The following is a 288,358-nucleotide window of genomic DNA, read 5'->3' on the forward strand; positions in this document are numbered from 1 at the left end:
GGAGCAATCTATCCCTTATACATGCAAGTAGTCAAATCATGTGTTTTGAGAAATGTTCAGAGGTTTCTCTAGCTAGAAATTTCATCTCCAATGATTCAGTGATGGTCTGGATCTAAAGTGTCATCCAAGTATGTAGTCTTGAAAATTTTTCAGGTCTTGTAATTTTTAAAAAATGGACTATAAGTCTGTGGTCACCTTACTATCTCCTTGAATTTAATCCTTGTGATATGATAGCTTTATTTGTTCTATAATGTAACAGTGCTATTTTGTTCTTTTAGAAATACAGTGAATAGATGTTATTTCATCTTTTTCTTCTCCCTTTTTTAACTTCTCCCTCTTATTCACTCTCGTTCATGAAAACCTGGCCCATAAGAAATGTGAGGAGAAAGCACCAGCCTCAAAGCCTCAGGGAATGGGTGGTAGGTTGGACTTTTATACTATGTACTCTCACTTCACAAAGGTAATGGCAAAATTTTGAATATGGTTCTTTCTCTTTTTATGCTTTATTTAAATATTCCATCATTTTTGTCATTAGTCTTTTCATGATTTTCTTAATTACCATTCTTTCAATTCTTATTTTGCCAGGTGTAGTCAATGACACTAAAATCACTAGAAGTCATCAACCCCCATTATCAGGCATCCTTCTAACAAAAGTAACCTTAAAATAAGGATTTCTGTTCCATTTCATCTGCTTTATTGAGCTCCTGTGTTCTCACCCATGTTAACTGCTTTGAGGAAACAACAAAAGTCCCCAACTTTACTAAGTTCATATACTCTAACTGATCAGAGAAGGTGATGGGAAGAGAATCATTATATACCTATGGGAGGCAATATAGCATATAGTTTGAGAGACTGGGCTATATGGCTTTGGACTGCTTGGGTTCAAATGCTGGCTGCCACTCACTAATAAGGTGATGTGGAGCAAGTTATATAACATTTTCATCTATTAAATGAGGGTAAAAACAGTAATTACCTCATGCAGTTGTCATGAGATAATCCTTAAATAAGATAATCCAACAAACACTTATATCCATATATTTTACCCATTTCTGTGTTGACCATTATTTCTTGTATTTTATACCTTCCTGCAGTGGTTCAGAGGTTTCCCCTGAACTATATATCCATATCCATATATACAATTCCCCCCCCCCCAAAATATATCTTTTTATAATTTATTTATCTTAGTTTTCCAATGTTGGAAATGTCTTTATTTTATCCCCAATCTATGGTTTAGCTGACATAAAATTTTAGATTGACTATGGCAGTAAACATTGGCTGCTCCTGCAAAGTATTATCATAACAGAACACCGACACTGGCAAATGCTCCATTGTGACTATTAATATTGCACAGATTCTACTTTTGTCGGTTTTACAAGTTTTTAACTTTTTAAAAAAGCCATTTTGTGTTTCACTTTAAAGAAGATGTGGTTATGGCTGTAGTTTCACCTTTAGGTGAGCTTTCCAAAGTTGATTGTTTTCCCAAACTGCTTCCTGTGGTCCTGTAGGTATTAAAATGAGGGAAGGAAAGCAAAGTACTTGTGGCTCTTCTAATTGTACAGACTGTCACTGTACAATTTCAAAAGGATTTGGAATTTTCTGTCTTCCTGATCCTTCTCTTTAAAGGGTAAAATATTAATATTTAGAATGGAAACAAGAATTATTCTAATGTAATGTATGCAAGCTTAATGAAATTTTTTAAAACCCTGATGAAACATTGGGGAAAAACTTATATCTGGTTTTGTTCACTTCATCCTTCTTGTCTGTATTATTTTGATGGAGATGGTTATTTCATTCTTTAATTACTCTTGTTAACTTTCTATCTGAAGTATCTTAATATCCATTGTTTCAAGTTCTGCCATTTCTGGAGTACCTGTTATTTATTTATTAGTTTTGATGTGTATCAGGAGTGTGCACTCACTGTTTAGTATACCTTATTTGCAGGAAACTGATCTCCAAATACTTCTTTTTGAAAACACCCCCATCCCTTAAATTTTTTTTTTTTTTTGAGGTATTTGGAGCTGGGGATTGAACCTGGGACTTTGTATGCTGGGAAGCCAGCACTCAACCACTGAACATCAGCTTCCCTGTTTTGTTTTTTTTTTCCATTTGTGGGGCTTTTTTTTTTCCCCAGGAGGCACCAGGAACTGAACTTGGGATCTCCCATGTGGGAAGCAGGCACTCAACTGCTTAAGCTACATCCACTTCCCTTCTCCCTAATTTTTTTTTTTAAGATTTATTTTTTATTTATTTCTCTCCCGTTCCCCCCCTCCAGTCGTCTGCTCTCTGTGTCCATTCGCTGTGTGTTCTTCTGTGACCGCTTCTATCCTTATCAGCAGCACCAGGAATCTATGTTTCTTTTTGTTGCATCATCTTGTTGTGTCAGTTCTCCATGTGTGTGGTGCCATTCTTGGGCAGGCTGCACTTTCTTTCATACTGGGCAGCTCTCCTTACGCCCTTACGGGATGCACTCCTTGCGCGTGGGGCTCCCCTATGCGGGGGACACCCCTGCGTGGAAGGGCCTCCTTGAGCGCATCAGCACTGCGCATGGGCCAGCTCCACATGGGGTTTGAACCGCGGACCTCCCATGTGGTAGGCGGATGCCCTATCCATTGGGCCAAATCCGCTTCCCTCCCCTTAATTTTTATACTTTATTGTTTTCCTAATATTAGTGCTGTGCTTCTTCCTTACAAAGGGGCAGGGGAGGAAATGAAGGCTATTGTGACTAAAAGGAAGCTCCACAAGTTAAATCACATACAAGTATAAGCTTGCCTCCAGGGGAGATGTAAGAGTACCAATACAAGAATCCAAAAGTCTGCAATAGGAGCTGGAGGGAATTGCTAAAAACTCTCATTTTTATATTCTCCTGAGTCACTATCTTCCTTTCCACTCTTGCCTTCCACTCTTGCCTTCCATTCTTACAGTAGGACACTTCCATATTTTGAGCATACAAAGCAAGCATGGTAGAATGGTACATTAAAAACTTTATTTTAGCCTTTCCTCACCAATGTTTACCCTTTTGTTCAGATTATTAAAAGCATGTGTCTATAAATATGGCAAAGCAAAACAAAATGAAACATCTCTCCTTATAGATGATGTAACTAATATTTGACCACTTTATTGATATCCAATCATGTATTTGGCTTGGGTGTAAAAAACACACACACAATCATAACAAATAGCTCCAATTAAGAGTTACACAAACTAAATTGTTTCTTTCAGATTTTCTCTAATGCTCATGGATAGCAAATTTCCATGGTATATGGCATATAGCACAGTCTTATGAGTCGGTCCCACAGAAAATATTTATGTAAGCAAAACAAGAAAGATGCCATTTGTTTCTTATTACAAAAACATCACTTGAATTTATCTAATCAACATACTTATTTAAAATTTTTTTTATCTGTGACCAAAAGCACAACCATGTTTTTGGGTGCCATTCTCATTTTAATCATATGCAAAAAGCCTAGAAATAACTCAAGTCTATAAAGTGGCCATGGTGCTAAAGCTGCCTATGGCTCCTGCTACAAAATAGTTGCCAGTCTGATTTGAGTGTCTAAAAAGAATGACAAGAATTAAAGAGTTCTGCCCGATTTCAAGAGAATTTCCCAGAAGGAGGTGGAGGGCCAAGAAATCCACCTGCCTGCTTGGTGGCAGCTCGTGAAGGGGCAAGGCCAAGAATCTTCTGGATATTCTGTGAAGAAAATATAAGAATTGGGTCTTAGTGTGAGATATACAGAAGTGTTTTACATAGATCTCATATAAATTACAAGTACCATTATGACCTGAAATAGGATGATTACTACTATGTAATATATACAATATTAGTAATATACTACTATTAATAGCTGTAACATATATATAATACATGTAACATATATATAATATGTAACAGTAGTAATACTACTATGTAATATGTAAAATAGTAATACATAAAATAAGATCTAGTGTTATGAAGATTACTGAATAGTAAAAGCCCTCTTACCTGATGGGACCTTGGTCTACTAACCAAAGAATTTAAAGTGGAGAACCATAAAAAGAGGTAATCTTTTATTTTAACATGAAGCATATCAAGTACATATATTATTATTTCTTACAGCACTGCTTTTTTTTCCCCTCTATGGGTGGTGGGTTCCAGACATAGCCATTTATTAATTTGTTTATTAAGTTGTGAGTTTACAGAACAGTCACACATAAAATACAGGATTTCCATATACCACCCTACTATTAACACATTGCATTGGTATGGCACATGTATTACAATTGATGATAGCACATTTTTATAACTGTACTATTAACTACATTCCATGGTTTAACTTAGGGCTCACTGTTTGCATAGAAGCACTGCTTTCTGTTTTTGGTATGCATCTTCTGGCTGTAATTAGTTATTATTGCACTGTCTACAATTTTCAGTTGAGAATCCTCCTAGATTTTTATCATCTTCCCTGCATCTTTTTCAGTTCTCATGCCTATCTAACTCAATTTTTTAGAAACTTACTTACAATGTGTCTTCCCAAACTCAAGTTCTCATAAAACAACTTTACTCAGATTTCATCAGTGATTGTAACAAATGTTTAAATTACACAAATAAATTATAAGTAAAACCACATGAACAGCATTAACAGGTGTGAGATAAACACAACTGACTCTTGAAAGGCAATGACTCAACTGATGGGAGCAAACATGGATGTACAAAAGAACAACCATGAGTGGACAGTGAGATATGGGGATCAATCAGTATGTTTTCAAGAGAGATGGAAGAAGGTTTATGAATGTGGAGAGGTTAAGTAGAGATCAGTGGTTAAGAATTTATATAGCACATCAAGAGAAGACTTTAGAGAGCATCTGATTCTTCTTGTGCAATTCTTTCATTTTACATCTGAAGAAACTAAACCTTGGAGAAGTGAAATGGTTTTTTCAAAATTACAAAGCAAAATTAAGAGCAGAGTTAGGATTAAAATCCAGGTGTTCTGATTCTTAGTGTAGTGGGTTCTCTTACACACTTTCCTTTGTTAAAGTTCTGGCCTTCAGAACAAACTCTACTTTGTTGTAGGCAGGTTAGCAGGCACATTTTCATTAATTTAAGAGTAATTTAGTACCTACTGTACATAAGTGACTGTGTGACTACCCATAGGCAAGCAGCTCTGGGTATATACAATATCCTCCCACTCCAGCAATCCTTCATCTTTAAGAAATGATGACTGCTACAGATATGAGTGTGTATATATTTCTGAGATAATACTGTCAGAGTATAACTGGAATGTTTAATTATGAAGAATACAACCTTAAGAACTATTTAATTTACATTTCCCATAAAATATTTCATATATTTACATATAGATAGTCCACGATACTATAATTCATGCTTTACTTTAAAAGAAATCTGAAAATAGGTTAAGGAGAAGAAACAATCAGATCAGGGTATCTCTCCTTAGAAAAGTTGGAGAATGGCCTGAGTATGCATTAAACAATAAAAATAGCTCCTTCGTGCCCACTTCTACAATACCCATCACACAAAACAATAAGAAGACCAAATATCATGTCACTAGCTGTCAATTTATTTTAGTTAATTAATAAGTTTTATTGAGCACTTATAATGTATCTCACATTAAGACAGGCATTACAGGAAACTAGAAGATAAAAGTTGATGAAACCCAGCAGAGTTGCATTCAACTCCTCATCTCCAATTTTTCAGGCATGCCCTAGACAACGATCAAAACAATGATGACAGACAAGTCCCATCCCCAAAGCAAGGAGTATCTTCAACTGCTAGCAAAACGGTTTCTTTCCTCTGCCCCATAAAAAAATATCTAAATCCCCTTTCAGTCTGAAGCAATCAGAGTGGACATGATCCCAAATTCCTCAAGATTGAGAATGGAACAAAAACAAGGGGGGAATGTAACCACAGACCAAAGCAGATTTATTATTACTGTAGTTACTATTTTGTATTAATGGAGTAACTTGTAACATTGATATAAAATAAATTCCAGACTCTTCCAAAAAGTAAGGTGTATTATTTAACTAGTACTGAAAAACTTCTAATAAATACAATAATTATTCTAAAATAGCTTCTTTACTAAAAACACAACAACAATCTGATTACAGATAAAAAATAAAGTGGGGCAAGCAAAAATTCTTCTCTTTTATATGTACTAGTGATTTTTAAATCTGTTTTATCTTTGTTACTAAATCTATTTCTTCTGTCTCAGCGCTGAAAATTTTAAGCTGTAAATCCTCTGAACACTAACTTTAAAATTTTTAATGTAAAAGAAAACAATTATGTCTTCCGAGTTATCTATGTTAAATACCCAAAAAAAAGCATGCATTTTTGGATATTAATAATTATATACAAATGAATATACATGTTTAAGTTTATAAACTTTTATATAAACCTAAACTTTTAAGTTTATATATAAGTTTATATTTAACCTTAACATATACAGGTTTACTGATCAAATACACTAATGTGGTATATCTACTAGATATTTAAAGGAATATATATATGTAAGTTTACATTTAACCATATAGAGCCATTGTTCTGACAACTCTTATTTTGGTGGTAGATGTGTTTTGTAAATATTAGCTTGCAGACAGTTTCCAAAATCATTTTGGCAACTTAAGTACATATGATATGCAGGTTATTAAGGAAAAAGAGAGTAGTTTTGTTCTAAAATAAAATGACTAGTTGTTACAAAATAAGAAATAGGAAATGTAGGAGAAAGCCTGAATGGAAAAAAAAGTTGTAGGTTTGTAGAAAGGAATTTTATTTTTTGTGAAGTTAAATAAAATTTGATAGATCTATAAAATTTTCAGGAACCTAAGTATCAAACAGTATACTGATGCAAAACTAAAATTTGTTTTATTCTATTAAAATGACAAAGTTTTCTTGGATTGTCTGTCTATTCTTTTTTTTCCCCTTCCCCTCCCACACACCCTGCTGTTTTTTGCTGTCTGTGTCCATTCACTGTGTGATCCTCTGTATCTATTTCTTTTTTTGTCTTCTCTTCTCGTTTTTTTTTTTCCTCTAGGATTCACCAGGATTCACACCTCTGGTGTGGAGAGAAGCTCCCTGTCATTTGCGCCACCTCAGTTCCTGGTTTCCACTGCACCTCACCTTGACTCTCTCCTTTGTCCCATCATTATCTTGCTGCATAACTCACTTGTACCGGCACTGGCTCATTGAGCAGGCAACCGACTTGCCATGTGGGCACTCAGCTTGCTGCACAGGCACTTGACTCACCATGTGGGCACTCACGGGCACTCAGCTTGCTGGGCAGGCACTGGCTCGCTGAGCGGGCACATTTTTTTTCCTTCAACCAGGAGGCCCCAGGGATTGAACCCAGGTCCTCCCATATGGTAGGTGGAAGCCCAATCACTTGAGCCACATCCACTTCCCTGCCTATTCTTAGTAAGAGATTGTAAATTCTTTTTTCACTCCGAATAATCAATTGTAAAAGATAAAGAATCTATGTTTTATCAAAATAATTTCTTGAACTTTATCATGTCCTGAATTGTAGAAAAGAAACAAGTTTTCTCACAACTATGAAAAAGTTTTTTTTTACCATCATGTTATCTCCTATATTTACTTTAAAAATTTTTATTATCATTTTAATTAAAGAAAAGAAGCAAGTATTGTTTGACAGTGATCTGTGATCCTATTTAGCCAAATGTTCAACCATCCTGTCAACTTTTAACATTTTGACTACTCAAATAAAAAGGTAAATAATATCTTGGGGGAAAAAAAAAGATAAATTTGAAATAATAAGACATTATAGAATTGGCTGCTGATACATACATTTGTCCAGTTAGCAAAGAGTAATACAGTCTAGACAAAAAATATACCTTGGTTAGTTATTCTGAAGAGACAGGAGCCAACTAAATGAGACCTTATCATTTTAGAGATAAAAATACCAGAATAACCTCTGATGACCTTGAAATTGCAAGTTTATGGTGATTTAAAAAAGACAACCGAATGGAGAATAAATAGAAAATATTTTGAAGAAGCAAGGGTTTCTGAAAGGGTAGAGTATAGCCTTTTATTCACTAATTCGAAAAGCATAATGATTAGTGAGTGAATGCCACACTCTAGATGAAAACAGCTTGAACAGCAACAACAACAAAAAGTGTTAAAAATGAAACATTTTGGTAGCTGTGGCTGAAGATCATGGAAATTCAGAGAGCTTTATACTTTGTTATTTTACTTTTTTTAAAAAAAGATTTTATTTATTTATTTAATCCCCCCCCCCCCTCCCCCAGTTGTCTGTTCTCTGTGTCTATTTGCTGCGTCTTGTTTCTTTGTCCTGTTGTCGTCAGCGGCACAGGAAGTGTGGGCGGCGCCATTCCTGGGCAGGCTGCACTTTCTTTCACAGTGGGCCGCTCTCCTTACCGGGTGCACTCCTTGCGCGTGGGATTCCCCTACACGGGGGACACCCCTGCGTGACAGGGCACTCCTTGCGCCCATCAGCACTGCGCATGGGCCAGCTCCACACGGGTCAAGGAGGCCCCGGGTTTGAACCGCGGACCTCCCATGTGGTAAACGGACGCCCTAACCACTGGGCCAAGTCCGTTTCCCTATACTTTGTTTTCCTGTGGTTCTTGTCACAGCCTCCCTTTAGGGACACTAAATTAAATATATCAGTGTTATATTACTCTAGGAATTGTATTTTAACACAAAGTTCTGCATTTACTGCATGCAATTTTATTACTGCATGAAATTCTAAACAATCTGTTTAAATTCCTATAGTCTCTAAATGAAATCCAGTTCTTATGATTGCTTTTCTTAGATACAATTTCCCCTGGTTCCCCGTCACTGAAATAATTTCCTCGAAAGCATGTAGTAGGAACTAACTAAATGGTCCCAAGGTATAAGAAAGCTGGGTAAAACACTAGAGTCTACTATTCTGTGTACAGTAGTAATAACATCCCACATTTCTATGCAATTCAGAGTCTGCAAATAGTTTTAAGGACTAGATAATAGTCCTTAGTTACACCCTCTTTAGAGATGAGAAAGTTAAGGCCAAAAGAGGCTGTAAGAACTTGCACTGACATAACTCAAAGTATAGTTTTTCTTTACTAACTTACCTCTCTGTGTCAGATCTTTACCTTAAAAGGAAAAATCCTGTAGCAGGCCTCTAAAAGCAAATCGTAATTATAAAGACTATGCATAAGCACACATAGATGAATACATATATTTATTGTTAAGTGAATAAATGCACACACACTCTCTCCTTTCCCTATATACACTATATACACTATATACACTATAAAATATAAATGCTATTATACAAAAATGCATATAAAGACTAACATTACATAGCAAAATAATACCCTTTTCTCATTCCCTGCCTCCCTATTTGAAATGTTGTTAAAGAGGATAATTTAAAATAAAGACAAATATTTCTGTGAGGGCTATGTCAAAGTGAAGGTCACAGCATGCACTGAAGAAGAACAATAATAATGGTTAACAGTTACTGAGTACTTATTTTGTGCCAGGCATTACACTAAGCACTTTACATGTGTGTTCTTATTTAAATCCTCACAACTCAGTGAACAGAAGGCATTATTATCCTTATGTGCAGATAAGAAAAAAGAAACACTAAACTGTCAGGCAATATTTTCAACATCCTCATCCATTAAATCTGACCTGACTGAATTTCTGTAGTCTCTCAATTCTCCTCCTTGAGGTCAATTTTTCGGGGCTTCTTAATGAGTAAGATTTAGTTCAGAAAGATGCATTTTGCTAAAAGACAGGAGTTTTAATATATTATGAAGATGACATGGAAGAAAATTTAACACAAATGCAAAATATAGTAAGATGTGGTAACATTTTGGAAAAAATAACAATTATTCTTAATTTCTGTCCAACCTTATATAATAAGGTAACAAACTGAAGAATGTACGTCAGAAGGGAAAAACAAGGGAAAATCATTTTCCTGTAATCATGCCTTCTATTGACAGGAAACCCAGAGAAATACCACTACAGGATTTGTGTTCCTTCCTCTTTTGCAAAGAGTAAGAACCGGTGATCAAGAAAAGGAAGTTGTTGGTTGCTAACTAGATATTTTGGGAAGACCCAGGTCACTGGCAATAAACACATTCTGCTAAATGTTATTCCTTAGTCATTTAACTAAAATAACCCAGCCATGGCAACCCTCAGTTTGTTCTGTTAGTTTCTCTAGCATCTGATAAACAGCCCTTGCTTCTAATTAATTACAATTTCTCAGGTTCCCGTAATATAATTTTTATTATGTGAATAAAGCTGCGTGTAAAATCCAATCACCTCAAATGGTTCCTTTCAACATTCCCAGGGCTGTCACATTATATCTGAATAGACTGTTTGGGAGAAATATTTAGAGACTAAATATTTACTGGGGGAAAAAAAAAAAAGACAGTACAACATTAGCATAGCTGAAGTATTATTGGGTTAACAGAAGATTTGGGTTCCAGTACTGGCAAACTAGGTAAGAAATAAACAATATCTTTTCAATTTCCTTATCCTTTAAAAAAGGGGCTGACTAGGATCAATAGTTTCCAGAGCTTTTAAGCCACAGAATCCTTTCTTAGAACAAAATCTTATGTCAAAACCCAATTTAGAAAACCGATCAAACAGGGTTGGGAACCTGAAGTCCCCTGCGAAGCCCTTATTTTTGCCCCTGCACTCCACACCAAGCATCTTCATAGAGCCATAGTTACCTGTGCCTCTAACATTCTAGGATTACATTACAGACCTCAACACATATCTTGCAAAATACAAAGCAAAATTTGAAACGCAAGATGGGCACATCACATCTACACAAGAATAATGCCACCTCCCATGTAAAGTTGAATGAATATTTTCTGTCTTAGCTAGTCCAAAGGCCTCCTTTGTATTTTTCTCCTGGGGTCAGGGGTCAAATGACAATCTCTTTTTTTCTCTTTAAATGAAAATTTCCCTACATCTCTTATTTAGCCCTTTCTTTGAGAATTAGTCAAAGAGAATGTTCTGAATTTTAGTTTAGTGCAGGAAGACAAGATTTTTTTTTTTTTTTTTAAATTTTGTAATAGAGCAGATCCCGTCAACAACATGTGGAATGTCTAAAACTCTAAATGAAATTGCAGTCTTGCTGGCTTAAAGAACCAAATGAAAGGGTTCAAAATAACCATGGCCACTAAAAATTGAGGGAAAGAACAGAGATTTCAAGTTCTGCCTATGACAAAGGAGACAGAATTAGGAGATGGAGCCCCATTTAACTGCTTGTTAAAAAAAATCAGCACTTTTCCAAGAATAACAGAATTCAGACTCTCTATAATCTATCACTGACAATGTCCAAGATACAATCCAAAATTACTAGATATACCAAGACACAAGAAAACATGGCCTATATTTGAAAGAACAGGCAACAGAAAGAGACTGGCCCTGAGGAGGTCCAATGTTGGAATTAGCGAGCAAGGTTTTTAATGCTAATTCCATATGCCTAAGGAAACAAAAGAAAATTGCTCATAATAAATGAACAAATAAGAAATGACAGAAGGGTAAAGGATACCAGAGAGAGAAAGAGAACCAAATGAAAATTCTGGGACTGAAAAATATATCTGAAAAAATTTTAAATCCATTGGATGAACTCAGAGTTAACACAAATTAGAGAAGGCAGAGGAAGCAGTGAGCTTGGAGATGGAACAACAGAAATTTTCCTACATAAATAGAGAGAAAAAGAAAAAAAAGTATAGAATCTTAGTATCCTATAGACAATACCAAAAAGACTAAAATAGATATCCAGTAAAAGAAAGAAAGGGGGGAAAATTTTTTGAAGAAATAATGAAAACTTCCTAAATTTAGTGAAAACATAAACTCTAAGCAGGATAATAAAAAAAAAACCCAACAAAAAACCAAACCAACCAACCAACCAAACAAACCCCTAGGTACATCTTAATCAAATTGCTAAAACCCAAACTTAAAGAGATAATTTGAAAGCAGAGAAGGGTGACACATTACCTATAGGGATACAAAGATGTGAATGACTTCTCATCAGAAATAATGAAGGCCAAAAGATAGGGGAAAAGACATTTTAAAATGCAAAAAGATAAAAGAAAAAAAAAAATCCAGTGAACCCTGAATTCTATATCCCTTGAAAATATCCTTCAAGAATGAATGTAAAATAAAAATATCTTCAAATAAATGAATATTAAGAGAATTCATTACCAGTAAACTTGCACTATATGAAATGCTAAAATAAAAATAATCACTTAATGATGTATTATGATGCAGACATTAAGGCAATCCTCTTCAGTGACGTTTTCCTTCCTGTTACCATCCACCAGAAACTCAGTCACATTCTATTCTTGCTTATAAGTCAGTCTTCCCACTATATACATGAGTTCCACAAGGGTAGACCAAGACTTTTCACATCTGTATCCTCAGCAACAGAGAATAGTTCCTAGCATAATATAAATACTGGCATCAATCTTCAGCAATGAGACGGAACATTTTAAGTAATACCCTGAATTAAGGAACTTAAACAATTTAGAGACCAGATTAAGATGATACCTGAATAATCTGTTCTTCTCAATTAGATGGCTATCATTTTCTGAACCACATGCACACTCTGATTTGAAAATAAAATACTACAAATGAAAATACCCTTCTTGTAGATGAGCTATACTGATTTTTAGTGAATTAAGCTCTAAGCTTTAAATAAAAGTCACAAAAATTAATGATGAGATATATACAGAAGATGGCAGACATCTGGTCCTTATATCATTTTGGTGACTTTAAGATATGATGACACTAACAATTAGAACCAGCTTTAATATATAGAAATGGCAGAGCAAAATTTTTTGTCCTTGGAAAACCAAAAGTCTATTTTTAATCATTGTCCTGAACAGCAATACCTATTAAAGGAGACCAGACAAAACTCTCTTTGACCCTTTGCAGAGTATAATCACACATACATAAAGTTATATAGAAAGATGAGTGACGAAAGAAAATATATAAACTCTTTTTTCCACTTTTCCTCAGAAACTACTAATCCTTTTTGCTTTCAAAGAAAAGTTTCTAGGCAGCAGACTTGGCCCAGTGGTTAGAGTGTCTGTCCATCTACCACATGGGAGGTCCGTGGTTCAAACCCCGGGCCTCCTTGACCCATGTGGAGCTGGCCCATGCGCAGTGCTGATGCGCGCAAGGAGTGCCCTGCCACGCAGGGGTGTCGTCCCCCTGTCCATCCCGTCGTCGTCCCTGTCCCCCGTCCTCCCCCCCCACTGCCCCCACGTAGGGGATCCCATGGGCAAGGAGTGTGCCCAGTAAGGAGGGCCGCCCAGTGCAAAAGAAAGCGCAGCCTGCCCAGGAATGGTGCCGCCCACACAGAGAGGTGACACAACAAGATGACTCAACAAAAAGAGACGGATTCCCGTGCCGCTGACAACAACAGAAGCAGACAAAGAAACAAGACGCAGCAAATAGATACAGAGAACAGACAACGGGGTTGGGGTGGGGGGTGGGGGGGGGGGTAAATAAATAAATCAATCTTAAAAAAAAAGAAGTTTCTATTCATAGCTTTTATGTTCATACAACTCTATAAGACTAGAACAATTTTCCCTTTACAGAATGCCTTTAGCTGTTTACCGTGTAAATTTGCTTAGATTTTTGCTGAGGTTTAAGGTTTCTATAGAGGAGATCATCTTTTACGCAATCCACTATTGATACATAGTAAGAAAAAAACAAAAAACAAGTCCCTTATTTTTAGGAGTTAAGGAATTTTTTTATTTTTTAAATTTATCACGACCATGGACTAATTTAACACCTCTTGTTGGCAAACCTGCTATTTCTGTTGCTAGAAATTCACAACAAAGGAAACAGCTGTGATGTGAAGGTCAAGGTAGCTAATCACTAAACTTTAAGGAAGTAAACAAAAGTTAACGAGAAAGGGAAAACGAGAACGCATAATTAGATTTATTTTCAGTTGATACAATCTCTGATGAGAAACTCTATCCTATCTGGACTGGGGAACAAAAATTAAATTTAAAAACACCCAAAAGTGTGTGTAGGTGTGTGTGGGGGGTAATTGATTTTTTAAAATGCCTGGCCTTAAGAACTACTAACTTTTCTATATCATCAACGCTAAACTCCATTTCACCTTTGTGAAAAAAGACTCAAGAGAGGTTATATATGACTTTCCCAAGGACACTCAGTAACTGGCAACAAGATTCAAACCTAGGTGTTTTATCTCTAAAATATTTTATTTCCTCAACCATACAATGCATTCCTTCTTACTTCCCATCATTTTAATGTTTCTTAATGATGAATGTGTCTTAAAATCTGTTATATAGAGAGAAGTGGACTTGGTCCAATGGATAGGGTGCCTGCATACCATGTGGGAGGTCCGCAGCTCAAACCCCAAGCCTCCTTGACCTGTGTGGAGCTGGCCCATGCGCAGTACTGATGCGTGCAAGGAGTGCCCTGCCACACAGGGGTGTCCCCTCCCCCCCCCCCCCCCCCCGCATAGGGGAGCCCCACATACAAGGAGTGCGCCCCATAAGAAGAGCCGCCCAGTGCAAAAGAAAATGCAGCCTGCCCAAGAATGGCACCGCACACATGGAGAGCTTACACAAGATGACACAACAAAAAGAAACACAGATTCCCGGTGTCGCTGATAAGGATAGAAGCAGTCACAGAAGAACACACAGCGAATGGACAGAGAGAGCAGACAACTGTGGGGGGGCGGGGGAAGGGGAGAGAAAAAAAAAATCTATTATATAGTGAAGATGGTCAACCACCACACCAGGGAATCAAGAGTGCCTACAACTGCAAGCAGAAGAATTGCATCCATCATCCATGTGGGATCTAAGTCCCCTCTTGATCTAGAGGTGGAGTGGACATCACAATCCCAGGGTCCACAAAATGGAGGAATAAAATATGGATTAGAGTAGACTTACTGATATTCTACTATAAAACTATTGTGACTAGTAATAGAAGAAACTATAGCCTTGAGGTGGACAAAGTGGCCACAGTAGTTACTGAGGGTAGGGAGAGGGAAGAAAAGATGTGATGTGGGGGCATTGCTGGGACTTTGAGTTGTCCTAAATGATAATGCAGGGTCAGATGCTGGACTTTACATACCCTGCCATAACCCACTGAATGTACTGGGGGAGAGTGTGAATTACAGGGTAAACTACTATCCATGTGGTGCAGCAGCGCTCCAGAATATGTTCACCGAGTGCAATGAGTGTGCCACAATGATGGGGGAGGTTGTTGGTGTGGGAGGAGTGAGATGGGGAGGTGGGGGGTATACAGGAACCTCTTATGTTTTTTAATGTAACATTTTTTGAGATGTATTTATCTTAAAAAAAAAAAACAACAATTTACAAAAATGATGGTGGTGGGGGGGTGGGAGGTGGGTTATATGGGAACCTTTTTTTTTTAATGTAATGCTCTTTGTGATCTATTAACTTTAATTTAAAAAGTATTAAAAATAATTAAATTAAAAATTAATTTTAAAAAAGCTATTATATGATCAGTACAGTGCAATTTCCACATTTCTTTAAAATCTCTTAAGTCAATGAATGGTGAGTCATATAATCAATAATACATCCTAGAATTACTTATGTGATTAGTAATATGTCAAAATTGCCTTAGTTTGGATTTAAAGTTTAATCTTTGCTTAATTTGCCTCTATTCAAAATGACTAGTGTAATAGAAATAATTTTAAATGTTTTTCTACACCTCCATTTTAAAAAATGATTTTAAGAAAGTGAAGCCATAGGTGGAATAACTAACCTTTTTATTTCAAAAGAATCTTAAGTTACATGACAGCAAGGACCATTATATGTCAGTTTTGATTACAACTATAAAGTACCCAACCCAGTGCTTCACACATGTATATGCTCAATTTTGTTGAATGAATAAATGAACAGGTCTATCAAAGAATTATTTCCACTCCTAAGGATGGGGGTAAAGTCTGATTGAAGCAGATGGATAACTTTTAATTCAATCTAATATTATATCTCTATCACAAAAAGGGGGGACATTATTGTCATAAAGGGACTAGCACTGGTTGGTTTAATTACACAGTCACACGTAGTAAAGAAGGTGGCTTCTGTCTGATACTGTAGAAATTTTAGTAATTCTCATATGTATACATATCCATAATCTTTTACAAATCAAAGACTTTAAAAACAAATCCTCTAGTCAGGAAATCCAGTGATAAAAAAGTCTAATAACTTCAGCAATAAAATTGTCCCTTTATAGGCACTAATTATAGAAATGTTTCTCATATTCCTAGTGCTATATTCTTATTCACTAAAAGAAGACATTAAAAACAAACAAAGCCACCCTCATAGCTGGAGATAACTTGCATAGCAGGTATATTGTTTTTACTCATTGTTTTTACTCATTTAGTAAAAACTGTAACCATGAGTGAATGAAATTATGGTTTTCAGTCATTGATGTGAGGCAGGCTAGTAAAATGGGGAATCAATAGATAGATCTTTAACCAGGCAAGAACCTCACGTGGACATCAGTACTCCCAAGATGGCTGCTGGAAGACCCTTGTGAGAAATCCCATTTGGAAAGAGATTTCCTCCAGAAGCCAGGAGAAGCCCTGGATATTCTTCCAGGGACCTTATCACTGGGCCCTCCCAGGGGATTGATGGGTGGGGTATTCAATCAAAACAGCAAACAGCTGGGACCCCTCCTCTGTCATTAGCAAAGGGGCAGACTACTTAATGGTTTAAAAGGCAACTGGGAAAATCAAACCGCCCCAGGTCTTGCCTCTTCCCTCCTGCTCTTGCCTTCTTCAGCTCTGCCTGGGACAACCCGCAAGTAAAACCTGGGCCTTTGTAATCTGTAATGGGAAATTGTAGTCTGTAAATCAGCCCTGTTTTATGATTTTTCAGCTGGCTCCCCACTACTTGGGACCTTAATCTGTTATTTTCTCCCATTTCTTTTCCCTCCCTTCCTTAATAAATTACTGGCCTAACGAAACTGGCTTGCACGTAAAATTCATTTTTTGTAGTTTAGTCAAGAACCTAGAGAAAATCCGGTAACAGAAGCAATAATATAAAAAATTAAATTTCAAAGAATTAGGCTCAGCACTGCAAGGTAAGTTGTATCCATTAAAGAACAACCTCAAGCTGGTGGTAAATTGAAGCCTTAAGCTTAAAAGCACTAGGATTTCTAAATACAGGAATCCAGAAAGTGGCTTCTGGGCATAAGAGAGGAATGGCTTTGGAAATCATCAGGAACTGCTACCATAGAGAGTCACTATGACAAGTTTAAAGAGTTGAATCTCTGTAGGTAGGACATATTTAACTACTTTTCCATATTCTTTTACACCAGGGACTCGGATCACATTGCTTTAGCCAAGCCTATGACTCCAGCTAATGCCAAAAGACCTGGTTATCTAAACAAGGTGTGAAGAAAGGTGGAGTACGCTCAATGAAGAACATGTCAATGGAATCTGAATAGACTTTACAATTTCGAAGATGAATTTTTATAGACACTCCAGGGAAATACTAGATACTACTGATAGGAACTCATAGTATTCATAAAAATGTATACCAGATTCAAGAACAATCACCACATTAATTTAACACTGGCTTCTTAAGTCTTTAGGGAAAAAGTGGAGTGGGCAACTTGTGTTCTACAATGAATCTGATGTTTCATGTTTTTCCTCCTAAAAGTCACGTAAGATTTGGCAATAAGGACGAAGAAAGAGTAAATGAGGTACATCAGGAGAAACTCCAAATGAAGCCATGATTTAAATGTAAAAAAACAAAACTGCGAAAATACAAGAAAACATGGATGAATTCCTTTATAACTCCGGAGTGAAGACAACCTTTCTAACCATGACTAAAAATCCAAAATCCAAAAGACTGATAAATTTGACCAAAAAAAAAAAAAAAAAAAAAGAGAAAAAAGGGCAAAAAAACAGCAAACAAATAAAATTTTGCATGGCAAAAACCAAAAGCAAAATCTAAACACAAAAGACAAATTAAAAAAATTATTTATAACTTATAGCACACACAGAGAGCTAATCTCCCTAAAAAAACTAAACAGGTAAAAATTAGGAAAAAGACCAACAACCCAACAGAAAAACAGTAAAAATATACAAACTGTTCTTAAAAAATAAAATATACACAGCTCTTAGACAAGTAACAAGATGCTCAATCCAAATGCAATTTAAAACTATAATGAGATATCAATTCTTACCTACCACATTGGCAAAAACCCAAAAGTTTAATACTTTCCACTGGTGAGGCTAGAGGAGAATTAAGTGCTTTCATACATTGCTCTTGGGAGTAACAAATGGGATAGCCACAATTCACCACGTTTATATTTCAGTGTTATGTCTACCATTTGTTTAAAATATGCTTTTCAAGTGCTTACTTTATATTATACATAGGTACATTAAGGTAAACAAAGACAATTAAGAAATCACATGTCATGAGAGAACTCGCACTGGAGAGAAAAAAAAAGAAATCACTACCTTAAAAGAGCTAGGAAGGAAAGTAGATAAATACAGACAAAAATAACTAGCAAGTAGACAAAACCAAACAAATAAGAATAACCCTCTAAGACAGAATATGACCAATCAGTATGAAAGCTTGAGTCATTCTATTCTAGTCTCTCCATCACACATTGAGTTTAAAAACCCAGGTTAAAGAACAATTATTTTTGTTCTCTTAGAATTACTTTATGTTACTATGTGTATCTGAAACCAGGTGGCTGATTTCTCTGCCTCATAATGGTCTCAATGGGCACATCACAGTACAGTCTATAATTTTGAGTTTCTGAAAGCCTCCTATTTTATAACTGCTCATTTCATAGGCAGGTATACAGTCGCCTACCATGTAACCTAGGATCCTAAAAAGCCAAAACAAACATAATAAAATCAACAACATGGAAACAGCAGGGTAACAAAGCATTTTAGTTCAAAGAAAGAAGTATATATTCCATGTAACACTTCAAATGCTCTGAATCTCTGTTTATAATCCTTTAGTACATAAGCTAACAATTAGTAACAGGTACAGCAACCATCTGCAGTTAGTAAAATAAAAATTATAAAAGCAGGTCATTTCAGTGATTTTTCTAAGATTTTTAGTATCTTCAAATATTTTGTTTAGAATTTAGGCAATACAATTATCCATCTAAGAGGACTATCACCTCAGGATGCTCAAATAAATTAGAACTCAATCTTGATCTTGGGAAAGATAACTGTACACCAAAAGAATAAATTCTTCAAATGTAATAGTTTTACATTAACTATATAATACAATAGCTCTTACATATTTTACTGTTATTAGTATCTGTGCATAGCACCAGACAACTAGAAATCAAAACAATTATTATACATCTTCTTGGCTAAAACCACACACACTGAACTATACTGTGTTTTTTCCTGCATCTCCCCCTGCCTTTGTAGTCAATTATTTGTAGGATCAACAGATTTTCCTATTTTAACTTAATAGTACATATTGCATACTTTAGTTATCAGTGGTTAGCAAATGATGCCCACAGGCCAAATGTGGCCCACTGTTTTTTAAGCACAGTTTTCCTGGAACACAGCCATGTACATTTATTTACGTTATATCTATGGCTGCTCTCATACAACAACAGCAGAGTTAGTAGCTGCAACTTAGACTCTACAACCTAAAAAGTCTAAAATATTACTATTTAGGCCTTCAGAGAAATAGTTTGCTGATCCTCAGTGTAAATGAGCGTCATGTTCTTGAGAAAATTAACTGCCATACATTCATCACATTTTCTGAAATAACTGAAAGAGGTTTAAAAACCAGTTTGAGTAGAGCTTCCTAAATGAAAATTCTTAACATTTACTTCATTTACACAACTCTAAAATTTCAAATGGTGATTTCCAGGTAGCAATGAAAATGGTGCATCTAAAATCACTATTGTTGGAACAGCAAGCATAACCCAAGTAACAGAGGCAATGGCTAGTGAAGGAGGATGGTCCATTGACGGGTCCCTGGTATTGATGTCTGTATTTATGAACCTTTACTCTTGGAACTTGAAAGAGCCTAGTATTGTAGGGTGCCTAAGCATTAACCCCTGAGAGCCTCCTTGTTGTTCAAATGTGGCCTATCTCTGGGCTGCAAATAGATGCAATGACTTTCCCAGCATGGGACATGACTCCAAAGAATGAGCCTCCCTGGCACCAAGGTGTTTCTATCAAGCATCAACTAGCAATGCAACTGGAAAAAGTCCTTGACAAAAGGGGGAAAAGGCAAAGACAAATGAGTTTATTTTATGTAACATTTTATGTAATCTAAGTATCTTTTAAAGAAAATAAAAAATATATTGAAAAAAAATAAAAATGGGTTTATATGGATAAGAGACTTCTAAGTGAGTTGGGAGGTTATTCCAGACGTTACACTTATGCATGTCTCAGCAGGATCTCACTGACTGCCAAATTAAACACTACCCCAAATAGTGGGGCTTCTGAGTGCTCTGGAGACACCCAGGTACTATAGTCAGAACAGATAGCTCTTGAGTTTGGTGACTGCCAATGGGCCCTACTTTGGGGTTTGGGCTCCCCAATGTGACAGAAATGGACTCAGTTATGGTTTCCCTATACATGGCTCTTCCATCCCTTCTACTTGAACCTATAGTTGCAGCTGGAGTTGGTAGGTGTATGTTCAAGAGACCTGAATCTCTGGGCTGTCCATATAGCAGCTGGGCCCTGAGCCTCAACCGAGTTGCAACACCTACTCTCCAGTTCACTGGACTCACTAACAAGGAGGTGATGATGTACATCCATTATACCAAGGAACCGAAAGAACCTACAACTGCAAGCAAGAGAGTCCCATCCATCGGCCATATGGGACTGAAGCCCCCTCTTAATTAAAGGTGGAGCGGGCATCACTATCCCAGAATCCTCAGGATTGGGGAATAAAATATGGACTAGAGTGGACTAACTGGTATTCAACTGTAACTTATTGTGATTCTGGCAATGGAAGAACTTTCGTCATTGAGATAGAGGCAGTGGCCACTGGAGGTTCTGAGGTCCGGGAGAGGGAAAACAGGTGTAATACGGGGATATTTTTGGGACCTGGGAATTGTCCTGAATGGAACTGCAATGACAGATACAGGCCATTACATATCTTGCCATAACCTACAGAATTGTGTAGACAGAGTGTAAACTACAATGTAAACTATAATCCATGCTAAGTGGCAAAGTTCCAAAATGTGTTCATCAATTGCAATGAATGTACCACACTAACGAAGGATGTTGTTAATGTGGGTAAATGTGGGTGGTGTGGGGAGCGGGGTATATGGGAATCCCCTATATTTTTTGTGTAACATTTATATAATCTAAATAATTTTTCTAAAAAATAAAAATACCATTGTTAGCAACACAAATATAGTTGGAAATCGGCATATATTTAAAATAGAAACACTCTGTTGCTTAAAGTGATGTATGCAAGTCATTTCATTTTTGTTTCATTGTGTGTTGCAAACAATTTTTATTTTTATTTATTTTTTATGTTGGTGTTGTTTTTTTTAAGATTTATTTTATTTATCTTCCCTGCTCTTGTTGTTTGTGGTCGCTGTCTGTTCTCTGTGTCCATTTGCTGTGTGCTTTCTGTGTCTGCTCATCTTCTCTTTAGGAGGAAGAGGGAACCAAACCCGGAAACTCCCATGTGGAAGAGAGGTACTCAGTCACCTGAGCCACCTCAGCTCCCTGGTTTGTTGTATCTCTCATTGTCTTTCCTCTTTGTGTCTCTTTTGTTACGTCATCTTGTTGCATCAGCTTGCTGCAACTGCCCACCTTGCCAGCTCACCTTCTCCAGGAGGCACCAGGAACCAAACCTGGGATTTCCCACGTGGAAGGCAAAAGCCCAATCATTTAAGCCACATCCACTTCCCTATTTTGTTTTATTAACATTTCAACCCAAGCCACAGTTTTAAAATTTCAGATTTAAAAAATCAAATAAAAATAATCAGACTCAAGAAAAATACCTTATTAGATCTAAGTATTGTATGATTCATTAAAATGATGGAACCCAAGGCCTCACATAAACCAGCTTATAAGTCTTTTGTATATGATGGGGAAATGAGTAAATTTTGTAAAATCTGCAAAAGTAAATAAACAAAATTTCACCAATTGAAAAAAAAAAAGATCTCCTTTCAATTAGAGGTGGAGTGGGCCTCACCATCCCAGAATCCTCAGGATTGGGGAACATAACATTTATGTAATCTAAATATCTTTTTAAAAAATAAAAATTAAAACAACAACAACAACAACAAAAGAATATTCTACAGAGATCAAAGGACCTCTACTAAACCAACAAAGAGATCTGCTTTTCACTTTAGCTAAGCCAAAATGCTATTATGGACACATTTTCAAAAGGTTTATGGGTAATTTACACCTCAGCTACACCAGAGAAAAAACTCCTGCTGGACATACCCACTTAGCTGCTCCACAAAGGCCTCAACCTCAGCATGTCTTTTAACCAACCTATTCTTTCCTTTATTTCCAATCTCTTAAAATTACCCTCCATTCGGTTACCAAAGCCAGAAACCTGGGAGTCACCTTAGTTTCCTTCTCCTCGCTCACATTAAATCAGTCACTAAGTTCTGCTGATTTTACCTTCTTTGTATTCCTCAATTCTGTTCCCTCCTCTTCATTGCTCTCATCATTGTTACTAGTTTAGAACATAGTTTCTGGTAGACTATTGTAATAGTTTTTTTTAAACTTTTCATTTTGAAATACTTTCAAACTTTCACAGGACAATTGAAAAAATAATACAAAACCAAAACAAAGAACTCCAATATAACCCTATCCAGATTTATGTAATAGTCTTCTAACTAGGATTCCTGTATCTTCACATCCACCTTTTATAGATATCCTACGCAATGGAACAAGTGTCAGAAAATGACTCCAGAAGCCTTAAAATGTAGATGTATTTAATACGCAGAAAGAGGAAGTGGAAGAAGGTATTTCAGATAGAAGGATAAGCATAAGCAAAAAATAGATGTAATATGAAAACTGTTTAGAAAGTCAGAATGGTTGGAATGCTGTGTTTGTAGGGATGTGAGGAGAGATGAGCTGGGAAAAGTATTAAGCAGTAAGATCATGAAAATACATGTGAGCCTCAAACTATAATTTCATTTCCTATTGAGTTTCACATGCTGATACAACAAAAAATCTGCTACCATAGACAGTATTCAGAAGAAAAAATAAGATAACGCTGAAAGAATCACTTGTGTAACAAATCCTGAAGGAATCATGTTCACATTCAGTGCATGTGCCAACTTCCCCCACTTCAATGCCTGCTGAATGGCAGTATATTCAGAAACTGAATAATGCCCTGAAATATAAAGAGCTCATGAGCCAGAGATTTTAATTAACCCCTTTTATTTTTAAAGTCTATCTCAAAGCCATTTCATTCTCTAAACCTTTCTGCTTGAACCTTCCTCTATTAACTGAATGTTATCTGTCTCTCTTCTGAGTCCTCACAAACTTTCTATACTTATCTCTTAGCTGTCATTCATTTTCACTGTGAATGACCATAGTGTTGGCCTTTCATAAACTATATAGCCTAGGCTTTATCTCACCTATGAATAATTTTAAATCACCAATTATTATGCTTGCTTGTGCTCCTGAACTAAAAGGCACTGGTCTACAGTAAAGAAGAAATGAAAAGACCAAAGCCATTCTTTATTTTTGTAGCTTTAGATAGCTGTAATGAAGAAGGAACCTGAATGCTGGGAGGTAGAAACTTAAGTTTGATTGTATCACTAGTTCTCATTCTGAAAGATAAATCATCTTGACCTATACATCTTTACAACAGTTCTAGATACACTGGACTTCTAGAATAAAAAAAACTGAAAGATCTTAGTCATGTCAGGTAAACACTTTCAGTATTATGTAACTAGAAGCTAATTTAAGATAAGTGAGCAAGGAAGGATACATATATATTAAATGGTGGATGATGTTACTTACCTGTCTAATCGACATGGTACAAAGAATATACAGGAAGATGAAGGAACAGTCTGTAGTGTCATCCCCCAGCAGGTTTCGATGAGACAGTCCTTGTATATAGGAAAGGGGGGTGAAGGGGAGCTTTGCCACCACTCTACCATCAAATCTAAAGAGAAAAACAAAAGGAACTGTTATTTTGGAAGATTGGCAAGCTTCTTAGTTTCAGAGAAGAATGTGAAAAAGAAACAGACCTTGTCTCTTGATCTCTGAAAGGCAAAGAAAGAGTAATGAGCTAAAGAGACCTGGAGAACAAGGATGTAAGGAAAAGCCTAAATTATTCCCTTACATCTTTTTCTAAACTAATGTTCCTCTATGTTTTTGGTATCAGGACTTGTTTAGTCTCTGAAAATCTATTAAGAACCGACCCTAAAGAACTTTTGTTTATCTATCAATATTTACTGTATTAGAAATTAAAACTGAGAAATGTCAAAATATTTACTAATTCATTTAAAAAGTAGAAACAAACCCATTATATGTTAACATAAATATGTTTATGAAATATAACTATATTTTCTAAAACAAAACAAAAATTTAGTGAGAGGTACTATTCTATATTTTTACAAATCTCTTTAATATTTGGCTTAATAGAAAACTGCTGGATTGTCACAGCTGCTTCAGTATTTCAATCTGTTGCAATATCACATCATGTGTCCTCTGGAAAACTCTACAGTACATTCATGAGAAAATGGGAGTGAAAAAGGTAAATAACAACTTAGAATTATTGTGAAAATAGTTTTGTCCTCAAGGACCTCTTGGAAGGGTCTCAGAACCTCCTTGGAACCCCAAACTAGACTTTGAAAACCACTATTCTAAACCATGATACCATTAAAATTTAAGAACCCTCTTTCCCATGTCCGAAAGATCCCCAATTATACACATTAAACAGAATAAACATTTCTGGATAGGAATCCATGGAATATATTGTGGTGAATGAAAAAAGCAGATTACTAAATTGTACATACAATATGATCTAAATATATCTAAAAGAGAAAAGCTTAGAAAAAAGCTGGAAGAAAATACATCATGTTTATGCTGGGGATATAACATTCTTTTATACTTTTCTATGAAGACGTTGTATAATCAAACAATAGTGAAAATTATAAAAACACATGTGATTAGGAATAAGGATATGTATTTAAACTATAATACTAGAGAGCATCAGCTGACTTATCTAAATAAAGCCTCTGAAAACAACTGAAACAGCTAGAAAACTTCCTCTTAGAAAAATACTTGGTTTTTAGAATGTTTCTATGGAAGGAAGGAGAAAAGGGAGGGAAAAAACTTAAACACCTATACTCCAAAGAACATAAATAGTCTGAATTTGAATCCTTCTATATATATGACTGTCTACTTAATACTTCCAACTTCTTTTCTAGTATTGGCATACTTCATTTTATTGCACTTTGCTTTACTGTGCTTCACAGTTTATGTTTTTGTGGTAACCCTGAGTCAAGCAATTCTATCAGTGTCATTTTTCCAATAACGTGCTCAATTCGTGTCTCTATGTCACATTTTAATGAATGTATAGACACTGTTTTTTAGACATGTTATTTCACACTCAGTAGATTACAGTATAGTGTAAACATAACTTTGATATGCACTGGGACACCAAAAAATTCACGACTCACTTTATTGAAACATTCACTTTATTGTGGTGGTCTGGAATTGAGCCTGTAATATCTCTGTATATATTTATACAGGGAAAGTTCTCAATCATGAGGTGATATTTGACAAAAATATTTAAAGATATGCTTGAGGTAATTATTGTCGTTCTTTCCTATTTAACCTCACAAAAGCAAAACTAAAGTAATTTTTCCAAGAGGAGATAACGTCATTCACTCACAAAAAAATATTAAGTACAACTGTTCTAATAATTTGTGATCATATACTGTATATTTATGCCACTCTGACTATTCCTCTGTAAACTGTAAGATGAAGGGATGGAATAAATATAGCCAAAGACATTTATCCTCACTTATCCCTAACATACACACCGAGGGAAGTAGACATGGCTCAACTGATAGACCGTTCGTCTACCACATGGAAGCTCCAGGGTTCGAACCCAGAGCCTCCTGGCCCATGGGGTGAGCTGGCCCATGCACAGAGCTGCCACACGCAAGGAGTGCTGTGCCACACAGGGGTGTTCACTGCATAGGAGAGCCCCATGCACAAGGAGTACGACCCGCATTGAGCTGCCCTGCACGAAAACAAACAACTGCAGCCCACCTAGGAGTGGTGCCATACACACGGGAAGCTAACACAGGAAAATGATGGAAGAAAAAGAGATATAGATTCCCAGTTCCACCAAGAAAGAAGACACAGAAGAATACACAACAAATGGACACAAGAGAGCAGAAAATGGGGGGGGGGGGGAGGGAGAATAAGGGGAGAGAAAGATATAAAATCTTAAAAAAAAAACAACATACATACCCAATAAATTATCTTATATAGTGATTTTATTCTTTACTTCTAACTTGAAATTTTAACAAAAAAGAAAATCCTTTATGTTCTGTAATTTATTCAGTTATGTGAAACTGGACATCTACTATGTATGAGAATTTAAACTGGCAACAAATATGGAAAACTTCCAAGAATTCTTACTTTTAATGGACTGATTTCTTCCAAGGGGCTAAGAGCTTATTATATAAGGAAAAGATGAGTAAATTGATGTTTAGCCTAATGAAGACAAGAGTTGGGTAGTGAAAGGGAAGGGGCAGAGAGAGAAATGGTTTTAAGAAATAGGTAAATTATTTAAGTGCTGTTGGGTATACTTAACTCTCTGCGACTCCAGAGGACAGAACCATTACTCATGAGCAGAGATACAGTGAGGCATATTTTGGCTCAGTAAAAGGAATTACTTTCCAGCCTAAAAGCTATTCAATATGAGTATGAGTTATCTTGAAACTATCAAGCTTTCTCATCATTGGAAATGATCAGAGGATGGAAAACTGTCTGCTAAAGATAATATTGGAGGAATTTTTATATTGGGAGAGAAGTTATGTGTACTTAAAATACTTCCAATTCTAAGATTTTAGCTTTATGGTATTCATCCAGGAAGAGAATCCAAAGAGAAATAAATACCTATATCTAGTGACTCTTATTGCTTCTCTGACAACATGAGAGCTCAAGTTCTTCCCTTCTTAGTCTAACTTTAGGATTTTGTTTTAAACCGTCTGCCAGCCGTCAATGAATGTTAAGACTAAACGGGATATTAGAGACTATATATCTCAATCCACAGTAAACAGATGATCAAAGTTTCTGAAACTCAAGAGAAATTATGCCCAAGACTGACTAATCTTCTATATAATTATATATAATTAAACATATGTTGACTTTTAAGTTCATATGCCAGCTTTTAAAAATAACCATCCCAGGGTCCACAAGATGGAGGAATAGAGTATGGATTAGAGTGGACTTATTGATATTCTACTATGGAACTATTGTGATTAGTAATGGAAGAAATTGTAGCACTGATGTGGAGAAAGTGGCCACGGCTGCTGCTGAAGGTAGGGAGAGGGAAGAAGAGATATAATGTGGGGGCATTTGTAGGACTTGGAGTTGTCCTGGGTGGTACTGCAGGGACAGATGCTGGACAATGTATGTCATGCCATGGCCCATTGGGTGGACTGGCGGTGAGTATAAAGTACAATGTTAGCCATTATCCATGTGGTGCAGCAGTGCTCCAAAATGTCTTCACCAAATGCAATGAATGTCCCATTACAATGAAAGAGGTTGTTGATTTGGGAGGAGTGGGGTGAGGGGGGTGGAGGGTATGTGGGGACCTCTTATATTTTTTTAATGTAACATTTAAAAAAAAATAGAGAAGGAAAAAACCAAGTATAACCTTTTACTTTTAGGTGCTGACAACTTAAGATACAATAATAATATATTTTTTTAATGTACGGGGCACAGAGATCAGAACAAATACATGAATACAGCACTTGAATTTCCATCAGTTTTGGAAAACAAAACAAGCAAATATAAAGCTACTATTTGCCAGTGCTCCAAATAAGAAAATTGAAAAAGGAAAATAATATACTTAACAACATTTAACCTAGAAGCTCATTTATTTTAAAATACCAAATATAACTGACATAATGTAGAAGATAATACCAAACATAAAACATAATGTGGCATATGGACAACATAGCATATGTATTTAACAGTTTTCTGCTAACTATACCTGTTTTCTATTTATACCCCTTGACTATTCAAGATGTTTAAAGAAATCTCTATTTGCTACTTTTTTTTACAAACAACAGAGCATTCAGAAGCCAGATACCTTGACAGATACCGCATTTCTGAGTTCTTTGATGTGAATGTTATGTTCTCCTTCTACAGCGTGTTTGCAAAAGAATATATCCATTAACAAACTAGTCATCTTTGAACTGTAATACTGAATGTGAAAATTAATATTTTTCTTTTAATCCACTTAAGAAGAAACCCCTGTGCTAGCAATAAAACATTTACATTGTGTAAAAAACAAAAAATAAAAAAACAGCCTTCCTTACGATCAATAGTATTCTTATATAAGAAGCCTGATTATAATGAAGCTTTTCATATTTTCCTTCTGAAGAATGGCATACTATACTGTTTTGACTTCTATAATATGGAAGACATATACCATAAAAAACATTTAATAATATTTTATCTTGTACCTATGAACTGCTTAAGAAATCCGATGTTTCAATATTGGTCCAAAGCCTACCTAATAATTTAATGACCAAATATCTGTCAAATACTTATTATATGGTTAACCCTGCTAAGAATCATTTTAAGAAATGATCCTTAACTAGGAAAGTAATTTTGTTCCCCCAATTTTCTTGCACAAAGCTTTAGAAACCTCAATTCTCTGAAAATGTCTGAAGAATCATAGTACATACAGGTATTCTCTTCTTATTATTCCCATTTTTAGTAGAATTCCTTCAACATTTCATCATTAAGTATTTAATCCTCTTTTGGTTCTTCTAATTCAATGCAAATTAGAATTAAAAGGGGGTGGGAGAGGTAAAAAAAGGAAAGGAGAGAGGGAGGGAGGGGGGATTTAGAAATTTATAAAGGATAAGATGAAATTATTTGTCTAGTGATATGATTATCAATCTAGAAAACCAGAGAATCAAATTAAAACCTATTAAAACTTACTAAATTCAGCAAAATGGCCAGCCAAAAAATAAAATCACAAAAAATTGATAATATACTTATATACCAATAGCAACAAACTACAAAACTTAAGATATGTGCAAATCTTACTTGTAAAGAAACTAAAAGAGGTACATTAAGGTAGTCTTAGCAGAAATACCATGATTCTAGAGGGTATGAATTAAAACGATAAGATGTATATTACCTCAAAATTAATGTATAAATTTAGCAAAATTTCAATCAAAACTCCAAAGGGATTATTTAGAGGAACTTGACACTTGACTGATTCTAAAATTCATGTGAAAGAATAAATGTATCAGGAATACTGAATAGTACAGTTAAAACAAAGTAGTTATGCAGTGATAAGGAAAAAAGCTTGAAAAATGGGCTGGGGCCAAAGCATAGAATACATAAAAGCCAAATTAAGGAGTCTGGACTAAGATCAGTACTCAGAGTTGAACAGTAACATAAATGCCAGTACTATTCTATTTTTGGTTTGTAAACTCAACTTTTTAACTTTCTACAAGATCTAAAAGGCAAATGCGTAGAATAATAATAAATCAGTGGTTTTGGCCTCAATGCATAAACACATAACTTGTTTCAAGAAATACATAATGGTAAGGGAATCGAGGAATATGGGAACTGTTTGTGTATACTACTGGAGTTAAGATGGCATCAAAGCAAACAGGATCGTTACAGATTTAGTATGTTAAATTTAAGCCCCATGGTAACTACAAAGAAAGTACTGGAGAATCTGCAAGCTCATAGAGGCATCTTATAGGTTGCCAGGGGCAGCAGGCAGGGGAATAGAGAGCTAATGCCTAATGGGAGTGGGGTTTCTATTTGACCAGATGGAAGAGGTTTGGTAAAGGAAGGTGGTGAGGATACTGCAACACTGTAATGTAATTAAAACAAATGAATGGTGAGATTGGGTGTGGTTGCGATGGGAGTTTATGTTGAACATATATTCCCACAATAAAAACAAAAAAAGGATGAGCAACTAAACATACAATGACAATTACTTGCAATGCATGATCCCGGATGTGATCTGTGATGGCCTGGTGCTATGTACAACAGAAAAACACCTTCTTAAACATAATCTCTTCCTGGTGGTAGGAACTCTTTTAAATAGGACCTTATGATGAGATTACTTCGATTAGGTTTAGCCCAACTAAATGAGGATGGGGTCTTAATCCTATTATTGGAGTTCTTTATAAGGAGAATGAAATTCAGACACAGGGAGAAAAAGCTACAGAGGGAACAAAGAAAAACTGAAAGTCACAGGAACCCAGAAGAGATAGAAGTCAGGAGGGATCACCATGTACAGTGCCATGTGACAGAAAAGCCAAGGACCAAGAATTGCCAACAGTCAGTCCCAGAATGGTACAGTCTTATGGAGAAAGCACTGCCTTCATGACACCTTGAGTTTGGACTTCTCCTATCCTCAAAACCATGAGCTAATAAATTCCCATTGTTTAAGCTAATCCACTGCATAGTGCTTGCTTTGGCAGCAAGGAAACTGAAACAGGATCTAACAAAGGAAGAGGAAAGGCTCCAAGGGACATTATGGGATATATGAAAATTTTGGAATGTAACCTATGAACTTTATAACAATGTTAAATTTCTTGAACTTGATAACTCCATTTAAGGTGATCAATAAATGAATATCCTTATTCATGTTCAAGGAGCATGATGTATAAATTTATATGGTTAAACAGATATAGATAGAAGGATACAATGATATGGGAAATGTGGCAACATGTTATAATTGGTGGAACTGACACCCAAACATCAGCAATGTTTTTGTACATCAGTACTGAACAATCTGAGGAGGAAATCAGGGGAAAATTTCCATTTCCAATAGCAACAAAATACTCAAATATCTAGGAATCAAATTACCAAAGAAGTTTAGAACCTATATGCAGAAAACTACAAAACAATGCTAAAAGGTTATTGTTATGGGGGGAGGAGTGGGGTGAGGGGGGTGGGTGGTATATGGGGACCTCATATTTTTTTAATGTAACATTTAAAAAATAAAGACAAAAAAAAAGAAATGAAGATCTGAAGAAATAGACATTCCATGTTCATAGATTGGAAGATTAAATATTGTGAAGATGTAAATCCTATCCAAACTGATTCATAGATTCAATGCAATACCCATCAAAATTCCAGCAGCCTACTTTACAGAAATAGTTAAGGCAATTAGCAAATTTGGAAGGGAAAGTGCACCTGAATAGCCAAAAGCGTTCTAAAAAAGAAGTGACAAGATCACTCCCTGATCTTGAAACATGTTTCAAAGCTACAGTGGTCAAAACAGCATGGTACTAGCATAAAGACAGACATATCGATCAGTGGAACAGAATTGAGAGTCCAGAAATAAACCCTCACCTCTACAGTGAACTGGGTTTTTGTTGTTGTTGTTGTTTTACCATAACCTCAAGATTTTATTGTCATAACAAAAGACAAAGCTTAGAACTGATCACTAGGCCCTTTCTCTTCTTGTCTCCTAGTTCAAAGTGTTTGCATCTCTAAACAGGCAACATCCTCTTAGATCTGCAGTTTGGCTCAATACATTCAAGCCTCAGCAAAATCTTTGTAGTTTTAGCGCTCTTCCAGAAAACTGGCTTAGTTTGCCTACCTTGTCACTCTGCTTCCTGCCATAAAAATGCTTTCCCTGGGTATATAGAGAATCCTTGCCCTTCTTGTACTGTATCACTTTGTGAGTTGCCACACTTCTTACAAAAAGTCTGATGGGTTTTAGGAACATTCATCATGTCAGCGTAAGCACTATCAGCATGAAAAGCACCAACTGGTTTTTGACAAACATATTAAGTCCATGTTAATGGGACAAAACAGTCTGTTCAACAAATGGTGCTGGGAGAGAACTGGATATCTATAATCAAAAGAATGAAAGTGAATCCCTATTTCACTCCCTATACAAGAATCAACTCAAAATGGATCAAAGATCTAAATACAAAAGCCAGGACAATAAAAACTACTTAAGAAAATGTAGGGAAACATCCTAAAGACCTTGTGGTAGGTGGCGGTTTCTTGGACCTTACACCCAAAGCATGTGCAACCAAAGAAAAAATAAATAGGACCTCCTCAAAATCACACACTTTTGTACCTCAAAGGACTTTATCAAAAGGGTGAAAAGGCAGCCCAGTCAATGGGAGAAAATATTTGGAAATCCCATTATCTGATAAGGGTTTAATATCCATGATACATAAAGAGATGTTACAATTCAACAACAGGAAGACAATCCAATAAAAAAATGGGCAAGACAAATAAACATTTGTCCAAAGAAGAAATAAAAATTGCAAAAAAACACATGAAGAAATGTAGAACATCACTCATGATTAGGGAAATGCAAATCCAAACTACAATGAGGTATCATTTCATACCTATCTGAATGGTCACTATTAAAAAGACAGAGAACTACAAGTGTTGGAGAGGATGTAGAGAGATAGGAACACTTATTCACTGCTGGTGGGAATGCAGAATGGTCAGGCACTATGGAGGACTGACTGGCAGTTCCGAAAGAAGCTGAATATAGATTTGCCACACGACCCTGTAAGAACCAAGATATACTCAGAAGAACTGAGAGCAGTGACACGAATAGACATCTGCACATCGATGCTCAGAGTGGTGTTATTCACCAGTGCCAAAAGCTGGAAACAACCCAGGTGTCTATCAACTGATGAATGGATAAATAAACTGTGACATATTCACATAATAGAATATTATGCAGCTGTAAGAAGAAACGAAGTCATAAAGCATATGACAACATGGATGAACCTGGAGGACATTATGTTGAGTGAAGCAGGCCAAACACAAAAGGACAAATCCTATATGATTATGCTACTGTGAACTAAACACATTGTGTAACATATTGTATGATTCCATTTACATAAAATGTAACTATAAATCAATTTATAAAGATAAAATCTGATTAGTGGTTATGTAGCGCTAGGGAAGACATGCTAAGGGATATGAAATTTTTCTTCTTAATGAAATTGTTTGAAAATTTTTTGTGATGATGAATACAGAACATTGTGATTATACTAAAAGCTATTGAATATACATGATCATATGTATCTCAATAAAACTGCTTAATAAATAATTGTGCAAGAATAGCCAGAAATATACAACAGGGAAAACACAGATTGAGAGGTGATGAATTTTCTTGTTTCTCAGTTTTTTGTTTATTATTATTTTGTTGAAATAATGAAAATGCTCTAATAATGACTGAAGTGATGAAGTCACAACTATGTGATTATACCAAATACCACTGATTATATATTTTGTATGAACTGTATGCTTTATTAATATGTATCAATAAAAGTGATTTAATAAAAATACTTGCAGGGAAGGGGACTTGGCCCAATGGATAGGGTGTCCGTCCGCCTACCACATGGGAGGACCACGGTTCAAACCCCAGGCCTCCTTGACCCGTGTGGAGTTGGCCCATGTGCAGTGCTAATGTGCGCAATGAGTGCCCTGCCATGCAGGGGTGTCCCCCGTGTAGGGGAGCCCCACGCACAAGGAGTGCACCCCATAAGGAGAGTCACCCAGCGCAAAAGAAAGTGCAGCCTGCTCAAGAATGGCATCGCACACACGGAGAGCTGACACAAGATGACGCAACAAAAAGAAACACAGATTCCCGGTGCCACTGATAAGGATAGAAGCGGTCACAGAAAAACACACAGTGAATGGACACAGAGAGCAGACAACTGGGGGGGGTGAGGGGGAAGGGGAGAGAAATAAATAAAAAATAAATCTTAAAAAAAAATACTTGTAGATCTAGATATCTGAAGGGATAGGGGTATGCTGAAGTTCTCTTTATGTGGTTTGTATTATTTTTATAATAGTCTTGTAAATTTGAAAGTGTTTCAAAACAAAAAGTTATAGAAAAAATTCAGACACACAGACCCGAACTTAGTCTTAAATCACAATCTCTAAGGATGGGTTCTGGGCCTATTTTTCTGAAGTTCCATAACAGTAAAAATTGAAACCAACCTACGTATTCATCAACAGGGTAACGGTTAAATAATATATGGTAAACTGTGCCATGGGATACCACATACCAGAGAAAAAGAATGGAGTAGAGTTGTAAGTACTAATATTAAGACTGCCAAAACATGAAGTCAAATACAAACCAAAGATGCAGGGCACATCTACTCTGAGAATGAAGACCACTCTCCGCAACCAGATTGTTGTCATTCCAGAAAAATGTCAACATCATACTGAAGGGACGCACAGTTACTGTGAAGGGCCCCAGAGGAACCCTGTGGAGAGATGGCAATCACATCAATGTAGAACTCACTCTACTTGGGAAGGAAAAGAGGCTTGCGGTTGATAAGTGGTGAGGAAATAGAAAGGAACTGGCTATAAATTGCCCTATCTGTAGTCATGTACACAACACGATCAAGGGTGTTATAATAGTTTTCCATTACAAGATGAGGTCTGTGTATGCTCACTTTCCCATCAAGTGTCGTTATTAAGGAGAATGAGTCTCTGAAAAGGGGTTGAAATCCAAAATTTCCTGGGTGAGAAATACATTTGCAGGGTTTGGATGCAGGCCTTGTTCATTATCTTAAGCCCTGAAAGATGAGTTAATTCTTGAAGGAAATGATATTGAATTTGTATCAAATTGAGCTGCTTTGATTCAATAAGTCACAACAGTTAAAAACAAGGATATAAGAAAAATTTTGGTTAGTATCTATGTCTCTGAAAAAGGAACAGTTCAAGGGCTGATGAGTAAGATCTAAAAGTTGTTCAGCAGTGGAAACAACAAAATACCAGACCTATTTGCGGTATTTTAAAAATGCAGTAAAATTCATGTTTACCTTGGGAAAAAGAGCAAATATGCAGAATATGATATCATTTATATAAGAAACAAAACCTCTAAGGACACAACATCAGTTAGCATTCATTTATTTTATAAAGGGAGGGGTGTAGTCTGGATAAAAGCAAAAGGTCACTTTGACCTTTAATTTTATATAAATGTATTGTCTAAATTTTTTTAACGCTTTCATGTATTACAAATAGAAGAAAATTATTTTTCTTAGCATTTTATTTTGAAATTAATTCAATCTTACTGGAAAGTTGAAATGATAATACAAAACCCATACAGAGAATTCCAACATACCCCCTACCCAAATACAAAGATCCAACTACTTTTAACATTTGCCCTCCCTCCCTTCCTAGCTAATGTGTCTGTCTATTTTTATGTGTTTTCAGAACATTTGAGGTTAGGATGTACACATTTTGCTACTTGAACAAATAACACTTCCATGCACATTTCCTAAGAATAAAGATATTCCCTTATGTAACCACCTTAAGTACAGTTATCTAGTTCAAGAAATACAACATTGACTATAAAACATAGCCTATCTCAATTATATATATACATATATCCCAATTAACATTTTTTTTAGCCTTTTTCCACTATCATTAGATTCAGTCCAGGATCATGTACAGCATTTAACTGTCATGGTCTCTTTAGTCTTTTTTTTTTAATTGGAAACAGACAATATAAACTTCCCTATCTCAATCCCTCTCAAGAATTCATAATGTTGCACACACTCAGCACAATCCATTACCAGAACTTCTCCATCACCCCAAATAGAAACCCTATACTCATTATGCTATTAACTTACCATTCCTCCTCCCCACCACCCTTGGTAACCTGTACTCTACTTTTTGTCTCACTGATTTTGCATAGTCTAGCTATTTTATATAAGTGGAATCATACAATATCTGACCCTTAGTGTCTAGCTTATTTCATTCAACATGATGTCTTCCAGGGTCATCCATGCTGTAAAATGTGTCAGGGTTACATTCCTTTTTAAGGCTGAGTAATATTCCATTGTATGTTTATACCACGTTTTTCCATGCATCTGCTGCTGGACACTTGGATTGCTACCACCTTTTGGCTATTGTGAGTAATGCTGCTATGAACAATGGTATACAAATATCTGAATCCCTGCTGTCAATTCTTTTGGGTATATATCTACAAGTGGCCTAGGTCTATGCTTAACTGTTTGAGGAACCACTAAATTAAACAAAAGTTTTAAATGTTGATGAAAGCCAATTCATTCATTTTTTTTATGTTGCTCATGCTTTTGGTGTAAAGACTAAGAATCCACTGCCTAATACAAGTTACTGAAAATATTTCCCTATGTTTTCTTCTAATATTTTTTATAGTTTTTGCTTTTATATTTAGATCGTTGATTCATTTTTTTAGAGTTGTACATTTACAGAAAAATCATGCAGAACACACAAATTTCCCATATACACACCTCCTCCCCACCCTCAGCTTTCCTTATTATTAACATTTTGCATTGGTGTGATATCTGTTACAATTGATGAAGCAATAATATTGTAATTATATTATACTGTTAACTATAGTTCATAGTTTACATTAGGCTTCACTGTTTGTGTTGTATATTTTTATGGTTTTTTAACATTTCTTTCTGGCAACATAAATACACAATGATCCATTTTGAGTTAATTTTTGTATATGGTGTGCATATGGATATCTAATTTTCTCAGCACTATTTGCTGAAGGACTACTTTTTCCTCATTGAGTGGACTTGACGCTTTCGCCAAAAATAACCGACTAGAGATGTATGGGTTCATTTCTGAACTCTCAATTCTATTCCATTGGTGTATATGTCTGTCCTTGTGCCAGTACCATGCTGTTTATTTACAATAAGTTTTGAAATTGTTAAGTAAATTCTCCAACTTTGTTCTTCTTCAAATGGTCTGGCTAAATGTCAGAATTTTTATTGTGATTGCAATGAATTTGTCAATTGCTTTGGGTAGAATTGACATCTTTTTTCTACACTTTTTTTTAAAAAGATAAATAGATCACACAAAACGTTACATTAAAAAACATAAGAGGTTCCCATATACCCCACTCCCCATCCCCCTATTGACATCTTAATGATTGTAAGTCTTCTGATCCTTGAGAACAGAATATCTTTCCACTTATTTAGGTCTTTTAAAATTTTTTTCAGTAAGTATAATTTTCCACAAACAAGTTATTTATATCCTTGGTTAGATTTATTCCTTTTTTTTGTTTTTTAATTACTATTATAAATGGAATTGTTTACTTGATTTCCTTTCTGGATTGTTCATTGCTAAGGTACAGAAACACCATTGATTTTGCATGTTCATCATGTACCCCACCATTTTTGCTGAATTCATTTATTAGCTGTCATAGCTTTCTTGCGATCTTCAGGATTTCCTATCTGTAGGATCATATAATCTGTGAATAGGGATAATCCTATAGTAATTTGGATGCCCTTTATTTAAGAAAAGTATTTTTAAAAACTCCATATGTGATTCTGATGCACATTCCTGATTAAGACCCAGTGCATAGATTTTAGGAAGATGTGGCAGTTTAGTATTATTTCTGAATTCCAAAAATAAATATTGGATAGTGTTTGTAAACTGGTCTGTTCCTCTAGGCATATTAGATTTTATTAGATTCAGAGGTTTTACTTTTACTTTATTAAATATTAAATATTAAATCAAGATTAGGGCTTTTATTTCACATCACTAAGACGACTCAGTTTGAGTCCCTACCCCCTCACACCCCTGCATTGTGGGCTACATAAACAAATGCTCAATCAAAGACAGGGAAGTAAATACACATGGAAGGAGAACACAGAGAGTTTAGTTTTGGATGCTGGTGCCCCATGGAGACAGTTTGCAGCTGAAGAAACCAGAGCCCTGAGCAGCTGAAAAAGCCAGCCCTGGGGAGAAGGATGAGCCTTATGCTAGCCTATAGCTGAGACTGGAAGAAGCTGGGACCACAGAACTTTAGAAGGAAGAGGAAGGTTGAACCCTCGTAGAGACCGGCAGTCATCTTGCTCTAACATGTGGCAACAGACTTTAGTAAGGGAAGTAACTTACTCTTTATGGCCTTGTGACTGTAAGCTTCTACCCCAAATAAATACCCTTTATAAAAGCCAACAGATTTCTGGTATTTTGCATCAGCACTCCTTTGGATGACTAATACAGAAGCTATTAACATATGATGAACAAGTCACTTCAAGTCATCAGAGAAAAGATGATTATTTACTACCTGGTATTTACAATGGTTAAGAACTCAGTAAAGTTGGAAACCAAAAACTAAATAAATTACAGATGAAACAGACTTAACTATAAAACATTTTTTCTATAGCTTTAATGAGAGAGTTGTTGCTTATGTTACAGAAAATAACAGATTAACATAAAATTAATATTTTCCATGTATCACCAAAAAAGGGGTTAATATCCTCAATGTATAAAGAGTTCTTATAAATAAGTAAAATAAAAAGCAAACACCAAAAATAGATAAATAAGTGAGAAAAGAACGCAGATTAAAAATTTAGAAATGGAAAACATAGTAAGTATATGAAAAGATTTTAGACCTCATAAGTAATAATAAAAATTCCAATTTAACAATTTTAAATGAAATATTTTTCAAGTATTGGATTGGCAAATATTAAATAGATACATTACTGGGACATAATAATTCCCCAATATGAAGAAAGACTTCCTTCTTAAGCACTTATGATAAAAATCTAAATACATAAATTAATGAAACCTTTCTAGAGAGCAATCTGTATCAATATTTTACCTAAACACTACTTCTAGAGGACATTGTATACTGTCCTTAAAAGTATATACTGGTGTATGTACTACCTGAAAATATTCTATACAAAGATTAACATAGGATTAATTATATAAACTAAAGTACATCCATTTTATGGAATACATTAAAAAAGAATTCTTAGAGTTATATATTTTGTACTAAAACATTATTACAATTAGGTAACTAAAGCTTACAGAACAACCATTCTTGCACATAAAAATGTATAAATACAAATGTTTCACATTTACATAAAGTACAAATCTTGATGGATATGCATTAAGTTTGGGAGCAGGGAGAGTGATTTTGGCTATTTTATATATTATTGGAATTTTCCCAAATAAATGTTTTATTTTAATAATAATTTAATAATAATTACAGGAGAAAAATGTAGTAAAGGTATATATACCTAGGGAACAAAATATGCTCTGGGGTAAAAACATGTATTTTAAAACAGATGCCCTTTCCATAGAGCAGTATTTCAGACTTAATGTGTGTGTGTGTGTATGTGTGTGGGAGTGTATCTGTCAGAGAAGATAAGACCATTTACTATAATATGTTCACAAACAATACTAAGAAATAGAAGCAAATGAATATAAAGCAAAATTACTACTGGTAGAAACTGCCATAGTTATTTCTTACCCAGGTTATTTCATTAGCACTCATCTATTACTAAGACTAAGAATAAAATCTGCTACTATACTACAAGCAAATTGGGACTAAAATCTGTTGCAGTAATCACATAGTAAAGTCAAAACCAATTAAGAATAGCTACATACATATGTACACTCACACACATATGCCCACACTCACACAAATACAAACATAAACACAAACCTATAAAACCATAATTAAACAAGGGTGCTTCCGGCCCTGGGAGAGGTGCCAACTACCTCCTGAGATCCAGTACTGTTAAAACCTGCAAGCCTTTACATTTTATTTAGATAATGAAGATACTAAAGTTTAAAGAACTAGGGAATCACCTGCAACAGTGGGTGGATTTTAAAAAATCCAAATTATTCCTAGAACAGTATCCCACCAGACCACACACTGCAGCACGTATGTTCTATACAATTAAATGACGCATACAATGACACTGAAAATAAAGTGGTTACATATCTAGGATATGGTTGTAGAGTTCTTGCATCGAAACTGTGATGTTAGGAGGAGGAAAGAGTTTTGGATTTCACACAGGTGAAGGTGCATTCGAAATATTTAATACAAATGTGAAAGAGTCTGTGTTACCAAATGTTGACACGGTCCCACATGTTATGTGCTCATTATCTAACAAGATGTCTAAATCATTTGGTACAGTAATTATGAATTGTCCCTTTGGGACCAAAAATAATAAAAGAACAGACATTGTTTTTCTGAAGTCTGCTTTGGAAATAGCAAGAACAGCAGTATATTCTTTACACAAATCCTCAACTAGGGAACGTGTTCAAAAGAAAGCTGGGGGAGCAGTATGAGGTTCTGGGTTCAATTCCCAGGACCTCCAACAAAACCCAAAGAAACAAAAAAGTTAACAAAAGAAAGCTGCAGAATAGAAAATCGAGATACACATTATTGTAGAGCTGTGATATGAATGACCTACCAATATCATACAAATTTCATTTTTAAAAAAGGTCAGTGGATTAGTATAAGGGCTGAGAAGGGGTACTGATGCTTAATGTATGTAGAATTTTTTATTTTAAAGATTTATTTATTTATCTCCCTGCCACCCCTCTATGCCCGTTGCCTGCTCTCTGTGCCCATTTGCTATGTGTTCTTCTATGTCTGCTTGTATTCTCATTAGGAGGCTCTAGGAACTGATCCTGAGACCTTCTTGAGTGGGAGAGAGGCGATTATTCTCTTGTGCCACCTCAACTCCCTGTTCTGCTACGTCTTCTTATTTTTCTCCTCTGAGTCTCCTGTTTTGTCATCTTGTTGCACCAGCTCTCTGTGTCGGCTGGCACTCCTGCATAGGTTGGCTTTCCCGTGCTAGGCAGCATTCCCACACAGGGCGGCACTCCTGTGCAGGGTGGCATTCCTGCATGGGCTGGCATTCTGCGTAAGTCAGCTAGCCATGTGGGCCAGCTTGCCTTCACCAGGAAGCCTTGGGCATCAAACCCTGGACCTGCTATATGGTAAATGGGAGCCCAATTGGATGAGCCACATCCATTTCCATGTATGTAGAATTTTTTAATTAGCTTGACTTAAAAGTGTGCAGGGAAGCAGACTTGGCTCAATGGATAGAGCATCTGCCTACCACGTGTGAGGACCATGGTTCAAACGCAGGGCCTCCCTGACTACTGTGGAACTGGCCCACGCGCAGTGCGGATGCATGCAAGGAGTGCCATGCCACGCAGGGGAGCCCCATGCGCAAGGAGTGCATCCCATAAGAAGAGTCGCCCAGCATGAAAGAAAGTTCTGCCTGCCCATGAGTGGTCACACACACACAGAGCTGACGCAGCAAGATGACGCAACAAAAAGAGACAGAGATTCCCAGTGCCGCTGACAAGAATAGAAGCAGACACAGAAGAACACAGTGAATGGACACAGAGAACAGACAACTGGGGCTGCGGGGGAAGGGGAGAGAAATAAGTAAAAATAAATCTTAAAATAAAAGTGTGGAAATGGATAGAGCTGATGGTAACACATGATCATGAGTATAACTAACATAGCTAGTTCATAAATGGGATTATAATGAAAGGGGTAGTCTAGGGATGTAAATGTCAATTGAAAGAAAGCTAGAGAATAATGTAGGGACTGAATAACACAATGAATCCAGAGGTAGATGAGGACTGTGGTTAAAAAATACAAGAATGTTCTTCTATGAACTAGAGCAAATATACATCACTATTATAAGGTGCTAAGAATATAGAGATGCACAGGAAAAATACAATTAATGGACCTTAATGGACTATAGTTAAAACAGTACTGCAAAATTTTTGCATCAATGTCAAAGAAGGTACTGTGTCAATAATAGCAAGTTCTGGAAAAAATATATATACACTATAGACCATAGTTAGTAATAAAAGTCTGATGATGTTCTTTCATAATATAAATATTTCACAACAATTTAATGTAGTTACGGAGGGGTGTTGTACAGGAATTCTGCAAATTGTGTATGACTGTTTTTTAAGGTCACAGTTTCTCTATAAATATATATATATATATATTAAAATGAAAAACTAAAAAAAATGTCAGTGGACAATGAAGTACAAGAAAACTCAGTTTTCTTTCTTAAAACCTCCAAAAACAGCTTAAAATCTAATTAAAATGAATAAAAATGTGTTTACTGTAAATAATTTTTAAAATATATAAAAAACAGCAATATAAGAAAAATAAGTAATAAATAGAAAAAGAAAAGATGAGTACTCAGTCAGCTCTATACTGTCCAGAATGTGACACGTTTAAGAACAGTATTTGAGTAGTCTGAGGTATACCAATGAAGCTGACCATTTAACTATAAAACCTTTTGGTGTTTGATTTGCCTGGTAACTTATGGTGATATGTATACAAGAAATCACAGGGGAATCGGATTTGGCTCAATGGATAAGAGTCCATCTACTACATGGGAGGTCCAAGGTTCAAACCCAGGGCCTCCTGACCCATGTGATGAGGGGCCCACAAGCAGTGCTGATGCACGTAAGGAGTGCCGTGCCATGTAGGGGTATCCCCCACGTAGGGGAGCCCCACGCACAACGAGTATGCCCCATAAGGAGAGCTGCCCAGTGTGAAAAAAAGAGTACATCCTGCCCAGGGTGGTGCCACACACACAGAGAGCTGACACAGCAAGATGACACAACAAAACGACACAGATTGCTGGTGCCACTGACAAGAATACAAGCAGACACAGAAGAACACACAGTGAATGGACACAGAGAGTAGACAACTGGGGCAGGGGAGGGCAGGGAAAGGGAAAGAAATAAATTAAGAAAAAAATAAATCTTCAAAAAAAAAATCAGAGAAACTATGGCAAAGTGAAAAAGAGTACTAGGTTTAGAATTATAACATAAAAATCATGGGACTTTTATATACACTGAACAAGTTATTTAACCTTCCAAAGGTCCCTTCCAGCTCTAAAGTCCTGTGAAGCTAATAATAAAGTGGAAATTTTACACGGAAACCATTTTGGATACCCAGATTACCTCCTCTAGAAAGCACTTTTTAATATCTTCTCTAGTTCCTCACTTAAGTTAAAATGACCACTCCCTCCTGTTCGGCCCTATTGTATTTCATATATACTTTTAAATTATACCCATCAATGTATTCACTTGTTTATGTCTTTTTCTTCCTACAAAATTTTGATACTATTGAAGGCAGAGGCCATATCTTATTTGTTATATACTGATAACTAGCACAGTGCCTGGCACATAGTGGGCACTTAAGAAGTGGGGAGGGAAGGATAGACACGGGGGACACAGAGAGGGAGAGAAAGATAGAAAGGAAGGGGGAAAGGAAGAAAAGGAAGAAGAGAGGGAAAAGAAGAGAAGAAGGAGGCAGGGCAAGATAGCATCTGAGTAAGCACACTGTCATCATCTCTCTTACAAAGGACCAGCAGTGTGGTGACAGAGTCCTGCCAGAGCAGGCTGTTTTGGGAACCTGCAGGGCGGGAGGTGTCTGGACATCGATCTGGTGAGACTGCGGCAGAATTGATGTTTGCTCAAGATCTAATATTTTCCTTCAAGGGAACTTAGCCAACAACAAGGAAATAGAATAAAAAGAAAAAAGTGACAAACAGAAGACTTAACATGCACACAAAAACAGCAACTAATTAAACCCCAAGATTAGACAGAGAAGATAATCAACAGAATAAACACAACAAGATAAAATGATGACTAGACAGCAACAAAAAACTACAGACCATACCAATAATCAGGAAAACATGGCCCAATACAATGAACAAACTAAAAACCAGGAAGAGAAGTGGAATATCGAACAAGTAATTAAAGCTCTCAAAACATGTATCATGGATCAATTCAATGAAGTGAAGGAAGAGATTAAGCATATTAAGAAAACACTTGGAGAGCATACAGAAGAAAATGTGATCACGCACAAAAAGATCACAGAGATGATAGGGATCAATAGCACAATCCAAGAAATCAAAAATACACTCTCAGCAAATAATAGCAGATTTGAAGCGGCAGAGGAAAGAATAAGTGATGTGGAAGACAGTACATCTGAAATCAAACAGTAGAATTAATCGATAAAAAGACAGAAAAAATCCAGCAGGGACTTAGGGACCTGAATGACAATGCAAAACGCACAACCATATGCATTATAGGCATCCCAGAAGAAGAGAAGAGAAAGGGGACAGCAGGGGTGTTGGAGGAAATAATGGATGAAAACTTCCCAAATCTATTGAGGGAGATGCATGTACATGTCCAGGAAGCACAATGTACCCCAAACAGCATAAATCCCAACAGGTCTACCCCAAGACATATACTTGTCAAATTATCCAATGCACAAGACAAAGAGAAAATACTAAAAGCAGCAAGAGAAAACAGAACCATCACATACAAGGGAGGCTCCATAAGATTAAGTGCTGATCTCTCATTTGAAACCATGAAGGCAAGAAGGCAGTGGTATGATATAGTCAAGGTACTAAAAGAAAAGAAAACCCAACCAAGAATACTCTATCCAGCAAAGCTAGCATTAAAAAATGGAGCGTTCAAAATATTCACAGATAAACAGAAACTAAGAGAGTGTGCCAACAAGAAACCTGCCCCCTTCAAGAAATACTAAAGGGAGTTCTGCAGGAGGAAAGAAATAAACAGGAGAGACAGAGTTGGAGGAGAGAGTAAGAACAACAAAATCAAACACCATAAGACAAACACAAATCCAAAGAAAATATGGCTAATATAAGTAATTCCTTGAAAGTAATAACACTAAATGTCAATGGATTAAACTCACCTATTAAGAGACACAGATTGGAAGATTGGATAAGGAAATAAGACCTATCTACATGTTGCCTACAAGAAACACATCTTAGACACAGGGATTCAAGGAGATTGAAAGTGAATGGCTGGAAAATAATCTTACAGGCAAACAATAACAAAAAAGGGCAGGTATAGCTATATTAATATCAGACAAAATAGACTTAAAATGCAAAACAGTTGTGAGAGACAAAGATGGACACTACATATTAGTGAAAGGGATAATCTTTCAAGAAGAAAGAACAATCATAAACATTTATGCCTCCAACAAGGGCACCTCCAAATATATGAGGCAAACACTGGAGAAACTAAGTGAAGGAATAGATGCCTCTACAATTACAGCGGGGGACTTTAATACACTTCTATCACCATTGAACAGAACATCTCAAAAGAGAATCAATAAAGAAACAAAGACTTTGAACAATATATTAGAGGATCTGGATCTAATAGACATATACAGAACATTACACCCAAATACAGCAGGATATACATTTTTCTCAAGTGCACATGAATCATTCTCCTAGAGAGACCACATGCTAGGCCACAAAGAAAGTCTCAATGAATTCAGAAAGATCGAAATCATATAAAATAATTTCTCTGACCACAGTGGAGTGAAGCTGGAAATCTCCAAGAGCCAGAGACCCGGATTTGGCAACAAGATATGGAAGTTAAACTACACACTCTTAGAAAAACAGTGCGTTAAAGAGGTAATCTAAACAGAAATCAATAACTACCTTGAAACGAATGATAATGATAACACAACATATCAAAACTTACGGGATGCAGCAAAAGCTGTATGAGAGGGAAATTCACAGCCATAAATCCATACATTAAAAAAGAAGAGCTAAAATTGAAGAACTAAATGCACAATTGGAGGAATTAGTAAAAAAAAAACAACTAACCCCAAAGACAGAAATAACAAAGATCAGAGCAGAACTAAATGCAATAGAAAATAAGAAAGCACTTGAAAAAATAAACAAAACAAAGAGCTGGTACTTTGACAAGATCAATAAAATTGACAAACCTGTAGTTAGACTAACAAAGAAAAAAAGAAAGATACAAATACACAAAATAAGAAATGAGAAGGGTGATATCACCACTGACCCCACTGAAATAAGACTATCATAAGAGAATACTTTGAAAAACTGTATTCTAAAAAGAAAGACAATTTAGAGGAAATGGACAAATTCCTAGAAACACATAAGCAGCCTACATTGACAAAAGAAGAAACTGATGATCTCAATAAACCAATGACAAGTAAAGAGACAGAATCAGTCATTAAAAACCTCCCAACTAAGAAAAGCCCTGGGGCAGATGAATTCTACCAAACATTCCGGGAAGAAATAACACCAATTTTGCTTAAACTCTTCCAAAAAACTAAAATAGAAGGAACATTGCCTAAATCATTTTATGATGCCAACATTCCGCTAATACCAAAGTCAAACAAAGACACCACGAGAAAGGAAAATTACAGACCAATCTCTCTAATGAACCTGGATGCGAAAGTTCGCAACAAAATACTAGCTAATCGTATTCAACAACACAGTAAACAAATTATACACCACGACCAAGTGGGCTTCATTCCTGGTATGCAAGTATGGTTCAACATAAGAAAAATCAATTAATGTAATATACCACATAAACATATTGAAGGGAAAAAAATCACATGATCATATCTATAGATGCAGAAAAAGCATGTGACAAAATACAGCACCCTTTCTTGATAAAAACACTGCAAAAGGTAGGAATAGAAGGAAACTTTTCAAACATAATATAGGGTATATATGAAAAACCCACAGCTAACATAATTTACAATGGTGAAATCCTAAAATCTTTCCCTAAGATCAGGAACAAGACAAGGATGCCCACTATCACCCCTTCTATTTAACATTGTGTTAGAAGTACTTTCTGGATCACTGAGGCAAGACCCAGATACAAAAGGAATCCAAATAGGAAAGGAAGAAGTCAAAATTACACTATTTGCAGATGACAAGATCCTATACAGAGAAAGCCCTGAGAAGTCTACAACAGAGCTTCTAAAACTTATAAATAAGTTCAGTAAAGTTGCAGAGTATAAGATCAAAGCACAAAAAGCAGTAGCATTTCTGAACACTGATGATGAGCACACTGAGGAGGAAATCAAGAAACAAACACCATTTATAATAGTAAATAAAAAAATCAAATACATAGGAATAAATATAACCAAAGATGTAAAAGACTTATACACAGAAAACTACACAAAACTGTTAAAGGAAATCAAAGAAGACCTAAGCAAATGGAAGAATATTCCCTGTTCATGGACAGGAATACTAAATATTATTAAGATGTTTATCCTACCAAAACTGATCTACAGATTCAATGCAATCCCAATAAAAATCAACATAGCATTTTATAATGAACTAGAAAAACTAACTATGAAATTTATTTGGAAAGGAAAGAGACCCCAAATAGGCAAAGACATATTGAAAAAGAAAAATGAAACTGGAGGAATCACACTACCGGACTTCAAAATATACTACAAAGCTACAGTAGTGAAAATGGCTTGGTATTGGCACAAGGATAGACACACTGACCAATGGAACTGAATTTGGAGTTCTGATATAGATCCTCATATATACAGTCATCTGATATTCTACAAGGCCGCCAAGCCCACTCAACTGGGAGAGAATGGCCTCTTCAACAAATGGTGTCTAGAGAACTGAATATTCATATGCAAAAGAGGGAAAGAGGATTACCATCTCACACCTTATACAAATACCAACGGAAGATGGATCAAAGACCTAAATGTAAGAGCCAAGACCATAATGACCTTGGAAAACATTGTAGGGAAGCATCTACAGGACCTTGTAATAGGAAATGGCTTCAGGAACTTCACACCCAAAGCATGAGCAGCAAAAGAACAAAGAGATAAATGGGACTTCCTCAAAATTAAAGCCTTTTACACCTCAAAGGAGTTTGTTATGAAAGTGAAAGCAGAGCCTACACAATGGGAGAAAATATTTGGTAACCATTTATCTGATAGGAGATTTATATCCTGCTTTTATAAAGAACTCCTATAACTTAAAAAGACAAACAACCCATTTAAAAAATGGGAAAAAGATTTGAACAGACACTTCTGCAAAGAAGAAATACAAATGGCTAAAAAGCACATGAAAAAATACTCAAAATCACTAGCTTTTAGGGAAATGCAAATCAAAACTACAATGAGATACCATCTTACTCCCGTAAGACTGGCAGTTATCAAAAAATCAGAAGACTACAAGTGCTGGAGAAGATGTGGAGGAATGGGAACACTCATCCACTGCTGGTGGAAATGCAGAAGGATCCAGCCATTCTGGAGGACTGTTTGATGGTTTCTCAAAAAGTTAGCTATAGATTTTCATATGATCTAGCACTTCCACTGCTGGGTATATACCCAGACAATCTAAAAATAAGGACACAAACCGATACATGTATACCAATATTCACAGTAACATTATACAATATTGCCAGAAGTTGTGGTATATACATACAATGGAATACTACATAGCTATAAGAAGGAATACAGTACAAACACATGTGATAACATGGATGAATCTTGAGGACCTTATGTTGAGTGAAGCAAGCTAGGCATTGAAGGACAAATACTACATGACCTCTCTGATATGAAACAAGAAAACCAAGCTGTCTCAGAGAGCTTAGGACTGGAAGAGAGGCGTAAAGGAATTTGAGGGGGAGAGGAAGGTTGCGAGCTGATGCCTACATGGGTGAAGTCTATGATAAGCTGGAGGTAAGTATTTGTACAGGGAAGGGATAAGATGGGGGCATAGGGATACCTTTGGGTGGGCCTTTGGGCTTGAGGGGGGCTAGGGTTTGGAGGATGGGTTAGATGACCCAAGGAAGTGGGGAGAAGGCTGGGGGGAACTGCTGAATATGGGAGAATGTCAGGTATATGGTTTAAATTATACTGTTAAGAAAACTCTTTAGAAATTATAATAAGGAAGGATCACGTGTTTAAGGTGCTTAAGGGGGGGGGGGCATCTGGTACAGGGGCAAGCTTCTAGGGAGTATGTAAGTGCTCATTTTCTCATAGTGTTATATCATTGAGTGGAGACCCATAAAATGAGTGTGGAGGTGTACCCACATCCTGGGGAGACCTGATATTCCCAAAGAGAGGGAGTTGTGCCTCTTGAGAGGATCGCTGGCTCCCAATTAGTTAGGGCAGTATAGTACGTCAAGCCCTCAGCATTGTTGCAGTATCTGTAAATCTGGTTCCTCAAGTAGTGAAGACTGAGTGTCATGGTGTGCCCTGAGGGGAGGGGGAAAGTGTATAGCATGGACGGCAGCAGGGCAACCGGAGGGCAATGGAAGTGCTCCACAAGATCATACAATGATGGACATGTCAACTTACATCTTAAGTGTATGAAAGTCATAAACTAAAATGTAAACTGTAATGTAAAATACAAGAAAACTAAAAATTTAGAAATTTGTACAGTCTAAAATATAAACAATAATATTAACCAAAATGGAACCATGTTTGATAGCTATGTTTCAAAATTTGTACATCAGCTGCAGCAAATATAATATGAACATGTAAAGAGATCATTGCTGGGGAAAGGGGAAAAGGGTTTGATGTTGGGTATCTGGGAGTCCCCTATAATGTGTATGTGAATTACTATGATCTAAAACTTTTTTGAAGACAAAATTAAAAATCAGAAAAAAAAAAAAAGAAACGATGTAGACACTGAGAAAGAAATGAAAGTGCCTCACCACTGTAATACAGGGCAACACCTATTACAGTGATGAAAGGCAAAACGTTAGAAACAAAGCTATATAATATTTTTCATTTTATTAATACACCAATTTATTTTTACTTTATTTTAGTATTTCTAAATTACTATGTATTCTATTTCTAAACTTTAAACCCATCACTGTATTTCAATTTCCTATTAATTGAATTTGGCAATATATTAGGATTCATTGTTGAAGAAGGTTTGGACCACAGAGAGGTTCGACTATGGCAGGGAAGGAACTCTGGTGTGGGGTGTTACTGATGGGGGGCACATGGGTGGGGGGGAGTTCTCCAGGGCATGTATATAGGGAACATAAGTATGTTAGGATATATGTGGGGCATTTTTATAGTAGTTATAGTTACAAATGTCAACTGAGGGAATGCTGAGTTCCCACCCAGGGGAGCTCTGTCCCATTCCCCAATGGAACAACAATAATCCCCCAAATGCAACAGCAAAGATCAACAAGGAAGAATGGTCCAATAATGAGCCCTTGATACTGATGACTATGCTTAGGAACCTGTGTGCCTAAAATATGAACTAGGTCTAGAGCTGTAGGGTGCCTAAGAGTTACCTCCTGAGAGCCTCCATGGTGCTCAAATGTGGCCACTCTCTAAGCCAAACTCAGTATGTAAATGCATTACCTTCCCCCCAACGTGGGACATGACTCCTGGGGATAAGCCCTCCCTGGCACCGAGGGATTACTACCAATCACTAACTGGAGAAGCAACCAGAAAGAGACCTCAAATAAAAGGGTCAACTCAGGGGAAGCGGATTTGGCCCAGTGGAGAGGGCATCTGTCTACCACATGGGACGTCCGTGATTCAAACCCCAGGCCTCCTTGACCTGTGTGGATCTGGCCCATGCACAGTGCTGATGCGCGCAAGGAGTGCCCTGCCATGCAGGGGTGTCCCCCGTGTAGGGGAGCCCCACGCGCAAGGAGTGTGCCCCGTAAGGAGAGTCGCCCAGCGAGAAAGAAAAGTTCAGCCTGCTCAGGAATGGCACTGCACACACGGAGAGCTGATGCAGCAAGATGACTCAACAAAAAGAGACACAGATTCCCATGCCACTGACAACAACAGAAACAGACAAAAGAAGAACACGCAGCAAATGGACACAGAGAACAGACAACTGGGGCGGGGGGGATGGGGAGAGAAATAAATTAAGATAATAAAAAATCTTTAAAAAAAAAAAAAGCATCAACTCAGACCAGCAGAATATCTCAGCCTACATGTTGGATCAAGTGTTAAAAACTGCTCTTTGACCTTGAATAAAAGGGGGAAATGGCAAAGACAAATGAGAGTTGATATGGCTAAGAGTATTCCAAAAAGAGTCGGGAGGTCATCAGAGGGGTTGCGCTTATGCAGAACCCCCCAAAAAAGTCGAAGTAGATACAACCCTAAGTACTGGTTCTCCTGAAGGCTATAGAGATCCTCAGGGTATATAGTCATGGCAGATGGATTTGGAGCTCTGTACCACGTCAGAGGGCCCTACTTTGGAATTTGTGCTCTTGAATGTGATGGAGCTGGACTCAGATGTGACTTTTCTACACATGCCTCTTCTGTCATTTTTACTGAACCTGTGGTTGGTGCTAGGGATGGTCCATACTCAGGAGACTTGAATCTCTGGACTGCCCATGTGCCAGCTGGGCCCTGAGCCTCAACAGAGTGGCGACTCCTACTCTCTGGTTCATTGGTCTTACCCAGGTCACTAACAGGGAGGTGAAGATGGTCAACCACCACACCAGGGAATCAAGAGTGCCTACAACTGCAAGCAGAGAAATTGCATCCATCATCCATGTGGACTCTAAGCCCCCTCTTGATCTAGAGGTAGAGAGGATATCACCATCCCATGGTCCACAGAATGGAGGAATAAAATATGGACTAGAGTGAACTTACTGATATTCTACTATAAAACTATTAGGACGAGTAATAGAAGAAATTTTAGCATTGAGGTGGAGAAAGTGGCCACAGTAGTTGCTGAGGGCAGGGAGAGGGTAGAAGAGATGTGGTGTGGGGGCATTTTTGGGATTTTAAGTTGTCCTTAATGATATTGCAGGGTCAGATGCTGGACTCTATATATCCTGCCATAACCCACTGAATGTACTGGGGGAGAGTGCAAACTACAGGGTAAACTATTATCTGAGTAGTGCAGCAGTGCCCCAAAATGTGTTCACCGAGTGCGATGAGTATACCGCAAGGATGAGGGAGGGTGGTGTTGTGGGAGGCGTGGGGTGTGGGGGGGTAGGGGATATACAGGAACCTCTCATATTTTTTAGTGTAACATTTTCTTTGTGATGTATATATCTTCAAAAAAATACAATTTACAAAAATGATGTGGTGGGGGTGGGGAGTGGGTTATATGGGAAACTCTTATGTTTTTTGTTCTTTTATGTTTTTAATGTAAAATTCCTTGTGATCTATTAACTTTAATTTTAAAAAAATAAAAATAAATAAATACCTCAATGAATAAAAAAAAAAGAAGAAGGAAAGTAGAGAAATTCTAATAAGAACAGGATGTTTCAGGTTAGCTCAAGACAGCTGTTATCTTGGACATTTTACAACCTTCTGTCAAAAGCAGTTCCACAATTATTCAGTCTGCTATGTTAGTTTAGATATCAGTAGCTTACCTTATCATTAAACAAGATTATAGTTGTTAAGATTCTATTTTAAGAGCAAAACATCTTTACGTAACTATCTTTGCTTTGAAGCAGGATGGTAGTAAGCAACTATAAATAGAAAGGGAAAATATTAAACTCTTTTTTGGAGGACCCATAATGCCTAAACCTTTGACTTGTACATAAAACATCTTCAATATTAAGACGATAAAAAGGGAAGCAGTATTAAGACGATAAAAAGGGAAGCAGATGTGGCTCAAGCACTTGGGCTCCCGTCTACCATATAGGAGATCCACGGTCTGATACCCAAGGCCTCCTGGTGAAGGAAAGCTGGCCTGTGTGGTGAGCTGGCCCATGCAGAGTGCCAGGCCATGAGGCGTGCTGCCCCTCGCAGGAGTGCTTGCCCACAAGGAGAGCTGGCACAGCAAGATGACGTAACAAAAAGAGACACAGAGAAGAGATAATAAGAGACACAGCAGACGAGGGAGCTGAGGTGACGCAAGAGAATGATTACCTCTCTCCCACTGTGGAAGGCCCCAGGATTGGTACCCAGAGCTGCCTAATGAAAACAGAAGCAGACATAGAAGTACACACAGTGAATAGACACTGACAGCAGACAATGGAGGGAGAGGGTCAAAATAAATATTTAAAAAAAAAAAGGTAAAAACATTATTATATAATTGTACTCAATCAAAATTAAATTTCCTTGATTTTGATCATTGTATTGAGGTTATGTAAGAGAGCATCCTTGTTCCTAGGAAATATACACTGAAGTATAATCATGAGTAAAGGGGCATGATGTCTACAACACACTCTCAAATGATAAAGAAAAATACATGAATAATGTATTAATATATATATCAAACAGAGAGAAGAGAAAAAGAGAGAGAAAAAAAGGTGCAAATGAAAGATAAAGCAAATGGAGCAAAATGTTAAGAACTGTGGGGAAGCAGATGTGGCTCAAGTGACCGAGCTCCTGCATACCACATGGTAGGTCCATGGTTCAGTTCCCAGTGCCTCCTAAAGAAGACAGCGAGCTGGCGTGATGGGTAGGTGCAGCAAGCTGATGCAAGATTATGCAGTAAGAGACACAAGAAGAAAAACATAATGAGAGACACAACAAAGCAGGGAGCAGAAGTTCCTGGTGCTGCCTAAAGAAGATCAGCAAGACAGCGAGTTGACATTATGGACAGGTACAACAAGATGATGCAAAAAGAGACATAAGAAATAAAATGAGAGACACAACAAAAGCAGGGAACCGAGATGGCTGAAGTGATTAGGCACCTTGTTCCCACATCAGAGCTCCCAGGTTCAGTTCCTGTTGCCTCCTAAAGAAACAAGGAAGACAAAAGGGATAGCAAGTGCAAACAACCAGGGGGTGGGGAGAAATAAATAAAATAAACCTTAAAAAAAAAAAATTGTACATTCAGACAATAGATATACTAGTACTATTCTTGCATCTTTTCTGTAAGTTTGAAATTATATTAAAATAAAATATTACCAAAAAAGTTAACTGCACACTCCATGTCCTCCCTACACCCCAACACACACATACAAAGTAACAGGTAAAACTATATAAAAGGATACTCACATGGAATTGAACATTCCCATTAAGGCAGTAAAACAAAAGCCAATTGCAAACATGGATTTCATTCGAACCTACAAGAAAACCAACAAATCGTCAACTCACACTGAAGAAAATTACCACTAAAGCATACCCCAAAAGTTTTGGTTCATGTCATTTTTTAAAGGCACTCCTTAACAAAAACTGTTGACTAATTCTCCCTCCACCTTCAATCCTCCTTTTTCTTGCCATTTCTTATGAACAATTTTCGGGTGGCCAATTCTGGGCAATTAGCTATAGGTACCAGTCCTGAATGGGGCTTTTAAAAGGGACAAACTTGGCTGGCATCCTCTTAGACCTTTTGCCCATTTTTCTTGCCTGGAATGAAGAATATAATGCCTGGAGATGAAGGAGCCATCACACAACCATGAAAACAAAAGCCTTGAGTGAAGGATGGCAGAGCCTGGATCCTTAATGGCATTTCTGAGCTGTTACAGCAGCCCAGGACTACAAACCTCTGGACGTCTCTTCTTGCAAAAGAAAAAAAACTTTTATCTGTTTAAACCATTGTTAGTTAGATATTCTGCTACTTGCAACTAATTCCTTTCTTAATTACATATAACGTAAGTATAAAAATAAAAGATTATAAGGCTGTAAAATTAACAGTTATCTCTGGATGGTGGGTTTACAGGCAATGTTCACCTCTTCTTCCTCCTGTAGTTTCCAAATTTACAATGGTAAATATGTATTAATTTGTCAACAGTAAAGCTACTTTTTAAAATATGCACTCCTAAATTACATTTCATAATTAATAAGAATTTCAAGACAGAAAAGATAAAGAAATATAGTAAGGGCTCTAGGTAAGTGAAAGAAAACTGATACAAAGTTCAGATGTCCTGTGTTAAATTCACAGAAGTATTGAATTAATCAAGCCAAATAATTAGGCTATCTATGCCTTAGAAAGACAGGCCTGACCAAACCCTACTCTTCATAAGTAAATGGGTAAGGAAATAATCTTTCCTTACATTCTAAAAGGACTCTTAAAGAACAAAGAAGACTAGTAAAAGACATGTATGATGTTCTAATTCCTATATTGGTATCACACAGATCAACATATAGCTAAGTTTATAGCACTAAATAAGGAAGAAAAAGAAGATAAAGTACTTTGTTAGAAAACACAAGAAGGAAATTAAGCAAGAAATATGTGAAGGGGACAAATAATAACTCCTGAGAAAACTTAAAAAGGTTCTTCATATTATTAAAATGAAAGTTAAGAATAATAGCATATTTTCACTTCCATGTGGTCCAGGAACACCCATGATAATATTCACAGCTGGCAAAGGCTATACATTTCTGAAAGGATAAGTGCAATGTACTTGATGGAAATTAGAGTCTTTAACTAAAAAACATGTGGTTTACCATAAAGTTACATTTAGGACTCTTACCATTGACAGATCTCTGTTGTTATTCTTCAGTTTCTCTTCTTGCCTCTCTGAAAAGAATTAATGAAATGGTTAATATACATAGTGCTGAGCACAAAACAGATGTTAAATAAATCACCACTGATCTGGTGATTACAAAAGCATTTCTGGGTTGCAATCTGGATTCGGCCCAGTTCCATTACCTAATGGGGGAGAATCTGGAAGTTCACCCATCAAGCTGTCATGGCTGGGTCCTTGGGGAACAGGGAGATTCTAGTGTGCCTGTGTGGAATGAATATTGCTGGTGTCTCCTTAAAAAATCTGCTCACTGATTTAGGCACTGAGGCAGATAAGGAACAGTGGAAAGAGGTTCACAAACAGGTGGCTGACAGTGTTTATGAGGTGATCAAACTGAAAGGCTATACCTTCTGGGCCATTGGGCTGTCTGTGGCAGATTTGGCAGAAAATATAATGAAGAATCTTAGACATGTACATCTGATTTCCACCATGATTAAGGGAATCTATGGAATAAAAGATGAGGTCTTCCTTGCATCTTGGGACAGAATTGAATCTCAGATGTGGACAAGGTGACTCTGACTCCTGAAGAAGAGGCCCGTATGAAGAAGAATGCAGATATACTTTGGGGGATCCAAAAATAGCTGCAGTTTTACAGCTTCCTAATGTACCACTTCATTGTTTAGGCTACAAAAGAATTTTAGTTGGGGGTTGCTCCTGTTCCTTTTATCTGATCTGGGATTAAAGCACTAATATTAAGATGACCTAGGGAAAAAAGTTAGACATAGGAATGGTTCATAAAACCCTAAAGCTATTTCCTGATACTGAAGATGATACCTATCTTATATAGTCCCAAACTGGTTATATAAAATAGTTCATCTCTGAGGCACCAGTGCCAATGCACATGCTGCAGTTGCCTTTCTAACCAGAAGAATGTGTGGTTACTGTGTGTTTTATACCTTTTGGTTTCTTCACCAAACATGCCTAGTCCAACTTGTTTCCTCCCAATCAATCACATCCTGGACTCGAATGTGTAAATCCAACATTGCATGTATTGTGCATAAAGGATCTTATTTTGTGTACCAAATCTATCAAAGTAGTGTACATTGCCATGTAATGTAAAAAAAAAAAAGATCTACCTATAAACAATGCAACCAACTGTTCAAGTGTCATGCCTCAAAAATGTCAAATAAACCATGAAGAGTGAAAAACAAAAAAACAAAAAAACACTAAAGCACTTCAGATTCATCTCAATATCATTTTTTTTCTTTTGTATTTTTTTGTTCTAATATCATTTAATAAGATGAAGTGAATACCTGGAATATTGTATACTTGCACTAAAAGAAACTTCAAATGCAGCAGAGTGCCAAAATATTTATTTTAAAAAATATTCAAAATTCAACTGTGAAAAAAATTGCCTCTGTATTAAATATCTTAACTCTATTCATTAATATATACTTATAGCACATCGATAGGAATTGCCAAATCAAATCACAAGTGTAAACATAATGATTATACTTAGGTATCTCTTTTCTCCTCTTTTACAGTTTCTCTGAAAGAGAATATAGGTATAAGATGAAGTTAGACTTCAAGTTCTTTCCTATTACAATTTAATCAATCTAAAAATAAACACAAGATTAAGTCATTTATAAATCTAGGAAAATTGGCCTTTATGTCAAGAAATTGTTATATACACAGAAACAAATTACTGAATAACTCAAACTGCTGAAGAAGCCTCAACTATAGATTAATGCTCTATTTAGTGTATTCCATCAACACAAGAAACTTCACTGATGTACCTATGAAAGAAACTGAGGCCCAGCAAAAGGGGAAAGGGATAGAGGAAGTGAGTTGTCAGAGATCACTCAGGTATTTTATGGCAGGACTAGAATCCAAATTTCCTAACTCCCATTGATTTATATATGTATTATGCTACTGCTTTCTTTGATCATGTATTTTATAATGAGAATTAATACATTCAACAAATATTTACTGACTACCTATTATGTGCCAGGTACTGCTCTGGGTACAAGAGCTAAATATAAACATCCCATCTTCAAAGGTAGATTATGGTATAAAAATCTAATAATATTTTACATTTATTCTGTAATAATAAACAATTAAATTTTTAAAAATCTACGGAATTATACTACACAGTGTACCCTAAGTTAAAAAAAATACACATACATATACACACACACACACACACATATACGTATGTCTAAAACATCCCACTGGAATATAATAAAAACTGGTGTGAGGGCTGGCAAAATCAGGCAGGAAAAGGGAAAGAAGGAAAAGAACAGGTCATAGAAAGATAAGCCTGCAACCTGGGCTGCAAGTTCCACATGCTAACTCGTGCGATGAATATAAGATCTCTCACCCTAAGTGTTAATTATAGGGTGGTATATTGAGAACTCTATATTTTATGTATGAGTTCTCTGTAAAACTATAACTTCTGTAATTTTAAGAGAATTTTTTAAAAACTTATTGAAATATATCACTCATACATAAACATATATAAACAGTAAGTGTATAATAGTTGTGAACTTACAAAACAAACGTATATAACATCAAACAAACATAACACCTCACCCTACTTGCATTGTTTTTAAACTTTCTAAACTAATGATTAAAGAGCATTGTCAAATTATTACTACTATAAACAAAGTAGTTTTCCCCTAACCAATACAATTATTATTATCTTTATATGATTTATATATGAACATACATAAACAAGTGTATACTAAAATTTGTGAACTTACAAAGCAGACATGCATAACATCATACAGGGGTCCCATACATCAACCCTCCGCCAACACCTTGCATCGTCATGAGACGTTTGTTACAAACTATGAAAGAACACTGTCAAAATGTCACTACTAATCAGAGTTCTTATCTATTCAAAAAGTCCAAACTTGTTCTCTCAAATCCATCTTCCATATAGCTGCCTGTCAGATCTACCCAAAGGCAAATCTGGCCAAAATTAGGACACTCCCTTGTTTATAACTCTTCCACAGGAGAATCAGCAAGATGGCGGCAGAGTAAGGAGCTCCTAGAGTCAGCTCCTGCTTCAGGGCAGTTAGTAAACACCCAGAGCTACCTGGAGCTAGCTGAAACACCTGTTTGGGGGCTCCAGGAGACCAGAAGAGCATCCTGCAACATCTCTGAAGGAGTGGAAGGAGGAGACCACCCGTCTGCAGAGAAGACTCGTAAGTAGAGCACTCCATGCCCCGGAGGCCAGTGCCCATCCTCCACTGGAGGCACAAGCCGTTCTGTTCTGTGCCTCGAATCGGGAGCTGTTCTGTGGCTGGAATCGAAAGCTCCACTTCCCCAAAACGGGGGAGGAAGAGATGGTTGGACACCAATTTCAGCTACTGATGAGAAAATTCAGTGAGCTACAGTGTAGTCCTGACAACAGCTAAAAGCCTGAGCTTGTCCAAGTCAGAAAGAGGCCAGGAGCTGCCATCTTAACTCCAATGCCTGGAATGTGGGGAAGCGGGGTGGACTGAAAATCCCAGTGCTGGTGGGGACTGGCTTCTTCCCATCCAGATCATATTGCAGGTCTAGCCTAGGCCCCAGTATCACCTCCAGCAGGGAGGAAGCTGCCAGGACCTGTGCCAGCCTCTAAGGGAAATTACCGGCCAAGCCGCGGTGGCCGGTGATTATTCTACTCTGGTGGCACGAGCCGCCCCAGGAGCTGCGCTGTGACGGGAATTGGAAGCTCCATTTCCCAGAAACAGGGGAGAAGAGAGTTGACTGCTGATTATGGCTACTATTTGGTAGACTTGGCTGGCTAAGATATAACCCTGGGAAGAGCCTAGGTGTGAACCAGCCTAAGTCAGAAAGAGGCCAGAAGCCTCCATTTTGACTCCACCCCCAGCCTGAGGGGAGCTGGGCTGACTGAAATTCTCAGTGTCGGCAGGAACCAGTTTCTTTCAAAAAGATGAGCCTGCAGCCTGCCTAGGCTTCAGCCCGGCCTCTGGTAGCCTATATAGGTAACTGCAGGTAACTGTGGCTGCCATAGTCTGAAAATCAGAAGTCTACCAGGACAACTGTGGTCATTTTGGACCCGCACTGCATAGATTGCTGCCCATACCTGCAGCCCCATCCCTGCCCCAGGAAGGGGAAAAAGGTATGTGAAGCTTCATCAATCTCTCTGGGCAACTACAGTCTAGGCCTGCACAGGGATTATTCCACATAGCTGTGACCCTGTCCCTACCCCTGGCAAAGGAGAAAGCTGGAAGAAGCTGATGCAATGAGGGCAGCTTGAGCCTCCACAGCTTACAGCACCAACCACATGCTTGGCTCCTACTGCGAAACAAGCAAGGGAGAAACAATAGGAAGTCCTAAACTAAAGAGAAAAACTACACCCAGAATAAATACTCTGGTAAACCAGATGCGAAGAAGACACCAACAAAAAATTACAATCCACACCAAGAAACAGGAAGCTATGGTCCAGTTAAAGGAACAAGATAAGCCTTCAGATGACATAAAGGAGTTGAGACAACTAATCATAGATGTTCAAACAAACCTCCTTAATAAATTCAATGAGCTGGCTAAAGAGATTAAGGATATTAAGAAGATATTGGATGAGCACAAAGAAGAATTTGAAAGCATACATAGAAAAATAGCAGATTTATGGGAATGAAAGGTGCAATCAATGAAATTTAGAAAACATTGGAATCATATAATAAGCAGATTTGAGGAAGCAGAAGAAAGGATTGGTGAGCTTGAAGAAATGGCCTCTGAAAGTGAACATAAGAAAGAACAAATGAAGAATGGAAAAAATTGAATAAGGTCTCAGGAAACTAAATAACAGCAAAAGACATGCAAATGTATTGTGTCATGGGTGTCCCAGAAGGAGAAGAGAAGGGAAAAGGGGAAGAAGGAATATTTAAAGAAATAATGGTAGAAAACTTCCCAACCTTATTGAAGGATATAGATATCCCTGTCCAAGAAGCACAACATACTTCCATCCAAAAAAATCCAAATAAACCAACTCCAAGACACAAACTCATCAGAATGTCAAAGGCCAAAGACAAAAAGAATTCTGAGAGCAGCAAGAGAAAAGCAATGCATAACAAATAAGGGCTATCCAATAAGATTAAGTGCTGGTTTCTCACCAGAAACCATGGAGGCAAGAAGACAGTGGTCTGATATATTTAAGATACTACAAGAGAAAAACTTTCAGCCAAGAATCTTATATCCAGCAAGACTGTCTTTCAAAAATGAGGGCGAGATTAGAATATTCACGATAAACAGAAACTGAGAGAATTTCTAAGCAAGAGACCAGAAAAGACAAGACAGAGAGAGAGGCCTGGAAGAGAGTCTAGAAATGAAGATTATATCAATAAAAGTAACTAAAAGTGTCAAAAGAGTGGTGAAAATAAAATATGACAGATAAAACTCAAATAGTCAGGAATAAACTTAACTAATGATGTAAAGCACTTGTATTCAGAAAACTGTAACTCAATGTTAAAACAAATCAAATAAGCCCTAAATAACTGGAAGAACACTCCATGCTCATGGAACGGAAGACTAGATATCATTAAGTTGTCAATTCTACTCAAATTGATATACAGATTTAATGCAATCCTGATAAAAATAGCACCAGCATTAAAGAAAAAATTGAAAACATGTAATTAAATTTCTTTATAAGGGCAAGGAGTCCTGAATAGCCAGAAACATCATAAAAAGGAAAAATGAACCCTCATCTCCAGATTTTAAATCATAATACCTACCTAAAATCGTAAAAAAACAACATGGTACTGACCTACAGACAGACACAATAGACCAATGGAACCTAATTTATGGTTCAGAAACAGACCCTCACAGGTATGGTCAAGTGATTTTTGACTAGCCTGTCAAACTCACACAGCTCAGGCAGAACAATCCATTCAACAAATGGTGCTGAAAAAATTGGACATCCATAGCTGAAAGAAGTAAAGAGGACCCCTATCTCACACCTTTTCCAAAAAGTAACTCAAAATGGGTAAAAAAACTAAAAATAAAAGAACCATGAAACTTCTCGAAGACACTGGAAAATATCTTCAAGACCCGGTGGTAGGTGGTGGATTCTTAAAGGAGATAAGAGAAGGACTGAGTGGACTACTGATGTTTAATGTATGTAGAAGTTTTAATTAGCTTTACTGTAAAATTGTGGAAATGTATAGAGTAGATGGTAACACACAGTGAGTAACAGCTAATTTATAAATGGGGATGTGACTGAAAAGGGTAGTCAAGTTATGTAAATGCCAATTGACAAAATGCTAGAGAACAATCTACGAACTAAATGGGACAGTAAACCAAGAGATGGGTAAGAATTGTGGTTGATGATACAGATGCAAGAGTGTCCTCTGTTAGCTAGAACATATGTATATCACTACTGCAGAGTGTTGGGAATGTGGAGAAGCATGGGAAAAATACAGCTGGAGTAACCTATGGACTGTGATTAGTAGTAATAATATAATATTCTTGCATCTATGCGAAAGATGTACTGTGTTGATACTGAGGTAGTATGGAGAATGTGAGCCAAATGTACACTATGGACATGATAACAACCAGATGATATTTTATCTGTAGCAAATGAGTGTTGTCTGGCAATTCTGCACATGTGCATAATTGTTTTATAAGTTTACAACTTCTTGTATTAAAAAAATATATTTAAAAAATAATAATAGGGTGGGTTGGGGAAAAACACACCAAATGTAAGATAAGGACTATGATTAATAGTAAGATTTTGACAGTGTTCTTTCCTAGTTTATAACAAATGTCTCATGACAATGCAAGGTGTTGGTGGAGGGTTGATGTATGGGACCCCTAAGTAACTGGCACGTGGCTAGTTGCTCAGTATTAGAGTAGGTGCTCAATTCTGTTTCACAAGTGAACCAACAAGTTAATAAAAGCTAATGTGAAAATACTGTACCCAAAATCCTTTTCAGGGAGAACAGTCCTTTTATAAAGCTGGTATCCTGAAGAGCCACTGAAAACCTAGAAGGCTAAAAGCAAACTAAAGTGACATCACAATTTTTCTGAAGTCCTATTCCATTTTTTTCAATTATATCCAGAAAGAAATTGTAGCCATAAGTATTGTCAAGGCAGATGATATGTATATATGGTTTAACAATTTAGCAGCACAAGTTTATGATACATGCCATGAATGTTAAGTTCATATATCAATTTGGTTAGGTGATAATATCCAGTTGTTTGGTCAAACAAGCACTGGTCAGATGGTTACTGTGAGGATATTTCATGGATTTAAATCATTAGTAAATTGACTGCATTGATGGTTGCTTATATATACAATCAACAAAGGAGATTGCCTTTAGCAAAGGGAGAAGTTTCATCTAATCAGTGAAAGGCCTGAAAGGAAGAACTGATGATTTTAACAGTCAGGAAGAAGAATTTCCATCTTTACTTCAGCCAGCAAGCTTCTCCTAGGGAATTCACCAAAACCTTCATCACATACTTCCCAAGAACAATAAATTTATAAGTATTTCCACAAAGCCACAGATAGCTTTATTTATCTTTCTTTGTCCCTACTAGACCCCCTCCACTAATGGTAACCTAGTCTTTTTAGATACTGTTACATGGTTGCTGGGGAATGTGCCTAATCTAAGGTCTCTCCATTTTCATTTTTCTCCATTCCCGGCTCAGTTAATGCATCTCAAATGTTTACATTTTTGCTTTCACAATACCCATGTTCTCTTCTTCCCCTCTTCTTTCTTTTTTTCAGCTCTTAAAAAAAGTTATTAAGGGAATGGATTGGCTCAAGCACTTGAGCACCTTCTTCCCACATGGGAGGTCCCGGGTTCAGTCTGGTGCCTTCTAAAAACAAATAAACAAACAACAAGCAAATCAAATGAAAAATTCAACTCATGGGAACCGATGTGGCTTTGGTGGTTGAGTGCCAACTTTCCACATATGGGGTCTCACGCTCATTCCTTGGCCTTAGTACCTCAAAAAAAAAAAAAAGTTATTAAATTCCTTCTCCATCCCTCTTCCATTATTCTCATCAAACCCTGGCTCTAACAATCACTAGGCAGATTTGTTCTAACACCTCATCATTGTTATTTTAAAATATAAGATTTAAGTTTGGCACAGTTATTCTGTTTAGATATAATAAGTGAAACTTAAGTCTGTAAAAATGCTTAAAATTCCTTTTAGAGTTTCTACCTCTCATTTTCTGAATAAATCTACTTTCCCTTAAGCCTTAATGATCAAAATGAATTTTAAATATTATTTCATATCCAATTTTTATTTTAATTACCAGTATTACCAAAAAAAAAAAAAAAAGGGTAAAAACAAAGACCAACTATTTCCCATATTTCCAGAACACTAAGAAAAGAGATACTCATCCCACTGGGTCAAGCTTCAGAATGCCTGCCGTTCCTCCCCCAGCCACTTTTTGAGGAATATCTGTGATGGTTAATTTCATTTGTCAACTTGGCTAGGTTATGGTGACTAGTTGATAGGTCAAGCACTGGCCTGCTTGTTAATGCAAGGGTATCTCAAGATGGGATTTGCAGCTATAAATTGATTGTATTTACAAACAACAAAGGAGACTGCCCTCAATTATGTGGGGAGTGTCCTTCTCCAATTAGTTGGAGGTATTAAAATCCAGAACTAAGGGTTTCAGAATGAGAAGAAGAATCCACACTCTGCTTCAGCATTGTTTCTTGCAGATTTTCAAGCCAGCTAGCTTCCCCTGCTAAATTCAGACTAAAGACTTTTGGCATCATATTTATTGGAGTTTCCAGTTTGCAGTCTGCCAATTCCTTACAATTAATTGTAAATATAGTCTTTGTTGAAGAATTAGTCTTATGCAAATTCGTAATACCCCCTTGCCCTGCTACTGATGACCTAAGAGGCAACCAATCCCTAGGTTCTCCCATGACATACAGTGTAAAAAGATGAGCTGAACCCATCAGATTTCTTCTTTCAGAAATTTAAAAGCAGAAAATCTTTTGAAAATAAAGCAATTAACAGTGGGTGCATAAATAGAAATTACAATATAGTATTGGCTCTCACATTTCAGTTTGTCTAAGAATTATCTGGGCAGCTTGTTGAAGAAGCAGACTCCTGGGTCCCATGTTCAGAAATCTGGAGTCATAAAGTCTCCACATCCAGAAATTCTGAGTCAGTAAAGTCTGGGAATAAGACTTAGCAGGCTTCTTTTTTAACAAGTATCTCAAGCAATACTGATATAGATGGTTGAAAGAACACACTATAAATAATACTGACAGAGAAAGAACCTTAGGACACAAGCCAAAACTAGGAGGGTGCAAATTCACTAGAAAAACACTGTAGAGAAAATGGGGAGAGAAGTAGATATCAATAGTAGTAGAGCCTTAATGTGAAGATCCCACTGTCAGGGCTTCCTCTGCTTGCAGGACTTTCTTTACCACTGTTCCTGCTTTCTATAAAGTTAGTTCAGCATTTCCTGAGTTCCTGATCACATTTATCTATAAAATAAATCCCTCATTACATGAGATAACTTAAATGCAGCTAAAAACTTTAACAAAATTCATACACCAGGGAAGTGGACTTGGCCCAATGGATAGAAAATCTGCCTACAATATGGGAGGTCCGCGGTTCAAACCCTGGGCCTGATAAGGATAGAAGCAGTCACAGAAGAACACACAGCGAATGGACACAGAGAGCAGACAACTGAGGTGGGGGGGGGGGGAAGAGGAGAGAAATAAATGAAAAATAAATAAATATAAATAATAAATAAATTTCATACACCAAAAGCAAATTAGTTTTTCTTCTATGAGAGGGAAATAAGTGGTGAAAACATCAGCTCCTGAAATTAGGTAAAAACTTCAGTTTAAATGCAGAAGAGGGAAGAGGACTTGGCCCTGTGGTTAGGGCGTCCGTCTATCACATGGGAGGTCCACGGTTCAAACCCCAGGCCTCCTTGACCCGTGTGGAGCTGGCCCATGCGCAATGCTGATGTGCACAAGGAGTGCCATGCCACGCAGGGGTGTCCCCGCGTAGGGGAGCCCCGTGCGCAAGGAGTGCGCCCCGTAAGGAGAGCCGCCCAGCACGAAAGAAAGTGCAGCCTGCCTAAGAATGGTGCCGCACACACAGAGAAATGACATAACAAGATGACACAGCAAAAAGAAAAAAAAACACATATTCCCGTGCCGCTCACAACAACAGAAGCGGACAAAGAAGATGTAGCAAAAAGACACAGAGAACAGACAACAGGGTGGAGGGGGAAGGGAGAGAAATAAATAAATAAATAAATCTTTTTAAAAAATAATAAATGCAAAAGACACCTCAATTTCAAATTAATGGCTATGTCAAAGATCGTAACAACAAAAAAAAGCTTCACAGAGAAATTCAACAACACTTCACTTCTCTAAAACATTGAATATTGCTGACCATATCCTTCTTACTAAAAATCCCTTGTGCAACATCAACACTCTTTATAGCGCCCCCAAATATTATATCTAATTTTGTAAATCACAAATGGAGACTCTGCACAAAGGGAAAGGAAGAGTTAGATAATAACAAAACAGTAGATAGGATCAATACACAGACATACATTCAACTGGTCCTATAAAGTTGCTGCAGATGAACAACAAACCTGAATCTAAGCTGATTAGATGCCAACTAAAAGGAAAAAAATAATCAGTTCAAGCATAGGATCCATAAGATAAAAGTAAATCAATTATTTATGAGAATCACTGCTTTTTCTAGCATTGAAAATTAACAGGTTATCATTTTCACAATTTCTCATTAGAAGAGTGTTGGGTGATATTGTGGATAACATTCTCAAAAACATTCCATACTAGTACTACAACAAATTGTACATGGCTGGGTTTTTCATAATATGACTAATGGTGTAAATGTGAAGGTGAAACAGAGTACGCAATTTTATGACACCCAAATTAATGCAGTTTAATTTGCAAAATATTTACAGATTTCTGATAGCCCCTTACATTATCTGCAGAATGAGGTTGTGGGTTGCTCAAGTAACTCTTCATAAATATTATATATATTTTAACTTCTGATGAGATTTTTTTGGGGTGAGAATTTCAAGGTTGCATTCCATGTTAAGGTAAGTTGAGATATGTCGTTTTGTCAATTTAAGGGCAGAGGGTAATCCTCCTTCCATTTTTATATCTTTCCTATCCTTTATAGCAAAGCTCCTTTGTCACCATGCATTATTTCCTTAATCCAGACAATTTGGCTTCTGTTCCCATCATGCCACTGAAAGAATTTTACTCAAATCATGAATAACCTCCATTTTGCCTCTGAGGCATTTAACACCCACCTGACCCTTCTCTCCCCATTGACACTCACTAGACTAATTGTTATACAAGGGCATTTCATGGACTTTAATCACCAGTGAGCTGACTGCACAGATTTTATCTACAATCCACTAAGAAGACTGCTATCAACAATGAGTGACAACTCATCCAATCAGTTGAAGGCCTCAAAAGAGGAAGTGATTTCACCATTCAGTGAGAATTCCCATCTCTATTCCAGAGAGAGAGCATCTCCAGGGAACTATCAAGGACCTTCATCAGAGACCCTGATTTGCAGCCTGCCCTGTGGAATTTGGACTTGTGCATCCACACAGTCATGTGAGAGAATTTTATAAAAATCTCATACTATTTACAGATACCTCCTGTCGGTTCTGCTTCCCCAGAGAAGCCTGACTAACATATCATCCCTCAACTTCCAAAACACAACTACTTCCCGATTTCTCTGATAATACTTTTTCAGAGTTCCATTTTTCCAGCCCTTAAATATCTGTGTTTCCCAAGGCCTCAGTCCTCTCTTCCCACCTTACTAGGTTGGTCTTCTGTGGGATATCATTTCCCGTGGGGACTCAATTAGATTCTAAAATCTATCTGTAGCCCTTTCTGCCAGCTCCAAAGCCATACCTCCAACTGCATACAAAATATTTCTATTCTACTGTCATAAAGGCATTTCAAATCCAACATGTTCAAAACTGAAATCCCCTTTTCTTCTCTATCCCAATCTGCTACTTCTTCAATATTTCTTCTCCTAAGCAGAAATGTGGGTATCTCACTAGTCTCATTCCTCTCTCCATACCTTATACCTAAACAGTCTTCAACAAGTCCTGTTACTTCTATACCTGTATCTTTTGAATTTGTACCTTCTGCTCCATTCCCACTGCCACTGCCTAAATTCAGATTCTAAATTACCACTTGTAAGCCTTCTGACTTTCCTGCCTCCAAAATGGTACCCCCTCCCATTTACCCTTCAACTTATTGCCAGAGTTGCTTTCCTTAAACAAAATCTGATATCAATCCTCTGCCTAAATCCCTTCATGGTTGTCTGAGGCCTTCCTAATACAGGGCAAATGCCTCAGTTTAATGTATAAAGACCTTTATGAACTAGGTTCTATTTTATTTTTCTAGTCTCATCCTGCCTGTACATTTACACAAACCTTTTGTCATACTAAATTATTTATACTTCCAGGTATATTCCTTACTATTTTACCCCTACACGTTTTTGTATATGCCTATCTTTCTGCCTAGAATACACAGTGCTTAAAAATGTGGATTCTAGAGTTATAAATGAACAAATTCAAATTCCATTTCTACCACTGACTAGCTGAATGGCCTTGAGGAAGTTATTTAATGCAAGCCTTAATTTTCTCAATATAAAAATGAGAAAACAGTGTTCTCTACCACATATGGTTGTGAAATTTTAAAAATATGTAAAGTGCTTACACAATATATTGCACATGGAAGTACTCAATATATTTTTATTTAGCCAATTCACACTACAGCTTCAAGATTTACCTAAGGCATTATCTCTTCAAGGAAACCTCATCCCCAAAGTTGATTTGAATATCCTTTCTTTTTACTTTATAGAGATATATTCTGAGTGTTATAAAAGTACTTGTCACACTGCAGAGTAATTATGTATTTTCTAGTCTGTTTTCCCTCTCTAGACAGAGCTCCTATAAGACACTCTTTTTCTATTTTGTTTCTTCAATGCATAACAGAGTTACTTACACATACAGAGGAAATACACAGTAGTATCTTGCCAGGGAGTTAAATGAGTAGGTCATTTAGAAAATGACTGATAACTCTGCACTAAATTGAGGAGCTTGAATAATAGGATATTAGCATGGTTCATCCTGGTAGAATTCGCCCCAGAGCTAAAATAGCAATTATCTGGTTTAAAGACAATAGTTTCTGAACCAAATACACAATTTCAGAACAATTTTTTTCGAACTTCAGAATCACAAAGTATCAAAGTATATATCTCTCATACCTAATCATTTCTGAATTGTCTTTTTGGAACAAAATTACTAAATTCTAAATTACACTGAAAAACCAAACATATGGCCACTATTCCTCAGACTTGATAAAAATTACAGGAAGGAAATTTCCTACCCCTTGGTGGACTTCCATCAGTGCTCAGTAAGGAAGTCATGGCAATGATATATACAAATAACTCAAAATTGATAGGAAATAATCATATCAAATATGAAAAAAAAATGGTTTTGCAGATTAAGTCAAGTTCAAAAGTCCCAACTGTCAAAATCATTATACTAAAAGTGAATTTCAAAGCTATAAGAAAAACAGCACCTATGTGATATCTACCTCACAAAGTGGTTATGAGAATCATGAGATAACATACATGAATGCTTAATAAACCATAAAATTATACAAACATGAATTATCACTATTAACACTTTATTTTATTTTCATCATCTAAGAATTTCCTCTTTTTTCCAAGAAAATCTAATTTTGTTCAGAGCAAAATCTCATCTTACCTATTTTCTTTTTCTGTTGCCGACCAGCTGACTCTGTTATTGTTTCCTTCTTCTTTTCCACTGTAAACATAGTAACACAGTAAAAATTAAGAATGCATTAAGCTTCAAAAAAAAAAATGCTTTCTTGTGGCTGAACCAGTGAAACAAGCTTACAAGAAAAACACAGACTTTGATTATGACCATGATTAAGTCAACTGGCCTATTCCCATACCCACTGCCTATAAAAGGTAGACACTACAATATTCTAATAACAACAATAGTGTAAGCATTATTAACTGACTGCCCACAAAGGATTTTAAGTCACATAATAATCAAAATTGAGATGATTTTCAGAGTGTGGGCTATGATGTGGACCACTGACCATGAGGTGCAGCGGTGCTCAAAGATGTATTCACCAAATGCAATGAATGTCTCGTGATGATGGAGGAGACTGTTGTTATGGAGGGAGGAGAGGGATGAGGGGGGTGGGGGGTATATGGGGACCTTATATTTTTTGAATGTAATATTAAAAAATAAGTAAAGACGAAAAAAAATTGAGATGATTTTCAGACCATTAGTTGAGGATGATTACCTTAGGTAAAGTCTTGGCACAATTTTCAAATTCTGCTTTCTTGGATAACTATGGTTAATTGTACGTCTGTTCTCCTATTTACTATGGAAGGTAGGAATTCATTCATTCAGTTATTGGGTGCCTGAGTAGCAGGCCTTGTTCTGGGTATATAAATGATAAGACATGATTCTTGGTCTCTAAAAAGCAAGCTAGTGAAGACAAATAATCAAATACCAATTGTAACATAAGAAAGTGGCAAGGAAAAAAAAAGCAAAAAAAAAAAGGAAATTTAAAAAATTAAAAAAAAAAAGGAAGTGGCAAGACAGGAATATGCACAGGATAGGAGTATGAAGAAAGCCAAAAAACTTAGGCCAATTTTTTTGATGCATTTAAATTAGTATGATAGAGTAACAGTGAGCTTTTGAAAAGGAACAGTGTAATATATATTTTATACTTACTATTTTTAATCATGTGTGAATGGACTAGGAATAGATATGTCAAAAATTACCTTAGTTTATTTACATTGTCTGTTCCCCATATTATCTCAGTGTACTTATTTGGCTTGCAAATATATTATTTCTAAAAGCTCCGTTAAAGAGAACTGATAGGATTCTTTACCTTAGTCTATTAAATATACTGTGAAATCTGAAAGCGTTGACTAAATATATATTTGTGTGTTTGTGTGTGCATAAAGACAGTTTTGAGCATGAACCTGCTAGATTATTTCTATAGCCTAACATCACTTGTAGTCTCTTCTTTTGTCAAAGGCCCCAACTCAATACAGCTGCTTTTTTTTGGAATATTTTTTGGATAATACTCCAAATAATGCCAAAGATTAGATCAGCACAAGAAAAGAAAGCTACATCTGGATACAATTCTGATTCAAACACTTTTTTTTTTATTCCTCAAAGACCCTATGAACTTTTTTTTGCCTAGATGCATACCAAATTCTAAATATAGAATTTCAGAAGGGATTATATATTCAGAATTAGGACATTTATTCAAAAAGAAGAAATTAACTTATATTCTTCCTTTTAAATATCCTCCATGCTAAATATAATAATTGTCTGCTTGATCATAAATTCCTAGAAGACAGGATCTATGCCCATTCATTTTGTGTTGCTTTCATCATGGTAGATTCTACATATAACAAACAATCAAATTTGTCAATTAATCATATAAATAAAATAATACATGCTTACTGTTTTGATAGATTACCCAAAGTAGAGAACCTGAGAGCATAAAAAATGCCATGAGTCATTCCAATCATCCCTCAACTTAGCTCATACTTATTTTCAAAACAAGCACATTAAATAGTTACATTAAAAATCACAATTATGAAAACTTTGCCTGAAACTACATTACTTTGAATTTAGGTATAAAGCTAAGGAGATTTTTTATTATGTGTCTCTCTCATACAGAAAACTAAAGTTAAGGCAAATATCATGTAACACTAAAGAAGTCCAAAATCTACATGACAAAAAAAATTTATAAAATATTTAAGTTACAAGAATATTTACTCAAAAGCTCACTCTTAATCTATCATATTAATTTAAATACATCAAAAAAAAATTGGCCTTAGTTTTTTGGCTTTCTTCATGCTCTTATCCTGTGCATATTCCTGTCTTGCCACTTCCTTTTTCAAATTTTTTTAAATTTCTTTTTTTTGCCTTTTCCTCTGAGTGAAAGAGGGGCACCACTTCAGGGTTTTGAGGGACATAATCTGATAGGCTTTTAAAAGGAATATTCTGGCAAAAAATGATGGTGGCTTGGACCATGGTGGCAAACAGTGGAGGCAGTGGAAAGTGGTCAGATTCAGGTAGTCCAAGAGTATTTGCTGACAGGTTGGATGTAGGTAATGAGAGAAGAGTCAAAGATACTATATGAGGACTATGGCCTGAGCAAGTAGAAGGAGAAAACTGCCATCAACCAAAATGGAGAAGGCTACAAATGAAGCAGGTTTGGAAGTAAGAAACAAGTGTTAAATTTTGGACATGTTGTATTTGAGATGTCTATGAGACATTCAAGTGCACATGACAAATTGACAGTTGGATATATAAATCTTGCTTTCAGGAGAGAGTGTTGGAGATATATATGTGGGAGTCATTGGCAGAGAGAGCACGTAAATGAGTCCACAGAGAGAGTAAGTACAGGAAAAAAACCTAAATTTTGGATCACCTCAACAACAGAAAGCCAAGAAAAGGAACCAACAGGAAATTCTGAAAGAAAGACCAATAAGTAAGAAGAAAACCAAGAGAGCATGGTATCCTGGAAGTCAAATGAAGATAGCACATCAAGGTTTCTAGCTAGAAGTCTGGAGATTCATTCACCAAGATAGGGAAATCCTGGAAGAGGTTCAGGTTTGTGGAGGTGAAGATCATAAGTCTGGTTTTAAGTATGTTGAGGTGTATTATCAACACTAATGACTGAAGGAAAAATAAACTGTAATTTTTAAAACTTGACTTTGGTCTCTCATTCTTTGCTCTATAATGTGGGCATGTCATTTAACCTTTCTAAACCTCAATCTCTTTTTTTTATAATGTGGAGATAATATTTATACAATCAACCACAAATGGTTGCTGTGTAGATTCAATGAGATACCGAAGGAAAGAAAACTCCAAACTCTTATTAAAATACACAGAAAAGAAACAATACAGAAAGTCAAAGGAATTCTAAAAAACAAAAGTTAGATTTAATTCCTGTAGGAAGAAAAGAACATTCAATGCCAAATCAGGCCAATAGGAACTATTCAAATTATATTCATAACCACCCTTTTACCAACTCTTGGGCTGTGTCCTGTGAATAAAAATTCCTATTTTATTTCAAAGACAACGAATTCTCCTTGTTCCTAGCCTTTTCCTCAAACATCTTTTCAACCCTTAACGTAAGTAAAATGTGACATTTCCCTGAAGACTTTACTTACCTTGACCCACTAGTCATGCATAATTGTCATTCTCCAACACAGTTTACACATTGAAATTTCCATATTTTTGCTCAAAAGCTATTTCCTTTGCCTGTAAGTTCCTTCCCCCACCTCATTCTCTTTCCAAATTCTAACTATACATGAACGACTTCAAGGCCATTTTTTATCAAGGTTTCCATGGTCTGTCACAATTAATTGGGATCTCTTCTTCAGAACCACCATAGCACATAACCTGTACCTCTCATGTTCCTCACTTTTTTCTTGTTTTTATACTTTTTTGCAGTTTCTATAAAGTTTTTATATCAGAGTGGTGTTCCTAAAATATTTAGTGTGAATGCACACTCAATGAGCTTGACGTTTTGGAACTATTTGTAAAGGATGTAGCCATACTCACGTTTTTTACTCTGTTTTTCCACTTCAGCTTTCAGCCTCTTGTATTTGTCTGTCCGGTAAACCAGGACCCAGGTTATGCCTGAAACATTAAAATTAACAATGGTAAAGGTAAAATGTTTCTAAGAGTCGTAACAAACTATTACTGGGGAGGGAGGAATTTCAACTTTGTATATATACTCGTAGTTAACTTTTGTCAAAAATTAAGACGACTAACTCTTGAACCAAAACACCCATAACACGAAGTGAAAATGTTTCCAAAAATACGCAACTGAAATGTACATTAGAACAACAACAACAACAAAAAGGCAATCGATTCCACACTATTCCTTCCGCTCCCTTACAGGAGTTGTCCTAAAGGCCCTAGGAGTATGTAAGTATCCCTCCCTCGGCCACAAGGAAGCGACGCTCGCGACCGGTCCCCGTGCCTCGGATCCCTCCCCTTGGATCAAACGTCCCAGAAGTATTTGATCTCACCCTCGGCGAGCAGAGCCGTGCAGACGGAGATAAAAACGATGAGCAGTGTGTCTGCGAACATGGTGCTCATCTCGCACCTCAGTGTTCTGCACTCCCACCTTAAGGCGAAATAGCTCTAGAGCCAGGGAACCGAAGTGAAAAACAAGTTCCCTAGACTCTGCGACCACCTACTAATACAGAGATTCTGACAGACGGAAAATCACACTTCCGCTTCCGGGCTACAGCACCGGAAGGGCTTTTTACCGAGACTGGTGCAGTGGCTGCGAAGCTAGTGGAAATCTATCCGCTGTCTTCTGGGGTTGAAGGGCAGGCGTAGAGGCGGGATCTCGCGAGAGTTAGAACTAAGGGGTGAGTGGACAATGTAGTGGTGGTGGTGGTGGTGTAGCATGGGGGTCTTTTCTCACCGGAATGCTGGGTTACTCCTTTTTCTCTGCTAGTCCAGTTGTTTGGACACGTTTGGACTTCTGCCTCAGCCCACCTCTGTGACCAGTTAGTTCAGAGTGTGTTTGCTATAAAGCAACGTTGTGAACGCCTTTTTTTTTTAAGCCGACACGCCGCGGACTTGGCTCTAGGGACGCAAAAATGAGTTAGTCCACGGGCTGCTGGCTTCAGGAAGCTCACGTCCTGAAAGAAGAGAAACTTGTACTTACGGTGAGATTAGGGTTTTAATAGAGGTATGAACGGAATACTGCAGTGGCACAGTTGAGGGGATGGTCACAGAAAGCTAGTGAAAGGAATCGAAGCAGTTTTAGAGAAGTAGGAGAGAGGACTTTCCAGGCAAAAGGAAAGGCAGGCAAAGACACGGATGGTTGGAAATACATAATTTATACTCGAGCAGTGAGTGGTGTGTGTAGAATAGGAGTCATAAACCCAGATGCTTGCAATAGTCAGGTAATGTAAATGAGTGAAATAGACTGAGTGTAAGAAAATGGTAGGAAAATACTACCGTGAATAGGAGGGCACTATCTAAAAGGAGCATCTGATACTTCAGTCCAACCGATTTCCTTGGGAGAACGAGCACCCAGTTTACGATATCTAACCATATTTTCAAGATAATCCAGAAACCCAGGTTTTACGTGAAAGTTCAATTTATGAATGATAGTAATTTCCTTCAAATGTTTCATATTTATATAGGTCAAAGAAAATGTCTCAGCAGCTTGGATTGAGCCTGTGTAGAGGTTTTCTGCATTTTAGAACTGTGTGATTGAAAGTTTGGAAGCTGGCTGAGCAGTCTCTTCTATCTGCCATTGGTTCCTTCCTCTTAAGCTCTGCTTTCAAAAAAAATTTTTTTTTAAGATTTATTTTATTTATTTCTCCCCACCCCCTCGTTGTTTGCACTTGCTGTGAGTGTTCATCTTCCTTATTTCTTTGGTGGGCACCAGGAACTGAACTCCGGACCTCTGATGGGGGAGGAAGGCACCTAATTACTTAAGCCACCTCTGTTCCCTGCTTTTGTTGTATCTCTCATTATGTTTTTCCTCTTGTGTCTCTTATGTCATCTTGTTATGTCACCTTGCCTCACCAGCTGGTCACACCAGTTTGCTGTCTTCTTTAGGAGGCAACGGAAAGGAGCCACAGACCTCTCGTGGCAGGTGCTTGAGCCACATTGGCCTCCCAAAAATATTTCTCTTATAATACTATTTTTGACCTTTTGAGTTATATGTACATTTCTAATCTCCTCTTTTAGACTTAGCAGCAGAGACCCTATCTCATTTATAGCAGACATTATTGAGCTATTTGTAGAACAGTGGTAAGCAGGGTGCACTCTGAGTAAGATACAATTGCAGATTTCCACGGTTCCCCATGGAGATTATACATTTTAATAATTGTAAGACGATTCATAATTTCTATTTCTCCAGTCAGTTTTGGTAAGTTTTATTTTTCTAGGAATTTGTGTATTTTGTATAAATTATCACATTTATTGGAATGTAATTGTTGAGAGTATTCTCTATCTTTTAAGTCTATTTTATTTGTAGTTTTGTCAAGTTTGTCCATTCTTGATATTATTTATAACCTTTTTTTCATCAATCTGGTCAAAGATTTATGTGTTAGGTTAATTTGATTTTTTAAAATTTATTGGCCTTCCTATTTTCTATTCGTTTTCTTTTTCATTCATCTCTTCTTATATTTTTGTATCTCCTTTGGGTTTATTTTGATATTTTTCTAACTTAATATAGATGCTTAGATCATTAATTTTTGTTGCTGTCAGCCGGAAGGGTATCAGGAATGAAGGACAAGAGAGAAGGGATCAAGGGATCTGCAAGTCAATGCCTACAGACAAGTTTATTTCTATTCAGCTACATACTTATAGAGAAAGCTTATGTGCTGACAAGCACATTCAGATTTATTGTTGTCTTATTCTTAGAAACAGGGAGAGGCTGTTTATCTCTTAAGTTTTGAAAGTGACTTTGTTTTTTCTACTAAACTGGCCTGTTGACCTAGTAAATCTTAACTGGAGACATTCCTGTCCTGATGACCAAAGGAGTCTCAACAAAGAACATTCTTTTCTTGTTCCATTTCCTAGGTAACATCACATCTTATTTTCTTCAGCCAATAAGTCATTACTTCCTTCCATTTTCAGTCTTTCTATTACTGTAGGTGATCAGGATCGTGGCAGGGCACAGTGGTAGTGGCAGCTCCTCTCTCTCCTCTCCTGCAGGTTTCCTTGCTTTCATCTTCTGACTAAAGTGGCTTCCTATTAATTTCTGGCTCCTAGGGCCTTCTCTCTTAGCTTCTGGGTTCCTCTCTGTCCCTGCTGCCTTCTTTCTGTGTCTGCAGCTTTTTATTTCTGCAGTAAGAGGATTATGATCCACCCTGAATAGATCTGAAGTGATCTAATCGAAAGGAAGGTCTCATCTACAGTAGGTTTACAAGCACAGGAATGGATTAGCTTTAAGAACAGGATTTTCTGGAGTTCACAAAAGCTTCAAACTACCACAATTCTAAATCAAAACCCCAACAGAGTTTTTTCATGGAACTTGATAAATTAATTCCAAAAGCTGATATAGAAAAGTAAAAATCCAAGAATAGCCAAGCTACTTCTGAAAAATAGTAATGAAGAACAACATTACCAGATGTCAAAACTTATATTTAAAATATGGTGATTAAGATTGTGTAATGGCACAGGGATTAACAAATTGACCAATAGAAAAGAACAGAGAGCCTAGAAATAGGGACTGTAATGTGTGACAGAGGTGATATGAGAGATCGGTGGGGAGAGGAAATGTTCAATAAAAGGAGATTAAAAAAATGGTTATCTATAAGGAAAGAAAGAAATTAGATCTGTACACAACTAACTACACATGGGTCAATGACTTAAATAGCGAAATTTAAAATTTGTCATTTAGTAGAAAGTAGCCATGAATAGTTTATGGATCTCAGAGTATGGAAGGATTTCTTTAACAAGACACAAAATACTAACTTAAGAAATTGATAACATTTATTAAAATTTCTCATCAAAAGACATCTTACAGAAAGTGAAAAGACAAGAATTGGGAGAAGATATTTGCAACACACATAGTCAACAAAAAAGTAGTATCGTAAGTATCAAAGTCAGTAAGAAATGGACAGGGAAGCGAACTTTGCCCAGTGGTTAGGGCGTCCATCTACCACATGGGAGGTCCGCGGTTCAAACCCCAGGCCTCCTTGACCCATGTGGGGCTGGCCCATGCACAGTGCTGATGGCACACAAGGAGTGCTGTACCACGCAGGGGTGTCTCCCCGTATAGGGAAGCCCCACACACAAGGAGTGCGCCCCCTAAGGAGAGCCGCCCAGCGCAAAAGAAAGTGCAGCCTGCTCAGGAATGGCACCGCACACACGGAGAGATGAGACAACAAGATGATGCAACAACGAAAAACAGATTCCCGTGCCGCTGACAGCAACAGAAGCAGACAAAGAAGAACACACAGCAAATAGATGCAGAAGCAGACAACTGGGGGGGGGGCGGGGAGAGAAATAAATAAAATAAATAAATCTTTAAAAAAAGAAAAAGAAATGGACAAATAATTTAATAGAAAGGTGGTCAACAGAATTAGCAGATCTTTCCCAGAAAAGAAAAAACATATGACCATACACATAAAAATATTATTCAGCTTCATTAGTGATTAGGGAACTGCAATTCACAACCAATTCATTTGGCAGTTAGACCAGAACTGGAGGATGTGATCACTTAATCCTTGTTCCTGGGAATAAAAACACTCCACATAAATGTACAACAGTTATATGCCACAATATGGATAAATCCTAGCAATATAATATTTAGTGAAAAAATAAGTCATTAAGGATTACATACAACATGATAGACTTTTCATGAAGTTTATAACATCTGAAACTCCCAAAAGACTTTTTTGGAGAGTAGATTTACATGTGGTATTGAAGGGAAAGCAAGGGAATGATGATTTAAGTTAGTGTTGCCTCGAATGGAAAGAGGCTGGGTAATGTCATAGAGAACCAAAGAGGTGAATTATTAATACTGATTTTCATGTTGATGGTGATTTCGTGGTTATCATATTATTTTAGGTGCATGAAGAAATGCTTGAGTCTTGAATGCACCAATAAGAATGTATCTTGAACAAATAATGATGAATCCAATTCTCTGCACCTGAGCTCAAAAAAATTTTTCTTTTTGCATTCAACTCCATAACATGTCTGTTTGTTTTACTATAAAAACAAGAAAGGGGGGAAAGGTAATATTTTAAATTACTTGCTATCAAGAAAAAGTGATACTCTTGGAAAATGTGCAATATTCTTCTGTGGCTTCAAGTACTCCCTGACTGATTGCCACTTTTAACTGGGAATAGAAACATCCTGAATTTAGAAGATCAGTGATAGTGGGAAGTCACTGAAATATCTTGGATGGGAATTTTTCAAAATAAGCAGTATTTCTTTTAAAACTTAATTTTTCAGGCCGGCAGCTTTATATAGATAAATTTAGTTGGGAGAGATACTGTAATCAGGAAAACCAGTTGGTTTTTACCAGGATACAGTTTTCAAGTGAAGAAGTCTGGAACTAATTAAATGATATCAGCAGAAATTGAAGAGGGTGAACAAATTCAAGGGAATTTTGAAGGATGAAATAGTTTTTAGAATTAAATAAGATTTGAATAAAAAGAATATATCAATAATTAACTTTATGGTAAATCTGCCTCTACATTTTAATCTTACATAAAGTAGTTGGGAAGGGCATCTTTTTTTGCAGGACGGAAAGTATAAAACCTTAAATTTTGACAAACATTTATGATAGTGTTAGAAGGAGCCTTAGAAATAATTAAATGTCTAAATAAATCCATGTTCTTGTTCTTATGTCTATATCTTGGCGTTCTTATTAGCAGCTTAAAATCTGAGGTGATTTTGCTCATTACAGATACACCCTGTCACACTTACTCTGTATGACCGTGATATATTGCAGGCCGTTAATCCACTTTTACTCACAATTTAAACTCTTACCCTTCACCTTAGTAATTCACTGGCCTGCCACAAAGACACTGATTTTATTCACAGAGAAACATAAATACTATCAGCAATACTGTTGAATTCCTTAATTTCATGTTCCTGACTCTAGGCCTTTTTAGGTGCTCAGTCTCCAATTGACCTAAGCATATGAAGCACAGGGCCTATTCTATAGTGGATGCAAAATATATTTGTAGAAGAGTTGAAATGTGTGTTTTGCATCCAAAAACATTTTGTCGAAGCACAGGGAATTTTTAACATTCCTTTAGTGTGGTACAGCTCATTTACCCTTTCCCTGGCAGGGGAGATCTTGTTCTCTACAGGATTAGCCAGTCCTCTATCATTCATTATACTGATTTTCGCTCATATTTCTGAAATTTTTCTCTTAATACCTTAGTTCACAATTCAATCCATGGGTTCTGAACGTGGAGAAAGTCCAGCTCGCTATTGCAGGTAAAACCTTCTGAAGGTACAGTACCATGGAGATTTTACCCCCATCTCAGGTCTGATCTTCAAGTTTGAAAGTTTAGAAACTTGATTATATGGATTCCCCTAAGGGTAATCAGCTTCCATAAAATTTGAATAAAAGAGTGTAGCTTTGGGGAATGGATGTGGCTCAAGCAGTTGGGTGCTTGCTTCCCATTTGAGAGGTCCGGGGTTTGGTCCTGGTGTCTCCTAAAAACAAAAACAAACAACAAGTAAACAAACAAAAAGACCAACTCAGGGAGGCGGATGTGGGTCAATGGTTGAGTCCCGGCTTCCCACTTAATGAGGTTCCAGGCTTCAATCTCTCACCCCCCATACCTCAAAAAAAAGAAAAAAAAAAAACTTATTAGCAATCACTATCTCTGGGGTTAGTAAGCATTCCAGTATTCGTTGAATGAGTGAGTGGATAGATCAATGAGGAAGTGAGGGAAGCAAGGTATATATCCTTCACTAGAAATACATTCAGAGATAATAATCAGGAATAAAATTTATAGTATTAAAAAAGTGGCTTTATATCTGCCATCTACACCAATGCTTGCCACATAATAGGTGCTCAGTAAATATTTGGTAAGATAGTGACTAAGAGGCAATATAATGAAAGAGAAAATGAACAATTTAGGGGTTAACAGAAATTTAGGATAGCTATATGAAAGAAAGAAAATAAGTAGGACTTTGAATTGCTGATAAATCACAAGTCCATACTATTTAAAAGACAGTGGGAGTGGAGTCTTTGAAGATTTTAGAGAAACAAAAAAAAGTGAAATGATGGAAGTGGTGCCTTCAGAAAATGAATTTCGGCAGCCCAACTGAAGATAGATAGCAGATTAGTTAGAAGATTATTATTGAAGTCTAGACATGAAAAAATAAGAGCCATAACTGGGATGTTGTCATTGGAGAGAAAGATGAATAGCAGAGAAACCAGGAAAGCAATTCACAGGAAAAATTTAATATGGCCTGGAGAATAGAGAAAGAAGAAAATGGGTGAAAATTATTCTCATATTTCAAACATGGCTGATAGGAGAATAAATCCATAATAAAAACCATATTATACAAACTCAGCTTGGTCTAGTATCCTCTTTGCCAATCTTTATTTGTCCCCTTAGTTAAATTCCTATCCCATCCTTTTTCAGAAACTTTCCCACTTTTCTCATCTTTTATCCCACCAGAGTTCATGTCATTCTTCATAATGTCACCTTGTCTCAGAAATTTAATCTATGGTGAATTTCCTTTCCTCCTCTATGTTTCATTTTAATTGAATGGTTTCTATACTTTGTCTTCAAATTCACTTAATTTTTCTGCAACATCTAATGTTATTTCTATAGTATTTTTTCATTTAAAATGTTGTAATTTTCATTTCATTTCTAGATGCCAGTGATAACATCTAGGAGCTTGACTTGGGACTCTTTTTTTTTAAATCTTCCGTGTCTCTAACATTCAGTCTTTCCTGTAGCTTCCTGACTATATGGATACATTTATAATATTGTTTTAATGTGCTTGCTTACTAATTATATTCTCTGAGTCAATCCTGGATGAGTTTCAGTTGATTGCTTTTTCTCTTCATTTTGGTTCATATTTTCCTTGCTGGTAATTTTTTTATTATTACCAGACATAAATTTTACTTAATTGGATATTGGAAATTTTTTGTATTCCTATAAAATATTCTTGAGTTTTATTCTGGGATGAGGTTAAATTACTTGGAAGCACCCTAATCCTTTCAGGTCTTGCTTCTAGGTTTTGTTAGGTTGTTACCATAGCTAAGTTAGGAATAACTTTTCACTCTACTGACACAAAACATTTCTGATTACCCAATGCCCCTTGAATTTATTGGTATCTCACTAAATTGGGTATTCCACTCTGGCTAGTAGAAACAGGTACTCTTCCCACCCCTGTGTGAGTTTTGGCAGTATTTTCTCTTAATTCTTTCAGGTGGTTCTTTCCCCAACCTCAGGTATTTTCCTCACATGCATGCTTTGCTCAATACTCAGCTAAAATACTTGAGAGAGAACTTTTCTGCAAATCTCTGGAATTCTCTCCCTGTGCAGCTCTCTCCTCCCTGGCATTCTGTCCTGTGAGCTTTAGCCACCTTGGCCTCCCCTTATTCCCAGCTCCATCTGTAATTCAGGGAGATTGCCAGTTCCTCTTTCCTGCCCTGAGCTGGGAAATTTTTTCCAGGCAGTAATCTGGGACAGTCATAGGGTTTACCTCATTTGTTTCTCATCTGTCAGAGATGTATCACTGTCCTTCATTGCCTGATGTCCATTATCTTAAGAAGTGTTGTTTCATATATATATATTTTTGATTCTTTATTGGAAGTACATTTATTTTAGGTCTTTTTTAAAAACTTTACACTTTCTTACAGCAAATTTTGAATCATAAATAAGCATCTTTGAATCAAGTGAATATAAGCTTGTTCCTTGCAAGCATTTAAATAAAAAATACAATAAATACATTCTTTTAATATTGGAGAAAATGCATGCAAGATATTTATTGATCTTATCTAGAGCTTAATGAAATTTCTAAAATCTGTGTACCTTTCATCATTCTTAAAATCTTACCAACTAATGTTGGTGTTATAAAAAATTATTCTTCAAAGATTCAACTTTTTACATTTACCAGTGTCTGAGAATAGCTACGAATAAATAACTATCCAAAGAATGATCACATTTATAACCTCTCATTTGTAGAGCCTAATTACTCAGCAAGGCCTCAAGGCCTGTGCAAATTTAAATTACTTATTAATGACCACAGCAAGCCAATCTAGAATTCTATTTAAATTGATAGAGGTGTTCTTAGGAATATACCTATTACAGATTTAGGTAGAGTCTTTTAAAACTAAAACTACAAACTTAACCTTCAAATTTACCTCATGAGCTCTTTAAAGTCTACAGTACTGTGGCGCTTATAGATGATTATACAACCATTTTCAGGATTTTAGTTGTTTGCTATTTGGAAGATAAAGGTGACCATGTTATTAAGTTTTTGTTTTTTTTTCCTATCTGGTTACATCATTGTCTTTTTAGTGAGTCGCTTCGCCATGCAGGGACCTGTGCCTCTCTGCGCCATGCAGGTCTGGGACGCCTCTTTTTTTTTTTTTACCTGGAGGTCCCAGGGATCAAACCTGGGTTCTCCATATGGTAAAGGGTACCTCAATTGCTTGAGCCACAGCTGCTTCCCAAAACCAAATCTGATAAGGATTTTTTAATGAGGAATTTTATTTTATTTCCCCCCTCTTGTTGTTTGCACTCACTGTCTGCTCTTGTGTCCATTCACTGTGTGTTCTTCCATGTCTACTTGTCTTTTTTCTTCTTGTCTTTTGCTTTTATTTTTTTATTTTTATTTGTAAAGATTTATTTATTTTTATTTCTCTCCTCTTCCCCCTACCCCCCTTTGTCTGTTCTCTATGTCCATTCACTCTGTTCTGTGTCTGCTTTGAATTCTTGTCAGTGGCATCAGGAATCTGTATCTCTTTTTGTTGTGCCATCTTGCTATGTCAGCTCTCCATGTGTGCGGCACCACTCCTGGGCAGGCTGTGCTTTTTTCCACGCAAGGCGGCTTTCCTTATGGGGTGCACTCCTTGTGTGTGGGGCTCCCCTACACAGGGGACACCTTGCTCCTTGCACGTATCAGCACTGTGCGTGGGCCAGCTCCACATGGGTCAAGGAGGTCCGGAGTTTGAACCGCAGACCTCCCATGTGTTAGGCGGACGCCCTATCCATTGAGTCAAGTCCGATTCCCTCATTGTAGTTTTGATTTGCATTTCCTTGATGGCTGATGATGTTGAGCATCTTTTCATGTGCATTCTGGCCATTTGTGTATCTTCTTTGGAGTGATGTCTGTTCAAGTCTTTTGCCTGTTTTTAAATTGGGTTGTCTTTTTGTGGTTAGATTGAAAGTTTTCTTTATATATCCTGGATATTAACCCTTTATCAGAGATGGTTTCCAAATATTTTCTCTAATAGTGTAGGTTGTCATTTTACTTTCATGGTAAAGTCCTTTCAAGAACATGTTTTTTTAAAATTTTGATCATATCCCATTTATCTATTTTTTAATTCGTTGCTTGTGCTTTGAGTGTAAAGTCTAAGAAGCCATTTTCTAACACAACATCCTGAAGATTGTTCCCTGCATTTTTTTGTAGGAGTTTGATGTTCTGGCTCCACATTTAGGTCTTAGATCCTTTTTGAGCTGATTTTTGTGTAAGGTGGGTTGTAGGGAGTCCTTCTTCTCTTTTTGGCAAATGGAGAACCAGTTTTTCCAGCACCATTTGTTGAAGAGACTATTCTTACCCAATTGAGTGGTCTTTGACCCCTTGTCAAAAATCAGTTGACCATAAATGTGAGTGTTGATTTCTGAACTCTTAATTCTATTACATTGCTCTGTATGTCTCTCATTATGCCAGTATACAATGCTGTTTTGATTACCATGGCTTTGTAATAAGTTTTAAGTTTAGGAAATATGAGTCCTCCAACTTCATTCTTTTTTTCAAGTTTGCTTTGCATGTTCAAGGCCCCATACCCTTGCATATAAATTTGATGATTGGATTTTCCATTTCTGCAAAGAAGGTTGTTAGAATTTTTATTGGGATTGAGTTGAATCTATACATCACTTTGGGAAGGATGGACATCTTAATGATATTTAGTCTTCAAATTCAGGAACACAGAATGTCCTTCCACTTACTGAGGTCTTCTTTGATTTCTTTTAGCAATGTATTATAGTTTTCTGTGTACAGGTTCTTTACATCATTGGTTAGATTTATTCCTAGATATTTGATTCTTTTAGTTGCTGTTGTAAATGGAATTTTTTTCTTGATTTCTTCCTCTCATTGTTCATTGCTTGTGTATAGAAACACTACTGATTTTTTGGGTACTAATCTTCTACCTTGCCACTTTGTTAAATTCATGTATTAGCTCTAGGATCTTTCTTGTGGATTTTTTAGGACTTTCTGTATATAAGATCATGTCATCTGCAAATATGGGAGGTTTTACTTCTTCCTTTCCAATTTGGATGCTATTCAAAAAGTTAGTGTTATGAAGCAAAGAAGTGGAGAACTATTCTGGATTTTAAAGATTCAAAGAGAAAACAAAATATAGTATAAGAAACTTTGTTATATCTTGATTCTCATTAGCCAGGTATGAAAGACATATGGGGGAGGATTGGAAAATTGAATATAAACTAAGCATTAGATGATATTAGGGAATCATTAATTTTTTTAAGTATGAAAATGCTATTATGATTATGTAGGAGGTGGTCCTTGTGCTTAAAACATGCATGTTATGTACTATTTAGGCTGAAGTTTGATGTCTACAATTTGTTTTTTTAAAAGATGGAACTCTTCACGAATTTGCACATCATTCGTGCACAAGAACCACACTTATCTTCTCTGTATGGTTCCAATTTTAGAATATGTGCTGCTGAAGCAAGCACTATAATTATTTTTTAAATGATTTTAAAAAGTGAGATAAAGCAGATTTTTAAAAAAATGGTAATATTTTTTGAACCTAGGTTGTACATAGATGTTCATTGCACTACACTTTTAACTGCTCTATTTGTTTGAAAAATTTTGTAAAAATGTTTTTACTATAATCATCTGAATAGAGGTTTTTCTTCTTTCCTTTATTGGCACTCTATGAACCCTTTCAGTCTGAGGACTTTCACCTTTCTTTTGTTCTAGAAAATTCTTGATTGTTATTTCTTCATATATTTCCTCCCCTACATTTATTTTTTCTTCTTAGATTTGTATTATATGGATTTCAATATCTATTTCCAGCTTCCATATAGTTTAATTTTTCCCTTATATTTTTCTCTTTTCTTTTAAGCTTTCTTGAAGATGTCTTCTGGGAAAGTTCCTATTTTTATCTTTGAGCTCACCAGCTTGTTCTTTGGATTTATTCATTTTTCATTTTAATCCTTTTATTGAACACTTTCTTACAACAATTATTGTTGTAGTTTGAAACTGTATATACCCCAGAAAATCATGTTCTTAAAGCTAATCCATTCTGTCTTTGTAAACCTATTCTACGTAGGACCTTTTGATTGGGTTACTGCCATTAAGACGCATTAGGGTGGATCTTAATCCTTTTACTGGAGTCCCTTATAAGAGAATGAAACTCAGACACAGGGAGAAAGCCAGGGAAGCAAGGAGCTGAAATGAACAAAACCTGGAAGAGAAGGAGGAGAACAACAGACTCCACAGTGTGTCTTGCCATGTGACAGAGGAGTTCAGGACCACAGGCAGCCAGTCCTCAGAAAGAAAGCATTGTCTTGGTGGTGCCTAAATTCTGATGTTATCAGGGCTTCAAAATTGAAGCTGATAAATTCCTTCTGTTAGAAGCCAACTCATTGTATGGTATCCTCTTTGGGCAGTCTAGCAGAGTAAAACAATTATGTATTTTTTATTCCAGCATGACTGTTCATTTTGCTTCCTTTTTTCAATATCCTCCCTTATCTCTTTGAGGATATTTAATATGTTTACTTAAAATTCTTGCTCTGGGTGGACCATTAATCTACATTCTCTAGAGAAAGATGTTTGGTTTTGTCTTTCCTGTTCAGTGCTTGCACTCCTCAAGATGTCTGGACTGGACCATCTCCTTTGATCTGCCCCTCGCTCACACCCACCCCTAATCAGGCAACTCTACTCCTCATGGAAATTTGCACCTCTGCTCTCTTTTAAAATTCATTCTTCTTGCAGTCATTTGCAGGGAGCTGGGGTTGGGAGGCGGGTGTGTGATACAGAGGAAACAGCTGGGCCGACTAGTCTGACTGTACCTGTAATTACCTCCTCCAGGGGCTAAAACTGCCCCAGTATTGCCTAAGCACTAGCTTGATGCTGATGGATTGCTGAAGTTTTTCTACCCTGCAGTAAAAAGGAGGTAAACAATGATGTGCCCACTCCAATGTGGGAGAGAAAAAAGATGTAACTAGATTCTCACCCGGAATATCCTTTTCATTTATTATCCCTCTTACTCTCCAGACAGCCATTTTCAACCTTTCAGAAACTGATACATCCCCCACTCCCTGAGCAGTCTCTTATAAGATACATGTTAAATTGTGGCATCTGTCAACATCATTCTTGTTTCTGTAACATCTTCACAGTTGGGTTGGGGGAGGAAATTCACAGGCCTTGTAAGTTTGCTGTCTTATCCCCAAGGGATCATTTTGAAAGATAGTTTTCTTTTGAATCCTCTTATTTTCAAATTACTTTCTTGTGAAATGTCATTTGATGCCATTATCCCTGTTGATTTTCTCCTTTCATTATTAACTGGTCTACTTCCACAGCATCCTTAAGTTTTGTCAGTGACTTTGTGATTTGAGCAGTTCTCTGCTATTACTTTCCATGACTTTATGAAAATCCTACCTCTTCACAAGATTTGCAATTTAACTTTGCAAACAGTTTGCAATGAATTTGCAGATAGTCTAATTGTAACAGAAAGATAGATATGTTAAATGGGGAGGGATGTTTGAGAGTTAATTTTATAAATGATTGGTTCACTGGTAAAAAAAAATTTTTAAAAAACCTATGTTAAGACAACATTTGCTTCTTTTTTTATTTTGTATTTAAAATTTTTTTTTAATTTTTTTTTCTCTTCCCTTTCCCCTCCCCTCCCCAGTTGTCTACTGTCTGTGTCCATTCACTGTGTGTTCTTCTATGACCACTTCTTTTTTTTTGTTGCATCATCTTGTTGGGTCAGCTCTCCATGTGCGGTGCCATTCCTGGGCAGACTGCACTTTTTTCGCACTGGGAGGCTCTCCTTACAGGGCGCGCTCCTTGCGCATGGGGCTACCCTATGCGGGGGACACCCTATGCAGGGGACACCCCTGCATGGCACAGCACTCCTTGCACACATCAGCACTGCACATGGGCCAGCTCCATACAGGTCAAGGAGGCCTGAGGTTTGAACCGCAGACCTCCCATGTGGTAGGTGGATGCCCTATCCATTGGACCAAGTCCTCTTCCCCTTTATTTTGTATTTTTAACAAAGCTTTAGATTATATAAATGTTGCATTAAAAATACAGGGGAGGGGAGCAGATGTAGCTCACTGGTTAAACACCTGCCTCCCATATACAAGGTCCCAGGCTCAATTCCCAGTACCTCCTTAAAAAAAAAAGGGTGTAAATATATATAGACACACACACACATTATATATATATATATATGATAAAGGATTCCCATATACCCTACCTCATCCCCCTCCCCCATTTTCCCCATTTTCCCCCATTTTCCCGTTAGCAATGTCTTTCATTAGTTTGGTACATTTGTTACAATTGATGAAGAAATATTGAAGCATTGCTAATAACCATGGTCTATAGTTTATTTTTTTATTTTTAAACTTTTTTTAATCTCCCCCTTCCCCCCCATCCCATTGTCTGCTCTGTGTCCATTTGCTGTGTGTTCTTCTGTGTCTGCTTGCATTCTTGTCAGGCAGCACCAGGAATCTGTGTTTCTTTTTGTTGCATCATCTTGCTGTGTCAGCTCTCTGTGTGTGTGGCACCAGTCCTGGGCAGCCTGCGCTTTTTTTGCACGGGGAAGCTTTCCTTGCGGGGTGCACTTCTTGCATGTGAGGCACCCCTACGTGGAGAACACCCCTGCGTGGCATGGCAGTCCTTGTGTGTGGGAGCACCATGCCTGGGCCAGCTCACAACACAGGCCAGGAGGCCCTGGGTATCGAACCCTGAACCTCCTGTATGGTAGGCAACTCTCTATCAGTTGAGCCACATCTGCTTCCCTATAGCTTACTTTATAGTTTACACTTTGTACCACACAGTTTTATACATTTTAACAAAGTGTACTATGGTCTGTACCCATCATTGCAAGGTCATGCAGGACAATTCCAATATCCTCAAAATGCTGCATGTTACACCTATTCTTCCCTCTCCCTGCCCTCATAACCTCAGTGACCACTGCCTTTATATCAATGATACGAGTTCTTCCATTGTTAGAATAATAATGTCTACTTTAGTCCATAGTTTTATTACCCCCTTATGTTTGTTCATTCCTCAATCTTGAGGATTTTGGGATGGTGATTCCCCTTCTGATTGAGAGGAGGCTTAGATCCCATGGGGCAGATGAGTGGTACTATCTTGTTGCAATTGTGGATACTCTGCTTTTTGGGGATGGGTATTGTCCATCATCATCCTTTTGTTAGTTGTTCTGAGTAAGTCCAATGAACTGGAGAGTAGGTATTGCAACTCTACTGAGATTCAGGGCTCAACCGGCATGTAAACAGACCAAAGACTTAAGTCTCTGGGATGTTTAATTAATGAGTATAGTGCTACTTATAGATTCAAATAAAAGGGGCAGAAGAGCCATATGTAGGGAAATTATCAATGAGTCTAACTCTGTTACATTGGGGAGCATATATTCTAAAGTTAGGACCACTGACAGGTGCCAAATTTGTGAGATTGTCTCCCCTGCTCATAGTGTCTAGTTGCCTCTATAGCCCTCAGGAGCCCCACTGTTTGAGGCACTGTTTACTGTGGCAGTCAGTATGATCCTGCTGACACTTGCATAAGTGTAACCTTTGGAATAACCTCCCAACTCACTTCAGAATCTCTTACATAAAAACTCATTTGTAGTTAATATTTTCCCCTTTCGGTCAAGGTCTTTTTTAGATTCATTGCTAACTGACACTTGGTAATAATCCCTCTGTGCTAAGGAGGCTCATTCCTGGGAGTCCTGTCCCACACCAGGGGGAAGGTAGTGCATTTATATGCTGAGATTGGCTTAGAGAGGCCACATTTGAAAAACAGGACGGTTTTCAGGAGGTAACTCTTAGGCAATATATAATACTAGGCAACTTTGCTTAAGTGTGGCCTCTAAACTGTGGGGACTTGGCTAATGAAACCTTGACAAACAAGGACCTCCTGCAAGTATACAATATGGTTGTGGTAAGTCTTATAGTTAATGCCCATGAAGTGCATAGAATTTCTTCCAGGCGCTTGTAGGAAGCTAATCTTTTATTTTTCCTTTTTACAACATAATACCACATCACACAGTGTTAACACTTGTAGGGATGTTCGTATCACTAAGAGTCTGTGACTCCTGGAAGGGAGAAATGGTTTCTAATTCATTTCTATATTTCTAATATGTAATACAGTGCCTCATATATGGTAAATATTCAAGAATTGTTAAATGAATAAATTAAGAAGAGAATGAATAGATATCTCCCTCATCTTTTTCTTGTTATAATTTTTTAAAAATATTTATTTATTATTATTATTTTTAATTACATTAAAAAAAATATATGAGGTCCCATTCAACCCCACCGCCCCCGCCCCCCACTCCCCCCACAGCAACACTCTCTCCCATCATCGTGATACATCCATTGCACCTGGTAAGTTCATCTCTGAGCATCACTGCACCCCATAGTCAATGGTCCACATCATAGCCCAGACTCTCTCACGTTCCATCCAGTGGGCCCTGGGGGGATCTACAGTGTCCCGTAATTGTCCGTGAAGCACTATCCAGGACAACTCCACGTCCCGAAAACGCCTCCACATCTCATCTCTTCCTCCCGTTCCCCACACCCAGCAGCCCCCATGGCTACCGTTCCCACACCCATTCCACATTTTCTCTGTGGACATTGGATTGGTTGTGTCCATTGCACACCTATGTCAAGTGAGGGCTTAGATTGCACATGGGTACTGGATGCACTCTTCCCGCTTCTAGTTGTAGACACTCTAGGCTCCATGTTGTGGTGGTTGACCTTCTTCAACTCCATGTTAGCTGAGTGGAGTAAGTCCAATAAGTCAAAGTGTAGGAGCTGAAGTCTGTTGAGGCTCTGGGCCTGCGTGTCATATTATCAGTCCAGAGATTCAAATCCCCTACATATATCTTAAACCCAGCACCAACTACAATTCCAATAAAGTAGCATGCAAGTCTTGTGAAAAGAGATCCCCTCTGAGTCCATTTCCACCACGCAGAAACACCAGCTCCAAAGAAGGGCCATCTGTCATGGCAGTGAACCCCTTCTGCCATGACCATAGAACCCGTGGGTCTCTTTATCCCTCAAAAGAACCAATACCTGGGGTTGTATCTACCTTATCTGTCTCTTAGACTCTGTTCAGTTGTACATAGGGGTATTCCTTCTGACAACCTCCAGACTCTTTTTTAGAGACTCACAGCCTTATAATCTCATTTCTCCTTTCCATTTCCCCCTTACATTAGGTCAAACCGCTTCCCGAAGTCATGTTATTATATGTAGATAGGTATATTCTGCTGTTCCGCATTGAATCTTTAATTCAAGGTCATTTTCTAGTTGCTTCTTCAGCTGGTATGTGGTAGTGATCCCTCGGTGCCAGGGAGGCTCATCCCCGGGTGTCGTGTCCCACGCTGGGGGGAATGCATCACATCTACACGCTGAGTTTGGCTGTGAGAGTGGCCACATTTGAGTAACATGAAGGCTGTCAGGAGGAAACCCCCAGGCACAATGCTACTCTAGGTCTTGTTCTTATTGCAGGTGCATAGGCTCAAAAGTGTAGCCATTAGTATCAAGAGCCCACTGTTGGGCCCTCCTTCCTTCCTGGTTCTTGCCGTTGCACCTGGAGGATTGCCGCTGCTCTCCCAGGGCCCACAACAGTGACCCCCCGGCCAGGAGCCCAGTACCCCCCCAGCTGTTGTTTTTAATTGTTTCCACTATGAGTATATATAGACATTACCATATACCCTGGGCATATGCCCTGTATAACTCCCTGTCAACCATATATATCCTGTCAATAACATCCCATATCAGTATTCCTCCGCTGCCATTGTTGAACCACTCTGTGATCCAAAACTTCCCGTAAAGTGAATCCCAACATAATGCCAGCTTCAGAAGAGTCTTAGATCACCAAAATTCATATATACAATATACAGTATTTCCCCAGATCCACCATAAAACCTTTTCCCTTCCACAGCAATAATCTTTTAACTTATTCATATCCTATTTCCTGAAACTGATGTACAGATTCCGAAACTATAGTTTTCAAACAAGGTAACATTTGTGCTTACTATGTGGTCCATACTTTAGGTTGTACAGTTTTCTAAATTTTTTAGTTATCCTATGTTTTGTCTTAGGGTTTTCATTATTAGTCTGTCGTCCCCTGTATGTTTTTGGTGTAATATTAGCTGTTTAATATTCATCCTCGTGTACTCTCACATAACTCCTCTTTTGCCCCCTTATTTACCTTTGTTCCATCCATTGCACGTCCATTTTCCCCTCCCCTTAGGGCCCACAACGCCTGCCAATCTAATGCCCTGGGAGCCGTCCTTTCTCACGAGAGATACAGTTCTCTCTATTCGACGGCATTAGTCTTCCCCAGGATATGGGTCCACCCCACCCAATGGTAGAACCCACCTTGGCAAAATGAGCCTTCAGCTATTCCCTCCGGAGTCCGTCCCGCATCAGACCATACCCCCTGAGCGTCCTAACCAGGTAACCCTCCTACTTATACTTTGATACGTTTTACTCAACATTTAGTTCTCAATGAACTTCTGGCACTCTCCCATGTTTGTATGTTGCTCCTCCCTCCCACCTATTTCTTGGACCATATTACCCCTCTTCCCATCCCCAGCCCCCCTCAAACCCAGAAAACCCCACCCGAAGGTAACCCCTTGCCCCCATTTTGTCCCTTCTTTGTGCTCATACTTACCCCCAGCTCATCACAGATTCCACCCCTACAGACATTAACTCACAGCCTTCCTCCACCTCCCGATTTCCAGTAAGCCACTTTTCCAGACTCTAGCTCTCTGAGGCAGTTAACTTATTTCATATCATTGAGGTCATATAGTATTTGTCCTTCAATGCCTGGGTTGCTTCACTCAACATAAGATTCTCAAGGTTCATCCATGTTATCACGTGCGATTGTAGTGTATTGGTTCTTACAGCTGAGTAGTATTCCATTGTGTGTATATACCACATTTTATTGATCCACTCATCTGTTGATGGACTTTTGGATTGATTCCAACTTTTGGCGATGGTGAACAATGCTGCTATGAACATTGGTGTACATATATCGGTTTGTGTCCTTGTTTTCAGATCTGATGGGTATATACCCAGCAGTGGTATTGCTGCGTCATATGGCAAATCTATGGATAATTTTTTGAGAAACTGCCAAACTGTCCTCCAGAATGGTTGGATCCTTCTGCATTCCCACCAGCAATGGATGAGTGTTCCCCTTTCTTCACATCCTCTCCAGCATTTGTATTCTACTGTTTTTTTCATGGCTGCCAATCTTATGGGAGTAAGATGGTATCTCATTGTAGTTTTGATTTGCATTTCCCTGATAGCTAGGGATTTGGAGCATTTTTTCATGTGCTTTTTAGCCATTTGTATTTCTTCTTTGGAGAAGTGTCTGTTTAAATCTTTTTCCCATTTTTTAAATGGGTTGTTTATCTTTTTGTTTTCGAGATCTATGAGTTCTTTATATATGCAAGTTATAAGTCTCTTATCAGATATATGGTTGCCAAATATTTTCTCCCATTGTGTGGGTTCCCATTTTACTTTCTTGACAAACTCCTTTGAGGTGCAGAAGGCTTTAATTCTGAGGTAGTCCCATTTATCTATTTGTTCTTTTGCTGCTCGTGCTTTTGGTGTGATATTCATGAAGCCATTTCCTATTACAAGGTCCTGTAGATGTTTCCCTACACTGCTTTCTAAGGTCTTTATGGTCTTGGCTCTTATATTTAGGTCTTTGATCCATCTTGAGTTGATCTTTGTATAAGGTGTGAGATGGTAATCCTCTTTCCTTCTTCTTCATATAGCTATCCAGTTCTCCAGGCACCATTTGTTGAATAGGCCATTCTCTCCCAGTTGTGAGGGTTTGGTGGCTTTATCGAATATTATATGGCTATATACATGAGGTTCTATATCTGAACTTTCAATTCGATTCCATTGGTCTGTGTGTCTCTCCTTATGCCAGTACCATGCTGTTTTCACTACTGTAGCTTTGTAGTATGTTTTGAAGTCAGGAAATGTGATTCCTCCTATTTCGTTTTTCTTTTTCAATATGTCTTTGGCTATTCGGGGCCTCTTTTTATTCCAAATAAATTTCATAGTTAGTTTTTCTAGTTCCTTAAAGAAGGCTGTGTTGATTTTTATTGGGATTTCATTGAATGTGTAGATCAGTTTTGGTAGGATAGACATCTTAATAATATTCAGTCTTCCTATCCATGAACAGGGAATATTCTTCCATTTATTTAGGTCTTCTTTGATTTCCTTGAACAATCTTGTATAATTCTCGATGTATAAGTTTTTTACCTCTTTAGTTAAATTTATTCCTAAGTATTTGATTTTTTTATTTACTATTGTGAATGGTATTTGTTTCTTGATTTCCTCCTGATCTTGCTCATTATTGGTGTATAGAAATGCTACTGATTTTTGCGCATTGATCTTATAACCTGCGACTTTGCTAAACTCATTTATGAGTTCTAGGAGCTTTGTTGTAGATCTCTCAGGGTTTTCTATATATAGGATCATGTCATCTGCAAATAATGAAATTTTGACTTCTTCCCTTCCAATTTGAATGCCTTTTATATCTGGTTCTTGTCTCAGTGCTCGAGCCAGTACTTCCAAGACAATGTTAAATAGGAGCGGGGACAATGGGCATCCTTGTCTTGTTCCTGATTTTAGAGGGAAGGATTTCAGGATTTCGCCATTGTAAACAATGTTGGCTTTAGGTTTTTCATATATACTCTTTATCATGTTCAAAAAGTTTCCTTGTATTCAGATCTTTTGGAGTGTTTTTATCAGGAAGGGGTGCTGTATTTTGTCAAATGCCTTTTCTGCATCTATAGATATAATCATGTGGTTTTTTTCTCTGAATCTGTTTATATGGTGTATTACATTGATTGATTTTCTTATGTTGAACCATCCTTGCATACCTGGAATAAATCCCACTTGGTCATGGTGTATAATTCGTTTAATGTGTTGTTGAATACGATTAGCAAGTATTTTGTTAAGTATTTTTGCATCTAGGTTCATTAGAGAAATTGGTCTGTAATTTTCCTTTCTTGTGGTGTCTTTGTTTGGCTTTGGTAGTAGGGTAATGTTGGCATCATAGAAGGAATTAGGCAGTGTTCCTTCTGTTTCGATTTTTTGGAATAGTTTCAACAGGATTGGTGTTAGTTCTTTCCGGAATGTTTTGTAGAATTCCCCTGTGAAGCCGTCTGGCCCTGGGCTCTTCTTTGTTGGGAGATTTTTAATGACTGATTCTATCTCTTTGCTTGTGATTGGTTTGTTAAGATCATCAATTTCTTCTTTCGTCAGTATGGGCTGCTTATGTATTTCTAGGAATTTGTCCATTTCCTCTAAATTGTCATTTTTGTTGGAATATAGTTTTTCAAAGTATCCTCTTATGATAGTCTTTATTTCTGTGGGGTCAGTGGTGATATCACCTTTCTCATTTCTTATTTTGTGTATTTGCATCTTTTCTCTTTTTTTCTTTGTTAGTCTCGCTAAAGGTTTGTCAATTTTGTTGATCTTCTCAAAAAACCAGCTCTTGGTCTTGTTTATTTTTTCAAGTGCTTTCTTATTTTCTATTTCATTTAGTTCTGCTCTTATCTTTGTTATTTCCTTCCTTCTTCTTCCTGTTGGGTTACTTTGTTGTTGTTTTTCTAATTCCTTCAAATGTGCAGTTAGTTCTTCAATTTCTGCTCTTTCTTCTTTTTTGATATATGAATTTATGGCTATAAATTTCCCTCTCAGTACCGCTTTTGCTGCATCCCATAAATTTTGGTATGTTGTGTTATCATTATCATTTGTTTCAAGGTAGTCATTGATTTCTTTTGAGATTTCCTCTTTGACCCACTGTTTTTCTAAGAGTGTGCTGTTTAATTTCCAAATTGTCGTGTGAAGTCTGGGTCTCTGTCCCTTGCAAATTTCCAGCTTGACTCCACTGTGGTCAGAGATATTGTTTTGTATAATTTCGATCTTTCTGAATTCATTAAGCCTTTCTTTGTGGCCTAGCATATGGTCAATCTTGGAGAATGTTCCATGTGCGCTTGAGAAAAATGTATATCCTGCTGTGTTTGGGTGTAATGATCTATATATGTCTATTAGATCCAGCTCTTCTAATATACTGTTCAAATGTTTTGTTTCTTTAGTGATTCTCTTTTGAGATGTTCTGTCCAGAGTTGATAGTGGTGTATTAAAATCCCCCACTATAATTGTAGATGCATCTATTCTTTCACTTAGTTTTTCCAGCGTTTGCCTCACATATTTAGAGGCGCCCTTGTTAGGAGCATAAATATTTATGATTGTTCGATCTTCTTGACAAATTGTCCCTTTCACTAAAATATAGTATCCTTCTTTGTCTCTCACAATTGTTTTGCATTTAAAGTCTATTTTGTCTGATATTAATATAGCTACTCCTGCCTTTTTTTGGTTGTTGTTTGCTTGTATGATTGTTTTCCAGCCATTCACTTTCAACCTCCATGAGTCTCTGGGTCTAAGATGTGTCTCTTGTAGGCAGCATATAGATGGGTCGTATTTCCTTATCCAGTGTCCCAGTCTGAATCTTTTGATAGGTGAGTTTAATCCGTTGACATTCAGTGTTATTACGTTTAGAGAGTTATTTATGGTAGCCATATTTTGGTTGGATTTGTGTTTGTTATATTTTGTTTGTATTATTTTATTTTCCCCTTCTATTTTTGTCTTTCTTGTTGCTTTTACACTCTCCTCCATCTCTGACTGTCCTGTTTTTTCCTTTCTTCCTGCAGAATTCCCTTAAGAATTTCTTGAAGGGGAGGTTTCTTGTTGATATACTCTTTCAGTTTCTGTTTATCTGTGAATATTTTGAACTCTCCATCATTTTTGAATGCTAGTTTAGCTGGATAGAGTATTCTTGGTTGGAAATTTTTTTCCTTTAGTACCTTGACTATATCATACCACTGCCTTCTTGCCTCCATCGTTTCAGATGAGAAATCAGCACTTAATCTTATGGAGTTTCCCTTGTATGTGATGGTTTTCTTTTCTCTTGCTGCTTTTAGAATTTTTTCTTTGTCTTGAGCATTGGATAATTTGACAAGTATATGTCTTGGGGTGGGCCTGTTGGGGTTTATGACCAGTGGAGTGCGCTGTGCTTCTTGGATATGTACATCTGTCTCTTTCAGTAGATTTGGGAAGTTTTCATTCATTATTTCCTGCAACACTCCTTCTGACCCCTTTCCCTTCTCTTCTCCTTCTGGAATGCCTATAATACGTATGTTTGAGTGTTTTGCGTTATCATTCAGGTCCCTAAGTCCTATCTGGATTTTTTCTACCTTTTTATTGACCACTTCTACTATCTGTTTGATTTCCAATGCACTGTCTTCCACATCACTAATTCTCTGCTCTGCCTCTTCTAGTCTGCTGATATTTGCTGCAAGTGTATTTTTGATTTCTTGAATTGTGGTGTTCATTTCCATCATATCTGTTATTTTTTTGCGCATGTCTGCAATTTCCCCTCCAAGTGTTGTCTTCACGCTGTTAACCTCTTTCATTACTTCATCAAATTTGTCAGTGATAAATGTTCTGAGATCTTTCATTGCTTGTGCGAAGTCCTACCCCCCTTCCTGATTTTCAGTTTGTTGATTGGATTCAGCCATGTTTTCCTGATTACTGGTTTGGTTTGTAGATTTTTGTTGCTGTCTTGTCAACATTTTTTCTTTGACGGGTTTAATCAGTTCCTTAGCTTCTTTGTCTAGTCTTGGAGATTAATTAGCTGTTGTTTTTGCGTAAGTGTTATATCTTCTCTTTGTCACTTTGTTCTTCTTATTCCAATTTCTTATTGCTAGTTAGGCTCACTTTAAAGGAAAGTATTAGTGCTGGGGAAAGTCAATTGTGTAAGGAAGGAGAAAGTGTGAAGTAGTATTGGTGATATATGTTTACAAAGCAACAATATGAGTTCTGGGAGGATGGAGGTTAGATCATGTAAATTGTGTAGAGTTATAGTAGTAGGAAAGTACCTATAATGAGGTAGACGACTGAATATGGGAGGAATGTGGTACGTACTAAGAGGCTATTGTTTTCGTGAGAGAGGGAAAGAGAAAAGAAAGGTAATAGTTTCAGGGACGAATACCAGATGGAAAACTAAACAAAGGTATTAGAAATTAAGAGTTAGACACTTTGTGGATCAAAGAAAGGGAGATGGAATATAGGAGAGATAGCAGATGGTGGAGGATATCAAGTTGTAGGGGAAAGGGGATAGTGTAGATAGGCTAAATCTATTCACAGAGAAATGAGGCAGTGGAGGGTGAGGAAACCCAGCAAATGTGAGGTATTTCCTGTAGGACCTATTGTATTGTTAAGGTAAAATAGTATAAGAAGAATATTGGGGACAAGAAAGAGAGGATTGAAAAAAAAAAAAAGAACAACAAGAACAACAACAACAACAAAAAATTAAAAAAAAAAACAAAAAAAAAAACAAACAAAAAAAAAACAAAGAACAGAAACCCCGCCGCCAGGCTCGGCTGGGCTCAGCTGGGCTCCGGTCCCCCGCCCGCCGCCCGCCGCCCGCCGCGGCTCGGCTGGACTCGGCTGGGCTCGGCTGGGCTCGGCTTTCCTGCCCGCCGCCCGGCGCGGCGCAGCGCAACTCGGCTCTCCCGCTCGCCGCCCGGCGCGGCGTGGCTGGGCTCGGCCGAGCTCAGCTGGGCTCCGCCCCTCCGCCCGCCGCGGCTCAGCCGGGCTCAGCCGGACCCGGCTACCCTGGCCACCTTCCGGGGCTCCGCGGTGCTAGCTGCCTCGTCTCTACCTACCCAAGGAGGGAATCCTCCACACGTAGCTGGGATCTCCGTGTATATTTCACAGATGGATCCTCTCTGTTACGTTCCCTCCAAATCAATGTCCAGACACCTCCGGACCAGGAAAAATCCCGAAACAGCCGGTCCCAAAGAGTCTCCGACGCCTCCCAGCCAATTCCCCCCAGGAGCTAGTAACCGGGAAGTTCACTCAGCCGCCATCTTGCCTCCCCCTCCTAAAAAGTCCCAATTTATATCTTATAGACCAGTCCTTTCCGTTACCTTCCCACCAAATCGATGTCCAGACACTTCCTGCCCTGAAAAAATCCTGAAAAAGCCTGGTCCCGGAGAACCTCCAGCGGTGCCCAGCTGCCTCTTCCCAGGAGAGACGGCAAGGCAAGCTCACTCAGCCACCATCTTGCCGGAAGTCTCTTTCTTGTTATAATAATTCAACTCAGAATATCTACTTATCCTTCCTCAAAAGTAATTTCATCTTTCCCCTGACACAATTTTTTTTAACAAACTAATTTTACTGATACATGTTAATAAAGCATACAATGGTATTTGATATAATCACATAGTTGTGCATTTATCACTTCAATCATTATTAGAGCATTTTCATTATTTTCATAATAATAATATAATAATAAAAGATGAACAGGAACATTCTTAACCTCTCAATATCTCCATGTTTCCCCTGCTGTATATACCTACTATTTCTGGGTATTCTTGCAAATCTATTTATTTATTTAGCAGTTTTATTGAGATATAGTCCCTAACCCTCCCATCTATCTAAAGTGAATAATGAGTTACTTTTAGTATAATTAAAATGTGCATTCATTATCACAAAGAATTTTAGAATGATTTCATTACTCCAAAAAGAAAAACTTCACACCCCTTAGCATGCCTTCCTTTGCCCTACATAATCACTAATCAATGTTCATCTTTATAAATTGATTTATATTTACGTGTTATATAAATGGAATCATACAATATATGACACAATATATTTAGTTCATAGTACTGCAGTCATACAGTATTTGTCCTTTTATGTCTGACTTGCTTCACTCAACATAATGTCCTCCAGGTTCATCCATGTGGGCATATGCTGTATGACTTCATTAATTGTTACAGCTGTATAATATTCCATCATGTGAATATATCACAGTTTGTTTATCCACTCATCAGTTGATGGGCACCTGGGTTGTTTCCAACTTTTGGCAATCGTGAATAATGCCACTGTGAACATAGGAATACACATGTCTATTCATTTCAGTGCTCTCAGTTCTGAATGTATCTCAGTTCTTACAGGGTGATGTGGCAAATCTATATTGAACTTTAGGAACTGCCAAACAGTTCTCCACAGTGGCTGTCCTATTCTGCTTTCCTACCAACAGTGAATAAGTGTTCCTATCTCTCCATATCCTCTCCAACACATGTAGTTCTTTTTCTTTTTAATAGTGGCCATTCTGATAGGTGTGAAATGATATCTCATTGTAGTTTTGATTTCCATTTCCCTAATCATGAGTGATATTGAACATTTTTTCATGTGTTTTTTTGCCATTTGTAGTTCTTCTTTGGACAAATATCTATTCAAGTCTTTTGCCCATTTTTTAATTGGGTCATTTGTCTTTTTATTGTTGAGTTGTAACATCTCGTTATATAGTATGGATATTAAACTCTTATTGGACTTGTGATTTCCAAATATTTTCTCCCATTGTGTGGGCTGCCTTTTCACCTTTTTTTCCCTTCCCCTCCCCCACGCCGCTGTTTTTGCTGTGTCCACTCGTTGTGTGACCTTCTGTATCTATTTATCTTTTTGTCTTCTCTTCTCATTTTTTCCCCCTGGGATTCACTGGGATTCAATCCTAGGAACCTCTGATGTGAACAGAGGTTCCCTGTCACCTGTGCCACCTCAGGTCTTGGTTTCTGCTGTGCTTTACCTTGATTCTCCCCTTTGTCTCTCTTTTGCTGTGCATCATCTTGCTGTATGACTCGTTTGAGTGGGCACTGGCTCACCAGGCAGGCCCTTGGCTTGCCATGCGGGCACTTGGCTTGCCATGCAAGCACTGGCTGGCCATGCAGGCACTGGCTCGCCACACAGGTACTTGCACAGGCAGTTGGCTCACCGCACGGGCACTTGGCTCGTCATGTGGGCACCAGTGTGGGTACTTGGTTCCCCATGAGGGCACTTGGCTTGCCACGCTGTCACTCAGGCAGGCACTCAGCTTGCCATGCAGGAACTCAGCTCACCACACAAACACTGGCTTACTGCACAGGCACGCTTTCTCTTCTTTTTCACCAGGAAGCCTCAGGGATCGAACCCAGGTCCTCCCACATGGTAGGCAGAAGCCCTATCACTTGAGCCACATCTGATTCCCATTCCTTTTCACCCTTTTGACAAAGTCCTGTGAGGTACAAAAGTATTTAAGTTTGAGGAAGTCCCATTTATCTATGTTTTCTTTTGTTGCGAGTACTTTGGGTGTAAGGTCCAAGAAACCACCACCTACCATAAGGTCTTTAAGATGTTTTCCTGTATATTCTCTAGTAGATTTATGGTCCTGGCTTTTATATTTAGGTTTTTGATCCATTTTGAGTTGATTCTTATGTAGGGTGTGAGATAGGGGTCCTCTTTCAATCTTTTGATTATATAGATATCTAGTTCTTCCAACACCATTTGTTGAAGAGACTGTTTTGTACCTTTAATGTGGCTTTGGTAGGTCTGCAAAAAACCAGTTGGCTATAAGGTGAGGGTTTATTTCTATACTCTCAATTCTATTGCACTGATCAATGTACCTGTCTTTATGACAGTATATGCTGTTTGGACCACTGTAGCTTTGTAATATGTTTCAAGGACAGGCAGGGAAATGTTGCTCTTCTTCTTTATATGCTTTTGGCTATTTCTCTTCCAAATAAATTTGGTAATTGCCTTTTCTATTTCTGTAAAGTAGGTTGTTGGAATTTTGATTGGTATTGCATTGAATCTATAAATCAGTTTGGGTAGGACTGACTTTGTCACAATATTTTGTCTTCCAATCCATGAACATAGAATGTCTTTCCATTTGTTTAGGTCTTCGTTGATTTATTTTAGCATTGTTTTGTAGTTTTCTGCAAGTATGTCCTGTACTTCTTTGATTAAATTGATTCCTAGGTATTTGAATGTTTTTGTTGCTATTGTAAATGGAATTTTCCCTTTGATTTCCTCCTTGGATTTTTTAATACTAGTATACAAACACATTACTGATTTTTGTATGTTGATCTTGGATCCTGCCACTTTGTCGGACTCATTTATTAACTCAAGTAGCTTTGTTTGTAGACATTTCAAAATTTTCTAAATAAAAGGTCATGTCATCTGCAAATAATGAGAGTTTTACTTCCTCTTTTTCTATTTGGATGCCTTTAATTTTCTTTTCTTCTCTAATTGCTCTAACTAGAACTTTTAGTACAATGTTAAATAACAATGGTGAGTGTGGGCATCATTATCTTATTCCCGATTTTAAAGGCAAAGTTTTCAGCTTTTCACCATTGAGTGATATTGGCTGTGGGTTTTTCATAAATGCCTTTTATCATATTAAGGAATTTTCCTTCTATTCCTATCTTTTGAAGAATTTTTATCAAGAAAGGGTGCTGGATTTTGTCAAATGTCTTTTCTACATCAATTGAGATGATCGTGTGGTTGTTTTCCTTCAGTTTGTTTAATGTGATATATTATGTTGGTTGATCTTATGCTGAATCAGCTGTGCATACCAGGAATAAATCCCGCTTTGGTTGTGATGTATAAGTCTTTTGATATGCTGTTGGATTTCATTTGCAAGTATTTTGTTGGGAATTTTGCATTATGTTCATTAGAGAGATTGGTCTGTGATTTTCTTTTCCTATTGGGTCTCTATCTGGCTTTGGTATTAGGGTGATATTGGTTTCATAAAATGTGTTGGTCAATTTTCCCTCCTCTTCAGTTTTTTGGAAGAGTTAAAACAGGATTGGTATTAATTATTTTCAAAATGCTTGGTAGAACTCACTTGTGAAGCCCTCTAGTCCTGGACTTTTTGTTGGGAGATTTTTGATGACAGATTCAACCTCTTTGAATGTGATTGGTTTAAGTTCTTGTATTTCTTTTAGCATATGTATAGCAGTGTAGGTAGTTTAGGCATTTGCAGGATTTTGTGCATTTCATCTGGGTTGACTAGTTTGTTGGCATACAGTTTCTCATAATATCGTCTTATGATCCTTTTTATTTCTGTGGGGTCAGTCATAACTTCCCCCCTCTCGTTTCTGATTGTATTTATTTGCATCTTCTCTCTCTCTCTTTTTTTTCCGTTAGTGTAACTAGGGGTGTGATCATTTCATTGATCATCTCAAAGAACCAGCTTTTGGTTTGGTTAATTTTCTTTTTTTTGTTCCCAATTTCATTTATTTCTGCTGTAATCTTTATTATTTCTTTCCTTCTGCTTGCTTTGGGATTGGTTTGCTGTTCTTTTTCTGGTTTCTCTAGTTGTTCAGTTAAATCTTTTGAGTTTAGCTCCTTTTTTAATATAGGTATTTAGTACTATCAATTTCCCTCTCAAGGCTGCCCTCGTGGTATCCATAATTTTGATAAGTTGTGTTCTCATTTTTATTTCTCTCAATATATTTACTGATTTCACTTGCATTTTCTTCTTTGACCCACTGATTATTTAGGAATGTGTGGTTTAGCCTCCACACATTTGCGAATTTACCTTTTTCCTGTCTATTATTGATTTCTAGCTTCATTACATTATGATGTAAGAAGGTGCTTTGTATAATTTCTATCTTTTATATTTATTGAGAGCTGCATTGTGACCTAACATGTGGTCTATCCTGGAGAAAGATCCATGGGCACTTGAAAAGTATGTGTAACCTTTTGAGTTTAGATGCAACATCTATATATGTTTGTTAGGTCTAACTTGTTTATCATATTGTTCAAGTTCTCTCTTTCCTTGTTGATCTTTTGTCTAGTTTCTCTATCTAATGATATGAGTGGGATGTTGAACTCTCCAACAATTATTGTAGAGATCTAGTTCTCTCTTCAGTTTTGCCAAAGTTTGTTTCATGTATTTTGGTGCACCCTGGTTAGGTACATAGATATTTATGACTGTTATATCTTCCTAGTAGATTGTCCCTTTTATTATTTTATCATGGCCTTCTGTATCTCTTCTAACTTTTTGGCATTTAAAGTCTGTTTTGTCCAATACAGTATAGCTACCCCTGATTTTTTTTCATTACTATTCACATGGAGTATCTTTTTCCAACCTTTTACTTTCAGCTGGTTTGTATCCCTGGATCTAAAATGAGTCTCTTGTAACCAACATATGGCTGACTAGTGTTTGTTAATCCATTCCGTCAGCGTATATCTTTTTTTCCTTAACAAATCAATTTTATTAATACATGTTAATAAAGCATAAATCCATCCAAATTGTACAATCAGTGGTATTCAGTACAGTCACATATTTGTGCATTCATCACTTCAGTCATTCTTAGAGCACTTTCATGATTCCAATAATTAAAAAAAAAACAACAACCAAAACTCATCACCTCAGTCTCTCTGTGCTTCCCCTGCTGTACATAGCTGCTATTCTTTTTCCTTCTCTCTAGTATATTTGTATTTATAATTTGTAAAAACAGACTTATATATGCAGTGTCACCCACATTTGTGTTTTATATGAGGTTTTACTATCTTAAAGAGTACCAGGTTCCGGTTTTTAGCTTATCTTCTAGTAATATAAATGACCTTAGACTTTCGCCTTCAACCACTGTCATACCGATGTAATAGCACTGCTAGTTACAAACACAATGATATGCTCTCACCATTTCTATTGATTTCCAAAGATTTACAAACAACCTGTTTACCAATTCTGCACAGATTAACCCTTAGCTTTCCATTCTCTACCCTCCTCCTATTGTCTAGTGATCTATATTCTAGTTATTAACTCCATGAATTTACACAATGTATTTAGTTCATAATAGTGCAATCATATGATATTTGTCCTTTCATGTTTGGGCTTGCTTCACTTAATATAATGTCCTCCAGGTTCATCCATGTAGACCCAGTACTTTGAAGATGGCTGGTTCTAAAAAGGTATTTCATGTAAATAATATCCAAGAGAGATATTAAAGTGGTTATATCAATATTAGACAAAATAGATTTTAAATAAAACATTGTTACAAGAGACAGAGGACATTATATATTGATGTGTTAAATCATCAATAAGATATAACAATTATAAATATATACACCCTAAACAATAGAGCTCCAAAATATGTGATGACAGAATTGAGGGGAAAAAATAGTTCTACAGTAATAGTTGAAGAATTCAATACTTGACTTTCAATAATAGATAGGTCATCTAGGCAGAAAATCAATTTAAAAAAAAACAGAGGACTTGAACAAAAACATAAACCAACTAGACCTAACATATACATAGAAAACATTCTACCCAACACCAGCAGGGTCTCATTCTTCTCACATGCTCATGGACTATCCTCCAAGATAGACCATATGTTATGGCATAAAACAATTCTCAATAAATTTTAAAATATTGAAATCATGAAATTATCTTACCTGACCACAATATAATGAAACTAGAAATCAATAACATAATAAAAACTGGAATATTAGCAAAGATATGGAAAATAAACAACAAACTCTTAAACAATCAATGGGCAAAGAAGAAATCACTTGAGAAATTAGAAAATACTTTGAGATGAGTTAAACCACACACACAACATACCAAAACATATGAAATTCTTTACTGAAAGAATCATAGAATGAAATTTATAATCTAAGCACCTACATTAAAAAAGAAGTAGGGAAGTGGACTTGGCCCAGTGGTTAGGGCGTCCATCTACCACATGGGAGGTCTGCGGTTCAAACCCCGGGCCTCCTTGACCCGTGTGGAGCTGGCCCATGCGCAATGCTGAAAGCGCAAGGAGTGCCCTGCCACGCAGGGGTGCCGCCCACGTAGGGGAGCCCCACATTCAAGGAGTGTGCCCCATAAGGAGAGCTGCCCAGTGTGAAAGAAAATTCAGCCTACCCAGGAATGGCGCCACATGCACAGAGAGCTGACACAGCAAGATGACGCAACAAAAAGAAACAGATTCCCATGCTGCTGACAACAACAGAAGCAGACAAAAAGAACATGCAGCAAATAGACACAGAGAACAGACAACTGGGGTGGGGGGGGGGGGGAGAAGGGGAGAGAAATAAATAAATCTTTAAAAAAAAAGAAGTAGCTCAAACCAACAACTTTACTATATACATTTAGCAATTAGAAAAGAAGAAAGCCAGCAGAAGGAAGAAAATAATTAAGTTTGCTTATTATTAATAATACAATTCAGAGATAAATTAGAGAAGAGAAAAACAGAATTACCAAGACCAGAGCTGGCTATATGAAAAATTGGACAAAATTGAAAAACCTATATATATAGACTGACAAAAAATGAGGGAAGATGCAAAGTAAATTAGTCATTTAAAAGAAGACTTTTATGGACAGATAATCTTGTTGTTTTTCACAAACTAATGTATAATTTTTTCCTAATTAAAAGCAAGTGTTCATTCTGTATGTAATTTTTTTCAGAATACTGATCACAGGAAGAATTTGGTGGTTGCACTGAGTAATTATTGTTCATATACTTAATGTTGTTATTTTACATTTATCTGATCTACTCCAGATCTTTTTTGGTTATTATTTGCACGGAATACCTTTTTCCAGAGTTTCACTTTTTTTAAAAATAATTTGCATTTTTGCAAGAAACAAGTCTATAAGTTAACTTCATAGTCCAGACTTTTTTTTTAAAGATATATTTATTTGTTTGTTTCTCTGTTTGTTTATTTTTCCCCCTTCCCCTCCTCCTGCCCTGCTGTTTTTGCTGCCCGTGTTCCGTGTTGTCTTCTCTTCTCATTTTCTCTCCTCTAGGATTCATCGGGATTCAATCCTGGAGACCTTGGATGGGGAGAGAGATTCCCTGTCAATTGCGCCACCTCAGTTCCTAGTCTCTGCTGCACTTCACTTTGACTTTCCCCTTTGTCTCTCTTTTGATGTGTCATCATCTTGCTGCATGACTCTCTTGTGTGGCCACTGGCTTACCTCGTGGGCAGGCTTTCTCTTCTTTTTCACCATGAGGCCCCAGGGATAGAACCCAGGTCCTCCTATATGGTAGGCAGATGTGCTTAAGCCACATCAGTTTCTCCAATGTTTCACTTTTAACCTAGTTGTGTTGTTACACCTGAGGTGGCTCTCTTATAGACAACATATAGATGGCTCACATTTTTTTGTCCATTCTATCAGTCTATGTCTTTTGATTGGGGAGTTCAGTTCATTAACATTCAGTGTTATTACTGTAAAGGCATTACTTACTTCATCCATTTTTGTCCTTCAGCTCTCTGTTGTTATATATCACTCTATTGCCTGTCTTCTTATCCTTAGTTGATCCTTCCTAATAATCTTCATTTCTAAACTCTCCTCCCTTGGTTTTTCCTTTCAGGCTGCAGCACCCCCTTTGGTATCTCTTGTAATCTGGTCTTTTGGTAAACATATTCTCTGAACATGTCTCTGAAGACTTGGAACTCACCTTCCATTTTTGAAGGACAGCTTTGCCAGATACAGAGTTCTTGGCTGGCAGTTTTTCTCTTTTCAATACTTAAATACATCATAACACTTTCTTCTTTCCTCCATGATTTCTGATGAGAGGTCATCACTTAATCTTATCGTGCTTCCCTTGTATGCGATGCTTTGCTTTTCTCTAGCTGCTTTCAGAATCCTCTCTTTACCTCTGATATTTGTTATTTTGAATGGTAGATGTCTTGGGGTAGGTCTAATCATATTTATTCTGTTTGGGGTGTGTTGTCCTTCTTGGATATTAATATTTGTGCCCTTCGTGAGGGTTGGGAAGTTCTCAGTCATTATTTCATCAAATATTCTTTCTGCCTCTTTTCCATTCTCTTCTCCTTATGGGATACCAGTAATGGGTTTTGTGTTGTCATTCAATTCCCTGAGACTGTTCCATTTTTTCCATTCTCTTCTTTTTCTGTTCTTCTGTCTTTTTCAGTTCAGATGTCTTTGAAATCACTAATTCTGCCTTCAAGTAATCCAGATCTTCTTTTATGTGCCTCAAATGTATTTTTATTTTATTATTATTTAATTTTTATTCCCCTCCAAGATGGCTCCCTTATCTGTCTGCTTGTTGTCTGGTCATCTTTCTCAGGAGGCTCTGGGAACTGAACCCAGGACCTCCCATGTAGGAGGAAAGTGCCCAACCACTTGACCCACTTATGCTCGTGGCTTATTGCAGCTCGTTTTGGCTTGTTGTGGCTCATTGTGACTCATCTTCTTTAGGAGGCACAGAGAACTGAATCCAGGACCTCCCAAGTGGGAGGCAGGCACCCAATTGCTTGAGCCACATCCACTCCCCCCTCAAATGTATTTTTAATCTCATCCATCATGTCTTTCATTCCCATAAGGTTTGTTACTTTTCTTTGCAGGCTTTCAAATTGTTCTTTATGTTCTTCCAGTGTCTTCTTAATATCTTTTGTTTCTTTAGTCATATTTTCTTTAAATTCTTTGAAATGATTTAGGAGAATTATGTAATTATCACTGATTAATTGTTTTAAATCCTGTATCTCTTCAGGATATTTGGTTTGTTCCTTTGGCTCAGCCGTCTCTTCCTTTTCCTAGTATAGCTTGTAATTTTTCACTAAGGTTTAGGCATCTGAATATATTGGTGAATTTACTCTGATGACTAATTGCTCTCTTGCCTGTTGTTGTTTTTTTCCTTTCACAGCTCTTCTTTGATATTTGGTTCCACTAATTCTCAGTCTTTAAAATTACCCAGCTTAAGGTATCAAAATCAGACTAGGGACTCACTAGTGGGGTGCAGATTCTCTCTCAGGGGTTGGATACAGTGTGTGAAGTTTTTGTCCATGAAATTTCAAGACTGGCCAGCAGGTGGTGCTAGTCAGTGCACCTTTCCACGTAGATGTTTCTATCTCTGTTTTTCTGTGTTCCTGTGTTGAATCTCCAGATGGGAGATTCAGAGCAGGTTCTGCTAGCCAAATTCACTGAAGAAAAGCACTCCAACCTCCCCTCCCTTTTCCCTTGAAACAGCCAACACGGAAGAAGGTGTCTGTTCACCTCTCAATCAGCTGTAGTGAGCCAGGGGTTTTACCCCAGCTTAATATCTTGGGGTGGGGGAGGGGAGCCCTTCCCAGCCACCACAGGGGCTTGGTAACTCACGTTTGTCATTTCAGCTTCTTTATTTCTCTGTCCCTCACCCTCCTGGGAGTTCTGTAGCACTGTCCTGGTCTACTGACCCCCAAACACGTCCCTTGGACAGCTTTTGGCTCTTTCTTCATTATTTTTGTGAGAGCATTCAGCTTTGCATTAGTCCATCACCATCTTCCCACAATCCTAGCCTGTATCTTTGACTGAGTAGTTTTATCCATTCATATACAATGATATTATTGTAAATGCATTATTCAATTCTACCACTTGATACATTTATGTTGTATCATATTTTCATCTATCTTTTTACTCTTTTGAAAGTTATCCCTTCTGCTATTCTTTCTTCTATATTCTCCTCCATGCCTGTCTCTCCTCTCTTTTACTTTAAAGCTCTAAGTCTTCAATTTAATATTTCCTGCAAAGGTGGATTCTTTTTTATGAACTCTCTTAGTTTCTTTTTTTGATTATTTTATACTTACCTTTCTATCTGAAGGGCAATTTTGCTGGATAAAGTACTCTCATCTGGCAATTTTTCTCTTTCTGTATCTTAATTGCACCGTACTACTGTCTTCTAGCCTCTGCGGTTTCTGATGAGAGATCTTTGCTAACTCTTACTGGGCGTCCCTTATATGTGATGGTTTACTTCTCCCTTGCTGCTCTCAGAATTTTCTCTTTATCTTTGACATTTGACATTCTGAGTAGCATGTGTCTTGGAGTAGGTCTATTCAGATTTATCCTGATTAGGGTACAGTGTGCTTCTTGGACATAGCAGATCAAATTTGTGGGTCAAAAGCTGAGTCAGCCTTAGACTGTGTCCCTCTCTCTCCCATTTCCTGAGGCATTGGCCCTGGAACCACCTTTGTTTGTAACTCACTCAGAGGCTTAAGTATTCTAAAGTATCTTTAGTGTGGGAGTGGATGCCAGCAGTAGCAGCTGCTGGTTTCAACTCACAGTTTTGCCGCCATAATGATTCTTCTCATTTTTCCCTCTTTCTTCTGGGTGGTGTCCAACCTTCACCTGGTATCTTAAACCCTAGACGATCTTTTTCCAGGACATTTCAGCCTGTCCTATAGCTATTTTTCTGGCAAAGATAAGAGTCCGTGTCTTTCTAGCCTGCCATCTTCCTGTAATTCTCACAATTTTGTCTTGAGCTTTCTATTTAAAATGTATTTTTTGAATAAGGCAAATAAACATTTACTGATATAGAATGTCATTTTAGATAAATTAAGTGATATAAGCAAAAGTCAGAATAATCTGTAGCATATGCTACCATTTGGTTTTAAAAAAAAGGGGAGAATATTTTATATGCACACATATGTGTATGTATGTATGTAAGTGAATGTGTATGTATGCACATTTTTTATATACATAGACTATCTTAAGAATATATGAGAAACTGGTTAGTGTAACTGCCAGTGGGAAAATCAGTGGAAAAGATATCTTTTTTTAGTGTATACTCTTTAGTAATGTTAATTTTTTACCTTGTGCACTTACTGCCTACTCAAAATATATATATTCTAGTTTTTACCATTTCTGAAACTTAAAATAACTGGTAAGCAGGAGGAATGCAATGATGTTGGAAGATTATTCAAGTTAGAGAAATATTTAAATATAGGCTTGTTACATGCATATGTAGAGTCCTGCAAAATTTAGAGTTTAAAAAATTTCTATATCTTAATCTACCCAAGGCTTACATATTTCACATTTCAAGTTGACTAGAAGAAAATAAATATTGAATAGGATTGAGCAGTTACACCTTTTGTTTTTCTAAATGATTTTCAAATATTTAATCATATAATTTGCCTTTCCTATTAGAACTTGCACTTCTGACCACACAAATTTAATTTTGTTTTGGGAACTTTTTATTCCAAGGTAGGTTTTACAATAATTCTTTTATAGGTAACCTAAGAGTATGCTGAGGGAAGCAAATATGGCTCAACTGATAGTGCATCTGTCTACCATATGGAGGGTCCAGGGTTTGATCCCCAGAGTCTCCTGACCCGTGTGGCAAGTTGGCCCATGCACAGTGCAGCTATGCAAGGAGTGCCATGCCATGCAGGGGCACCCTGCATAGGGGTGACTCATGAGCAAGGTGTGTGCCCGAAAGGAGAGCTGCCCCGTGTGAAAAAAGCACAGCCCACCCAGGAGTGCGGCACCACACACACGGAAAGCTGACTCAGCAAGATGACACAACTAAAAGAAAGAGACGCAGATTCCCAGTGCCGCCTAATAATGCAAGCGGATGCAGAAGAACACAGAGCGAATGGACACACAGAGCAGAAAACAGGGGGGAAGGGGAGAGAAATAAATAAAATAAATCTTAAAAAAAAAGTTCGCTGAAATATCCCAAATTAAAAGAGTAATATATAATTTAAGATTTCTTCCTAAAGTGTAACAGACTCAGGTTTGGCTATTGTACTTACTCCATCAAATGCCAATTGCCTGAAAACTTCTGACAACAGGATGCCTCTCTAGAGAGGGCATCCATAAATGCATAGAATTAAGGCCTCTTGGGAGCAGCTCTCAACCAATGACTGACAGAACTGGTTTATAAATACCTCAGCTCCCTTCTCAGGTGGAATAATTCTGAGGCCTCTATTTCACTTTCCCACGTCCCTGCTGGTATTTCCTGGAATTACCTCCCAAATAAAATTATTTGCACAAAAATCTCATGGTTTCAGCTTCAGGCTGCTCCATGTGTGTCTTTTCTCTCTTTTGGGTTCATCAACCTCTGGAGGCTTCTCTCTGTCCCTGTAGCTTTTTTCTGCATCTGCAGCACAGTCCAAATGGTATAAATCCTAACAGGCCTTCCCCAAGATATATACTTATCCAATTATCCAAGGCTCAAGACAAAGAATACTGAAAGCAGCAAGAGAAGAGATTCATCACATACAAGAGAAGCTCATTAAGATTAAGTTCTGATTTCTCATCTGAAACCGTGGAGGCAAGAAGGCAGTGGTATGACGTAGTTAAGGTACCAAAAGAAAAAAAATTGTCAGTCAAGAATTCTCTTTCCAGCAAAACTGGCATTTAAAAATGAGGAAGAGTTTAAGATATTCACAGATAAACAGAAATTAAGAGTTTGTCAACAAGAAACCTGCCCTTTAAGGAATATTAAAGGGAGTTTTCCAGGTTGAAAGGAAAAAAACGGGAGAGAAGGTTGTAGGAGAGTGTAGGAAGGAAGATTATTGGTAAGAATAATTAAAAACTATTACAAGAAACAAAAAGATAAAAAGTAGAAATAAAAACAAAATATGACATATATAAACCTAAAAAATATATGGCTATTATAAATAATGCCTTGACAGTAATAACATTGAATGTTAGTGGATTAAATCATCCAATCAAGAGACACAGATTGGCAGAATGGATAAGGAAAAATGACCAATCTGTATGCTGTCTACAAGAGATTCACCTTAGACCCAAGGACACAAGGACATTACAAGTGAATGGTTGGGAAACAATTTCACATGCAAACAATAACCAAAAAAGGGTGGGAGTAACTATACTAATATTGGACAAAATAGACTTTAAATGCAAAAGTATTGTAAGAGACAAAAAAGGACACTATATATTAATAAAAGGGGTAATCAAGAAGAAAGAACAACCATAGACACGCACCTAACCACGAGCTCCAAAATACATGAGGCAAACATTGGAAAAACAAAGTGGTGAAATGGATGCCTCTCCAATTATAGTGGGGGTTTTTAATACACCATTATCACTGTTAGAACATCTTGACAGAGGGTCAATAAAGAAACAAAGAGGGAAGCGGATTTGGCCCAATGGATAGGGCGTCCGCCTACCACATAGGAGGTCCAAGGTTCAAACCCAGGGCCTCCTGACCCATGTGATGAGCTGACCCATGTGATGAGCAGTGCTGATGTGCACAAAGAGTGCCATGCCACTCGGGTGTCGCCTACGTAGGGGAGCCCAATGCGCAAGGAGTGTGCCCCGTAAGGAGAGCTGCCCAGCGCAAAAAAAGTGCAGCCTGCCTAGAAATGGCACTGCACACATGGAGAGCTAATGCAGCAAGATGACGCAACAAAATGAGACACAGATTCTGGGGGCCACTGACAAGAATAGAAGCAGACACAGAACACACAGTGAATGGACATAGAGAGCAGACAACTGGGGGGGCAGGGAAGGGGAGAGAAATAAATAATAAATCTTAAAAAAAGATAAATGTGAAAAGTTGATGAAATGTTTTAATAACAATTCTAGACCGCATACAAGATGTCATAAAAAAAAAAAAAAAGATCTTGAATAATATCTTAGAGGATTTAGACCTAATAGACATATACAGAACATTACACCCAAATACATTGGGATATACATTCTTCTCCAATACACAGGATAGACTACATGCTAAGTCACAGAAAAACTCTCAACAAATTTAGAAAGATTGAAATTATACAAAGTAATTTCTCTGACCACAATGGAATGAAACTGGAAATCAGTAAGGGACAGAGAACCAGAATAGGCACAAAGATATGGAAGTTAAACAGCATACTCTTAGGCAATCAGTAGGTCAAGGAGGAAATTACAAAAAATCAGTAACTACCTTGAAACAAATGAAAATGAGACCACACTGTATCAAAACCTATGGCATGCAGCAAAAGCAGTGCTGAGAGGGAAATTTATAACCATAAATACACACTAAAAAAGAAGAAAGAGTTAAAATCAAACACCTAACTGCTCATCTGGAGGAATTAGAAAAAGAAGAACAAATTAATCCCAAAGCAAGCAGAAAGAAGGAAATAACAAAGATTAGAGAAGAACTAAATGAAATTGAGAGCACTAGAAAATTTTAACAAAACCAAAAGCTGGTTCTTTGAGAAGATTAATAAAATTGATAAACAGCTATACTAAGAAAGAAAAAAGGAGAGAAAATATTAATACGAATACATAAAATTTAAAAATAAAGAAGTGGATATCACCAATGATCCCACAGAAATAAAGAATATTGTAAGAGGATACTTTTAAAAAGCTGTGTGCCAAAAAGATGGATAACTTAGATGAAATGGAAAAATTTCTAAAAATACACAAGCAGACTACATTGAGAAAGGAAGAAATCAGTAAAACTCAAGAGACCAATCACATGTGATGAGATTGAATTAGTCATTAAAAACCTCTCAACCAACAAGAGCCCAAAACTAGATGACTCACAGGTGAATTCTACCAATCATTTTGGAAAGAACTAATACCGATCCTACTTAAGCTCTTCCAAAAAATAAAGTGAAGGGAACATTGCCTAACTCATTCTGTGATGCCAACATCATCCTAATACCAAAGCCACATAAAGACCTCACAAGAAAGGAAAACTACAGACCAATCTCTAATGAACCTGGATGCTGAAATTCTCAATAAAATACTTGCTAATCATATGCAACACATCTAACAAATTACACACCATGATCAAGTGGGTTTTGTCCCTGGCATGCAAGGATGGTTTGACATAAAATCAATCAATGTAATACACCACATTAACAGACAGAAAGAAAAAAATCACATGATCATCTCTACTGATGTAGAAAAAGCATTTGACAAAATACAGCAACCTTTCTTGATAAAAACACTACAAAAGATAGCAATACAAGAAAACTTCCTCAACATGATAAAGGTTATATATGAAAAACCCATAACTAACACCATATTCATTGGAGAAATACTAAAGGCTTTTCCTCTTAGATCTGGAATAAGACAAGATAGTTCATCTACTGTCACTGTCTTAACAGTTTTATAAGTACTTTCTTGAGCACTTAGGCAAGAAAAAGATATAAAAGGCATCCAAATTGGAAAGGAAGAAGTAAAAAATTCACTATTTGCAGATGACACAATCCTATACATAGAAAGCCCTGAAAAATCTGCAACAGATCTTCTAGAGCAGATAAATTCAGTAAAGTGGCAGGATATACGACTAACACTCAAAAATCAGTAGCATTTCTGTACAAGAATAATGAGCAATCTGAGGAGGAAATCCAGAAAAAAATTCCATTTACAATGGGACTAAAAGAATCAAATACCTAGGAATAAACTTAACTAAAGATATAAAGGACATGTACACAGAAAACTATACAACGTTGTTAAAGGAAATCAAAGAAGACCTAAATAAATGGGAGAATATTCCATATTCATGAGTTGGAAGACTGAACATTATTAAGATGTCTGTCCTACCCAAATTGATTTACAGATTTAACACAATCCCAATAAAAATTTCAACAGCATTTTTTACTGAATTGGAAAAGCTAATTATGAAATTTATTTGGAAGGGCAAGTGGCCCTGAATAGCCAAAAACACATTTAAGAAGCAAAACAAAATGAGGGGATCACACTACCTGACTTTGAAGCATACTACAAAGTGACAGTGTGTGGTTTTGGCACAAGAATAGACATACTGATCAACGGAACAGAATGAGAGTTGTGATAAATACCTTTGCATATACAGTCAACTGATAAGTCAACAAGGCCACCAAGCCCACTCAGCTTGGACAGAATGGCCTCTTCACCAAATGGTGCTTGAAGAACTGGATATCCAAAAGAATGAGAGAGGATCACCACTTCAGGCCCTATACAAAAATTAACTCAAGATAGATCAAAGACCCAAATATAAGACCCAAGACCATAGAGCTTCTAGAAGATAATGTAGGGAGGAATCTATGAGATCTTGTAGTAGGAAATGGTTTCATAAACTTTATACTCAAAGCACAAACAATGGGAAAAAAACCCAGATAAATGGGATCTCCTCAAAATTAAAAATTCAAAGGAGTTTGTCAGGAAAGTGAAAAGGCAGCCTACTCAATGGAAGAAAATATTTGGTAACCATCTATCTGATAGGAACTTAATATCTAGCATATATAAAGAAATCCTATATCTGGAAGATAAAAAGACAACCCATTTTAAAAATGGGCAAGAGATTTGAATAGACACTTCTCCAAAGAAGAAATACAAATGGCTATAAAGCACAAGAGGGAAGCGGATTTGGTTCAATGGAATGGATGTGGTTCCACCACATGGAAGGTCCACAGTCAAACCCAGCACCTCCTTGACCCATGTGGAGCTGGACCACATGCAGTGCTGATGCATGCAAGGAGTACTGTGCCACACCCTGTGCCTGCATAGGGAAGCCCTATGCGCAAGGAGTGCACCCCATAAGGAGAGCCTCCCAGTGCAAAAGAAAGTGCAGCCTGCCCAGGAGTGGTGGCTGTACAGACCGAGATCTGATGCAGCAAGATGATGCAACAAAATGAGACACAAATTCCTGGTGCTGCTGACAAGACTAGAAGCAGACACAGAAGAACACACAGTGAATGGACACAGAGAACCGACAACTGGGGTGGGGGAAGGAGAGAGAAATAAATAAAAAATAAATAAAAGGCACAAGAAAAGATGCTCAACATAACTGGCTATTAAGGAAATGCAAATCAAAATGCAGTGAGATTATCATCTTATACCTATTTAGACTGGTGGCTATCAAAAAAGCAGAACTACAAGTGTTGGAAAGGATGTGGAGGAAAGGAAACACTTATCCACTGCTTATGGGAATGTAGAATGGTGCAGCCATTTTGGAGGACAATTTGGCAGTTCCTCAGAAGCTAACTATAGAATTGCCATATGATCCAGCAACCCCACTTGTGGATATATACCCAGAAGAATTGAAAGCAGGGACATGAACAGATATATGCATACCAATGTTCATAACGGCATTATTCACTATTGCCAAAAGTTGGAAGCAACCCAAGTGTCCACCAACACATGAAAGGATAAGCAAATTTTGGTATATACAAACATGGAATATTACTCAGCTGTAAGAAGAATGCAGTATTAACACATGGGCTAACATGGATGAATCTTTAACACCTTATGTTGAGTGAAGTAAGCCAGTCACTTGAAGGACAAATATTACATGACCTCACTCATATGACTTAAGCGAATTGAGCAGACTCACAGAGCTAGAATCTGGAAGATAGATTAACTGGAGACAGAAAGGGAGTAGAAGGTGGTGAGCCGATGCTTAATATGGGCAAAACCTATGATAACATGGAAGGGTGTGGTTGGGCATTGGATGGGTGGTGATTGTGGTGCAGTGATTTGTTTGGGTCCTATGGTGCAGGAATCTGAGGGGAAGTAGGGAATTGGATTGGACTATCTATAGAACTGGGAGGACAGTTGGAGTAAGGAACAGGTAAACTGGGGATTTGTAGGTCTGGTTAAAACTACAATGGTGGGAATGTTCTGGCAAATATGGCAGGGGAGGGTTACTGGTGTAGGGTGTCCCGGGTGGGGGGATATGCAGGATAGAGCACACCTGGGGCATGCCTCTATGAAATATAAAAGTGTTCATCTTGTCATAGTGTGTTATCTCAGTAGGTGGAGACCCACACAATAAAATATCAAACTTCCATCCTGGGGAATCCTGTTATGTTCTGAATTAGAGGGGCAAGAATCTCTAAAGAACATAGGCAGTGCCTAATAAATGAAGGCAGACCAATGTCAAGCCATCAATATTATTGCAAGTAACTATGAACCTTAGTTTTCAAAAACTGAATCTTAGTGGTTACCATAGGTTCCAAGTTCAGGAGGAAAATAGAATGGACAGAACATAGGGCATTTTTAGAGCATTGGAATTTTTCTGCATAATCTTGCAATAATGGATACTGGGCATTTTAAATTTTGTCAAAACCTATAAGTGTGTGATGCAAAATGTAAATCATAGACCATGGTTAGTAGCAGTACTTCAATATTTGTACATCAATTGTCACAAATGTATCACAATCATGTAAAATGCTATTAATAGGGGAGAATGAGAGAGGGGGAGAGTATTTGGTATATGGGTATCCACTATATTTTCTATGTAACTTTTCTGCAACCTAAATTTTCTTTGAAGATAAGGCAAAAAGCACAAGACACTGGGGGAACATACAGACGAAATTGTCACTGTACATAAAAGGCAACAGGTCTTACAGTGATGAAAGACACAATGAATAAAAGTTTTTCTTTTTTTCTTCTTGTATTTTGTTATTTTTATTATTTTCTTGCTAATTTTATTTGGTTATTTGGCTTTGGGAGAAGGTTTTGGATTTTAGAAAGGTCACAACTGTGGCAGGGGAGATCACTGGTGTAGGATGTCAGTGATGGGGGGATATGTGGGGAGGGGTGCACCTGGGGCATGCCTGTAAGGCAGATGAATATGTTCAGATGATCTTGGGGCATTGTCTCAGTGGGTAAAGACCCACACAATAACTGAAAGAATATTTCATTCCCATTCTGGGGAGTCCTGTTACATTCTCTAATGGAGCGGTAAGAATCCCCCAAGTACAAGGGCAGTACCTAGTGAAAGAAGACAGGCCATTACTCCAGACCCTTGATACTGATGATTATACTCATGAAACTTTTCTTGTGAAATTGAAACTTAGCCTAGTATTATATATTGCCTAAGAATTATCTCCTGAAAACTTTCTTGTTGCTTAAATGCGGCATCTCTCTAAGTCAAACTCAGCATATAGATGCACTACCCTCTCCCCAGTGTGTTATATGACTCCCAGGGATAGCCTCTCTGGCACCAAGGAATTATTACCAAGCACTGACTAGTGATGCATCTGGAGAAAGACCAAAAGGGATAAATACTAATACAAATGAGTTTTTATGACTAAGACATTCAAAGTGAGTTGGGAGGTCATTCCAGAAGTTACCCTTATGCACATCTCAGTAGGATCTCATTGACTGCCACAGTAAACAGTGCCTCAAACAGAGACATCTAGGTACTATAAGCAGGGCAGACAATCTCAGGAATTCAGCACCCTGCCAATGGGCCTTATTTGGGTATATATGTTTCTCAGTGCCTCAGAGTTAGATTCATTTGCAATTTCTCTATACATGGCTCTTCTACACTTCTATTTTAACCTAAAATTAGCACTCTATTTGTTAATTATATGTCCCAGAGACTTAAATCTTTGGTCTGTTCATATGCTGGTTGAGTTCTGAATCTAAGCAGAGTTGCAACACCACTTTCCAGTTCATTGGACTCGCCAAGACAACTAATAAAAGGATGATGATGGAAAATGCACATCCCAAAAATCAGAGAGTTTCTATAACTACAAGCAAGACAGTTCCATCTGTCTACCCCATGGTATTTAAGGCCCCTCTCAATTAGAAACAGAGTGGGCATCTCTATCCCAAAATCTTCAAGATTGAAGAATGAACAATGGACTAAAGTATACATTATTATTCTATTATACATTTATTTCTATTCTATAGTTCTTTTAGCTACAGAAGAACTGTGTATCATTGATATAAAGGCAGTGACCACCAGAGGTTCTGAGAGGAGGGGGAAGAATATTGTATTAGTCAACCAAAGGGGTGCTGATGCAAAATACCAGAAGTTGGTTAGTTTTTATAAAGGGTATTTATTTGGGGTAGGAGATTATGATACCAGACCATAAAGCATAAGTTACTTCCCTCACCAAAGTCTATTTGGAATAAGATGGCTGCTGATGGCTGCGAGGCTTCAGCCTTCCTGGATTCTTCCCTTCCAGGGTCCTGTTTCTCTCTGGGTTCAAGGTTCCTTTCTTCTCAGGGTTTGCTTCTTCCTGGACTCAGCGTTCCTCTCTTCCTTAGGCTGGCTTCTCCTTCCTCTCTGAGCTTACTTTCCGGGGCTCTAGCTTAAGGCTTCAGCATCAAACTCCAACATTAGAAACCATCGCATCAAAACTCCAACTCTGTCCTTTGCCATGCCTTTTATCTGTTAGTCCCCACCCACCAAAGGGTGGGGACTCAACACCCTAATGACAGGGCCCAATCAAAGCCCTAATCGTAACTCAATCATGCCCAGCTACAGATCAGATTACAAGCATAATCCAGTATTTCTTTTTGGAATTCATCAATTATATCAAACTGCTACAAATATGTATAACATGTGGGTATTTGGGGAACATTGTAATTGTCCTGCATGATATTGCAATGATGGATACAGGCCATTATACATTTTGTCAAACCTATAAATTTCTGTGGGGCAAAGTGTAAACTATAATGTAAACTATAGTCCATAGTTAGTAGCAATGCTTTAATATATGTTGATCAATTATAAGAAATGTACCACTCTAATGGAAGATGTTAGCATGGGAAAGTGGGAGGAAAGGGCTAATGGGAATCCTCTATATTTTTGATGTAACATTTACATAATCTAAAGCTTCTTTTAAAATATAAATTAAAAATAAAAGACTCTGGTAAGAGGAAGAAGATTAAAACCCACCCTGGGCTATGCCCTATCAATGAAAGACCCTTAACTGATACACTCTAATCAAAAGTTCACAATAGATTCAATTTAAGAACATAATTTTCTGGGATATAAAAGATGCAAACTGACACAGGGCCCTTTGCAATACCTTATTTATTTGAGAATTGAATTTTCCTTTTCGGTAAAAAATGGCTGCTAGAATTTTCATAGGCATCATATTGAATCTGTATATTACTTGGGGTAGTACATTTAACAATATTAGGTCTTCCAATCCATGAACATGGGATGTCCTGTCATTTATTGATGTCTTTAATGTCTTTTAGGAGTATTTTATAATTTTCAGTGTACACATCTTTCAACTCCCTGGTTAAATTTATTTCTAGGTATTTTGCTCTTTTAAGTGCTATTATAAATGAATTGTTTTCTTAAATTCCATTTCCAGATTTGTGAGCATACAACCTTCAGGGAGAGAGCTTCATCTGATACCTTGATTTGGACAGACTCAGAACTGTAAGTTTTGACCTAATAAATCCAATGTAGAAGCCAATTCATTTCTGGTATATTGCATTGGCAGCCTTTAGCAAACACAAAGAGACCCAGATATCCAAATCAGTCAATCTTGAAAAAGAACAAGGTTGGAGGACTCACTTTCTGATTTCAAAGCTTATTACAAAGCCACAGTAATCAAAACAGGATGGAATTGGCATAAAGAAAGTCATATATGACCAATGAAATAGAACTGAGTCCATAAATGAACCCATACATCTACAGCCAATTGAATTTTGACAAATTGCCAATTACAGTAAGTGGGAGAGACTAGACTCTTCAACAAACAGTAGTGGAAAAACTGGGTATCCATGTGGAAAAGAATGAAGCTGGGCTCCTACCTTACACCATTTACAAAAATTAATTCAAGATGGATCAAGTACCTACATATAAGAGCTAAAACCACAAAACTCTTAGAGAGTGTAGCAGTTTGATATAATTAATGAATTCCAAAGAGAAATATTGGATTATGCTTGTAATCTGATCTGTATCTGGGCATGATGGAGTTATGATTAGGGCATTGCATCCCTACTCCTTGGTGGGTGGGGACTCACAGATAAAGGGCATGGTGAAGTACAGAGTTGAGGATTTCTGATGTTAGAGTTTGATACTGAAGACCCAGGAAGTCAGCACTCAGAGGAAAGAGAAACCAGCACCAGGAAGGAAGGAACCTTGAACCCAAAGAAAAGCAAGCCCCAGGAATGTAGGAACCCAGGAAGCCTGAACCCTCACAGACATCGCCTGCCATCTTGCTCCAAATAGACTTTGGTGAAGGAAGTAACTTAGCCTTTTGACCTGGTCTCTGTAGCTCCTACACCAAATAAATACCAACCAATTTCTGGTATTTTGCATCATCACCCCTTTGGCTGACTAATACAGAAGATAACAGAGGGGGAAACCTTCATAGCCTTGATTTTGGCAATGGTTTCTTAAAAGTACACTAAAAAGTATAAGCATCAAAGAAAAAAGAAAAAAAGATTAAATGGACATCATCAAAATTAAAAACATTTTACATTCCAAGACATTATCAAGAAAGTAAAAATACTTTACCGTGTGGGAGAAAATATTTGCAATTCATATGAGTTTAATATCCAGAATATATAAAGATCTGCTCCAACTAAACAACCAAAAAACAAATAACATAGAAAAAGACATACACATACATTGGGATATTATTCAGCCATAAGAAGAATGAAGTTCACAGGTGATTGCTAAATGATATGAGGTTTTTCTTTTTGGAGTAATGAAAATGTCCTGAAATCTATCATGTTAACGAATACACAGCATTGTGATTATACTAAAAGCCATTGATTATACACTTTGTATAGATTGTATGGTATATAAATATATCTCAATAAAACTGCTTAAAAACAATTGTGGTAATGAGTACACACCCTGTGATTATACTGAAAACCACTGATTATGTATTTTATTGGTTTTTTTTTTAAATGGGAGACATCCCTATATAAACTTTTTTTTAAAGATTTATTTTTTATTGACTTCTCTCCCCTTCCCCCCAACCCCTAATGTTTGCTCTGTGTCTATTCTCTGTGTGTACTTCTGTGCCCACTTACATTCTTATCAGCAGCACCAGGAATCTGTCTCTTTTTTTTTTTTTTTTTGGTATTTTAATTTATTTTTATTAAAGTTAATAGATCACAAGGAATGTACATTAAAAAACAAGAGGTTCCCATATAACCCACTCCTCACCTCCCCACCCCCATCATTTTTGTAAATTGTATTTTTTTGGAGATATACACATCTCAAAAAATGTTACATTAAAAAACATAAGAAGTTCGTATACCCCCACCTCCCCACACCAACAACCTCCCCCAGTATCTTTTTGTTGCGTCATGTTGCTGCCTCAGTTCTCTGTGTGTGCAGCACCACTACTGTGCAGGCTGCACTTTTTTCATGCGAGGTGGCTCTCCTTACAGGGCACACTCCTTGTGCGTGGGGCGCCCCTATGTGGGGGCACCCCTGCGTGGCATGGCACTCCTTATGTGCATCAGCACTGTGCATGGGCCAGCTTACCACATGGGTTAGAAGGCCCTGGGTTTGGGCCCTGGACCTCCCATGTGGTAGGCAGATGCTCTATCAGTTGAGCCAAATCTGCTTCCCTGATTATGTATTTTGGATTGTATGATATGTGAATATATCTCAATAAAATTGCTTTAAAAAAAGAATGAAGTTCCAGTACATGATGTAGCATGGACCTTACCTGAATGCATCATGTTGAATGAAATATGTCAGACACAAAAGGACAAGTATTGTATGATTTCACTTATTTGAAAAACCAGGAAGAAGCAAATTCATAAAGACAGAAAGTAGAATATAGGGTACCAGAGGTGTCGGTGGGTGGGATGAGGAGTTACTGCTTAATAGGTATAGAGTTTCTCTGTAGCATGATGAAAAGTTTTGGTTATGGATTGTGCAAACAGTATCACAACATTGTGAATATAATATTACTAAATGTGGTTTAAATGGTAAATTTTGTATTGTATATATATTACAGCACTAAATTTTTTAAAATGACAACGTCCAGGAAGATGCAGACTAGAAAGACATGGTCCTCCCATCTTTCCCCCCACCAAAATAGCTAGGGGATTGGATGTCGCTCAAGTGATAGAGTTTCTGTCTACCATATGGGGGGACCTGGGTTCAATCCCTGGGGCCTCCTAGTGATGAAGAAGAAGAGAAAGCATGCCCACAAAGTGAGCCAGTGCCCACAAGAGTGCCCATTGTGGTGAGCCAGCACCCGTGTGAGTGCCCACATGGTAAGCATAAGTTCTCACGTGGTAGTCCAGTGCCCACATGAGTGCCTGCACAAGTGCCCATGTGGTGAGCCAGTGCCTGCATAAGTGAGTCATGAAGCAAGATGATGATGCAACAAAAGAGAGACAAGTGAAATGCAGCAGAAACCAGGAACTGAGGTGGCACAATTGACAGGGAATCTCTGTTCACATCAGGAGTCTCCAGGATTGAGTCCTGGTGAATCCTAGAGGAGAGAAAGTGAGAAAAGAAGGCAACACAGATAGCAAACAAAACAAAACAAAACAAGCAGTAGGTGGGGAGGAGGGTAAGGGGGGAAAAAATAGCTAGAGGAGAGGCAGAGATGGCCTGGAAAAAATGTTGTAGGGTTTAGGACACCAGGGGAAGACTGGGCATCTGCTCAGAAGAGAAAGGGGCAAAGGAAAAGAACTGCAACCTCAAAACTGAGTTAAGGGAAGCAGATTTGGTCCAATGGATTCAGTGTCCACCTACCACATGGCAGGTCCAAACCCAGGACCTCCTGACGGTGTAATGATCTGGCCCACGTGCAGTGCTGATGCACATAAGGAGTGCCATGCCACGCAGGGGTATCCCCCACATAGGGGAGCCCCATGCACAAGGAGTGCGCCCTGTAAGGAGAGCTGTCTAGCGCGAAAAAAAGTGCAGCATGCCCAGGAATGGCGCCACACACACAGAGAGCTGACACAGCAAGATGATGCAACAAAAAGAGACACAGATTCTGGGTGCTGCTGACAAGAATACAAGTGGACATAGAAGAACACACAGCAAATGGACACAGAGAGCAGATAACTGGGTGGGGGGGCAGGGAAGGGGAGAAAAATAAATGAAAAAAAAAAACTGAGTTAAAAGCTACAGCTGCAACTACTGGCATCCTTCCCCACCCTATAGACACTTTTAAATTCTCACGCCTTGGGGCCAAGTGCCTGCATGGCAAACCAAGTGCCCATGTGGGTGCCCGTGTGGTGAGCCAAGTGCCTGCATGGTGAGACAGTGCTTGTGTGCTGAGCCAGTGCCTGTGTGCTGAGACAGGATCTGCATGGTGAGCTGAGTGCCCACACAGCAAACCAAGTACCCATGTGGTGAGCCAGTGCCTGCACAAGTGAGTCACTCTGCAAGATGATGATGCAACAAAAGAGATACAAAGGGGAGAGTCAAGGTGAAGCACAGCAGAGACCAGGAACTGAGGTGGCACAGCTAACAAGGAACGTCTCTCCACATCAGAGGCCCCAGGATCGAATCCTGATGAATCCTGGTGAAGAAAAATGAGAAGAGAAGACAAAAAGAGAAATAGATACAGATGATCACACAAAGGAAATGGACACAGACAGCAAAAACAGCAGGGTGGAGGCAGGGCGGGTGAGGGGAAGAAAACAAACAAATAAATGTTTAAAAAAACACATTTGAGGCATACAGCAGTAGACTTGAAATGATAGAAGAAAGAATGAGTAATACAGAAGACAGAACAGTTGCAATTGAAGAAAGAACAGAGAAAAGAATGGGAAAAATTGAGCAGGAACTCAGGGAGTTGAATGACAAAGAAAATGCAACAACATACCTGTCATGGGAGTTCAGAAGGAGAATAGATGGGAAAAGGGGCAGAAAGAGTATTTGAGGAAATAATCACTAAGAATTTCCCAAATCTCACAAAAGAAATGAACTTACATGTCCAAAAAGCACAGCATGCCCCATTCAGAATAAATGCAAATAGACTGACTCCCAGACACATACTACTCAGAATATCAAATGCCAAAGAGAAAGAGAAAATTCTGAGAGCTTGTAGAAGTAAACCATCATATACAAGGAACTCCCAGTAAGACCTAGTGCATGTTTCTCAACAGAAACCATGGAGGTGAGAAGACAGTGGTATGATACAATTAGGATACTGAAAGACAAAAACTGCCAGCTGAGAATTCTTTATCCAGTAAAATTGTCCTTTAAATATTAAGGTGAGCTTAAAATATTCACAAGTAAAGACAAAGAGAGTGGGTAAAAAAGAATCTACCTTTGTGGAAAATATTAAAGGCAGGCTTGCAACCTGAAAGAAAAAGAAGAGAGGCTTGGAGAAGAGTACAGAAGAAAGAATAGCAGAAAGGATAACCAAAAGAGTAAAAAAAAAAAAACAGGAAAAAAATTAAGATATGACATGAAACCAAAGAACAAAATGGTGGAAGTAAAAATGCACTCACATTAATATCACTAAATATGAATGGATTAAATTCTCCAATCAAGAGATAATAGGGGAAAAAAAAACATGAGGCATCCATATGCTGCTGTAGCAGTTTGGCATTGTTTATGGATTCCAAAAATAGATATTGGATTATATTTGTAAACTGGTCTGTTCCTCTGGGTGTGATTAAATTATGATTAGGGCTTTGATTGGGTAGGACATTAGTGAGCAGGGACTCACAGAGAAAAATGACATGGCAGAAGAGTTAGTGGGAGTTTGTATGCTGGAGCCCCAGGAAGTAAATACACAGAGAAGCAGATATGTGAGGAAAGAGAGATGGCTCCATTAGACACCATAGAGGCCCTGGGAAGAGACATGAGCCATTTTCCTGATAGTTTACTGTTGGAGATTTGACCTGAAGGGTATCAGGAATGAAAGAAAGAGAAAAAGGGAGAAGGAAACAAAGAGAAAGAATGAGCGAGAGAAAAAGAACAAGAGAGCTGGGATCAGGGGGTCTGCGAGTAGAGACTCCTCAGACAACTTTATTGTTCACAAGGGGCTCTCTATATACCCCAGTCCACATGAGTAAAACCATCAACATTACTCCTAGTTTAAGGGATTAAGAAAATCTTATCTCAAGGTTTAAGTGTTCTATTTACTGCACAAATGTTATCTGCTCATCTTTTCTTTCAGCCTTTCACAGCTTCATCTTGTTTGCTGGGAACTCTTAATTACCACATTCCTTAGATTGCAAGCATAGCCATGGAGACAACATGTCTCCCTGAGAGGCCACTGTGCCTCAGTTTCCAACATCTCCCCCTTTTTGTTTTAGTCGAGGTGACTGTACCTATCTTAGGTTGCCCTCCTCTGAGAGTCTTACCCGTCATTGACTACTGACCAAGCTCTTCGACTTGGGGAAATTATTGAAGTGCTTTTGCTAGCATCAGATTATTTGCATGTCCCATGGTTATTACACTTTGCAATTTTCTTCGAAAGCACTGTCCGGCACAGGCAAGAATCATGAGCAGCAGAACAAATATGATTAACCCTATTCCTAAAGCTGACAGGAAATGCTGCGATTTCCACCAATTAACTGGGAGTAACACAATAGTTGCTTTCATTCCAATCACATTTCAACCCCCTTAACAAATTTAAATTATACAATTGATCTCCAATATTTGAAAGAGCAAATCCTAAATCATTAACCCAATTATTTAACTGTTCACCAATGTCCTCTTGGCTATGCCATAAATCACTAGCATTTTTATGCCAATTATGCACGTATTGTTGAGTCTGTATTTTCAAGTAAATCTACCATAGCAGCAGCTGTAATGATTCCAGTTAGTCCCAAAATGCTTATAATAAGCAGTCCAATAAAGCATTTAGTCCATTTCAAGAATTCTCATGTAGCAATAATTGACTTTTAGAAGACGACTGCCAAATCTGCATCATTCTCACCGGTATCCAGATGCATTTTCTTCTTCTGGCTGTTGCTATTGTTTCTCCATTTGGGGATGTCTGTGAGCTGTTGGCGAGTAACAGGCAGCTGGAACTGCTGGGCTAGGCACCACAAGGTTTGGTCACCTTTTTGATGGAGTCACACTGCCTTTTCTCAGGTTTCAGTGGTAGGGCCTGGATCTTTATAAAGGCATTTGCGTTAACAGTCCTAAAAGGGATGTTAGAGGAGTGGCAGGGACATAACAGTCACCTGGAGGTTTTTTCATAATCTGAGGGTGATTTACAACAGTCCATCATTTCTGTCTTGTTTTTATATTTGCAATCTACCCCTGGATAGGGATGGCAGTCTTTAGAATGACCAAACATTATTGGGTTAAGTCTTTCACTTTTAGCAGGACCTCCTATGCTGCACACAATTGCTTTTTTATGTTTTGCTTTTGGCCTCTTTTTCAGAATTGTGATTAAAACCCAAGGGTTACTTGTTTAGAATTTTGCTTTTGCCACAAACTCCACCCAAAGCTGATATGGGTGCTTGCTACATTCAATTAATAGGCTAAGTTAATGTCCGCAATTTACCTTCCTTTTATTATTATAAAAAGCAGCTTGCCTGGAGGCTTTCCTACTTCCATGAAGGACTTTTCCCAATTAATACATACAATGGGTTTTAACATTTGAGCTAAATGAGGGATGAAAGATTTTTAGCACTTCAACATTATTACAAATGCTATTAACATGAGAAAACATTGCATTCCATCAGTTATAACAAGAGGGCATAGTTTTATCCCACCCAACCAAACCACATTTAGGACTTTGATAGAGCAGCAGGGACTTTGCAATCTGTCCCAATTGTTTGCTTAGTTCAGGCTCTTAAGATAAGATAGTGTCTCTGATGTTTCTTTTTATTCTGAAAAAAGGATTACTGGTTAACATAATGTCATCAGTAGAGTTTCAGCCACCAATTTTTTCTATGCAGGTAGATTATTATCACCATGCCAGGACAGATGGTTGGGCTATGCACACAGCCTTGAGGAGGCACTGCAAAAGTCCATTGTTGACTTTTCTAGGAGAATGCAGGCTGGCTTGACTTGCCTAAGGAAATACTAAAGAAAGTCTTACCACATTTTAAAACAAAGTGATAGCAACACAGCTGGACATAACTTTTTGCAACAAACTAGCAATATTTGTGACTGCTGCATGCTACAATGTTGTTACTTTAATTTATGATAAGAGGTTGTTTCTGTGGCACACACCTTTTTATAATAATTAAGACCATAATTAACCACATTATTCTGTTTAATATTATGCTGAAATATTGGTACATTTATACACTCTTAAGTACTCATTTGAACCTTTTACTCATACAACTTTAATTAAAAGAGGGTTAAAAAATCCTGTTAATTTTATAGCACTTTTAAACACCTTCTATTTAACTTATAACATTTTAAATGAACTTAACTGTTACTTTAATTTTTCTTTCAAGGTAAAAGAACAAATCTCTTGTAATTACTTTGGAATAAAAAGAAAGCAGATTTAAACATTATTTTCCTTTAAAAGAGATAAGACCTTTTCTTCCTTAAACACTGAGGAAATGATGAGGTTAAAGCACAAGAAGCTATTTTGATAAAATGTACTTTCTTTGAATACTGATTATGAGGATAGAAACTTTTCATAAACTTTTACCAAAACAAACTAATGATTTGAGAGACTTTGAAAAAGGACAAAGTTTTAATCTTTGCATTAGTATACTACTTGATAGTAAAACTTTTAAAACTTTATAGACAGATCCATCAAATTTTATTTAACTTTAATCATAAAAATTTCTTTTCCACAAACCTTCTACACTTTCAGTATTCATTCAGGTTTTGTCCCACACTTTATTCTTTCTCAGTAATCAATCATTTTATCTTAGAACAAAATCATCACTATTATTTTTAATAATAAAAACACATTCTATATATTCCACATACTAAGTTACCAGGCAAACTTCTTACAACCTATAATTGCCATCAACACTAAATGAGCTTGTTAAAATAATTAACTTTTCTTCACTTTAAATACTTAGTAGCATGTAATACTAGAAACAGTTCCCTAGAAGCAAATTGGCAGGGAAGGCTGGTTGCCAACAAGTTTTCCTGTTATAAAATTACCTTTTATTATTTATTATTATCAATTCAGGTTTTATTTAATAATGACTTTTTGGAATTAGCCACTTAAATATCTTAATTTAAACAATGCTTCATTAAACTTCTTATAATTATTTATAACCATATAAACTATAACTATATTATTTTAAGACAAATTTTATTTTCACAGAACACATTCTCTTAAAGTTACTATAATATCTTCTATAACTTGCCACATGCATTTAAGTTCCAAGAGTTTATGAAAATTAGCCTTCTATTTTAGGACAAAAACACACCTTTTAGAAAAAACTTATTAAATTTCTGTCAACATTCCCACAAAATTTTAACCTTTTTTAATATTCATTTGTTTTACATCCTTCATTTTATCCTGTGAAGAAAAATAAACTAATTCATTTCAATCTAGGCAAGAAGAACTTTTTACGTAAAGACTTATAGTAATTGTGTTAATCATGACTTACAATTTTTATCATTGTAGAGATCTTATTAACATTTAAACTTATGTATTAATGTAAGCGCTTATTTAATTTTTGGCCATTTGAATAGAGCTCTTTTTAAAAATTTTTACTTATTAATTTAATTTATATTACCATCCAGAGATATCAAAATATACACTGACATTGAACAGACAGACAAACACAAAACAATTACAACACATTAACAGAAACATACCGTTTACAATTGACTCATAATTCTTACTTTCTTGGTATAGCTGCTTTTAAGTTCTCCATTTTATGACATCTTAGATTGTACTTTTTAAAATTTCTTTTGGAATCCATGTTGCCTGTAACACGCAAGCTTGTGCTTGGAAACATTTTTATTAGTTATCAGCAATCAGTTAAGATAACTTGAGCAGCATAAATGTAGTTAAGTTCTTATTTAGCAGTTTAGACAGACCATTAACACACATTTTTGGATTACTACTCTGTAAGACTATACTGAGCACCTCAAGCTCCTGTTCTTATTCCAATTTACTTTCTTTCATTTCAGATTTACTTATGGGCTAAAGCTGCTGCTATCTGGTGGCATAACGCCCATATTGATAATGAAATGAATTCCCCTTTTTTTTTTCCATATGCTCTCCGGAAAGCTTTCATTACACATCTCCACTGTTTCAAATTTAAAATGTTATATCCCTGAGGCTGAAGCCAGCAACAATGCTTTTGTATTAAAGCTAACAATTCTAGTAATTTATAGCTTTTTACAGGCACCCCATTAACTTTCCCTAACGCGAATGAATATGCATCCACACATCCCATTTGATTACCCATTACCCTGATGACTTTGCAGAACATGTTACTTACTTAAAAGAAGACTCGAGTCACTCTGCTTTGGATGTCACACGACCCTTGATGGGGTCTTTTCTGCGATTCCTGATACTGATTTGGAAGACTCACTAACTTCTTCTGGCCCCACGTTGGGTGCCAGATGTTGGAGATTTGGACCCGAAGGGTATAGGGAATGAAAGAAAGAGAAAAAGGGAGAAGGACGCAAAGAGAAAGAACGAGCAAGAGAAAAAGAACAAGAGAGCTGGGATCCGGGGGTCTGTGAGTAGAGACTCCTCAGTCAACTTTATTGTTCACAAGGGGCTCTCTGTATACCCCAGTCCACATGGGTAAAACCATCAACATTACTCCTAGTTTAAGGGATTAAGAAAATCTTATCTCAAGATTTAAGTGTTCTATTTACTGCAGTTTACAGCTGGCCTTGTAGAGTGAGCAGAGCAGCTGAGTTCTGTCTATCAGAACTTTGCACTCAAACACAGGAGGTTATACATTCTTCTCAAGTGTTCATGTATCTTTCTTGAGGATAGACCACATGTGAGGTCACTGATCAAATCTCAACAAATTTAGAAAGACTGAAATTATGTAAAGTAATTTCTCTGACCACAATGGAATGAAGCTGGGAATTAATAAGGGCCAGAGACCCAGAATAGGCACAGAGATATAGAGGTTAAACAACACTCTCAAGGAGGAATATGCAAAAGAAATCAGTAACTACTATGGAATGAATGAACACAATTTATCAAAAGTTATGGGATACTTCAAAGGTAGTGATGAGACTGATGAGAGGGAAGGCAGTGATGAAAGTGAATCTTCCCTACATAAGGAAGATTAGTGCTAATGTAGGGCTGGGAAAGAATAGAGGGACTGAGAGGTAACTGCTAAGGGGTGTGTGGAGTTTTCTTTGTGGAGTAATGAAATTGTTGTAAAAAAATTTTAGGCCTATATTAAATGCTGAAATAATATAGGCCCTAAATGAGAGAGAGAGAGAGAGAGAGAGAGCGCTAAAATCAAAGATCTAACTAAACAACTGGAAAAACTAGAAAAAGAACAGCAGAAGGAATGAAATAACAAAGATTAGAGCAAAAATAAATGAAATTGAGGGTGAAAAACCCCAGAGAAAATTAACAAAACCAAAAGTTGTTTCTTTGCAAAGATTCAATAACATTGGCAAACCCCTAGCTAGACTAACAAAGAAAAAGTAATATCAGAAACGAAAGGGGGGAGTTATGACTGACACAAAAGAAATAAAAAGAATCATAAGAGGATATTTTGAGAAACTCTGTGCCAACAAACTGGACTGCCTAGATGAAATGGACAAATTCCTAGAAATGTACAGACAACCTACTGATGCTACAAGAAATGCAAGAACTTAACAAGCCAGTCACATTTAAAGAGATTGAATCAGTCATGAAAAATCTCCCAGGACCAGATAGCTTCACAGGTGAATTCTATGAAGCATTTCAAGAAGAATTAACACCATTCCTGTTTAAACTCTTCCAAAAAATTGAAGAGGAGGGAAAATTACCCAAAACACTTTTTTGAAGCCAACCTCACCATAATACTGAAGCCAGGTAAAGACACTACAAGGAAAGAAATTTACAGAATAATCTTTCTAATAAACATAGATGCAAATATTCTCAACAGAATTCTGGCAAAAAGAATCCAACAGCATATCAAAAGACTAATACAACAGGACCACCAAGTGGGATTTATTCCTGGTATTCAAGGATGGTTCAATATAAGAAAATCAATTAAACCTAACAACACTACATTAACAAACTGAAGGCCAACAACTACACGATCATCTTGATCTATGCGGAAAAGGCATTTGCAAAATTCCAGCATCCTTTCTTAATAAGAAACACTTCAAAAGATAGGAATAGAAGGAAAATTCCTCAATATAATAAAAGGCATGTATGAAAAACCCACAGCCAACATCGTACTCAATGAGGAAAGGTTGAAAGCTTTCCCTCTAAGATCAGGAACAGGACAATAAGAAAAGAGGAAGTAAAACTCTCACTATTCCCAGATGACGTGGTCTTGTATTTAGGAAATTCTGATGGTATGTCTACCACAAATCTAGAGCTAATAAATAAGTTAAGCAAAGTAGCAGGATAAAAAATCAACCTCCATCAATCAGTAATGTTTCTTTACAATAGTATTGAACAATCTGAGGAAGAAATCAGGGAAAAAATTTCATTTACAATAGCAACAAAAACACTCAACTACCTAGGAGTCAATTTAACCAAAGAAGTACAGGACCTATATGCAGAAAACTACAAAACAATGCTAAAAGAAATCAATGAGAACCTAAACAAATGGAAAGACATTCCATGTTCATGGATTGGAAGACTAAATATTGTGATGAAGTCTATCTTACCCAAACTGATCTATAGATTCAATGTAATAACAATCAAAATTCCAACAGCCTACATTACAGAAATAGAAAAGGCAATTACCAAATTTATTTGGAAGGGACAGTGTACCTGAATAGCCAAAAAAAATTTTTTTTTAAAAGAGCAATGTGGGAGGAATTTCACTGCCTGACCTTGAAACATATTACAAATTTCAGTGGTCAAAACAGCATGTACTGGGAAGCGGATTTGGCCCAATGGATAGGGCAGCTGCCTACCACATCTGAGGTCCAAGGTTCAAACCCAGGACCTCCTTGACCCATGTGGAGCTGGCTCACACACAGTGCTGATGCATGCAAAGAGTGCCATGCCACACAGGGGTGTCCCCCACGTAGGGGACCCCCATGCACAAGGAATGCGCCCCATGAGGAGAGCCGCCCAGTGCAAAAAAAGTGTAACCTGCCCAGGAATGGCGCTGCACACATGAAGTGCTGATGCAGCAAGATGATGCAACAAAACGAGACACAGATTCCGAGTGCCGCTGACAGAAGTGGACACAGAAGAACACACAGTGAATGGACACACAGAGCAGACAACTGGTGGTGGGGGGGGGTCAGGGAAGGGGAGAGAAATAAATAAAAAATAAAATCTTTAAAAACAACAACAACAAAACAGCATGTACTAACATAAAGATAGGCACATCAATTGGTGGAATGGATTTGAGAGTCCAGAAATAAACCCTCACCTATATGGGCAACTGGTTTTTGACAAACCTACCAAAGCCATGCTAAAGGGACAAACAGTCTGTTCAACAAATGGTACTGGGAGAACTGGATATCTATAACCAAAAGATTATGTAGGATCCTTATCTCACTCCCTATACAAGAATCAACACAGGGAAGCGGACTTGGCCCAGTGGTTAGGGTGTCCGTCTACCACATGGGAGGTCCACGGTTCAAACCCTGGGCCTCCTTGACCCATGTGCAGCTGGCCCATGCGCAGCTGATGTGCTCAAGGAGTGCCCTGCCACACAGGGGTATCCCCCGCATAGAGGAGCCCCACGTGCAAGGAGTGTGCCCCATAAGGAAAGCCGCCCAGCGCGAAAGAAAGTGCAGCCTGCCTAAGAATGGCACTGCCCACATGAAGAGCTGGCACAAGATGCAACAAAAAGAAACACAGATTCCTGTGCCACTGACAATAACAGAAGCGGACAAAGAAGAAGACACAGCAAATAGACACAGAGAACAGACAACCGGGGCAGGGGGGAAGGGGAGAGAAATAAATAAATCTTAAAAAAAAAAAAAGAATCAACACAAAATGGATCAAAGACCTGAATATAAAAGCCAGGACCGTAAAAGTTCTAGAAGGAAATGTAGGGAAACATTTTAAAGGCTTTGTGGTAGGTGGTGGTTTCTTGAACCTTACACCCAAAGCACTAAGCAACAAAATAAAACATAGATGTATTTGACTTCCTCAAAATTAAATACTTTTGCACCTCAAAGGACTTTGTGGGTGAAAAGGCCGCCAACTAAATGGGAGAAATATTTGGAAATCACATTTATGTGGTTAAGGGTTATGGATTTAATATCCATGATATATATAGAGAAGCTACAACTCAACAATACAAAGACAAACGACCTGATTTTAAAATGGGCAAAAATAAAGAAATAGACTAAAACACCCACAACAAATTTTTTTTAAATGGGCAAAAGACTTGAATAGACCTTTGTCCAAAGTGGAAATACAAATGGCAAAAAACAAACAAACAAACAAACAAAAACATGAAAAAATGTTCAACATCACTAGTGATTAGAGAAATACAAACCAAAGCGACAAGATATCATTTCACACCTATTAGAATGGCCACTATTAAAAAGATGGAGAACTAAAGTGTTGGAGAGGATGCAGAGAGATAAGAACACTTATTCAGTATTGGTGGGAATGTAGAAAGGTAAAGCCACTGTGGACGACTATTTGGCTGTTCCTAAAGAAATCAAACATAGATTTGCTATGTGACCTGGCAATACCGCTACTGGGTTTATACCTGGAAGAACTGAGAGCAGTGACATGAACAGACATCTGCACACTGATGTTCATAATGGCATTATTCACGATCGCTAAACAACCCAGGTGTCTATCAACCACTGAATGGATAAACAAACTGTGGTATATGCACATGATGGAATATCATGCAGCTGTAAGAATTAATGAAGTCGTACAGCATATGACAACATGGATGAACCTGGAGGACATTATATTGAGTGAAGCAAGAAAGACACGAAAGGACAAATACTGTATGATTGTGTTACTATGACCTAAATATATTGTGTAATTTCATGGAGTTAATAACTTGAATATGGGTCACCAGAAAATAGAATGAGTTTAGAGAATGGAAAGCAGAGGGTTAACTTATACAGAATTGGTAAAAAGGATGTGTGTTAATCTTTGGAAATGAATAGAAAAGGTGAAAGCACAACATAATATTTGTAACTAGCAGTACAATTATATGGGACAGTGGTTTAAAGGGAAAGTCTAAGGTCATGTTTATTACTAAAAGGAAAGTGAAAAAAATGTAATATGGGACTGTATAGCATAGTAAAAACCACATGTTAAGTATGACTATCCGTAAAATTTCATATATTAGATCGTTTTTTCTTGAAACTGAACAAATGTATGTTAATACTATAAGATGTTAATATCAGACAAAAACCATTATGCTAAGTGAAGGAAACCAGATACAAAGAACTACATAGTGTATGATTCATTACTTAAAATGTAAATATCAATCAGTTCATAAAGATGAAATTAGATTAGTGTTTATGTAAGACCGGGAAAGTATAGAGGGCCTGAAAGGTGACTGCTAAGGGGTGTGTGGAGTTTTTCGCTTTGGAGTAATGAAATTGTTTTCAATTTTTTTGTGGTGATGAATGCACAACATTGTGATTATACTAAAAGCCACTGATATATGCTTTGGCTAGATGGTATGGTATATGACTATATAGATCAATAAAACTGTTTAAAAATAAATAAGTAAATGTTGAAGAACAGCCAGAAATAGCAGCTGTGTATGTTAGGGGAAGCATAGAGAGATTGAGAGGTGAAGAATTTTCTTATTTATCTGTTTTTGTTTATTATTATTATTGAAATAAGGAAAATGCACTAATAATGATTGAAGTGATGAATGCACAACTATGTGATTATACCAAACACCATTGATTGTACCCTTTGGATGTATTATATGCCTTATTAGTATGTATCACTGAAAATGATTTGTTCAAAAATACAATTAATAAGGTGGCCTCTTGTTCTTAAGGCATTTATAGGCTAATGTTGAGAATAAAATTCTGCAAATTAGAATACTCAGAGGTGTAAATGAAATACTGCAGGTGGTCTAAGGAGTAAAAATCATACGCAGTTAAGAACATGAAAAAGATGGCATTTTGATTTCAATTTCAATAGATGGCGGTGACAAGAAGGCTCTTTTGACGAGGGGTGCAGCATAAACAGACGCAGGAGAGCACCAGATGTAGTTAGGAAATGGTAAGAGAGGCCCAATTTGGTTGGAGTGTTGGCAAATGTAAGGAAATAGTGAAAGATCAAGCTGGCAGGGCTTGAAAGCCAGACTAAGGAGTCCCCTGATTGCAGTGAAAGGACAAAACATTTCTGTGAACAGTGGGTAAATTATGTTGTGTTTGATTCACTTTACCTATGCCAGTTAGATGTTGCACAATACTTGGAGAAAATGCCAATTGTTTATCAACTAATACAAATGGAAGGAAGCAGTTACCTAGCTACTAAGAAATAAAGAGCCATTTTGCAAATAATCTCCTTCACTGTAAGGTGTTATTTATAGATGTTGAATGTATCACTTTTTAAAGGAAATGATAATTTCTAAATGTTATTACTTCCAAACTTAGTTTAATTACTTGATTTTAAATAAATGACAGCTACAGGTATAACATATAAATTTTCAAAGTTTCAATTAACAAGGCCAAAGGCAATTCTGAAAAACTGGAATTGCTCTGGGACTTGATTAGATGTCTGTGCTATATATTCCCTATAATATTTTCCCTAGCATCAGATTTTATTGTTATTCCTTGTTTGATTGCCTGTCTTTCTTTCTGGCTTGTAAGCTTACTAAGAGTAGGGATACTCTCCAGATCACTGGACTCAACCAGGACAACTAACAAAATGATGATGATGGACAACACTCATCCCAAAAAACAGAGTATCTACAACTGCAAGCAAAACAGTTCCTTCCATCTGCCCCATAAGACCTAAGTCCCCTCTCAATCTGAGGAAGAGTGGGCATCACCATCCCAAAATCCTCAAGGTGAGGAATGAACAAACATAACAGGGAATTCTGCCATGAACAAAGTAACTTATTAATGTCATAGTAATGGAAGAACATGTAACATTGAGGGCAGGGAGAGGGAGGAAGAAATGTGATGTGGGGGCATTTTCGGGACTTAGAATTGTCCTAAATGATATTGCAGGGACAGATGCTAGACATTATATATCCTGCTATAACCCACTGAATGTACTGAGGGAGAGTGTAAACTACAATGTAAACTATAATCCATGCGGTACAGCAGTGCTCCAAAATGTATTCACCAAATGCAATGAATTTGCCACAATGATGGAAGAGGTCGTTGATGTGGGAGGAATGGGGGGTCGGGTGGGGTGGGGGGTTTGTGGTAACCTTTTATATTTTTTAATGTAACATTTTTCATGAGCTATGTATCTTCAAAAAAATACAATAAAAATAAAATAAAAATAAAGATAGTGATTATCACAAGTTCTGAGGGGAGGGGAAGGGAATAACAGATAGAACATAGGGCATGTTTGGGGCATTAGAATTAAGTGTAAACCACAGTGTAAATTATAGACATTGGTTAGTAGCAACACTTCAATATTTATTCATCAATTTTAACAAATGTACCACACAATTGTAAGGTGTTATTAATGGAAGATGTGGGAGGAGAGATGGTGGGGTGTATGGGAATCCCTTATTCTTTCAATGTAACTTTTCTTTTTTTTTCTTTTTTTTTTCTGTTCTTCCAGAGTACCCTCTTACCTTTTCAGGAATTTGATTTTTTTTTTCTTCAAACAATTTTTTTTGTCTTTATTTGTTTTCTTAATGTTACATTCAAAAAATGTGAGGTCCCCATATACCCCCCAACCCTTCACCCCTCCCTTCATAGCAACAATCTCGTCCATCATCATGACACATTCATTGCATTTGGTGAATACATCTCAGAGCACTGCTGCACCTCGTGGTCAGTGGTCCACATCATAGCCCACACTCTCCCACGATCCACCCAGTGGGCCATGGGAGGACATAAAATGTCCGGTAACTGTCCCTGTAGCATCACCCAGGACAACTCCAAGTCCTGAAAATGCCTCCACATCTCATCTCTTCCTCCCATTCCCCACACCCAGCAGCCACCAAGGCCACTTTCTCCACACCAATGCCACATTTTCTTCAATTACTAATCATTATAGTTCATGAATAGAATATCAGTAAGTCCAATCTAATCCATATTCTATTCCTCCAACCTGTGGACCTTGGAATGGTTGTGTCCACTCCACATCTATATCAAGAGAGGGCTTAGATTCCACATGGATGCTGGATGCAATCCTCCTGCTTTCAGTTATAGGCACTCTTGGCTCCATGGTGTGGTAGTTGACCTTCTTCAACTCCATGTTAGCTGAGTGGGGTAAGTCCAGTAAATCAGAGTATTGAGGCTCAGGGCCTGGCTATCAAATGGTTAGTCCTGAGATTCAGATCTCCTGCGTATATATTAAACCCCAGCAGCAACTACAGTTCTGGTAAAAGTGACAAGAGAGGTTTGTGAAAAAAAATCTCATCTGAGTCCAGCTCCATCACACAGAAACACAAACTCCAAAGAAGGGCCAACTGACATGGCACTGAACTCCATCTGCCATGACCATTGAACCTGTGGGTCTCTGTAGCCCTCAGAAGAAACAATACCCGGGGTTGTATCTACTTTATCTCTCTCTGGGACTCTGCTGAGGTGTGCATAAGGGCAACCCCTCTGATAACCTGCCGGCTCTTTTTGGAGACTCATAGCCATATAAACTCATTTGTCCTTTCCATTTCCCCTTGATTCAGGTCAAAAAGCATTTTTAACTCCTGGTATTATATGTAGACTGAGATATTCTGCTGGTCCAAGGACCCTTTTATTCAAGGTCATTTTCTAGTTACATCATCAGCTGGTACTTGGTAGTAATCCCTCGGCGCCAGGGAGGCTCACCCCTGGGAGTCATGACCCATGCTGCGGGGAAGGCAACGCATTTACATGCTGAGTTTGGCTTTGAGACTGGCCGCATTTGAGCAACACGGAGGCTCTCAGGAGGTAACCCTTAGGCACACTGATGCTCTAGGCCTTGTTCTTATTTCAGGTGCACAGGCTCACAAGCATAGTCATTAGTATCAGGGGCTCATTGTTGGACCTTCATTATTATTTTTTTCCCATGCTCATTCAAGTAGGTTTATTTTTTATTTTTTATTGATTTTGTAAAAATATTACATTAAAAAAAAATGAGGTCCCATTCAACACCCCCCCCCACCCCACCACTCCCCCCCCCCCCAGCAACATTCACTCCCATCATCATGACACATCCATTGCATTTGGTAAGTACATCTCTGGGCATTTCTGCACTTCATGGTCAATGGTCCACATCATGGCCCATACTCCTTCATTATTTTTTGTCTTTGCCGTTGCACTTGGGGGATTGTTCCTGTTCCTTTTGGGACTATGATATAGCTCCCCTGGCTAGGAACTCAGCACTCCTTCAGTTGTTGTTTTTAATTGTAGCCACTATGAAAATATCCAAACATTTTTATGTACCCTGGATATATGCCCTGTAGAACTCCCTGTCAACCATGTGTCCCCTGTCAATAATATCCCACACCAGTATTCCTCCACTGCCATTGTTGAATCTCTCTGTGATCCAAAACTTCCTGAAAAGTGAAGCCCAATATATTGCCCGGTTCCATTAATAGTAAAACGGAATATAGCGATGAGTTTAAAGGTTAGATATAGAATACATATTAATTTGGAAAAATTACGGTAAAAATAAATTAGGGTATCAAAAAATTTTAAAATGCAAAACCGTTGTTTTTGATGTTTTGTCTTCCATCACTGCAAAAAGTGTTGCCCTGTATGCAAATTGGCAAGGCAACTACTTCCATCTTTTCCTCAGTGTCTACGTCCTTTTTCTTTTCTTTTCTCTAATTATTAAGCTTATCTTCACAAGAGTTTTAGATCACAGTAATTCATATATACAATATACAGTACTCCCACAAAGCCAACATAAAATATTTTCCCTTCCACAGCAATAATCTTTTTACATATTCATACTATATTTACTGACACTGATGTACAGGTATTGAGACAACAGCACAGGGTAACATTTGTGTTTACATTGTGGTTTATATTTTATACTATACAATTTTCTAAATTTTTAGTTATCTTATGTTTTATATTATGATTTACATTTTAGCCTATCAGCCCCTATATATTTTTGGTGTAATTTTACATGTCTTCTATCCATCCTTGCGTACTCTTGTGGAACACTTCTATTGCCCACACATTTACATTGGTTCCATCTATTCAATACCTCTTTCCCCCTCCCCTTAGGGCCCATGGTGACCGTCAGTCTTCATTGTTTGAAGGGTCATGTTCAGAGATACTTGCAACAGTGTTGAGGGCTTGACATGCTCAACTGCCATAATGCATTTCTCTTGAGAGATACAGTTCCCTCTATTTGAGGGCATTAGTCCTCCCCAGGATGTGAGTATACCTTCACTCTCATTATATGGGTCTCTATCCAATGATATAACCCATTATGGCAAAATGAGCATTCACATATTCTAGGAGCCTGTCCTGCATCACATTATCCCCTTTAAGTATCTTAAATAGGTAACTTTCATTATTATATTTCTGAAAAGGTTTTCTCAGCATTATACTCTCAATCAAATACCTGACAATCTCCTATGTTCATATGTTGCCCCACCCTCCCCCCAATTTCTTGGGCAATATTACCCATCCTCCCATCCCTAGCCCCCCTCAAGCCCATAAAGCCCACCCAAAGGTAACCCTATGCCCCCATTTATCCCTTCCTTGTACAAATACTTACCTCCTGCTTATCATAGATTTCACCGATCTAGATGTGAGCTTACATCCTTCCTCTACACCCCAATTTCCTGTAAGCCTATCATCTAGTCTCTAGCTCTCTGAGGCAGCTTGGTTTACTGATTTCATATCATTGAGGTCATGTAGTATTTGTCCTTCAGTGCCTGGGTTGCTTCACTCAACATAAGGTTCTCAAGATTCATCCATGTTATCACATGTGTTTGTAGTGTATTTGTTCTTAAAGCTGAGTACTATTCCATTGTATGTATATACCACATTTTATTTATCCATTCATCTGTTGATGGGCATTTGGGTTGATTTCAACTTTTGGAAATAGTGAACAGTGCTGCTATGAACATTGGTGTGCATATATCAGTTCCTGTCCTTGTTTTCAGTTCTATTGGGTATATACCCAGCAGTGGAATTGCTGGGTCATATGGAAAATCTATGGCTAGTTTTTTGAGAAACCGCCAAACTGTCCTCCAGAATGGTTGGATCCTTCTGCATTCCCATCAGCAGCGGATGAGAGTTCCCATTCCTCCACATCCTCTCCAATATTTGTAGTCTTCTGTTTTTTTCACAGCTGCCAATCTTATGGGAGTAAGATGGTATCTCATTGTAGTTTTGGTTTGCATTTCCCTAATAGCTAGAGATTTGGAGCATTTTTTCATGTGCTTTTTAGCCATTTGTATTTCTTCTTTGGAGAAGTGTGTGTTTAAATCTTTTTCCCATTTTTAAAATGGGTTATCTTTTTATTTTCAAGATACATGAGTTCTTTATATATGGAGGTTATAAGTCTCCTATCCGATATATGGTTACTAAATATTTTTCTCCCATTGTGTAGGCTCTCTTTCACTTTCTTGACAAACTCCTTTGAGGTTCAGAAGGCTTTAATTTTGAGGGAGTCCCATTTATCTATTTGTTCTTTTGCTGCTCGTGCTTTTGGTGTGAAGTTCATGAAGCCATTTCCTATTACAAGGTCTTGTATATGCTTCCCTACACTGCTTTCCAAAGTCTTTATGGTCTTGGCTCTTATATTTAGGTCTTTGATCCATCTTGAGTTGATTTTTGTATAAGGTGTGAGAAAGGTAATCCTCTTTCATTCTTTTACATATGGATATCCAGTTCTCCAGGCACCATTTGTTGAATAGGCCATTCTCTCTCAGAACTCTCAATTTGGTTCCATTGGTCTATGTGTCTCTCCTTGTGCCAATACCATGCTGTTTTCACTACTGTAGCTTTGTAGTATGTTTTGAAGTCAGGTAGTGTGATTCCTCCAATTTCGTTTTTCTTTTTCAATATGTCTTTGGCTATTCGAGGCCTCTTTCCTTTCCAAATAAATTTCATAGCTAGTTTTTCTAGTTCCTTAAAGAATGCTGTGTTGATTTTTATTGAGATTGCATTGAATGTGTAGATCAGTTTTGGTAGGATATTTAGTCTTCCTATCCATGAACAGGGAATATGCTTCCATTTATTTAGGTCTTCTTTGATTTCCTTGAACAGTCTTGTGTAGTTCTCTGTGTATAAGTTTTTTACATCTTTATTTAAATTTATTCTTAGGTATTCGATTTTTTTATTGACTATTATAAGTGGTATTTGTTTCTTGATTTCCTCCTGAGCTTGCTCATTATTGGTGTACAGAAATGCTACTGATTTTTGCACATTAATCTTATAACCTGTGACTTTACTAAACTCATTTATGAGTTCTAGAAGCTTTGTTGTAGACCTCTCAGGGTTGTCTATATATAGGATCATGTCATCTACAAATAATGAAATTTTGACTTTTCCTTTCCAATTTGAATGCCTCTTTTATCTGGTTCTTACCTCAGTGCTCGAGCAAGTACTTCTAAGTACTTCTAATGTTAAATAAAAGGGGAGAGAGTGGGCATCCTTGTCTTGTTCCTGATCTTAGAGGGAAGGATTTTAGGATTTCACCATTGTTAGCGATGTTGGCTGTGGGTTTTTCATATATACTCTTTATCATGTTCAGAAATTTTCCTTGTATTCTGATCTTTTGCAGTGTTTTTATCAAGAAAGGGTGCTGTATTTTGTCAAATGCTTTTTCTGCATCTATAGATATAATTATGTGATTCTTTTCCTTCAATCTGTTTATATGGTGTATTACATTGATTTTCTTATGTTGAACCATCCTTGCATTCCTGGAATGAATCCCACTTCATCATGGTGCATAATTCGTTTAATGTGTTGTTGGATATGGTTGGCAAGTATTTTGTTGAGAATTTTTGCTTCTAAGCTCATTAGAGAAGTTGGTCTGTAATTTTCCTTTCTTGTGGTGTCTTTGTTTGGCTTTGGTACTACGGTAATGTTGGCATCATAGAATGACTTAGGTAATGTTCCATCTGTTTCGATTTTTTGGAAGAGTTTCAGCAGGATTGGTGTCAGTTCTTTCCAGAATGTTTTGTAGAATTCACCTGTGAAGCCATCTGGCCCTGGGCTCTTCTTAGCTGGGAGGTTTTTAATGACTGATTCTATCTCTTTACTTGTGATTGGTTTGTCAAGATCATGAATTTCTTCTTTCATCAATATAGGCTGCTTATGTGTTTCTAGGAATTTGTCCATTTCCTCTGAATTGTCATTTTTGTTGGAATATAGTTTTTCAAAGTATCCTCTTATGATAGTCTTTATTTCTGTGGGGTCAGTGGTGATATCTCCATTCTCATTTCTTATTTTGTGTATTTGCATCTTCTCTCTTTTTTTCTTTGTTAGTCTCGCTAAGGGTTTGTCATTTTTATTGATCTTCTCAAAGAACCAGCTCTTGGTTTTGTTTATCTTTTCAAGTGCTTTCTTCTTTCTCTTTCATTTAGTTATGGTCTTATCTTTGTTATTTCTTTCTTTCTTCTTCCTTTGGGGTTATTTTGTTGTTTTTTCACTAATTCCTCCAAATGTGCAGTTAGTTCTTCAATTTTTGCTCTTTCTTCTTTTTTGATGTATGAATTTATGGCTATAAATTTCCCTCTATGTACTGCTTTTGCTGCATCCCATAAGTTTTGGTATGTTGTGTTATCATTTTCATTAGTTTCAAGGTAGTTATTAATTTCTTTTGAGATTTCCTGTTTGACCTACTGTTTTTCTAAGAGTGTGCTGTTTAATTTCCATATCTTGGCGTGAAATCTGGCCCTCTGGCTCTTGCAGATTTCCAGCTTCACTCCACTGTGGTCAGAGATATTATTTTGTATGATTTCAATCTTTCTGAATTCATTGAGCCTTTCTTTGTGGCCTAACATATGGTCTATCTTGGAGAATGATCCATGTGCAGTTGAGAAAAATTTATATCCTGCTGTATTTGGGTGTAATGATCTGTATATGTCTATTAGATCCAGCTCCTCTAATATACTGTTCAAAGTTTTTGTTTCTTTAGTGATTCTCTTTTGCGATGTTCTGTCCAAAGTTGATAGTGGTGTATTAAAATCTCCCACTATAATTGTAGAGGCATCTATTCTTTCACTTAGTTTTCCCAGTGTTTGCCTCACATATTTGGAGGCACCCTTGTTAGGAGCATAAATATTTATGATTTTTTTGTTCTTCTTGAAAGATTAGTTCTTTCACTAATATGTAGTAGCCTTCTTTGTCTCTCACAATTGTTTCGCACTTAAAGTCTATTTTGTCTGATATTAATATAGGTACTCCTGCCTTTTCTTGGTTATTGTTTGCTTGTAAGATTGTTTTCCAATCATTCACTTTCAACCTCCATGAATCCCTGGGTCTAAGATGTGTTTCTTGTATACAGCATATAAATGGGTATTAGTCCTTATCCAATCTCCCAGTCTGAATCTTTTGATAGGTGAGTTTAATACATTGACTTTCAGTGTTATTACTTTCAAGGAATTATTTGTGTTAGCCATATTTTGTTTGGACTTGTGTTTGTCATATTTTGTTTGTTTGTTTCCTTCTCTTTTTGTCTTTTTTGTTGCTCTTGCACTCCTTTCCATCTTTGCCTCTCCTGTTTTTTCATTTCTTCCTGCAGAACTCCCTTTAGTGTTTCTTGAAGGGCAGGGTTCTTGTTGGCATACTCTTTCAATTTCTGTTTATCTGTGAATATTTTGAACTCTTCTTCATTTTTGAGTGCTAGTTTAGCTGGGTAGAGTATTCATGGTTGGAAATTTTTTCTTTTAGTACCTTGACTATATCATACTACTGCCTTCTTGCCTCCATGGTTTCAGATGTGAAATCAGCACTTAATCTTATGGAGCCTCCCTTGTATGTGATGGTTTTCTTTTCTCTTGCTGCTTTTAGAATTTTCTCTTTGTCTTGAGCATTGGATAATTTGACAAGTATATGTCTTGGGGCAGGCCTGTTGGGATTTATGGTATTTGGGGTGTGTTGTGCTTCCTGGACATGTACATCTATCTCTCTCAGTAGATTTGGGAAGTTTTCAGCCATTATTTCCTCCAACACCCCTTCTGCCCCCTTTCCCTTCTCTTCTCCTTCTGGGATGCCTATAATATGTATTTTTGTGCATTTTGCATTGTCATTCAGGTCCCTAAGTCCTAGCTGGATTTTTTCTGTCTTTTTATCAATCAGTTCTACTATCTGTTTGATTTCAGATATACTGTCTTCCACATCGCTGATTCTCTCCTCTGCCTCTTCTAATCTGCTGCTGTTTGCTGAGAGTGTGTTTTTGATTTCTTGAACTGTGGTGTTCATCCCCATCATATCTGTTGTCTTTTTGTGTATGTCTGCAATTTCCTCTCCTAGTGTTTTCTTCATATTGTTAATATCTTCCTTTACTTCATTAATTTAGTCTCTAATATATGTTTTAAGATCTTTAATTACTTGTCCGTTGTTTTGCTCCCCTTCCGGGTTTTTAGTTTGTTCATTGGATTCAGCCATGTTTTCCTGATTATTCGTTTGGGTTGTAATTTTTTGTTGCTGTCCGGTCATCATTTTATCTTGATGGGTTTAATCAGTTCCTTAGCTTCTTTGTCTAGTCTTGGGGGTTAATTAGTTGTTGTTCTTGCATAAGTGTTATGTCTTCTCTTTGTCACTTTGTTCTTCTTTCTCTATTTTCTTGTTACTGGCTAAGTTTACTTTGAAGGAAAATATTAGGGCCAGGGAAAGCAAAATGAGTAAGAAGAGCAAATGTGTAAAGTAGTATTGGAAATATATGTTAACAGAGCAACAATGTGAGATCTGGGAGAATGGATATTAGACTCATGTGAGTTGTTTAGAGTTATAGCAGTATGTAGAGTACCTCTAATGAGACAGTCAACTGAATATGGGGAGGAATATAGTATGAATTAAAAAGCCAGTGTTTTCATGAGAGAGGGAAAGAGAAAAGAAAGACAATAATATCAAGAGTGGATAAAGGACAGAAAACAGAACAAAGGTATTAGAAATTAAGGGTCAGACAATTTGGGGGCCAAAGAAAGGGAGGTGGAATGTAAGAGAGACAGTAGATGATGGAGGATAGCAAGATGTGGGGGAAAGGGGATAGTGTAGGTGGCCAAAATCAATTCACATAGAAAAAAGGAAACAGATGATGAGGAAATACAGCAAATGTGAAGCGCTCCCTGCAGCACCTATTATATAAAGAAAAGAAAAGAAAAGAAGAAGAAAAAGAGAGAAAAGAAAAAAAAGAGAAGAAAGAAAAGGAGGTGTGCAAAGAAAAGGGAGGGAAACAAGCAAGAAAAAGGAAAGGAGGAAAAAAAACTAAATAAATGAAAAAGGACCTTGGGGGATAAAATGGGAGAAAAGACCAGGAGATAATGCAATATTAGCAACCAAGACAAAAACAAACAAATAAACAAAAAAACACAAACACCAAGGGCTAGGATAATCAAGGACCTCAGATGGACCTCAGCACATGGTGGTTTCGGGGATGGGAAGTCTGTGATATTGCAAACTCAAGATGTGTTAGTCTCTGGAGCATGGGCCACCAGGGTCTAGGGGACACAGACCTGGGAACCATGAATCCGGTTAACAGGGGGCCTGGGAGCACCGCAGCGCAACACAGCCTTCAGGGATCCCCGCAACTGGGCACCAGTCCTAGGGTGAGCGGTCCCACCCACAAACTCTGACCTCCGTGTCAGAAACCCAAAATTCCACCTCTCACAAGAATCTCTTATGTCACTGTCTCACCAAATCGACATCCAGACGCCTCCTGCCCTGCAATCCCCTGAAACAGCCTGCTGGGGGCACCACTGCACTACCATGAGTTAAGGGACTGCCGCGGATGGGCTGCCAGCCCTAGGGGGAAGGGTTCCTCCTAGGGCTTCTGACCTCCGTGTCAGAGACCGAAAGTTCCACCTCTTGCAAGAATCTCTTCTATCCCTGTCTCACCAAATGGCCATCCAGACACCTCCTGCCCTGCAAGCCCCTGAAACAGCCCGCTCAGGGTTTGGGAGCTCCCCACACAACAAAGATCCCAGGGATCGCCTCGGCCTGGCTGCCAGCTACAGGGGGAGTGGCTTTACCCGGAACCTCTGACCTCCACATCAGAAACCCAAAATTCCACCTCTCGCAAGAATCTCCTCTGTCACTGTCTCACCAAATCGACTTCCAGACACCTTCCACCCTGCAAGCCCCAAAACAGCCCACTCAGGGCTTGGGAACTCCCCAGCACAGCAAAGCCTCCAGGAATTGCCGCCGCTGAGCCGCTGGCCCCAGGTGGAAGAGTCCTGCGCACGGCCCCAACCTCTGTGAAAGAGACCCAAAACTCTACCTCTTAAAAAATCTCCTCTGTTACCGTCCCACCAAATCAACGTACAGATACCTTCTGTCCTGCAAACACCTGAAACAGTCCAGTCCAGCAGGACTCCAACCCTACTCAGCTGCTTCTTTGCAGGAGAGATTATAAGGTGCACTCACTCAGACGCCATCTTGCCCCCAATGTAACTTTTCTGTACTGTAAAACTTCTTTAGAAATAAAGTTTATTTAAAAAATTAAGAGTAGGGATATCTGCTTTACATAATAGGGACTTAATACTTAATGGAAGAAGGTATAGGTGAATGAATACAGATCTGATTTAGAGCTAGGAAATAAGGGGTTAGAAAACCCTTGATGGAGAAGTATACATTGCGTTTAAGATTTGAGATTTTAAGGTGAAATGTTTAAGTTTGTAGTTGACACTAACCAATTCCATGTAAGGATATAGTACTATAAGTTCCTATGAGGTGTGTGAATGTAGAGAAAAGTGGCAGATAAGCTACATTGTCACAATGATAGACATTCAGAGCTAGGAGGGGCCTTACAACATCTAAAAAACAATCCTTTATTTCATAGGTTAGTAATCGAAGCCAATACAATTTAAATAACTTATAAGCTCACAAAGCTAGTTGTTGATTCAACCAGATTTTAAGACAGGTCCCGATATGCTGGTTTAGTTCTCTTTCCACTAGACTTAAAGGATTGGCTATTCCCTAAGTCCAGGAAAGGAGGGCCAGAGACCATCACCTTGTTATTTGACCATGATGGCCCAGATTATTTCTCCAAAAAATTCGAACCATTAAGAATGGCTGCAAGTGTCAGCAGGATGACATTTATCTGGGGATTATCTTCTGTTGATCTTCATATGCACATTTTTCATTAGATAGTGAAGACCGACCCAACTCTTCTACTAGAGAGCAACTATTCTAAAGAACTTTGCCAATATGAAATATTAAAAATTGAATAATAACTCTAAACTGTTAATAATGATTGTCTAAAGGATGAGATTATTTAGATTTATATAGAATGTGAAAAAGGTATTTTCACATTCTATATAAAGTTTTTCTACACTGTTTCATTTTTTTTACAACAAACCAATTACTTTTTAAGCCAGAAAATAGTTATAATAAATTATTTGATTACTGTATTAGTCAGCCAAAGGGGTGCTGATGCAAAATACCAGAAATCTGCTGGCTTTTATAAAGGGTATTTATTTGGGGTAGAAGGTTACAGTTGCCAGGCCATAAAGCATAAGTTACTTCCCTCACTGAAGTCTATTGCCCTGTGTTGGGGCAAGATGGCTGCCAACGTCTGCCAATAGTTCAGGCTTCTTGGGTTCCTCTCTTCCAGGCTCAGCTGCTGTGCTCTTTCCATAAGGCCAGCTGTAGACTATCATGCAAATGGCTTTGTCTCTCTCCCTAGGGTTTCTGCCATGTCTAAAGAGCTGTCTCTATTCCTCTGTGTTCTTCTCCTGTATGTTCACTTCCCAGGCCCCAGCTCAAAACTCAAAACTCCCTTCTCTGCCATGCAATTTCTCTCTGAGTTCCCACCCATCAAGGGGGTGGGGATGCAGTGTCCTACTGACATGGCCCAATCAAAGCCTTAATCATTATTTAATCAAGGAAAAGTGAAATCTTTGAATCCAATACAACCTAATATGCCCAGACCAGTTGACAGACACAATCCAATATCTATTTTTGGAATTCATAAATAATGCCAAACTGCTATAATTGCTGAATATGAAACATAGGACTTCTATCTAAAGATAGAAGAGAGCTAAAGAGAGCTAAAGTCAACAAATATCCTTTTTGATGTAAAAAATAGGTCTCTTAGGGATACTTCCAAAATAGCAGAATACTGTTATTTCTTTGAAAGAGATAATTTGCTGTATAGACGTTTGGTTTCTTTTTTTTCTTTGGGGGGGGGGTTGAGGTACCAGGGCCAAGGATTGAACCCAGGACCTTATATATGGGGAGCCTGCGCTCAATCACTGAGCCACATAGGCTACCCTGAAGTGTTTTTTGTTTGTTTGTTTGCTGTTTTGTTTTTTTTTTTATTTTAGGAGGCACAGGGAACTGAACCAAGGACCTCCCATATGGGAAGCAGGAGCAACTATTTGAGCCATGTCCACTCCCCAGACATTTGGTTCTTAAAAAGAAACATTTCTTAGGATTAGCTCCACCAAACTTTAGTTCTGCTGCTTGGTAATAGGCATACAGTACCAGAAAAAAGTTACTTGGTTTGGTAACTTTGGTTAAACACTGACTTAAACAGTTTGATATTATTTATGAATTCCTAAAGGAGAGAAAAGTTATGTTTGTAAACGGGTCTGTTCCTCTGGGTGTGATACCCTTTGATTGTATTAAATTCAAAAGTTTTAAGTTTACTTAATAAAAAATTGGGGCCTTGGGAGATGGATGTGGCTCAAGCAATTGGGCTCCCATCTACCATATAGGAGGTCCAGGGTTTAATTCCCAGGGCCTGCTGGTGGAAGGCAAGCTGGCCCATGCAGCAAGCTGGCCTGTGTGGAGAGGTGGCTCACATGGCGTGCTGGCCCTCATGGAATGCTGGTCCATGCAGGAGTGCTGGTCCATGCAGAGAGCTGGCACAGCAGGATAATACAACAAAAAGAGACACAGAGAAGAAACAATAAGAGACCAGGGAGCTGACGTGGTGCAAGAAATTGCACGCTTCTTTCCCTTTCCAGAAGGTCCCAGGATCAGTTTCCAGTGCCGCCTAAAGAGAAGACAAGCAGACACAGAAGAACACACAGAGAGCAGACAATGAGCACAAAACAATGAGTGCTGTGGGGGGAGAAATAAATAAATAAATAAATAAATAAACCTTTTTAAAAAATAGATTGGGGCTTTGATTTGACCACATCAGTGACTCATGGTTGAGTCCCTATCCCCTTGGTGGGCTAATATAAATGGATACTCACTCAAGAAGACACGAGGAGAGAGAGCTATATAGATGCCAGGGGAGAAAAGCCTCAAACAGCTAAAAGCCAGGGAGAGAGAAGCCATTCAACCTGATAGTTTGCAGTTAAAGAGAATAGAGCAGCTGATAAGGCCTGGAAAGGAATGAGCCCTATGCCAGACTGATAAAGGAAGCCCTGAGAGATGAGCCCTATGCCAGCCTACAGCTGAGATTGGAAGAAGCTGGGCCCATGGAGCCTTTAGGGGAAGAAGGAAGGAGAGACCAGGCAGAGATTCCTCATATCTTGCTTCAACATGTGGCAGCTGACTTTGGTGAGAAAGCAGCCTTGAGTTGGATTCTTCAGGGCCTTTTAACTATAAGCTTTACTCCAAATAAATACCCTTTGTAAAACCTGACACATTTCTGGTACTTTGCTTCAGTACCCCCTAACTAATACACTCTCCAAGAAATTAGAATAGGAATGGAGTGTAGTACACAGGTTTTTCCAAACTTATTTGTCCCCAATATTTTTTCCCAAAGGAAGTATTTTTTTGTAAACACTGCTTTAGAGAATTTTTTTAAAAAATGTTTTCATAGGGAGTTATGAAGATGGCCTCTACTTTTTAGCTTTCACAGGATTTATATGTATTTAAAGGTTTACTGTTCATTGCACGTAGTTTTTGAGCCAGATCTAGAATTTCAAATATGGATTATTTCCTATGCCTACAGCTTTAATTAATATAGAACACTAAAAATTCTTTGTTCATCCACATGCTTATACTTACATTCTGTGGGCTTTTACATATGATGACATTCTTTTCATTCCTTAAAAATACCAAATGGGACACTTTCTCCTAGATCTTCTCATAGCTCCATTTAATCCCACATTGCATTTCAGTCTCTGCTCCAATGAACCTCTTCAGAGAAGCACTTTCTAACCACCCTGTTTAAAGTAGACTCTTCCTTTTACTTTTCTTTATTTTAAGAGTATGTATTACTATCTGTATTAGTCAGCCAAAGGGGTGCTGATGCAAAATACCAGAAATCTGCTGGTTTTTATTAAGGGTATTTATTTGAGGTAGAAGTTTAAAGTTACCAGGCCATAAAGCATAAGTTACTTCCCTCGCCAAAGTCTCTTGCCACATGTTGGAGCAAGATGGTTGCCAACATCTGTGAAGGATTCAGGCTTCCTGGGTTCCTCTCTTCCCAGGGCTTGTTTCTCTTTGGGCTCTGCTACTCTGCTTTCTCCACAAGTTCAGCTGTAGCTCTCAGGCAAATGGCTTTTCTCTCTTCCTGGGGCCTCTGCTATATCTAATCAAGCCTTCTTTCTGCTCCTCTGTATGCTTACCTCCTGGGCTCTAGCATTACAATTCTAAACTCCCTTCTCTATGGTGCTGAGACCAGCTCAGCAATAGGTTTGCATGAAGGAAGGTGATGCAGAACTTAAGAAAAAAAGGACGGAAAGAAAGACGCAAGAGAGGAAATAAAGATGGGACCAGGGGACTCACAGCTTCTGAAACTGAGAGCCTCAACCCTAGTTTCCACATTCTATTTATTTAGGAACTAACAAGCAGCTGTTTATTATTTACTATAATAAGGGACAGGAGCAACATTTACAGTAATAAGGTACAGGTCATAAAAAGCTCAAATGCCTCCTCACACAAACATTTTTTCATGATGACCAGATGGTGTTCCATCTAGTCAAGGCCTGATGCACTTTTTGTCTGCATTATGGTAACGTTTCAACTTCAAACCATGGTCCTTACTGTTTTTCCATAACACTGTGGTGCAGTTTCTCTGTGTGTCCCCACCCATCAAGGGGGTAGGGATGAAACCTCCTACTGACATGGCCCACTCAAAGCTTTAGTCATTATTTAATCAAATAAAAGTGAAACCTCTGAATCCAATATAATCTAACTTGCCCAGAGGGGACAGACCAGTTTACAAACATAATCCAGTGTCTATTTTTGGAGTTCAAAAACAATATCAAACTGCCACACTATCTGAAACTGTGTTGTTTGTTATGTAGATTATCATTTGTCTCTTCCTATAAGCTCTACTTTGGCATTGAGTTTGTTTTCTTCATTGCTCGTTGTATGTCTAGCACTTATAATGTTGTCCAGTTTATGGTAGAAACACAGTAATATTTGGTAAAGGAATAAAATGGATGAATAAATGGGCTTTAGCTTCTTCTCTGTAGATGATGGAATTTAATAAGTTGAATTTTAATGTCCTTTTTAGCTCCAACTTGAATTCTCTCTTGCGTACTGAATAATAAAATACTTGAAAATTTATCTGATATTAACCACCAGTGGATTTTCATGATTATATGTATAGGAATGTCCTAATGTATCATACAAAGGGTTTGAATATCTGATTTTTAAAATAAAACCTTCACTAATGTACTTCAAGAGTTTCAAATTTTATCATACTATATACACATACTATATACACAATGAGATTTTCTGCTGTATTGCTTGTTTCTTCATTAGAGCAGAAGTACCTTGAAGTTAGAAATTATGCCTTATTTGTTTCTATGTCCCTAACTTCCAGCATAGTGTTTGGTATATGGTAGGTGCTTAGTTAAATTTTGTTTAATAAATGAATGCATGAAAGTAAGTGATGGGAAGCAGATTTGGCTCAATTGATAGAGCATCCGCCTACCATATGGGAGACTCAGGGTTCAAATACAGGGCCTCCTGACCCCTGTGGTGAGCTGGCCCATGCGCAGTGCTGATGTGCGCAAGGAGTGCTGTGCCATGCAGGGTTGTCTCCTGCATAGGGGAGCCCCACATGCAAGGAGTGCACCCCTACAAGGAGAGTTTGCCCCATGCGAAGAAAGTGCAGCCTGCCCAGGAGTAGTGCTGCACACATGGAGAGCTGACGCAGCAAGATGATACAACAAAAAGAGACACAGATTCCCGGTGCCACTGACAAGAATGCAAGTGGGCACAGAAGAACACACAGCAAATGGACACAGAGAGCAGACAAAAGGAAGCAGGGGGGAGGGAAGGGGAGAGAAATAAATAAAAAATAAATCTTTAAAAAAGAAGAAAGTGATGTAATTAAGCATTACAACACTGTGGTGTCAACAGTAGATATTAAAATACTGTACTTATTGCTCTGCAATGACACCTATGACTTCAATAAAATGTATTTATATATGTGGATCTGTTTCAGGCACTCTTTTTTGTTTGTTTGTTTTTAACCCTGTTATGCCTTTATTCAAAACACAGTTGCACAAAAGTATTCACCTCAAAGTTTTGTAAGGAGAGTTTCTTTAGGAACTTAACACACCATACAAAGAACATTAAAATATGACGAAAAACCTCTACAAAATATAAAACCCACTCTTATTTGCATGAAAATACCATCCACAAAACTAAATAAGTTTTTAAAAAATTTTTTAAAAAGGTACTTAGATTACATAAATGTTACATAAAAAATATAGGAGATTCCCATATACCCCACTCCCTACCGCTCCCTCATTTTCCAAAATTAACAACATCCTTCATTAATGTGGTACATTTGTTACAAGTGATATACACATATTGGAGCATGGATTACACTCTCTTGTGCATAATTTTGTAAGTTATGGCAAGATATATAATGCCCTCTATCTGTCATTGCAACGTCATTCAGGACAATTCCAAAGTCCTGAAAATGTCCCCATATTACACCTATTTTTCTCTCTCCCTCCCCTCAAAAACTCCGGTGGCCACTGCCTCCACATCAGTGATAAAAGTTCTTCCATTGCTAGAATCACAATAAATCTATAGTAGAATAATAGTAAGTCTACTCTAGTCCATCGTTCTTTCCTCAATCCTGAGGATTCTAGGATGGTGATGCCCACTCCCCTTTTAATTGAGAGGGAGCTTAGATCCAATGGGGCAGATGAATGGGACTATCTTGCTTGCAGTTGCAGACTCTCTCTGTTCCTTGGGATGGTCATTGTCCATCATCATCTCCTTGTTAGTTGTCCTGGGTGAATCCAGTGAAGTGGATAGTAGATGTTGCAACTCTGTTGAGATTCAGGGCCCAACTGGCACATGGACAGCCCAAAGATTTAAGTCTCTTGGACATATACCTATCAAATTTAGTACTAACTATAGGTTCAAATAGAAGGGACAGAAGAGCTATGTGTAGGGAAAACACACCTGAGTCCAACTCTGTCACACTGGGGAGCATAAATTCCAAAGTAGGGCCCACTGGCAAGGCACCACACTCCTGAGCTGTCAGCCCTGCCTATACAGTCTGCATGTCTCCAGAGCCCTGAGGAGCCCCACTATTTGAGGCAATATTTACTTTGGCAGTCAATGAGATCCTGCTGAGACATGCATAATGACTTCCCACCTCACTTTGAAGTCTTTTAGCCACATAAACTCATTTGTCTTTATCCTTTTCCCCTTTTGTTCAAGGTCTTTTTCCAGTTGCATTGCTAGTTGGTTCTTGGTAATAATCCCTCAGTTCCAGGGAGAATCATCCCCAAGAGTCATGTCCTTTGCTGGGGGGAAGGTAATATATTTATATGCTGAGTTTGGCTTAGAGAGAGGCCACATTTGAGCAAAAAGGAGGCTCTCAGGAAGTAACTCTTAGACACCCTATAGTACTAGGCTGTTTCAATTTCAAAAGTAAAGTTTCATAAGTACAGTCATCAGTATCAAGGACCCATCAATAGTCAATCCTCCTTCACTAGTCACTGCCCCTGTACTCGGGAGATTCTTGATGTCTCATTATAGAATGTGGCAGAACTCCCCAGGATGGGAATTCAATATCTTAGGGTTATAGCATGAATCTCCACCCACCTTTACAATGCCCCATGAACACTTGAACACATTCATATGCCTTTTGGTATGCCCCAGGTGAACCTTCTCCCATGCATTCCTGATACTGACACCCAGCATCAAAGACCCTCCCCTGCCACAGTTGTAATTCTTCTGTAATCTAAAACTTCTTCAAAAATGAAGCTAATAAAATAACCCAATACAATTAATTAAAAAATGAAATAATAATGATAGTTTTAAAAATGACAAATAAGGGAACCAGATGTGGCTCAACCAATTGGGCTCCTTTCTACCATATAAGAGGTCCAGGTTTCGATGCCTAGGGCCTCCTGGTGAGGACAAGCTGGCCCACATAGAGTGCCGGCCCACACTAGAATGCTGCCCCGTGCAGGAGTGCCAGCTGACGCAGAGAGCTGGTGCAGCAAGATGACACAAGAAGAGACACAGAGGAGAGAGAATAAGAAGACGTAGCAGAAACAGGGAGACGAGGTGGTACAAGAGAGTAATCGCTTCTCTTCCACTCTGGAAGGTCCCAGGATCAGTTCCCAGAGTCAACTAATGAGAATACAAGCAGACAGAGAAGAACACAGCAAATGGGCACAGAGAGCATACAATGGGGGGAATGGGAGTGGGGGGAGAAATAAATAAAAATAAATCTTAAAAAAATAGCAAATAAAATGCAAAAACTTTTAATTTAAAATAATAAAAAGTAATAAAAATATAAAATTAAAAAAAATTTTTCACGTTATGTCTTTCACCACTGTGAGATCTATTGCCTTATATGTACATTGACATTTTCTTCCATTTATTCCCCCAGTGTCTTATATTTTTCATTTTGTCTTCAAAGAAGCTTTAGATTATAGAAAAGTCATGAACAGAATATAGGGGATTCCCATATACCTAACATCGTTGTTTAAGCCACTCTTAAGTCTATTCCAACAGCCTATTTATCTATCTTCATGCTATTATTATACTTTCTTAATTACTGTAGACTGATAATAATTTTGACATCTAGTAGAATATACCTTCCAATATTCTTTGGTCTTTTTCAAGATTGTCTTGTTTATTCTGGACTCATTTAACTACCATGTAAATTGTAGAACTGGTTTGCCAGTTTCCACAAAATACTTCCAGGGTTATGATTAGGATTACACTGAATATTTAGATCAATTTTGGAAGAACTGATATTTTTGCTATTTTGAGTTTTCTAATACGTAAATATAGTTTAGGTCTTAAAATTTCTTTCAATCTTGTTTTATAGTTGTTTATATGGAAGTCTTATTCATATTGTATTAGATCTACTTAGAGGTATTTAATGTTTACTGGTGCTATTATAAATGTTATTATTTTTTTTAAAAATCCATCATCATTCACTAAGGACCACCTATTGCCTGATTCTATTTTTATGAAATGTCCAGAATTTGTGAATCCGTAAAGATGGAAAACAGATTAGTGATTGCCTACGACTGAGGGGAGGGGAGGGAATAGAGAGTGAATACTAATGGGTATAAGTTTCTTTGTGGGGTGATAAAATTGTTCTAAAATTGGTTATGGTGATGATTACACAAATCTGTGAATATACTGCAAAATACTGAATGGTACACATAAGTGGGTGAATTTTATCTTAGCAAAACTATTATATAAAGAATTCATTCCTAATTGTGTGATGCCAGAATATAGAAATGAAGATGATTTTTGAATGTTGACCTTTTATCCAAAGCAACCTCACTAAATTCACCTATTATTTTTAATAGTTTATCTGTAGACTATTTTGGATTTAGACTTGCAACAGTCTTGTCACCTGTGAATAATGACTGTTTTAGTTCTTTCTTTTCAATAGTTGTACCTATTTTTTTTCTTGCCTTATAGCTTGTATAGGACTTCTAGAACCATGTCGAATAGTGTTGTTCCCAACATCAGAGGAAACAACTCTACTAAATAAATTCTCTATTAAAAATATTTGCTGGAGGTTTTTTCCTATGATTAAATTAACCTTGCATTTTAAAAAAATAACCAAAACTTGGTTGTGAGGTATTATCCTTCTTATGTATTGCTGGAGGAATTAATCAGCAAAAGGGGTACTGATGCAAAGTACCAGAAATTGGTTGGTTTTTATAAAGGGTATTTATTTGGGGTAGGAGCTTACACATACCAGGCCATAAAGCATAAGTTACCTCCCTCACCAAAGTCTATTTTCACATGTTGGAGCAAGATGGCTGCCAATGTCTGTGAGGGTTCAGTCTTCCTGGGTTTCTCTGGCCTCAGCTCCTCTGTTTTCTCCACAATGTCTGCTGTAGACTATGAGGCTCTCTAGGCTTTGCCTCTCTCCACAAGATCAACTGTAGACTATCAGGCGAACGGCTCTGTCTCTTTCCCTGGGGTTCCAGTTTAAGACTTCAGCATCAAACTCCAAGAACCCTCAACTCTGTCCTTTGCCATGCCTTTTATCTGTGCGTCCCCGCCCACCAAGGGGTGGGACTCAACACCTTAATGACGTGGCCCAATCAAAGCCCTATACATAACTCAATCATGCCCAGGTATAGACCAGATTGCAAACATTATCCAATATCTATTTTTGGAATTCATAACTATATCAGACTGCTACACTGGATTTGGTTTGTTAAAATTGTGTTCAGAATTTATACAATTATAAGAGAGATTGGCCTTTAATTTCCTACTCTTGTAAAGGCCGTTAATTTTCTATTCTTGTAATATGCTGCCAAGCTATGCTGATCTCATAAAATGAGTTGTGAAGTATTCTTTCTTTTTCTTAGAGTTTGTGTAATCTTGGTTTTAACTCTTTGAACATTTGATAGAATTCACCCGAAGGTGTCATGGCCTGGAATTTTATTTTGTTGTGTTTAACTGGAAAGTTTCCAATTTTGGATTTCACTTCTGTGAGAGGAGTCAGACTCTATTGAATGTGTGGGGCAAAATTCCACAACTTGGCCAGCCTACAAGTGGTGGACTTAGGCACAAACAAGGAGAATGTGCAGCTCTGCTAGCTTGAGGATGATGTTCTATTTAGGAGTAAGTGGTAAATCAGCCAGAAGTTTAATAAGGAGATCCTGGAAATGAGTGAAGCAGAGAAAGACTGAGATGAGTTCTTTACACATTCCTGGCTGGCTGGGAAACTTTACATGTGGGGGTTAGACCTGTGAGACATGAGAAATCCCAGTGAAAAGTAAAAGACAAGGGAGATTTGAGAACTGGATGAAACATTGATTATGTTCACATATCCATACACACACCATTAAGTGGAGTTTGAAAAGCTAGCAGGCTTAATGTGTTTGAGCACAACCTTTGTCCAAATCATTGAATGACCAATAAACTATGCAGACACAGAGGCAATCCCTAGAGAAGCAGGCTAAACAAACACAAAAACTAAAAACAGAAAGAAAATCATAGAGACTTCAATGGCTGCACACCAGGGAGAGATATTCTGCACTTTAAAGTCCAGGGATGTTATTTAAGAAAACCAACAACCATCAAAAATATAAAACAAAGAGGAGGGGATATAGCTTAAGTGGTTGAGTGCCTGCTTTGCATGTACGAGGTCTCAGGTTCAATTCCTGTTATCTCCTAAAAATAAACAAATGAAAAAAAAAAACAACTATCATCAGGGAATGGATGTAGCTCAGTGGTTGAAGGCCTGATTCCCATGTGCGAGGTCCTGGTTTCAGAGTTGATATAAAATATTATCTAGGCGGTAGACTTGGCCCAGTGGTTAGGGTGTCCGTCTACCACACGGGAGGTCCGCAGTTCAAACCCCGGGCCTCCTTGACCCATGTGCAGCTGGCCCATGCGCAGTGCTGATGCGCGTAAGGAGTGCCCTGCCACGCAGGGGTGTCCCCCGTGTAGGGGAGCCCCACGTGCAAGGAGTGCATCTGTAAGGAGAGCCGCCCAGCACGAAAGAAAGTGCAGCCTGCCCAGGAATGGTGACTCACACACGGAGAACTGACACAGCAAGATGATGCAACAAAAAGAAACACAGATTCCCATGCCGCTCACAACAACAGAAGCGGACAAAGAAGATGCAGCAAATAGACACACAGAACAGACAACTGGGGTGCAGAGGGAGGGGAGAGAAATAAATAAATAAATAAATCTTAAAAAAAATTATCTAAAATTTCCAGCTTTTTTTTTCACCAAAAATTATTAGACATGCAAGAAACAGAAAAGTGTGACCCATGTACAGGGAAAAAAGCAGTTTAAATAATAGAAGCTGACTCTGAATGTGCCCAGAGATTAACTATAGTGGCTATTACAAATATGTCCAAAGAAGTAAAAAACATATGCCAACTATGAATCAACAAAAAGGGAAACTCAATAGAGAAATACAAACTGCAAAAAAGACCAAATTTAGGTGCAGAGGACAAGTGAGTGAAAACCTCATTACAACTGTGTTGAAAAGTGATGAGGAGAGTTAGATTTTAAACTGGAAAATTTTGTAGGAATACTTTAATTGATTTCATTTGTTACATTTTCCTTTTATATATGTACATATGCAAATATATTTATAGTAAGATATATTTTTATAAATATGTGTATATTCCATACAAAGGGTTTTTTTTTTGGCAATAAAAAGGAATAACATTCTGATAAATGCTGGAAAAAAAAGCTAACTGGCTTGGAGGTCTGCTCACAGGTGAGAGAATGGGCAGTTACAAATGAGGGAGAGGGAACCGGACTTGGCCCAGTGGTTAGGGCGTCTGTCTACCACATGGGAGGTCTGCGGTTCAAACCCCGGGCCTCCTTGACCCGTGTGGAACTGGCCCATGCGCAGTGCTGATGCGCGCAAGGAGTGCCCTGCCACGCAGTGGTGTCCCCGCGTAGGGGAGCCCCACGCGCAAGGAATTCCCCCCTTAAGGAGAGCCGCCCAGCACAAAAGAAAGTGCAGCCTGCCCAGGAATGGCGCCGCCCACACTTCCCGTGCCGCTGAGGACAACAGAAGCGGACAAAGAAACAAGACGCAGCAAATAGACACAGAGAACAGACAACCGGGGGAAGGGGGGGAATTAAATAAATAAAAATAAATCTTTAAAAAAAACAAACAAAAAAAACAAATGAGGGAGAGAACCCACTGGGTTGTTATTCAACTTCCTAGGAAAACCGGATGCCAATCACCCAATTAGATTAGCTAGTATTGAACCACCTGTACCAGTACCGCCAGTAGCACCACCTGGCAAACTTGTTTAAAATGCATGTTCCTGGGTCGTGCCACCCCGTCTCCACTCTCCTTCGTCCCAACTCCCAACCACCCCCAATCTCACTCCACCCCTTGAGCTACTGAATCAGAACCTGCATTTTTAAAACAGTCTCCTCAGGTGATTTTTAAAAAAGGATTTATGGTACTGGGGCTAGGGAATGAGCCTGGGACCTCATATGTGGGAAGCCAATGCTCAACCACTGAGCCACATTGGTTCGCCTGAGTTGGTTTTTTCATTTGTTCGCTTGTTTTTATTTTTATTTTTTAATATTTATTTATTTATTTATTTTAGGAAGTACCAGGGATTGAACCCATGACACATACATGGAAAGCAGGCACTCAACCACTGAGCCACCTCCACTCCCCATGTTTGCTTGTTTTTTGTTTTTCATTTTTTTAGGAGGTACCAGGAACTGAAACTGGGACCTCCCATGTGGGAAGCAGGTGCTCAACCACTTGAGCCACATTTACTCCCCTTAGGTGATCTTACATACACTTAAATTTGAGAAGCATAGGCCTAGTAGGTAAATCAGATTTTTATATTCACTAATAGGTTACTGAAGATTGTTTACCTGAGTTATAAGTTTGAATGGCTTTGCTTAGAACAGCTTGCAGTTAAAACTTATTCTCTGTAACAAGCAGTATTGAGGAGCTATTTATTGGCCAAAAGATTTGGAACCTTATTATATGTTGTCTAGGAAGAATTAGTAATAAATTAGTCACATATAAGCACATATCTTTATGCCCAATTAAGATTATTTCAGAGGTACAACTGAACACTTTTTTCACATTTATTCACTGCAAGTGGATTTAAAAAAGATTAGGAAAGATGTATAATGTTTGTTCAGAGCTAGGCATAATCAAAACTATTGCATTATAAGGTCTGACTTTTGTTTTGCAGCTTGGGAGATCTGATGCCAAGGTGCAGAACAAATTAAATGGCAAAAAAATTATATTTTGCAATAAAAAAGAACCAAATGAAATTCCAGCATTGAAAAATACAATAACTTAAATAAAAAACTCACTAGATAGGCTCAACAGCAGATTGAGATGGTGGAAGAAATAATCAGAGAACTTGAAATAGATTATTAGAAAGTATCAAATTCAAAGAACAAAGAAGAAAGATTAAAGAAAAATGAACAGAACCTCAAAGACCTGGGGGACAATGTCAAGCATTCCAACTTATATGTAATGAGAGTCCCATTAGGAAAAGAGAGAGAAAAGGGCAGAAAACATTTGAAGAAATAATGGCTAAAAACTTCCCAAATTTAATGAAAACCTTACCTTATAGACAAAAAAAAAAAAAAAAGAAAGAAAAGAAACCTGAGTAGGATACACAAAAAGAGAACTACACCTAGATATATCATAATCATATTTCTGAAAACTGGAGAAAAGAGGAAAATCTTGAAAGCAGCAAGAGAAAATGATTCATTGGTAGCAGCTAACTTCTCTCTTGAAACAATGGAGAACAGAAAGACAGTGGGATGACTTATTCGATGTGCTAAGAAAAAAGCAAAAGGTCAACTGAGAACTCTATATATTCAGCAAAACCACCCTTGTTGCTAGTATTGTCAGAATATAAAAAAGCCAAGATTCAACTATTTTGATGCCCAAAAGAGACATACTCTGAATTCAAAGGCACAAGTAGTTTAAAAATAAAAAGATGAGGGAAGCGAATGTGACTCAAGTGATAGAGCTTCCACCTGGGTTCAATTCCTGGGTCCTCCTGGTGAAAAAGAAGAAAAGAAAGTGTGCCTGCATAGCAAGCCAGTGCCCATGCGAGTGCCCACGTGGTGAGCCAGTGCCATGTGCAAGTAAGTCACGCAGCAAGATGATGACGCAGCAAAAGAGAGACAAGGGGAGATTCAAGGTGAAGCACAGCAGAAACCAGGAACTGAGGTGGTACAGTTGATAGGGAACCTCTCTCCCCATCAGAGGTCTCCAGGATTCAATCTCAGTGAATCCTGGAGGAGAAAAAAATGAGGAGAAAAGACTACACAGACAGCAAAAACAGCAGGGTGGGAGGAGGGGAAGGGGGGAATAAATTTTAAAAATAAAATACAATAAAAAGATAAGAATTATATACTATGTGAACAGTAATCATAAGAGAGCTGGAGTGGCTAAATTAATACCAGAGTAAATAGATTTTAAGAGATGGAATATTCCTAATGACAGATAGGGGAATTTCATAATGATGAAAGGTCCATACATCAAAACATATAACAACTATAAATATATATGCACCTAACCAAAGTGCCTCAAAATATATGAAGCAAAATACTGACAGAATTGAAAGGAGAAATAGACAATTCAACATTTTAGTTGGAGATTCCAATAAGTCACTCTTATTACATAGTGGTCAGGAAAAGTGCCTCAAAGACTTTTGTGTATAAGAAACATAATTTACCAAGGGCCCTAAGTAATGTGCCCTGAAATCAACTTCTTCATTTGTTACTTGGTCATGCTTCCCATTGGTTACTCTCAGTCAATGACTCAGGATGCTAAGGCAGTCTCATTCCTGGGAGATATGGGGTTTTTCTGGTAGTCAATAACTTTCAGCTTTGCTGAACCTTTCTTTTTTTTAAAAAAATATAATTCTTTAAATTAGAGAAGTTAAAAAAATAAAATAAATAAAGTAGAGAAGTTGTGGGTTTACAGAAAATTCATGCAGAAAATAAAAGAGTTCCCATATACTCACCATTATTAACACCCTGCATTACTGGGTACATTTGTTACAATTGATGAAAGAATATTATTATAATTGTACTAATAACTATAGCCCATAGTGTACATTAAGGTTCACTGTCTGTTTTATGCAGCCCCAACTTTTAAAAAAATTTTATTCTAGTAACACATATATACAACTAAAATCCCCTTTTAACTATATTTGAATATATAATTCATTGCTGCTAATTATGTTCACAATAGTTTCCATTATCAAAACTTATCCATCACCCCAAATAAAATTTCTGTACCATTTAATTGTTAACTCCCCATTCCCTACTCCCACCCTGGCCCCTGGTAACCTATACTCTAGTTTCTGAATTTCCTTATTCTAATTATTCTAATTACATATTATGATCAGTGAGCTCATACAATATGTATCCTTTTGTGTCTGGTTTATTTCGCTCAATATGATGTTCTCAAGGTTGCTAAACCTTCCTTAATCTGCACAGTAGTCTAGGATGCTTCTATCCAACCTTCCTTGCTTCTCTCCTTCACTTGGGGTCAGGCTAATATTGTAGTTTGATAGCTGTAGCAGTTTGATATTATTGATGAATTCCAGAAAGACATATTGGATTATGTTTATAAACTGATCTTTTCCTTTGGGCATATTAGATTATATTGGATTCATAGGTTTACTTGATTAAGTAATTATGTAAACCTCTTGTATCAGTAAGGCATTGAGTCCCCACCCGCCAAAGGGTAAAGATAAAAGATGTGGCAAAAAAGACAGAGTTGGAGGGTTTTTGATGTTGGTGTTTGATGCTAAAGCCTTAAGCTGGAGCCCTGGGAAGTAAGCTTACAGAGGAAAGAGAAGACAGCCCCAGGAAGAGAGGAACCCTGAGCCCAGGGAGAAGCAAGCCCTGGGAAGAAAGGAATCTTGAACCCAGAGAGAAACAAAACCCTGGAAGGGAGGAGGAACCCAGGAAGCCTGAACTCTCACAGCCATCGGCAGCCATCTTGCTCCAACACGTGAAAATAGACTTTGATGAGGGAAGTAACTTATGCTTTATGGCCTGGTATGTGTAAACTCCTACCCCAAATAAATACCCTTTATAAAAACCAACCAATTTGTGGTATTTTGCATCAGTACCCCTTTTGCTGACTAATACAATGGCTCTCTCAGGTTTCCCCAGCTCCCCCTATTTCCTTTCACCATCATTACCCCTGATAAAATATTTGTATTTATAATCTCATCTTGATATTGCTTCTTGGAGGACACAGACTAACACTAGTGGTACTAGGAATAGTCCAAGAAAACAGGTGGTAAGTTTGGAATTTGGACAGGCTCGCTTACTGCCCAAGAGATGAAGATGGTGCTGTCCTGGCTGAAAAGTGTGGCATGGAACAAGATTGCAGCTCAATTGCCAAAGATTTCACTTATGGTGACCTGGGAGATTGCCCTGGTTGGAGGAGAATGCCATGGCAGGTGCAATGCTTTAGGCTTTTCAAAAATGCCTGCAGGGAGCTGGTGTGGCTCAAGTGGTTGAGTGCCTGCTTCCCACATGTGAGGTCCCAGGTTTGATTCCCAGGGCCTCCTAAAAACAACAACAACAAAAAACAAAAAGCAAACAAACAAACAAACAAAAAACAAAACCTCAGGGGACCAATGTGGCTCAGTGGCTGAGCACCAACTTCCCACATGCAAGGTCCCGGGTTCAATCTCTGCCCCCAGTACCTCAAAAACAACAATAACAACAATAAAAATGCCTGTTAAAAAAAAAGACTGTAAAGACAGTGGGGTCTTTGGTTGCCGTTAAGTTGCAATGATACTCCACAGAAGACTAATAAGAGACTGAAGGCTGTTAATAAGTAGTTAATAGTTAAGTGTGAAAGCCAGAGAGCCTCTGTGGTAGCTTACACAGAGGCTGTGATCTCTTGAAATAGAAGGGCAGACACATTTGAGTGGTGGTCTGAAGACATAATTATTAGAGTAACATCTCCATAGATATTTGCATGTGCAGCCAAAGCAGGAATGCTATGTGAAGGTCAGGGCCTTGGTGGTGGATCCTGAAATATGGGTAGAGACATCTGAATGGATGCCTTTTGAAGATATTGCCTCTGCCACCTCTACCACCCTGGACCCTCTGGGCTTTCAGAGATATCCCACCTTTCCCTAATAAAAGTTAACACTTCTGCTGTGCTGGATGATGCTATAGAAGCCTCTCCCTTGCAAGGCAATAGGTACCCTCTTTTGAAGTTGCTCATACCTCAACCTTCTCCACTGGTGCCAGGTTCATACCTGGGGATGTGCTGGGCCTGATAAGGGAGGAAAGAAACTATACACAAAAAATTGCAAAACTTAGCATAAATCAGTGGAGTGTTCCTGAGATTAGCATTTAAGGGCACTTAATCAAGGAGGCCAGAATGGAAGACAGGGTAAGAAAAAAATGTGTTGACTTGGGGACACTTTCTCAGGGCAAAAGATTTTAAATCCAGGGTTGGGCAAACATGCTGCTAAGTTCTTTAGAAGTCTGGGAAAATAATGGCTTCTTCAGAGAAATGAAAATTCTTGAGTGCCCTGCAGAGACAGCAGAGGAAAGAATAAAGAGACTGAGGCAGGTGGGCATGCTGAAATTGATGACAGGATGACCCAGTAGATATTTATGGTCTATGGGGAGACCTAGAGTATACACTGTTCACCAAAGCCATCAGGAATTCATTGCTAAGAGAGGCATCAGCATCACTAATAAGTTTGGTGGTGGCTATCCTTTATAGCACAGGGCTGATGGTAAAAGAGGTCACAGAGGTGAGCTCTTTAACATCTATGGAAATGATAGGCCCCCAGAGTAATAGTAATGTACTTTAAGGAATGGGGCTTAATTTTTTCTGGCTTGTTATTAGATCAGGTAATTTGTTACATATTCTGAAAGTTGAATATAAAAGGACAATCTAGAGAAGCAGACTTGGCCCAATGGATAGGGTGTCCGCCTACCACATGGGAGGTCCATGGTTCAAACCCCCAGCCTCCTTGACCCATGTGGAGCTGGCCCATGCACAGTGCTGATGCATGCAAGGAGTGCCGTGCCATGCAGGGGTGTCTCCTGCGTGGCGCAAGGAGTGTGCTCCATAAGGAGAGCTGCCCAGCGCGAAGCAAAGTGCAGCCTGCCCAAGAATGGCGCCACACACACAGAGAGCTGACACAGCAAGATGACGCAACAAAAAGAAACAGATTCCTGGTGCCGCTGATAAGGATTGAAGTGGTCACAGAAGAACACACAGCGAATGGACACAGAGAGCGGACAAAGCAGACAACTGGTGGGGTGGGGGAGGCAGGGGCAGGGGAGAGAAATAAATAAATAAAAATGAAAATAAAAGGGCGGTCTGTAGAGGAAAAATAGGAAAAGTCTCCGTGAGAAGTATTTAACTTTGACTAGAGTTGACTGAGCCATTTAATACTTACTCAAAAGCTGAAGGATTCTTTTATTCTATTGTATCCTTATCCTAATTCAATGTCATATTAAATTTATTCTCTATTGCATTCTACTTTATGAATTTCCAGTGTGGGATAAGGAAAAATGCTGTTGAAATGAAATCCTAGAACTATAGTTAGAAGTGTAAATGGGCCTATCGTGCTCTTTCAGCAACAGTAGTTTGACATTTATAACACACACTCTCTCTCTCTTCTCTTCTTTTTAGGAGGTAGCAGGGATTGACCCAGGACCTCATACACGGGAAGCAGGTGCTCAACCACTGAGCTACATCCACTCCCCAATGAGAGATGGTTTTTTGTGTTTTTAGGAGATACTGAGGATCAAACCTGGGACTTCATACATGGGAAGCAGGCATTTCAACCATTTGAACTACATCTGCCTCCCATACTCCCTGTTAAGATACTTAGATATCTATCTATCTGTCTGTCTGTCTATCTATGTCTATGCCTATGCCTATATTTATACCTTATCTGTATGTCAGTTTTTTTGTATCTGATTTCTCCAGATCTGATGACCAATCAATTGAAGATCCAGCATCTCAGAAGAGGCATACAGGGATCAAACCAGTCTCTTCCATCTCCACAACAGGAGGACTTGCTCAGCCCGACCGACAGTATTATTTTCATGGAATTACATTAGAAAATACACTCTGGTATGGGGAGGGGAGAGGAAATCAGAAAAGTCTATAGAACTAAAATCTGTATCTTATTACCTTTTTTAAAGTGTAGGAAGGCTTTTTAGGGCCTACTAGATTTTTGAAGTTTGGACCAACTAAAATTTAATGGTTCTTGTGTGACTATTATATTTTTTGGGGGGGTGGGTGGATACAAAAAGCAATATATTTAATTCAACAAAATTATTAACTTGCAGTTGTGTAATGATTTATAGGTTACAAAGTCCTCGACATTGTCTTTTTAATTCTCAGTCTTTTCTCTGTCTTGTGCATTTCTATTCCCCGTTCCTAGTTTGCTGGTTGATACCTATTTTTCTTTAACAGCTTTACTGAGATACAATTCACTAACTATTCAATTCACCAATTTAAATTGTTCAATTCAATGACTTTTAGTATATTCACAGAATTATGCAACCCTCACCATAATCAATTTTAAGATATTCTCCTCACTCCCAAAAGAAACCATATATGCATATGAAGTCACTCCCGGGCTTCCCCCCCTAACCAGCCTATCCATAGGAAACCACTAATATATTTGCTTTTTCTGGATCTTATCTTTCCATTTTTACTTGAAAGCATCCTTGGAGATTAGGAGTTCCTACTTTTAGAACTCCTAATACCTAAATGATGAACTTCAGGATGAATCAGAGAGCTTTGTCCAGAATAGGAGAGGAAGGGAATTGATATTTATTTAACAACTACTGTGTGTCAATACATATTTACTATTTTCAGAACCATCCTATGATGTAGATGTTATTTAACAGTTGAAGAAAGGGAAGTTTTTAGAAATGAAGTAACTTGTCAAAGATTACAAAGTAACAAATCAAGAAAATAAACTGATTTTCTGACTAGAGCTCATTCTTGCAATTTCTACTGTATCAGTGCTTCTCAAACTTCAGCAGGCAGCACAATTTACCTGGAGAGTTTATAAAACAGATTCCTGGGCCCCACCCACAGAATTTCACAATCACTATTTCTGAGGTAGGGCCCAAGAATTTTCATTCACAGCTGCTGTTGCTGTTGGTGGTCTGGAGACAACAACATACCGTGCTGCCTAACAATATATGAGAACATGATTGATAATGAGTGCAGAGCTAGATGTTGAAGGACCATTAATATCATCTGGTCATCATTTCAAAACAATACGTACAAACTGTCAAAGCAATTTCTGATCGATACAAGGTTGAAAGTAGTTAGAACAGCAGTACAGCGAGCTACAATGCTTCAGAGACATGCTGAAGTGTGATAACATTTATTTTTTTTTCGGTTGGAAAATGAGATAAACAAATAGAGAATAGACCATGGTGCATGAAACACTCTGAAGTAAAACATTTCAGTTGGAGGCAAAATGTTATGTTCCTTGTCTAGTTCAGAAGCACAGCTACTTAGGAGAGAAGACAGGCAAACAAAAGACTGTCAACGGCAATGTTTCTTGTTTGGCGACAGCTGCAGTTGCATACTCATGCTGACTTCATCCCTAAATGCTAACTGGGCCAGAACTTGGTCAGACTGAAATCTGTATAAAATAATCCATATGACATAGAAGAAAGAAAATTATTACAGATCCTGAGAAAATGAAATTCCTTGATTCTGTTCCAACTCTGAATTTTACTAAACGTGTTTTCTTTGTTTTTTAGTGGAAGGAGGACAGCTTAAAATTACAATTCCGAATCTGCAGTGTAATTGCTACAGTAGGCTCAAATGTGATTTGAACATCGCTAGCTGTGGGATTTAGTGACCAGCCTCCCAAGAGAGAATGACACAGCACAGGGAATAGCACAGGCAGCTTGCCTTGCTTTGTAGAGAGCAGAGATGCAAAAGTCCTTGTTGAGGTCACCAGTGCTGACAGTCCTCTTAATAATTTAAATGAACTTGGGTAATTTTCTTATGTGTTGGTAAGCCAGGCCTGGAGAGACAGAAAGGAGAAAGAAAAGGAGCAAAGTGGAAACAAGGTGAGCAGAGTGCAGCTGGGTGTCCTCTGCCAATTAGGCCTTGCCTTTACACAGAGAGTTTTAAAATTTTCAGAGCACTTTTATGTATACTAAGATGTGAAATATTATTATTATTAAACAAGGTGCAGATAAGTTTAATGAATTAGCTCATTTAATAAGTTAGCTAATCTGGTTAAAAGATACCTTTGGAGTAGATGCAGATCGTTGCTCTGGAAGGATAGTGCAGTAATACATTCAGAAATCAGAGACATGACCACATCAGTACAATCAAGGGAATACCACCTTTCCATCCAAAATGGTGGAAGTGAAGTCTACTTGTTGGTACCTTCTTTTCTCTTCCATATTCATTAGTTCATTCATTAATTCATTCAAAAGACATACTGACTCCTCCTTGCATGTTAGTCATTCTGCTCAGTGGGTATTGGGAATGTAGAAATGAGACATGGTTTCTCTTTATTCAACAAACATTTATTGAGGGCCTACTATGTGCCAGAAGCTGTTCTCGGTATGGGGGATATAGTAATAAAAAGGCAGGAAATGTATAATCCAGTTTGGAGTAAACCACTTAAAAGTAAAGCAAAGGGTAATATGTACTTTAATAAAAACACTGTGATGGACGGAGGGATGGGTAGATGAGGAGATGTGGGACAAAGCAAGGACAATATAATGTTAGGCGGTGGGTGAATGGGTAAAATCTTTCAATTTCATGTTTGAAAATTTTTATGATAAAGTATGTGGGAAAAAGTTACGGGAATGATTAAGGAAGGTGGGCATCTGGGAAAAGTTCATGGAGGATGTAGTATTCTTTTATCCTCCTATTCTTCCCTTCAACTACCTAATATTCCCATGCTAATCCTTAGCTTTGGGGCCATGAAGTCCTAAATTCCAGTAGGCCTTCTCTTGGGCCATAAAGAGTTCTGCAAAAGCCCCTGAAGACTGTTAGATATTTTCAGTGGGGAAAAGACCATTGGGGAAAGGGGCAGGCTCAAGGAATAGCACCATCATACCCCCACCCCCACCCCCACCAAGCCATTCAGTAAGGCACCTTTCTTCTGGGGAACCTCTCCCAGATGCCTCTGAGCACCAGGAAGCCATTCTTCCCATCTTAGTTTCAAAAGTGAAAAAAAGTTTGTTTTCTGACACTCTTAATTTTCTTTAGCAATTTTTTCAAAATAGTTTTGAATTCAGGTAATTAAGTTTTAAAAAGAGAAAGCTATAGGCAAGTTTTTTTTTTAGATTGTAGGACCCTCATCAGGTCACTGTTACCACTCTCAGGTTCACAGGAGCAGAGGCTAGGAGTTAACGACTCTAGTTCTACCTCTCTCCTGTGAGACCTTCCATAACTTCTGTTTCCAGTTTCAGTCCTTTGGGGGCCTTTTCTATGCAAATACTCTATGACCTGGACTGTGCCGGGCACTATTCTAAGAATTTTGTATATAATAGTAATGTAATCCTTACAACAATCTTGGCATATTAATAGTTCTTATTCTCATTTAATGGATAAGAATGCTGAGGCATGAAAACTGAGTGAGTGACTTGTTCATGGTGCTGGATGTGAATACAGAAACCTGGCTCGCGGTGGAGGCTGCTCTTTTTCACTGGCCTTTCCAACCAAGTGACTAATTGCTCATCTCTGAAAAACCAGCTGATTGAAGGTATTAATGGGTCAAGATGGCACTAGGTGTTATTTATTTATAACCTTTCTTTTGGACTCACATAAATGCCACAACTAAGTGTTATTTAAAGGTTTCCACAAATCCTTACTCCCCAGGATCCTCAGTATTTGGGATTTGAGTACTGTGGATTGGAAGGGCGGGGAGTGCATCCTTCAGATAGGCACCTTTGAGGGCTTATTTGTTACCCTTTTCTTGGGAGTTACAGGAGGTCAGGCCTGCTAAGGGGGATGGTGTTTGGGGGTTTCCAAGACAGGAAATAAATAAAGACAGCCGCTGACATATTATTTTGGCAAACGAAGGGGGGTGGGAATCTTTTCTGAAAACTCAAGGTTTTAGCCTGGATAATAGCTTCTAGAGTCTTTGTTTTATCTCAATCTTCTCAGCTTGTTCTAATTTTGCATTCCCTCATTATTTGATCGGCTTATTAATCTCTTCTAGTTTTTTTTTCTTTTTCCTTTTGAAATAGGTGACACTGAACAGCATGTGTCTTTTCCCCTGGGTCCACCCAAGATGGTCCAGGAGAGGGTTAACAGCAGGGTGGGAGGAGGGTCGGGCTCACACCTTTCCCCGAGACGTCGGGCGGCGGCGGGGCCAGGGAGGGGCGGAGGCTGGGGCCAGAAGACTCGCCGCCTCCGCCTCGGCGAATAGCAGCGCGCTGCCCTCCCGGATTGGAGCAGCAGCATCACGCTGACCTCTGCCTGGGATGTAAATCGGGGCCGCCGCTGCGGGGAAAGACACGCTCCCGGCTCCTGCGAGAAGGCCAGGAGCACCTTAGGGCTCCGCGCGGATCGCAGCGGTGCGACAGCGACCGCCTCGACCTCAGCTCGGCTCAGCGGCGGCTGCAGGAAGCCGAGGGAGGCTGACGCGGGCGCAGGCTGACGCGGGCGCGGGCGGGGAGCGTGCGTCGGTTCGCACAGGCAGCGGGGAGGAGGGGCGGCGCGAGCCATGGCCGGGGACAGCGAGCAGACCCTGCAGAACCACCAGCAGCCCAACGGCGGCGAGCCCTTCCTCATCGGCGTCAGCGGGGGCACGGCGAGCGGCAAGGTACGGCGGGGCGGGCGGCCGTGTCGCGCTCCCGCTCCCCGCGGCGCATGTGGCCGCGGGCGCATGTGGCGGCGGCGAGCGCGGGCCGGGTTACACTGCAGCCACCGCGTGGCCCGCGCGGCTCCGCTCCTCGCCGAGCTCCAGCGTGGAGCCTTCTTGCCGCCCCGGAGCGCTGCGGTGGGTCGCGGGCGGATGTTTGGGAAATCCAGAGGTTCCAGGGGTACGGCGGCCGCGGATCCCAGGGGCTGCGCGCTCGCTCTTTTTTCTTCCCAGCGGCGGTACCTCGAGGCCGGGGTCCTGTGGGGGAGGGGCAGAGAAAAGCGTATGTTTATTGTTTTGCAAGTCCGGTGCCGGCCGAGTGTGCTTTCAGCAGGATCTTGAATGAACCCCGAGGCACCCCCTTCCGCCGGCCTTGCGCTAACGTGTTCGCCCGGCGGCGCGGCCGGGTGCCAAGGGTGGAGCGAGCCGGGAAGCGGAGCGCGAGGGTGGCGGGAATCCGCGAGGCGGCGGCCCGGGGTTGGGGAGCCCCACCTGGGCCTGGACACGGAGATTTGGTTTTCCAGGGGTGTCCGGGTAAACGCCCAGATAGGTGCAGCGAGAACAGTGAAATTATAATAGTTTCTTTTTCATGGTTTTCAGAGGAAACGTGGTCGGCTTCAATGGGAAACTTGTACTGGCCCGGTGACCTCCGGGTCTCTGGGGCGTACGTGTCATGGATGCACGGAAAGGGGTCATTTGATAGGTGTCTATGACTTTTCTAAGAGCATGTTTGTTTGTTTTTTAATGAGCAAGGCAAGAAGAGATCGGGAAATGACTTCTTAGCTTTACCCCGAGCTTTTTTTCTGCAGGTGAAGGGTGGAGTCATTCCAGATGTTTTTTCTCTTGGCTCCCCTACCTGCCTTTAAGATACGGCTACTTGTTTTCCCTATGGTTCAACAGTCTCCAACTTCGTTTGGCGTTAGCGGCTCCTCAGAGAGTCAGAGAGTGATGGATGCTCCGTGCTGGGTTTGGCGAGGCAGGGTGATGATGCCTCCAAGGGCTGGGCAGAGCTGAGCAGGAAGGCTGGTTGGCGCCATGAAAAGCGAGCCACGAGGTTTTCGCTCGGGAGCCGACTCTGCCGTAGCCCCTCCATTTTGGTTTTACATTTTCCTTCCAGGCATGGACTACTTTGGCACGAGGAGCCCAGACGGCCGCAGTTGCAGTGCAACTTCTTTATGAAGTTAATCTCCTCTCTCCCTCCCGGGGTTAGAATTTTTTTTCCTGGTTTAGGTTCCTGAAGTTTGTGTTGTGCTTGCCTTTTGGATGCATGATTTTTAAAAATCCCTTTAATGTGTGATTAAGCCCCTACTAGTAATTCAGAGCAAAACTAGGATGCTGTCTCCTCCAGGAACTTGTTCTTTTAGAATTATTCTTTCCTCCTGTGTCCTTATTTCTTTGCATGGGACATTTTCTTTGTTGTGGTACATGGCTCTGTTCCCAGCGCTCCTAGCACAATGCCTAGCATACAGTTGGGACCCGAATATTAACTGACAACCTCAGGTCCGGTTCCCCTAGCGGGAAGGAGACTTAAACTTGCAGATAAATGTGCTTTTAGGAATAAAATGACCTTGGTAATCGCTAAATAATTTAGTCACTACAGGGTTGAAAACAGATCCTCAAAGCTGAAATGACTCCGTTCTCCTTATTCTTGTGGGGTTCTCAATCATCACCTGTTGTAGGTTGATAATCAGTAAAAGATGCATTAGGTTGGGTGTCAAATGGAAGGGAGTATTGAAACTGCTGTCCCTGTTTCTCATCAAGGAGGAAGGTGTGTGGAAACTCAAGAAAAGCTCTGTTTTTCAAAGCATGCTGTACATTCTGGGCATATAATAAATAGTTGGTCATTATTTAACGTTATTTTATCTTTTTTTGGTCATTAAAAAAAGTCCAAAGGGGTTATTAGATTTTTAAAAGTCCTTAATTTGGTCAGTTTCCTGCAATTATATCCTGATTCCGTTAGTCCAATCCTCAGCACTTTTATTCTAAGGAGTTCAAAGTTTGTTCTTTTAGGATGCTCAGTATCAATACGCTCACTTCATTTGGAAGTCTCAAACTGGAACCCTGATGCGGGGGTCCAGGAAGCAAGGCAGACACCTCAGTTGGTACTGTAGCTCCTGAGCAGAGCTTGATAAAAGGAATTTGGGAGTAGGGAAGAATCTAAGAGCATCATAAAAAAGGACAACTTTAAGAGCTAGAAGGAATCTCAGAGCTTTGAGAAAACCACTTACAGGTTGTGTAGGTGAAGAAATAAGACTGGAGTTAATAAGGGCAGCCAGGACTAGAACCAGTGCTGTTCCTTCCAGTGCAGTTTCCTTGTTTTAGGAGTATTGACTAAGATAAGGCATGCAGTGAGAGCAGGTGCTTGCATCGTCCACTCAGAAAGGGCTAAGCCATTAATGTTGGGTTTCACAAGTACTTCCCCAAAAGGAAATGGAAATGCAGATTGCTTTGTACCCTGTAGCCCAGGCTGTATAGATTTTCATTGTTTTCTCCCTTCCCTCAGCCCTCCTTTTAAATAAAAAAACAACTCCTGGTAAGCTTCTCTTAAGGGATCTGAGGCCTTTTCCTGAGTGGGCTCTAATTGTCTCAGTGTTGTGGCTGCCCTGAGTAGAGGTATTTTATCTCAGACTGAATTAACTTTGGTGTAGGGGCAAGAATAGTGATTGCAGGTCCATATACCACATTTTTGGGGTTTGTTGTATGAATGAAGATGGATTAGAACTTCAGAGTAAGTTATGCTGGGTTGACAGAGTAGAAGCTCTTAAAATGCTGGTGGATTTAGAAAGTTACAGTGATTCTAGGTTTAGAATCAGATTCTTGTATTTCTTCCTGCACTGCAGGTCTAGGGGTAGCAAGACGGAGCACTGGAAGGAAAAAAAAGTTTGAACTTGGCCTGCATTTCCATGACTTTAGATACCCTTCCCTCTCTTCCTTTTCATCTTTGCTGTTACTGTCCTAGGGACCCGTTATTGACCAATTAAAAAGCCTCTATATCTGGTCTTGCCTCCCTGGTCCTTCATGCAGCTCCAGAGTTGTTCTTCCTTAGATATCGCCCTGCACTTGTCACTACTTGGAAATCTTGGATGACTCCCTTTTGCTCACAGAGTGAAAGGCCAAATACTTCATCATTGTACGCATTCCCTGGGTCCCCCAATTGTGGTCCTGGACTGTTTATTTTTCTACCCTTGTTTCCCTGGACAACTCCCTCTCCCACTCCTAGTTGTACACAGACACATCCATTGAATTGCTTTCACTTAGACTTCTGCTACTGGTCTTCTGTTTGGAATGGCATCTAGACCTTTTAAGGTTCAACTCTGTTAATACATCTTCCAGGGCACTTTGTTATCCATTTCCAGAACCAGAATTATCGTATAGCTCTTTTACTTTCAACCTTTTTTTACATTTTGTCTTGTATTGTGGTTATTTGATGACTGCTTCCCCCACTGGAATATATGTTCTATGTGGCCATCTTGTTTTGTTTTGTGCCTTTATGCCAATGTTTGATACAGATGGTGCTCAGTGTTGGCTGAACTGAGTTAGGCAGATGATAATTTGTAATACCCTTCCTTTTATTTTTTAATTCACAAGACTATTTGAATTAGGATTTGAAGCTATATGTGAAAACATATTCAACCATAATTGATATTCATGTTGCATTGACCAAAAAATACAGTGTCTCTTAAACTCAAATACATTGTTTAGTGCTTCTTCAGTGCCTAGCATTTCTTTAGTAGGTACTAAACAGGTATTTGTTGAGTGAGTACCATTGTGTAGCATACTGCATAAGTGCTTTGGATTGAAGGGAAGTCAGGAAATAAGGAAATATATGGAGTATTTCATAATTATAAGCTGCTTTTTTGTCCATTAAGCTTTTTTATCACTGAGCCAATTTATTATTAAAGCATTTAATCATTTCTTTCCTTTGAGGTCTGCTGGGCAGGTGTCATCCCCATATAGAGAGATGAGTTTAGAAGAACTTTTGTTTGGAGAACCCTGGACTTGTCTAGGATCACAAAGCTAGTGAATGATAGAACTGGGATTAGAATCCAGGTTTTTCCTTTTCTAAAATCTATACATGTTTTGAGCTTTTTCCATAAGCCAAGACCCCTCATAGAAATATTTTTAGGAAGGTTAGTTTGACTGTGTATGAAGAGTCAAGAAAAGCAGTTGCAGTCCCCTCAGAGATGTAGGCTGTTAGCTCAGCTCAGCTTGACCATGAGTCAGCATCTGCTTTTGGTGTGCTCTGGAATGTGCTCTGGACCCGTGGCTCCTTGGCTCCCATAGCCCTGTTCCTGGAACTTCGGTAACCATCCCTATTCGGACAGATCACTCGTCCACCTTCTCCTGTCAGGTCTTCTCAGAACTGTGGGACCGGCTTGGTTTTTCTGCTCTCTATTTTTCTCAGAGCTGGTGTATGCTTTCCATCACCTCCTGCTCCCATGGCCTGACCTACCACTTTCCCCCTTGCTCTGTCTATTCTAGCCACACCAGCTGCTTGGCATGCCACGCTCTGCCTCCACCCCGTCCCGCCCACATCCTGTCCAAGTCCACAAAGCTTGATGATTGATCTGCTTGAAATTCTCCTGCCTTGCTCAGCGCTCCAGAGCCTAGCACCGTGCCTAGGAGAAGGAAGAAGAAGCAGTGGGTCTTGCAGCCTCCAGTCCTAGTCCCTTTTCTGCTTTTTCTCAGGCCGAGATTATAAGTAGCTGCCTCCTATTCCATGTTTGTCCTTGAATTCCGGCTTCTGATGTCCACTTTGTCTTGTGGTCATCTAACACCAGCTCACTACATAGCATTTGCTTAGGTGTTCTGCCTGATGTCATCATTTCTTTGTTGAATCTTGCTTTTATGAGGTTTTATGCTTAGGAAAGATCGTATTTGGGAATCTCACTGCTGAGGAGCTGGCCTTTTTTGCTGGTGGGTTCTTGAGATAGTGCTATTGAAACTGCCCAAGATCTCTAAATCTTTTAGACCTGTGTTCATTAAATTTGCCATTTGAACCATATTTAGTGTACATTTCAGTGGCCTTAATTGTCTCAATTTTTTAAAAAATCACTAAAATGGTTTGAGTATACTCTGTATTTAGTACGTATTATATAATCCATTTATATAATTATATAACACACAAAAATAGGAATTATAAAAGGGTGAGAAATGATTTCTTTAATGGTAGGAAATCTTTTGATTTTCACTAAAATTTTTTAATTTGCATTTAAAGAATGTTTTATTTTTACAATTCTTGTTTAGTACTTGGTATAGTATGGTGTTGGTGATAATGCAAGGGTGAAAGGCTGTTATCTAACTTTAGTCTTTCGACTATTGATTTAATGACTGTCATATTTGAAAGAGTTACCCCATAAAAAGAGCCAAGCAGGAAAAAACATCAGTTGCAGCACCTTACTAAATCATGCTATTCCCATTGCCCAATTATGCAGTGGATTTTGTTAAAAATGAGCTAGAAAATTTTCATCTATTGTTCATCAGTTTTTGCAAACCAAGGTGCTACATTTAAAGTCGACTCAAAACCCAGTGGAAATCCTCATTTGGAATATTTTGAAATAGGTTAGAAGTTTCAGTTTACAAGTTTTTTTAAAGTACAGGAGTTTTATAGATGTACATGATTTTTTTGGTAATGAAGTTACTTAGCAATGGAAACATTTTCAAATATCTTTTCAAAGGTTTATTTTTTAAAAAATTTATTCCCCCCTTTCCTGCCCCCTCGTTGGTTTGTGCTTACTGTCTGCTCTTTGTGTCTGTTCCTTGATCTTCTTTTTAGGAGGCACTGGGAATTGAACCTGGAACCTCCCCACTCTTTCCATACCCTGGGGTTTCTTTTTAAAAGCAGTTTCACATGGTTACTCCTGTGAAACTGCAGGAAAAGTGTCAGGATATCTCTGTGACATCACCCCTCAATCCCCATATTAACCTGTGAGTCTTTCTCTGTGGTGCCACACTCCACTTTGGTAGAACATTCATTTTCATCATGATGATAGAAGGTTTTGCCCTGTGCCCTTTGTGTGACCTGTGCACGGTACTGTTGGGCTTTTTTAAGAATTGCCTGATACATGTGTGACTGAAGGGTAAGAATTTTGTGTGTGTAGTTGAAGTAGAGTTGTGTTTCTTTATTGCTTTCATCAGTCCGTGTTACTTAATAAAGATGCTTTCTGGTCTGACATTTTGGCATTTTTTTCCCCCTTGTCTGGCATGGAGCAAGGGCCCTCTTGTCCTATCTCTGCAAATTGCTGTTTATCTTTGCCCATCCTATAGGAAGTTTATAGTGAAGGGAGAGAAAAGTGTGCAGGCTTATAGTCTTAGAGCTGTAGTAAAATGGGGTGGTGGGAATAGTGATGACCTGTATGCAGTTTTGGACTATGGTCTTCAAACATGTTTGTGTTCATAGCTGTGAAGTGAATTTTGAAAAATCATTATTCCATTGCATATTTTAACTTGACAGGTTTTTCATAATATGATGAAGAGTTGCAAAGGGTACCATTTCTGATATATTGTAAATATTCGTATTTTAAAATTATATTGTTTCATTACTCTTTTAAGTGTATTGTAGGCACTAAATACTGTAATGACTTCACCTGTCATCTGTTGAAAAATACATGAGCAAGTTCTTGAGGCAGAAATGTTATTTCCTTTTTTCTCCTTAAAATCATATTTCAGTTCAACTTCTCCCACAAAATTTTAATTTCATTAATTTTTATACTTTAAAGTCTTGATCATTTTGTGAGCACTCAATGTTTACCTTCCAAATTATATGTCTACTCTTATGTAGTGGTTTATCATTAAAGATGATTTTTATGAATCAACCAGCTTTTGCTGCTCTCCTCCTTCAATTTTGTTGAGAGCAGAAAACTGTAAACCACCAGACTGGTATTGTAAAAGGATTTGTTCCCTAGTCATTCCCTTTCTAGCAGCAGCACTCACATTTGAAATCACCCCATTGTGTGGCCCCTGGAGGCCCCACACGGAGGCAGGAGTCAGGATGGAGGAGAGGTGGGCCTTTAAGGGAGAAGCATAATTGTGAAAGGGGAAGTGAGAAAGGAGAAGCTCCCTGATATGACCTTGGGAAGAACCTTTTAGGAGAGAGTACATCTGAAAGTTAGAGATCTGGGAATTGATTGATTCCCTTGAAACTATTTATACTCTTATATGCCATGGAACGTTTTCATGTATCTTAGTTTGAAGATCACAAATTTAGGAAATTTAGGTTGCAGTCTACCTTTACCAGTTAATTACTGGCAAAATTCTGTCTGTATATTTACCTATAGGAAGAGAGTCCTTTCAGTCCTTAATTTCATATTTCGATCACTAGCCTTGAATTTCCTATAATGTTTTCTCCCCATTGTTACACATGCTGAATTCCTCTTGAATTTGAATCTGTATAATGTGGTATGCATTTGTAAGCTTCTTTTGACAGGGATCCTGAAAGACTTGAAGTTCCTTGCCTTTTCCCACTATCTGCCTCAGGTGGATCCCAGTTGGATTACCTGTGGGTTCTTGGACCCTGTGTGCTTATTCTTTGCACATGTTGCCCCTTTTGCCCAGAATCCCCCTCTGCCCACCCTCCTTGGCCTCACCAGGATAACTGCTGCTCATCTTCCCATACACATTCTGACATAGCCTTTCTGGGCAGTCTTCCCTGGCACCCCAGGCAGGGTTGGATGTTCCTCTTTCAGTGTTGCTAAAGCATCCTGAACAAACCTCAATCAGATTTTTTCCCCCACCCTGTACTTGCTTGTTTAGTCTGTCTTCCTCTTGAAATGAACTCTCAGGGTCAGGCACTATGTTTTTATCCACTATTTCCAGAGACTAACACATCTAATATGTGGGTAAGTAGGTTCTCAATAAATGCTGAATAACAGTATATTAAGGACTTCTTTCTCAACCTTTGCTGCCTCCTTGATATCTTCCCTTGGATATATAATACTCATCTCAAGTCCAGTGTTTAACTCCTGATCATCCCCTCAAATGTGTTCAACCTGCAACCTTCCCCAGTTGATGACAGCTTATCCTGTCTAGTTCCTAAAAGCATGGGCCCCCCCTTGACTCTTCTTTTTTACTTGCATTCAAGCCATCAAAAAATCACGTTGCCTTACTTTCAAAACATAGGTGGAATTTGACCACTTTTTACCTCTATTGCTTCCACCCTGGTCAGAGCCATTATCAACACGTTTAGAGAGCAACCATATCTGCTTTGGGCAGTTTCTGTTCATCTGAATATGGACTGGGTTTGGGAAAGTGCTGAGCAGAGCTTTATGGTGGGGCAGCATATAGCTTTCTTCTGAGCTTAGTGTGGCTTGTTGGGAATGGGGCTTGTCCTCATTGAGCAAGAAACTTTAGAAAGACACGACAAAAACATTTTCCAAAGCTGTATGTATAATTTTTTTGTATCATTCCATTTGGATTATCAGTGTTCTTCCTTCAGTAGCACAGAGGATGTATAATTATATGTATTACAGACTTTAAAGTTTATGTTCTAAAGTAGCAGTGTTAAGGCCTGAGACACTGCAATTTAAAAAATTCTTTTGTTTTTGACAAAAGAAATGCAAAAACACTCTAAACTGTGAAGCAGTTCTAGTCTTTGTTTTTCTATCCTAGTAAGTTTCTTTTTTAATTTTTAAAATTTTTGTTTCTTAGGAGGTACTGGGAATTGAACCAGAGACCTCACACATGCAAAGCAGGTGCCCAACCACTGAGCTATACCTGCTTCCTCCTAGTAAGTTTATGATAGGATTAATAGCAAGTAGTAGTTATGAGTGGGACTAGAACTCAGAACCTAGGGCACCTGTTGTGGGCTGCATTTAGTCTTTCCAATCAATCTGTGTTGACAGATCTGCCAACAAGTGTGTTGAAATTAATGCGCCATTTATTGAAGCAGCTGTGGCATAACTATCTTCTGTCTGAGGGTGTGCTTCTGGCATACTTGTCTGAAGGGACTTTCTCCAGAAGGTGAGCATGATGTGGAGAAAGGCTAAGAGGCGTGCTGCTCCTCAGCCTGTGTGTTTGGATGAGGCAGATCTCCTAGAAACCTAAGAATAATGTGTAGATTTTTCTGTTGAGGTAAAGTATGCATTTTTTTCCCTCCTCCTTTTTTTCTCAGTTTCTTTTGAACCTCTTTATCTGTGAAAAGGAGATAATGTCTAGTTTGGGTAGCTATTAGGATTAAATGAGAAAAATGTATGCAAAAGTATATACATAGCACTGTTTGTGCAGTGTGCCCGTATACCATGCTTCATACTCTGCAGAAAATGTGCTGTCAGAACAGGCTCTTCGGTGTGTCTTGCTGTCCATTTCTAACCAACACAGTTCCCCTGCCATGGGAGCCTGACTCAGGCCAAGCTCCAGTGGCCAGGCATGGTGGTGCTGATGGTGATAAGGACCTACCAGTTACAGTTTGAATCCCATTTGCTAATTTGCTAGTAACTTGAGGTCGTGGTCTTTCTTCTGTGCTGATAAGACCCTTAATTTGTCAGATTTTGGGCACTCTCTTCCCTCTTTGACCTTGCAGTTTTCTTATCCTCTTGTTACCAGCTAGCTGTAGGCCTTAGGATTGAACCCAGAACCTCATACGTGGGAAGCCAGCACTCAACCACTGAGCCACATTGGCTCCCTGTGTTGTTTTTTTCATTTGTTTGCATATTGTTTGCTTTTAGGAGGCATCGGGACCTTCCATGTGGGAAGCAGGCGCTCAGCCATGTGAGCCACATCAGCTCCCAAGGAAACCTTTCTGTAGATGTTAAGTTGGGCCTTAAGGTGACTTGCTTTATAATGGGTAGTCAGGGGAAGAAAAAGTAGTTTAACTTACTACTTTTTAAACCTTTAATTAAAAATAGAGCACATAGAAAAGTACACAAATTTAGACGTATGGTTTCAGTGAATTATCACAAAGTGAACATGCTTGTGTAACTACCATCCAAGTCAAGAAATGCATTATTACCAACACCACTGAAGGTCCCTGCTATCGACTATTTCTTGGTTACCTACTAGAGAGAAAGCAGTGTTTTTACGACTTCTAGGAAGTTAGTCTTTTTTTTTTTAAGATTTATTTTATATTTATTTCTCTCCCCTTACCCTCCCCTGTTGCCTGCTCTCTGTGTCCATTTGCTGTATGTTCTTCTGTGTCTGCTTGCATTCTCAGCGGCACCAAGAATCTGTGTCTCTTTTCTTGCGTCATCTTGCTGTGTCAGCTCTCCGAGTGTGCGGTGCCACTCCTGGGCAGGGTGCGTTTTTTTCATGCGGGGCGACTCAGTGCGGAGCACACTTCTTGCACACGGGGCTCCCCTATGCAGGGTCACCCCTGCGTGGCATGGCACTCCTTGCACACGGCATGCACATGGGCCAACTCACCACATGGGTCAGGAGGCCCTGGGTTTGAACTCTGGACCTCCCATATGGTAGGCAGATGTGCAGACACTCCATCGGTTGAGCCACGTCCGCTTCCCTAGGAAGTTAGTCATGCAGAGGAGATACATAAATATGAAAATAAAGTCTCCATGTGCCTAGCAAAATCTTCCTGGTCCTTTAAGGTCACAGATGGTCTCTTCTGAAGCTTTCATCCTTTGCCCCTGAAAGAAAAGGTCCAGTTCTTCATGTATTCACTCATTCGGTCAGTCAATATTGATTACTTACAGTGTGCCAGGCACTCCCTAGGTGCTGGAATACAGCAGTGCATTAAATAAGGCCCCTGGCCTCATGGAGCTTATAGGTGTAACTCGTCTTTGTTAACTCAGTGCTTAACATAGTATCTGACCATATAGTTGGCATTTAAGAAATGCCTGCCAAACCAAGCCAAATATCTGCTGAAAGCAGATACTATAAAAGGGAATTTATTAACTTGCAGGCTTACCATTTTGAGGCTGTGAGGATGTCCAAATCAATGGATCATTGAGGCAATGCTTTTTTCCTGAAGACTGCCTGTCATCCATCCTTAGGTCCTCTGCCAATGGCAAGGCCATGGCAGCATCTGCTGTTCTCTCCTTTCACTTCTTTTTTTAAAAGATTATTTAACTCCCTTCCTTCCCCCTTATTGTTTGTGCTCGCTGTCTACTCTCTGTGTCTGCTCATCTTTTTTTTTTTTTTTAGGAGGCACTGGGAACGGAATCCGGGACCTCCTAAGTGGAAGGGAGGTGCCCAGTTGCTTGAGCCACACCTGCTCCCTGCTTGTCGTGTCTCCTTCTTGTGTCTTCTCTTTGCGTCATCTTGTTGCTTCAGCTTGCTACACCAGCCTGTCATCTCAGCTTGCTGTCCTTTGTGTCTTTTTTTTTTTTATGGTAAACTAATTTATTTTGGTTTCAACACAAATTACTTCTTAGCTTCCTGTAATTATTTCATTTTCAAAATATATTGCTTCTGAACTTTTAATTTTTATTCATTCATTCAACAAATAAGTTTTGAGCACCTACTACTTGCTTGGTAGTGTCCTAGGTGCTTTGGATACAAATCAGCAAAAATCTTATCCCTCACAGAGCTTACAAACTGGACCCAGATAATAAACATGAATATTAAGCAAAATATAGTCTGATGCTATGGGAAAAATAAAGCAGGGGAAGTGGATGTGAAGTTTTGGGATGGGAGGTTTGAAATTTTAGCAAACATAGCCAGAAAGTGATGGTTACACTTGAGTACAGATCTAAAGGCAGTGAAAGAGTTAGGCATGTAGGTATCTGGAGGAAGAGAATTGCAGGCAGTGCAATTGAGGGACCCTGAGGTGGCCAGTATGGCAGACTAAGAGAACAAGTAGATGAAGCCAGAGAAGTAACAGGAGTTCAGATTATATACACACTACTAGATGGCAGTATAGATTTTGCCTGTATTGCAAATGAGGTAGGAAGCCAACAAAGTTTTGAGTTTTGACCAAAGGAGTGATGTTATCTGACCTATATATATATATATATATATTTTTTTTTTACATCAAAGGACTCTTTATAATGCTAATAGCAAAATTCACAATGAAAATATAACAGTCATGAATATCCATGAAACTTTAATGAAGTATTAAATTATAGTGGCTAGAAAACAAGTTGAAAAAGCACATTAAAAATAGGAACGTAAAGCACCTTAGTCAATGGGCAAACAAGGATACAGAAAAATGAAACAATGCTAACAACGAGGTAGACTTTAACTGGTAACAGAGAATCCTCCCTTTTCTCAAGTGCCAATTGAACAATCACAAACTTGATAATACGGGCAAAAAGAAAACATCAATAATTTATTTTTAAAAAGTAAGAAGTGAAAGGTATGTGTCTCAACCAGTTGGGCTCCCATCTATCATATAGGAGGTCCAGGGTTCGATGCCCAGGGCCTCCTGATGAGGGCAAACTGGCTCACGTGGCGAACTGGCCCACGTGGAGTGTTGGCCCACGACGGAAAGCTGCCCCATGCAGGAGTGCCGGCTGATGCAGAGAGCTGGCTCAGCAAGATGATGGACGCAGCAAGAGACACAGGAGAGAAAATAAGGAGTAGCAAAAAAGGGAGCTGAGGTGGCACAGGAGAGTACTCTCCTCTCTCCCACTCTGGAAGGTCCCAGGATTGGTTCCTGGAGCTGCCTAATGAGAATACAAGCAGACACGAAGAACACAAAAGCAAATGGACGTAGATGGGGGAAATAAATCTAAAAAAAAAAAAGTAATTAAAAAATCTAATGGTCTTCAGTTACAATATAATAAAGCTAGAAATTTTAAAAATCAGAAATTATGAAAGTCCTTTACCTGGAAGGTTAAAAATTCTCTTCTAAACAACTTTTTTTTCCCGAATTGATTTTATTGATACATATTAATAAATCATACAGTTCACCAAATGAGTACAATTAGTGGTATTTGGTATAATCACATAGTTGTGTATTCATCAATTAAATCATTGGTAGTGCATTTTCATTATTTCAGTACTACTACTAATAAACAGAAAACAGACAAACAAGAAACTTCTTTACCCCAATCTGTTTCCCCTGCTGTACATAGCTGCTATTTCTGGCTATTCTTGCACAATTATTTATTTATTAAGTTTTATTCAAATGTATTCACATACCATACATTCTATCTGAAGTGTATAACCAATGGCTTTTAGTATAATCCAAAAAGAAAAACTTCACACCCCTTAGTATGCCTTCCCTGTCCCTATATAACCACCAATCAAAGTTCATCTTTTTAAATTGATTTATATTTACATTTTATATAAATTGAATCATACAATATGTTACACAATATTTGGTTCATAGTAATGCAATCATACAGTATTTGTCCTTTTGTGTCTGGCTTTCTTCACTCAACATAATGTCCTCCAGGTTCATCCATGTTGTCATATACTTTACAGCCTCATTTCTTCTTACTGCTGCATAATGTTTCATTGTGTGACTAGACCACAGTTTGTTTTTCCTTGGACACTTGGATTGTTTCCAACTTTTGGCAATAGTGAGTAATGCCTCTTGTGAACATAGATGTGCAGGTATCTATTCTTGTCACTGCTCTCAGTTCTTCTGGGTATATATCCAGTAGTAGTATTCTGAGTATATATCCAGTAGTAGTATTGCAGGGTCATGTTGCAAATCTATATTCACCTTCTTTAGGAACTGCCGAACAGTCCTCCACAGTAGCTATACCATTCTGCATTCCCACCAATCGTGAATGAGTTCCTTTCTCTCCTGATCCTCTCCAACACTTGTAGTTCTCTGCCTTTTTAATAGTGGCCATTCTAATAGTATGAAATGATACCTCATTGTAGTTTTGCTTTGCATTTCCCTAATCATTACTGATGTTGAGCATTTTTTCATGTGTTTTTTTGCCATCTGTATTTCCTTTTTGTACAAATGCCTATTCAAGTCTTTTGCCCAATTAAAAAATGTTTGTTAAAGATTTATTTATTTACTTATTTTTCATTTATCCCCTCTCTCCCCCACATGATTCTCTCGTCTGCCTGCTCCTTGTTTGCTCTTCTTCTCCAGGAGCAGGGGAACCAAACCCAGGACCTCTCACGTGGGAGGTGAGTGTCCAGTGGCCTGAGTCACATCTGCTCCCTGCAGGCTGTGGTGTCTGCTGGCTAGTGGCATCTACTCATTTAGGCATCTGCTCATTGTGATGGATGCAGCATCTAGCTTGTTGCGGTGGGTGTACCATCTGCTTGTCTCCTTTAGGAGGCATCAGGATGTGAACCCAGGACCTCCCATGTGGTAGAAGGACACCCAACCACATCTGCTTTCCTTTTGCCCATTTTTTAAGTTGGGTCATTTGTCTTTTTATTGAGTTGTAATCTCTCTTTATATATCATGGATATTAAACCTTTGTTGGACATGTGATTTCCAAATGTTTTCTCCCATTGAGTCAGTCACCTTTTCACCCTTTTGACAAAGTCCTGTGTGTCTGCTCGTCTTTTTTAAGAGGTACTGGGAACAAACCCGGGACCTTCCTTGTGGGAGGCAGGTGCCCAACCGCGTGAACCACAACCACTCTCCTCCTATTTCTTCTTGTGGATTTCAACTTCTTGCTTCCCTGGCTTTCTCTTTCTTTTTCTCTGTATTCATCCCATTTGGAAAGGACGCAGGTAAGAGGATTAAGAGCCATCCTGGGCCATACATTAACTGAAATAACCTCATTTAAAGGTCTTACTTGCAATAGGTATATACCCACAGAAGTGGATTAGCTTTAAGAACAAGATTTTCTGGGGGTACATAAGTTCCAAACCACCTCAACTCCCTTTGCTCTTCTCCTGTGTGAAGCAGGAGATGGATGTGTAGATGAATGTGTTACGTTTTGGTCATGCTTACACTTCTGACTTGTAGATTTGAAGGTCCTGTCTTCATACCCCACTGCCTTGAATACAGAGGGTTCAGTCTATTGAAGGAGTAAAAAGTGCCAAGCAAGTAGTACACTCAGCATGTGCTGTCATAGGTTGAGAGCTGTTGGAAAGTACTAATGGCCCTTGTAAAACTTTTCCTGCTAAAGTCACCAGTAATCTTCTAATCACTAAATTCCATTAGAACTATTGATTGCATATCTTGTAACACATACAGTGTAGCTTTTCTATAACATTTGACAGAGACTATTTCCTCTGGGAAACTTCTTTTCTTGTTTTCACCACTCTAGGTTGATTTTCTATCTCTCACTGTTCTTTCTTGGTCATCTCTCCTATGAATGCTTGTCATGCATCAGAATCCGCCTTGTTTCTCTGGTTTTTTCCCTTTTTACACTCTGTTTCTTCCATTTCCTGATGATTCCCAGGTTAGTTCCTGCTCTGAGTCCTTTGCTGGGTTCCTTTCCCATTTGTTCATCTGTCCGCTGGGCGTTTCCATTTGATCTACATGAACTAAGTTTATCCAAAACTAGACTCTTATTATACAACCTTCCCCTGCTCAACCACAGTTCTGCTATACTGCCTGGATTTTCTCTCTTTTTCTTATTTTAATTTTTATTATGGTAGAATATATATAGCATAACATTTCCCATTTTAACCTCTTTCAAATACTCAATTCAGTGATATTAATTACATTCACAGTGTTGTGCTACCATCACCACCACTGTATTTTGTCTTTACACAGATGTACAGGACAGAAACCTTGCGTCATCTCTGCATCTCTTCCACACTCCCACGTCCTCCCACATCCGTCCAGACTCCCAGTCTTGTCACTTCTATTTTCTGAGTTTCTCTCGGATCTGCTTACTTTTCTCCCCTTCTGCGTCCATCATTTCTTGCATGGATAACTCTCCAGTGGCCTGTCATCAGTCTGGACCTCCTCCAAAACATCCTCCATGTTGCTACTGGAGTGATCTTTTTTAAAAAAAGCACTTCTGGTCATGTCTGTCACTTCTCTAAAGTTCTTCAGTGGCTCTTCTTTAGTGGCTTTACTGTCAGCATTGCCTCTCAGTTAAGCATATGAGCTTGAATCTCTCCAGTCTTATCTGTCACTCCACCGCCATCCTTTCCCACCCTCACTGTCAGGTGCTTCCAGTTCCTGATCCTGGAGAGAGAGTGCCACCACCTTTGTTTACCATACTGCTTCTGCTTGACATGCAGCCGCCTCCCCTTTTGTCTGGTGCACTTTTTTATTCATCCTTCAAAGCCCTTTCTCTGTGCTCTCCTAAGAAATGTTCTGTCAGTCCATTGCCATCTGAATTGGGGTTCCCATCCTATGTTTTTCTTCCTCTACTTCCTGTGCTGCTTTGTCTTCCTAAAGGAACATGAATTTTAAGGACAGTGTCTTTTATCTCTGCCCATTATGCCCAGAATAGGTGTTCAGAAATACTCGTTAATATGTAATGAGTTTTGCTTTTTATTTGCCCTGAGCACAGGATCAGAGCATGTAGGAATTCATCTGGGTGATTTTTTTTTTCCCCCTCGCTCTAACATCAGAATCTGGGGTCTGAAAAGTTTTAATCTCTCGTGTAGGTTTTGATTGATAATGCTATTCATCATGAGAGTTGCTATAGAACTGAACATTTGCCTAGTGTTGTAAGACATATCCTTGACGGAGGCAAACTTGCATATGTTGGATGCTTTTTCCCCTTTGCCCTGCTTTCCCTGGTGTTGGGCCATGTGGGCGCGAAGGTGTATTGAAAGGTGGGAGGGGTGGTCCAGGGAGTGGATGCTGATGGACTGTGAAGTGATGTTGATGTCTTAGAACATGGGACTGGTGCAGAAAACTTGAACCACAGGGGTTTAAAGGTTTATATACAAGGTTTATTGTATATAACTGTGGAAAAGTTAACCTTTTAAAGGAACCTTGAATTTATAGCAAAACCATTGCTTTTCTATTGAGCTATTAGGCAGATGTTTGAGTTTCAAGAAGTGGTTTGCCCACAGGTTTTTGGGGGGAGTGTCAGGGCTCTTTATTTATTAGAAAGAACTATTGTTGCATTTTTTCCCCGTAAAAGTACATGCCCTTATAAAACATTGAAATAGTACTATTACAGTGCCTGTTCCAGTGCCTTATTTTATTTCCTTATATCACTTACTGCTATCTGAAATTAACTGTGTACATGTTTATTACCTATTTTCTTGCAGTCTAATAACAATAGAGATAATGATAGCTCGTATTTCCTGAGCACTGATTATGGGCTGGGTGCAGAGTCCTGTGTTAATTAACGCCTTTAATCCCTCTAAGAACCCTGCGAGGTGAGTTACTCTAATTACCCCATTTTCCAGATGCAAACACAACCTCAGAGAAGTGAAGTAACTCTCTCAAGTGCTCTTAGCCAGTAAGTGGCGAGACTAGAATTGAAACCCAAGCAGCCTGACTCCAGAATACAAACTTGCCACTCTGCTCGGCTGATCCTCAATGTGAACTTGATGAGGGCAGGGATTCAGTATCCTTGCTTCCTGCAAAATGTGCTGCACCTGGAAAGGTGGCCCTAGTGTGGAATGAACATGGAAATTATGCCAAGTGGGAAGCAGATTTGGCCCAACGGATAGGGTGTCCGTCCACCACGTGGGAGGTACAAAGTTCAAACCCCGGGCCTCCTGACCCATGTGATGAGCTGGCCCACATGCAGTGCTGATGCGCGCAAGGAGTGCCATGCCATGCAGGGGTGTCCCCCACGTAGGGGAGCCCCATGCGCAAGGAGTGCGCCCAGTAAGGAGAGCTGCCCAGTGTGAAAAAAGTGCAGCCTGCGCAGGAATGGCACTGCACACACGGAGAGCTGACAAATCAAGATGAGCAACAAAAAGAGACACAGATTCTGGGTGCTGCTGACAAGAATACAAGCGGACACAGAATATCACACAGCGAATGGACACAGAGAGCAGACAACTTGGGAGGGGGGAAAGGGGAGAGAAATAAATAAAAAATATTTTAAAAAAATTATGCCAAGGAAAAAGTGAAAATAACATCCTTCTTCAGCCCCTTTCCTCAAAAGGTAGTGAAGTTTAGTTGTTTTCTTCTTAAAAGCTTTTCCTCTCAATTAAAAACATACAATTATGCATGTGGATGGTGCTTTTGACATAAATTTTATGTTACCCTTTCTGGGAAACACATTTTTTTTTCCCTCCACAACTCCTTGGGCTGTAGCATTATTTTAGCTGTGTAACAATTAACTATCTGAGGTGGTTGTAAATTAGCTAAATGTCAGTCTCGTTGAGATTTGGGAAGCATTCTAGCCTCCCCAGCAATGTGGGGGTGGGTGCCCCTGCAGGTGGCTGCTGTCATCCATTTTCTGCTGTTTCTTAATAGATGTCATTCACTGAAAAGGAAGGGAATGGTAATGTTCCTAAATTCTTAAACTTATACCTTGTTTAGAGTTTTAAGCATCCTGATAACTGGCTATGGTCTTTTCCTACCCTCTGTAACTATGCTGGTGAGAAAAGATTGCCTTAAAAAAATCTGGGAGCTGGTTAAAGTCTTGTCTCTCCTTCCTGGGAGCAAAGAGTTTCCCGTTAGAGCAAGGGTTCTTTTATTAGCCTCAGGTGCATGGAGGGGCTTCAGAGGACCTACATATTTCTTAAAACTGTATGTAGAGTATTATAAGTATGTAGAATATTATAAGTATGTAGAATATTATAAGTGTGCACATTTCACTGGGGACAACAGTCATCGCAGGCACCAGCCTGAGGCTGGCAAATGGCTCAGATTGGTAAAGGTGTTAGCATAGTCTCAGTTTCCTTGGCAGGCTGATTTGACTTAGAGGTTTGAAATGTTTTTCACTAGTACTAAAAATGGCATGGCTATGAATAAATTTGGACTTTTCCTCCTTATGGCATAGTGCTCTCCCAATTGGGTGGCTGTATGGGGTCAGTATACAGGGAACTCCTGTTCAGATTAGACACTTTTTTTTTTTAAATAGGAGGTACCGGGGATTGAACCTGGGACCTCGTACATGTGAAGCAAGTGCTCAACCACTGAGCAACACTGGCTCTGCACATTTTATAAAAAATATTTATTTATTTACTTTAATTTTCTTTACCTGCCCCACCGTCTGCTCATTGTTTGCGTTCCAGGAGGCACCGGGAACTGAACCCAGGACCTCCCACATGAGAGGCGAGTGCCCAATGACCTGAACTACATCTGCTTCCTGTGGGCTGTGGTGGCTGCTGGCTTGTGGCATCTGCTTGTTGTGGCAGGGGTGGTGTCTGGCTTATTGCAGTGGGGGTGCCTTCTGTTCCTCTTCTTTTTTTGGAGGCACTGGGACTGAACCCAGGACCCCCCATGTGGTAGGTGGGCCCCCAGCTGTTTGAGCCATATCTGCTTCCCCACAGTAAAAAAAAAATAAATGACAGTGGTGTCGTGCTTGCTTTTGTCGCATTCTGAGCCTTACATCATTTACAGTGGAAATAGCTCACACTCTTACTTCACTGGTCATATTTTATTTCTAGATGCTGCATGATTAAAAATTTAATCTCTACGTTTTCTTTGGTAAAAGCGGAAAAAAATAAAGTTATGGTTATGAAAAGACAAGTAGTATCATCTCAGCTCTGCGGTTTCCTTGTGCAGTGATGTTGGCAGAATGATTTGCTTTGCCTTAGTTTCCTCATCTGTAAAATGGGGATTAAACTAGCCCTCCTTGATTTCTTTAGAGATCCTTTGTTCTCTTTGTTTTGGTCTCCGCCCTTCTGAAGATAGAAGTTTTCCATGACCACCTTTCCTATTTAAATGTGAGGCTTAAAGGTGAGTGGAAGCTCAGTGTGGGCGTGGCCTCACATGCTGCATCAGGTGCTCAAGTCGGCCCTGCTTGTGGCCGGCTTTCTCCTGGGCAGTCAGTATTCTCAGATTCTCCTGCTTTTCACCTTCAGTCAGGGGGTGGGTAATGAACCTGGCTGCCAGCTCTCTGGGTGCCCTGCTGGTACCTGGACTGATAGGCCCAACATTGCCCCTTACTTTCAGTGTAGAGTCTCTTTAGCAGTGCCTGGTGTCTCTGTATCCAGTGGGTCTCCAGGGAAAAGATTTTCACACTAGCTTTTGCAAATAAAATAAAACTCCTTAAGTAATGGGGTGTGATTTTCATAGTAGACGGTTAAGGTCAATTTAACCAGTTACAATAACTGATTTATGTTTTTTAAAATGGCATAAACTGGAATAGAAAAATACCAGAGCACAGCATGGGAAACGAGGGTCGATTTTGTTGTGAGAAACTTTACGTATATCCATATCCATTTAACTATAAATGTGCATGTGTACTGGATCACCATGTAAACTCCCGGTCTCCTGTGCTACCCTCCCTTCAGAGAGGCCTGGTGCTTGAACCTCTTGGGTTTCTGCAGCACAAATTAGCCGGCTTCTTTTGGCTTCCCAGTGCACTTAGTAAAATGTGGAAAAAAGCAGAAACCAAAAGTCAGTAAATACCATTCCATCTGCTTTTCACCTTCCAGACTTTGAGTGCCATCTCTTATCTGCCTTTATTTCCTCTGTTCTTGTTGTGCTTATGAATTTTTTATCCTTTTTATTCGTTTACTGTCCTTTCAGAAATGTTTTTGAAGGAGCTGAAATATTGCCAATGTTTGATCCATCACGGTTTTCTCGAAGCTCTTATGTATGTTTTAACCCCCCCCCCTTTTTTTTTTGAGGTACCAGGGGAATGGGGATTGAACCCGGGACCTCATATGTGGGCAGTCAGCACTCAACCACTGAGCCACATATATCCCCTGAGTTTGGTTTTTGCATTTGTTTGTGTGTTTGTTTTTGGAGGCACTGGGAACCGAACCTGGGACCATGTAGGAAGCAGGTACTCAACTGCTTGAGCCACATCTCCCTTATTCCTTCTTTTTTTTTTTTAACATTTATTTTATTTATTTCTCTTCCCTTTCCCTCTCCCCCAGTTGTCTGTTCTCTGTGTCCATTTGCTGCGTGTTCTTTGTCTGCTTCTGTTGTTGTCAGCGGCACGGGAATCTGCATTTCTTTTTGTTGTGTCATCTTGTTGTGTCAGCTCTCCGTGTGCGGGGCGGCATTCCTGGGCAGGCTGAACTTTTCTTTCACGCTGGGCAGCTCTCCTTACAGGCCGTGCTCATTGCTCCTGGGGCTCCCCTATGCGGGGGACACCCCTGCGTGGCGCGGCACTCCTTGCGTGCATCAGCACTGCACATGGGCCAGCTCCACACGGGTCAAGGAGGCCCGGGGTTTGAACCGCGGACCTCCCATGTGGTAGACGGACACCCTAACCACTGGGCCAAGTCTGCTTCCCTATGCTTATGCCTTGAATTTTTTTTTTTTTTAATCTCAGTCCTTCACCCTGAAGGAGCTCCCCCACCATATCTTTTCTAGTCTGCCAATTCTTCCTTACATTCTTTAATCTACTCCTTAAAATCTTTACTTTTTTCTTGACCCCAAGCTTTACTGAACCCTGCTTTAAATGAAAATTGAAGATTTAAAAATTTACTGGATTAAAAAAAAATTCTTTATGAAAGTTTAACTGGGAAGTGGACTTGGTCCAATGAATAGGGCATCCGCCTACCACATGGGAGGTCCGCAGTTCAAACCCCGGGCCTCCTTGACCCGTGTGGAGCTGGCCCATGAGCAGTGCTGATGTGCATAAGGAGTGCTGTGCCACGCAGGGATGTGCCCCGCGTAGGGGAGCCCCACGCTCAAGGAGCGTGCCCCGTAAGGAGAGCTACTCAGCGTGAAAGAAAGTGCAGCCTGCTCAGGAATGGCGCTGCGCACATGGAGAGCTGACACAACAAGATGACGCAACAAAAAGAAACACAGATTCACAGATTCCCGGTGCCACCGATAAGGATAGAAGTGGTCACAGAAGCACACACAGCGAATGGACACAGATAGCAGACAACTTGGGGGGGGGTTAAAAAAAAAAAGTGTAACTAACAATTTGCTAGGTGCTTTGTACACATGGATGCTGACAAAAGGGACGGACTCTGTAGAATCTCTCACTGGGGGAGGAAACACCACTGCTCCTTTTTTTACCTTTAAACAGTAGATGTGCAGAATGCTTGTCAACTTATGTTTTTTTTCTCCCTGTTTTAAACTCTATTACCCTGGATGGATGGACACTTGAAAAATATCCATAATATCCATCCCTGTCAATTCCTGTCATCCCCAAGAATTCGAAGGAGTTCTCTTCAGTATGTCTTTTTCCAGAAGCATGTGAAGGTTAGATGTAGCATGAGTGCCAAAATTTCTGAATTCATTCCATCGATCCCTATTCCTTGTCCTTGTTTGAATCTCCATTTATTTCGTAGCAAAGATGTCCTAAGATGAGACATCTGGGAGCAGATGTGGCTCAAGCAATTGAATGCCTGTACCTGCTTTTCACACGGGAGGGCCCGGGTTTAGTTCCAGATGCCTCCTAAAAACAAACCAAAACAAACAAACAAACAATAAGCAAACAGACAAAAAACCAACTCAGGGGAGCCAATGTGTTTCTGGTTGAATGCCAGCTTCTCACGAGGTTCCCAGATTGATTTCCTGGCCCTCATACCTCAAAAAAAAAAAAAAAATTATTTTTTTTTAAAAGACACCTGTAGGAATAGATCCTGTTTTCCATGTGTCTTGTTTCAGAACAGCTCAAGACAGTTTATGATATTTCGATAGGCACAGAATCCACCATGGTGGGAAACTTCCCTTTTTTTTCCCCGTTGCAAGCTCCTTCTATCCTTTCCTACAAGGACCCATGTATTCTCTTGTCAGCGGAATTGCACATTCCAAGGTTTCCACTGATGTTCGGGCACACGCCGGGCAGTAGGATCTGTGCTGTTTGAACTTTGTGTTAGGTGATCTGCTAGAAATCGTCATGTCTAAGACAGTGATGTGTAGAAGCAGGGACCGTGTAGGTGCAGCACATGGAAGTTCCAGGAGAACAAGTGGGTATAGGGGTGTGGGGAGAAAACTTTGTAACATCAGCATCGCAGAGCCTTCTGGGTCAGGTGGGCACTTTGGACTCTGTCTGGGTGGCATGGAGTGTTGGGAAGAGTAGAGAAATTAGAATACTCCAGATCTGTTCTCCTTATCCTCTGTGTGCCCTGGTGCAAATTGAGTAACTTCTGTGATTCTTGCTTGGTCTACTCTGTCAAAGGAAAGGGAATCTCCCCAACCCAGGTGTTGTGAGAATAAAATGAAACCATAAACTGCTTTACCGTAATAAAGCGTATGTGTCTACCAGAATCAAAGGTATATAGTTCAGGTGTTAAAATGAGTTTTGTTTGTTTGTTGCCTTTTCAATTTTTCCCTCTTAAAAAACAAAACAAAACAAAACAAAAATTCTGGAACTAGATAGTGCTAATGGTTGCACAGTATGGTGAGTGTAATTCATACCACTGAATTGTATACTTTAAAATTATTAAAATGGCAGTTTTATATTTTACCATTAAAATTATTGTTAATTTTGTTTAAAAAATTTTTTTTTCCCTCTAAGCAACTGGTAACTGAAAAAAGAAAATCTTCCACTTTTTTAACCACTACACCCTTAGGTCTTAAACTTAACTTCTTAGTTGAAATTCCTGTGTATGTTTATCATTCAAGTGGCCAGCGGGTAATATCTCAGGGTTCTTAGAATGCTTCCAGTAACTGAATTTTTAGGAATTATTGCAAAATGATTGTGTTGAGGCGACTAGGAGGTGATTTAACTGTTAATTTTCCTAACACTTCAGCTTTGAGTTTATTTAGTGGGAGACAGAAAGCTTTCATAGATAAATTAATTGGAGGAAGTGGATATGGCTGAAGCAGTTGGGCACCCGCCTACCACATGTGAGGTCCAGGGTTGGGTTCTCAGTGCTTCCTAAAGAAGATGAGCAAGACAGTGAGCTGATGCTGTGGGGCTGGTGCAGCAGCCTGACTTGACAGGCTGGCAGGGCCAGCTGATGCAGCAAGATGACACAAGATGATGTAAAGGAGAGGCACAACAAGGAAACACAATGAAAGACACAAGTGAGGAGTGGAGGTAGCTGAAGCCAATGGGTGCCTCCCTCCCACATGGGAGGTCCTGATTTCAAAAGCACACATTGAAGGGACACAGAGCAGACCGTGAGCACAAACAATGGGGGGTGGGGGGAGAGAGGGAGAAAATAAATCTCTACAAAAAAATTTAACTGGGAAACACCTCCAGAGGCAAATGTCACTGTCAGCTGCAAGTTCAACTGGAACAAGTATTCAGAGCCTGCGAATGAAGGTTATGCATTAAATATAACCTTTGGATTTTTTTTTTACCTTTTGGTAAAGTGGAAGGCAGTCAATATATGCACGTAGCTTCATTCTCCACAGAAAGAACATTTGAGGTTCTCTAAGTTTATAGCGTTCTCGCACACCTGTTATCTCAGGTGATCCTGGCGTCAGCAGGAAGGTAGAAGTTATTATTCCACCTCCCCTCACTTACTGTGATCGATTGTAAAGCTAAGGCTCAGAAATTAGTGTCTTCCTTAAAGCCCATATAGCTCATAAATGGCAGAACCGGTACTTGAACATATTCTGTCCGAATCCTGGTTACTTCTAAGCTGATCAAGGTCCATTGAAGCAGTAGACGGCCTGTGATGCTAAGTGCTTCTTTTAGTCATTTATTTGGCAAGCGTACATGGAGCACTTGCCATCTCCTCACTACCTGGCACACAAAGAGGAGGAAAGCAGTAGGAGAAGACAGGTAACTGATATAACTGATGACAGTGCAGTTGAATAAATGCCATGAGAACGGAGTGCATGGAAACACCCATGCGGCAGATGTAACTGCCGTGGGTGGGGAATTGGAGAAGGCAGACCAGAGGAAGTGATGACTGAGCTTGAATTCGAAGGACGAGCAGGAGTTTGCCACACTGGAAAGGAGGGTGGAAGCCTGTGCAGGGCGGCATTCCAGACAGTGATCTGCAGCAATGCAGAAGTGTGAGGGCTCAGACAGCAGTGAGTGCCCCTGCCTGGTCCATGGTAGGAGGGAGGGAGAGGCAGGAAGAGCAGTTTGTGGTCAGCTTGTCAGCCGTCTGTGCCAAGCAAAGGCAGTTGATTGATGTCCCGTAACCACTGCATGCCAGGTCCTTCACCTGCTGCTGGCTTCATCTGACCGTTATCTGCTGTCCCCCCCCCTTCTTCCGCCTCTCAGTTGTTTCTATATTGTTTTTTTTTCTTTGCCTTAAGCTGTCAGCTTATTCCTCACATGTTAGAAGGTCAGATGCTCTCACCAGGCCTGATGTGTCTTGTAGGAGAAATTTCCCTGTGTCTTCCTGGAGGGATAGAGAGTGGTAGAGGGATTTTGAGCATCTTGGCACTAGAATTAGCACTCTGAAAAAGAGGAGGCTGAGTGGGGTAGTAAGACTGGAGATGGGCCTTTTGCATTCAGGCTATTACAAAAACTCATGAGTTAAGGCTGTGTCATTTGGGTGTGTGAGGGTGACGTGTGAGGCACCACTGGCCTTTATGGAGTGTTTAGCCACTATGCCTGCAGGTGCACATAGAGCTTGATAGCCCGTTTACCTCTCTTGTGAGGTTTGAGGTATTTGTCTTCCATTCCAGAGGAGTGGGTGAAGGCTCAAAAGTTATGTAATCTGCCCAAGACTGCTCAGCTAATAAAAGGACAGGGGATGTGGATGTGTTTCAAGCGATTGAGTTCCTGCCTACCACATGGGGGGGTGTCCCAGGTTCGGTTCTTGGGGCCTCCTGGAAAAGGCTAGTTGGCGCGACAGGCAGGTGCAGCAAGCTGACGCAAACAGAGAGGCAAAGAGGAAAGACAATGAGACAACAAACTAGGGAGCTGAAGTAGCTCAAGCAATTGAGCGTCTCTTCTCCCACATGGGTGGTCCCAAATTCGGTTCACAGTGCCTCCTAAAGAGAAACTGAACAGACACAGAGAGCACAAACAATGGGGGTGGGGGAGTGGGGGGAGTAAATAAATAAAATACTTAAAAAAAAAAAGATGGGACTGAGGGTTCACATGTGGGTCTTTCTGTGCTCTGTGCCTCTTGGCATGTGTATGTGGATCTCTTGGTACAGCCACAGGTGTCACAGAATGACTGGTTTCCAAGCTGACCTCTTGGCAGCTTTGCCTACATTAGTTTGATTTGTCAGCTGCTCTGCTGTGCCGGGCTTGGGAATCTGTCTCTGGAGAGAGTGATCAAGTCCAGGAAGGTTATACCAGGTCTTGCCGTAGAATGTCTGGACATGTCCCAGAAGCTGCTGAGCCAGCAGCGCCTGTGTCATATCCCATTCTGTAGTGTTTACAGGTGGTCCTTGCCCTCTCTGCCTGCCTGGGGCACCTCTCTCAGCCCAGGAGAGGGCGAGTTTTAGCAGCTTCGGCACCTTGTACTGTAGAACTGTCCCTTTCATTCATTTCTCATCTTCAGAAAGAGGTTCTCAATGGCCAGGCCACGGACCAGGAGGCAAAGGTGAGTGGAAATAGCCAGGCCTTCCAGCCGTGTTCAAAGCTGTTTTATGTGTTCATCATCGTTCTGAGGCCTTTAGGATTGTTTTGATAGCAACGCGTGTGGGTAAACTGTGAATAAGATTCTCTAGACTGGCATCTGTTGGATAAAGCCACTGTGGAATGAATCTTCTGCTGGGATTACTTTGTGTTACTTACAGCATGTTTACTAGCTTTTTTTTTTTTTTTTAAAGATTTGTTTTATTTAATCCCCCTACTCCCAGTTGTTTGTGCTCAGCTGCCTGCTCTCTGTCCATTTGCTGTGTGCTTTCTCTGTCTGCTTGTCTTCTCTTTTGGAGGCATGGGGAACTGAACCTGGACCCTCCCATTTGGGAGAAAGGCACTTAATCGCCTGAGTCGCCTTCACTCCCTCCTTTGTTGTGTCCCACTGTCTTTCCTCTTTGTATCTCCATGTTGAGTCATATTGTAGGGTCATTTCGCCTTGCCTGCCCATTGCACCAGCTCACTGTCTTACTCGTCTTCTCCAGGAGGCACCAGGAACCAAACGTGGGACCTCCTGTGTGGTAGGCAGGAACTCAATCACTTGAACCACATCCATTTCCCTAATAACTGTGTTTTGAGGAATGAAGAAGATAAGACAGTTTACTGAGTTGCAACATTTATTACACACAGAATGGAGGGCCTTAATTAAATCTACCTGACAAGGCCATGTTTTAGACTTTGATTTAAAAGGGAGCCATCCTTCCATCTTCCCTTGTTGAAGAGGCTCTTTGCAGCTTGGCACCAGTTGTTCCCTCTGAATTTTCTGGATGTCTGTGGAAGGAGCCCCTCTTAGTCCAGAACCATTGTCTTCTGTGCTGAAGACTGCTTGCTGCTGCTGTCCTGATGTTCGGCTGCTGTCTAAAGGTTTTAACTTCAGCTGGACATCTGCTGTGGTCTGTTACTATCCTTGATAGATGTGTTTCTGCTCCATGAAGAGTCCTCGTGCCCTCTGCGCACATCTCCCCAACTGTCCCTTGCCTGTTGAACCACAGTAGCACCCTGTCAAGAAGATCAGTTGGACTGAAAGTGAAAGCTGCCTCCCAACCTCAGTGGGGTAGAGGTCCCATGCCTTCTCTTGAACCCTGCTGCCCTCCACCTCCTCCACCCCCCACCCCCGCCTTGCCCATCACAGCAGGCCTCCCCTTCCACTGCAGCACCCTCTGCTCACCCTCCAGGCTTCCTGGGGGTGACCAGTTTTTCCTCTGTGGGTTGCTGCTTGGGGCCAGGAGCTCACTGTTCAGCACTCACAGCTTGGAAGCAGGCTCAGACCATCTTCTGCTGTAACTCTACAGACGCCTCCTCTCCCACAGTATCCCTGGACACTGATCAGCACCCTGCCCCTGTCCTGACTTCATGTACTGCCCTAGTTAATTCCTGTTGTACTGTGTGCAGATCAGGCTTGAGATGTTCACCCTCTGTCCCTCTGTCCTCTTGTCTGCTTTCAGGCTGTGTTGACCCCAGCCGCTGCCTCCCTTTCAGGATCAGCTTCCCAGTTGCTCTTTTGTCCACCTTTGTCCCCATCCCCCTTCAGCACTGTTTCTGAGACCACGTGCCACCACCATTTCCAGCTGCCGTTTTCTCTCTTGAAGTCTTCCCTTGCTTTCCCCTGTTGATACAATTTGATAAAAGGTCAGGGGACTGTGACCCTAGGACTCCAGTTCACCTCCCTGCAATTATCCATGGTGTTCAAGCAAATTAAAATCTTAATCTTCATTTAATATGTACTAGTTTTTACTGTTGTTCCTCATTTTTGTTAATATCCTTGGGGCTGTGATGATGAACTCTAAGAAGTTAAAGACTACCTACATAATTTGCCTCAAATGCCTAATACTTTACCAGTAGATCTTAAAACTGTTATATATATATATTTTTTAAAGAAATAAGGGAGAGAGAAAGAAAGCAAGGAAGAAAGAGAGAAAGAAGGAAGGAAAGAAGAGGGTGCTGCAGTGGAAGGACACTGTGTTAGGACAGTGGTAAAACTAACTGATTTATTGAATGGTCCCCACTGTCCCTCTTAGAGGTCAAGAAGCTGATGCTGAAGGAAGTTAACTGCCTTGTTCAAGGTCACACAGTGACTGAGCGGCTGGCTACATCTGAATTTTCAAATACAGGTCTCTAACTCAAGCCTTTATTTCTCTGCACTGGGCGATTCTGCCTCCAGGGAAATATGTACTGGTTTCATTATACCACTTTCACAATTTCACGAAATTATTTTATCATTTTCAGTAAACCTACAACTACTGGGTGGTCCTTGGGAGATAGAAAGGATTTTCTGATGGAGGCCCTCACCATTTTTCTCCTTTAATGATTCCTGTTTGAAAGTCCTGGCTTATTGAAAAGAGAGTCATTCTCTTATCACCCCTGGTAGAAATCCTTGCTAAAAACCTGACTGAAAACATCACAGCCACCTTGGCCTCCTAATCCCTCTTTTCCTTTTCCTTCTGAGTAATCACGTGCTAAAGCTCTGAAGCTGATCCCTTCACCCCTGCCCTGGAGGGTTGCCTATCCTAAGGCGCCCAGCCAGGATAGCCAGTGTCCACGATCAGGAAACACCCACAGGGCTGGAAACGCCCATAGGGCTGGAAACGCCCATAGGGCTGAAGTCGGTCCACTTGCCACTGGCCAGAGCCTTAAGGTCATAGCCAATTGAGATAACTGGAGGCTTGAAGTCCATTGATGGAAAAACCGTATCTGCCTGGAACCTCCCTTAGCAGGGTTTCAGACAGCTGCTACCTCCCCTCTCCCCCCAGGAGGTACTGGGGATTACCCTGTACATGGGAAGCAGGCACTCAACCGCTGTCTTAATATCTGCTCCCAGACAACCCCTTTTAGTACCAACACTTGGAAAAACTCAACGGTAGGGAGAGATTTCTGAGAAGTATTCTGAGCCTTTGTTTACTTAAGGAGCAGTTAGTGAATGGAACGTCTCCAGTCTTATGTCAGCTTGTTTAACTTCCTTAAAAGTACAGGCAGGTGTCTTCTGCCTGCTGGTGGTGAAACTGTCTCCACTGACTTTAGAGCCTGGCAGGTGGGGTCTAGTTTCAGCCCACCCGTTACAGGCCCTTCCTAAGAGGCCTTGATCAGACACTTAAGCCCTTAATGTCCACTTGTAAATGAGAATAAAAAAAGTACCTGGCGCAGAGGCACTGAACAAATGTTACTTCTCTTTTACTTCCCATTATATGGTTTCTGAACTCTGGGAGTTTGTTATACTTGCATGTAAAAATAAAAAGGAAACTGTGATTGAGGATCTCCCTGTGTAGAGAAAGCAAAGCTCTATTTAAATCAGGGATTTTGAATGGTGGGTGGCTCCCTAGAGATCATTTTTACTCTTTGGGTCTCAGTTGTCCCCATCCAGATTGGGAACATGGGAAGCATGATCATGTGCGTGCCTGTGGGCCTAGAGAAAAATGTACAGCTGTCCCCATGTCCTTCTGGAGGCCAGGGACCACCATCTCTCCAGTGCCGGTAGCCCCAGTGTGCTAGAGATCTGCGTTGCACTTGATCCTTAGAGACTCAGGCACTTGAGGGCTCATCTCTGGGGACACAGGAAATTAGTGGTGGTGCATAGTGTTACAAGCAGAGAAGTTGGTGGGGGGGCAGGTTGTGAGTTGGAGAACAAGCCACCTCAGCTGTTTTCTGTGAATGGGTATATGTAGGAGTCATCTTACATATTTTAATATTTTGTGCCTTATTTCCAACAACCTATTTGCATCTTCTTTGGCTTTTGTAGTGGCAGACTCAGTGCCCAAAGAAGGTAGAGAAGCATAGAATTTTTTCCATCTCCATCTGAGCACTACTTGTCTTAATGATAATAGATTTTTATTTTAAAAAAATTTTTTTTAGCAGATACCAGGAATTGAACCCTGGACCTCATACATGGGAAGCAGGCACTCAACCATTGAACTCACCTGCTCCCCTATGATAATGCATTTTAAATATCACTAGAGTGCACAAATTTCCCCCTTAGCAGCCATTTTTAAGCACCATAAGTAAGATAAGTTTTGACATTTCAGAAATAAATGTTGGGAAACGGATGTGACTCAAGCAGTTGGGCTCCCGTCTACTATATAGAAAGTCCAAGATTTGATACCCAAGGCCTCCTGGTGAAGGCAAGCTGGCCTGTGTGGCGAGCTGGCCCATGCACAGTGCTGCCCTGCGCAGGAGTGCTGGCCCACACGAAGAGCTGGCGCAGCAAGACAATGCAACAATAAGAGATGCAACAGATCAGGGAATTGAGGTGGCACAAGAGAATGATCGCTTCCCTCCCACTCCAGAAGGTCCCAGTATCAGTTCCTGGAGCCACCTAATGAGAATACAAGCAGACACAGAAGAACACACAGCAAATGGACACAGAGAGCAGACAATGGAGGGAGGGGGTTGAAATAAATCTTAAAAAAAAGAAGAAAGGTCATCTTGTGTGGGAATTTGGGTTGGACCTCTTACTTTTGGAGCCTTATTACTGGGTATATATAAAATAATTGTAATATTGAGAAGAAAACAATGCTTCATACTTCCATGACCCAGGTGCAACCACCATTAATGCTTGTATTTCTGAATGAATTTCCTTTTATTTTTTAAAATTTATTTTGGGAAGCAGGCACTCAACCACTGAGCTACATCCACTCCCCTGGCTGAATTTCTTAAAATGAAAGTCTATGGAACTTTGGTTTTTGGACAAAGTTGATAGTATATATAGTTTTGTGTTTTTTTCTTTTTTCATTTAATGTATCCTGAGCATGGAACATCTTCATAAGAAAATTTTGCCTTCCTCTTAATTTCCTCAGGATAGTTCCTAGAAGTGGAATAATTGGCTAGAAGGATAAACATTTTTCATACTCTTGCCAAATTGTGGGCAACATTTTTGATGCTTGATGTTGACAGTGCTGTGAGTAGCTTCCTTGAACACCTGGTCCCAGGTGCAGCGTGTCTGTTGCTGGAAATACAGTGCTGTATTGGGTCCCCCGGTGTAGGCCTGGCAAATGCAGCAGTGGGAGCCGCAGTAGATAAAAACCAGAAAAACTGTCATTCTCAATGTCTTCTTTTGCTTACCCTTTTCCCTCTTTTTATCCTTTGGGACAATTGGTGTTCTTTCTCACTCAATTTTGTATATATTTTCCTTATGATTTTTTCTTAGGAATATCTTCTATATTATATTAATACTTGTCATCTTCAATCTCTCTCTCACACAAAAAAGAGTCACTGCAAAGCTATCCATTCCATTTCAGTAGGTAGCTCTTCAGGCAAAGTATCTGCCTGTAGAAGACAGTAAAGGGTAATCTAAAAAGGTCTAGCCAATTACCCAGATGAGTTAGCATGGCAAGGGAGAGGGTTGTGGCTAACTAGGTTAATGAGTAATTACAGCAAATAACAACCAGCCTTTACTTCTTCCACCACCAGTGGTAGCACCCATGCCAAGCTTCTTGTTTCTATAAAGGGGTGAGGCCAGGCCTAATTGCTTACTGCCTACTTTGCAGAAACTCTAATTCTCCTTCATTACCCTGGGGTTTTAAGTTAATTTTGTGGGCTGGAGAGTCTGCTGGAAACTGAGTGGTAGGCCGGTGTGGGAAGTAGAGAAAGAAAAGGAGCAGGGAGCAGTGCTATCAGGAGCAGTCTTTTAAGTCTGACTGGAGGAGGAAGTTAACTCAGGGAAATTGGAGTATATGCTGTGCTTTTAGTGTATTCCAGGAAGTAAGCAGCCTGGCTCGACATCTGTAACTAGTAATGCAGGGTATTGATGCTTTTTATTAAGTATTTATTAATGAGTGAATTGAGTTCTATAACTGACATGCAGAGGATTATATGACAAGGTCTCCCTCCCCCAAGGATCTTGATGTCGGTGCTACCGTGAGCATTCTGAACCTGGAAGGCATCTATCTACCTGAGAAATGTCACGTAGATTGCAGTACACGCTTCTCTTTGAGGGATTGGCACTGGTCTAGGTGTACAAAGATAAAAAAGATAGAATTCCTGCCTTTGAGATTATAGAGTAGTGGTAGAGAGGAGAGCAGTGACATAAATTGATACTTTTAATATAGTATGAAAGGAGGTGCTTAGCTTAGCTCTGCTACTCACACAAACCTTATTGCTTGAATGATGCTGGAAGAAGAGTCACGCCTCTCACACCACTATGGAAGGACTGCACACTGTAGGAAGCTGTATTAAAGGAACTTTCTGGGGAAACGGACTTGGCCCAGTGGTTAGAGCATCCGTGTACCACATGGGAGGTCTGTGGTTCAAACCCCGGGCCTCCTTGACCCGTGTGCAGCTGGCCCACGCGCAGTGCTGATGCGCGCAAGGAGTGCCCTGCCACGCAGGGGTGTCCCCACGTAGGGGAATCCGGGGCGCAAGGAGTGTGCCCTGTAAGGAGAGCCGCCCAGAGCGAAAGAAAGTGCAGCCTGCCCAGGAATGGCGCCGCCCACACTTCCCCTGCCGCTGACGACAACAGAAGCGGACAAAGAAACAAGATGCAGCAAATAGACACAGAACACACAACCGGGGGGGGGGGGGGGGGGGGGGGTTAAATAAATAAATAAATCTTTTAAAAAATTAATAATAAAGGAACTTTCTGTATACTGTTTTCTAGAAATCTACAGGTACCTTTTCATGTGAGATGGGAAAGTAGAAGGGGCTTATCAAGCTGTGGAATTAGAAACACATGGTGTTTAATATGCTTCATAATTTCCTGTCTCCAATGATATGTATAGTTGTTATTGTTAATGTTTTGTTGAAGACCTGTTTGTGCAGAAATTCTCCATTTCTCTTTTTTGTTGCCTTTTTTTTAAATTTTTTTTTTATTTGTCAGGGTAAGAAGAAACATGGCTTCACATTCTGAACAGAACATATCTTACATGGGGTGGAAAATATATGCCTGTGTTTTAAAGAAAAATAGCTTTAAAACTGGCCTGCTTCTGTGATTTGTTCCAAACTTGCTGATTTCTGCTAAGTGGTGCCACAAAGCCTGGTCATCCCTTAGGATGTGTGCAGCTGTGGGCCAGAGGGTTGAAAGCAGATCCTGTGTCTCTTTCCTGATGAAGTCCAGAGGGACACAGCTGCAGTTTTTCTGAAGCTCTTTGTAGCTAGCTGCACAGGAAGTTTCTTACCACCCACTGTCTTAGATCTCATTTCCTTTTAGTTCTTGACCCTCTGTGCTCCCAGCGTGTCTGGTCTCCCAGGGCAAGTTTGAGAGAGCTGCTGGGCTGGTGCCCTCTGGTGGTCCTCCTTTGATATGATTGTGAACTTGGGGATTTAAGGCAAAGATTGAGAGGGCTGCAGGAGTAAAGAAGGCATAGACATTGAGAAGAGAACGTGGGGGAATTCATTAAAAATCTGTTAGGAAGTCCTTTCTAAATATAAGATGATATTAGCGTTCGTTAGAAGAGTATTAATCTAACTACTTAGAAATAGAAGTGTTGGCAGTTAACTGGAAAGAAAATTTTGATACATATGCGAAAGGACTAGTTTTCCTAATATATAAAGAACTTTTGTAAATCAGTAAGAAATAAAAGACCAAGGACTCAACAGGGTATCAACGGACTGGTTTCAAAAAAAGAAAAACATGCTTTTAGGCGTAAAAGATATTCATCCTCACTTAAAAGTGAAAAAAGCAAATTTAAACAGCAAAAAGTAAGATCTCCTTTAGGATATGGGGAAACAGGCTGCCTTTTGAACCACCTTGAAAAGGGCAATAGAGATAAGAAGATTGAGATGTTTATAAAGGACAAGGTTAATTGTAAAAATTTAAACAATAAAAGAAAGAACAGGGTGAGAACTACAAAAAATAAACCCAGAATTTCATCTTGGGTGTCAGTGACCAAGATTTAAATTTAACAGAGAAACATGGACAGATCATAGAATTCTGAGATAGAAATAGAAAAGTGAAAATGTAAAAGAAGATTTTAAATTTCAAATCTTAAGAGGAGGAGGAGGGGGTGGACCTTATGGGAATCCCCTGTATTTTTATGTAATATTTATGTAATCTAAAGCTTAAAAAAAAAAAAGTTTTGAAAAGAAGTCAGTGATAGGCTTGACTGAGCAGACCCCATCTCAGGAGGAAAGGCTAGACCATACCAGGAAGAAAGCCCCTTGGAAACGAGCTACCACACACACATATGAAGACGCCTGGGGAAATGTTTGCCAAAATATTGACCATATTTATCTTGGGTAGTAGGAGTTAACCAGTTGTTTCTTTGTTTCACTTATATGTACATTTTTCTATAGTTATGAATATCTTTTTATAATGAAAAAAAAATAAGGCTACCCTTTTCTGTTGAATTATTTGTTCTCTCCTTCCACCCTTCCCATAGCTGAAACCCTCTCATTGAGCCTTTTTTTAAAAAGATTTATTTATTTATTTATCCCCTCCCCGCCATTGTCTGTTCTCTGTGTCTATTTGCTGCGTCTTCTTTGTCCGCTTCTGTTGTTGTCAGCGGCACAGGAATCTGTATTTCTTTTTGTTTTGTCATCTTGTTGTGTCAGTTCTCCGTGTGTGCGGTGCCATTCCTGGGCAGGCTGCACTTTCTTTTGCGCTGAGCGGCTCTCCTTACGGGGTACACTCCTTGTGCATGGGGCTCCCCTATGCGGGGGCACCCCTGCATGGCAGGGCACTCTTTATGTGCATCAGCACTGCGCATGGGCCAGCTCCACACAGGTCAAGGAGGCCTGGGGTTTGAACCGCAGACCTCCCGTGTTGCAGACGGACGCCCTAACCACTGGGCCAAGTCCACCGCCCTCATTGTGCCCTCTTGATCCATCATTATCTAAACACTCTGCCATACGTTCCTTTGACTGTTCCTTTACTTTTTTCTTCTACCAAAAACCTGCTCTCCCCTGATTTCACCATTTATCCTGAAGCCAGCCCTCTGGAGGAGGCTTTGGGCCATTTGTCTGATGGAGGAATCCAAGCAAGGTGCTGAATGGCATTGCAGTTGCTTGGTGGAACTGGCATTAGAGGAGAGGGTTCTTGCATTAAGAGGTACTGGCCCCCGCCTGGGTGTTTTCTCAGGTGACTACAGCAGGAACACTGAATATAAGGGAATAGTGATTCCTTACTCTTTCCTGAAACAAAAGATATAATCACTGGTGTGCTGTTTTCACCGCATAGTATGGTTAAGTTGATGTGATGCAGTTCTGTACGTTTGTTAGCTGTGAAGAAAAAAAGCGAATAGCCGGGAATCATGACACTTCCAAGTGAGTTATAAAAAAGCCTTCCAATGGACTGTTTATAGAAGATTGGTATAAATGAAACTCTAAGAGGGCCTTCGGGAGGAAAGTCATTTTTATTGACCATCTATTTTGTACTAGTCCCTGTCTTAAGCATATTATTCTACTAACACATACAGCATCTTGGTGAAAGGTAGTCTACAAGGAGGATACTGAGGTTCTAAGAGGTGGAGTTGCCTGAGACTTAACTCTTTCGTGGTAGAGTCAGGAATCAAGCCAGGCGTTCTCCAAGCCTGATTCTAAAGGACCCATATTTAACCTTTGAGGACTTTTTGGTAAATAGGTGATTTTTTTCTTTTTAATTCTATCTTGCCCAGAAGTTTATTGGGTGTTTCTAACAAAATTGTAAAGCTCTGTTAAGTGGAACTTGGACCAAACAGCTGCAGCCTAACCACTGCCACTCATTTTGAACAAGCAGAGGTACACACAGCTGGATCTGGAAGCAGCAGCTTCTCAGTCACCAGGGAAACAGTAGATTGAATCCAGTGCTCAGTGTAAGCATAGTTGAAGTATCTAAAAATGGTTGAGTCTGTTTAACATGTATGGTAATTATTAACCAGGATATTTGATGACATGGATACTCCTACAGCTACATGCTTGTTAGCAACAGTTTACTATTAGAGCAAACACAGAAACACCAGGAAAAATTCTGCAGGAAAGGATATATCTTTATGACACATATCCTCTGGAACAAGAAAAAAAAGGTGTGTTCAAGAGTATGCATATATAGAAATTGAGAAAAGTGTTCACATTCTCTGTCATTAAAAAAAAAAAAAAGTGGAACCCACCTGTCAAAAAATGCCAGGTATACGTATTAGTTTCCTAGGACTGCTATAACATGATTCATTTTGAGTTAATTTTTATATAAACTGAGATTTAGATCAAAACTTTTTTTTTTGGTGGATGTCCAGTTGTTCCAGCACCATTTCTTGAAAAGGGTATCCTTCCATTGAATTGCTTTTGTGCCTTAGTCAAAAATTAGTTGGGCATATTTGTAAGGGTCATAAATGAAAGTTTGGCCTTTATCTGCTGATAGTTGTGTCAGTGTCACAAATTAGTAACAAAACCAATCTCCAAGATGAGACTAGTCCTAATACTGTAGGGTGGCATCCAGTATGGTAAAAACTCATCAGCCTTTACATAGTAATGTGGTCTGTGTGAAAGGCCACGTTGAGGATTCTTTTATTTAATTTTTATCTTGATTCCAGAAGGAGTTTTGAGGCCTGGCAGGTGGTGACTAATGATGAATCTAGCAAAATCTAGAAGGAAACATTTAAGGGAATTGAGGCTGCTAAGGGAGGGTTAAACCACTGTCTTCAAATGCTATGAGGAATAACAAAGATAGAAAAGAGACTCTCAAAAGGGAAGGGAAGTGGCCACTTGGCACATGCTTCTGGTTTCCTCTCCCTTCTGTTGTGTAATTGCGTGTTGGAGGAGACCAAAAGAAGGAAAAATCTTTAAGAATCAGATTTTATTCATCTCCCCATGTTTATTTTTAATTATTTATAGTATTTTTGTATTTATATTTCTGAATTTTTATTTTACCAATATTTTCATTAATAGACTATTTTTAGAGCAGTTTTAAGTTTACAGAAAAATTGCTGGAAGTATAGAGTTCCCATATACTTGTGCCACCAAACTGTCCCCATTTCCCCCCATTAATAAAATCCCTCATTAGTACATAGTAGATGAGCTAATCATGTTACGATTGTTATTACCTAAAGCCTACTGCTTTAGGGTTCACTTGTGTTGTAGGTTCTATAGGTTTTGTCAAATGACAAGTGCATAATGCTAGTATCTGCCATTACAGTATGGGATGAATAGATTCATTAGCCTAAAAAACCCCTATACCTATATCCCTCCTACCCTGTGAACCCCTGGCAACCACTGATATTTTTATTATCTCTATAGTTCTGTCTTTTCCACAATGTCACTAGTTGGAACCATGTATTATATCACCTTTTCAAACTGACTTCTTTCATTTCCTTCATGTTTTTTCATGACTTGATAGCTGATTTCTTTTTATTGCTGAATTATATTCTATTTTATGGATGTGCCACAGTTTGTCCATTCACCTATTAAATAAATCTTGATTGCTTCCAGTTGTTGGCAATCATGAATAAAGCTGCTATAAAAAATGAACATTTATGTGTAGGTTTTGTGTGGACCTAAGTTTTCAACTCATTTAATAAAAAAATTCAACTCAAATTTTGTAATAATCAGAACATCTTAAGGGCTAGGGTGGGATTGGGGTAGATGGGAACCTCATATGTATATATATTTTATATATATATGTATATATATTTTTTAAGATTTATTTCTCTCCCTTCTCCCCCCCACTCCCATTGTCTGCTCTCTGTGTCCATTCACTGTGTGTTCTTCTGTATCCACTTGGATTCTTGTCAGCGGCATAGGAATCTGTGTCTCTTTTTGTTGCGTCATCTTGCTGCATCAGCTCTCCGTGTGTGCGGCACCATTCCTAGGCAGGCTGAACTTTCTTTCGCACTGGGCGGCTCTCCTTACGGGGCTCTCCTTGTGTGTGGGGCTCCCCTATGCGTGGGACACCGCTGCGTGGCACAGCACTCCTTGTGTGCATCAGCACTGCGCATGGGCCAGCTCCACATGGGTCAAGGAGGCCCTGGGTTTGAACCCTGGATCTCCCATATGGTAGGCGGATGCTCTATCAGTTGAGCCAAATCCACTTCCCTCTTATATTTTTTAATGTAACATTTTGTGTGATCTATGTACTTTAAAATAAAAAAGACAAAAAACCAGCCTAATTGTTCTTTATGACTATTGTTCATAAACTTGAATTTACGTAGCAAATTAAAGCTAACAAGATAGCTGATTTTATATCCAATTTACATATTGGGTTCAGCAAAAAAAAATAATTTTTTGGGAAAACTATTACTCCAAAAAGTTTAAAAACCACTCGTCTAAGGAAGGAACTTTTAGGATGAAGTGGCCTTCAACTGTGAGTGGGTAGGTTACTAGGAGTGTGGTTGCCGGATTACATGGTACATTTATGTTTAGTTTGTGAGAAACTCCCACCTGTCTGTACCACTGGCAAAGTGGCTTTACCATTTTGTGTTCTCCCCAGCAATGAGTGAGAGTTCCTTTGCTCCATTTCTATTTGGCCTGGTATGTAGGGGTCTCTTAGTATGGTTTTGAATTGTAGTTCCCCCTAATGACTTGATGTTGAGCATTTTTCCATGTGCTTATTATTACCCATCTGCATCTCTTATTTGGTAAGTTATCTGCTCAGAACTTTTGCCTATTTTTTAATTGTTTGGTTTGTTTTTCTTATTGTTATATACTTCAGATACAAATCTGAGATTTGCAAATATTTTCTTCCTGTCTGTGCTTGTAACTATTCTTTTGATAATATATCTTTCAATAACCAGATATTCTAAGTTCTGTTTTTCCACAGTTTGGGTAGAATTATTGGAAAAGGAAGCATTAACTAAAATATATTTCATGAAATAAAGCACTGTTGTGCTATTAAGTCCACATGAAATGTTTGCCCATGGGTGGCCTTCAATTTGGAAAGATTCAGCAGAGGATCTAACTGGCACATCATGCTGCTCTTTTTTCTGTTCACTTTTTTAAAATGGGGAAAAGTCAACTTTCTTTTTGTACCTCTTACCCAGAGCGACTTCGGGTCCTAGACCTTTATTTCTGTACTAGGCATGATCCCCTTGCTCTGTAAGCCAAGCTGAAGCAGGTGGGTGGGCTTTGGTATGCATCTTGGTACAAGGGGCTCTGTTTGCTGCTGGGCCTCCCCCTCCCAACTGACCCCTCTGCTAGCCTTTCTTTAAAGGGAAAGAAAATATGTCCAAACTCACATGTGACTGCTCCTCCAGCAGGCCTTCTCTTCCCTTCCGCTTTTCAGAGAGGGGTTCATAAGCAGCAGATTCACCAAAGCTAGCAATAAGCCTAGATTAATTCAGTTTGTATTTGTGCCCTTTGTGCCTGCCCTGTGTGGGAATATGAAGACGAATATACAAATTCCATATCCAGGCTGAGGATAAGCCAGAGGAGGATGGAATTAATCATTGTTTTATATGCACAACTTTGCTTCATTTGTGAGGTCATCTTCACTGGAACACCAGGCACAGCCCGGTCTTGATGTTCTGCTTTGGTGGCAACTGTTAACTGGGCTTGGCTTTATTTGGGGAGTTTGGGCAGCTCTCCCCAGCCGTCCCCTTTTCCTGTTTAAGAAAATTTCTGAAAGTTCTGTTAAGACAATGCTCTTTTTCTGACTAGTGTTTCCTCCTATTTACCTGTATCTTTCACATGATTATAATCATAGTATACACAGCAATTTATAGTTTCCCTTTTCATACATTTACTCATGTTTCTGTAACATTTATTGTCAATGAATTCATTGGTAAGAGAATAGGTATGTTGTTAGGATTCTTTTTCTATACTGCTTTCTGAAAATTTTGCCAGATCATACAGCAATGGCCAATATGAGTGTACCAGTTTTAATGTGGTGAGGTGGTGATTTTTTTTGTAATGTGGTAAGGTTTAAAGAGTTTGTTTGCTCATTTATCCTCCCAAACCCCTGCACTGGGCTCTCTTTGTTCCTGGGGCATTGGTCCCACCCTCCTGAAGTATATTCTTAGACCATTTTCTAGCAAAGAAAGAGTTGTTAGGGCATCAGAAGTGAGTTTTTCTCATGCCTTTTTCCTGGTTTTATATATATATTTAAACAAGTCAGTTTTATTGATACATATTACTAAAGCATACAATTCATCCACAGTTTACAGTGTATATTCAGAATAAACATTGTTGGCACAACATCTCTGATGGTTTTAGGGTTGTCTTTGGCTCTTGGGAAGAGGTTTCCATCCTCCAGTGGTGTGACAAGGAAAGACAGGCAGTGTGTGGAGTGCTTTAGAGCCTTCATTCTGAAGCCAGCTTGCCTGAGTTCAAAGACCTGTTCAGTTGCTTATTAGCTGTGTGATTTTTCTTGGGCCAAGTCAGTTAATCTACCTCTGTCTTAGTTTCCTGCTATGTGAAATGGGGGTAATAAGAATACCCCCCCCCGCCCCCTTATAGGGTTCATTTGAGAATTAAATGAGTTTATGTATGTAGGGTATTCAGAACAGGTCCTGGCATATAGTGTGCTCTGGGTAAGGATTAGCTCTTGTTCGTTATCCTTCAGCTGATTCTGAACCAGTTTAATTTCATGACTTTAGTGCTTGGTGACTCTAAAGAGAGCAGAGCCAAACATGTAGTTTTATGAACCTGGAAATGAACTCTCAAACCAACTGACAGCATAGCAGAAACAGCCGTCGCTCAAATGTTTCCCTGGCAATACCCGCAAGGCCGTCTGTTTCTGTATTCATGGATGGCCCCAGAGCCTATTTACTTCTGAGTGGTTTCTAGCCACAACTATCACCACCGCCTCTACACACACAAACATACAAATTTGGAATTTCAAAGATTTAGTTTGCCCTGCTCATTCTTAGAATCAACTTTGATTTTGGTTACTGTCCCAGAGAGTCGATCCTAAAGTACATAAGATACTTGGCCAGAGACAGCTAGTTGTGTACCCAAACAAATCTCAGTTCTCTCCTCCTTCCTTGGTATAAGAGCCCCTGAATTTTAGCTGGGCATGTGACTGTATTTCCCAGGCTCCCTTGTAGCTAGTTGTGACTATGCTATGTTCTGACCAATTAGAGAAGGAGTGTTAAGTGCCAGCTTCCTGGAATTTCCAAGGAATTCCAAGAATTTCTTCTTTCTATTGGCTGGCATGAAGACTTGATGACTGGAACTCAAGCAGCCATCTTGCAGTATCAATATTGTGTTAAAGGTAGAGGAATGGCTAAATAAAAAGCCGAGAGAGTAAACTGTATCTTGTTTATTTAACTCCTGTAATTTGACTTTTCTGTCACTTTGAACTGAAATAATCGTAATGCTGATGTCAGCACCTACTTATGTGAGTTTTTGTCTTGCCCAACTGTAGCAATTGCACATAGTCCCATCTTTAGCCTTCTACAGGATCAAGATTTTCTGCCTTCTCAAACCCAACCACTAATTATATTTCCTTTCACGAGGGAATAAGATGACACTTTGCATACCAGTTCCCTCCTTTTGAGGAGGCCAGGACTGGGAAAATGGGTAGCTCCCAAATTAAAGTAGAGGAGACAGAGAGAGGAAAGTATTAAGTAAGGACAAGACCATTCACTCAAGGCAAAAATGGAGCTTCTGTAGGGCTCCTTCTTTCTTTTTCCATTCCCTCCCTCTCTCCCTCTCTTCCATGTAAAATTTCAAACCTACATAAAAGTAGAGAAAAGACTAATGAACTCCTCTGTATTTGTCACTCAGGTTCAACAGTTAAGGCCTTTTAGGCCCATTTCTTACAGTGTCCAGGAGGAAGAAAAGAACAAAAATCTTGGATAACCTGGGGTGCTTCTTTGCTTGTTCCTACTGTGATTATCTCCTGAGGGCTGAAGAGATTCTGCCCTGGGATTTCTCAGTATGTTTAGGTTGAGGAGTAGAGGAAACCAACAAAACAGCCGTGCTTTCTCCTTGCCAGAGAATTGTGATGCACACTAACTTTCTGGAATTGAACCTAGAAATGTTTACTCAGTAACTAAATGGCCTAGGTTAAGGGAAATGATTGTCCTTAGTTTAAGATACATTTAATGGGTTTTAACTTTAAATAAAACATACTTTGATTTGAAGAACCATGATAAATTATATACATCTGGCTCCAGAATCTAAATGAAACCTAGATCCTTCTTTTCATTTGCTTTTATGACTTTTAGAAGGAATTCTGTCTTTGAGTAAGGGTTACATGTCTAGACTTTGCTCCCTTGGCATAGCCTTGGAATATGGAAAGCAGATGGAAGTTAGGAAAAAAATGAGATTATGACTACAAATTTTTTAAAAATTAGTTTCTAATTATATAGAGCTTATTAGATTTTATTGTAGCGTGGTTTTTTTTTGTTGTTTTTTTCTTTTCTGTTTTTTATTTTTATTTTTGCATTTTTATTTTTGAATCTGGTCTGAGTCATGTGCAAGTTTTACTTGACTCTGAATGTGTGTGTGTGTGTGGGGGGGACACACACATATCTGCAGTTCCAAAAATCCAAAGTGGTTTTAAATGTATTTTGTGCCGGTGTGCAAAATTGTCATGAAAATAAAATAAATTGCCTTCAAATAATTAACAATTGAGTTAAAATATTACTGTTCCTCCAAGGATCTTTATTTGGCTGTGTGTCACAACGTACGGTGTAACAGGGCAAGTTACACAAAGCAGTTTAATTTATATTGACTAGTACAACAAGAATGGCCGGTTTTCCTTATTTCCTTATTTGGCCAAAGAAGTATGTAGCTTTATAGGACTTGTAACCTTTAAAAATTTCCTGGTTTCCCCTCTTAAATTCACTTGGTAAAATAAGTTCAAGAGTAAGATTCCTAAAGTTAAGCCCAAGAAACTCCTAAATATATTAACTTCTTCACTATTTAGGTCATCCAGTTCTATAAGGAGACTTTGGTTATGGCTTCTAGAGATTTTGTAGACATTCTTACTTTAAGTTAAACTTTCTATCAAATGAAAGCACGCAGCTTTGAGTTACTCAGTTGGAACTGGCTTCCCCATTCTTAGCCACCTTGGGGTGCCCTTAAGTTGTTTGGGTGGTGGTGATGTTTGTCCTACATCACTTTGACCCCATGTGTGATGGCACATATATATGAAAAGGCCATATGGTTTATCTTGAGGCTGAAGAAGTCTGCGATTAGGGACTAGAGCAAAAGTATCCAACAGGGTCAAAGGCATGATCCTGGCCTTACTGCTTACTGGCTGAGATCTCTGGCTGTGATTTTTGATTCCGTACGTATAAAAAGAAGCTGAGGGGCTGATGGATACACAGCCACTTCTTCATTCAAAGGCCCACTGGCCCATTAGCACATTGTTGGCATGCCCTCTTTCTGCCACCTCCTGTATTTATCTGCACCAGGGCACAAGCAGGGCAGAATAAATTTAGTGTCACCAAGTATAAGTGGCTTTCAGAAAGTCATTTAAGGAAGAGGAGGTAGAAATGACTGTTGTCACTCTTCTGTTACTGCAGATACCTGAGAGTGGTATGTTGTGTTTAGGAAGGGACTTCAGGACCCTCAGACTTCCCCCTTAGCCTTCTAATCCTGTTTACACAATGGTAGCCTTTGGGTTCATCCTTTCAAAAGCTTTGCTTGGGGAGGGTGCATCAACTTAGCATCTGTGACCTGCCTTTCCATCACATAAACCTCCTGTCGCTCATTGCTTGGCATTCTCTTCTCTCCTTACAGTCTTCCGTTTGTGCTAAGATTGTGCAACTGCTGGGACAGAATGAGGTGGACTATCGCCAGAAGCAGGTGGTCATCCTGAGCCAGGATAGCTTCTACCGTGTCCTTACATCGGAGCAGAAGGCCAAAGCCCTGAAGGGCCAGTTCAATTTTGATCACCCAGGTGAGCTGGGGAGAGGTGGAGGTATTTTTCTGATCTGCTCATGAGGAGGTTGCTTAATCTGAGTTTGTCTTCCCATCTATAAAATGGGGGACTATTAACTACCTTCCAGAGTTATTGAAATGTATCTTGTAGTGTTTGGCTCATTAAGTACTGATTGAATCTGTATCTGAACAAAGGCGTGTGTAAACCTGTTACTCCTGATGGGCCATAACATAACCTCTGAGTCCGAAGCGGCTTGCACCACACCCTCCTCCCTTCACCCTGCATGAGTGTGCCGGCATGTATGTTAAACTCACTGGCTGGCAAAAGAGGGGGGGATGGAGGTTCCGGGGTGGCTACCTGGATGTGTTTTGACCTGACAATCCCAGAGCAGTGCACTGTTCCTCTAGCTGGTGTGACTTTCTTAGGATTGTTGGAATCAAAACCCGTGGCATGGTGATTATTGCTTCCTTCCCTTTAGTCATGACTGTGCTTTCCCAGGTTAACATATGCCAACCCCAGGATAACCTGAATTTAGAGGGATGAGAGAGAAGGCTGGGGCCAGAGATGGAATGTCCAGGGAGAGGAAATCAATTGATCAGAAGTCATTCATAAATTCCATTTTGGGGATACAAGGAGTATTTATTCACTGGGCTCTGGGTAGGAGTCCGGCTTTTGGGGATATGCTTTCTTAGGGTCTGATGTAAACATGAAATACAGGTTTGTTGGGGATACCCTGTGCACGAGTATAGGAGAAATCATTTTATATTTAAGGAACATTCTAACAGTTTGATTTCCTTCAGATGCCTTTGATAATGAACTTATCTTCAAAACGCTCAAAGAAATCACTGAAGGGAAAACTGTCCAGATTCCTGTTTACGATTTTGTCTCCCATTCCCGGTAAGTGAGCTCTTCAGGGCCGGGCATTGCTATCCTTTGCTCCTCAGAGCACTCACAGAGTGCTGAGCCCCCCTTCCCCATTTCTTGGGCTTCCAGCCTGGGTCCTCCCCCTGCTGATGACACAGCAGCCTTGTGAAGGGGGGCTGGGGCATGGTGTGCCTGTGGGCAGGCATGAGCCAGGGAGTTCACCCAGGCACTTCCTGGAATGGTCTGGTCATGACATTTCGTTGACTCTGAGGGATGGCTCATGAATCTGGATCCACATCCCTGAGCTGTTGTTCCTGGAACAAGATGTGAAGGGGCGGGATGAAGGAAGGGCAGGAAAAAGAACAAAGAAAAGCCTTCTTTCTGCTCTCCTGGTTTTCATGGAGAGATCCAGGGCTCTGAGGTTACAGTAGATGTGGATCTCAGAATCACCAGCCCTCTGGGTGCCTATCTCAGTCAAATCAAACTGGTCCTCTCCAGTGAAGCTTCTGTTCTGCCAATCCTGATTAGTAACAGAGGAGTGGCTTGACCTCCACTGTCTTTCCTGGCAGCCTCCACTCCTGCTGCCCAGATCCCCGAGCTTGCACACTTGTTCACCTCAGAGCTCTACAGTGCTCTCTGCTCACTCTGTCTTTGTTTTAACATTAAATCTTTCAGGACTTCCCAACCAGACTCTGAACTCCTAAGTGGTACATTGCGCCAAGTTTGGTTCCTTCTACATGCCAGGCTAGTAGCTGCTAAGTAAATGTTGCTTTTAGCTCTGGGCTGTTTTGAAAGTTTCTCCTACCTGCTTTCTAACTCCTCCTTCCTGGTTCCTTTATCTCACTTTTATCTTCTTTTTAAAATGAGAAATTACATCTCATACCTCCTCTTCTGCCAGATGTTTATATTAATTATAAACCCAGCCTTTATCTCCCAGTCTGCCTTGAGTACGATATACCACATGCATCCTGTGCTTTTTTCATGAACTGGACCTTGACGATGTGGGAAAGCTGGCTGGAGGAGAGAGCTGAGAGAGCACGTTGCGATACAAAGTGGGGTGCCACTTGCCTCCACCCCTCACCAGTGCTTCTGAAGCACTTCCTGCTGGGGCCTGTTGGGGATTGAATCAGGCATGTTCAGGTCCCAAGCTCTGGTCCTGTGACAGCACTTTCAGCTTCAAATATATCATTTAAATAAATAACAACAGTCCTGCTGAAAACCTGTGCTATTGAAACAAACTAGTGAGCCATGCCCCGTCTCCTTTCCCCTAAACTACTTCATGAAAGGGCCGTGCCTTTTGACAAAGCCTTTAAATAAATGCATTGCAAGGCAAATAACAAAGAAAATTACATGTGAACCCCTTGTATAAATTGGATCTCTTGAAGATGTTTCTCTAGTTCAGGTTTGGGTTTTTAAAGGGTTGGAGTCCTTTATAAACAGAATGAAATTCAGAGGGGTAGAAACCACGGGAGCAGACAGAAGCTGGAAGTCAGTGGAACCCAGAAGGAGAAATGCTGCCATGTGCTTTGCCATATGATGGAAAAGCCAAGGAACCCTGAAGATTGCAGACCAGCTAGAAGATAGCAACCCTGGGAGGAAGGAAGTTGTCTAGCCTCTGAAACTGTGAGCCAGTAAATTCCTGTTGTTAAGTCAACCCTTTGTATGGTATTAGTTTTAGCAGCCAGGAAATTAATACAGGGCCTGGTTCTACTGTGCTGGAGATTCAAAAGAACAGGATACCATACATCACGCCTCCTGTGTATGTCTCTTTTCCTAATCAAGCCACTATAGATGTTGCAGGAATAAAGGGATATATTATAAGAGTTGGGGCTAACAGGAATGTTGAAGGGGTTGGGAGAGTGAAGCTGTAGAAGCTGCAGCCAGAGAATCAGAAAAATAGTTCCACTGACTACCCAGCATTAGGTGCTGGAGCAGAAGCAGCTAGGTTTCATGGAAAAGTTCAAGAAGCTGCTGCGCCTGGGCCCACTGCCTTGAAATGGGAGCTCGTGGAGTGTCTGCAATGTTTCCTTGTCCAGCTACTAGGATTTCCTGAGAGCTACAGTTTTCACTTTAATCTTCCAAATCTCTCCTGTGAGTTCCTCTCATGGGCCAACTAACCCAGAACTGTATAGGGAAGGAGAGTCTGGGAAATGTAGGCTGAAAAGCCTTAGAGAGGGGAGTAGTGAGGGGTCAAGTTAACAAGAGACAGCCCAGCTCACTATCTCCCGAAGAACACCAGTCCAGGGCAGAATACCAGCTGAAGAATTAAAATGCAGCTTGATAGCTAAAGCAAGAGCCTGTGAGGGGAGTATAAAGGAAGAAAGAACTTTGGGCTGATACTTGGAGCAGGTTTTATAGAGGAGGCAATATTTAATGTGTATGTTGGAAAAAGATAAGGAATTTTTTTTGGTCTTTTTTTAATATTATATTAAAAAAATATGAGGTTCCCATATACCCCCCACCCCCCTCACCTCACTCCTCCCCCCATAACAACAGCCTCCTCCATCATCATGAGACATTCATTGCATTTGGTGAATACATCTCTGAGCACCACTGCACCTCATGGTCAGTGGTCCACATCATAGCCCACACTCTTCCACAGTCCACCCAGTGGGCCATGGGAGGACATACAATGTCTGGTAACTGTCCCTGCAGCACCCACCACCCAGGACAACTCCAAGTCCCGAAAATGCCCCCACATCTCATCTCTTCCTCCCACTCCCTACCCCCAGCAGCCACCATGGCCACTTTCTCCACACCAATGCCACATTTTCTTCGATTACTAATCACAATAGTTCATGAATCGAGTATCAATAAGTCCACTCTAATCCATACTCTATTCCTCCATCCTGTGGACCCTGGAATGGTTGTGTCCCCTCCACATCTATATCAAGAGGGGGCTTAGATTCCGCATGGATGCTGGATGCAATTCTCCTGCTTTCAGTTGTAGGCACTCTTGGCTCCCTGGTGTGGTGGTTGACCATCTTCACCTCCATGTTAGCTGAGTGGGGTAAGTCCAATAAACCAGAGTTGCAAGTCTGTTGAGGCTCAGGGCCTGGCTATCACATGGTCAGTTCAGAGATTCAGGTCCTCTGGGTATACATTAAACCCCAGCACCAACTGCAGTTCTGGTGAAAATAACAGGAGAGGCTTGTGGACAGAGATCACATCTGAGTCCAGCTCCATCACACAGAAACACAGACTCCAAAGTAGGGCCAACTGACATGGCACTGAACTCCATCTGCCATGACCATAGAACCTGTGGGTCTCTGTAGCCCTCAGAAGAACCAATACCTGGGGTTGTATCTACTAAAATAAGCAATTGTTGGGGAAAGGGATTTCCAACATAACGGATGGGAAGGCATGTCAGTGATAGCCATGGACCTGTGTGGTGAGGAATCACAGGTGGCTGGGTAGAGAGGGATGGGGGTCTGAGTGGAGAGAGTGGTAGGAGATGAAGGAGGTAGGGCTCAGATCATGAAGGGCCTTGGCAGTCAGGTCCAGAGGTCAGGTCCAAATGTAGTGGCAGTAGGGAGCCACAGATGGCTACTATGTAGGAGAGGAAAGAGCATTCTGACGGCAGAAAGTGAGAAGATCCAGGGATGCTGTTGATGAAGCTTTGACATCGCCCAGGTGAGAGATCCACGAGGGCCTGAAATAGGACAGTGGAAGGTGAGAGGAGCTGACAGGAGTCAGAGCCTTATGAGGCAGAGTCCAGGGAAGCAGGATGTGAAGAGTTCCATCCTGCTCATGGATGAACAAAAGGAATCCGGCAGGATTCCTGATACAGAGGTTTTGCTTTTCTCTCCTGCCAGCTCTTACACCTAATAAACCTTACACCTTGTATTTCTAAACCGTATTTTTTAAAACCATATCCTATCTTTTTGATGAAACATTTTCCAACCACCCTAGACTACTGGCCATCCCCCACCCCCCAGCATTGTTTTCTGAACCACTTTTTGGGCTCCCAGCTGTCCAGGGTTAAATGATCCCATCCCATTGTGGGTCTTTTTTTAAAAAAATAATGTATTTTTAATTTTTAAAAGATATATAGATCACACAAAATGTTGCATTAAACATATAAGAGGTTCCCATATACCCCACTCCACACCCCCATTTTTCCCACATCAACAACTTCTTTCTTCAGTGTGGCACATTCATTGCATGTAATGAATACATTTTGGAGCACTGCTAAACGGCATGGATTATAGTTTACATTGTAGTTTACACTCTCTCCCAGTCCATTCAGGGGGTTATGGCAGGATATATAATGTCCTGCATCTGTCCCTGCAATATCATTCAGGACAACTCCAAGTCTGCAAAATGCCCCCATGTCACACTTTCTTTTTCCCCTCCCTGCATTAAGCAGCTCCTTTTTCCACTGTCTCTACATCAATGATGTAATTTCTTCCATTGCTAGAGTCACAAAAATTCTATGAAATACCAGTAAGTCCACTCTAGTCCATATTTTATTTCTCCATCCTGAGGGCCCTGGGATGGCAGTGCCCACTCCACCTCTCAATTGAGAGGGGTCTTCGATCCCACATGGGTGGTGGATGGGGCTCTCATACCTGCAGCTGTAGACTCTCTTGGCTCCTTGGTGTGGTGGTTGTCCATCCCCACCTCCCTGTCAGCTGACCTGGGTAAGTCCACCGAACTGGAGAGTAGGTGTTAAAACTGCTGGGGCTCAGGGCCAGCTGGCACATGGACAACCCAGAGATTCAAATCTCTTGAGTACACCAACCCCAGCACAACCACAGGTTCAATAAAAGGGGCAGAAGAGGCATGTGTAGAGAAGTCACATCTGAGTCCAGCTTCCTCACACTCAGGAGCTCAAATTCCAAAGTAGGGTCCACTGGCCTCTGAGCTCTGGAGCCATCTGCCATGACTATAGGCCATCATGGGCCTTTGATGTGACAACACAGTGTTGGACTGAGGCTGAGAAGATGCAGACACCCTTCTCTGATCTTGCTCACAAATGAGAAGGCTGTGTTAGGTGGTCTCAGACACCCCAGCCATCTCTAATCATCTAGTCTCCTTGCCAGCAGACTCCACCAAGTGTGGTTCTGTGCATATTCTGGGCTAGTAGTTGCTCAGTTAAAATGTTTTTGGTTCTGAGCTGTTTTGAATGCTCCTCCAACCTATACTTCTCTGTGGACTTAGGCAGTGATCAGTCCAGTTTCTTGGAGCACCAACAGTGAAACAGGTGGTTACGTTCTTCCTTTCCCAGGCTTGAAGGGTTGCTTCTGCTAAGTCAGAAGACCATCTGCTCCTTCTCGTGTTTATCAGTTTGGTAAGCATTTGATGTAACCGCGCTGTATGGAAACCGAGCACAGCCGTTATTCTTTATTAGCGTGTGCTTTTGAAATGGAACCCTAGGGATTCCACATACACTTTCTCCTTCTCCCAACAGAGCTCTTCCACCCCGGCCCACAGTGAGTTGCTTTGAGTGGCTCTTTTCACTCACTCGTTGGTCCTTTTTTCTATCCATCTCCCTTCTGAACTCTCCCAGCTTTGTACCTTACCCTAAACCACCATGGGCAACCTTTTTTTTGACAGCTGACATTCCTGTAGAACAGTGATTCTCAGCCCTGGCTCACATTAGAAATACCTGGGGAGCTTTTTAAAAATCTTAACGCCCTAGCTCCACCCCCAGACTAATTAATTCAGAGGCTCTGGGGGGTAGGTCCAGGTATAAGTGTTTTTTAAAAAGCTCCCCAGGTGATTTGGATGTGTATCAGCACAGTTCTACCATCTCTTAATCTTCCTCACATGGTCCTTTTCTGCCGTCTTTCCTGCCCCAAGTTCTGCACTTTGATAGCTGTCCCACCAATACCTGCCTCAGAAGTTAAACACCAACCCAAGGGTCCAAGCTAATAAGTAATCAGAGTGTTTGTGGTGGGGGAGGGTTGGAGAAGAGTTGAAACTAGAGCCTTTTTCGTTGGCAGCTGCTACTGACCTCCGTGTGTTTGCACAGATAAACCTATTGCCCTAAGAAACATTTTGATTTTGTTCACAAAGTTTTCTGATCTGCTAGGCAGGGTGAGCAGAAAACCTTGCAGTGGCTATCATGACCTCCCTTTGAGTGAGAGGCAGTGGGTGAAACATAAGGACTGAAACCAAGGGTGAAAATCGAGGCGAGGCAGAGCTGGGCCTGTGCAGGTGCTGTCTTTGAGGGGGCATTGTTTAGCCAATTTAGCAGTCTCATCCCACTAGCTTTTGGAAAAATCACGTTTCCAGGAGTGTCTGCCTTGGCTTCCCAAGCCTCTAGGGTAGGGAGATGGGCCGCACGTGTCCCTCCAGGGAGCTGAGGTGCTGACCCCTGTGGTGTGCCAGAGTCACAGAACTTGGGATTCTTTCCTTCCACATCAGTGCTGTCTCTGTGATCCTCTCTTCCAAAACTCTCTTTCCTCCCTCCCTCCCTCTTCCTCTCCTTCCTTCTGTCTCAGGACTGCAGGGGGTGGTTGAGAGAAGACTCTGTGTTTCTGGTTTCAAACTTCAGAATCTCCAGAGTGTTGGGTTCCATAGATACCAGTCAGCCATAAGAGCATTCCCGTGGATACCCTCGGAGGAAACAGTAACGCCATCTGCTTTTGTTTGTCTTTATTCTTAATTCAACAGTAGGTCTTTTATTCCAAAGAGGATGCCTGCCCTCTCTTGCTGCTTTGTGGCGAAAGCTCAGAGGAATCCCATCAAAGGAGACCTTGGCTGCAGCTCGTGGCTCTTCATTCCTCTTCAGTGGTGGCCCGAGGGCTCGCTGAGGCAGTGTTAGCTGAATGCTGGCACCCCTGCCTTACATCCGGGGTGGCAGGCGCGTGCAGCAGGTTGGAGGTGGAGAAGGAACCCAGAGCAGGGCCCTGCACTCCCAGCAGCTGTTTGAGTTGGTGTTCTCCTCTGCCTTGCTAAACTGCCCTTGCTTGGCTTGGCCTGTCACCTGCTCTTGCCTTGCAGGAAGGAGGAGACAGTTACTGTCTACCCCGCGGACGTCGTGCTCTTCGAAGGGATCCTGGCCTTCTACTCCCAGGAGGTACGAGACCTGTTCCAGATGAAGCTTTTTGTGGATACGGATGCGGACACCCGGCTCTCCCGCAGAGGTGCGTTATCCAAGCCTTGGGTGGCCCCGTCGGTGGCTGCCCTTGGGTGGGGGGGACAGAGCCTGCGACAGAACCCCACCCTCCCAGAGTCTGACCCCTGTGCCTTCCCCATGGTAGCTGTGTGGCACAGCCCTGCTGCGCCAGATCTGCCCCAGGATGTCCTGTTGTTCAAACTTTAGGTGACATTTGAGAAGGGATTAGTCACTTACCGTTTTGGATAACGAAAGGCTTGTGAAGTCACAGACGAAATAAGAAGTTGACTTGCTAGTTCCACTGGAAAAAAGGTCTGCTTAAATGTTACGTGTTTTCCAAGGCAGGAAATTAACTGTGGGACATCTGGGGCAAGAAAGACCCAGAGTGCTGGGCAGCTGGTCCTAACAGTCTGCTCTTCTAGCCCTTTCTTTTCCAGAAAGCTTTATGGAGACTGTGTCATTCCAGCCAGCTCTACAGCAGAGCCAGCTGTTCCCTCTGCAGATCTTATTGAGGATGTGGCTGGACATGGCCCTGTGCTCTGTGTAGTGAAGATGCAGAAATGCTCGTCAGGTGGGGAGGTGCACTTGTGAATTAAGCTCTCTGAGCAGAGAACTTCCTTCTACTAGGAGAGATTGGGGGGCTTCCTGCAGAAAGTAAGGTCGGGACTTAGATGTGATGGGGTAGGTTGGTGACAAAACACCAAGTAGGTGCTTAGTGCAAAGATAGACAATGGCTTGTTCTGAGAGAGGCAGGTGACTGAAGCTTATAGGGGATTTTGCAAAGAGACACTAGAAAGGTACTGGGGTCAGGCTCTGGGGGGCGGCTGGAGATGTCCAGTTTGGCGCCTGGTAGGCAGGGAGAGCTATCTGGGGGTGACCACCATTGTTAAAAGATTGGAAGGTTATTCTGCAGAGGAAGTGTAGTGAAAACTACAGCCGGGGAGGCCACTTTGAAGACTTGTTCATAGTGGACTGGAGGGAGAGCTGTCATCCTTGGATGGTGGGGAGGAGAGAGGCAGAGTTCGAATTGGAGGACTCAGCGAGGACGGTGGGATGTTGGTTGAAGAGAGGAATGAAAGGTGACTTAGGTTTCGCACTTCCGTTGTACGGATGAGAGAGCGAGGCCCAGGAAACAACAAGGTTAGCTCCCAGGCACAGGGTGAATTACTGGCAAATTCAAATAAAGCTCCAACCCAGAGCCTTCTGACCTCACTGTCTATGAAATTCTCTCTTCAGGACTTTTCACTGCAAGAAATTGTAAATGGAACCAGTACAATGTAGAAAAACACGTTTCTGGGTTTTGCTCTTTGGAGTAGTAATGAGGTTTGCATTCTCTATATGTGTTTATTGGACAATTCCCGTCTCAGGTGGGCAGAGTGCTTTGCAATGGAAAAAAGTTTTGGAATGAGGCCTGTATTCTAGTCACAGCAGAGCCTTGAGCTGGCTTTGTCCGACGTTGGCTGGGTAGGTTTTGGTAGCTAATTGAGGCCTGAGCCTGCCAATAGCCCTGGACCTGGCTTGTCACCTTAATCCACAAATGCCGCATCAGGAAGATAGTGTGCTGTGTTGCCCAAAAAAACCCATAGCATTTGGATTTGGAGGGGCTGGGCTTAAATCTTGGTTACACCATTTACTAGATTTTGTGACCTCGGGCAAATTGTTTTAACCTCTTTATTCCTGATCTTCCAGTTAAGTGGCAGTGATCACCTTAATGATTAGCACCCCCATAATATTTGTGAACATTAGAGGTAATTCCAGTTAAATGCCTGACTTAACACCATAGCAGCACGTATTATTTATTGATTGATTACTAAGAATAAATAATAATAGTACTATATAAGGAGCATGGTAGATTTTGATGGTCAGAGATCTCCCTGGAAGGTGGTAGACGGCCTTCTGAGTTTCTCAGTACCTCCGAGTCTGAACCTCTGAGTGGTTCTGGTCTGGTCACGTCCTCAGAAGCTGGTGACACCTGGACTGACTGCACCATTAGAGCAGCAGGTGCTGCAGAAGTCCCAGGGGATGCAGTGCTGCTGGAGGGCACCGTGCAGGAGCGAGCGCAAGATGTCCAGGAAATTAAAACCAGGTTTTGAGTAGTGCTAAACTTGGAAATAAGATGGCTTTTGGCTTCTAATTGAAACAAATAATCATGGTATAGATTGAACAGAAAAATTCTTCCCTTCTTTCTGAGCTGGGATCTTGAGGTAATGGAGGAAGGGCCTGAGGTGATCCTGGGCCTCTCAGGTTTCTTGGAACGGGTTTTGCCACGCCCTGCCTTCCCTGACACTGCCTTAGGTATGCGGTGCTGCTTTCTCATTTCTGACCTGTTGCCTTCACATGCCACCCACTGGCCACGTCATTCTCCTGGGGGGCTTGTGGAACTTGCCCACATGCTGTTTCTACAAACTCATTCTCTCTTCCTAGAGCCCGAAAAACATGCATGGCATGTGCTTGGGGGTGGGTGTGCAGGCTGAGGGAGAGGGTTTAGTCAGGAGCAAATAGATGTTGGGCCCATCTAGCTGCCATGCCCTCCTGGGCACATGGCCCTCCCATTCCAAGTCATGCAGCCCTAGAGGGACTTACCTCTTTCCCAGTTCTGTGGAGCTGAGTTCCAGCAGCGCCTGCCTTGCCTTCCCTTTGTGTGCACTGCTCACCGTAACCCACCCCTAACCCTTGATTGCAGGGATAGGGGAGGAACGAGGGGGGTGGGGGGGCTTAGCCTCTCCAGCCGTTATTCTGTGTGCTTAGTTCACATAGAATTAGGGTTGCAGTGGGCCTCCGGGGATATTCAGTATTTTACGGTATCATGTTTCCTCACCTAAATTTTAAAGTGTATTGACTTAACTACTGAGGATTTGTCTTTATTCTGGGTCCTTCTAAATTTTGTTCTCAGCTTTGGCTAACCTGAAAGAGCCCTGTGGGGTTTGAAGGTGCTGGAGTGGAAGGCTAAGCAGGGAATGAGGACCAACTCGGAGCTCCCTGCCCTTTATCCTGTCCTCTAAAAGGGCCTGTCCTAGACGAGCAAAGGTGCTGGGGTCAGATCTGTGAAGGAGGACCTGGTGTCTGGTCCCTCAAGTTTCAGGTTTGGGCCCAGGCTTTGTTCTGACTCATTTCCTGGCAAGGGCGCCTTTCCTGACCCGGCCCGAGGAGCAGGGTGTTTCAGTGCCTTGAGCTGGCTGACTCCGTGTTGGCCTTGGCTCTAGAGGGGTGATAACTTTTAAAGACCCCTGAGGAGCAGAGGCAGGCAGTGCCTTTTGATTTTGCACGTTCCCAGTGTCTGTGCAATATTCTGATCTATTTCCTGTTCCCTTTTCCAGGATGGGGCTGTGGTGTGAAGCCTCTTCCCTGTCTTCACTGCTTCTCCCTCCCCACTTGTGGCTTTCCAGGTGTTTGTGTCCTGCCCTCCCCTCCCCTACTGCTGCTCTGGAGGACTCCCCTTCCTCTCACTGTTCCCCCCCCCATGCTCAGCCAGGTGGTTTTAGCCTTACCACTAGGTTGGTCTGCTCTATCAGGAGAACAATCACTCTTCCTAAAGCTCACTCAGATTCTGGCCCCATAGCTATCATATAAACATTTATTAAATGGGTATTGTGTGCCAGCTATTGTGCTAAGGCATTTTATGTGCATTTTCCCATAGTCCTAATAATAATTCTATGAGGAAGGTAGTATTATTATTTCTGTTTTATAGTTAAAGAATTAAGATGCAAAGAGGTTAAGTAACTTGTCCTTCAAGGTCACAGAACCGGAATTCAGTGGGGTCAAGATTCATATCAGGGTCAGTGACCCCGGGGCCCATGCCCACTGCATGGCAGAGCTAGAAAAGGTTTTTGAGCTACAAAGCAGACTCACTGTGACTCATCTCCTCCACCTTCTCCTTTCGTGACCAGTGTCTTCTCTCCAGTGACATAACAGATGAAGCTGCCAAGTCTGGCAGGATCTGAGGGAGCTGAAATCCTGGGCTGAGGGCACTAGGGGAGCTATGTGGAAGGAGAGAGAGGGAGAGGGAAAGTGTCTGAGTGTGTGTGCTAGAAGAAGGACAAAGGCTCCTACTGTGCTGAACGTCAGCAGTTCTGTGAAAAGTACGTCTTGCGAAACAAACCTGGCATCAGGCTTTTGTAGGGTTTTAAAGTAAAAGCTGCCTAGGCACAGGTGTGTGTGTGTTTCCCCCCAGCTCCGATGCCCTTTTGATCTGGTTTCCTTTTTCTTTTGACATTACGTGGAGACGTGTGAAGAACTAAAGGCCATACTTGCTGTGTGTTTTGGCCGCACTGAGCTGTGAACTGCGGGTGCCAGAGCGCCAAGGCTGAGGAGGGTGAGCCACGTGGCAGCTCTTCAGGGCTCCCTCTTGGCCGAGTCTCCCTGGCAGGGCTGCTGGAGGAAGCCATTTCCTCGCTGGAGAAGACGCTGCTGGTCGGGGCAGGCAGGCAGGAGGGGCTGCGAGGCAAGATCTGACACATTAGGGCCCAGCCAACCATTTTATTACCAGGGCTTATGTGGAAAGCACTCTGTCAGTGAAGGCACTGGTTTAAAAGTCAGGTGGTAGCATTATCTGACTCTCTGGAAGTAGTTTTCCTGGCAGTTTTCTAGCCTTCTGATCTTACAGACTTAATGTCACCACACTGAATCAGAACCGTGACAACCTCCCCTGCCTACTGTGTGTGTGCGTGTGCGTGTGTGTGTGAGAACACAGGATTATTTAGAATCATGGCTTTCCAGAAACTTATTCATAGGTATTCCCTGTTTATTTTTTTGGGGTGCTCTTTACTTCCTGCTTGAGAAATGGAGCCATCACAAGTGCTGGTAGATGGACGTGAATACGCATTTGGGGTGGAGAGGAGAGATTTAGCAGCTTGTGGTAATAAGACTTACAGTGACATCTGTAGGAAAGGGCTATTTTGATTGGGAGAATCTCCTTCCCACTAAGGCTTCCCTTTTTCCCCCTATTGTCCTTTACTATTTAAGGGGAAACTGAGGCTCAGGGAAGTTAGTGTATAGAGCCAGATTCCAGCCCCTTACAAGATCAGTTTGTTTTTGTTTTTGTTTTTTTTGTGTGTGTTTTTCTGCCAGAAGACTAAATAATAATGTTTTGTGAAAGCCTCTGACTAAAACTGGCCAGGAGGAAGAAGGCAAAAGATGGCGAGTTTGGGTCAAGTTGGCTCCTAAACCATGGTTTTCTCAAACTTGACTCAGTAATTTTCTGGTTGCCAAGCTCTGTGCTTGAGGTTGGCAGGAAGAGCTGACCACAGCTGGATGCTCTCCCTCCCCTTCCCACCCCCTGGAGGCGCTGGGGTGTGGGTGGGAGCCAGGAGCTGGCATAGGTCTTGGGCTTGTGCACACAGGTGAGTAAGCGCAGGGGCCAGGATCCAGGCGGCAAAGGAGAAAGTCTTCTGGCAACCTGCCCCCTTCGCCAGGCAGCCCCACTACCACCTGGGCTCAGGCACTTCCTCGACGGGCCGCCCTGCTCTTTTTGTTCACACTGGAACTTTGGTCAAACGTTGTTGGGAACAAGAAGGCTGTTGGCTTAGGCTGGGCAGCCTTTCGTTTCAGAGAGCGTTTTGTTGTAGTGGAACTTGACAGTAGTAGACATGAAAATGTAACTTGTTTTTTCAAAGCTGCAGCTGATCTGCCCGTGGTCTCAGGAGTTGACTTGTGAATCATCCAGAGTCATGGTGGAGCTGAAGAACTCCTGGGGGTAGGGGGTGCAATGTAGAATGGGGCGGGGGGCTGTTGCCCTGTGAAGGCAAGCGTGTGTTGGCTTATGTACCGTTGTCTTGATTCTTGTTTTTCCTTCTTTTGTAGTATTAAGGGACATCAGCGAAAGAGGGAGGGACCTTGAGCAGATTTTATCTCAATACATTACCTTCGTCAAGCCTGCCTTTGAGGAATTCTGCTTGCCAGTGAGTTGTGTTCTTGGTTTGTTTCGTTGACTTAAGAGTTTAAAAGTTAATCATACAGAGCAACCTTAAGTCCCCGGCTTGTGTCTCGCTCCTCTTTCTGATCGATCCTCTCCTGAAGTCCTGAGAAAAGGCAACTTTTGGCCCTTTGTTTGCTGCCGCTCTGTTCTCTGAAAGCTCTGTCCTGCCCCTTTTTCTTGGTTTAGCCTTTTGAGATCCTGCAGGCTCCTACGGTGTTTATTCCACTCCCAGCAAACCCTGCCCTTCTCGCTTGGTAGGCTGGTGGTGTGGGTCCTTCTATGAAGGGTGTATTGTGTCGAGAGTAGGCCTTGGCCTACCTCCCCCCTGGTGGTTGGAGTGCTGCGGCTGGGAGGGCTGTGCCTGCCACAGGTGGTGCCCTCTGAATCCCTTTGCTTCTGCAGGCGAGCCTTTAAGCTCAGCTTTGGCCCCTGTATAAGTTCCCACTGGTGGAGGTATTGTGCCAGCCCAGAATAAGTGTCCTTTACTTCCTCCCTGGCTCAGACTCATCAGCCATCCCCATGGCCGCTGGGAATTCTCTAGTGGAGGTGGCTGTCAGAGAGGGAAGGAAGGGAAGAGGCAATCTACGAGCTTTTTAGTGCATCACCCCTCAACCCAGGCAATACCTTCTGCTTGCTGGGGAAAGATGGAAAGGTGAAAGCGAGGGAAGGAACATGAGATGTGGTATGGTGGGTCGAGGAAGAGGGAGATGTGGTAGACAACCCAGTTTTGGAAGCATTAGTATTTAACTCAGAAAAATCCTACACCTCCTTTACTGTATCTTCTCCTGTTTGGCCAAACCACAGTCTGAATCCCTAATTGTTTGTAATCAAGTTCTCAGAGGGAGGCCGGGAAAGGATGGGACTCAGCCCGGTGTGGGGTAACCTCCTCTGGGAGCCTGCAATCTGTGAAGGCCTTGAGCCTTAGAGTGAGACCCACTGAGAAGGGGCATTTCCCTTGGTTTTCCTAATAATTAACTTCCTTTTTTCCCTCCTCTCCTGGGAAAATATGGTCCGAAATGTCTGTTTCTGTAAGCCTGTTAGTAGATTTTGCTAACAGCTACCTACAGACTTGGCTTTTGTTTGAGACCAGGGACCGGTGGGCTTTCTGAGTCAGCTGGAGTAACCAGAATGCCCGTTCCTGCCGCTGGAGAGGACTGGGCTACAAGACTAGGGACCGAAGAGCCAAGAGCTTCTCTCTATCTGAGGGTCTCTCCTGCTCTTCCTAACTTAACATTAAGAACACAAAGTGAACTTTTATCTAACATAAATTATAGCAACCTCCTCATTTTCCGCCATTAAGCGCTGGCGTAATGAAGCCTTAAAGCCTGGACATACACTTTCAGGGTTGCTTCGACTTATCTCCTACTTCCCAGCCACTCTGTGCTCAGGGACGACCAGCTGGTTCCCATGTAAGCCAGCAGTTTGGACCTGATAAATAGTCTGCTTAGTTCAAACTGGGTTTGGCCTGTTGCTGTTCTGTCAGCGGTTCTGATGTGGAAGGTGTGCAGAATGAGGGTGCCAGGTACTTAGGGCATCGTTTAGTGGCCTTACACTAAAACGAAACTCGGGTGCACAGCAGGACACAACAGACCAGTCCACAGAATTGCAATGTATATTTTTAAAAATTGAATGTTTCTCCTTGTGGCCCTCCTTTTTTAAAAAAAGTGTAATAATCAAGCCAAAAAAATGATCGCCATTTTTTCTGGGTTTACCCTTGTGTTAGAAATGACTGGCAGTTTTACCTTTCAGATATCCAAGGTGAACTGCTCTCTTTTTTAAGTTTGGATTTTTTTAATTAATATTTTTTCTGGTGGTGAAGAGGAAGTTTGTTTGGTTTCAACTCTCTTTGCAGGGTGTAAATGAAACAGTGTTAAACATAACGAGTTAATGCACATTAGAAGAGCCCAAGACAAAGCTAATTTATTATACTTCAGATAAAATGGATAAAAACCCATGGTTAATAATTAAAAGTTGAATTGTAAATTTGTCTTGAGCTGGTCACTCTCTGTGGACCACTTTCCCTTACTGACACATGAAAGTACTCTCTATTTTTAGAATCGGTAGAGCTTCCTCATTTACTGTGTTGCTTCCCATCTTTTATCTCCCTGCTTCCCTTCTTCCATTCACATTTCAGTTAAACAAGGAACTTTTAGATTTTCCTAAATTTCTAGCTGCCTGCACCACGAAGTTTGTAAACAAGGTTATATTTGAAGTCTTAGGCTGTCACCCTTTGGAAGGAGTAGAGGAAGGCTGGTCCTCTCCCCTCATTCCCTTAGCGAGGGTGTCTGGCCAGTTGATGTCTGCGCTCTTCCCTTGATGCATTGCAAATCTCTTTGTCCACAGACAAAGAAATACGCCGATGTGATCATTCCTAGAGGTGCAGATAATCTCGGTGAGTTCCCCGAGGGTGTCATCCTGTCACCTATCAAATGTCTGCCCCTGACCGTCAGGGCCCAGATGGGCTCTGTAGACCTGGCTTGCAAATTAGTCTGCTATTATGAGCCAGGAAGGGGTTTTCCACCTGCACTAGAAGGCTGGGCCGGAAACAGGCCTGTATGCACTGGTGTGTATGTGCACGGGGCAAACGTGAACTCGAGCTCCTTTGCAGAAATCAAAGGGTTGTAGATAACCTTCTGTTGTTGCTCCCCAGTGATGGAACTTGGACATCTTGTGTCTGAGGCCACCTTTTAGCAAAAGCAGAGTGCCCTCCCAATTTGACGGGAGCTGATGGCTACCATCATTGAATTTATTCACACACTTTGACTGCTCTAGGAAGTATGCACATCTCTGGACTAGGCATAGCAGGGCAGAGTTGATCTCGAAGATGGGACCCTGTTTTTCATTCTGATTATAATTTCATTTTTCCTCCATTAAAAAAAACTTCCTGTTTCTGCTGAACCATTTGGGACATAGCCACGGAGATAAATATTTCAATGTCTGTTTCTTAAGAACAAGGACTTCCTCATTCATACCACAGTGTAATCTTCAAATTCAGGAAACTTAGCATTAATAGACCCTCTCCCTTAACCTGGAAATATTCTTCAGCCTTTATTTGTCGTTTATGACCCTTAACATTTTTGAGGAATACAAATCCATTGTTTTGTATAATGAACCTAGAAGAGACTCTAGCCTCAGGTTCCTGGGTCTTCCTACCTTCCCCTCTGTAGATACATGTGCTCCCAACCCTCACCTGTGCTCCCCCATCTCCCTGCACCCCTAACACTCTGCTGGTCTCTGCCCCACAGTGGCCATCAACCTCATCGTGCAGCACATCCAGGACATCCTGAACGGAGGGCCTTCCAAGCGGCAGACCAATGGCTGTCTCAATGGCTATACCCCGTCACGCAAGAGGCAGGCTTCGGAGTCCAGCAGCCGACCGCATTGACCTTTGCCTTCTTCAAACCCCCAACCCCTACCTTAAACAGACAGGAGGAGTGGTCAGGAGGCTGTTGCTCTGTACATATCATTTCCTATGACATTACTGTATTTAAGAAAACACCATGGAGATGAAACGCCTTTGATTTTTTTTTTTTACTTTGGATTTGGTGAAATGATACAGAACTTGACCTTGAGCTTAAATGACAAACTGTGCCAACTACTACTGGTGATGCCTAATTATGAATCCAACATGTAACCAGTTATAAATACAAAACATACGTACATATATATATATATATATATATATATATATATAAAATGATCTATTTTTGTGTAAATGTACAAAGAATGTAAAGCTGTTTGCCGTAAGTATTTTGCAGGACTGCCTGTACTTGTGTGTTCAGGACTAGAGCAGGAGTGTCACCAAGGGGAAATGGCCTGTAATATTCCAGGTGAGGCCAACTCAGGCATCTGTCTGGGAGATGAGGAATAGGCCAGCTCATGTCACTTCAACCGAACTCCTGGAACTCTGTTGGGAATGGGGTTTGAAACCCTTGAGTGTCTTCCCTGGCAGATGCCACCTCTTTGGAGCTGAACCTTAATGATACGATAAAAGATACTGTCTTTTTTTTTTTTTTAGTTGAAATTTAGATCTCAACTCAAACTCAGGGAAGAGGCCCACTGAGGAGAACAAGTCTTCTGCATCTTCTTTTTGCCCTACTCCCCACCTCTGGCTGCTCGGACAGCTCAATGGCTTCTTCCTTTACCATTTCCCAATCTCTCCAAGTAGCCAGAGCTACCTCTCTTACCTTCCCAGGCAGGGATTTTATGAGATCATTTCCTGTTAAAATAGAGAAGGAGGGAGATCTACTCTGCCTGTTGTAGTGTCTAAGGAAGCACTGGTTCCTTCTGCCTACCAGGGAAGTAATTGGCCAGATACTTTGGGACTTTCCTGTAATTACTGAATACATAGTGGCCTCCTGGAGTTGGGGTTTGGTAGAGGATTTCTGGTAACCGACTGCTGGCAGCCCTGCCCAGGGTGGCAAGAGAGCTTTGCCCGTGTAGGGGCTTTTATTTGCAGTGAGATGAGGATGGCATGCCCCCTTCGTCAGGGATTTCCACTAGCATCATCCAGCCAGGATGGTCTCCTTATGTATGATTTGCTGCATGACTACAGTGGCCACTGGGCATTAAGGGGCCAGGAAAAAGGAAGAGTGTATTTAATTAATGAGTGAACAGGTTGGAGTCTTAGGTTGAAAACTTAGGGAGCAGGAGAATTCCAGCTTTCCTGAGATCTTCCTCTTGGTGGAAACTTCCTTCTCTGGGACCAAGTACACATTCCAGACTGATTCTTGGCAGAGGGGTGAAGGAAGTGGAAGGAACCTAATACAGAATTCTTAGCCTCCATTTGTAAGTGCAAAAGAGCTGGAGCTCATTCATTTGAGGGTTGACTGCCCCGAGTGCTTGGTAAGCCATGGTATTAGTTATTCCATGCCACTCCTAAAACCTTTGGGGAACCCTTTCCCTTAAATTGCTTTCAGAGCCCGTTTGAGCCATACAGATAAACCTCTCATACCTAATTTCCAACCCCGACTCTGCACCATCCTATTCAGTTTCCCTTTTGTGGACTCCATTTGACTCTAAATCTATTTTGCTGTTCAAAAAGTTGAACCTAGCTCCCCAGCAGCACTTTGCCACCCCTGAGACATTCAGAAGACTCTGCTGCAGACTCTGGAGGGGGCTCCCAAAGGCAGCAGCAGCCTGACTGGAGTGAGGCTCCCAAGGTGCCTGCTCTGAAGGCCAGTGCTTACTGGTACGGAGAAGTTGTAGAGTCAGTCTTTCTTTAATCTTCATCATCATGCCTTCTAGAGTTCTGAGATGAAGGGTGGATGGTAGGCCTGGGTTAGGATCCTGAGGTCACAGGGCCCTTAGCCTCAAAGGGCCTGGCTGTGCTCAGGTGAAGCCCATCTCTGGGCGTGCCTTGGCATTCAGTGGGTAGCATGCTCAACTTTACTTGAAGCTCCCAGGTGCCAAACCATTTAGTGCCTTGGCTGTCTATCCCACTGCCTTGGAAGATGGATTTTTCTCATCTCTGAGCCTTTACTTAGCTGCTTCCTCATCTACCTGTGGTGTTGGGACCAAGCCTCCAGCATCTCTGAGTAGCCCTCTCCTAGCTTGGAAACAGCTTTAGGGCTGCCTTGCCCCTTTGTAAATCAGTCAGTCCTTGGTAGTTTGGTTGGGGACACTGGGCAGTACTTGCTGGTTAACTGGCAAGGTTTAGACAGCTTCCCTAAATCTGTGGCACACTGCATCTGGGAAAGGAAGCGGTGGGAGGCTCTACTTGCTGGCTACCCCAGCATTTAACCCACCAAGTCTCTGAACTTGAGCTTCCTATAGGAGAAATTCTGGTGCTAGGTAGTAGTTGAAGATCCACTGGGACTCTGATTCAGGGATAGAATTATTATCCTGGAAACTACACATTTGGCATCTGGGTACCCTTGGTTGTCCAAGGAGGGGACACATGAGCAGGTTTGGGCAACGTTGGTGTGTGGGAGTCCCCAGAGCTACCCAGTGGTGCTTGCTTCTTCCTCCCTGCCCGGTTGGACCATGGACCAGCCGTTTGGGAATTAAACATCTGGATTGTCATGGAAGCTCCCTCTAACGGAACTTCTGCCTCAAGTTTGTTCTTCTTGGGGCATTCGGATACTGGTTTGAGCAAAGAGATGGAAGCCTATGTGAGGAGGACAGGAGTGTTTTCATGTCCAGGTGTCCTTAGATTTGGAACGGATAGGGTAGGCCTTCGAGGAGGCAGTGGTTACAGAACTGGACCTCCATGGGACACAGCAGGAGAGGGTGACAGGGCTGCCACATCTGGAAAGGTCTCCAGTTCACCTTTTGTCAGAACTCAATCGTCCATGCTACCAGCTTCTGTGGAAGTTGGCTCCCCGCCTCTTCTGGGCTTGGGAGTGAGCACTTGCTCCTGTACCCAGGTGGGGTTGCCAGTCTCTGTTAGGCCATTAGGCCGGCCTGGAGACTCGTGTGCTCCTCAGAGCCTGGCTGGTTTGTCTGTTACCTCCTTGCTGCCCTAATGCAGTTGACATGATTCAGCAACACTGACCTGCACTAATGTCCATGGCCGTTGGAGGGAAGTAGCCTCTTGGGGGGAGTTATTTCCCTCTGCCCAGTGGTCTCCCATTTGCCTGTCAACAAGTCCAGCGCCGAGGAAAGGGGCTGGTTTGGGTGGAAGCTAGGCTTGGTTCTGGATTGCAGAGCTGTGCTTCTGGGAACGACCGAGTGGACTTACCCTCCTTGCCCCTTACACTTTCCTCAGGGTGGAATGGGGAAACATTCGGGGTGTGAGATAAAATGGGATGATCACAGGTTGTTGGGAAAGACATCTTTGGGGTGAATCTGGAGCTCAAAATCCTCTAATCTTTTGTCTTTGGGCTTTTTTCTGCCCTGCTTTAATATCAAGTGACTGGTATTAAAGATCAGCTTTTTTTGTTGCTTAGAGGCAGTGAGTGCCTAGCCAGTCCTGCCTCAGGAACAGAGTGAGTAGCTAAACAAAGACAGTTTTTTTTCCCCTTCTTTCAGATGCTTGCTTTTTCCCTTTTTCTTTCTGCTGCTCTGTCTTTATTATTAGTTATAAAAATGACCACATATGATGTGCTTTCCTGTAAATAAAGACTGAACAAAAAAACATCCAACTCTTGCCTTCTTTGTGGTGCTTGGTCAGGAGCAGCAACTGAGGGCGGCCGCACCGGTGCCTGAAGTGGCGAAGGAAGGGTGGTACTTTGCATTTGTGGAGTAGATAGATTGCTGTCAAAGCAGTATACCGGAAATGTGTTGGTTTTTCTCATGGGAGTTGATTAGGTTAAAAGCTTACATACAGTTCTGAGGCCGTGAAGGTGCCCACATCAAGGCCCCAGGAGATGCCGTCCCACCAGGTTGCAGCGGTGGGCAGTCAGGCACGTGGCGGCGTCATCTAAAGACGCCCCTTCTTGGAGCTGTAGCTGTGGGCACAGTGCTGGTCTGCTCGTCTCTTCAGCCTTGAGCTGCTCGGGCTGCTCCCCGCGCCTAGCCTCCCAGGGGCCTCTTTCCATGCCTCAGCCTTCTCTGTGTGTCTGCCACTCTTTTCCCCTGTGTCTCTGCTTTCCACCCTCTGTTTCTAAAGGACTCGAGCAGAAGGGCCAAGATCCATGCTGGTTCACAGCTCACTGAAACAGGCCAGTCAAAGGCCTCCAACTGAATCCAGTCCAGTCAGGGTCCCACTCCCACAGGAATGGGTCAGCCCCAAGAACGTGATCTTTTCTGAGATCCACAAAAAGCCCTGAACTGTCACACACAGTCTATCGTGAAGGCTCACAATCTTGGAGGAGTAGATGGGGTGTTTGCCAAATCTCAGCTAGGCTCAGATACGGTAGGATGAGTGGACTTGGATTTCTCCTGGTCAGGCTGAAAGCTCATGCCAAGGATTCTGGGGCACTTCAGTTCTCAGGGACAGTTTTGACTCAGTCTACTGATGTCATCCAGTTTATGCGGTCTGCTTCCTCATTTCCTCACTTCCTTCCCTGGGCCAGACACCCAGTCGTTTCCTCCACTTCCATATAAAACACTGCCATAAAACCTTAATAAACTTCTTGGGGGCGTGTGACATTATAACAATGCATACAATTTCAAGTTGTCAGAGTGTGTGTACGTGTAGTCTAGGATAACTACGTCCATCCATCCTTCCATCCATCCATCCTCCCTGTTCTAAACTAGGTCAAACCTGGTTAAAAACTGATACTTGTGTTCTTTGTAATGCCTTGCACTTCCCCTATCCTCTCTCGGCTTCCTTTCATCTCTTCATCGCTAGCCTGGTTCCCTGTCACCAAATGATCCTTATTAATATGCAGAACAGAACTGCTCATGTCTTTCTAGTCACTCGTTTTCACTTTGAGATGCAAACTCATCAAGGGATTTGGCAGAACCAAAGGAACTTAAAGATAATAGGTTCCACCTGCATAGGCTGCTGTTTTTAAATAACACTTAGTTGCCTCTCCAAGGAATTGTATCGTCAAGCCTGACTATAATCTGGCAGATAAAGACACTGTGAGTCACAAAGTGAGTGACTTGCCTGACGTCCCACAAATAGTGGTTGTGCAACTGGTGCTTAGCTGTGATTCGGTTTCCCTCTTTGCCTGCTCTCACATTTCCCTACCCTATGTGGTCCACCTCTGGAATTCAGTGCTTGTCTTGGGGCTTAACTCAGTTCTCAGAACTCAGGTCTGCTTCTCTGTTGAGCTGGAGGATCGGTGGTGCCGACCAGTGAATCCCTGGAGTGAATTTGCTTCTTTTCTCGCCCATCTGCCCCATCATCCTGAGCCTGCCTTCTCAGCAGCTAGGAGGAGACACCTGTTTTACTAGTGCTGCTTTAATCAAACCATTCATGGGGGCAGATTAAAATAAACTTGGCATCTGCCTAAAGTTAAGGGTTTTAAATAAGGAGTGGAGGAGGAGACCTGAAATGTGGAAAGTTCTGCTTTGAGAGGATAGAACCGAGAGATGGATTTCTATCATCTGATGCTGGCTGGGGGTTTCTACTTTAAAGCAGAGTTTAGTCAGATCATTTTCTAAAACTCAGAATGGAGTCAACACGCTTGTTAAATCTTTGGCTATACCTATCATCTATACTTACATATGTGCATTGTGAATAAAGCACGAGTTAAAATAACATAAAATAACCAAGTGAATCGATTTGAGTTAGGACTAACCCCAGGTATGTTTTCCATAAACTGAATGGGGGAAAGGGATGGAGTGGGACATGAAATTATGCCTTAAATTCATTTTTCATTCAGTCAAATCCATGCTTGGCATTACTCATGTAATGATGATTTGTTTGTGCTAAATCCAGTAGTGTCTATGCTGGATTTCCCTGAGTGAAAATGGCATGGGGGTGGGGAGAAGTAGATGCGGCTCAAGTGATTGAGCTCCCGCCTACCACATGGGAGGCCCCTGGTTTGGTTCCTGGGTACCTCCTAAAAAAGACAGCTGGCATGACGGGCAGGAACAGCAAGATGGTGCACCAAGAGACATGAGGAAAACAGTAAGACAAAGCAGGGAGCAGAGGTTCCTGGTGCCTCTTAAAGAGGATGAGCAAGACAGCTGATGTGACGGGGCAGGCACCGCGAGCTGACGCTACAAGATGACCCAACGAGAAAAAACAATGAGACACAACAAAGCAGGGCGTGGAGGTGGCTCAAGCGACTAGGTGCCTCCCTCCCATACCAGACGTCCTGGGTTCGGTTTCCGGTGCCCCCTAAAAGAAACAAGGAAGATGAACAGACACAGGAAGTCCAAACAAGGGGGTAGGGAGAAATACATAAATATTTTTAAAAGAGAAAATGGTGTGTGGTGCAGTGTTCGTCATGTGCTGTGTCCCCTGCCTAAGTGGCTCACATGCCGTGGTGGGGTTTTAAGATGAAGAGCCCAGGAATCTCCCACACACAAGACAGTTACTGATGTTCTCAAGATTCCTCTTTCCCACCACTGTTCTTCACTGGTTCTGAAAGTTCCAACTGTCATCACAGTATCTCATGGCAATAGCGCTAGGAGTTTTCCAGCCTTAATACACTTTCACTTTGCTTCATTTTAGCCTTAAAGCAGACCTACAAGGTATGTAGGAAATGTGCTCATACTCCCGTTTTACTGATGAGGAAACTGATTTACCCCAAAGCAACAGCCAGGAAGTAGGACAAGGTTGTCGAGCGTTGTTCGATGTGTGCCTGCCGCCTAGTGGTGGGATTCAGATCTCAGCAGCAGGGTTCCCTGGAGTTGTGGGCTTAAGTCATTTTCTTGGCTACTGTGGTTTCTAAGGAGTTTTGGAGGAGCTCCCGAAGTCCAACTAATAACTGAAGTGGCTTCACTTTTTTCTCCTGGAGACTATTCTAGCCTTCACTAGGGCAAATAGCAGCTGTCCCTCTTAGTTTCTCTATTGCTGCAATCTATTGCAGTGGTTTCCACAAATTTGGCTAACTTCATCAGAACCACTGGGAAGCTGCTAAAAACATTACTGTAATCTATTCCTGAGAATTCCTATTCTGTGATGCTAGGGAGGGAATTTTTTTTTAAGGAGGTACCAGAATTGAACTCAGGACCTCATACATGGGAAACAGGCTCTCAACCTCTGAACTATATCTGCTCCCCAATGAGAGCTGGTTTTTTCATTTTTTTGTTTTTAGGAGGTACGGGGGTCAGAACCTGGGACCTTGTACATAGGAAGCAGGTGCTCAACCACTTGAGCTACATCCACTCCTCCAATTTTTAAAACAAGCTGTACTGGTGGATCAGATCCATAGGCAGGGTTGGAAACCAGGGGTTGTGTGTATTTAATCATGTAGACAATTAAAATCTGTGGTGTTCATAGCACTAGGGACTCCGATTCTCCCAGAAATGCCTTATGTGCTGCTTTAGGCTCTCCCCTGCCTGCATGGAGACTGGAAAATGGTTTGAGGCTGTTTTCAGATGTAGTCAGGCCCAGCACTACTCTCCTAGGTTGTCAGGCTCCAGGAGCCTGGCTGTGCTCCCCTTGGGAAAGTTCCTGAGGATTCGGTCGGAACCAAACATGCTTTCAGAAGTCATCTTGTCCAGTGGCTTTTAAAATTATCTAGTCGTGGAGTCCTTCATGAACTCTTACCTGGAGCCTCAATGTGAAAAGCCGATTAAAACAGCTTTTGTAGTTAAAGCTGGTGAGGGGGAGTGCGGAACGTCACACCAGCCTGTCTTTTGAGAATTCTTAGAATCTCTGCAACCATTTAAGTCCAAGCCCCTCACTTCATTGATGGAACTCAGACCCAGAGGCCAAGCATCTTGGTCCAGATCCACCTGGTGAGCTCCAGGTCTCCAGTGGCCTGGGGCAGGGCTTTAAAAAATGCCCTTCCCTCTGCGTAGCCTCTTGGAGTTTCTCCCGGTGCAGGCGAGGCAGGACCACCATGAGTTGGAATAGACCTCTGTTCTTGGTGTGATGCTTTTTGACAGTTACTGGAAGATGCACCCAGGAATAAAAACTTGGTTGGTGGAAGGAAGGAGAATGAGAAGAGGGAATGGAAGACATTTTAAAAATTATGTCTGGGTAGTTGGTGACATGCCAACTCAGCTGAGTTCTATAAAAGGGATTCTAGATTCTGCTTAAGCATTTCAGTGTTGGCTGGGCCTCAGCTAAAAGGGGAGACAGCCTGTTCAGGGAAGTAACTCTGGAGTTGAACAGACCTAGAAAAGCAACAACTTGGTGTTTTAGTTTCCTATGCTGCTTAAGCAAGTACCATGAAATGGGTTGGGTTAAACAATAGGAATTCATTTAGTCACGGTTTTCTGGCTGGAAAAATGTCCAAACCAAGGGATCATCAAGGCAATGCTTTCTCCCCAGTCACTGGCGCTCGGGGGCTGGCTGCCGGCGATGCTTGGTTTCCTCCGTCACGGGGCAAGGCGCATGGCAGTGTCTCCTGGTCTCTTCTGGGTTCAGCTTCTTGCCTGCTGGGGCTTTCTCTCTCTGTTGAACTTCATTCTCTCACGAAGGGCTCCAGTGATAGGATTAAGAGTCATCCTCAATGAGGTGGGCCACACCTAAACTGAAGTAGCCCTATCAACAGGGCCATTTACAATGGGTTCACACTCACAGAAATGGATTAACGAAGAACATGCTTTTCTGGCATAGGCACAGCTTCAGACCATCACACTTTGTTCCATCCCTTAGTAGCTGTGTGGTTTGAACTGGCCGCTGGGCTTCGGTGCCTATATCCGTAGCGTGGGGACAAGGCCCCTGCTTTGCCGGCCCTTGGTATTGAATGAAACCCTGTGGGCAGATTGGTGGGACTGTGCCGGGGCACAAGAGTTGCCCAGTGAGGGGGACTTTTTGTTCCCCGAGAGTGCTGTGCTGACTTGGCCGTGAGGAGGAGGCTGAGTTTCTGGAAGGCCTTTTGTTTGTAGCTCAGGGAATCTGGGAGAAGCAAGCTGACCTTCTCTAGCCACTGCTAGCGCCCTACCCTTAGGCTAAACTTGGTTAAAAAAATGATGCAGATTTGGTTTTAATGTCATTCAGCTGAAATTTTTTTTTTTTTTAACCAAATACTGTGCCCTATTGACCAACTAGTTCCAGAGCTTTGGCCACCCCTGAGGCCATGAGCCTCCCATGCCTGAGACTTCCGTTTCCCGGCCTCATGCCTATCCTGGGTGTGACTCTGGGAAGAGAGCTGGGCTCATGGATGGAGTGAGGATAATTATCGCACATATAATTTAGTAATTTAAAATTGACCCCAAAATTTCATGGTGTGCCTGTTAGGATCTCAAACCTTGACAGTTAAGAAGTCCTGGCATCACAATGAGTAGCCATCATGTCCTCTGGTTCTGCAGCTGAAGGGTCTCCCTGGGGGTCACCTGAGGGGGTGAGCACATTAGAGGGCAGCCTGCTCCGTGCTTGGGCCCTCTTCTGGGTGGGACAGTGTCCCCTAACGCCCTGGCTCCTCATCTCTCTAGATTGGAATTTTAAACCTTTTTTTGGTGCCATGAGCCCCTTTAGTCTAAGTCTGCAGGCTATGGACTTTTCAGACCAATATTTTTACATACGTGAAATAACACCCAAAGAGACATCAAAGCAAATAAAGTATATTGAAATATAGTTATCAAAATATAAAGGCAAATCTGTGACAGAATGATAAATGTGCTTCTTTGTTAACACATCAAGTAATAAGATTCAGTGTCAAATCTAACAACTACCAGAATTTTGTGGAAGTGATGAGTATAAATGCTATTTTGAGAATCTGCATTAACTATAATGTGTTATGAAAAGACCTGATTTCTAGTGGTGACAGGGTCACCAGTACAACTAATATTCCTGTGGTTGGCTGCCTACCTTCATAATGGAAAGAAATGCTAAATTTCAGTTAGAGGCTAGTGAAAATAAAGAGGTGATTTTTCCCCTCATCCAAGTACATGGACCACCTGAGTGTCTCCAAGGACTCCTAGAGAACCAGAGTACCTGGGATTAAGAATCTTGTTTTTGGGAAGCAGATGTGGCTCAATTGATAAAGCATCTGTCTACCATATGGAGGGTCCAGGGTTCGATCCCCAGGGCCTCCTTGCCCTTGTGGTGAGCTGGCCCACACACAATGCTGCTGCACAAGAAGTGCCCTGCCACGCAGGGGAGCCCCAAGCACAAGGAGTGTGCCCCGTAAGTAGAGCCACCCCGCATGAAAAAAAGCACAGCCTGCCCAGGAGTGGCACCGCACACATGGAGAGCTGACACAGCAAGATGACGCAACAAAAAAGAGACACAGTTTACTGGTGCCGCCTGATAATGCAAGCGGACGCAGGACACACAGCGAATGGACACAGAGAGCAGACAATGGGGGAAAGGGGAGAGAAATAAATAAAAAATAAATCTTAAAAAGAAAAAAGAACCCCTGTTCTAGATCCACCTGGTGACCAAGGTAGAACGAAGGTGCCCCTTTTACTCTGCGTGACTTGAAAGAGCCAGGCCTGAGCCTCCTTTCAAACCAGTCAGTGATGCTGAGCTTCTTACCATGAGATAGCTCTACTGGCGCTGTCCAAGAGAAGCACAATGACCATCACAGCGATTTAAAATTTTCCTTTTTTTTAATTTTTTTGAATGCTGAACCAGCTTTGCATTCTCACTTGGTCATGATATAATTCTTACGTAATGCTAGATTTCATTTGCTTTCATTTTCTTTTTCTTTTTTTTAAGATTTATTTATTTCTCTCCCCTTCCCCCCCGCACCCCGGTTGTCTGTTCTTTGTGTCTATTTGCTGTGTCTTCTTCTTTATCCGCTTCTGTTGTTGTCAGCGGCACAGGAATCTGTGTTTCTTTTTGTTGCATCATCTTGTTGTGTCAGCTATCCATGTGAGCGGCGCCATTCCTGGGCAGGCTGCACTTTCTTTCGCGCTGGGCAGCTCTCCTTATGGGGAGCACTCCTTGTGCGTGGGGCTCCCCTATGTGGGGGACACCCCTGCGTGGCGCGGCACTCCTTGCGTGCATCAGCACTGCGCGTGGGCCAGCTCCACACGGGTCAAGGAGGCCCGGGGTTCGAACCACGGACCTCCCATGTGTTAGATGGGCGCCCTAACCACTGGGCCAAGTCCGCCACCCAAAATTTTCTTAGAACTACAGTTTAAAAAGTAAAAGGCAGGTGAAGTGAATTTTAACTCAACCTAATATATCCAAAATATTAAAACCGCAATATGTAATCAATATAAATTTATTGATGAGATATTTTGCTTTTTTTGGCACAAAGTCTTTGACAGGTGTCTGTTTTGCATGGAGAGCACATCAGTTGGAACTAGCCACATTTCAGATGCTCGATAGCCACATGAGGCTAGAGCAGGGGTTCTTAACCTTTTTTGTTCTGTGCACCCCTTTGCCAGTCAGGTGAAAACCACAGACCCTTTACTAAGTCCACATTATACTGTGTATTATTTAATAAATATATCACACCTGCACCAACACGTCCCCACAAGAATAATGTTTTTTTAAATTTCAATTCAAGCTCATGCACCACTTGTTAAGAACCCCTGGGCTAGTTGTTACCATAATTGACAGCACACGTCTCTACAGGTAAAATTATATTGTGTTAGGGCTGGGCAAGGGCCCTGTTGAATTCTCTCCTTTTACAAAAGGGTCGCTGGGGTCCAGAGAGAGGAAATGACTTGCCAAGTTCAAGGCTAGCTAGAGAGCAGGGTTTTGGTCACACAGCCCTTGGGTAAAGGTTACATTTTTCCAGCCCTGAGGCTGAAGACTGAGTCCTTCAGGAGAGACACAGGCTGTGGGTACCTTCTCTGAAAGCTCAGTGAAGAGTGATGCCAGAACAGCTAGAGAGCCGAGGAGAGAAAATCCTGGGGAGGGAGGGTTTGAGGGGGATTCAGCAGTGGAGATGGGGGTTGCTTTAAAGCAGGAAGAATATATGCTGGCTGAAGGATGGGTGAGAATAGAAGGGGTTTTTCAAAGAAATTGGGGTGGGAGGAAGGAAGTACAAAGAAAGCAGTAAGGAATGTGTTAAGGCAAAAATCTTTACTTGGAATGATATTGAATTGATGAAAAACTTACATTAAAAAAATCCATTTATCCCACAGAGATCAAAGGGAGATGATTATGAAATGGAAGGTGGAAATTATTGGTAAACAATGGAGGAGCGGAGAACTTTCCAGGATCCTTTAGTTCTTTCCTAAAAAAAGGTAAGGGAAGACACCCAGGGAATTGTCTTTTTTCACTACACTGCAGTCATCTACATAGAGACACCACATTCCTGCCAGCACACTTGTGCATGCTACTGTATGTGTGCAGTGCGGCCTCTTCTAGACTGGGAGCTCCTTAAGAGCAGAGACAGTGTCTGGCTCCTCATAAACTTTCCAACATCTGGCATAGTTCCTGCCCCAGAGCAGGTGCTTGATAAAATCTGAAAAACACACGGGAATAAAAGAAGGAGTGAAGAGGGAGAGCTCTTCATTGCATAGGATGGGACACAATGTCTCATTCAGACAGCATGAGATTTCTTCTTTGGAATGCTGGTGGTCACCTCACTTCCAGTCCTCTTCATCTGTGAAATAAGGGAGAGCAATCCTTACCCTCCTCAGTTTAGTGGTTTAGTAGAAGATCAGGTGAAGTAATAAATGTAACATGAGTTAGGAGCAATAAAAACTATAATGCAAACATAAATTATGTTACATGTGTTCAGTAGAAAGTACAACTGGGCTGAATTGGCATTGAAAAATGACCCAGTTGGGTTTGAAACAAAGCATCAGGAAACTAAAATGTCCACACAAAGCCAGAATGGAGATTAGAATTGATGATATAAGCAAAACCAATCCAGGGAATCAAAGCCTTTGTCAGCCACTCCGAGGGACTTTGGATGGTGTCTGTGAACCAGAAAGAAGCTTCAAGACAACGCTCCTTTCTTTACCTCTGGCCAAAGCATCAACATATCGTAGATCCAATCTCCCTAAAGTCTGAAAAGTAGAGCTAACTCTTATCAGTTAGGATTACATTCATCTGCATAAAACAGAAAAACAAACAAACCCCAAAATAACTGGCTCAATGTAGAAGTTTAATTTTCTCAAAAGGAAGTCTAGGAATAGGCAGTTCAGGGCTAATATGGTTGGTTCCATGATGCCATCAGGGGCCCAGGATCCTCTTGTTTCTATTGGTTTATGTTTTCAAGACTACTTCATGGTCCAAAAAGGCTGCTGGATGGAGCTCCAGCCAACAGGTCTTCATTCCAGGGAGAGAGAGGAAGAGAAGAAGGGCATGCCTTAGCCCTGTTAAGGCAGCGATACTTCAATCACTATCATGTTAAGACATGATACTTCTGCTTACATCTTACTGGCCAGAGCTTAGTCTATGTCTACCTCTACCTTCTGGAAAGACTGGGAAATGAGGTCTTTTAGCTACCGCATTCTTAATAAAGTGAGAAATGTGTAAAGACGGTATGAAAAGCAAAAACAAAAAACCAAAAACTCAACAACAGCAATCAAGCATGGCAAATAATAAATGGTAGCTTTTTAAAAAAGAAAACTTTACTGAGGTATAGTTGACATACAGTTACTTGTACATATTTAAAGTGTACAACTTGACATTTTTTTATGTGTACACCTCTGAAACCATCACTTCAATAGTAAACATATATATCACCCCCTAAAGGTTTCTTACGCTGTTTTGTAATCCTCCCTCCTATCCCCCACATTCCTCAGTTTACTATTGATCTGCTTTCACACTTTAGGTATATCCCATTTTATTATGCTTTCCTTTATTGCAATTTGCAAATATTGTACTTTTTTTTAAAAAATTGAAGGTTTGTGTCAACACTGTATCAAACAAGTCTATTGGCATCATTTTTCCAACAGCATGTGCTCATTTCATGTCTATGTCACATTTTGGTAATTCTTGCAATATTTCAAACTTTTTCATTATTATTATTACATCTTTTACAGTGCTCTGTGATCAGAGATCTTTGATGTTACTATTGTAATTGTTTTGGGGTGTCACAAACTGTATCCATATCAGATGGTGAAACTGATAAATGTTATATGTGTTCTGACTGCTACACTGTAGCCGTTTGATATTATTTATGAATTCCAAAAAGATATAGATTATGTTTGTATAGTGATCTGTTCCTCTGGGTGTGATGCCCTTTGATTGTATTAAATTCAAAGGTTTTATGTTTACTTGATTATGTTATGATGATTTAACCACATCATTAAGGTGTGCAGGGCTGCATCCCCGCCACCTAGGTGGGCTATATAAATGGACACTCAATCAAGAACACAGAAGCAGATACGTGAGCACTGAGGAAGGGAGCTCTGTAGACATGCAAGAGGATCCTGTGGCCCCAGGAATAGAGCTGCGCCATTTGCCTGATAGTTTGCAGCTGAAGAGCCATGAGCAGCTGAGCCCAGAAAGAAACAAGCCCTCCAGCCTCCAACTGAGATCAGAAGAAGCTGGGATCGTGGAGCCTTAGAAGCAAAGAGGAAGGTGGAACCTCACAGACTCTGGCAACCATCTTCGGTGAGAAAGTACCTCTTATGGTACCTTGAATTGGACTCTATAGGGCTTTGTAACTATAAGCTTCTACCCCAAATGAATACCCTTTATAAAAACCAACAGGGAGCGAATGTGGCTCAGTGGTTGAGTGCCACCTTCCCACTTACAGGGTTCAATCCCTGGTACCTAAAAACAAACAAACAAACAACAATGACAAAAAAACCCCAACAGATTTCTGGTACTTTGCATCAGCACCCCTTTTGGCTGACTAATACATCCACCAACCAGCCATCCCCTCTGTCTTTTTCCCTCTCCTCAGGCCCCCCTACTTCCTGAGACACACAAATTGTCCCTGAGACCATATTAAAATTAGGTCAGTTAATAATCCTATAATGACCTCTAAGTGTTAGTGAAAGGGAGAGTCACACGTCTCTCACTTTAAATCAGAAGCTGGAACTGATTAAGCTTAATGTGGAAGGCATGTCTAAAACCGAGGCAGGCTGAGAGCTAGGCCTCTTGTGCCAGTTAGCAATGTTGTGACGGCAAAGGAAAAGTCATTGAAAGAAATTAAAAGTGCTACTCCAGTCAACACATTTATCATAAGACAGTGAAAGAGGCTTATTGCTGATATGGAGAACGTTTCGGTGGTCTGGATAGAAGACCAAACCAACCACAACATTTCCTTAAACCCTTAAACCAGGGCTTCTTAACAAGGGGTCCATGAGCTTGAACGGAAATTAAAAAAAAACAAAAACAACTCACATTATTCTTGTGGGGATGTGTTGATGTGGGTGTGATATATTTATTAAGTAATACACACACATACAAAATAAAATAAAAATTACACAATATAGTATGGAATTAGTAAGGGGTCCATGGTTTTCTCCTGACAGGCAAAGGGGTCAATGGAACAAAAGGCCTTAAACCAAAGCCTAAGCCAGAGCAAGGTCCTGAGAGAGATAAGAAAGCTGCAGAAGGGAAGTTTGAAGCTGGCAAAGTTTGGTTCTTGAGGTTAAGGAAAGAAGCCATTTCTATTATGAAAAATAAAAGCAAGGTGAAGGCACAAAAGCTGATGTACAAGCAGCAGCAAGTTATCTAGAAGATCTAGCTAAGATAATTGACGAAGGTGGGTACATTGAACAACAGATTTTCAATGTAGGTAAACAGCCTTCTATTGGAAGAAGATGCCGTCTTGGATTTTCTAACTAGAAAGAAGTCGATTCCTGGCTTCAAAGTTTCAAAGGAGGGATGCAGATGTGGCTCAAGTGATAAGGCTTCCGCCTACCATATGGGGGGACCCAGGTTTGATCCCTGAGGCCTCCTGGTGAAAAAGAAGAGGAAGTGTGCCTGCGTGGTGAGCCAGTGCCTGCACAGACAGCCATTGCCCGTGTGGTGAGCTGAGTGCTAGTGTGGCGAGCCAGTGCCCATGCAAGTGAATCATGTGGCAAGATAATGACCCAACAAAAGGGAGACAAAGGGGAGAGTCAAGGTGAAGCACAGCAGGAACCAGGAACTGAGGTGGCGCAGCTAACAGGGAACCTCTCTCCACATCAGAGGTCCCCAGGATCAAATCCCAGTGAATCCTAGAGGAGAAAAAATGAGAAGACCAAAAAGAGAAATAAATACAGAAGATTGCACAGTGAATGGACACAGACAGCAAAAACAGTGTGTTTTGGGGGGGGCAGGGTGTAAAATAAAGAAATCTTTAGAAAAAATTCTTCAAAGGACAGGCTACTCTCTTGTTAGGGGCTAATGCAGCTGGTGAATTTAAATTGAAACTGGTGCTCCTTTGCCATTCTAGAAGTCCTAAGACCCTTAAGAATTATGCTTAATTTACTCTGCCTGTGCTTTATAAATGGAACAATAGCATAACTGTTTACCACCTGATTTATTGAACATTTTCAGCCCATTATTAAGACTTACTGCTGAGGGAAGCAGATGTGGCTCAACTGATTGAGCTCCTGCTTACCACATGGGAGGTCCGTGGTTCAATTCATGGTACCTCCTTAAGAAGACAGTGAGCTGGCGTGATGGGCAGGCATGGCAAGCTGACACAAGATGATGCAATAAGAGACACAAGAAGAAAAACATAATGAGTGACACCAACAAAGCAGAGGGAATGGAGGTGGCTCAAGTGATTAGGTTCTTCCCTCCCTTATCAGAGGTCCCGGGGTCAGTTCCCGGTGCCTCCTAAAGAAACAATGAAGGCAAACAGACACAGCAAGTGCAAACAATGACTCAGTGGGGAGAAATACATAAAATAAAAGATTTTTTTTTTAAAAGACCTACTGCTGAGAAAAAAAGATTCCTAGATTCCTTTCAAAATATCACTGCTTATTGACAATGTACCTGGTTATCCAGAAACTCTGATGGAAATGTACAATGAGATTAACGTTTTTATGCCTGCTAACACAGCATCCATTCTGCAACCCATGGATCGAGGAGTAATTTCAACTTTCACATCTTATTATTTAAAAAATACATTTTTCAAGGCTATAGTTGCCATAGATAGTGATTCCTCTGATGGATCTGGGCAAAGTTAATTGAAAATCTTCTGGAAAGAATTCACCATTCTAGATGCCATTGAGAACATTTGTGATTCATGGGAGGAGGTCAAAATAGCAACATTAACAGAATTTGGAAGATGTTAATTCTGTTCGTCATGGATGACTTTTAGGGCTTCAAGACTTCAGTAGAGGATGTAATTGCAGATGTTGTTGAAATAGCAAGAGAACTAGAATTGAAGGTGGAGCCTGAAGATGTTTCTGAATTGCTGCAATCTCATGAAAAAACTGAAAGTGGATGAAGAGTTGCTTCTTATGGATGAGCAAAGAAAGTATTTTTTTGAGATGATATTTACTCTCAGTGAAGATGCTGTGATTATTGTTGAAATGACAACAAAGGATTTAGAACATTCCATAAGCTTAGTTGATAAAGCCATGGCAGTGTTTGAGAGGATTCATTCCAATTTGGAAAGATGTTCTCCTGGGGATAACATGCTATCAAGCAGCATTGCATGCTACAGAGAAATATGGTTTCAGTAAGCATGGCTATTTCCAGTAGAAGGGCCTGCCCAATCAGGCCTTAATGCCACGTTACTCTGGTAATTATTGCCTCACTTGTTATATCTTTCACACAGTCAGCACACTACAGCAATATTGGTCCTGGAGAGAAGGACCACTGGTAGGCTCCAGTGTTCCACAAGCTTGGTGCAGATCACCCTCCAGTACTATGAAACAGAATCATTCTGGAGGTAATGTCTGTACATTTCCTACTGGCAGAGCCGCAGGAGTCCAAAGTAGCAATGTATTCTATCTACTTCAGGAGCATGACCAGGAGATGTGGTAGATATCTTTATTGTTTTAGGAATTGTAGTGAACTATCTAGCCTATAACTTAAATGTTGTATCTCTTATTATGTTTTTCCTCCCTGCATCTCTTGTTGCATCATCTTGCTGCATCCACTCACCACACCCACTCATCATGTCAGTTTGCCGTCTTCTTTAAGAGACACTGGGAACCTCTGCTCCCTGCTTTATTGTGTCTCTTGTTATGTTTCTTTTTTCTCCTGTGTCTTTTTTTGTGTCAGCTTGCCATACGTGCTTGTCACACCGACTCGCTCTCTTCTTTAGGAGGCACTGGCATCCAAACCAGGGACCTCCCATTTGGCAGGTGGGTACCCAGTTTCTTGAGCCATATCCGATTCCCCAGTAACTTAAATGGAGAGACACCATGTAGGCTCCTGGGGGCCTGGTTTAAATGCACAAGAGCCTCTGATAACACTGAAGACCATCTCTTTTAATTTTTGTAGACTTTTAAAACACTTTTTATTCAATTTATATCAAAGGAATTGAACTATTGTTAGTACTTCACTTTTTACTTTTATACCTTTACCATGATTATGTTAATCAACAGGTATTTTACTTCAGGAAAAACTTTCTCAATCATTTAATGAAAACCAAAGATTTCCAATGGAATCAAGGTTATCTTCCTCCTACCACCACCTTAATATTCAGATTGAGATGGCCTCTGTTGCGAAGTTACTTTTTATTATCAATATCAATTCAGATTTCTACTTAATGGCTTCCTGGAATTAGCCATTTATATTGAAGTATTTCAGTTTAGAAAATGTTTTTACAAACTTCCCATAAGCAACCATAACCACATAGACTAGTTACTTCACCTTTAAATAAGGTTATTAAATTATAGTGAGCAACCAATGAAATTTACTTTATCCATTTAAGTCTTATCTTACATCCCTTATTCTGTTCTGTGAAAACTAGTCAGTTCACTTTAGGACAGATCTACATTTTCTTCTTTAACTTAATTTCATTAAACACAAACTTATAATTTTCATTATCTTAAAGAGCTAATAAATATAATGCTAATTTATTTTATTAGTACCTTATAAAGCTAGGGAGATTATACCCAAGCCAAATAAAATTGAAACAATTATAGTTTATGCAAGAAATGTTCTTTATCCTTCTACCGTGGAGGCTTAAACTCTTTTTTATAGTATTCTAAAATTGTGAACAATCTCAAAATCATAATGAATGCCAAGCTCTGGGATTTGAAAAAAATCTTTCCAAAGCTTTCAAGGACTTTTTCTTTACTCACTGAAATTTGGCAGTTGGATTATTAATTACTTCCATCCTAAGGCTGTTAAAAGGTTTAAAATGGGGAATTACAGGACAAACTATGCAAACCAAGGTTTATTCTGTAACATTTCCTCTGCACCTATCATTCTTAATTTTCTGGCCTAATAGATAGAGTTCTAACCTAAATTTACATTTCCCTATTTTATCATACCTAACCCTTCCTCCATAGCTCTCTCAAAGAGAGGGCCCTAGGGGCACAGGGTAAGTCAAGGAGCCTAAGAAAAACCTTTTCTTCTTCTATATTCAGATTTGTTTATGACCTTTCCATTCTGCTTGGTTTTTCTAATTTGGTGCTCCAAGATTACTCAGTTACAAATACATATAAATTTGAACAGATAGGCACAAATAGTAAGGCACACAAATAGGAAAACATAAAATTCACTAATTTGACCCATAATTCTCACTCTTGACATGGTCTGTCTTTAGGTTTTCCATCATTCCATGCCTTGAAAAAATTATCTGGGCATTATTTGGTTAACAGGTTTTTAGCAAGGTATATATAGTCAGGAGGCTATGCTTTAAATATTTTAGTTTAATTCAGTTAGGATCTTCCTCCCCCCAGATACTTCCATTCCTGGTTTCTGTCTATAACCACCCAGCTGTCCTTGGGGCCTTCTAACTCCTTGGGAATGTTTCCCACCTCCTTGAGGGTTGAGCCTAAGGGCTCCTACCTTTTTGTTTTAATTCTGCTCTAATTGACATTAGCAGTGCTCTTTTAAAAGTGAGAAGACTTGTTTTTCTTAAACCAAGGACAAAATAAGGTTAAAGTACAAGAAGCTATTTTGATAAAAACAGACTATTAGTCAGCCAAAGGGGTGCTGATGCAAAGTACCAGAAATTGATTGGTTTTAATAACAGGTATTTATCTGGGGTAGGAGCTTACAGATACCAGGCCATAAAGCATGAGTTACTTCCCTCACCAAAGTCTATTTTCACGTGTTGGAGCAAGATAACTGCCAATGTCTGCGAGGGTTCAGGCTTCCTGGGTTCTTCCCTTCCAGGGTCTTGCCTCTCTTGGGGTTCAGGGTTCCTTGCTTACCAGGGCTCCAGCTTCAGCATCAAACTTCCAACATTGAAAACCCCCCAACACTGTCCTTTGCCATGCCTTTTATGTGTGAGTCCCCACCCACCAAAGGGTGGGGACTCAACGCCCTATTGGCACAAGAGGTTTCCATAATTACTTAATCAAGCAAATTTATGAAATCCAATATAATCTAATATGCCCAGAGGAGAGGATCAGTTTACAAACATAATCCAATATTTCTTTTTGGAATTCATCAATAATATCAAACTGCTACACAGAGTTTCTGCATTGTATACTGATTATTCCAGAGAAAAACTCCATGACCTTCTATTAAAACAGACTAATGCAGGAAGTGGATTTGGCTCAATGGATAGAGCATCCGCCTACCACATGGAGGTCCAGAGTTCAAACCCAGGGCCTCCTGACCTGTGTGATGAGCTGGCCCATGCACAGTGCTAATGCATGCAAGGAGTGCTGTGCCATGCAGGGGTGTCCCCCGCATAGAGGAGCCCCACACACAAGGAATGTACCCCATAAGGAGAGCTGCCCAGCATGAAAAAAGAGCAGCCTGCCCAGGAGTAGTGCTGCACACATGAAGAGCTGACGCAGCAAGATGATGCAACAAAAAGAGACACAGATTCATGGTGCTGCTGACAAGAATACAAGTGGACACAGAAAAACACACAGCAAATGGACACAGAGAGCAGACAACTGGGGGAGGGGACAGGGAAGGGGAGAGAAATAAATAAAAAATAAATCTTAAAAAAACATACCAGTGGGAAGCAGATGTGACTCAAGCAGTTGGATGCCTGCCACATGGGAGGTACCAGGTTTGGTTCCAGGTGACTTTTAAAGAAAATAAGCAAGACAGCAAGCTGATGCAACGGGCTGGTGTGGTGAGATGATGCAACAAGATGATGCAGCAAGATGATGTAATGAGGAGACACAACAAGGAAACAATGAGAGACACAACAAGCAGGGAATGAATGTGGTTCCCTCCCAAATGGGAGGTCCTGGGTTCATTTCCCAGTGCCTCCTAGAAAGATGATGATACAGAGAGCACACACAGAGCACAAATAATGGGGGGGGGGGGGGGGGAAATAAATAAAAATAAATCTTAAAAAAAAAACCAGACTAATGATGTAAGAAACTTTGTCGCTTTAACAGAGGCAGAATAAAATTTTAGTTTTACATAGGTATACTATTTGATACTAAGGCTTTTAAAACTTTATAGATAGACTCATCAAATCTTACCTAACTTTGACCACAAAATTCCTTTTTCATGAACCTTCTGCACTTTCTGTATACTTTAAGGTTTTGTCCAACATTTTCCTCTTTCTTAATGACCAGTCATTTTCTTAGGACAAAATTACTTTCTTTTCCCTTAAAATTAAAAAGAGCACACACTCTATATTCCTTACATGCTTAAGTTACCAAAATGATTTTGGAAACTGTCTCTAAATCAAACCTCTTACAACATATAATTACCAGCAATCTTGTCAGAATAATGATTCAATTTGGCTATATGCAAATAGAACTTCTCTTCATTTCAAATACCTAGTGCTGAGACCAGCTCAACAATAGGTTTGCACGAAGGGAACGCGATACAGAACTGAAGAAATAAAAGGACAGAAGGAAAGACACAAGAGAGAAAATAAAGATGGGACCAGGGGGCTCAACAGCTTCTGGAACTGAGAGCCTCGACCCTAGTTTCCACATCGTATTTATTAGAAATTACAAAGCAGTAGTTATCTATGTTTATTTTCAAGGCTGCTTGTTATTAAAGCTGTAGCCCCTGCAATGCTAGGGAGCAGGCCGTAACAAAGTTCAAACGTCTCTAAATGGAAACAATTTTCGTGCTGATCAGACAGCATTCCCTCTAGTCAAGGCCGGTGTTCCTAAACCCACACTTCTGATCTGCACTATGGAAACGTTTCAACTTCAAGCCAGGTTCCCACATTCAAATTCAAGCTATTTTCCCACATCTCCCCCTTTTTTGTTTTTGCAAAGCAGTGAAGGCAGATTTGGAGACTTTTTGCTGCTTCATACCCCGGAGGGTTTGTAGCATGCATCTGAAGACTAAATATATACAAAACAGACAGGAACAGATGATTAATATACCTCCTAGAAGACCCTCTCCCCAACTCTTAATCCATATCATGCGGTTCAGGGATCTTAATCCCCCCACAATTCCTGCCATAGTTTGTGAGGCAGGAAGCAATTGCAAATGAGCATGTTGAATGCTTGTTACTTAGGCTTGTAATTGAGAAATATCTAAGCTCAAATTGTTTTTACGACCACACAAATGATGTTTCACTGATTTCTAAGGAATATCACTGCTATTGTATACATAGTGGGTCACACAAAAACTAGATATATTCCAATCACATTGTAGGCGTAAGTACATATTTACAGTTTGTAATTCTTCTACCAAGCTCAAAACTGCATTTTATACATAATCTATAACTGCAGTAGATTATACAACAACAAACAATAAGACTTCCAAGTAGCAGACATTTAATGAATAGATTTTCATTTCTCATGGGCTTAAGATTCCCAACCAGCAAGGCTATATAGGCCAGTACTTGATCAAAAATGACCTGTTTTCCCCATTTTGTATAGTTTGAGGCATAGGCAGCGAGAAATTATTATTACTCCCCCATTTTGGGCTGTGCGGCACCTGGAACTTTAACTCATAAATTCAATGCCTTTGTTGATCTTGCTGTTAGCATCTTTACTGGACCTGGGACTACAACTCAGTGGTGAATTTAAACTTAGTCCATTGTTGTGAGCATTCATTTTCTAGTCAGAAAATAGCTGTCTTGTTATAAGAGTTCCAATGTGGTGTCTGTAGTAGTGAAAGCATACCTCATTCCTCCCAAGAGCAGGAGGGTAGCAATATCACAGTCATTGGAGTGAGCATGAAGGACCCTCATGGGTGAAGTTCCTGAGCTGTTGACAAGTAACAGGCAGCCGGCACTGCTGGGCTAGGCACCACAAGGTTTGGTACTCAAGACGTTCACCTTTCTGGTGGAGCCACTCTGCTGCTTCTCACGTCTCAATGGTATGGCTCTGGATGTTCACGAAGGCATCTACCTCAACATTCCTCTGAGAGAGATGTTAGAGAAGTGGGCAGGGACATGATAGAGAGTTACCTTTCACTGCTGGCAGGCGTCCCAGATGTTCTTCCACAGATCTCTCCCCCAGAAGGCGAGTCACAACAGTCCATTGTTTCTGTCTTGTTTTTACTATTTGCAATCCACGCCTAGATAGATAGAGATGGCAGTCTTCAGAGTGACCAGGTACTATTGGGTTAAGCCTCTCACTTTCAGCAGGGCTTCCTATGCTGCACACAATTACTCCTTTATGATGTACTTTTGGCCCCTTCCCAGAGTTGTGACTAAAACCCAAAGGGTACTTGTTTAGAATGCTGCCTTTGCCATAAACCCCACCCAAAGCTAATATTGGGGCTGGCCACGTCCAATTCACAGGCTAAGTCATTGTCCACCTTCTCCCTCTTTTTTTATTTTTTAAAGCAGCCTGCTGGAGGTCCTCCTACTCCCCTGAAGGACCTTTCGAAATTAACAAATACAATGGTTTTAATATTTGAGCTAAGTGAGGGAAAAAAGATTTTTAGTATTTCCCACAATATTATAAACTACACTAACATGAGAAAACATTGTACTTTATCAATTACAGCAGAGGTTATAGTTTTGTCTTACTCAACTAAACAACATTTAAGAATTTGATAGAGCTGCTGGGACCTTGCAGCCTGTCCCAATTGTTTGCCTATTTTAGGCTCTTTTTTTTTTTTTTTTTTTTTTTTACATTTTTTAAAAAAATATTTATTTATTATTATTATTTTTTAATTACATTAAAAAAAATATATGAGGTCCCATTCAACCCCACCGCCCCCGCCCCCCCACTCCCCCCACAGCAACACTCTCTCCCATCATCGTGATACATCCATTGCACCTGGTAAGTTCATCTCTGAGCATCACTGCACCCCATAGTCAATGGTCCACATCATAGCCCAGACTCTCTCACGTTCCATCCAGTGGGCCCTGGGGGGATCTACAGTGTCCCGTAATTGTCCGTGAAGCACTATCCAGGACAACTCCACGTCCCGAAAACGCCTCCACATCTCATCTCTTCCTCCCGTTCCCCACACCCAGCAGCCCCCATGGCTACTGTTCCCACACCCATTTCACATTTCCTCTGTGGACATTGGATTGGTTGTGTCCATTGCACACCTATGTCAAGTGAGGGCTTAGATTCCACATGGGTACTGGATGCACTCTTCCCGCTTCTAGTTGTAGACACTCTAGGCTCCATGTTGTGGTGGTTGACCTTCTTCAACTCCATGTTAGCTGAGTGGAGTAAGTCCAATAAGTCAAAGTGTAGGAGCTGAAGTCTGTTGAGGCTCTGGGCCTGGATGTCATATTATCAGTCCAGAGATTCGAGTCCCCTACATATATCTTAAACCCAGCACCGACTACAATTCCAATAAAGTAGCATGCAAGTCTTGTGAAAAGAGATCCCCTCTGAGTCCAATTCCATCATGCAGAAACACCAGCTCCAAAGAAGGGCCATCTGTCATGGCAGTGAACCCCTTCTGCCATGACCATAGAACCCGTGGGTCTCTTTATCCCTCAAAAGAACCAATACCTGGGGTTGTATCTACCTTATCTGTCTCTTAGACTCTGTTCAGTTGTACATAGGGGTATTCCTTCTGACAACCTCCAGACTCTTTTTTAGAGACTCACAGCCTTATAATCTCATTTCTCCTTTCCATTTCCCCCTTACATTAGGTCAAACCGCTTCCCGAAGTCATGTTACTATATGTAGACAGGTATATTCTGCTGTTCCGCATTGAATCTTTAATTCAAGGTCATTTTCTAGTTGCTTCTTCAGCTGGTATGTGGTAGTGATCCCTTGGTGCCAGGGAGGCTCATCCCCGGGTGTCGTGTCCCACGCTGGGGGGAATGCATCACATCTACACGCTGAGTTTGGCTGTGAGAGTGGCCACATTTGAGTAACATGAAGGCTGTCAGGAGGAAACCCCCAGGCACAATGCTACTCTAGGCCTTGTTCTTATTGCAGGTGCATAGGCTCAAAAGTGTAGCCATTAGTATCAAGAGCCCACTGTTGGGCCCTCCTTCCTTCCTGGTTCTTGCCGTTGCACCTGGAGGATTGCCGCTGCTCTCCCAGGGCCCACAACAGTGACCCCCCGGCCAGGAGCCCAGTACCCCCCCAGCTGTTGTTTTTAATTGTTTCCACTATGAGTATATATAGACATTACCATATACCCTGGGCATATGCCCTGTATAACTCCCTGTCAACCATATATATCCTGTCAATAACATCCCATATCAGTATTCCTCCGCTGCCATTGTTGAACCACTCTGTGATCCAAAACTTCCCATAAAGTGAATCCCAACATAATGTCAGCTTCAGAAGAGTCTTAGATCACCGAAATTCATATATACAATATACAGTATTTCCCCAGATCCACCATAAAACCTTTTCCCTTCCACAGCAATAATCTTTTAACTTCTTCATATCATATTTCCTGAAACTGATGTACAGATTCCGAAACTATAGTTTTCAAACAAGGTAACATTTGTGCTTACTATGTGGTCCATATTTTAGGTTGTACAGTTTTCTAAATTTTTTAGTTATCCTATGTTTTGTCTTATGGTTTTCATTATTAGTCTGTCGTCCCCTATATGTTTTTGGTGTAATATTAGCTGTTTTATATTCATCCTCGTGTACTCTCACATAACTCCTCTTTTGCCCCCTTATTTACCTTTGTTCTATCCATTGCACGTCCATTTTCCCCTCCCCTTAGGGCCCACAACGCCTGCCAATCTAATGCCCTGGGAGCCGTCCTTTCTCACGAGAGATACAGTTCTCTCTATTTGACGGCATTAGTCTTCCCCAGGATATGGGTCCACCCCACCCAATGGTAGAACCCACTTTGGCAAAATGAGCCTTCAGCTATTCCCTCCGGAGTCCGTCCCGCATCAGACCATACCCCCTGAGCGTCCTAACCAGGTGTCCCTCCTATTTGTACTTTGATACGTTTTACTCAACATTTAGTTCTCAACGAACTTCTGGCACTCTCCCATGTTTGTATGTTGCCCCTCCCTCCCACCTATTTCTTGGACCATATTACCCCTCTTCCCATCCCCAGCCCCCCTCAAACCCAGAAAACCCCACCCGAAGGTAACCCCTTGCCCCCATTTTGTCCCTTCTTTGTGCTCATACTTACCCCCAGCTCATCACAGATTCCACCCCTACAGACATTAACTCACATCCTTCCTCCACCCCCCGATTTTCAGTAAGCCACTTTTCCAGACTCTAGCTCTCTGAGGCAGTTAACTTATTTCATATCATTGAGGTCATATAGTATTTGTCCTTCAATGCCTGGGTTGCTTCACTTAACATAAGATTCTCAAGGTTCATCCATGTTATCACGTGCGATTGTAGTGTATTGGTTCTTACAGCTGAGTAGTATTCCATTGTGTGTATATACCACATTTTATTGATCCACTCATCTGTTGATGGACTTTTGGATTGATTCCAACTTTTGGCGATGGTGAACAATGCTGCTATGAACATTGGTGTACATATATCGGTTTGTGTCCTTGTTTTCAGATCTGATGGGTATATACCCAGCAGTGGTATTGCTGGGTCATATGGCAACTCTATGGATAATTTTTTGAGAGACTGCCAAACTGTCCTCCAGAATGGTTGGATCCTTCTGCATTCCCACCAGCAATGGATGAGTGTTCCCCTTTCTTCACATCCTCTCCAGCATTTGTATTCTACTGTTTTTTTCATGGCTGCCAATCTTATGGGAGTAAGATGGTATCTCATTGTAGTTTTGATTTGCATTTCCCTGATAGCTAGGGATTTGGAGCATTTTTTCATGTGCTTTTTAGCCATTTGTATTTCTTCTTTGGAGAAGTGTCTGTTTAAATCTTTTTCCCATTTTTTAAATGGGTTGTTTATCTTTTTGTTTTCGAGATATATGAGTTCTTTATATATGCAAGTTATAAGTCTCTTATCAGATATATGGTTGCCAAATATTTTCTCCCATTGTGTGGGTTCCCTTTTTACTTTCTTGACAAACTCCTTTGAGGTGCAGAAGGCTTTAATTTTGAGGTAGTCCCATTTATCTATTTGTTCTTTTGCTGCTCGTGCTTTTGGTGTGATATTCATGAAGCCATTTCCTATTACAAGGTCCTGTAGATGTTTCCCTACACTGCTTTCTAAGGTCTTTATGGTCTTGGCTCTTATATTTAGGTCTTTGATCCATCTAGAGTTGATCTTTGTATAAGGTGTGAGATGGTAATCCTCTTTCATTCTTCTACATATGGCTATCCAGTTCTCCAGGCACCATTTGTTGAATAGGCCATTCTCTCCCAGTTGAGAGGGTTTGGTGGCTTTATCGAATATTATATGGCTATATACATGAGGTTCTATATCTGAACTTTCAATTCGATTCCATTGGTCTGTGTGTCTCTCCTTATGCCAGTACCATGCTGTTTTCACTACTGTAGCTTTGTAGTATGTTTTGAAGTCAGGAAGTGTGATTCCTCCTATTTCGTTTTTCTTTTTCAATATGTCTTTGGCTATTCGGGGCCTCTTTTTATTCCAAATAAATTTCATAGTTAGTTTTTCTAGTTCCTTAAAGAAGGCTGTGTTGATTTTTATTGGGATTGCATTGAATGTGTAGATCAGTTTTGGTAGGATAGACATCTTAATAATATTCAGTCTTCCTATCCATGAACAGGGAATATTCTTCCATTTATTTAGGTCTTCTTTGATTTCCTTGAACAATCTTGTATAGTTCTCGATGTATAAGTTTTTTACCTCTTTAGTTAAATTTATTCCTAAGTATTTGATTTTTTTATTTACTATTGTGAATGGTATTTGTTTCTTGATTTCCTCCTGATCTTGCTCATTATTGGTGTATAGAAATGCTACTGATTTTTGTGCATTGATCTTATAACCTGCGACTTTGCTAAACTCATTTATGAGTTCTAGGAGCTTTGTTGAAGATCTCTCAGGGTTTTCTATATATAGGATCATGTCATCTGCAAATAATGAAATTTTGACTTCTTCCCTTCCAATTTGAATGCCTTTTATATCTGGTTCTTGTCTCAGTGCTCGAGCCAGTACTTCCAAGACAATGTTAAATAGGAGCGGAGACAATGGGCATCCTTGTCTTGTTCCTGATTTTAGAGGGAAGGATTTCAGGACTTCGCCATTGTAAACAATGTTGGCTTTAGGTTTTTCATATATACTCTTTATCATGTTCAAAAAGTTTCCTTGTATTCCGATCTTTTGGAGTGTTTTTATCAGGAAGGGGTGCTGTATTTTGTCAAATGCCTTTTCTGCATCTATAGATATAATCATGTGGTTTTTTTCTCTCAATCTGTTTATATGGTGTATTACATTGATTGATTTTCTTATGTTGAACCATCCTTGCATACCTGGGATAAATCCCACTTGGTCATGGTGTATAATTCGTTTAATGTGTTGTTGAATACGATTAGCAAGTATTTTGTTAAGTATTTTTGCGTCTAGGTTCATTAGAGAAATTGGTCTGTAATTTTCCTTTCTTGTGGTGTCTTTGTTTGGCTTTGGTAGTAGGGTAATGTTGGCATCATAGAAGGAATTAGGCAGTGTTCCTTCTGTTTCGATTTTTTGGAATAGTTTCAACAGGATTGGTGTTAGTTCTTTCCGGAATGTTTTGTAGAATTCACCTGTGAAGCCGTCTGGCCCTGGGCTCTTCTTAGTTGGGAGATTTTTAATGACTGATTCTATCTCTTTGCTTGTGATTGGTTTGTTAAGATCATCAATTTCTTCTTTCGTCAGTATGGGCTGCTTATGTATTTCTAGGAATTTGTCCATTTCCTCTAAATTGTCATTTTTGTTGGAATATAGTTTTTCAAAGTATCCTCTTATGATAGTCTTTATTTCTGTGGGGTCAGTGGTGATATCACCTTTCTCATTTCTTATTTTGTGTATTTGCATCTTTTCTCTTTTTTTCTTTGTTAGTCTCGCTAAAGGTTTGTCAATTTTGTTGATCTTCTCAAAAAACCAGCTCTTGGTCTTGTTTATTTTTTCAAGTGCTTTCTTATTTTCTATTTCATTTAGTTCTGCTCTTATCTTTGTTATTTCCTTCCTTCTTCTTCCTGTTGGGTTACTTTGTTGTTGTTTTTCTAATTCCTTCAAATGTGCAGTTAATTCTTCAATTTCTGCTCTTTCTTCTTTTTTGATATATGAATTTATGGCTATAAATTTCCCTCTCAGTACCGCTTTTGCTGCATCCCATAAATTTTGGTATGTTGTGTTATCATTATCATTTGTTTCAAGGTAGTCATTGATTTCTTTTGAGATTTCCTCTTTCACCCACTGTTTTTCTAAGAGTGTGCTGTTTAATTTCCAAATTGTCGTGTGAAGTCTGGGTCTCTGTCCCTTGCAAATTTCCAGCTTGACTCCACTGTGGTCAGAGATATTGTTTTGTATGATTTCGATCTTTCTGAGTTCATTAAGCCTTTCTTTGTGGCCTAGCATATGGTCAATCTTGGAGAATGTTCCATGTGCGCTTGAGAAAAATGTATATCCTGCTGTGTTTGGGTGTAATGATCTATATATGTCTATTAGATCCAGCTCTTCTAATATACTGTTCAAATGTTTTGTTTCTTTAGTGATTCTCTTTTGAGATGTTCTGTCCAGAGTTGATAGTGGTGTATTAAAATCCCCCACTATAATTGTAGATGCATCTATTCTTTCACTTAGTTTTTCCAGCGTTTGCCTCACATATTTAGAGGCGCCCTTGTTAGGAGCATAAATATTTATGATTGTTCGATCTTCTTGACAAATTGTCCCTTTCACTAAAATATAGTATCCTTCTTTGTCTCTCACAATTGTTTCGCATTTAAAGTCTATTTTGTCTGATATTAATATAGCTACTCCTGCCTTTTTTTGGTTGTTGTTTGCTTGTATGATTGTTTTCCAGCCATTCACTTTCAACCTCCATGAGTCTCTGGGTCTAAGATGTGTCTCTTGTAGGCAGCATATAGATGGGTCGTATTTCCTCATCCAGTGTCCCAGTCTGAATCTTTTGATAGGTGAGTTTAATCCGTTGACATTCAGTGTTATTACGTTTAGAGAGTTATTTATGGTAGCCATATTTTGGTTGGATTTGTGTTTGTTATATTTTGTTTGTATTATTTTATTTTCCCCTTCTATTTTTGTCTTTCTTGTTGCTTTTACACTCTCCTCCATCTCTGACTGTCCTGTTTTTTCCTTTCTTCCTGCAGAATTCCCTTAAGAATTTCTTGAAGGGGAGGTTTCTTGTTGATATACTCTTTCAGTTTCTGTTTATCTGTGAATATTTTGAACTCTCCATCATTTTTGAATGCTAGTTTAGCTGGATAGAGTATTCTTGGTTGGAGATTTTTTTCCTTTAGTACCTTGACTATATCATACCACTGCCTTCTTGCCTCCATCGTTTCAGATGAGAAATCAGCACTTAATCTTATGGAGTTTCCCTTGTATGTGATGGTTTTCTTTTCTCTTGCTGCTTTTAGAATTTTTTCTTTGTCTTGAGCATTGGATAATTTGACAAGTATATGTCTTGGGGTGGGCCTGTTGGGGTTTATGACCAGTGGAGTGCGCTGTGCTTCTTGGATATGTACATCTGTCTCTTTCAGTAGATTTGGGAAGTTTTCATTCATTATTTCCTGCAACACTCCTTCTGACCCCTTTCCCTTCTCTTCTCCTTCTGGAATGCCTATAATACGTATGTTTGAGCGTTTTGCGTTATCATTCAGGTCCCTAAGTCCTATCTGGATTTTTTCTACCTTTTTATTGACCACTTCTACTATCTGTTTGATTTCCAATGCACTGTCTTCCACATCACTAATTCTCTGCTCTGCCTCTTCTAGTCTGCTGATATTTGCTGCAAGTGTATTTTTGATTTCTTGAATTGTGGTGTTCATTTCCATCATATCTGTTATTTTTTTGCGCATGTCTGCAATTTCCCCTCCAAGTGTTGTCTTCACGCTGTTAACCTCTTTCATTACTTCATCAAATTTGTCGGTGATAAATGTTCTGAGATCTTTCATTGCTTGTGCGAAGTCCTGCCCCCCTTCCTGATTTTCAGTTTGTTGATTGGATTCAGCCATGTTTTCCTGATTACTGGTTTGGTTTGTAGATTTTTGTTGCTGTCTTGTCAACATTTTTTCTTGACGGGTTTAATCAGTTCCTTAGCTTCTTTGTCTAGTCTTGGAGATTAATTAGCTGTTGTTTTTGCGTAAGTGTTATATCTTCTCTTTGTCACTTTGTTCTTCTTATTCCAATTTCTTATTGCTAGTTAAGCTCACTTTAAAGGAAAGTATTAGTGCTGGGGAAAGTCAATTGTGTAAGGAAGGAAAAAGTGTGACGTAGTATTGGTGATATATGTTTACAAAGCAACAATATGAGTTCTGGGAGGATGGAGGTTAGATCATGTAAATTGTGTAGAGTTATAGTAGTAGGAAAGTACCTATAATGAGGTAGACGACTGAATATGGGAGGAATGTGGTACGTACTAAGAGGCTATTGTTTTCGTGAGAGAGGGAAAGAGAAAAGAAAGGTAATAGTTTCAGGGACGAATACCAGATGGAAAACTAAACAAAGGTATTAGAAATTAAGAGTTAGACACTTTGTGGATCAAAGAAAGGGAGATGGAATATAGGAGAGATAGCAGATGGTGGAGGATATCAAGTTGTAGGGGAAAGGGGATAGTGTAGATAGGCTAAATCTATTCACAGAGAAATGAGGCAGTGGAGGGTGAGGAAACCCAGCAAATGTGAGGTATTTCCTGTAGGACCTATTGTATTGTTAAGGTAAAATAGTATAAGAAGAATATTGGGGACAAGAAAGAGAGGATTGAAAAAAAAAAAAAAAAGAACAACAAGAACAACAACGACAACAAAAAATAAAAAAAAATAAAAATAAAAAAAAAACAACCAAAGAACAGAAACCCCGCCGCCAGGCTCGGCTGGGCTCAGCTGGGCTCCGGTCCCCCGCCCGCCGCCCGCCGCGGCTCGGCTGGGCTCGGCTGGGCTCGGCTTTCCCACCCGCCGCCCGGCGCGGCGTGGCTGGGCTCGGCCCCCCCACCCACCGCGGCTCAGCCGGGCTCGGCCGGGCTCGGCCGGACTCGGCTTCCCCGCCCACCGCCCGCCGCCGCGGCGCAGCGCGGCTCGGCTCTCCCGCCCGCCACCCGCCGCGGTGCTAGCTGCCTCGGCTCCGCCTACCCAAGGAGGGAGTCCTCCACACGTAGCTGGGATCTCCGTGTATATTTCACAGATGGATCCTCTCTGTTACCTTCCCTCCAAATCGATGTCCAGACACCTCCGGACCAGGAAAAATCCCGAAACAGCCGGTCCCAAAGAGTCTCCGACGCCTCCCAGCCAATTCCCCCCAGGAGCTAGTAACCGGGAAGTTCACTCAGCCGCCATCTTGCCTCCCCCTCCTGAAAAGTCCCAAATTATATCTTATAGACCAGTCCTTTCCGTTACCTTCCTACCAAATCGATGTCCAGACACTTCCTGCCCTGAAAAAATCCTGAAAAAGCCTGGTCCCGGAGAACCTCCAGCGGTGCCCAGCTGCCTCTTCCCAGGAGAGACGGCAAGGCAAGCTCACTCAGCCACCATCTTGCCGGAAGTCCCCCTATTTTAGGCTCTTAAGATACTATTGTCTCTGCTGTTTCTTTTAATTCTGAAAAAAGGATTACTAGTTAACGGAATATCATCAGTAGGGTTTCAGCCACAGATTTCTTCTACGCAGCCAGATTCTTTGCCACCAGGCCAGGGAGGATGGTTGGTTGGGCTGTGCACACAGCCTTGGGGAAGCACTGCAAAAGTCCATTGTTGGGTTTTCTACAGGTAGGAGAATGCAGGCTGGCTTGACTTGCCTAAGGAAATACTAAAGAAAGTCTTAGCAAGTTTTAAAACAAAGTGATAGTGGCACTGTTGGATATTAATTTTTTGCAACAAACTAGCAATATTTGAGACTGTTGTACTATAGTGGTGTTACTTTAATTTATGGTAAGAGGTTGTTTCTGTGACACATACTATTAAATAATTACAACCATGATTAACAACATTGTACTTTTGTCTAATATTATGCTGAAACATTGGTAAATTTCCAGGAATTTTATACACTTTAAGTATTCATATGAACTTTTCATTCATACAACTTTAATTAACAGAGGATTAAATAATATTTTTAATTTTATAACACTTTTAAACACTTTCCATTTAACTTATAACATATTAAAGGAACTTAACTATTTTATTGCATTAATTTTTTCAAGGCAAAAAAAATATTTTGCAATAGTTTGAAATAAAAAGATACTCTTCAGGATCTGATTTTGAGAAAGCAGTTTTGAACATTATGTTCCTTTGAAAGTGATGAGACTTGTTTTTTCTTAAAAAAAAAACAAGGAAATGATAAGGTTAAACTACAAGAAGCTATTTTGATAAAACAGACTTTTTTGTGTACTGATTATTAAGGAGAAAAACTCTATAAACTTTTCCTAAAACAGACTAATGACTTGAGAAACTTTGAGAAAGAACAAAATTTTAACTTTGCATCAATATACTATTTGATACTAAAGCTTTTAAAACTTTATAGATAGACCTATCAAATCTTACTCAACTTTAACCATAAAAATTCCTTTTCCATGAACTTTCTGCACTTTCAGTATTCATTCAGGTTTTGTCCCACATTTTACTCTTTCTTAATAACCATTTTATCTTAGGACAAAATTATTTTCTGTTTCTTTAACAGTAAAAACACATTCTATACATCCTACATATGTAAGTTACCAAAATGATTTTGGAAACTATCTCCACTCAAACATCTTACAACATACAATTACCATCAACATTAAACAAACTTGTTAAATAATGATTCAGTTTGGGTATATGGAAATATAACTTTTCTTTATTTTAAATACCTAGTGGCATGAATACTAGGAGCAGTCTTTTAGAATGACTTATTGGAATTAGCCATTTAAACACTGTAATTCAAACAATGCTTCCATAAACTTAATTATTTACAACCATATAGACTATAATTATTTTATTTTAAGACAAATTTCACCTTCACAGAACACATTCCCTTACTTAATGTTACCACAATACCTTTTACAACTTGCCACATGCATTCAAGTCCCGCCCTGCATATGTTCATTCTGATTTTATGAAAACCAGCCATTTTATTTAAAGACAAAACACATCCTTTTGAACAACTTATTAAATTTCAGTTAGTACTCCCACAAACTTTTTACCTTCTTTAATATTCACTTAAGTTTTACATCCTTCATTTTATCCTATGAAGAAAAATAAACTATTCATTTCAATTTAGGCAAGAACTATTCTTTATGAAGAGATTTATAGTAATTTTGTTAATCAAGACTTACAATTTTTATCATTGTAAAGATCTTATTAACATTTAAACTTATGTATTAAGTTAATATGTTAATACTTAAGTATCGAAAGTTTTAATATTTAAGTCTTAAGTAGCAACCTAAGTAACACAAGTTAAAACTTATGTATTAATATAAGTGCTTATTTAATTTTTGGTCATTTGAATAGAGCTCTTTTAGAAATTTTTATTTATTAATTTATATTACCATCTGGAAGTATCAAAATATACACTGACATTGAACAAATAGACAAACACAAAACAATTACAACACATCAACAGAAACATAAAGTTTACAGTTTGACTCATAATTCTTACTTTTCTGATATAGCTGTTTTTTAAGTTCTTCATCATTTCACATCTTAGATTTTACTGCTTTTAAGATATCTTTTGGGGGAAGCAGACTTGGCCCAGTGGATAGGGCGTCCGCCTACCAAATGGGAGATCCATGGTTCAAACCCCGGGCTTCCTTGACCCATGTGGAGCTGGCCCATGCACAGCGCTCATGCACGCAAGGAGTGCCCTGCCATGCAGGGGTGTCCCCCACATAGGGGAGCCCCACGCACAAGGAGTGCGCCCCGTAAGGAGAGCCACCCAGCGTGAAAAAGTGCAGCCTGCCCAAGAATGGCGCAGCACACATGGAGAGCTGACACAAAAAGATGATGCAACAAAAAGAAACACAGATTCCTGGTACCATTGATAAGGATCGAAGTGGTCACAGAAGAACACAGCGAATGGACACAGAGAGTAGACAACTGGGCTGGGGGGTAAGGAGAGAGAAATAAATAAATAAATCATTAAAAAAAAAGATTTCTTTTGGAGTCCATGTTGCCTGTAACATGCAAGCTTGTTTTTGGAAACACTTTTATTAGTAATCAGCAACCAGTTAGGGTAACTTGAGCAGCATAAATGCAGTTAAGCTCTTATTTAGCAGTTTAGACAGACAGTTAACACACATTTTTTTGGATTACTATCTTGAAGACTACACTGAGACTTGAAGTTAAGTAGTAAGCTATTGATTCAAAACCGAAAATTCCTTTTAACAACTTGATAAAAATTTTGTACTAATTAATTTGGCTAAATAGGCCCAATCAGAATCAGTATGTAAACAAAACAGAACACCAATGTTGCCATATTTTCCTTCTCTTCCAGAGGTTTAATTCTCTTAGACCCCACTAGCCCACAGCCACATTATCATGTAGGCAGCAGGGGGTTTGCACAGTTGCTACCAGAACATTTTCTTTATCTTAGTCAACACTTTAACAGAGAATTTGCTTACGAGCATGATTTCACTAACAAGGGCCTTATTTAGTACTTTTACCTGTATGGGACATTATATTTGTGACTTAACCTCTCCTTGCACAAGCAGCTCAACATGATTTCCCTTTGTTCTAGCCTTCAAGATGCTCTGTTATAAGGCTGACAACATTGGCGGAGAATCTTCAGGTATGGGAGGAGGAGGAGGTGTCAGCAGAGGGGAAAGTGGCTTTCTAAAGTCAGTTAATGAAGGAGCTGAAGGCAAAACTTTAGATTCAGTATCAAAACAGATTTAATAAAAATCCAAGTGGGTCAAATAATAAGAGGGAGCAAAACACCTTGCACATGTAATTTTTAAACTCTTTTTCCTACTCTTTCCTAATTTCCTAATTCTAAACTTCCTATTGCTGGGAACTATGAACAATATTTTTCTATAATCTGTAAGAGTTCTAAAATACGAGACTCACTGGCCCCAGCTCCTCTTGCCTTGAGGACTTGTTTTAGGAGACAGACATACAGGTGAACTGTCTCCATTTCCCATAATAACCCTGCTAGAATACCCAAGAGTGTCCTTACTCACCAATGATTTGGAAGGTCTTCTCAACCACTCGGGGCTCTGCGCTGTGACAACATCTTTCATTTCACTCGAAGCGATTCTTCTTCCCCTCAAGTCCCTGTTCGGGCACCAGTTGCTGAGCAGCTCAGCAACAGGTTTGCACGAAGGGAAGGCGATGCAGAACTGAAGAAATGAAATGACAGAAAGAAAGACACAAGAGAGGAAATAAAGATGGGACCAGGGGGCTCAACAGCTTCTGGAACTGAGAGCCTCGACCCTAGTTTCCACATCGTATTTATTAGAAATTACAAAGCAGTAGTTATCTATGTTTATTTTCAAGGCTGCTTGTTATTAAAGCTGTAGCCCCTGCAATGCTAGGGAGCTGGCCGTAACAAAGTTCAAACGTCTTCACATGCAAACAATTTTCATGCTGACCAGACAGCATTCTGTGTAGTCAAGGCTGGTGTTCCTAAACCCACACTTCTAATCTGCATTACAGAAACGTTTCAACTTCAAGCCAGGTTTCCGTATTCAAATTCAAGCTCTTTTCCCACACCTAGTAGCATGCAATACTAGAACATTGGCTGCTCATGGGGGATGTTTTTCATAAATATATGCTTTCTTTAGTTTACCACTTTATCAGTATTTCAGAGAGATGTATTAGGGACATTTACAAGGACATGTTTCTGAAACAGTTCTCTGAAGCCTAGTTAAGGGGCTGGTTGCTATCGAGGCTAAGCCAGGATTGAACTACAGGGTTAAAAAAGCACATAGCGTTTTTCTTTTTTTTTCCCCCCTCCCTCTTTTACTTTCTTAGAGTTGTCTGATTCAAAAGTTACTAACTTTAATAGCACCAACTTTATTAATATGGCTATCCAGATCCAACTAGGATTAACGTGGAAAGAGAATAGAGAATTCATTTGTGATTTCTTTTACAAAACAAATCTAATTGCAAGATAGTATTGAAATTTAAAGACTCATTTTTAGGTTACTTTTCATCATCTTCCAATTTATACTGTGGCCAGGCAACATGGCAATAAAAAATCATTTTCTTTTTCTTTGAGGGGTCCCCTCTTAAGACTAATTTTCTGTTTTACAACCCAGAGACGGTATAGCCAGCACATTCTGAAAGTTTCCCATGGCTAGGCAACACTAACAGAAATCACAAACACAGAATATCATGAACAGGAGATCCTCAAAGTCAACAGTTTCCCCCAACTTCAAAGCAAAAATGCAATTACAAAATCTGAGATCACAGATAATAGGACTCAAACTCACCTGCTCAATTCAAAATTCAACAGTCCCCTTGGCATAAGCTGACCAAGAAAGCCAATACAACAGTCCTCTTGGCAGGAGCAGACAGACAAAATTGAAGTAAGCACAGATCAGAAGAAAGAATTTCACACAGATACCGAGCACAGGGAAAAACCCAACTTCAGACTCACCTTCATGCAAAGCCCAAGGCAGAAACCTCACCTGGAACCTCCAGTGGCTCTCCTCCAGGGCAACTGCTAGGCACGGAGCCGAGGGATTCAGGGAAGCCAGCAGCCGACAAGGCGTGGATCAGGGCTTCTCTGGGGGACGGCGTCCCAGGGAACCATGGCAGCTGGCTGGCTTGCCTAAATTGTTACCTAAGTACAACTATTTCCAATAGAAGGGTTTGCCCAATCTGGCGCCACAAAGGGGAAACACGTATCTCAGTGAGAAGGTGATTTATTGCGAGTACACAAGCAAGGAACTGGGGAAGTCTTCCCCAAACCATTTCAAAGTGAGAATGGGACCTAGGGTTTTTATAGGCAAAGGAGAGGGATAAGGGAGAAGAAAAACAAGAGATGCCGTGAGTCTTGTGAGGAGGGTACATGCAGTTTCTCAGTCCTGTGCTATCTCAAGCACATTAAATTTGTCCTTGGTTTCACTGGCTAATAAACCCCAGTTTAGGTACTGTTGTGCAGGTGCAAGTTCTTCGTGGCTCCTTTCTCAGCTGAACACTCAAGGATCTCAAGCTTTTTGTCTCTGAGAAAAGTTACAGATTCATGGGTCATAAGGTGCTCCTAACTCCATTCTGTCTGGTTTTGCTTTGAGACATTAACTTATTCCTGTAAACAAACCTAAGAAGGTCTGGTTAATATCCTTCAGGGAACTAAGTGCAAAGAGTAAACCTCTAAAATTAGACTAATAGAAAAGCAGCTCAATTAGTTTTAGAATTTTCAGAGCTGTTTAAGTGAAGAAATTTTAATAAGCACATTTTTCAGTTATCAATCTTTCATGAAAGGAAGAGTCAGTCAATGCGGCAAACTTCATTGTTGTCTTATTTTAAGAATATGCCGCAGCCACCCCACCCTTCAGCACCCACCACTGTGATCAGTCAGCAGCCAACATCACGTCGACACCCTCCACCAGCAAAAAGATTAAGACTGCTGAAGGCTCAGATAATAGGTAGTATTTTTTAAGCAATGTAGTATTTTAAAAATTCAGGTACGCATGTTGTTTATTTAGACATAACGCTATTGCACACTTAATAGACTACAGTATATTGTAAACATTTTTATATGCTCTTGGGAACCAAAAAATTTGGGGACTCATTTTATTTTGATATTCACTTTGTCTCGGTGGTCTGGAAAACCAAAATTACAGGTATGTTTGTATAGATTAATTTGCATTTTGTAGAGTTTTATACAGATGCAATCATATGATAAATACTCTTTTTTGTCTGGCTTCTTTCATTCAGCTCAGCATGATTTTGATATTCATCTGTGTTGTTGCAATGTATCAAAGTTTTGATCATAGTTTTTGGGGAAAGGGGTTGTTTTCTTATTGTGTTTTGAGGATTTATATATGTATATATCCCGGATGAAAGTCCTTTTCAGATATTTGCTTTGCAAATATTTTCTCCCAATCTGCAGCATGGTTTTTTTGTTTTTTTGTTTTTTTCATTTTTCTATAATGATGTCTTTCAGAAAGCTTACATTTAAAATTTTGACAAAATCTGATTTATCAATTTGTTCTTTTATGGACTGTGTTTTTGGTGTCATATCTAAGAAATCTTTGCATAACCTAAGGTCACAAAGATTTTCTCCTTTGCTGCATTTTAAAATAAATCTTTTTACTTTGAAATACTTTCAAACTTACAAGGGAGTTGCAAAAATAAGACAAAGCCTATACAGAGAACTCCAATATACCTCTATCCCTTAGATATCCACATCCACCAATTTTAACATGTTGGCGTATTTGCCATATAATTCTCTCTGTTCATTTTCTGAACACTTGAATGTAGATTGTATTCATCATGCTTTTTGAACACTTAGTACTGCCATGTGCATTTCCTAAGAATGAGGATATTCATTTATGTAACCACCCTAAGTGCAGTTATCAAGTTGAGAAATTTAACACTGATATAAAGCTTACAGTCTATATTCCAATTTGTTCAAATGTTCCAGTAGTGTCTCTTTGAGCCTTTTCTCCTCCTTTGCTAGATCCCATCTAGGATCAAGTATTGCATTTAATTGCCATCACCTCTTTAGTTGCTCTTTTTGTTTCCTATCTCTACTACTCCCAGTACGATCAAGTGGGATTAATCACACACAAATATGCTCCTATACCCTTCTCTCCCCCCTTCTTCATGTGGTTCTTGTCACAAATTGCATGTTTATACATTATGAGTCCAAAAACCACTGATTTATCATTACATTTTATACATTTACCCTTTAGATCCTGTAGGAAATAAAAAGTTGAGTTAAAACCAAAAATACAATAGTACAGGCATTTATAGTTACCCATGTCATTACCTTTTATTGGAGATCTTTCTTTCCTTTTTTCAAAAAGCAGTTTTATTGAGATATATTCACATACCATACAGTCCATCCAAAGTGTACAATCAATGGCTTTTATAATCAGAGTTGTGCATTCATCACCACAGTCAATTTAGAACGTTTTCATTACTCCAAAAATAAATACCCCATACCTCTTAGCAGTCACCTCTAAATCCTTCTGTCCTATCCCAGCCTTATGTAACCACTAATCTAGATCTGTCTCTATCAATTTATTTATTTTTAAAAATTAATTAATTAATATCAATTTATTTATATTTACATTTTATACAAATGGAATCATACCACATGAAGTACTTTGTGTCTGATTTATTTCACTTAGCATAATTTTCATTTTTAAAAATTAATTATTTTTTAAAATTAGAGAAGTAGGTTGCATAAAAGTCATGTAAAAAATACAACATTCAGGGGAGTGGGTGTAGCTCAGTGGTTGAGCACCTGCTTCCCATATATGAGGTCCCAGTTTCAATCCCTGGTACCTCCTAATAAAACAAACAACATTCCCATATACCCCCTATTGTTGATGCTTTGCATTGGTGGTACTTTTGTTTCAATTTATGAAAGAATAGTAAAATATTACTGTTAACTATAGTACATAGTGGTGTATTTTCCCCATATACCACCCTATTAACACCTTGTAATAGCGACGTGCATTTGTTATAGTTCATGAAAGAACATTCTTATATTTATACTGTTCACCCTAGTCATCATCCACCACAGGATCCACTATGTTATACAGTCCCATGTTTTATCCTCTAGGTTTCCTTCAAGGAACATACACAACCCAACACCTCCCTTTTCAACCACATTCGTACACATAATTTGACGTTGTTAATTATACTCATAGTAATGTGCTATCATTACCTCTATCCATTTTCAAATATTTACAATCAACCTAAATAGAAATTCTGCACAAATTAAGCATCGGCTCCCCATTCTCTACCTTCATTCTGAAATCTTTATTTCTTGATGTGGCTTTGGTTGCATCAATGGTCTGGTGAAAATGATCTCCCTCTGCTTTTGCTTATCTAGGAATGCCGTAATTTCTTCCTCATATGTTTTTCAATTAGCAATAGATGTGACACATATAAACCCTCGTTGGCTATGATACTGCCACTGTGCAAAGCTCTCCCTCATTTTTGAAAGACAGTTTTGCCGGATATAGAATTCTTGGCTGGTAATTTTTTGCTTTCAGCACTTTAAATATGTCATCCCACTGCCTTCTCGCCTCCATGGCTTTGGATGAGAAATCAGCACTTAATCTTATTGAGGCTCCCTTGAACATGATCAGTGGTCAATTTCTACAATCATCTGGTCAATTTCTATAATAAAATTCTCCAGGATTTTAATTGGAATGGTGTTGAATCTATAGACAAATTTGGGGAGAAATGACAGCTTAATAATATTGTGTCTTTTGGTCCATGAACAAAGTATGTCTCTCAATTTATCTGCATCTTTAAATTCTCTCAGCAGTGTTTTGTAGTTTTCTGTATACAGGTTTTGTATATCTTTTATCAGATTTTTTCTTAATATTTCATATTTTTTGATGCTATGTAAATGGTATTTTTAAAAATTCCAATCTCCAATTGTTTTCTGTTAGTATATAGAAATGCAATTAAAAAAATATTGCTCTTGTATCCTGAAATCTGGCTAAACTCACTTATTGTTGTTAATATTATTTCAGGATTGATTAGAGATAAAACACTGGTTTAATCTACAATTATTTTAGGAGGTACCAGGGATTGAACCTGGGACCTTGTACATGGGAAGCAGGTTCTCAAACACTGAGCTACTCAATAAGAGTTGGTTTTGGTTTGTTTGTTTTGCTTTTAGGAGGTACTCAGGATCGAACCTGGGACCTCATACACAGGAAGCAGGTTCTCAACCACTTGAGCTACAGCTGCTCCCCTAATCTACAATGTTTAACTAGAGGTTCTTGAGATTTCTGTATTCAGTTTTATCGCTTCCAGTGGTTTGGAAATTATATGTTAGATTTTTCTTATTTTCATGGTTATCTTCTACAATTAACATGCATGTGACTTGACAAAATCTGAAGTTCATTGGTATCTTTACCCTCCTCCCCAAATAATGAGAGTTTTAGAAAGCTTTACTTCTGATCACCTATCCATCTTATATGTTAGTGTTGCTAAGTATTTTAGTTCCACCTTGCTTTTATTTCTCCCTAAATTAGTTGTAATTATTGTTTTATGTGGTCAACTCTGATTTAGATATATACAGATGCCTTTGTTCATCATTTCATCTTGCATCATCCTTTTTCCTTCTGGGTTAAATTTTATTCCTGAAGTTTATCCTTTAGTGATTTTAAAAAAATAGTTATTTATTTATGCCCCCCCTCGTTGTTTGTGGTCACTGTCTGCTATGTCCGTTTGCTGTGTGCTCTTTATGTTTTCTTGTCTTCTCTTTAGGAGGCCCCGGGAACTGAATCTGGGACCTTCTATGTGGAAGAGAGTGCTCAATCACTTGAGCCTCCTCAGCTCCCTGGTTTGTTGTGTCTCTCATTGTCTTTCCTCCTTGTGTCTCTTTTGTTGCATCATCTTGTTGTGTCAGCTTGCCATGTATGCCCACTGTGCTGGCTCGCCTTCTCCAGGAGGCACCAGGAACTAACCCTAGGACTTCTTGTGTGGTAGGTGGCTCACTTGAGACACATCCACTTCCCATTAGTGATTTTTTTAAAAGGGGTGTCAATGATGCACTCTGCTGGGAAATATCTTTATTTTACCCTCATTCTTAAATGATAATTTAGCTGTATATTTTCTCTCAACATTTTGAACATGTTATTCTATTGTCTTCTGTCCTTTTGTTTTTAAGACTTCTCATTGCCTTTTTAAAAAAAAAATTATTATTATTTTTTGAGATACCGGGTCTAGGGATTGAACCCGGTACCTCATATGCAGGAGGCCAGTTCTCAACCACGTCGGTTCTCCTGTGTTGGCTCCCTTGTCTGTTTGCTCGCTGTCTTTACGAGGTGCCAGGAACTGAACCTGGGACCTCCCAAGTGGGAGGTGGGTGCTCAACTGCTTGAGTCACATCCACTCCTCTCACTGTCTTTGATGTTCTGCAGTTTGCCAGGAAGTGTTGAGATATGTATTTATTTTTTTCTTACTTAAGTCCTTTTTTTTTTTAAAGATTTATTTAATTTATTTCTCTCCCCTTCCCGCCTGTTGTCTGTTGTCTGTGTCCATTTGCTGTGTGTTCTTCTGTGGCCACTTGCATTATCGGGCAGCACTGGGAAACTGCATCTCTTTTTTTTCTGCTGCGTCATCTTTCTGTGTCACCTCTCCTTGTTTGCGGCACCACTCCTGGGTGGGCTGCGCTTTTTCATGCAGGGCGGCTCTCCTTGCAGGGCGCACTCCTTGCATATAGGGCACCCCTACATGGGGGCGCCCCTGCATGGCAAAGCACTCCTTGTGCATGGCAGCACTGCACATGGGCCAGCTCACCACACGGATCAGGAGGCCCTGGGGATCAAACCCTGGACTCTCCATATGGTAGATGGATGCTCTCAGTTCAGTCACGTCCGCTTCTCCTTACTTAAGTCTTGTGCTTCCTGATTGGCAATATCTATGTTTTTATCCATTCTAGAAAATTCGTAGCTCTTATTGTTTCTAAGATTGCCTCTTCTCTCTCTTTTTTTTAAATTTTGTTTTGTTCTTTATTTTCTTAAAGATTGCTTCTTCACCTTCCTTTCTGTTCTCCTTCTCTAGAACTACAGTTTTATGTATGTAAAATCTCTTACTTTATTTTTCATACTTTTTTATCTCCCAAGGCTACATATTTACAAAGCTTCTCAAATCTATTTCTAATTCAGTTATTCTCTCTTCATCCATGTTTTAATCTGCTATTTAACTGTCCGCTGAGATTTTAATTACATTGGTAATATTTATAGCTTTTAGAAAAACTATTTCATTATTTTCCATATCTTCTTGTTGATTTTCTATAGTGTCTTATTGGTAGGTTTTCAATTCCTATTCTTGGCCCCTGTGATATTTCCTTCTTTTCTTATGTCCAGCTCTGCATTAAGCAGCACGTATGTTGTATTCGATATAGAATTTCCAGGTAATTTGTAGCAGGAGGGTTTTCTGGTTATCTGAGTCACAAGAATGAAAGAAATAAAAGTGTCCTATTAGTTTTCTCAAACTTTTTTCTCTGGAGAAATTCTACTTTGTCTAAAGGTCCAGTGTTACGTGGAGTTCTAAAACTTCCATTGTTTTAGGTATATGACATGTACAGGACACCTGGGGCCATTGAGTGTTGTTACTTCAAATCAAACGGTAGGTCCTTTAAGGTCAGGAAGTGTAAAGTGTGCTTTTCCTATATCTTCATGTGCTTAGTGCTCATCCACGTAATTGAAACCTGATAGTTAACTGATTTATTTGACTTTTCTTGGAGCCTTGCACTATGCTGGCATGAGTTGCACATATATTTTTAAAGAGTTTCATCATGTCTGTGCCTGACATATTATTGACCCTAAGGATGGACTGTGGCCTTGGTATGGCCGGTGCCATAGATCTAGCTTGGAACACAGCCCCATCTGTGGTCCGCTTCTTTTAGAAATGGTCGCTAGATGGCGGGAATGAGCTGCAATGCAGCCAAGTCAAGTCCAGCGTTAACCTTCAGAACGGCTGGAGGACAGTCGATTCAAAACCATTACTGAACACCTACCATGTGCCAGGTAACGTGTCGCGCCCTCCCTGCCCTCAAGGCCCTCGTGCGTGGCCAGTGCCTGCTCCTGTACAGACATAACTTTCATACAAGCTGGAATGGAAGGTACACAAAGAGGTACATTTCTAGATCCCAGATCTAGGGCATCTCAGGAGAAACTGTTGATGATGTCTTACCTGGAGATCTCAGATTAGTCAGCCTATAAGAAGAAACCCTGCAGGATCTCAGTGGATTAGGTGGTGCTTCACAGGGTGGTTTCATGGGTTAGTGTTCCCATCAGGCTTCCCTGTCAGAGGCCTCACAGTCCCAGCTTTGCTATTGACTAGCTGCAGACCCTGGATTACCCGTTCTCCAAGCCTCGGTTCCTTCTTACAGGGATGCTATGCCATCCTTACCACCTCTAGGGTTGTGTCAGATTCAAGTACACAGGCTAAAGTGCTTCGAGAATTCGAAAGTGCCGTACAGATGAGACATTAAAATATTTAATAAGATTTTCACTAGAATTTCCTCAAATAGGGATGTTGGGTCCATCACGGGCATTTATTGGATTAGAATGCAAACCCTTCCAGAAGAGAAACCCTACTTGGTTGACGCACACCAGGCTGGCTGAGACAAACCTCAGAGCCCAGGAAACAGCAGGGCAGTGTCATTAAAGTGCCGGGCTGAGCCTCGTGCTCTGCCGCTCCCTGGGGGTGATTCAGCCAGCATCTGAGAACGCATGCCTGACACAGCAGGAGCTCCTCGTTCCGTCCCCATGGGTGGCATCTGCCTCAGCCTGGGGGTGGGGAAACTGCTTTCCTTCCCCATAGAGGAAACTTGAGAAAGAGTGGATGGTGGTCGAAGTCCCCATGCCACACACTCCTGCAGGATGGGGACTGCCCCCCTCTCCAGCTGGTGGGAGACTTAACGTGCCTCCCATTTTCCATGGGAAGAGAGGGTAGAGGAGAGCAGACTGGGGAGATGCCACTACACTCACCTTCCTGCATCACCCAAGAACACCCCCGTGTAATTTGAGGCCTCTTTTCCTCCAGAGCAGGGACTCTTACCTTTTTTTGTTTCACAGACCCCTCTGCCAGCCAGGTGAAAACCATGGACCCCTTACTAAGTCCACACTATACTGTGTGTTATTTGATAAATACATCACACCTGCACTGACACGTCCCCACAAGAGTAATGCTTTTTTTGAATGTCAATTCAAGCTCATGGACCCCTGATTAAGAAGCCCTGCTCCAGAGTCTATTTTAAAAAAAATCATTTTATCGATTACATCATAACTTGTGTTTAAAAAACCCCAGTTCAAATGAGATTTCCATGCAGACATTTTGTAGTGTGTGTGTGTGTGTGTGTGTGTGTGTGTGTGTGTGTGAGGGAAGAACTCTGGGGGGAGAATGGGCATCAAAGGCTACTTTAGAAGAGCATTTCCTCTGAGACAGTTCTGATCAGTTTCTCTGACTGCAGTTTTATATTAGGAATTTATTTATTCCTGTAAAAATCACTCAGTCAGCAAAAACATTGTGTGATTTGCTATTAGACATTTTAGAATAGAGATCTTAGATATGGCTTCTGGATGCACTCAGATTTGGGGATTTTTCTCTTGGTGACATTTTTGTGTGTGTGAGCACAGGGAGAAAGAACTAATAAACGGTCACCTCTGTTTGCTGTGGTAGCAGCAAGGAGGATCAGGCAAGGGTAGACTTTGTGTGTGTGTGTGTTTGTGTTTACTGGCCATGCTACGTGTCTCCTAAATACTTCATTCTCCAGAACTCCACGAGGGGGCGAGATGGAAATTATTCCCATTTTTCAACCATTTATCTAGCCGGCCTCCAGAGTATGTCTGTCACTGAAATAAATACATTATTTTGTTTTAATTTGCATTTGAATCCTACAAGGTAGATTGTATTACCCCACTTTACGTAAAGGGAATGGAAGTTTAGGAGAGGCTGAGTGAATTATGTCGTTAGCAATACATGCAGAAGCTGGAGTGCAAACTGTTGTTCTGATTGCAAAGCTGAAATGTTACGCCCTACGCCGTGCTAGCTCAAAGACTGCGTTCTCTCCTCCGCTTCCCCTCTGCCCCCACCTGGATATCTTTACGAGTGCCGCGTTTGCCACTAGCTAGGCCCTGGAAGTCCCTGCGCACCAGGCCGACGGATGATTTCCTCGGCTTCCTAGCCTCGGCCTCATGTCCCCCTAAAGCAGCTCACATGAGACTTCCTAGTGCACATCTGCATTTTAAGGGCATCATCACCGACTTCTCCAACTCAGACATTATCGAAACATCCACCTTTCATTTGGAATGGCTCTGTGGCTTGGCCCACTAAGGTGGCTCCTAACTCCGCTGCCAGTAGCTTTGTGGCAGAGGGCTGTTGCTTCCAAGAGGTTTAACCTATGAACTATTTCCAACCAAAACCGCTCTAGACAGGATTTTCAGGTACAGAGAGTGGGACCTTGATGCAGGCTGCCTGAGAAAATCAGGGGTGGATCTTGTCCTGAGTGAAAGGACACAAGAAAATCAAGATTTGCTGAGAACAATGGTTTGAATCGTGAAATTCCGTTTTGAAGATTTGGCTAAAATATTAGGATTGGGGGGGTAGGCAGCAGATGGGTTGAGATTTCTGATACTTAGGACTTAGGAGGAACCCAAGTTACTCACTTTGTCGGCAAAGTATGTGCTAATTTTTTTTCTTCCTGTCAACACAGGCCAGGAGGGGCTGGGGTAGGGTGGGTAGGAGGCAGGTCTTTTTATTGAGTTGATAAACTGGAGTGTTTATATTATAGAGTTTTCTTTCACATTATTGAGAAAAGGAAAATATTGAAACCCTTAGCTTTGAAGGTATGGTTAAATCTATTCAAGGACCCCCCTCAGGGTTATTTGTTTGCTCCTTCCAAAAGGATAGACTTGCCATAAATTTTATTTAGGTAAAGGTCAGCCGTTCATTGACCTACAGTCTAGAGCATATCCATTTCACTGAGCACGAGAAGCGAATCCTCTAGGCTGGATGGAAGTGGCCCCCACACTTGGTTCCACGCTTATCTATCCCCGCCCCCACTAGCCACATAGGATGGGATGCGTTGCGGAAAACAATCCTGGCAATCGTGTGCAGACCCAACCAGATTGGAGAGTCCACCCACCCATTTCCATGCCCACTAAATACCCCGGTCTCTGGATGCCAGTAGGACTGGGTGCAAATCTCATTTCCAAAAATGAATCTTTGGAGTTAGAAGGCAGGATAGTGGTTACCTTTGGGGAGGAGGGAAGAAAAGGCATTGGGAAGGGGCTCTAGAGGGGCTTCAGAATGGTAAGATTTTGTTTCTTGGGGTGTAAAATTAGTCATCATTAAACTGTTCACTTAGGATACGTGGTCTTTTTTTTGTATGCATTATATTTCAATAAAAATTATTTTTAAAATCCAAGCTTCATTTCTTATTAATTGTATGGTCTTGGGCAAATTAGCTCTCTGAGCGTTAGCTTCTTCACACTGAACTGTGCTGTGAGGATTAAATGAGCGAATGCCTGTGAGCTATTAGTGCAGGCTTGCCACGTTGCTTGGTAAATACTAGGTGTGTCTGCTGCAGCTGCTGTCACTCAGGTCACATTCGACTACTCCTTGCCTGGGACCATTCCTGTGTCTGTGCATGTTCTCGCCTGTATGCCTCTGCTCCTACCTGACGTTCCCTTCCTCTGCCCGATGGCACACTAAATCCCACTCACCTTCAGGGCACAAGCTGAAGACCCTGTTCCTGATGCGACTCCTCCCCATCCCTGGGCCCTCCGTGACTTCTCCGGAAGAGACCCACCTGCTCCTTGGTCTACACCTCTCTCTCCCCCTCAGCAGGCTAAGAGCATGGTGACCTGAAATGTACAACTTGGTTCCTCATCAAACACCTGGCAAGCAGGTGCTCAAGGAACATTTATTGAAATGAAGTATCATCACTTTCTCTGTGGGACAAACTGTGTGGCTCCCTGCAAAGCAGCAATTAGCAATGCCTGCCCCAGGTGCTTCCTTTGTGCCACCATCTCGCGTTAAAGTGGCATGCTGCGCTTTCATTACTGGCGAGGCTTGAAAAATACCCAGCAGTGTTAGAAGGTGCATCTGGCCTGCCATCCTGACAGGAGAGGGGTGAGGAACCCAGGATGGCTCAGTGGCTGGCTCAGGGCCTTGGGTTGGACATTCCGTTGTTCCATTGCATCCAACGCAAAGTGCCCTGCTCAGGGGTTGGGGAGCTGCCTCCGAACAGGCTCAGCTGTCGTTAACTGGACACCTTACCCACTGCGCAGTCACCCTTCCCTTCCTGTTCCTGAGCTGAGGGCTTTTTCTCCTGTTTCTGGGGATAATACCCACCTAGCTTTTTCACAGCAGGGTTGTGAGGGTCAAAATCCTGTTGACTCCATTAAAATAAAATAGGTCTTGAATCTAACACTTCTCAACATTTCCACAGCTTCCCCCCCCCCTGTTCGAGCTGCCATTGTCTGTTACCCTGCAATACTCTAACAGCCTCATAACTGGACTGGGCTCCCAGCTTCCACTCCGGCCCTCTCTAGTCTCTCAGTAGCAGTCAGAGCCCTATTTTAAACATATAAATCAAATCAAGCCACTCACTTGCTCCATAGTGCTCTGATTCTGGACACACTTAAGAATCAAATTCTAAGTCCTTCCTGTGACCAACAGGGCATATATCACTCTCCCTCCTGCTGCTCAGCCCAGGACCTCTTCCTCCTGCCCATTCCCATCTCACTCCTTTTCCGACATAATGTCCCAGTTGCTAATCCTCTATTGCTGCATCACTCTCTTCTTGGGACCTTTGCTTTGCCCATTCCCTCTGCCTGGAACATTCTTCCTGATATTCATTTTTTCGCACTTTCTTTGGGATTCTGCTAGAATGTGGCCTTCTCAGAGCACATCCTTGACCACCTATGTCTTATCACTGATATAATTTTTCATTGAATTGACCTGTATCTGTCTATCTATACCTATGTCATCTTTAGCTACATCTTCATCTACATTTATACCTCCACCTCCACCTTCAGCTACATCTCTGTCTCCATATTCATCTGCATCTATCGATCTTTATATCCATCTTTCTCTCTGCAAGTAGTTCTTTTGAGCCTGTCTCCTCACTAGACTGTTAGTATTGGTGGACAGAGATGTTGCTCCCCACTGTATCCTCAGAGTCTAAAGGACTGTCAAGCACATGAAGATGCTCAATAAATCTGTATTGAGTGAATAAATGAATGAAATGGGATCATCAATGTGAAATCCCCATGAAAAGTGGCTGGGATTGTCATGGTCCCGTGTCTCTGTATCCAGCTGCAGGAAAGTCACTTGCCTATTAGCTGGGCCCTGATTCCCCCTGAACTGTGGTGAGAGCCTGGACTTTGGAATTAACTAAATTGGGTTACGTCCCAGCTCAGCAGCTTGCTAGTTGTGTGAGCTTAGATAGGTTGTCTTATGTCTTGGGGCCTTAGTCCCCTCTTCTGTAAAAAGTGATGGCTACACGTACCTTAAAGGGTTGAGGGATTATTGGAGATAAGAATGGTACATGCTGGGGAGTGGGTATGGTTCCAGTGGTTGAATGCCTGCTTCCCATATGGGAGGTCCCAGGTTCAGTTACCAGTGCCTCTAAAAACAAAAATAAACAAACAAAAAACAAGCAGGCAAACAAAAAGCCCATGTGGTTCAGTGGTTGAGCACTGGCTTCCCACTTACATAGTCCTGGGTTCAATCCCGGCCCTGGTACCTCAAAACCACCACCATGACAAAAGGTACACGCCTCTGCCCAGTGTACCACTCACACATTCCTCCCACCTTCATATCTGCATTTTCATGTACGCAATCTTCTTTGACCTTCGTAACAACTCCGTGAGGCAGACAGGCATTACTTTCTCTCTCTGTTTCACTGGTGTGTAAAATGAGGCTAAGAGATGCCATGTCCTGAGTAAGGCCACACACTTAGCGAGTGGCAGAGCTGGGAGTCACCCCTGAATCACCTAGTTTTGAACCCTAGCCTCTTTCCATTTCACCAGGGGTGTTTATGGGTATATGCGGATGTGTGTGGATGGGATGTGAGCCCTGCAGGCATGTAGGGGAGGGGACAGTGGAGGACAAGGCCATCAGATCTGCTCTGGGGCAGGCAGGGGTTTGGTTAAAGGTGCTGGAATCTAGGCTATAGCACTCCCAAGCAGGGGTTGGGGAGGTCAGATGTGGCGATGGGAAGGAGGATGGCGGCCCACAGTCAGGGAGGCAGCAGGAAGGACATTTGGGACCCCTCCCTGGGCTGGGGAAGAGCTGAGGGAGCCCATTAGCTGGAGCCCTTCTCTAATTAGGAGCCCCAACGGAGGCCCTAAGCTGCTTTGCCAGAAAAGACACAGGCAGGGGGCCCCTCCCACTGCAATAGAAAAGAAATGAGAAATGGCCGTGGTGGGAAGGCTAGAGTAAAAAAATGAAAAAAAAAAAAATAGCCAGGGAATAAAGAAACTTTTCTGGGTCTAGGAAAGGCCCTGCTTCTCTCTCAAACAGGTCTTCCCCTCTCCAATGTGGCAACTTGAAGGTGGCTGTTGAAATGCAGCGTGACCCAGGAGGGCTGGCATTTCAAACACTGCCAGCTGCTAGGCAGAAACCTGCTGCAGTGGGCCAGATCAGCTTCCATCAGCTCCGTGCGAGGAGCTTGGCGAAGGCGGCCCTCCACGGGCCCAGCGGTCCTGGGTCAGAATTGGTTCATTTGGACTTCGGTGCTCTGGGAGTTGCTCCCTAGATGTGGCCTGTGGTCCCTGTCAGGGAACACCTGACTCTTTGCATTCCCATCGGCACAGGCCAGGCCTTCCTGCTTGACCTCTTTCTCCACCTGCTTTAGCAAAACCCCCAGATGGGGGCTTTCTAGGGGTGGGCGGGGGACAGAGGTAAAAGTGAGGAGTGGGTTCAGGGCAGGTGTCAGGGAAAGCCTCTGATCTCCAGGTCCAGTTTCACTTTACCCCTTCCCTCACCCCTACTCCAATTTTACTGGGAGGCCAGGCATGTGGAGGGAAAAGGCCTGGCTTCTCGTCAGACACTTTCTACTGGAATAGTTCTCCATCTTCCCGGGTGGGGTGATGGGGTGAGTTGAGAGCCAGGCAGGAAATCCTGGCTGTGTCCTTTGCTAGCTGTGTGACCCTTGTGAAATTTCCTTGACCTCTATGGCCTGTAGATTTTCCATTTGTAAAAATTAATCTAAATAATATCTACTTCTTTGGGTTATTGTGACTTCAACAGTTCACTGCAGTAGGAAGTAAATGTATTCATCACCCCATATCTTACCTTGCATCCCTCTAATATTTTTTCCAGGATGCTTGAAATGTCCATATCTGGCATTTCCCTGTGTTTAGAAATAGTCTTCAAGAGATCTATAGGAAAAAAAAAGTAAATATAAGTTTACTGACTCAGTGTTGCAGGGAGGGGTAACACTAGCCAGTTGGCATCCAGGGACCCCGGCCCTCAGGACTAGTTCAGCGCATTTAACGAGCCATTGACAGCAGGGAGTGCGGTCCAGAGAGAGAGGGCTGTAGCCTGGGCAGCATTGACAGGCGTGGACAGAAAAGGTCCAGGCACAAGGGGTGCCACGATGCAGATGGCGGTAACGGGGAGAGGCAGCCCCGCAGCACCAGGTGGACCTCTGAAAGAGCACGTGATGGGGAAAGGAGGCAGATGAAGGGCAGGACTTGGCTCAGGGCTGCCGTCTGTTTGAGCAGCACCCATGCTGTTGGCCCCCAGCCCTCTGGACGGAAGCGCTGTGTGGGCCAGCCATGAGCTCCCAGCCGTCTTCTGAAGAAACCTTCACCCGGAATGGTCTCTTGGGGCCCTTGGCAGCCCTGGGCAGGCTCTGGTAGTTGGCTGCTGAGCCAGTCACTCAGCACCATTGCTGAAGTGCCCGTGCAGTGCCTGGCACAAAGAGGGCCCTTTCCCCCTTTATTGCACTGATGAAGAGACACAGTCCTGTCCTCCGGAAGGTCTCAGCTGGCTGAGGTTCACTGGTCCACATTCCTGTCTAGACCAGGTTTCTGAGAGCAGCCAGCCTCATCTCCGGTCTGGGCCACACTGAGGTACTTTGTCTCCTGCCTTGTACTGCTAAGGGTAATGAAATTAAAGCCCTGCACCACACTGAGTTAAAAATAAACCATCCCGGAGAAGGCCTTGTTGGGCTTCGTTTTCCTTGCTTCTGCTGCCTTGCACGTTGGAGCTTTTCTTTGTGAGTGGATTGGAGGCCACGTGCAACAGATTTCTTAGGGAAAGTCACCCCATTAATCTTCCTTGGGTAAATACTACAGAATTGTTGAGGGCCTCCTGTGAGCCAGCAGGGTAGGTCTTTCTCTGTCTTGCACACTGCTGAAGCCCTGCTGTTTAAAATGGTGCTGGCACGTAGCAGAGGAACAATAGCACGTATGCCTTCGTGAATCCTACAGTGGCCCTGTGAAATACTTGCGTCATTCTCATTTACAAATTTTAAACCAGAAAGGTGGGCAATCTGGAAGTTGATGGCACAGTACACATTCCAGGTCATCTTGATTTACTCGGAGGAGTTCATGCTGTTGTACTTGAGGGGAGTGGAGATGGGGCTGGGGCAGTGGGTCTGGGTGGCAGTCACAGTGTTGTCTCAAGGGCCCATGACGATGTCAGCCCAGTCGGCCTTTTCTTTTACTATTGGTTGTTTCCCTGTACATTGCTCTGATGCCTGATGTGAGTCACTTGGCGGAAAATTGTGGGAGGGGATAAAAGTAGGGGAAGGCTGTCTTTTTGATACCTCGCTTTTAGCCTTAGGAGGAGTGTCTCCAGTATCTTTTAAAAATGGATTTATCTAAACATGAAGCTAGATTTATCAGGAATATTCTCCAAGATGGAGTTGCCCCCCCCCCCCCATCTCCCGTCCTCTTGCCACTTAACTCTGCCCTTTCTCTAGATCTAAAGCTGTTACAGAGGAGCAATGCCAGACCCTACCCTAGATTCAACAGTTCTGGCTGTGTCGAGGTGCTTTAGAATGAGTTGCTGCCTCCTGTCTATGGGCAGTTGGAGAAGAAAGGGATCCCGGAGCTGCAAGAATCTTAGCTGTCATCAATACTGGTTCTCAAAGCACTGTTCTGGGAACAAGGCATTTGTGCCCCCTGGGAGCTTGTTACAAATGCAAAGCACTACAGGCTTACTGAATCAGAGTCTCTGGGGCAGGAGCCCTGCAGTCTGTGTTTTTCTGTTTTGTTTTGTTTGAGGTACCAGGGCTGGGATTGAACCTGGGACCTCTTATGTGGGAAGCTGGTGCTCAACCACTGGGCCATATCAGCTCCTCTGAGTTGGTTGTTTTTTTTTCATTTATTTGCTTGTTTCGTTTTTGTTTTTATTTTTTTAAAGATTTATTAATTATTTATTTCCCCCCTTGAAGCTTGCTTGCTGTCTGCTCTCTGTGTCCATTCACTGTGTGTTCTTTTTTAAAAGATTTATTTTATTTATTTCTATCCCCTTCCGCCCCCCCCCCCCCCACCCCAGTTGTCTGTTCTCTGTGTCTATTTGCTGCATGTTCTTCTTTGTCCGCTTCTGTTGTTGTCAGTAGCACAGGAATCTGTGTTTCTTTTTGTTGCATCATCTTGCTGTGTCAGCTCTCCGGGTGTGCAGCACCATTCTTGGGCAGGCTGCACTTTCTTTCGTGCTGGGCGGCCCTCCTTAAGGAGCACACTCCTTGCGTGTGGGGCTCCCCTATGCAGGGACACCCCTGCATGGCACAGCACTCCTTGCACGCATCAGCACTGCGCATGGGCCAGCTCCACACGGGTCAAGGAGGCCCGGGGTTTGAACTGTGGACCTTCAATGTGGTAGATGGATGCCCTAACCACTGGGCCAAGTCCACTTCCCTGTGCGTTCTTCTGCTTGTCTCTGTTGTGTCATCTTGCTGTGCCAGCTCTCCATGGGCATGGGCCATCAGCTCTCCATGGGTGCAGGCCCGCTTGCCTTCACAAGGAGGCCCAGGGACAAGAACCAGGGCCTCCCCTATGGTAAATGGGAGCCCAATCAATTGAGCCATGGCCGCTTCCCTGTTTTCGTTTTTAAAAGGAGGCACCAGGGACTGAACCCAGGACCTCCCATGTGAAAAGCAGCTCTCAACTGCTTGAGACACATCTGCTCCCCTACGATGTTTTGTCAAAGCCCTCTACATGATTCTTTTCCACACTAAAGTTTGAGAACCACTCATCTAGACTGTTCCTCAAAAGAGACTACTGACATTTTGGACAGGATAATTCTTTGTTGCAGGGGGCTGTCCTGTGCATTGAAAGATGTTTAGCAGCACCCCTGGTCTTTGCCTAATAGACACCAGTAGCACTTCCTTCAGTTGTGACTACCAAAAATACCTGCATACACTGTCTCCTGTGGGAAAAATTTCTCCCAGTTGAGAACCACTGATCCAGACCCTTGCTTCTCATAATGTGACCATGGTCCAGTAGCATCAGCATCTAGGGAGACTCATGGGCCCCACCTCAAATCTACTGAGTCAGAACCTGCAGTTTAACAAGATCCTCAGGTGATGTGTATGCAATTAGAGATTGATAAGCACTGATCTAAATAAGCCTCCTCACTACAAATGAGGTGTTGGCATTCTAAGTACTCCAACAGCTACTGCTCAAGGTTATACATGGTGTGGTGGCAGCGTGTTTCCTGAGCCCTGTGCTCTCTCATCCTGGCATTCCTGTGCAGTGGTTACTTTTGAAAGTAGGAGACCTGTTCACCTGGATCCCAAGGCCAAGACTTTCAGAAGGCTTGAGTAGTTAGGGACCTATAGCAGGGAGCCAGAATTTTCACATGTGTGGAAATGGCAGTCTCCTTCACAGCCAATACGTAGGGTAGTTTTGAGGAGTACTA

General features: G+C 40.1%; 2 protein-coding genes, 1 long non-coding RNA gene, 1 other non-coding gene and 1 pseudogene across 4 annotated transcripts; 3 read left to right on the top strand and 2 right to left on the bottom strand.

The window, feature by feature from the left end:
* Window positions 1–3,090: 3,090 nt before the first annotated feature.
* TMCO1 (transmembrane and coiled-coil domains 1) lies at window positions 3,091–73,464 on the bottom strand. The gene is made up of 7 exons (XM_058310057.2): window positions 73,179–73,464; window positions 72,706–72,783; window positions 68,839–68,898; window positions 55,074–55,120; window positions 53,656–53,723; window positions 23,934–24,078; window positions 3,091–3,691 (listed from the first exon to the last, which is right to left on the bottom strand). The coding sequence occupies exons 1-7, from the start codon at window positions 73,246–73,248 to the stop codon at window positions 3,593–3,595; spliced, it is 567 nt and encodes a 188-aa protein (XP_058166040.1). The 5' UTR covers window positions 73,249–73,464; the 3' UTR covers window positions 3,091–3,592.
* On the top strand, window positions 39,705–40,226 carry LOC101424127 (rRNA N(6)-adenosine-methyltransferase METTL5 pseudogene; annotated as a pseudogene).
* Window positions 73,413–167,442, top strand: LOC131280917 (uncharacterized). The gene is made up of 3 exons (XR_011645476.1): window positions 73,413–73,526; window positions 119,715–119,782; window positions 166,422–167,442. It is a non-coding gene; the product is annotated as an uncharacterized lncRNA (long non-coding RNA).
* LOC111763236 (U6 spliceosomal RNA) lies at window positions 84,427–84,533 on the bottom strand. The gene has a single exon (XR_002796140.1). It is a non-coding gene; the product is annotated as a U6 spliceosomal RNA (small nuclear RNA).
* Window positions 167,443–170,823: 3,381 nt separating the features above from the next.
* Window positions 170,824–236,167, top strand: UCK2 (uridine-cytidine kinase 2). The gene is made up of 7 exons (XM_058310055.2): window positions 170,824–171,261; window positions 215,097–215,256; window positions 216,039–216,135; window positions 223,054–223,196; window positions 228,968–229,065; window positions 231,426–231,474; window positions 232,328–236,167. Exons 1-7 carry the CDS (start codon window positions 171,163–171,165, stop codon window positions 232,465–232,467), a joined length of 786 nt encoding a protein of 261 aa, XP_058166038.1. The 5' UTR covers window positions 170,824–171,162; the 3' UTR covers window positions 232,468–236,167.
* The last annotated feature ends 52,191 nt before the right edge of the window (window positions 236,168–288,358 follow it).

The sequence above is a fragment of the Dasypus novemcinctus genome, chromosome 13 (genome assembly GCF_030445035.2).
Source record: "Dasypus novemcinctus isolate mDasNov1 chromosome 13, mDasNov1.1.hap2, whole genome shotgun sequence".
NCBI lineage: Eukaryota > Metazoa > Chordata > Mammalia > Cingulata > Dasypodidae > Dasypus > Dasypus novemcinctus.

Bases quoted from the DNA above. Each gene is read 5' to 3' on its own strand.
- UCK2 (XM_058310055.2), top strand. From the start codon at position 171,163: ATGGCCGGGGACAGCGAGCAGACCCTGCAGAACCACCAGCAGCCCAAC. The intron at 171,262-215,096 runs GTACGGCGGGGC...CTCTCCTTACAG, and splicing joins GGGGCACGGCGAGCGGCAAG to TCTTCCGTTTGTGCTAAGAT. The intron at 229,066-231,425 runs GTGAGTTGTGTT...CTTTGTCCACAG, and splicing joins TTGAGGAATTCTGCTTGCCA to ACAAAGAAATACGCCGATGT.
- TMCO1 (XM_058310057.2), bottom strand. From the start codon at position 73,248: ATGAGCACCATGTTCGCAGACACACTGCTCATCGTTTTTATCTCCGTC. The intron at 72,784-73,178 runs GTGAGATCAAAT...TTAATGTTTCAG, and splicing joins CACGGCTCTGCTCGCCGAGG to GCATAACCTGGGTCCTGGTT. The intron at 55,121-68,838 runs GTAAGATGAGAT...AATTCTTTTCAG, and splicing joins GCAACAGAAAAAGAAAATAG to AGAGGCAAGAAGAGAAACTG.